This window comes from Salvelinus fontinalis, chromosome 39 (genome assembly GCF_029448725.1).
Source record: "Salvelinus fontinalis isolate EN_2023a chromosome 39, ASM2944872v1, whole genome shotgun sequence".
Lineage (NCBI taxonomy): Eukaryota > Metazoa > Chordata > Actinopteri > Salmoniformes > Salmonidae > Salvelinus > Salvelinus fontinalis.
The window spans coordinates 11,324,843-11,613,200 of NC_074703.1; the positions used below are offsets into that span (position 1 = coordinate 11,324,843).

Consider the following 288,358-nt stretch of genomic DNA (forward strand, 5'->3'; position numbering starts at 1 on the left):
CACAATAAGCCTACTCTAGTTGCCACGTATGAAGGGAGGAGCAAATTAGAGGGGAAAAAACTATCCAACAACCCCTCCTCTTTACTGTTGGTACAGTATTGAAACAAATTACATCAGTTTATTTCTGAGATCATTATTTTTCTAGACATGTTTAGGCTATCCTATACCAGGATTTTGGCTTATATAAACAGGGTTTGAAAGACATGAAACATCAATGGGCCTAATTCTATTATTCCAAATAAATGGGCCTAGTTTTTTCCTCAACTTTATCAGAACTAGTTACTGTGTTTCTGAAATCTTGATTACATAATTCTATAGCTATTGGAGACATAAGGCAAGTACAGCCACCAAGTTTGCAGTCAGAACGTCAGGTCACACAATAAGAGAGACGCCCCTTTTTTTGCACCTCAACGCGAACGGAGTTCTCGGAAAGCCACATCGCGCTCGCTGATACGCTAAATGTACAGTGAAGACAGTACACAGCATCTGTAGAGACCAGCCTCACTCTTCTTCGGACCCCCTGGTAGAAAGCCACATCAGACATGACTGCGAGACATAGAAACAAGAACAATTTAAGCGAAAAGATTGCTTCATCCACGCAAGATGACGTGGCGAAGAAAAGCCCGAAACCTAGTAGTAATGGTAGCCCCTCAATCCAGGGTTCGGGGTCGGGGAGTTGGGTCAAAGTTATAGCTGCTTTATGTTATATCGCATTAGTAGCCGCTGCGGGCTTTGCTGCTATTTATCTACAACAAGTGTTGAAAGAAGTCCATCAAATCAGCAGCAGAAATGAAGAGACCGTACGGAAGAATGCTGAGGTTGCGCACAAAGTAGAGAATGTTCTTCAACAGGTAAGCAATGCAATCGATATAGGACTAACCACAAGCCATTTAATGACAAGGTCACGAGATAAGGCAGGCTGTTGAAGACCGCACACCAGAACTAGATAGGATGATCATATAGACTACAGAGAAGAAATGGCTAGAAGAGGGCCATCTCCCCCGCCTCCAAAAGTTTGATGACCTGGCACAAGAAAAGTACAGATGCAATCTATACTATTCTTTCCTAGAGAGAGAGTACTGACATTGCAACAAAAACAAATCCAGGTCAATGGAAATACTACATCCTTTGTAATAAAAAGGGAAATTATATTTCTATAGAATTGAGGAATGCATTGATATAATGAATGCACATTGCACCCCATAAATGATCTTACATTTTTATCCAGCTAGCTATGTTACTGCATTAATTAATTTGTTCAGTCAATTATTCCTTCATTCATTCACTTCTTTTCAAGCCTTCATGTAACTTCACTTAACTTGTCACGCATAAATTGAGATCTCCCAGACCAGTTTGAACTAAACCAGTTTGAAATGGATGCTTACAGTTGTTTTTTTAAAGCTGCATATATAGATCTACCCCACGGGCTGAGAAATAGCTGAGTTATGTAATAAAGCAACGTAACCTACTCATAAGTTACTGCAACTAGGTAAATGTGGTAAAGAAACCCGTCAGGGGAAAACATTTGCGAAGAACACACATTCAACAAGTAAATCCTGAAACATGCATTGCAGTCTCCTATATGTAAACTTCCTATGTGAGGCTGTGTCAACTATTGTTGTATAAAGCTACAGTATGTGATTGAACTGTGTCTTCCACTGCAAGCTATAAAGTCTATTTCAATAACTACCAAGCCAAAAAACTATTTTGTCAGGCAAATGACTGGTCAGGGATAGGCTCTTCCACCCTCTTCCAACTTTCTTGGAATGTATTGTACCTGTGTTTCCAGTACATCCAGTACACAGGTGTGACTATACAGATGTACAGCTTTAAACCTGTGTTATACAATTTAATAGTGGTAATAGTGTAAGATAATGTGGCTATTATATTATTTATGCATACATACAGTATTTATAGTAGGGATATGACAGATTGTAAGGATTTGACAGATTAATAATTAAAGACTAATCGAATAATCATTAAGGCCCTAATCTGTATTGATGACCAAAGGTTGACCTACACTGAATGTACAAAGCATTAAGAACACCATCCTAATATTGAACCCCCCCCAGTCTAAATTTGTCTGGAGATGGGCTCTGCAAGGTTTCGAAAGTGTTCCACAGGGATGCTGGCCCATGTTGACTCCAATGCTTCACACAGTTGTGTCAAATTGGCTGGATGTCCTTTGGGTGGTGAACCATTTTACACACAGGAAACTGTTGAGCATGAATAACCCAGCAGCGTTGCAGTTCCTGACACAAGCCAGTGCGCCTGGCACCTACTACCATACCCCGTTCAAAAGCACTTAAATCTTTTGTCTTACCCATTCACCCTCTGAATGACACACACACACAATCCATGTCTCAGGAATTAAAAATCCTTCTTTAACCTGGTTCCTCCCCTTCATCTACACTGATTGAAGTGGATTTAACAAGTGATAAGGGCTCATAGCTTTCACCTGGATTCACCTGGTCAGTCTCTATGTCATGGAAAGAGCAGGTGTTCTTAATGTTTTGTACACTCAGTGTATGATTCCCTGTCTGTGGTTGTGTAGGTGGACAACGTGAGGGGCGCTGTAGACGGGTTGGAGTCGGCACTGGGCACCATGCGGGCAGAGCAGGAGGTGGGGAGCCGGGCGGTGAGGAAGGGCGAGGCGGAGACACGGCGGTTGGAGGAGGCTCTTCAGAGGCTCCAGAACGAACTGCTAGTCGACCTGTCAGAAGGCATCAAGGAGGTGAAGGAGGCCAGAGAGCGGGACTTCTATTCCCTGGAGAAGACGGTGGAGGAGCGCCTGGCTGAGTTGAGTTCCTCCATCGCGGCCAGCGTGACTGAGTTCACCGAGGCCCAGGGTGAGACTCAAAGTCAGCTGGCTGACCTCAAAGCCCGTCTGGACGACATGGAGGACCCGGAGCTGATTAGGCAGGAATTGTCTGCCATTGTCGACACCGTCGCCGTGCTCAGCACCACTAAGACGGCCACCGATGAGTCTGCCTATTCGCTGAGGGAGCAGATCGCCACGGTGGGGTCGGAGCTCCAGACCCGTAACCAGGAAATAGCCTCGATGTCGCAGGAAGTGGAGGCGGTGAGGTTGCTGGTGCGGGAGATGGCGGCGAGCCTGCGGCAGCAGGTGTCGGGGGCAGAGGCAGGCATCCAGGCATTGACAGATCAGGACCAGAGCCTGCAGAGCAGCCTGGAGCTGGCCACCGAAGCTCTACACAGTCTGGAGAAGGAACTGCGGGGGGAATCGGCCAGGGCTGAGCAGAGGTCCGACGGTCTGGAGGTCAGACTAAAAGTGGCGGAGGAGGGCGGAGACTCCCTGGCGGCATCGCTAACAGACCTGACTTCCAAGTTTGAGGCTTTTCTTGCCAAGTACGATTCCCACGAGAGCACGCTCGCCGCCCAGGGCACGGCAGCCGAGCAGGCCCGGGCCACTCTACAGGGAGAGCTAGAGGAACTGAAGGGCACCATAGGGGAGCTCCAGTCCAACGTGGTCGCACTGAGTGACGCTCAGACCAATCTGGCTTCCAGGGACTCTAGCCTGGGGCAGCAGATAGAGGGGCTGGAGCAGCAGCTGGAAGCCCTGGGGGAAGTCTCCAAGTCAACCAGCCACCCCCCACCAGAGCTGGAGAAGCTGAAGAGCACCGTGGATGGCCTGGTGGGGAAAGCTGCCAAGCTGGAGAGCCATGAGAAGGCCATCGAAGCACTACAGGGGTCACTACAGAAGACCATTAGCTCATTGGAGGCCTTGGCCAAAGCCCCAGCCGAAGAGCAAGAAGGTGTAAGGGGAGCGTAGGAAGAAGAGGAGGAGGAGGGGGGGGGGGGTAGTGTTCAGGAGGGGTAGACTGGGTTGGGTCAATAAGAAATGGGAAACGTGGACTGCTGTGAATTTTAATACAACACTGCACTGTAGTTTGTTGTTTGTTTATTTGTATTTTTTCTCATTTGAGTTTTTCATTTAGTCAGATTCTGTTACGGGTGGTTTCACAAACCCAGCTTGCAATATAAGCTCTTGTTCAGGAGCGTGTTATGGTTTACTGATTGTGTTTTGTTACAAAAATTAAATTGGGCCACCACATTTCTGTGTAGACAAGGCTTTGAATTGATTTACATGTATATTATAAAACCTTCATCGTACATTGTATAGGGCTAACTCACTTCAACCGTCTCCGTGACAGATGCAAGGTAGCCATTTTGCACACCCCCACACTTCACCAATCTCACTGGAGGTGAGTATTGAGGTAAAAGGTGAGTGGATCGGTCTGTTTCTAGAAGATCATTGGATAAAGATCATAGAAAATCCTTCATAGGATACAGGCTACAATGTTAAAGCACTCCCAGTTCATTTAAAGGCTCACTCTAGGTATGTGCTCCAAATGGCTCCCTATCCCCTATATAGTGCACTACTTTTGACCAGGGCCCATATGGCTCTAGTAAAAGTAGTGTACTACATACAGTGAGCTCCAAAAGTTTTGGGGGAGTGACACATTTGTTGTTGTTTTGGCTCTGTACTCCAGCACTTTGGATTTGAAATGGTATAATGACTGAGGTTGAAGTGTAGACTGTCAACTTTCATTTTTTATTTTCATCCATATTGAGTGAATAGTTTGGAAATTACAGCACTGTTTGTACATAGTACTCTGTTTTTGTAATGGTGAGAGGTAGGAATTTTTGGGGAGTATGATATTTATGCCTCTAACTTTCTCACTCATTCACGATTCACTCAGGACTATCCGTAATCATGGTAGCATCCATTCATTTTTATTGGGCACAAAATAATCTGACAAACAAAACAAACAGCAAATGCATCCAACAAATGTGTAGTCACATATTTGATCTAGTCCCCTAAAATGGGGGACTATGAACAAAAAGTGCTGTAATTTCTAAACGGTTCACCAAATATGGGTGAAAATACCCTCAAATTAAAGCTGACAGTCTGCACTTTATACCATTTCAAATCCAAAGTGCAGGAGTACAGAGCCAAAACAACAACAAATGTGTCACTGTCCAAAACTAATGGAGCTCACCGTATACAGGGAATGGGAAGCCATTTGTCATATAACCTGGCGCTTCAGACTGAGTATATAAGTGGACTTAATACAATATGTGATGCTTCATAAAAAGCTTATTGGAACATTTAATTAGGAAACACTGCTGGTACAGTCAAGTGAGAATTTATTGAAAGTAATTAATTTTCATCTGAAGAGGGAAGGAGATTGCTTGAGGCTAATTCAATCATTTCCTGATAGGCCACTTATATCCTGATTTGAGTCCTCACACACACACACACACACTTCCATTCAACAGGTGCCATTGCATCAACATGTACAAGGAAATGCATAAACATGTATAGGGAATACAGAGTACACACAAACTTCAAATTGACATAATTTATTAAGCACATCCCTTACACGAAGAACAATGTATCCAAGGCTTTAAAAAACAAAAAACACGATCTCTGCAGTGTCCTAACACCACAACAATGGGGTTGTGACAGTTTAAAGGAATGGCTACAGTAAATACATGTGGTGTGATCTGTACATGTAATTAGCTTTAGTTAAAACAGTGGTATGGTGTCCACACTCTTTACCCAAAGACCAGCTGCAATCTGCGTCCTAATGTCTGGTTGTCGTTGAGCAATTCCAGGTATGTGTAGATTCAACTCTATCTTTAGAGATGACATGCCAATGTGCATATTAAACAAGTGATTGGCTCTCGGGTTGGAGATTGGCCTTCAGCTCAGGTCGTCAGCGCCGATACATATTTCCTCCTTCGGAAGTACATTTCCTGTAAAACACCTGGAGGCTTACTCAGCGGAGTATCCCTAGAAATCAATAGATTAGTATGATTCCCTATCCTACATGATCGTGATGTCTGTTCTACACAATATATTTCCATCGGAACATATGGTAACCCACTGAATAAAACCAAGGTTGTTGTTTTTATCAGAGGAGTGCAACATCAGCAAACATCAGCAATGTTGCAGATAAAAATGTTAAACACAGAACAGAAACAACTCTCTGACATCAATCACAGCTCTATGCCACACATTTCTACCTGCATTGCTCTGCAGTCAGCCCCATTGAATAAACTCCTGGTGACAGATTGCACACCCTGGTGTAAACACAGGCAAAGCTACATTGCCTTGCAGGCTGCAGCATTCAGTATTCTATTTTAGGTCCCTATACCTGTAAACCACAGACTCATTTCGATTTGATTGATGGCAGAGATATGTAAAAACTAGCAGGACTAGCTAGCCATGTGGAACCCCAGAGCATGTATTCAGCACTGTGAACTTTTGAGAACATTGCAGGTAGAATGTATAGCGCTGACATCATCATTCCCTATTGTACAGAATCATATTGTAGCATAACATTCCTCCTGAACAGGCCCCTTAGCCTGAGAACATACCCGTATGCAGGTCACACAGGGGTCAAGCAGTGTTGTTATAACCCCACCACTGGCCAGACTGACAACTGAAAAGGGGGAAACTGTTCAAGAGACTGCTCACATTCCAAAACTGTGGACCAGCAAGACTTCTCAGTCACCATGATTGATGCCATTTAAAATAAAATAAAACATTCCAGCCTCCTAGGACGCAGGTTGGCATTTACTGGGATGACTCATGTACTGGAGGCAGCTCTGCAGGGTAGCTACTAGCTGGCGCAGCCATAAAATCTGATTTTAAACCTAACCTAAACCACACTACTAACCTTATCCCTAACCTTAAATTATGACCAACAAGCACATTTTTGTTTTCATTAATTTTGACTTTGCCATTGGCCCTTCTAGTGGAAATTGCTCAGCTCTGCCTCCAGGACAAGATTCATCGCAATAAACGCCAACCTACTCATAGGACAGGTTCATTCAAGGATACAATTTGTAAAGCAACATACGTTAGTCAGCATTCTAGACAAAAGGCCCAGTTAGTCTCAACCTAATCCCTAGGACTTACCTCTCGACTCCCTAAAGATCTGTATAGGTATACAGTCTATGGAAAGTATACCGGAATGTACATTATAGGGGGAGTAACTTGTTCTTCTGTGGTTTCCATTATATTGCTTACATTAATCAAGATCTCTGGGGAGGAATCCAGAAGTATCTATTGTAAGGGCTAGGTGGGGTCGACCATGGGTGTAGAGAGATCAGCAAACTCTATTTGAGATTTACAAAAATGTGCAAGTTATTGTAAGGGAATGATTGGTGATAAGCTGAAAGTTTGCCATTTACTCTGTAGATCTATAGCACATAGAAAAGCACTCCTTCACAGCTCTCCTTCCAGTTTCTGAGGGAGGGCTTCACTCACGTTGACTTTCTGCAGAAGCATCTCTCCTCCCAATACGGGCATCTCAGGCTCAACTATCTGACTCAACTGCTGTGTCACAACTCCTAGGTCATCCTCCACAGCGCTGAGGTTAGCGAACGTCTGCCGTAGCTCTGCGATGTCCTCCTCCCTCCTGGTCAGATCCTCGGCCAGACGGCCGATCCTCAGGGTCAGCTCATCCACCTGCGGAGCCAGCGCCCCGAAGTCCCGCTTGATGGCCGCAACCTTGGGCTTGAGGTCGCCGGCAAAGGTCACCGTGCGGACCAATCGGGCACGGCCGCTTTCCAGCTCCCTCAGGCGCTCCGAGATCTGCCGGTCGTTGGCGAACAGCTCAGGTAGGCGGCGTTTGAGCTGCTCCAGGGCTTGGGCGTTGCGCTCCGTGGCGCCCTTGAGGCCCTGGATGCGGTCGATGCTGCCGGCCAGCAGGTCGCCGATACGTTTGACCATGCTGTGTTCGGCCTGGGCGGCCCTCTCCTCCAGCTCCCGTACCTTCTCCAGGAGAGACTCCACCTCCGACCGGAGCCCATCCATCCGACGCACGTCTGTCCGTACCGATGCCACCTAGGAGATGGAGGAAGAGGAGGAAGATGATTCATGGGCAAATCTTTACATGAACTGCCTTGCTATTCTAATGCCATGGTTCTGTTCATCAAGTTGCCTTTGGTTTTCAACCTTTTACGTACTTGGAATATACATTTCTTGGTATTATTACATGTAACTACATAGTACTGTACTATGTAACTACTTTAAAACATACTATTTCCAGTTTATTACAATACAGTGATTGTTTCAGGAATCTTATCTGCAGTTCCTGTGTAATTGCCTGAGTTATTACATCCTGGTTACCAAAGTAGTAAGAGCATCTAGATGGCTTAAATCATCTTTTAAAACCTTAGTGTTGACATCCTTAGTGATAGCAGAGGTGCGTCCCTCGATTTGTCCTACAGCCACGGTCAGTGCTGCCACGCTGTCCTGGAGCAGGCCGCGTTTCTCTGTTAGACCGGACGCCCAGTCCTTCAGCTGGCTTACATCCCGCTCCAGGGCCTCCAAGTGGGGCAGGAGACCACCAGGCTGCCTCTCTAGATGCTCCAACAGGCTCTGGAGACCCTCGCACTGCGCCAGGAAACAGGTGAAAAGACAGAACAGGGCAGCCATTTTAGAAAAGAGTTTTACATAGGAAAAGACTGTGACCAGCTAGATCATGCAGTCATAGACTGGTAGATAGGATTCATTGAAAAACATACAGAGAGACTGTCCATAAGTTACATTTACATTTACATTTAAGTCATTTAGCAGACGCTCTTATCCAGAGCGATTTACAAATTGGTGCATTCACCTTATGATATCCAGTGGAACAACCACTTTACAATAGTGCATCTAACTCTTTTAAGGGGGGGGGGGGGGGGGGGGGGGGTTAGAAGGATTACTTTATCCTATCCTAGGTATTCCTTAAAGAGGTGGGGTTTCAGGTGTCTCCGGAAGGTGGTGATTGACTCCGCTGACCTGGCGTCGTAAGGGAGTTTGTTCCACCATTGGGGTGCCAGAGCAGCGAACAGTTTTGACTGGGCTGAGCGGGAACTGTACTTCCTCAGAGGTAGGGAGGCGAGTTACACAGAAAGCTGATGTTTAGTGAAAATAAATAGAGCACATAAATGGGTAACAACACTAAGATATTTGAGACTGCTTTTAATTTACTAGAGATGCAAACTAGGAGAGAGAATACAATTATTTTTTTTTACAATAGATTTAACCAAATTTGAACATTTAAAAGATTCAGAGAAACACTGATAATAAGGCACATTTATTTGAAATGCAATACTGCCATAACTGTCAAACTCATTTGAATATAAATTGTGTATCATTTTTTTTAATACAAACTCAACATTTGAGTACCTGATGATATTGGAGTACCAGTCACAATTGTTCTCCTTTCAGACACCAACAAGGCAACAATTATATCCTTTACAGATTACAGGAGCAGTGTTTGGGTGCAGATGCTACATTCAGTTGCTGACTTTCAGCAGCCAGTGCAGATAACATTGATTGGTGCCCATATGAGATAGTAGGATGTTTGTGAGCCAAGAACTTAAAACCTATTGATGAAACGTATCGCTAAACTTTATCAATAGCAAGTTAAAATGCACAAATCACACAACGTAGCAATGGTTTAACTATGTGAGGATTTAACAGCAGTTTTAAAACAAATGGAATGACAGGACCACTCCTTCCCATTGTTTAAAAATGACATCACACACTGAGGTCATCATTATGCACCAGCTGAGGTGGCTCATCCTGCTCTGGGTCCTTGACCTTTCACCCCTCCCTCTCCCCTATCCGGCGTTCCAGAATTATCCTGGTTTTCCTGTTGCTCCTCCCCCCGGCTGAGCTGTCCCAGCATCTCCTTGACAACAGCCAACTCATTCCTCATCTTGAGGATGCTGTTGTGGGCCTGGAGAGCATCCAGAGCCTGCTTGATGTCCAGGATCTCCGTCAGGGCTTTAAGCATGCTGTCCTCCGTCCCGAACACCTGCAGGGTGAGCTCCCCCAGCCTTCGCTCCGCCGTCCCCAGGTCCCCCCCCAGCCTCAGAATGGATCGCACTGCCTCCTCCACAGCCGGGAGGTGAGCCTCGCACTGCTGGGCCCGGGGGATGTGCTCCTCTAGCTGGGCGACTAACTCGGTATCTACTCGGAGCAGGCTCCGGACTTGGTCCTCCAGTTTGTGGAGCTGCTTGGTGTTCCAGTCCAGCTGGTCCTGGGACCGCTTGGCATCCTCGTCCTCGGTGCGGCCCAGGGCGCGTGTGTTCCGCCGGGTGCTGGTCTCCAGCTCCTCCAGCCTCTCGTCCAGCGCCCGGGCCCTCTGCTCGGCCTCGTTCACCCGGTCCGTGGCGCCGGCGTGCGCCTCACGTGACTCCGTCTTCAGAGAGCCCAGGTCGGAGGTCACCGAGGCCAGGCCCGTCTGCCATGTCTCAGTCACGTTCAGGAAGCGGGTGTTGACTGTCTGTAGATCGCGAGAGGCGGAGTTCTCGTCATCCTGCATCGCCAGGACGACGGCATGGAGCAAGGAGAGGTCACGTTCGAGGCGCGTCGCCAGGGAGAAGGTGGAGAGAGCCCCCTGCAGGTCGTCCTCAGAGGCGGCGAGCTGCAGCCGCAACACAAAACAGGGAGGGCTGTTTCTGGGGAGGGCTCTGGGATCCTCAGTATTCTCAGTACAAATCCATGCAATTACATGCACACATTCAGTCAAAAGATGCATATAGCAATTCTAAGGAAGACAATGTGATTTGATCGCAGAATTCAATTCAACTGGATAGGCTATACAATCCAAGATGCAAGAATAACTGCTGCAATAAAGTACATGAATAATGCAGACATGTCTGCAGGGGCTAATAATAAGGGGAGGGGCCTACATAATGTGACAAGCAAGACAATGACAGTACCAATACACACAATAACATAAACACACATAACAAAGCATAGACGTCTCTGCATAATGTTTTTGTGTCTTGTTCTTCACGAGAGAGATATGGATAGACAATTCGAATAGAAACAAAACATACCTTCTTGGACACCTTGATGACTTCCTCCTCCATTTCAAGGAGACTTGCAGTCTTCCCAGACAGTAGTTTGTACTTTTCTTCCACGTCAAAGAATCTTGCATTCTGCTGCAATACCACCCTGTAATGTAAGGGGAGAAATAACGTCATGAATAGAACAACTGAAACATAAAATTATTAGTTTTCTATTGTTTGGCAGAGATTAAAGTAAATAGGGATTATCCATAAACACAAGGGCCTTTATAAGTAAATATTTGGCTTATGACCTATGCAAATGAATAGGCTTACTTTTACTTACCATGTAAGCACTATGCAGACTATCAGTGACAGTAGACAAGTTAACGTTTTCACATCCAGGGAGGACGGCGAGGAGCTTGTAGGTTTAGCCAAGCTATTTCCTTCGGTAGCTTTTGCTTTTTTTGCTTCATCTTCGGAAGTGTACTTTGACGTTTCAACCGGTTCGTCATTTTGTTTCTGAGCCGTGGTCTTCTTCCTTTGCTTTACTTCATTACTTGGCATTTTTGTAGCCTGCAACAACGTTTCGGCTTGCAGCTTCCTTTTGCCTACTTGAAAAGGAATTGATTTAAAGTAGTGGCTGCGACTGCAAGCGACAATGGCCCACAGCTCTAGAAGTTTCGCAGCAGACTAGCGCAAGAAACTCCATCCAAATTCAAGTTAAATGCATTAGTTAAAATGTGAATATAATTTATAATATTTAGATATTTCAGACAATCAAATAAACCTTAAATAAAAGTATTTTACTTGCCAATTCACAGAAACAAGTCTACATATCCCGTAAAGGAATCGATCACTTGAACGCTCCTTGGAATTTGGGAAAAAGAACAAAATGCGTCAGCCAGCCACGTAGACCGCTGACGCCTGAAAATATTACAACGTGCCGCCGGTTCAATGATGAGTAGGCCCAGGCCCTCTGATTTCAACGTTCCCCAATAGACCGTTTGAGGAAACACGAAAAACGGTGCGATATTTCAAGTTTGTAAAGGCTAATTAGTATTAATAAGAATAAATGAGGATGACAAAGAAAAATCTCAAATAGAGTAAAACACAGTTATGAGCGCACTTCATTCATGCAAAGAAACAAAAAAATCTTTGGAGGAAAATGTACTCAAATATCATACTTGAGTAAAAGTAAAGATACCTTAATAGAAAATGACAAGTAAAAGTGAAAGTCACCCATTAAAATACTACTTGAGTAAAAGTCTTAAGGTATTTGGTTTTAAATATACGTAAGTGTAACGGATGTGAAATGGCTATCTAGTTAGCGGTGGTGCGCGCTAATAGCCTTTCAACCGGTGACGTCACTTGCTCTGTGACCTTGAAGTAGTGGTTCCCCTTGCTCTGCAAGGGCCGCGGCTTTTGTGGAGCGATGGGTAACGATGCTTCTTGGGTGACTGTTGTCTGTGTGCAGAGGGTCCCTGGTTCGCGCCCTGTCGAGGGGATAGACTAAAGTTAAACTGTTACATAAGTATCAAAAGTAAATGTAATTGCTAAAATATGTTAAAAGTATGAATAATTTCTTATTCCTTATCTCAAGCCAACCAGACGGCACAATTTTCTTGTTTTGATTTATTTATGGATAGCCAGGGGCACACTCCAACACTCAGACATCATTTAAAAATAAAGCATTTGTGTTTAGTGAGTCCGTCAGATCAGAGGCAATAGGGATGACCAGGGATGTTCTCTTGATAAGTGTGTGAATTGGACCATTCTCCTGTCCTGCTAAGCATTGGAAATGTAATGAGCACTTTTGGGTGTCAGGGTAAATGTATGGAGTAAAAAGTACACAGTTTTCTTTAGGAATGTAGTGAAGTAAAAGTAAAAGTTGTCAAACATATGAATAGTAAAGTAAAGCACAGATATTCAAAAAAACAACTTAAGTAATACTTTAAAGTATTTTTACTTAAGTACTTTACACCACTGCAAGAAAATACACACAAAAAGGGAGGTAGCCTAACATTTAGTTTATTTGGCATTGAGCAAATTACATTTCACCAATTTCACCAAGTGCCTTCAGAAAGTATTCACACCCCTTGACTTTTTTCCATATTTTGTTGTGTTACAGCCTGAGTTTAAAATGTATTAAACTAATATTTTTGTCACTGGCCTACACACAATACCCCATCATGTCAAAGTGGAATTATGTTTTTCGAAAGGTTTAAAATGAAAAGCTGAAAAGTCAAGTCAATAAGTATTCAACCCCTTTGTTTTGGCAGAGTAAACATTTGCTTTAACAAGTCATATAATAATTTGCATTGACTCCCTCTGTGTGCAATAATAGTGTTTAATATGATTTTTTAATGACTACCTCATCTCTGTACCCCACACATACAGTTATCTGTAAGGTCCCTCAGTCGAGCACAGATTCAACCAAAGACCAGGGAGGTTTTCCAATGCCTCGCAAAGAAGGGCACCTATTGGTGGATGGGTAAACATTTAAAAAAGCAGACATTGAATATCCCTTTGAGCATGGTGAAGTTATTAATTACACTTTGGATGGTGTATCAATACACCCAGTCACTACAAAGATCCAGGCGTCCTTCCTAACTCAGTTGACGGAGAGGAAGGACACTGCTTAGTGATTTCACCATTAGGCCAATGGTGACTTTAAAACAGTTACAGAGTTTAATGGCTGTGATAGGATAAAGCTGAGGATGGATCAACAACATTGTAGTTATTCCACAATACTAACGTAATTGACATAGTGAAAAGGAAGCCTGTACAGAATAAAAATATTCCCAAACATACATCCTGTTTACTACAAAGCACTAAAGTAATACTGCAAAAAATGTGGCAAAGTAGCTTTTAGTCCTGAATACAAAGTGTTATGTTTGGGGCAAATCCAATACAACACATTCCTGTGTACCACTCTGTCAAGCATAGTGGTAGCTGCATCATGTTATGGTTATGCTTGTAATCGTTAAGGACTGCTGAGTTTTTGGGGATAAAGAATAAACGTAATGGAGCTAAGCACAGGCAAAATCCTAGAGCAAAATCTGGTTGTCTGCTTTCCACCAGACACTGGGAGATGAGTTGCTTACCAAGAAGACAGTGAATGTTCCTGAGTGGCCAAGTTACAGTTTTGACTTAAATCTGCTTGAAAATCTATGACAATACCTAAAAATGGTTGCCTAGCAATGATCAACAACCAATTTGACAGAGCTTGAAGAATTTTTAAAATAATAATTGGCAAAGGTTGCACACGATCCAGGTGTGGAAAGCTCTTAGAGACGTACCCAGAAAGACTCACAGCTGTTATTGCTGCTAAAAGTGATTTTAACATGTATTGACTCAAGGGGTTGAATACTTATTTTATGAAGATTCCCAAGTGGCGCAGCGGTCTAAGGCACTGCCTCTCAGTGCAAGTTCAAATCCAGGCTCGATCACATGCGGCCGTGATTGGGAGTACCATAGGGTGGTGCACAATTGGCCCAGCGTCATCCGGATTTGGCCAGAGTAGGCCGTCATTGTGAATAACAATTTGTTCTTCACTGACTTGCCTAGTTAAATAAAGTTTTTTTTATTTTTATTTGTTTTTTTAGAAATGTTAGATTTTTCTTGCACTTTTACAGTACAGAGTATTTTGTTTAGATCGTTGACAGAAGAAGTCAAGGGGTGCGAATACTTTCTGAAGGCACTGTAGTTTAAGTGCCCAATATCAAGAATTGATTATCAATAGCGTTTCTATATTTTCCTTACAATAATCCTGAATGGTGCAACAAAGACATAGTCTACCCTTATGCAAGGTAATGTGGGAATTTTACACATAGCTAAAGGCCATGCAGGGGCATTCTTAATGATTTGGAGGCCCCAGGCAGACACCAGTCTGAGGTCCCCTCCCATGTCTATTTAACACAATCATGCTGAAAGAAGAGCTGTTCGGAGCTGGCTCAATATTGACCAATACCAATCTTTTTTTGTAATTATATGGCCCTTTTAACATTCTAGTCATAATTTTCAGAAAACGTTGCAGTTTCAAAGCTTATTTACTGCAATTCTACACATTTTCCAATAGGACAGAGAACTATTTGCATTTTAAAGCTAATTCCATGCAATTTTACAAATTTTGCTATGGGATGGAGAGAAAATGTTGCCGTTTTAAAGCTAATTTCCTGCAATTCTAAACATTTTGCCATGACTTATGTCATGCTTATACGACATCTGGCAAGTGACCAACAAAATCAATGGGGGCACCCTGGTGGTCAGGGCCCCTGCTCAGTCAGAAATTCGGCCATGATAGGTTATTTGGTTTAGATAGCTGACTAGAATAACTTACCTAGTGACTCTCAGGCTGCGTTTAGGCAGGCAGCCCAATTCTGATATTTTTTTCCCACTAAATGGTCTTTTCACCAATCACGTCAAATCTTTTTCAACTGAAGTAGTGTAAAAAAAAGATCAGATTTGGACTGCCTGTGTAAATCCAGACACAGTGACTGACAAAACTGATGAACTGCCACATTTTGAAATTGCACCTTGTGTATTCTACTATTCTAACTCACAACAGTAAGCTGAGACACGACTGAGTTACTAAACTCTATATTTCTTTGGGTGGGGGGCTCCCTAACGGATGCAAGGCCCTAAGCGGCCGCTTATGTTGCTTATTGGTAGGGCCGGTCCTATAGTAGAACAGATAAAAATGCAACCAAGTTTATATGTTCATAAGGCTAAGAAAATGTCAAATTACTTGCATCTAAAGTGAGTGAAATGCATCAGAAAGGTAGTGGAAGGGTCAGTAAAACATCAGGGAAGATAATCAGGAAATAATTGTGTGTAGAATAAAATATCTGCATTGTTTTCAACTGCGGTTTTGTCACCGTCCCTTCTAACGTGTCCTGCGCAGCTTGCAAGCGTTGTAGAGCGAAACAGAAGACAGGTACACGTTTCTGAGAGTCTTGGCTTTCAGGCACAGGTTATAATAATAGCTTATAGCCACAACTGTTCAAAAGCTAGAGCCAAATTCGCAGGATAAAAACTGAAAACGCTCAATTTGTCACGACTGCTAAATTGCGCACATCAGAGGCTTCTCACGAGCAGAAAGGCAAGATAACAAATTATGTATTATTAAACACAATTCTGACAAGTTTACAAGGCCCCTGATGATGTGAGGGCCCCAGGCAACTGCCTGAGTTGCCTAATGGTAAGTCTGCCACTGAGGACATGCAAGTGCAGTATATTTTTAATTCTGAAGCAAAGTTTCTTATACACAGCAGCTAACAATGATACACACCTTGATTACACAAATTGAATGGATCTCTAAAGAGCTCATGTCCATAGATGTATTTGTTGGTAAACAAAGAAATTCAGAAACTGATGCAAAGCTTCAGGTGCTGTTCTATAGATGTACATTCAAGCAAAAAAAATGTACTTAGAGTTTCTAATACAAATACACAAAAACTAGATCTTCCCATCATTTACATTTTTAGGGCATGAGCACATGTTCTTTGGATTACAGTAGAAAGAGATTGAACAAAAGCCCTGGTTGGTCACTGAATTACACACTATACAAAATCCAGATTCAAATGGGTAACGTTACATCTTAAATATATTTCACTTCAGTGTTAAATCTCAACTCAAGAGTTCGAATTAGTAAGGATCAAAATTAGAAAAATATGCATAAAATGGTCAGGGAGTTCGGTAGGTGTTCCTAGTTAGCCAGAAATACTTCTTGCAACGTCCAGTTAGACCTCTAGCCAATCCCCTCAAAATAACAAAACCACACTACGCATAAACTCCCAAAATATAACCCACATATACCCAGAGTGTGAAAATATACTCTAAGCACCCTAGATAATCTCTGCAAGGTACACACAGTTCACAGAGGTAATTTACAATGAATCTGCTCAGCAAAGGGTTAGAGGTTACCCTTCACTAAACACATAGTACAAATGTTGAAATGAGTCAGGCCCTAGGGAGGGCAGCCAATGGGTCATTGATCAGAGGGCCACGTCCCATTTCTTTTGCATTAGTTCCTTTCCTTGTCTCTTTTCCTTCATAGCCACAGAAGGGTCAAATAATTGGATGGGTGTCCTGTGTTCCTCTCACAGAGGAATGTGGTCACAGAAAATAGAATTGGTTATTTGCCTGCGTTTAGACAGGTAGCCCAATTCTGATTTATTTTTATTTTTTTACACAGATCTTTTCACATCAGATCTTTTTAAAAAGCTGACTTGATTGGGCAAAAGACCTATTAGTGAGAAGAAAAAAAGAGAATTGTGCTGCCTGTCTAAACTCAGCCTTTGAGAGTACTGGGACAGAACATTAAGATACTACTCCCTTCATTCATCTGAACTGATAGCCAATAGTAGTATGGAGAATATGTTTGGCTGCTGAGAGGCAGACCAGATCACGCTACACTGTACAGGACCGTATCCTACCAGTGTGTCTATATACACACACACAACGAAATCACGGTGAGTATTCGGTCCTTCAGTCAAGTGACATAAGTACACTGCCAAGACTAAGGGCACTTTCAAACCAATGCAAACAATGCTTCAAAAGCACAGCAGACACCTTTTTTCAGAGAGCAGTGTACAGGTGGATAGAAGTGAATGAAATGGCAGATTTACACTGTCCAACAGATGAGATGGGGACATTTTGTTGCACCCCATCCTGACTAGAGGTCTGTCAACCAATGTTAAACAATGTTTATCCCACCTCGACTGTTCTCCACTTCACCATACCTCCAAACACACACATTCAGTGAATCGGCACACGCACAATGCGTCGCAGGCATTTTGGTTTGAAGGCACCCTAAAATTTAAGACATGTACCCTACATGGCAACATCTCTGGATTTGGCAGGTAATTAAAACAATACCCATCAGATTAATTAACTAAATTATTTACATACTGCATGTAGAAAAATACATGTTATCACACTACCAGATGATGTCTTCATTGCAAATAGTTACAGAAAAACCAAGGTGACCAGGATGACATATGATTCAATAACAATTGCACAGTTGAAAAGGAACCAAAAACCTAAGTCACCCTCAATTAGAACCATAATGGATGATAACAAAAATGTATTTTGAATACCATGGATATAAACATCTGTAAATATCAAAACTAAAGGCCTGGACAGATTAAATAATAAGCTGCGGAAATAAGTGTTCTTCATACATCTACCTCATAGAGGATGTTGGTTCGACATAACTCCAATGTAGATAATACGTCCTTTATTCAAATAGCTGCTATTTACACACATATATAGCTACAGCCTATGTTCTGGCCTACACAATGTCACTAATTCTCTCTCTCCGTCCATCTCTCCCTCTCCTGCACTTGTCCATCGCTCGTAAGGATGTTAACCGACTCCAATACCCAGGGGACCTAACAGGTTGTGTGTGTGTGTGTGTGTGTGGGGGGGGGTCATAACACAGGTACACACACACTGGACTCAAGCACTGTAGTGGTCCTGAAACAAAGAAGATACACAACACGTAAGAACCTACTGCTTACACCATATCAGTTGTCTGAGTGTTGACGCTGCATAATTAGGTAACCTTTAAATAAAGCTGCCCTTATACACAATGTACTTTGGTAACTAGTATGTTGTATCTAGCATGCCTTTGACCAAATAGTCACTGTTACTGTGCACTTACATAGTAATTAAATCAAGAAACTGGATTTCCAATTGGAATAATGATATAAAAAGGGCAAGTTCTTATTGTGTTGAAATTGCCTTACGGCTTACAGTCACCATAACACATTCACTTCAGTATGTGGCCCATGTGGGTGTCAATCTGCTGCTAGCACCAAGTGCCAACCAACAGGGCCATCTGAACCACAAACCTGAAGGGACGTGACTACTCCGCTGGCCATGACGGACAGCCTCCCGGCCGCAGAGCGGACCCCCAGCTTCAGCTGGGACATGTCTGGAGCACTGGGCAGCATGTTGGTCAGACGATATGAGCTGGCTACATGGGACCGGAGAGAGAGAGAGATGGTTAGTAACATCAGTGGCAGTTGCTTTAGAATGATCTTTCTTCTGATGTTTAAAACTTCTTGTCAATATGGGGGCGCTGTTTTCACTTTGTAAAAATTAGTTCCCAAATTAAACTGCCTCGTACTCAATTCTTGCTCGTACAATATGCATATTATTATTACTATTGGATAGAAAACACTCTAGTTTCTAAAACCGTTTGAATTATATATGTGAGTAAAACAGAACTCAAGTTGCAGCTAACTTCCTGTCAGGAAGTGAGAAATCTGAAATCGGGAACTCTGTTCCAGGGTCAGTTTATTAATTTGCATGTAATCTAAGAGTCGACATGCACTGCATACGATTTCCCCTAGATGTCAGTAAGCAGTGAGAATTGAAATGGTGTTGCTAGGCAGATCTGAGGCCATATAAAGGGTCTTGGAACGTGGGGTGCACTCTTTTCAACGTTCGTCATGGCGCAAGACAGACCTCAGGATGGCATTCTGAAAAGCTCTCGTTATAGGCCTTAGATATATCCGGCTCTGATTTTATTCGATATAGGTGTTAAAGACATCATAATGTAGTTATTTTAAACCGAGTTATATCAGTTTATAGCGATTTTCGGATATTTCTTTGTGCTGCGTTATGAAGAGTTGGACACGTCTGGGCCACATAGGAATTAGCAGCAAACATTAGCTAAGTTGAAGACGTCAATCTACAACCGAGCAACGATGATTCTGGACAAAGGACCACTTGCACAAGATTCTGATGGAAGCACATCAAAAAGTAAGAACTATTTATGATGTTAATTCGTTGTTGTTGAAAATGTAAAACTACTATTCCGCCATTAATTTCGGTGCGGTCTCGCTTTAACGCACGCTGTATGTCGTAGTAACGCTAATTTTAAAAATCTAACACAGCGGTTGCATTAACTAATGTATCTTTCATTTGCTGTCCAACCTGTATTTTTTAGTCAAGTTTATGATTAGTTATTGATTAGATTAGGTGCCTCTCCCAAGATTTCTCCCGACATTTTGTTGGCAGCTTGGCTACTATTCTCATTGTATAACCACGATTTGTGCCGCTAAATATGCACATTTTCGAACAAACAATATGTATTGTGTAATATGATGTTATAGGACTGTCATCTGATGAAGTTTGAGAAGGTTAGTGAAAAATTTAATATATTTTGCTGGTTTATTTGCTATCGCTAACGTGCATGAATCAATGCTGCTGTGTGGTTGGCTATTGTAGTAAGCTAATATAATGCTAAATTGTGTTTTCGCTGTAAAAAACACTTCAAAAATCTGAAATATTGGCTGGATTCACAAGATCTTTGTCTTTCATTTGCTGTACGCTGTGTATTTTTCATAAATGTTTTATGATGAGTATTTAGGTAATTCACGTTGCTCTCTGTAGTTATTCTAGTTGCTTTGGTGAGAGTTGTGATGGTGGCTGCAATGTAAAACTATGATTTATACCTGAAATATGCACATTTTTCGGACAAAACATATGCTATACAATGAATATGTTATCAGACTGTCATCTGATGAAGTTGTTTCTTGGTTAGTGACTATTTATATCTTTATTTGGTCTAATTTGTGATAGCTACCTATGCAGGAAAAAAAAGTTGTCTTTTGCTATGGTGGTTAGCTAATAGAAATACATAGTGTCTTCCCTGTAAAACATTTTAAAAATCAGAAATGATGGCTGGATTCACAAGATGTGTATCTTTCATTTGGTGTCTTGGACTTGTGATTTCATGAACATTTTATTATATGATATCCCTGTGGCTTTAGGCTAGGCTATGCTAGTCAGCTTTTTTGATGGGGGGGATCCCGGATCCGGGTTTGTGACTCGTTAGAGGTTAAATTGTGGGGGTGTACACATGCAGTGCTGATCTAGGATCAGATCTCCCATCTAATTCAATATGATCTGAAAGGCAAAACTGAGCCTACTCAGATGCTTTGTGAATATGGGCCATGGTGTTCACTTGATTTAGTGATATGAAATGGTTAAATTGTATACTTGAAAGTGTGATATGCAGTGCACTCAAACTATTCAGACACCTTGACTTTTTCCACATTTTGTTACAGCCTTATTCTAAAATAGATTTTTTTTAAATCCTCAATCTACAGGTTTTTCAAAATGTTTGCAAATATTTTTAAAATAACAGAAATTCCTGATTTAAATAACTATTCGGACTATGGAGACAGGAAATTGAGCTCAGGTGCATCCTGTTGTTTTTATTGATCATCCTTGATTGGCCATGATTTGGAAAGGCACACCTGTCTACAGTCTTGGTAAAAAAATATTGCCACCCTTGCACTTTCTTCAAGTAAGTCAAGAAACGGAATAAAGTATTTGGTCTCCACAATTCTTTATTTCACCCTTAATATTATAGAACATTTGTTTTTAATTCAGAACTTAATATCCATTTAAATGTAATAAGTGACATTGACACCATAGACTTAATATTTGGTAGCACAGGCTTTGGTCAAAATAACTGCCTTCTTCTAACTGCGGTTTTCAGATCTCTCCACAAGTTAATGGGATTTAGATCTGGACTCATTGCTGGCCACTTCAGAACAGTCCAGCGTTTATTCTTGAACCATTCCTGGGTGCTTTTTGAATTGTGTTTGGGGTCACTGTCCTGCTGAAAGACTCATGCTCTTCAACGGAGACCCAGCTTTCTGACACTGGGTCTGACATCGCGCTCCAAAATACCTCGGTATTCACCGGATTTCATGATGCCATGCACACGTTCAAGGCACCCAGTGCCAGAGGCAGCAAAGCAACCCCAAAACGTCACTGAACCTCCTCCATGTTGGACTGTAGGGAAGGTATTCTTTTCTTTGAAAGCTTCATTTTGTTTTCTGTAAACATAGAGAAGTTGTGCTTTACCAAAAAGCTCTAATTTGGTCTTATCTGTCCACAGGACATTCTCCGAGAAGGATTTTGGCATGTTCAGGTCTTTCTATCAGCAGTGGGGTCCTCCTGGGTCGCCTACCATATAACCCCCTTTCATTGAGTTAGCGAGTTGAAACTGTCGTACCTTGTGTCTGAAGGTCAGCTTGAATCTGCAGTTGACACAGGTCCTTCACCATTCAAACAATCCTTCACTGCATTCTTCCATCAAGTTCTCTTGCGGCCACGTCCAGTGAGGTTGGCTACAGTGGCATGGGCCTTAAACTTCTTGATAACATTACGTACGGTGGAAACAGGAACATCAACATCTCTGGAGATGGATATGTATCCTTGAGATAGCCAAGCTATGCGTGTCTGACCTCTGATAACTCACTGGTTTTCTTTTTGTTCACGCTCATTGCGGTACACACAGTGGCACAAAATAGGAGAACGAGTCCTTTTCTCTATTCAAACTGGTTGAATACATGGTTTTTATACTGCCGGCATCTTCAACTCACCACAGGTGAATTCAATTCCGAAGTAATTGAGAATCACCTACTTGAAATCGAATTATTTCTAACTACTTCTAGAAGGTACCAATAACATTGTCAGGGACATTTTAGGATTTCTTTGTGGAATTAGCTAAGATTTTGTTTTGTTCAACTGCACACCCAAAGACATACATACAGTTGAAGTCGGAAGTTTACATACACTCACAGGCTGACCACACCGCTCACGTCACGTGCGCGAGCATTGCAAAATAAATGTAGAAATCTATGTTATTCAATTATTGCACCCACACTGCTCGTATCTGCGACACCAATGGCTAAAATAGAAATCAATTCTATTTCTGACGCAGATCGCACTGCAAGTCCTGCCTCTCCCATCTCCTCATTGGTTTATTGGTTATACCCACGTGGGTGACTGAAAGAGAACGAGGTCAGTGGCGGTAATGCACCTAATTTATGAAAGTTGCCAATCGCAATATAAAGTCAAGAGAAGAAAAAGCCTGGAAGGAAGAGAGATGACTAGAAACGATTCGGTTGACCGTTTTATGTGGATTAATTGGTGGAGTAGAGGACATTGTGCATTTCAGGTAAAATAACTCAATGTTTATATCCCCAGGACAAATTAGCTAGCAACAGCAAGCTAGCTAAATAGGACAAATTAGCTAGCAAGTGCAAGCCAACTAGCCATAAAGGTTTAATGCTTTTCAACCTGTCCCCAAATGAATATAATTGGTTCAGTTTGTTTTGATATTTTAACCTGTGTCGTGATCGCGTTTGGTGTGGGGGTACAAAATACATTTATGCACAATGGCGTACGCTCGCAGCCGGTTTGGGTTCCGTGTTAGATTGGAGTCATCAAAACTAGTTTTTCAACCACTGCACAAATTTCTTGTTAACAAACTATAGTTTTGTCAAGTTGGTTAGGATATCTACTTTGTGCATGACAAGTAATTATTCCAACAATTGTTTACAGACAGATTATTTCACTTATAACCCATTGTATCTCAATTCCAGTGGGTCAGAAGTTTATACACTAAGTTGACTGTGCCTTTAAAACAGCTTGGAAAATTCCAGAAAATGATGTCATGGCTTTAGAAGCTTCTGATAGGCTAATTGACATAATTTGAGTCAATTGGAGGTGTACCTGTGGATGTCTTTCAAGGCCTACCTTCAAACTCAGTGCCTCTTTTCTTGACATCATGGGAAAATCAAAAGAAATCAGAAAAAAAATAAGTCTGGTTCATCCTTGGGAGCAATTTCCAAACGCCTGAAGATTCCACGTTCATCTGTACAAACAATAGTACGCCAGTATACACACCAGTCATATCGCTTAGGAAGGAGACACGTTCTGTCTCATAGAGATGAATGTACTTAGGTGCGAAAAGTGCAAATCAATCCCAGAACACCAGCAAAGGACCGTGTGAAGATGCTGGAGGAAACACGTACAAAAGTATCGATATCCACAGTAAAACAAGTCCTATATCGACATTACCTGAAAGGCCACTCAGCAAAACCGCCATAAAAAAGCCAGACTACGGTTTACAACTGCACATGGGGACAAAGATCGTACTTTTTGGAGAAATGTCCTCTGGTCTGATGAAACAAAAATAGAACTGTTTGGCCATAATGACCATGGTTATGTTTGGAGGAAAAAGGGGGATGCTTGCAAGCCGAAGAACACCATCCCAACCGTGAAGCAGGGGGGTGGCAGCATCATGTTGTGGGGGTGCTTTGCTGCATGAGGGACTGGTGCACTTCACAAAATAGATGGCATCATGAGGATGGACAATTATGTGGATATATTGAAGCAACATCTCAAGACATCAGTCAGGAAGTTAAAGCTTGGTCGCAAATGGGTCTTCCAAATGGATAATGACCCAAAGCATACTTCCAAAGTTGTTGCAAAATGGCTTAAGGACAACAAAGTCAAGGTATTGGAGTGGCCATCAAAGCCCTGACCTCAATCCTATAGAAAATGTGTGGGCAGAACTGAAAAAGCGTGTGGAGCAAGGAGGCCTAAAAACTTGACTCAAGTACAGACCAGCTCTGTCAGAAGGATTGGGCCAAAATTCACCCAACTTATTGTGGGAAGCTTGTGGAAGTCTACCCGAAACTTTTGACCCAAGTTAAACAATTTAAAGGCAATGCTACCAAATACTAATTGAGTGTATGTAAACTTCTGACCCAATGGGAATGTGCTGAAATAAATCACTGTACTATTATTCGGACATTTCACATTATTAAAATAAAGTGGTGATCTAACTGACCTAAGACAGGGAATTTTTACTCTGATTAAATGTCAGGAATTGTGAAAAACTGAGTTTAAATGTATTTGGCTAAGGTGTATGTAAACTTCCGACTTCAACTGTATACACTACCTTTCAAAAGTATGGGGTCACTTAGAAATTCCCTCGTTTTTGAAAGAAAAGCAAATTGTGTCCATTAAAATATCAAATTTATCAGAAATACAGTGTAGACATTGTTAATGTTGTAAATGACTATTGTAGCTGGAAACAGCAGATTTTTAATGGAATATCTACATAGGCGTACAGAGGCCCATTATCAGCAACCATCACTCCTGTGTTCCAATGGCACGTTGTGTTAGCTAATCGTAGTTTATCATTTTGAAAGTCTAATTGATCATTAGAAAACCCTTTTGCAATTATGGTAGTACAGCTGAAAACTGTTGTGCTAATTAAAAAAGCAATAAAACTGGCCTTATTTTGGACTAGTTGAGTATCTGGAGCATCAGTATGTGGGTTCGATTACAGGCTCAAAATGGGCAGAAACAAACAACTTTCTTCTGAAACTCATCAGTATATTCTTGTTCTGAGAATTGAAGGCTATTCCATGCGAGAAATTGCCAAGAAACTGAAGATATCATACAACACTGTACTACTCCCTTCACAGAACAGCGCAAACTGGCTCTAACCAGAATAGAAAGCCCTGGTGCACAACTGAGCAAGAGGACAAGTACATTAGTGTCTAGTTTGAGAAACAGACGCCTCACAAGTCATCAACGGACAGCTTCATTGAATAGTACCCACAAAAACACCGGTCTCAATGTCAACAGTAAAGAGGCGACTCCAGGATGCTGGCCTTCTAGGCAGAGTTGCAAAGAAAAATCCATATCTCAGACTGGCCAATAAAAAGGAGATTAGGATGGGCAAAAGAACACAGACACTGGACAGAGGAACTCTGCCTAGAAGGCCAGCATCCCGGAGTCGCCTCTTCATTGTTGACCTTGAGACTGGTGTTTTGCGAGTACCATTTAATCAAGCTGCCAATTGAGGACGGCAATTCCTTCGACCTCATGACTTGGTTTTTGCTCTGACATGCACTGTCAATATCCATACACACGTGTGTAAGGTCCCATAGTTGACAGTTAATGTCACAGTAAAATCCAAGTCATGAGGTCGAAGGAATTGCCGTAAAGCTCCAAGACAGGATTGTGTTGAGGCACAGATCTGGGAAAGGGTACACAAACCATTTCTGCAGCATTTAAGGTCCAAGAACACAGTAGCCTCCATCATTCTTAATAATGGAAGAATTTTAGAACTACCAAGACTCTTCCGATGTTCACTCTAACAGATATACAGAGTTCCTCTGTGGAGATAGGAGAACCTTCCAGAAGAACAACCATCTCTGCAGCACTACACCAATCAGGCCTTTATGGTAGAGTGTCCAGACGGAACCCACTCCTCAGTAAAAAAAGTACATTTCAGCCTGCTTGGAGTTTGACAAAAGGCACCTAAAGGACTCTCAGACCATGAGAAACAAGATTCTCTGGTCTGATGAAACCAAGATTGAACTCTTTGGGCTGAATGCCAACTGTCACATCTGGAGGAAACCTGGCACCATCCCTAAGGTGAAGCATGGTGGTTGCAGCATCATGCTGTGGTGATGTTTTTCAGCGGCAGGGCCTGGGAGACAAGTCAGGATGAGGCAAAGATGAATGGCGCAAAGTACAGATGGAAACCTGCTCCAGAGTGCTCAGGACCTCAGACTGGGGCGAAGGTTCACCTTCCAACAGGATAATGAACCTAAGCACACAGCCAAGACAACACAGGAGTGGCTTTGGGACAAGTCTCTGAACGTTCTTGAGTGGCCCAGCCAGAGCCCGGACTTGAACCCAATCGAACATCTCTGGAGACACTTGAAAAAGCTGTGCAGTGACACTCCTCGTCCAACCTGACAGAGCTTGAGAGGATCTGCAAAGAAGAATGGGGAAAAACTCCCCAAATACAGATCTGCCAAGCTTGTAGTGTCCTACCCAAGAAGACTTGAGGCTGGAGTCGCTGCCAAAGGTGCGTCAACAAAGTACTGAATAAAGGGTCTGAATACTTATGTAAATGTGATTTCAATTTTTAGATTAATACAATTTACAAAAATGTATAAAAAACTGTTTTTGCTTTGTCATTATGGGGTATTGTGCGTAGATTGATGAGGGGAAAAAACTATTGAATCCATTTTAGAATAAGGCTGTAATAAAATGTAGAAAAAGACAAGGAGTCTGAATAGTTTCCCGAATGCGCTCTATGAATGGTTAAGTATACACTTGTTGGCTTCCCTACCCATCTGTTTCTTTGGGTCATCAAACAGGTCAGCTGAGCTGATGGAGTTGCTTCCAGAGAACCTCTCCAGGCGAGTCTTTGCCTCATACTGCATTGAAACAACCACATTAATACTTTATACTTCAAATGACATACTTGATACTAAACAATGAACATACTACACATAAGGGTATTACTGTAACAGGGATTTTCCTGTGGATAAATAAAGGACAGCAGTTGTAGATAATAATCAATAAAAAAAGCAATGTTGCAACAGGGAAACACAGCCAGAACAGAAGCAGAGAAAATGTCTAACAGCCTTCTCTGAGAAAGACATATGAATTCCACAGCACCAAATGAACTGTATACACCAGCCTGAGGCGCTTGTAGGACGTCACAGCCTAGCGTAAAACTTTAACCAGAACAGTCAACACTGGCAGACATTTGATACTGGCAGTCAATTAGATCAAAAAGGTAGTAACATCAGTACTTAGGTACAACGTAATTATAGACTCAAATAATTTGTCATTACGAATCATTTTTTTTTATATATTCACTACTGGTCAATAGTTTTAGAACACCCACTTATTCTAGGGTTTTTCTTTGTTTCTAGTAATTTTCTACATTGTAGAATAATCGTGAAGACACCAAAACTAAGAAATAATGTAGTAACCAAAAAAAGTGTTACACAAATCAAAAGATACTTTAGATTTGAGATTCTTCAAAGTAGCCACCGTTTGCCTTGATGACAGCTTTACACAGGCTTGGCATTCTTTCAACCAGCTTCAACTGGAACGCTTTTCCAACAGTCTTGAAGGAGTTCCCACATATGCTGAGCACTTGCTGGCTGCTTTTCCTTCACTCTGCAGTCAAACTCATCCCGAACCATCTCAATTGGGTTGAGCTCGGGTGATTGTGGAGGCCAGGTAATCTGATGCAGCACGCCATCACTCTCCTCGGTCAAATAGCCCTTAGACAGCCTGGAGGTGTGCTGATTAGAAAAACAAATGACAGTCCCACCAAGCGCAAACCAGATGGGATGGCGTATCGCTGCAGAATGCTGTGGTAGCCATGCCGGTTAAGTGTACCTTAAATTCTAAATAAAATCACAGACCGTGTCACCAGCAAAGCACCACCACAATATCACACCTACATGCATCACGGTGGGAACCACACATGCGGAGATCATCCGTTCACCTACTTTGCGTCACAAAGACACGGCGGTTGGAACCAAAACTCTCAAATTTGGACTCAGACCAAAAGGACAGATTTCCACTTGTCTAATGTCCATTGCTCGTGTTTCTTGGCCCAAGCAAGTCTCTAATTCTTATTAGAGTCCTTTAGTAGTGGTTTCTTTGCAGCAATTCGACCATGAAGGCCTGAACACTTGACGTTGAGATGTGTGTGTTACTTGAACTCTGTGAAGCATTTATTTGGGCTGCAATCTGAGGCTGTTAACTCTTATAAACCTATCCTCTGCAGCAGAGGAAACTGGGTATTCCTTTCCTATGGTGGTCCTCATGAGAACCAGTTTCATCATAACACTTGGTTTTTGCAACTGCACTTGAAGCTACTTTCAAAGTTCTTTACATTTTCCACATTGACTGACCTTCATGTCTTAAAGTAATGGACTGTCGTTTCTCTTTACTTATTTGAGCTGTTCTTGCCATAATATGGACTTGGTCTTTTACCAAATAAGGCTATCTTCTGTATACCAGCACTACCTTGTCACAACAACTGACTGGCTCAAACGCATTAAGACAGAAAGAAATTCTACAAATTAACTTTTAACAAGGCACACCTGTTAATTGAAAAGCATTCCAGGTGACTACCTCATGAAGCTGGTTGAGAGAATGCCAAGCATGTGCAAAGCTGTCATCAAGGCAAAGGGTGGCTACCTTGAAGAACCTCAAATATTTTTTAACACTTTGTGGTTACTACATGATTCCATATGTGTTATTTCATAGTTTTGATGTCTTCACTATTATTCTACAATGTAGAAAATAGGAAAAATAAAGAAAAACCCTGGAATGAGTAGATGTGTCCAAACTTTTGACTGGTACTGTACGTGTGTGTCCCGTAACAGTGTGCCTACCTCAGAGTCATCCTGCTTGCCAAAGTACATGTCAGAGGAGATGGCCTTGACATCGCCAAACTTCTTGCGGGCGTCGCCTGAGTCTGAGACAGGGACTGGGTCTGCTTTCCGCCGGGCTGCGGTCCTGTGTGTGAGAGAGAGGGAGGGTGCATTCAGTGACAACTGCAGTGAGAACCTTAAAATAGAGAATTTAAAAAAGAAAGTGGCTCAGGGGACTTATACGGGCAAAATAAAATGTTACTTTTTCACATGCATCTCTGTATTTTCATCCCTGGAAATCAAACAGTCATATAGTACCTGTCGTCCTGTGAGGAACTCTTGGTGCTCAGGTAGAAGTCTGGCTCTGGCTTCCTGCTCTCTTTCCTCCAGCCAGACTCCCCCGTCTCGCTCCAATTGGAGAAGAACTTGTCAGAGGATTCTGTCGGGTCATCAAACTTGGTCATTGAACTGGTCATCGACATCCTGATGGGTTTCATATGGAATAGAGAGCTCAATTACTTTTTTTGTACAATATATTGTCTTTTATTTTTTTTACAATTTAACAATCAAAATGTGACAAATAATGCCCCGTTATTCCTTCCACCTACACGAAACACCATGCAACATGGGGGCACATCGTGCAAAACCCTTCCCTCCCCAACACAGGAACACCCCCCTCCCTCCCCTCTACCGGTATTAGCTTCACTGATTATCAACAAAAAAAGAAACCGAATGACCTTCACATTCCATGCTAGAAAATAAATTCAACAAAAACATTAATGAAGATAGTAGTAATGAGGCAGCTAAAGTGACATCTCTAGAAACTTCTGAAAGTCCCCCCAGACATCAGTAAATTCAAAGGGTTTATTACATAAATTGTATGTTATTTTTTCAGATGGAATATAGGAAGATAGTTATTTTAGCCACATCTGCTTGCTTGTCACTCTTCCATATAAAAGCTGTGCATTTATTGGCTGCAATGACTGACAATTTAATGAATCTGGTTTTGCTAGAAATATTAACTGGTAGAACAGAATCATCTCCAAGAAGTATAAGGGAAGGATCTAGTGGTACCATCATATTAGTGACCTGTGATAAGATCTGAATAATGTCTTTCCAATAAATGCTTAGTTCAGGGCAGAACAAAAACATATGCATATGTGCAAAATTTGGAATTGATCTTATACAGTCTCTCTGGTGTAAAGTAGACCCTATGTAAAATATTGAATTGCATCAACTTGTGCCTTGTGTTAAATTAAAGACGCTGAGCATCTAAAAAGAGCTTTCCCCATTTCTCATCCTCAACAATGAGTCCAAGGTCATCATGCCACTTTATGCAAGCTTTCAGAGGTTCATCGTTCCCCAACAGATCTTGAAGACCAGAGTACATGTCGGAAATGAAACCTTTTACCCCTTTCCACAGTTTATTAGTTCTAGGTTTACTCATGGGCTGAATCCTACCTCCCTGTTGAGTGGCAATGTAATGCCTAACCTGTAGGTACTTGAAGAAATGAGTTTGAGGTAACTGAAAATGAGATGCCAGTTGTTGAAAGGATAGTAGTCTATAGAGTACCTTCTCTATAGAGATTAGCAAATGTTTTCATTCCTTTGTTGAACCAAGAAAATGTAATACCATCTCAGGGCTTTGGGTAAGATGGGGTTATTATAAAAAGGTATTTGTTCATATATAGATCTAAGCCCTTCTGTTTGATTACAGACTTCAATACATATATTTAAAGTGTTTTTAATGAAAGTGTTGTTTATGAGACCTAGCAAAGCTTTAGGTGGGCTAATATACGGTATAGATGTTAATGTAGCAGGGGTCAGACACGCCTCTGTTTCCAAGAGGGTGAACTTGTATCTTGCCATACCCACACAGCCTTTAACTGAGATGCCCAGTAATACAACTGGAAGTCAGGTAGAGTTAGTCCTTCTGAGTATGGTTTGTATAAAGTTGTGAGTTTAACTCTGAGGGGGGGGGGGGGGGGGGGTTCCATTTCCACAGAAATTAAGAAACCTTCCTATTAAGTTGTTTGAAAAAAAGCTTTGGGAATAGGAAAGGGCAAGGTCTGAAAAAGGTACAAGAATTTCGGTAATATATTCATCTTTACACAATTGACCTGCCCAATAAGAGAAATTGGTAAATCCCGCCATCTATCCAATTCTTCCCCAACCTTTTTGAGAAGTGGAGTATAGTTCAGTTGATATGTCTTAATCATTTCAGAAGGAATTTGCAATCCAAGATGTAATTTTCTGTGGTTTCCAAGAAAACGGCTGGTCTAAGATTGGGTTCTGCATTGCTGCCCTGTTAAAAGGCATAATTATACTCTTCGATAGTATTATTTTATATCCTGAAAAAGTCAGATATTCTTTCAGGATGTCAACTAATGCTCGGAGTAAAATTGCTGGTTTAGTGAGATAAAGCAAAATGTCATCGGCATATAGCGAGACCAGATGTTCACGCCCACCTATACGAACACCATGGATGGATGGATGAGATGTAAAAGCTTCTGCCAGTGGCTCTATAGCCAAAGAAAAAAAAAGGAGAGGACTAGCGGGACAACCCTGTCTTGTGCCACATGAGAGAGAACTAGGAGGATATACACTGCTCAAAAAAATAAAGGGAACACACAACACAATGTAACTCCAAGTCAATCACACTTCTGTGAAATCAAACTGTCCACTTAGGAAGCAACACTGATTGACAATAAATTTCACATGCTGTTGTGCAAATGGAATAGACAAAAGGTGGAAACTATAGGCAATTAGCAAGACACCCCCAAAAAAGGAGTGATTCTGCAGGTGGTGATCACAGACCACTTCTCAGTTCCTATGCTTCCTGGCTGATGTTTTGGTCACTTTTGAATGCTGGCGGTGATCTCACTCTAGTGGTAGCATGAGACGGAGTCTACAACCCACACAAGTGGCTCAGGTAGTGCAGCTCATCCAGGACGGCACATCAATGCGAGCTGTGGCAAAAAGGTTTGCTGTGTCTGTCAGCGTAGTGTCCAGAGCATGGAGGCGCTACCGGGAGACAGGCCAGTACATCAGGAGACGTGGAGGAGGCCGTAGGAGGGCAACAACCCAGCAGCAGGACCGCTACCTCCGCCTTTGTGCAAGGAGGAGCACTACCCTGCAAAATGACCTCCAGCAGGCCACAAATGTGCATGTGTCTGCTCAAACGGTCAGAAACAGACTCCACGAGGGTGGTATGAGGGCCCGACGTCCACAGGTGGGGGTTGTGCTTACAGCCCAACACCGTGCAGGACGTTTGGCATTTGCCAGAGAACACCAAGATTGGCAAATTCGCCACTGGTGCCCTGTGCTCTTCACAGATGAAAGCAGGTTCACACTGAGCACATGTGACAGACGTGATAGTCTGGAGACGCCGTGGAGAATGTTCTGCTGCCTGCAACATCCTCCAGCATGACCGGTTTGGCGGTGGGTCAGTCATGGTGTGGGGTGGCATTTCTTTGTGGGGCCGCACAGCCCTCCATGTGCTCGCCAGAGGTAGCCTGAGGTTGGCCCTGGGTTCCTCCTAATGCAAGACCTCATGTGGCTGGAGTGTGTCAGCAGTTCCTGCAAGAGGAAGGCATTGATGCTATGGACTGGCCCGCCCGTTCCCCAGACTTGAATCCAATTGAGCACATCTGGGACATCATGTCTCGCTCCATCCACCAACGCCACGTTGCACCACAGACTTTTCAGGAGTTGGCAGATGCTTTAGTCCAGGTCTGGGAGGAGAACCCTCAGGAGACCATCCGCCACCTCATCAGGAGCATGCCCAGGCTTTGTAGGGAGGTCATACAGGCACGTGGAGGCCATACACACTACTGAGCCTCAATTTGACTTGTTCTAAGGACATTACATCAAAGTTGGATCAGCCTGTAGTGTGGTTTTCCACTTTAATTTTGAGTGTGACTCCAAATCCAGACCTCCATGGGTTGATACATTTGATTTCCATTGATAATTTTTGTGTGATTTTGTTGTCAGCACATTCAACTATGTAAAGAAAAAAGTATTTAATAAGAATATTTCATTCATTCAGATCTAGGATGTGTTATTTTAGTGTTCCCTTTATTTTTTTGAGCAGTATATATATATATATATATATATATATATATATATATATATATTTAATTATAGTATAGTATAATTAATTATAGTATATATAATATAATTATGCCTTTTAACAGGGCAGCTATGCAGAACCCAATCTTAGACCAGCCGTTTTCTTGGAAACCACAGAAAATTACATCTTGGATTGCAAATTCCTTCTGAAATGATTAAGACATATCAACTGAGTAGTGAGTAGCTTATCCCTGTCTCGGTATCACTAAAGTCAGCATACATCTAACAATAAACAAGCCAGCAAACGTAATACTAGCTAAAATCGCCTGAAGTAATAAACAACATAGTTAGGCTTGAAACCCATTCAAAAGCCACATAACTATTTAACCAAACCCGACCTCTCTGCGTAAAATAAAAGTATACAGAAAAATGTAACTACCTGGCATAGTGTGGATGTATAGTAGCTATAGCTACACCCTTGTATACTTAGCAAGCTGGCTAAATAGCACAGCCAACAATAGCTATAATCCAACTTTACCTCGCCAGTCATTATCACACTAGCCATCTAGCCAACCAGCCAGCCAGTCGATCATATGAGTAATTTCATTGTTTCCTCATGTGCTAACAGTTCAAGGTCCACTGTATCCAAGTTCAAAAGACAGTTCCTCGGGGTGTAGTAGACGTGAACAAGTCAGGAAGTTCTTTCCTTGTGTATGTTTCAGCCATCTTCACAGTCAAATGTGCGCTCACCATTCTTGGTTTCGATCCATAAAGTCGCTGGGTAGCGCAGGCCATATGCTAAGCCAGCCTGACGCAGAAGTCTCTTCAGTGGGGAGAAAGCCATCCTCCTCTTGTGTAGTGTGGGAGAAAGATCATGATTCTGGCATCTCTGTACTTGAGCTCTCCCTTTGCTCGGGCAGCAGAGAGGATGCGAACAGTGTCCTGGTACCGTAGAAATGTAATGACAAATGCCCTGGGTGCTACCTGGCCAGGCAGCCGCCTCCGTGGGGTGCGATGGGCCCTCTCGAGGAGGGAGGAGGGGGTCAATCCAGAATTCTGGGAATCCATTCCTGTAGAAAGGAGATTGCGTCTCTTCATGGCCTCCGAGAAACTTTGAAGTCTCAAATTCGAGCGCCTTTGGAAATTTTCGCAATAATCAAATTTCTCTTCGAGTTCAGAGATGGCGTCGTCCAATTTCTTGTATTTTTGGTCCACTTCCTCGCGGACGTCCAGGATGGCAGCCTGGTGGTCAGCATAGTCTTTTTCTAACTTTGTCACGCATCCCTTTGTGACTTTCTGGTCTTCGTGGAGTCTATCGACCAGCACATCAATTTTGCTGAGGTGTTCAGAAAGTGTCTCTTGGATTTTTGTTATGCCCTTGTCCATCTCCATTCTGAACCATGCTGGTGCTTCGAGGACACTACACAGTATTGTTAAAGCGTCGCCATTGCCGGAAGTCAGAGAGCTCAATTTGAATGGATTACATTTCCAGATCTTTTCGTGATGTCTTTCCAACTCCCATTACAAGACAACACAAATAGATCTGAGACCAGGCTAGCCATATCAGTGATTACTTCCAAGAAGGAATGACCCATTGCTAAAGTATTGGAACGTTGCCGGAGTGTGTAGGTAGTGTGGTGACCTGGATGTAAAGGAGCCTTCGTCAGTCTCCTCTTCCTCCTTCTCTGTGTACCTCCGGCTCTTAGTGGGCTGCTTGGACCCCACTGGGCTCTCCTGCTGGATAGTGTGCATGTCTGACAGCACAGAGTGAGACACTCCACTAGAGGGAGATAGAGGGGGGAGAGACAATGGAGTCAAATAATCAAAGTATTTGTTACCACAATATCTCCAATTGTTACAACATGTTTCAGTCCCAACAAAAATATAATTATTTTAGATCAGGGTTTCCCAAACTAGGGGTCATGACCAATGTGCAGGGGGCGGAAATCGTCTAATTTGAAAATCGGGTTGCGAGAGAATTTTAACTTACATCAGTACCGTTTAAGCTACAAAATACTATGACCCCATCACTGAAAGATAACTCTCAGGAACACGTACAGTTTCCCTTTACTAGCCGTTAGAACCGAGTGGACAAGACCATACACTAAATCCGACTGGGAGAAAAAGAACAATAAATTATGTTCTTTTCTACACAGAAGACCATACAACATTATTGCCTGATGATCTTCTGAACTTCCCAATACCTTTCTGATGCATTTCAGTCACTTCAAACCATAGTCGTCAGATTGAAATACTGTCTGACATTTCTAATAGACTGTCATAACCCAAATTAAAAAAGTAAACATTGGCCATTGATTACATACATTTTTTTTACATGGTGGGGTCGCCAAAATGTTTTAATATCAAAATGGGATCGCACAGCAAAAAGTTAGCGAATCCCTGTTTTAGAAGATGAGTGACTTATCCCCTGCAATGTAAAGTACTCTTTTAAACTATTCTACATAGGACATCTATAAAAAGTGTGTTAAGAAATAAACTAATCCTTTTATCACCACCATCAATTCAATGCCCCCCACCTCCTGCTGCCAAAGCCCATGCCCAGTCTCTCAGCCTGCTCCTTCTTCTTCTCCCCCATCCCCTTCATCTTCTCTGTATTACTCCTCTGCTGCGCCTCCAGATCCTTATAGGCCAGTCTCATGGAGGCACCACTAGAGGGAGGAAGAGAGAAAGAGGTGGAGAGAGAAAAATGGATAAGCAGAGTGAAGATTAGAGAATAATAGATCATGTGGATGAGAGAGCGAGAGGCCAATAAAGCCCATTTAAATTGGAGAGAGACGCACATGGATTCCTCTGCTGGTTGGGGGCTGTTCTTGGTGGTGGGTGCTGTATCTCTCTCATTGAGTTTGTCTACTGCCTGTGCTTTCTTCTCCAGGTCACAGAAACTCTGTTTGCTCACCTTCTTACCCCCAAGACCACCTTTCTTAGCGCCCAACTGAGACAAAACACAGGACACAGACGTGAATACGCATCTACTAATCTACTGACCCACAAGATCCATGAGCGATGTACACAGTCCATTCACACTAAACCCCCCACCCACACAACCATCACCAAATTCACTCTTATTCATAAGCACAACACACATAGGTACAGGGGAGGAACATTACCTCCTTAATCCACTACCATAGAGTACATACTGTTTTCTTGGCCCCAGCTGGTTTCTTCTTGAGAAGAGAGGAGGACTCTAAGGGAGAAGGAACAGTGGGCATTAGAATACAGTTGATAAAAGCTGCTAAGAGCTACTGTTCCAGGCTCAGATATTTCTACGTACTCCTAATGCTTAAGGTTCTAGTTGAGTATCTTTAGTCTCTAGGGCATAATCTCTTGGTCCTCTTACCTAAGGCTTCTTTAGGAGACATACTTAGCACGTCAACACTGGGACCCTCTGTATTACCTGAAGACAGAAAGAGTTGAGGGCATAGACGACATGGACAAACAGATGCAAGTGTATGTGTGTTTCTGAAGTGTAAATATTGAAGTAGAGGTGTACTGTTTTTGTCTCTCTCGGTTTCTTTTGTAGAGGGTTCCTCTACTGGGGTGGGGCTTAGATTCATCTGGGCGGAGCTTGTTATATTAGGCTGGGCGGAGCTACGATCATCAGGGATTGCCTGCCAAAATACGCAAGGTAAGGACAAGACCATGTAAACAACATGCACACATCCATAATCTTCTACAATTTCAAACAAATAAGTACTAACAGTCACACACACACACACCTGTGCGTGCATACTGAAGAAATCCTCCTCCTTATTGACGGGAGATGTTGGAGAGAGGGGGGCCTGGCTGTCCAGCCACAACTGCAGGGAAACAAAACAGAGGATTCCTTGGCATCTATAAGGACCTAAGTATACACTCCTTTAAATCATCCATGTTGATGCAACATGATTATGTTGTTAAAGACAGTATAACAAGTAACCAATGTTGACTAAATCCATTTTTGCCCAGTGGAATGTCTGGATGGATGTGTGTGGCACCTCAGTGCCGAAGCGCCTTGTGGCCTGCGTGGCCGAGGTCTTGATCTTCTCGCGGTAGAGCGCAGCGGCTCGGCTGTTGTACTTGGTGTTGGCGGCATTGGACGTGCAGCCTTGCTGGGCAAAGAAGGCATTCTGAGAGACACGGGGGAAAACAATGGTTTGAATTACACATTGTAATACAAAAAGGTATTGTTAATAGTTATCAGAATATTACATTATAATATTGCATACATCGTACAGGTATTATACAGGGCCCTATTGTGACGTCATGACAACATACAGTATATACACATTCTAGAGATAATGCCCACTCATGCAGTCAGAAACATAACTACTAGTACCACCCTCTCAGCGCTTAACAACAACACAGCAGGTTGGGACGTGGCTGCCCACCATGGATGGCTTTACTCACCGCGCTGGCATTGCCGCCCACCTGCATGCATCGCAGCTGGTACCAGGACCAGTTAGAGTCCAGCTCAGTAGACCTGAAACAAACAATACACAGTTCTGATTCTGAACACTCCATCGGGCCATAAATGTGTCAAACTGTGTGTTGTGTGAAGCCAATGGACCTGTCCAGAAACAATCCCTACCCACTAGTGTAGATCTGAAAGAACAGGATGGGGTAGGCAACAAATGTGTTTTTTCATTCATTGTTCCTTACCTGATGAATGACAGGTGCACTCCTAATGACCTGTGTGTTCCTGAGCAGTCTATACAGAGAAACACTCCATATGTGATACTGGCCCAACTAGGATTCTTAGCCGAACAGTCAAAGCACGCCTGTAATAGAAAAGAAGCAACTTTGGAAAACATGAGACTTGAATACAGACAAGGTGTTCGCTGTCTCCTTCATGCAGTGATAAGTCTATGGCGACACTGATAAACAAGTTAATATGAGCGCATGCCAAATAGATAGTAAAACACTAACACATAATGAATCAACCCAGTAGCGTGGAGGTCTGAAGTACAAAATATTGACCTCATACTGTATATTCTTTTTATATTTTCCTATTCTTTTCTAGTATAAACTTTATTTTATTGCCTCTACTTGTCCACACATTATGAGAACGCCGAAATTTACCAACAGTAGATCTAAACCAGCTAGTTACAAATGTTGCAATATAACGTTAGTGGAAACAATGTTTCCAAAACAGTTTTTCGATGTTTGCGGTTGCAACATTGTCGCGTTCAATGTAGCCATGCCTAAACAGCAGACGGAAACAGCTGGAATCGACAGTTTGAGCCAAAAGGTACTGTTTATGTCTGTGTGACGTCTTATCTTTGTGGTGTCCATGAGTCAACATTTAACAGACATCTATAAATTTACAATAAACACACTGACGCTAACGAAGTGGACTGTCCAACCAGTTTCTTAAAGTACCATCTTTGTTCCAACTGTCATCATGCCACATGACAGCTGGCTCGAACGTGACTGTCAGGGATATCCTATCGTTCCATTTAAACTGTTCATGCTAATTCTTTCTTCAACACTGCAAAAACATATTTTGTCAGGAGGATGTGCAATGAGCATACGTGGTTCAAAGCTTTTCCATGTGCGTTTGTTACGACGCATCTACCCCTGCCCAGCAAAACAGTGCGACGTGTCATTTTTTCCCCTCTGAAGTTAGCTAACATTAGCTACTTACTCGTTAAAGACAGAAAGCTTATCAACTCTCACCTTATTCGTAGAAAGGGAACGTAGTCGTTTGAAAATGGCAGCAATATCATGCTTGCTGGGCTCTGACATCTTTCCACCTGTTGATAATTTCACCTGATCGGTAAAGTGCAGCGTTTAGCAAATTTGTTTCCCTGTGAATCAAAAATACTTCCGTCCTCGTCATTGGTAAAGGCACCCGTCAGAACGATAACATTTTTTGTCTGTGCTCTGATTGGTCAGCAGTAACACGTGGGCATTATTGTAACATGGAGGTCTGGGTAATAAAGCTACATTTCTTTCTATTATCCTTGATACTCTATGTTTAATTGAAGAAAAAAAATGACAACAGTGAAACTTCTCTTTTCGTTCAATTCATTTATAATGTATGCTGTGGGACAACATTGGCAAACTGAGTTGTGCAAGTAAAGCTGCTGCGGTGTTCTGTTGATGGCATGACCTGAAACCAATGATATACATCTCATGACCTGAAACGCACAGCATAAACTCACACTGACAGAAAACTAATATCAAACCAAATCGATCTTTCTCTCGCTATGCGGTTGTAGGCATAAAATGTAGGGGTTATTTCCAGGAGCATCATGCATAAACAGTGTTTGCTAAAGAATGCACTCACAACAATGTAAGAGCCAATTCGTCAACAATAGGAGAAACATATACTAGAGACGGGAATTGGGATAGGTCCTAAATAACAGATAGTTTGCCAATACTGGTAATGGACGTGTGGTGGCGTTAAGGGTGTGTGTGTCAATCATTAACTTTTAAAAGAAAATGACAAATATAATCTCACAGTTATTTGTCAATTACTAATCATAAGTAGGCTCTGGATAGTTATTAAATTATATTTACAAATGCAACAAGACAGCAAATTCGCGAGACATTCGCCATAAAACATAAAATTGTACAAACGGATTTGTTTCCGATCACAGCATTTCATCTGACAGAGAACAAAAACACGTAAGGCATCTCATAAATTAACAGTCTTTGATTTCCAAATCACAACTCCCTAATCTATAACTGCTTAATTTGTTCGTAGGTTCCTCGCTATTTACATGCAAACATACTTTTATTAAATCGAACCCTCTAGTTTGTGAAAAACAGTAAAAGCTGTGGTTTTTATTGCTGAATGTGCAACATTGTTTCGCTGCCACAAAAAAAAGTATATTCTCCCAAAGCTTTGAATCGGACATCCAGTGCAAGCTACAGCTAAAGCTCCTAGCTTCAAGTGACACACCTTATTGCCCAACATTCAGTGTGGAAAGAAAAAAACAACATCCACATGATGTAAAAATCTACCAACAGAATGTGAAGTCAATTGTGTGAATAGAGGCTGTCACAAATGGCACCCTATGCGCCCTGGTGAATGTCCCCGATACTAAAATGACCAGCAAACGTGTACAATCAATAGGTGAGCCAATACAATGAAACAATTAATGAATATACAATCAATTAAAGTTGAGGGGTAAAGGTTACAGGAAAACTTATGAGTGCATCACTTATTATTAAAATGTGGTTTGGCGCAACATGGTATCAGAGCATTTACAGAATAATATGAAATGCTCTGAGACCAGGCTGGTTGGTGACGGTGGAACAACTGGATTTAATTAATCATATCGGTTTCTCTCATTCATCAACTATTCGCTGAGCAAAACATAAATCAGATTTAAAATACAAAAAGGCATAACAAAACTTGACAAATCTGAACTATAGGCATCAGATAAGAAAGACAATTGTTCTGAACCGGCACTGCCATGAATTCCAAGCCCTTTTCTCAAAATATTTGAAAAGTCAAATAAGAAAACGGGGCTGTAGGTTCTGATATTTCAGACAAATGGCTTTCATGTGAAAAAAAAATAAAACCTTGATTACTGTCAAAAGGATGGGGTGAAGGACACAAAACAGCGCAAGAAATAACATGCAATTACGAATTCACCTCATTTCGACATAAGACTTCCAAATCGGATCCTGGACTCCAAATTGGCATTGCAATAGAATCAGATCTATAGAACTAAAAATATGTATCACCAATTGTCTATGACAAAAATTAATTAAAAGATTCAACTGAGATTACTTTTAGGTCTCTAATCAGTTTCAAATCAAATCTAAAATGTGCTAGACCTCGTGAATGGGACACATGTATATCCTCTCCCATGTCTGTTCACATCTTTTAAATCAGTTTATTCTTTCAACGTCTTCATAACTTCAAGCTACAATTAGAAGGTTACACGTTTCAAATAGATTTTTATATTTATTTTCTGTAACAGTAATGGCTTTAAGTAACATTTGCTTTTGTAGCTGGCTTTAGACTCTGTACTGGGTGTCCCATCATAAAGGCTGACAACGAGAGCAGGCCGCAGTAGGAAGATTTGTGCTTAACGACATGGGACCCAGGAAGATACAACAGAGAGAGCTACAACCCTTCGATGGGCAAACCCCTTCCTTCTGCCACCCCTTTCACACACACACACACACACACACTGCGGCCAGCCTCTACCACGTAGGGTGAGAGGGGCGAATGCGAGGCCTGCCCTGCCCACCCATCTCCTCCACTTTCTTTCTCCTCTTCACCCCATCCTCTCTCATTTTCCTCCTCGTCCATCGCTCTGTCATTACTGGATGTCTTCTACGTAGTTGGCGGGGTAGAGGCCCACCACGCCGTCTTTCAGGCGCCCTCTGCACCAGCCCTGGTCGTCCTCGTTTCCTATCTTGGTGAACTCCTCGCCTTCAGGACAAAAAGGGAAACAGGGAGGAATGGACAGATGATTATGTGGAAAGATGGTGGTAGATGAGCATGTCTTTCTGTTGAGCAGCTTCAAAAAGGATTTGTGACTCAACTCAGCCTCACTCACTTTTCTCTGTGTTTTAATTGTCATAGATAACTGATCTGACAGGACATGTAAAGTAAAAGAAGACTGGTGGAGACATCCAGTCCTTTCACTTCGCAGTCATACAGGACAGCAGACTCGAGAATAGGGGGAGATGGCAGGGGTCTCTTAACTTGCATAGTCTTTCGTGTATTCACACACACACACACACACACACACACACACACACACACACACACCTGCTTTGAAGCTGAGTTCATCCCGCTCCTGTCCTTCGTATTCGTAAAGGGCACGCACGGCCACAGACACCCCCGAGGACGCCGGCTCCACCTCAAACGGGTTCCCATCGCCGTTGGCGTCCTCAATGGAAAACGGGTTCACCCCAGTTTCCTCATCCGACCACTCTTGCGACTTCTCCACACTGCTGGCGCTGAACAGACACAGAGGCAGCAATCAACATAAGGGGAATTTGAAAATGTTACTTGTCAATCATGCCCTGCTCACACACAGATTGGACAATCCAGCATGCCAGGCGAGAGAAGCGGGAACAAAAAGAGTTAATAGGGCCCAGAGGGGGGCATAAAAACAACACCACCAATGTAGAGTAGAGCACAACATGTAGAAGGCCCAGCAAATGCATCTCCGAATCCGCCCGGATACATAGTCTTTCAGTCTATAGGTTTCCCCCTTCCTCTCTCAAATCAGCCAATGGGGTAAAAACATGCCTTTTTAGGAAACCAATGCTGTGAGGTTTTGTTGGCGAATGGATTTGTGAGTTTGCTTTGACACCACTTGGAGTGGACACACAGACAGAGTGCTGAGGTAAGGCAAGGCAACACAATGACACAAGTACAGTACAAAAGCATGGTTGGAGTTCACCCCATCCACCACTAGAGGGAGGTAGATGTAGAGTACTCAGATGAACAAACACCCTTCTTCCCCAGTCAGAAAACCCATGAAACACACATCCTCACGCACACACGCTCTCTGAAGCCAGGTTACAGTCAGACTCTTGCAGTTGGTACACTCAGACACCTATGGCATCTCATAGTTCCTGCTTTACGCCAGAGAGACTGACACACACCGTTGACTTTATGAGTGCTAGTTTCTCTGTCCTGCCTTGAGTCAATATCAGACCTAATGTAAAACAGGACCCAATATAGGTTTCCTCACCAAGTTGTGGACAGGCTTTTGTTTAAAAAAGTCTAAATTCTATAGAAATTGTATTTTTAAGTTCCAACTTGCAACAGATCTGACTGTAAAGTAAACACAGACAGGAAAAATACACACATACACGCAGAAAGAATGCTCTGCAGGACTTGGCACTATTAGGAGTGATGACAAATGTAGGTTTGGTGTGATCGCTCACTGAGAGTCCATGCACCGTAACACAGCCTGCCGCTAGCCAGGGAGAGGGAAGGAGAAAGGGGGAAAGGTAGAAAAAGAGAGAGAAAAAAAGAAAGGAGGGGTGACAATAGAGGGAGAGAGGGAAAAGGGAGGAGAGGAAGGGGACAAGGATATGAGGAGAGGAATAAAAGAGAAGTAATGGAAAAGAGAGGAAGAATAACAGGAAAGAGTGAAGGGAAAAATACAGATGATGACAGGAAGGGTGTGCCTCAATAGTGTGTTATTCAAGTGTTTCTCAGGGGTGCACAATTCTGTTTTAGCCCAGCACTAGCTCACCTGGTTCCACTACTCAACTAATCAGCAAGCCCTGTGTGCTAGTGCTGGGCTGGAACAAACACGTGCAGCCCTGAGAAACACTTGACACTAAAATACTAAATTCACCCAAAGACTGAGGGGGAGAAAAGAAGAGGGAAGAAAAGGAGGGAGGGTCTCTCTTTCACCAACATTTTCACTTCCTCCACTTTTTTGACATTGAGCGGACTGCTGTTGTTGTTGTTGTTGACGACAGTGGGCTGTTCCTTCACGGTCCCCTGGAGATCCTCGTCGTCGGCATCCTCGAAGGGGTTCGAACCCACCGGCTCTGTGCTAGTGGGCACAGTCAGGCTGACGACACGGAGACACGGAGAGAGGCATTTGTGACACACACACGTACACCCCAAAAACACATACTCGTACACATACACACCTTGAATCCAGACAGCTTTGTGACATACCAAAAGCTGAATCGAAAACCTTCGGATATTAGGGTTTAAGACATAACGGACACACAACTTGTACACAAGTGACACTTCCAACCATAACCAATCAAATAGACCATATGAGCATTGTGAGAAAAAACACATGACTGAGGACACTGACGAGGCAACGCTGGGTACGTATGGTTTTTAGACATCCATCGTGACACTAGGACACAGTCACAAAATAAGCATGTTCAGTTAACAAATAAGAAATGGTCAGTTTCCCATTCACACAACATGTATACACCTTCACCAATTCCTCTTCTACAATCTCACTGATGCTTTTACTAGCATTTTATCAGTGTTTTCCCCAGCTGATACGCTCTGGGGTTGAGAAAACCTTCACACTCTTCACTTCACCAGGAATTCATTCTGAATTCCAATTTGACCCATATAATAGCCCATTTCCCTAGACACTTCAGGTAGATCTGAGAGGGTCCGATTGCTTAAACCAATAGCTCCATTTTGCCCTCTGATTGGCTAGGTCAAAGCATTAACATATTACTGACACCTTTAAAAAATATATATATATTATCTAGAGAAGTACCTTGGGTTAGAGGCTGGGGGTAGATTTGGAATTCCACACTAGTCTGTTGTGAGAACGAATTATGATAAAGTCACCCTAGACATTGATCTACGGTCAGTTTTGTATTCCCCCCCTAACAGTTAAGTTTCGGCTTTGGGGAAGGTAAGCTGATCCCTAGACCTGTGCTTAGAGACAACTTCAACCAGGAACCCATTGTAGTGTTGTATGTACATCGTATGTTTACAGTACAGTTGGACCATGGCACTTAGTAGCCATCTGTCCAATCACAACGTCACTGCACTGTGGACACCTTTATTGACAGTCACGGCGCCACGCTCTCTGAGATAACCACATCTCTCTCTCTCAGAGGAGTTGAAACACCAAACACTGAACGGTGGCAACAATGTAACTGCTTGACAGAAGTCAGAAAAAAAGACTGAGAAGATGTTCACACATTCTTAATGATGTTATATTAGGTCTCAGACCAATATCAGCCTGCTTTTTGGTGATAGGCACAAGTGTTATTTGTAGAGAGAGAGAGAGAGATATATATATATATATAGCGTAATACTGGTTAGTTAGTTGCCCATAAACAACTTTTAAAGTGAGCAAATTATAAAATGCCCATATAGCAGTAAACTATCAATTTAAGGGGGATAGATAGATAGATGTACTATCCCTTTAAGGGGGATAGATAGATAGATGTACTATCCCTTTAAGGGGGATAGATAGATAGATGTACTATCCCTTTAAGGGGGATAGATAGATAGATGTACTATCCCTTTAAGGGGGATAGATAGATAGATGTACTATCCCTTTAAGGGGGATAGATAGATAGATGTACTATCCCTTTAAGGGGGATAGATAGATGTACTATCCCTTTAAGGGGGATAGATAGATGTACTATCCCTTTAAGGGGGATAGATAGATAGATGTACTATCCCTTTAAGGGGGATAGATAGATAGATGTACTATCCCTTTAAGGGGGATAGATAGATAGATGTACTATCCCTTGAAGTGGTTGTATCTCTGATTTTGCTATAGGGCAGAAATGTGGACCAACTCTCAATGCATGAACATGATAAGGAAGGAGTGAAGTTGTACCTCGGTCCAGACAAGAATTTCACTCTTAACCCCTTTTCCTTATATGGCCATTGTTTGTTCAGTCTATTGTTTGTGTTTTCGTGAGCTGTGAAAATGAATTTCCACTGTAAGTACAACTAATCTTGATCGACACACACTCACCTTCACCCCTGTAGACACAGATATAGCCTACAGTACAGTAGAAGTGACAGAGTACGTGTCTCTTATGCTGGTAGGGCGAGGCAGACCCATGTTTAGCTATATGCACATCTGACGGATACCAAAGGGTCAAATGCTTTGCGTTCCTCACATTCTTCTCATTAACTCCCCTCACACTCCTCCAGTGCCCACTAACACACTCCCCCAGTACCCACCCTACACACACACACACTACCCAAGTACCCACCCTACACACACCATGGGTCAGGTTTGGCGTAAATTCACCAGTGTGCAACCTTTACAGTCAGTGGGGCACTTCTGTTTTCTCAGGGCTTGTTACAGGAATGTTTACTGTGACCATGGCAACAACTCAGTGGTGGAAGACGTCATTCCAAAGGCTTTTCTCCGGAATGCTTTACCAGCGTTCCCGATCAGCGGCAGAGAGCCTTGTTGTGGGGGAACAGTAACTATGATGTTTAGATGTGGAACGTGTGCAGAGAGTCTTGTGGGGGAACAGTAACTATGATGTTTAGATGTGGGACGTGTGCAGAGAGTCTTGTGGGGGAACAGTAACTATGATGTTTAGATGTGGGACGTGTGCAGAGAGTCTTGTGGGGGAACAGTAACTATGATGTTTAGATGTGGAACGTGTGCAGAGAGTCTTGTGAGGGAACAGTAACTATGATGTTCCACACCACTTCCACATCTAAACGTGTGCAGAGAGTCTTGTGGGGGAACAGTAACTATGATGTTTAGATGTGGAAGTGGTGTGTGGAACGTGTGCAGCGGTGGTAAGAGAGTATTGGAAGCTACATTCTTTCACTGGCCTTCTGACACATTTCTACTGCACCTTGAGAAATGTCTTCCCACTTCCTGACACTGTGTGTGTGTGTGTGTGTGTGTGTGTGTGTGTGTGTGTGTGTGTGTGTGTGTGTGTGTGTGTGTGTGTGTGGTTACCTGCTGCTGCTCTTGGCTGCCTGCTGCTCTTCCATTTGGCTGATGCCCGTCAGGGTGACTCCCTCGGAGGGCTTCTTCTTAGTCTCTCGCCGACTCAGTGTACGGTTCAAATCTATGGACCAGTCCTGACACACACACACACACACACACACACGATTAGAGTCACGCACCCTTGGACACAGATGAACATGAGTCACATGCTCAGCTCAGAAGATTCAGCATTAATGTTCAAACATTAGTAACTAAAACTGCTTGTCTTAGCAACAATACTACACAAAGGACAAGCACTGAAATAATGCACACACTTACACCCAGGCGCACACTCATTGGAAGTTCCGATGCTCTAACTAACAATCACTAGGTAACGTTAGGCAAACGTTTCTCAGGCTGTGACTAAACACTGAAGACCAGGGCTGTGGAGTACTGAAACAGTGTGTGTGTGTGTGTGTGTGTGTGTGTGTGTGTGTGTGTGTGTGTGTGTGTGTGTGTGTGTGTGTGTGTGTGTAGTTAAGAAAAACACATCCATCACCATAAAGACAGACATAGCACCGAGCCATCACAAACCTCCACCAGAAGCTAAGGAGTGAGCTTGAATCAAAACATCATCCCAACCAAAGCCAATAGAACCTCATCCCAACATTAGGAGAACCTTGTCCCAATTCAGGCCCACAGAGACACACACACTTTAACATAGTCCAATACTGCAACTCTATCCACAGAAGGACAGGGGCTGTGTTCAGGAGGGCCCTAGACTCACTACAGCTCTAGAGGTTACATTTCACTTATAGTTCTAAGTTTTCCCAAGTCACTCCCTGTTCCCACAGATATAACAAGTGGGTTGTTCTCGAAGTTCAAAGGTCAGTGTGAGGGCCTGACTGGTGAACCCTTAGGGTCAAATTACATCACACGACCTGGCAGGCATCATGTGACCCCCTGCAGGGTTCACAGGAGCTGACACGAGGTCAGAGGTCACCACAGGGTGAAAGGTTAAAGAGAGGAACTCTGAATGAGAGAAAGATGAGAGAAGGAGTCTTCTGGAATACAGACATCCAGGAAGACAAACATCCATAGGATGAGACAGGGGGAGGAAGGGAGGGGTAGTCACGCACATCCCCACATGGGTCATACACGACAGACGTGGTGACGAGGCCATTCATCAGACAGACTTGTGCGTGTGTGTGCGCACTTCCTTGTGTGTTTTCAGGTGCTCCTCGTTAAGGATTAGGAGGGCCAGAATGGGCACATAAACCGAACACACAGACACACAGAGAGAAAACGTAAACAAAGGAAGGAGAGTGAGGTAAATGACCCTCCCCCCAGGAATCACGGTGATAGAATAGTCCTTCCCAGGCAGAACTCACTACAATGGACCGTCTGGACCTAGAGGAGTGGGACCAGTCCACATTCTGTCAAACGGAGGGGGGGCAGGGAGGGGTGTGGACAAGACAGGAAAATAACATTTAAAGAACAGCCATTTAAAGAACAATGCTTTAACATCCAAAAGGAACACATCTAAGCACAGTATCAGTTAGTCTGTGGTCATGAAGAGGTGTCTTGTGATAAACGTTGCTCTTCATTTAGTGTTATGTTGATGTGGAGTTTGTTTTATGGTCCTTTTAAACGCTCTTCTTCTAGCACTACGAACATCGATTTCTGAAGAGATTCTACCTCACTCAAATGCTTATTTTTAATTACTGAATGAACCTACATAAAGTAACTCTGGATAAGAGCGGGTGCAAAATCAGTATTCCTAAATCCATACCAGGGGGCACATATTTGCTCTAGCCCAGCACTAACACACCTGACTCAACACTCCAACTTCCCATTGGCGATAAAGTGTAGCACGGTACAGAGTAATATAGAAAAATAATTGTGTCTGTTCCATATCTTGCTTTTCCATCTTTTGTTTTGTAACATGGTTTGACACCAACAGAATAATACTCCATGCCCTTATGTTGTGACAGCGCTATCAGTTCCTCTTGGATAGAGCCTGGTTACGATCTGCGCATTGAAGACAAGTCACTATTCGGTACAACCTGACAGACAGGTTTGGTGTCTGTCTGTGTGTGTCCTATCAAATGACAGAAAAACGCGGGGAAGATTGCACACTTTTGTGTGGTACGACACGTCACAGTATGTCCTTACTATATATCTCTAAGTAAAACTCTACGAATGGCTTGACGAACTCAATGCACTTTAAAAAGACTAAAACCAAATTGAAACAGTGTAGAAAATATAATGGATCTATATTCATCGTTTCTTGACGGGCCAGCTCGCTAATAATCACTGTGCACAGTCAATGGACCTACATTCATATAGTTTCTTGACCTTCCAGCTCGCTAATAATTACTAGACATTCAGGGAGCATAAAATGTATTAAAAAAAAAATGTATAGGGGATAGATGTGGCGGTCACGAAATTTCATCAGCCAGTGATTGTCAAGCAAATACCTATCGGTCTCATGGTAATTGACTGTTAATTAACATAAACACGTTTAGCATCTCCTGGCTTCCACACACAGCCTACAAGCCACTGATGCAGACCTTCAGAACATCTACATTTTAAAAAGTCTAATAAACCCATGTAATATAGCCTGCACCATCACAATTAAACCATTATTTATGTTAGATAGGTCTAAAGAAGCATGATATGAAGAACATTTTTAACAGAATAGCATACTCCGAGTTGTCCGTATGTTAGGTCCTGATCTGGCTATGCCAAATGGGTGTTGGCTACACTTAACAGACAATATTTGCTTAGAATTCCATGGCATTATTTTATAGTATGAAGAATACAATTGAACAAAGCTGAATAAAATAGAAAGAATATTTTCTCCAAGCGATGAGGGAGTGCGCACATTCTGTGTGGAGCTGTTAACAAAGAAACAGGTATTCCTATATGCTTAATTTAGAGTTATTAATGTAACTTGTTCTACAAATGTTGGGCTATACGTTTTGATTTTTAAATACATTGTAAGGTCGCATGACGTGACTCTAATGATGATTTGGAAAAATTTGCTCGAAAGGAATGAGTGCTGCTTTGTTTTTAGCACAGGCTGTACACACTACATCAGCCACTCATTCACAATTTGACAAGCACTTGATAATGCATAGAATTTCATGGTGGCATCCCCTTTGTGTGGCCGTAATGCACCCCAAAAAAATCCATGCCTTTTGCGTTGTGCCCTTCTCCCGGAGGGCTGCGCGCTCCGTCATGTGATCGGTTCTTTCTCAGAGGCTACAAGTGAAGAAAGACACATGGGGGACGCAACAGCGCACATTCTTATCCAATTCCGAGCTGCATATTGAAGATATTGAAACTGTCCACATTTACTTTGTCAGCCAACAAGATGAGTAGGCCTAACGAACAGCAAAAGCACTAGACTGTCAATCTACACTGCTCAAAAAAATAAAGGGAACACTAAAATAACACATCCTAGATCTGAATGAATGAAATATTCTTATGTAAAGAAAAAAGTATTAAATAGTTGAATGTGCTGACAACAAAATCACACAATAATTATCAATGGAAATCAAACTTATCAACCCATGGAGGTCTGGATTTGGAGTCACACTCAAAATTAAAGTGGAAAACCACACTACAGGCTGATCCAACTTTGATGTAATGTCCTTAGAACAAGTCAAAATGAGGCTCAGTAGTGTGTGTGGCCTCCACGTGCCTGTATGACCTCCCTACAACGCCTGGGCATGCTCCTGATGAGGTGGTGGATGGTCTCCTGAGGGATCTCCTCCCAGATCTGGACTAAAGCATCCGCCAACTCCTGGACAGTCTGTGGTGCAACGTGGCGTTGGTGGATGGAGCGAGACATGATGTCCCAGATGTGCTCAATTGAATTCAGGTCTGGGGAACGGGCGGGCCAGTCCATAGCATCAATGCCTTCCTCTTGCAGGAACTGCTGACACACTCCAGCCACATGAGGTCTAGCATTGTCTTGCATTAGGAAGAACCCAGGTCCAACCGCACCAGCATATGGTCTCACAAGGGGTCTGAGGATCTCATCTCGGTACCTAATGGCAGTCAGGCTACCTCTGGCGAGCACATGGAGGGCTGTGCGGCCCCCCAAAGAAATGCCACCCCACACCATGACTGACCCACCGCCAAACCGGTCATGCTGGAGGATGTTGCAGGCAGCAGAACGTTCTCCACGGCGTCTCCAGACTCTGTCACATGTGCGTGTGAACCTGCATTCATCTGTGAAGAGCACAGGGCGCCAGTGGCGAATTTGCCAATCTTGGTGTTCTCTGGCAAATGCCAAACGTCCTGCACAGTGTTGGGCTGTAAGCACAACCCCCACCTGTGGACGTTTGGCCCTCATACCACCCTCATGGAGTCTGTTTCTGACCGTTTGAGCAGACACATGCCCATTTGTGGCCTGCTGGAGGTCATTTTGCAGGGCTCTGGCAGTGCTCCTCCTTGCACAAAGGCGGAGGTAGCGGTCCTGCTGCTGGGTTGTTGCCCTCCTACGGCCTCCTCCACGTCTCCTGATGTACTGGCCTGTCTCCTGGTAGCGCCTCCATGCTCTGGACACTACGCTGACAGACACAGCAAACCTTCTTGCCACAGCTCGCATTGATGTGCCATCCTGGATGAGCTGCACTACCTGAGTCTCTTGTGTGGGTTGTAGACTCCGTCTCATGCTACCACTAGAGTGAAAGCACCGCCAGCATTCAAAAGTGACCAAAACATCAGCCAGGAAGCATAGAAACTGAGAAGTGGTCTGTGGTCACCACCTGCAAAACCACTCCTTTATTGGGGGTGTCTTGCTAATTGCCTATAATTTCCACCTTTTGTCTATTCCATTTGCACAACAGCATGTGAAATTTATTGTCAATCAGTGTTGCTTCCTAAGTGGACAGTTTGATTTCACAGAAGTGTGATTGACTTGGAGTTACATTGTGTTGTTTAAGTGTTCCCTTTATTTTTTTGAGCAGTGTACTATCCCCCATAGTACAAAAGTTGACCTATCCTATTCTGTGCGAGAAATATATGTTACAAACATAGTCTGGGACAGTTGTGGGATGCGATAGATCGCAAATTAATACAACCACTAGCATTTAAAAAAAATAAAAATTAAGCAACGTTTAGCTATTTCTTCACATTATAAGCGCAAAAAATGTGCACATGGTAGTACGCTATAAGCGCAAATGTTCCATTAGCAATGTGCTTAATATTAGAAAAGTAAAAAAATAAATATAGTAGGCCTAGCCTATAGAAAGGTAAGTCGTCTCCTCTTTTTAGTAGAGGTCATCACCGTTTTCTCGCAATTGCATAGCCTATTGAAATGTTCCACAGCATGAGCTCATGGGCTCTCAAGTGTTTGATTTGATATTACATTTGTATTGATGTCAGAGTGATTAGAGGGACAATAGAGTGCCGAGTACCAGGCAGTTAGCAAGTTTGGTAGGCTACTAATGCCATTAGCAGCATCAGAGCTTGGAGATCCTTATTACCGTGACTAAACGATCACGTGGAATTTGACTGCCTTCATGACTTGTGACCGCTGGTGTGAGGGTAATACAGTCACCGCAACAGATCTAAATCGGGGACTATTATTTTATTTTTTAATTCTGACGACATGGAAATAGCATTTTCAGCACAACCCTCGGACCTCGAAGACAGAATGCAGCCCCCCGGGCAAAATTACTTAGACACCCCTGACCTAGAGGGAGAAATGGCGGAGTGGGAAGAGTAGTTCCAATGGAATCTTTCCACAGAGCCATAAATCTTGTTGAGTTATTAATACCAATGTAATAACTTCTCTGCCTCACCATGGCAGTGAACGAGTTTGAGGTACACTGAGCCACTCTCTCCCATTTCCTCAATACTCTCCCAATACGTGTACCTCAAACTGGGGCCAGTTCATTGGAGCTAAACCCCTCTGTCTCTCTCCCATCCTTCTCACTCATCCCCGTACCTCAAACTGGGGCCAGTTCATGGGCATGCCAGGACCGTGGTTGGAGCGGAACCACTTGAGGTCCTCCTCAGCGTCAGCAGCAGAGATAGTGTCCTCCAACGTGTGGTAGACTGTCTGGAATCTAGAGAGGGAGAGAAGAGGAAGACAGGAGAGCGAGAGAAAGAAAGAAAGAGAGCGAGAGGGTACATCAGGATTTCCCTAATGATGGATGGTGAACCATGTCCAATCCCAAATCCCCCCCTCTAGGTAGATCTGGGTTGTAGAGCCTCAAATCTAAATGGACCCTTATCACCTACTCCCTAACCACTCCTGTAGATATAAGAGGACTGAATAGCAGCCAATCAGAAGGAAAATAAAGCTATGAAGCTTAGGATGCAGAGGCTAGGGGTCCATTTGGAATTGATATGGAGAGGTCTTACTCATCATTGGTGGAGAGGTGGAGGTGTCTTAGCCTACCCGTGGAGGTGTCATAGCCTACTTGTGATTGGTGGAGAGGTGGAGGAGTCTTACTTGTGATTAGTGGAGAGGTCGAGATGATGCTTGACTTCCAGCAGAAGTGCTTTGAAGAAGGTGATGCGTTTGTCCTCAAACTGCTGCCATTGTTCAAACACCTGCTCCATGTTCTCCATGTACTGGGGAGTCACCTTGTCCAGCTCCTCCAGAGACTTCTCATAGCGCTCCTTAGTCTGGGACCCAGAGGATCATACAGGGAAGCACACACACACAGCTGAAACATTTGCTCCATATTGTCAGGATACTCAAATGGTCACAGTCACATTCCAGCTATGACACACAACATAGACATAAAACACATCTCCACGCAGAGAAGATTTAACACCAGTGTACCCCCCCCCCCCTACCTTCTCCATCTCCTGCTGGCACTTCTCCACCTTGTCCTGCAGTTTCTTCTGGGCCTCAGGGTTGCTGTTGTTCTCCAGCTTGCTGTTGTTCTCCCGGCTGGTGGCCAGCTTCTCTTCCTTACAGGCCCCGTGGTACGCCTTCTTCATCGTCTCCATCTGCCATATATGGCACAGAGAAGGTAAGGTACAGCGGTTAATATCATGCTTATGTAGCCAATGGATAACCAAGTTAGCATGGCGCAGTAGCTAAGTGACTTTTCAATATGATTCCACCCTTACAGTGGTAGACACAAGCTTAGGAACAAGACCAGCTCTAGCCTTTTGGGGGCCATAAGCAAGATATGCCTGCCCCCCCACCCCACAGGCAAAACATTTAGTGGCCCACCTCTTGGCAGTGGAGAGAAATGTGCAGTTTTAAGAGCCACTGAACACGCCGATTGGCTCGTATTTCACTTCCTTAAAATCCCCAGAATTAATCTAAGACAACTCAAGAAATCTGTAATTCATTTTGACGTTTTGGCAGAGGATGTTTAAGTTGTGCAATTTTTACATCTAAGGTGTTTGGCTAAGTATTTGTCAAGTAAAAGAAATGTGCAACATGTTGTCTCATGTAAACAAAAACGGAGCTGCTGGGCAGGTGTGTCTCACTGTATGCTATTGAATAGAGCGCAAACACCGCAGCTGTTCACCCCATGTTAGTGGCCAAACGGACATCGTCAAATCAAAACCCAACCTTCAGTTGTGACGTACGGATCTTCCAACCTTCATTTACCGGTTGTGACGTACGGATCTTCCAACCTTCGTTTTAGATGAGACTATTATCATATTTACACTTTGTACTATTTACAGTTTTTGATACTAGAATAACTGTTTGACTCATATCGATGCCATATCGAGACCGTTTTCAAAGGGATTCGTTGCCATTCTACACGTTTTGCCATGGGGCGGGAATAAAACCCTCCAAAAAGTGTCTGCTTCTGTGGCTTATTGGCTGACACTGCTAAGGAACAATGCTTTTTCAAAAGAATAAAGGTGAGAGGAATGGTGACGGGGGGTCTTTGAAAGGCAAGAGAATACCTTGATTAAGGTAACAAAATAATACAATAATGAAAGTCAAAGACTAAGCACCCAATTCAGACTCTGGTAAACAAAGAGGTGGAAACTAAAATAGACTTAGGAAAAACTCTGGCGATTGGCAAAACCTGTCCAACTAACAGCTGGTTTTTGATTCAATCTACATCAAAAGGAAAGCGGAAGCCTCTTCCGCCATTTTTAGGGAATGAGAGAAGTGGACAAGGCCATTAGTTCCTGTTCTTTGGGACAGGGATAGAGTGGCAGCAATGTTCTTCTCCCACTTATCATGTGATCTCTGAAAAAGGCCACTTAGGCTGTTCCCTCTGTTCTTTGGCTGTCTGCCATTGGCTCTGATTATATCATAGAACGGAAGCTCTGTGTGTGTGTGTGTGTGTGTGTGTGTGTGTGTGTGTGTGTGTGTGAGAAAGATAGAGTGAGGCGGAGTGTGAGATTAAATATGGAATGTGTTCTATCAGTGTTATTGTTTGTGTGCGTATGTGACAAGAATGAAACATGAGATAGTGTGGTAGACAAGGCCATTCCACCCTCTTCTTTTAAGACAGTTAGCCCATTTCCATCTTCTCTCTCTCTCTATTGGCTTTCTGTCTGGCCCTCAAGTACATGAATTACCTCCTTGACTCAACTCACACATGCTGCACTAATCTGTCACCGGCCAATGACAACAGGAAGAGGCTTATTGTACATATCTCACACACATACACCAGCCAGGAAGACTCAGATTGTGAAACTGGTACACTACAAACTACAGCCCGTTAAACAGCTTACTAAAATGACGACAGAAAAGAAAAGGGACTGTTCCAGAACTCCCAGGTCAGAGAAGTGACGTCAGACATCATTTGAGTGTGTGTGTATGTGTTGGTTTGTGCAAGTAGGAGTATGTGTGTGTCTGTGTATTAGCAGAACAGAAGCTGCAGTTCATCTGCACTACTACTAGCCAAAAGCACAGCAGAGCAGCCCAGTGTATTTCCCACACCATAACAAATCAAGGCGCCGCAGAGAAACTTAGCGCCGGTTCGACACGCAATGGCCTTCCCTTTCTCAGCAGCTGCCTGTGTGGCCAGTGTAAAGTTACACGCCACTGCTTCCTATGAATGGCCAACACTAATGAAATAGCCAGTTTATATAGAAAATTAAACGTTAGTCTAAAAGAAAATGTGAGATAATGTCTAGATGCTTTTTAAAGTGGAGATCTAGTTGATAAATTGCCTGGCTGGGCTGATGAGACAGTGGATTGCGCAGTCAGATGGAACATAGTAAACAGGCATTCTAACATCATAGATTAGCCCGTGGTAACTTGTGGATTATAAACTGGGTGGTTTGAGCCCTGAATGCCGATTGGCTGAAAGGCATGGTATATCAGACCGTATACCATGTGTATGACAAAACATGTATTTTTACTGCTCTAATTACGTTGGTAATCAGTTTATAATAGCAATAAGGCTCCTCGGGTGTTTGTGATATATGGCCAATATACCATGGCTAAGGGTGGTGTCCATGCCCTCCGTGTCGCGTTGTGTCAAAGAACAGCCCTTAGCCGTGGTATATTGGCCATATAACACCCCCTCGGGCCTTATTGCTTCAATAGACCCCGGCTGGAATGTGGTTTAAACGAATCAGCATTCAGGATTAGACCCACCGTTGTATAAATAGCCCTAATGGCCTGTTTGTTGTACAACATAGCAGCTAGTCCAGGAGAGAAAGAGCTGCAAACAGCAAGTCAGTGATGTGTGTCCAAGTGAACTGAGGGATGATGGGAATAATTGTGGTGGCTATTGCAGACATCAACAGACTGATAAATGCAGGGTAAAGGTGATGTGTATGTATGTGTGTTTCTTTACATCTGAGCTGGTTGGTTCTGTGTTCGTGTGTGTGTGTGTGTGTGTGTGTGTGTATATTGTCTGCGTGCGTAATGTCTGCCTGTGTGTGTGTGCCTGTACGTATTGTCTGCGCGCGTGTGTGTGCCTGTACGTATTGTCTGCGCGCGTGTGTGTGCCTGTACGTATTGTCTGCGCGCGTGTGTGTGCCTGTACGTATTGTCTGCGCGCGTGTGTGTGCCTGTACGTATTGTCTGCGCGCGTGTGTGTGCCTGTACGTATTGTCTGCGCGCGTGTGTGTGCCTGTACGTATTGTCTGCGCGCCTGTGTGTGTGCCTGTACGTATTGTCTGCGCGCCTGTGTGTGTGCCTGTACGTATTGTCTGCGCGTCTGTGTGTGTGCCTGTACGTATTGTCTGCGCGTCTGTGTGTGTGCCTGTACGTATTGTCTGCGCGTGTGTGTGTGCCTGTACGTATTGTCTGCGCGTGTGTGTGTGCCTGTACGTATTGTCTGCGCGTGTGTGTGTGCCTGTACGTATTGTCTGCGCGTGTGTGTGTGCCTGTACGTATTGTCTGCGCGTGTGTGTGTGCCTGTACGTATTGTCTGCGCGTGTGTGTGTGCCTGTACGTATTGTCTGCGCGTGTGTGTGTGCCTGTACGTATTGTCTGCGCGTGTGTGTGTGCCTGTACGTATTGTCTGCGCGTGTGTGTGTGCCTGTACGTATTGTCTGCGCGTGTGTGTGCGCGTCTGTACGTATTGTCTGCGCGTGTGTGTGTGCCTGTACGTATTGTCTGCGCGTGTGTGTGTGCCTGTACGTATTGTCTGCGCGTGTGTGTGTGCCTGTACGTATTGTCTGCGCGTGTGTGTGTGCCTGTACGTATTGTCTGCGTGTGTGTGTGTGTGTGCCTGTACATATTGTCTGCGCGTGTGTGTGTGCCTGTACATATTGTCTGCGCGTGTGTGTGTGCCTGTACGTATTGTCTGCGTGTGTGTGTGTGTGCCTGTACATATTGTCTGCGTGTGTGTGTGTGCCTGTACGACTCCCCAACCTCTTTCAGTTTCTTGGCCCAGGGTTTCTGGGCCTTGCGGAAGCCGTCGTCAGCCTCCTTGGTCTCCTTGAAGCCTCCAATCATCTGTTTGTGGTAGTAGTCCCTCTGCCACACCTTGAGCTTCTCAAAGTCCTCCCCCATCAGCGCCGCCTTCACCTCCATGTGGAGCTCGCTCACCTTCTCCGCCTCCGTGCACAGGGCACCCCACGCCCGCTCCAGGGTCCCGTACTGAGGGCCTGGGGATGCACATGATTAGATAACACGCACATGCATGCTTACGGTGATGGAGAGTGCAGTACTGAGAGTCCAGAGTGGTGATGGGAACAGAGGGGTGAAGAAGTGGAACACACACACCTGTCTGCAGTGCTTGGACCACTGAAGTGTGTGTGTGTGTGTGTTTGTGCCTACCTTTCTCTATAAGCTGTCTCCAGCGTTTGGACCACTCTGTGAGCTGCTGTGCGTAGGACTTCTCGATGCGCGCCCGCTCATGGAGACAGTTCATCAGGTCGTTACACAGGCGACTGCCATCGTCCACCCGCCTCACTGTCCGCTTGTAGTTCCCCACCTGGGAGAGAGAGAGGAAGGGAGAGAGACTTGGAGTTATGGGGAGTGGGAGTTGTGTGAGTGTACAGCTACGTGCATATCATATAATGACGTATGTTTGTTAATTGTATGTTTTTCAGTGTGTGTGTGTGTGTGTTATACTGTATGTTGTCTACTGTCTGACCTCCCAGAAGCTGTCACTGGAGACGTCGACCATGGAGTCATCGTAGGAGCCGGACATGGCTGCTGCCCTCAGTACCCAGAGTCCTCAGGGGCTGAAACACACAGTCAATAACACCATTACACACAGCAGACTGGCTGTTATACAGACTGGCTGTTAGACTGGCTGCAGGGGACAGGACAGCACTGAGTCTTAAAAAAAGTGCTATTTTTATTGCATTAAAAAAAACGTTTTACTTTCTACCCTAGCTGGGTATGTCCATTCTTTCCAAGGGCACTGGGATGTGCTGACAGCGTCTGGTGTTCTACCACGTGTAGAGAGCCCTGTGTGGGGCAGACTTAATACTCTGATCCCCTGGCTTCGGCACAGACTACTGGGGCTACTAGCCTACGTACCGTAGGAACGAACACTCACAAGAGACAGACACACAACTAGCCTACTCATTTTTCTCCATGAGTAGGAAAATTAAGCATGTAATTGAAGGGTATGACAGTGAGAGAGAAAACCGCAAACAGAAAGAGATTTCACAGGCTGACTTTAAATCAGTCCGTCACACACACAATTTAGTTTCACTACAATCATATGACACAAAGTGGCAGCTGGGAGCAGAGCGTCATTCTGTTGTGTGTTCTCAGTCAACTAGTAAAAGCCCGTTATCATAAAAGGCTCCAAACAATACCCAGGCAACGTAATTATCACGCTGTCACTGTGACACTCCTGAGAAATGGTGAACTGGGACCACGGCCAAAGATATGATCTGAGAGAGAAAGAATTAACAAGAGGGGCAACAGAGCGAGACAGATAGGAGTGTGTGCAATCTGTAATCTGGTGTGAATCTAAACAGCAGGTGAGTGTCTTCACCCATTTCAAAAACCTTACAGCCTGACAAACAACAACACACAGCTCTGTGCAGGGTGGCACAGAGGGACTAGTGTGTGTGTGTGACTTATCTGTCGTTTTAGCACACACTGTGGGGAGCTTCCGTTTGCTGAGTGACATGGGAGCGGAACTGCACCGACAGAAAGACCTCTGTTCCACTCCTCCTCCATCCTCCTCTACCCCCCCTCTGTCTGCTTTCTCTCTAAATCACTGCTCTATCTTCAGCTTCCAAGTAGGCCCCTGATCCTCTTGCCATCTCTTCATGATTGTGTGTAAGATAGTGTGTGTTTCCTGGCGGTCAGTGGCCCATGTCCTCCAAACCACAGCTAGGGCTGGAGGACAGAGAGAGGGTTGTTGTGGCTGGAGGGAGGAGGGGGGACCACAGACAAGAGTGTCTTTCACAACACTCAACCAACACATGCTCTCTGTTGTGCTTTTCTAGTACACACACACACACACACACACACACACACACGGCTAGATGGGCAACAGACTGCACTGATTTCAGTGCTGCTCATATTCAAGTGCTGTCAGGGTGTGAGGTGAAGAGTTTCATCGACAGAGAGAGGTTGATGATCCCAGACCTATTTAACATGTCCCACACTGTAACAAATGCTGAACTGCAAATCAGAAGATGTGGAATCTGTATTTAGTGGCGCAGCGGTCTAAGGCACTGCATCTCAGTGCAAGAGGCGTCCCCGTAGTCCCTGGTTAGAATCCAGGTTGCATCACATCCGGACATGATTGGGAGTGCCATAAGGCGGCGCAAGATTGGCCAAGCGTCATCCGGGTTCGGCCGGGGCAGGCCGTCATTGTAAATAAGAATGTTCTTAATTGACTTGCGTAGTTAAATAAAAGGTTAAAAAAAGGACCAATGAAAAGAAAGCCCCTGGGCCAGACAACATTAGTGGTCTCCTACTAAAGGGTTACCATAAGTCCTTGGGCCAGACAACATTAGTGGTCTCCTACTAAAGGGTTACCATAAGTCCTTGGGCCAGACAACATTAGTGGTCTCCTACTAAAGGGTTACCATAAGTCCTTGGGCCAGACAACATTAGTGGTCTCCTACTAAAGGGTTACCATAAGTGCCTGGGCCAGACAACATTAGTGGTCTCCTACTAAAGGGTTACCATAAGTCCCTGGGCCAGACAACATTAGTGGTATCCTACTAAAGGGTTACCATATCAACTGTCAGGTGTTTTCTATGAGCTTTTCCTCGCTCTCTGGCAGAACACTCCATCACAGCAATATGGAAATCGTCCACCATATGCCCAGTAACTAAAAAGAGTAACCTGTCCTGCAACAATGACTACCGCCCTGTAGCTTCAACATCTGGTGACGAAGAGCTTTGAAAGGCTGATTCTACAAAAGGAGGTATGCTGTTCTACAGAGCCTCTCCAGTTTGCTTACAAGCGGCACAGGGGTGTTGATGATGCAGTTCTGTCCCTACTGCACTGTGCCCACAACCACCTGGAGAAGCCCAAGACATACGTCAGGATGGTATTTGTGCATTTCTCTAGTGCCTTTGATACAGTCCAGCCTCACTTAATTGTTCTAAAGTTCCAGAACATGAATGTCAATTTTCTGGGTGGATTTTCTGGGTCCTCTCCTTCCTGACAAATAGAGAATGGCTGGTCAGATTCAAAGGTCACTGCAGCTCTTCCAGAACCATCTGTACAGGATCACCGCAAGGCTGTGTCATCTGGCCTGTTTTATTCACCCTGTATACATAGGACTGTAGGAGCTCAGACCCAGAGATGATGTTCATTAAGTATTCGGATGACACAGTAATTATGGGACACAGCAAGCAACTCATATCGAGCTCTCCCATTCAAATCCATCAAACTCCTTAAATCTGAAGTTTTGATGTGAGCGCACACACACACACACACACACACACAGAATGCTGCTTATCCTTTATACTGTACCCTACATGTTTGTGTTATGTATCTTGTATGTACCATTCATTACCACATATGAAACTCCCTCCCAGGAAATAAAAGTTGTTTGAATTGAACACACACCAGAAAAAGGGCCACCAGAGGAATCATAGATCTTCCTGTGCTCTCTCTCCCTCCTGCCCTCTCTCAGCTGCTGCTGTCCATCACTCACCAAATCGCTGCCATGACAACCATGGAACACAGCAGGGCATGGAATGGACAACAACATTCTACAGCTGAGCTAATCCCGTTTGTAACTTTATAAAAAATAAACAGAGCACTGTTTGTGGACCTGGTGGATCCATTCACACAATGTCTGATCAGTGCCTGTTCAGTGGCTTCTATAAAGCATATTATTGTATCGATTCGACACCTTTCATGGAGCATACAAATGGAGCAAACCCTTTCATTGAGCAAACAGCCTACATTTCTATACTGCTACTATACCGCTAACTAACCTAACAGAAACTAAGAGCTGGGTAGTGGCTACAGCAACAGACTTCCTAACGGAAAATAACTCTGTATAGGGTGCCAGGTAGCCTAGTGGTTAAGAGTTGGGCCAGTAACTGAAAGGTCACTGGTCCAAATCCCAGAGTGGTCCTTGAGCAAGGCACTTCAGCCTAATTGCTTCTGTAAGTTGCTCTGGATAAGAGTGTCTAATAAATGACGTAACGTAAAAGGTATAGAGAAGATTGCAAGATGAACCCACAGCCAACTAGTACAAACCAAATAAATATTAGATCAGTTTGGATTCTTAGTCAATTTGCAGTCTACAAATTATTTGTAATTATGTTACGGCCCCCGAATACCCACTCAAGAAACATATATATATATACATATATATATATATATATATATATATATATATATATATATATATATATATATATATATATATATATATGTATATGTATATGTATATGTATATGTATACATATACATATACATATACATATACATATATATATATATATATATATATATATATATTTTTTTTTTTTAAGATTCTGAATCTAGTTGGTGAACCCTGAAAGAGAGGCATTCAATCTCCATTTAAGTATTTATTTTTATTTTTTAAATGCGCTTTGGAGAGATATCATTTTTTGTATTTTTTTTTGCCTTAGCAACCTCCTGGTGGCAGAGCATTCCATGATGATATTGCGCTATAACTGATCGAAGCATTAAATCCGTTTTCTTTGGTTTGGGTCCCCTGACCCTAACCCATAGACATATCCCACTAGAAAACACCACTATCTGAAGTGTATGCAAATAGATCATACAAGTGGTTAGGAATTTTCTAAACAAATGTAAAAAAATTAATAAAATAAAAACCTTCAACCAGAAAAAAAATCATCATGCATGTTGTTGATATTGTTCTGTTTTTAGTTAAGGCCAAGGCGTGCTGCTCAGTTTTGAGCCAGCTGCAGCTTTGCTAGGTCTTTTCATTGCTGCAACCTGACCATATCACCAGACAGTAATCAAGATGCACAAGACCAGAGCCTGAACACAAATTTAAACGCAACATGTAAAGTGTTGATCCCATGTTTCACGAGCTGAAATAAAAGATCCTAGAAATGTTCCATATGCACAAAAAGCTTATTTCTCAAAAATGTTGGTACCGTGACAATATCCAGAGGCCCATTGTCGTGCCATCACCTCAAGGTTTCAGCATGATAATGCATGGGCCCATGTCGCAAGGATCTGTACACAATCCTGTAAGCTGAAAATGTCCCAGTTCTTTCATGGCCTGCATACTCAAACATACTCACCCATTGAGCATGGTTGAGATGTTGAGTCGTCACACCAGATACTAAATCTTTGAAAATTGTTGCATGTTGCGCTTATGGGGAACATCGCTGCACAGGTATTCTCAGGTCTCTCCAACGATGTTCGATCGGGTTCAAGTCCGGGCTCTGGCTGGGCCACTCATGGACATTAAGAGACTTGTCCCAAAGCAACTCCTGCGTTGTCTTGGCTGTGTGCTTAGGGTCGTTGTCCTGTTGGAAGGTGAACCTTCGGCCTAGTCTGAAGCAGGTTTTCATCAAGGATCTCTCTGTACTTTGCTCCATTCATCTTTCCCTCGATCCTGACTAGTCTCCCAGTCCCTGCCGCTGAAAAACATTCCCACAACATGATGCTGCCACCACCATGCCTCACCGTAGGGACGGTATTGGCCAGGTGATGAGCAGTGTCTGGTTCCTCCAGATGTGACGCTTGGCATTCAGGCCAAAGAGTTCCATCTTGGTTTCTTCAGACCAGAGAATCTTGTTTGTCATGGTCTGAGAGTCCTTTAGGACTAAAGGCCTGATTGGTTGCGTGCTGCAGAGATGGTTGTCCTTCTGGAAGGTTCTCCTATCTCCACAGAGGAACTCCGAAGCTCTGTCTGAGTGACCATCGGGTTCTGGGTCACCTCCCTGACCAAGGCCCTTCTCCCCCGATTGCTCAGTTTGGCCGGGCGACCAGATCTAGGAAGAGTCTTGGTGGTTCCAAACTTCTTCCATTTATGGAGGCCACTATGTTCTTGGGCACCTTCAATGCTGCAGACATTTTTTGGTACACTTCGCCAGATCTGTGCCTCGACACATTCCTGTCTCGGAGCTCTACAGACAATTCCTTCCACCTCATGGCTTGGTTTTTGCTCTGACATGCACTGTCAACTGTGGGACCTTATATAGACAGGTGTATGCCAATCAATATAATTTACCAATCAATAGAATTTACCACAGGTGGACTCCAATCAAGTTGTAGAAACATCAAGGATGATCAAAGGAAACAGGATGCACTTGAGCTCAATTCTGAGTCTCATAGCAAAAGGTTGGAATACTTATGTAAATAAGGTATGTTTTTTTATTTTGAATAAATTGGCACAAAAAAATTAATTCTAAACTGTTTTCGCTTTGTCATTTTGGGGTATTGTGCGTAAAAATAATTGAATCCATTTTTTTTTTTGTTTAAGTTAAGTCTAACGTAACAAAATGTGGAAAAGGGGAACGGGTCTGAATACTTTCCAAATGCACTGTAGTATGAAGCGAGTAAATTGTATTATTTTTGTTGTCTCCTTCTGCCTTGACAATATTACTTTTTATTTTTATGTAATAACTTATGTTGTTCTTGTCTATAACTGTTCTTTCTGTACTCTGTCATGCATATTCTATGTGGACCCCAGGAATAGTAGCTGCAGCATGTGCAACAGCTAATGGGGATCCTAATAATGTACAAGTTTTCACTCCCTGTTACCTTTACGGACCGAAGGATTGAAAAACAATGAATTGGTTCAAGTGTGGGCTAGAGGACATCTTTGCTTTTAAACTTTATTAAGAGCTCTCATTTTATTGTGAGGAACTGCAGTGTTATCAAATTTTTTTTCTGTTTTGTCCTCTGTTATGAATGACCCCTTACACTCATTGAAATTGGCCTACATGGAGGGGGCCGACCATGGAAGCAATTCATTCCTTTGAATCCTTCAGGGGGAGAGAACACACTTCAGGGAGGAGCAAAAATGGAATTAGGCCCGTAGTGTTGTTCCTGGCAGACTGTGCGGAGTCTGAAGTCCACTCACCTTCTCTAGGCAACTTGGCATACACACACCGGCCACAAAACAGAGGGAGCGAAAACGAGAAAGAGGAACAGAAAGAAGAAGCCATCTAGTACACCTTTCAAATCAAGACATTTTCCCGCCAACTTTTTTTTATATATGAAAGGAATTGCCGGCAAGCCTCTACTCTTATTTCTGCCAACCCGACCTAGTCATGATTAAGGTAAAGGTCTGCCTACGGCTTAGTATGAAATGTAGCCGTAATGCTGAGGCAGCATTGGCACGCACTACGCTCCTAAGCTCTTGATGGTTGCTAGGCAGCACCCGTTACGTGCCGTCCTTGGCCAGCTCTCCTGCTATCTCTCTCAGAATGACCTTCTTGATCCAAATCAGTCAGGTTTCAAGACTAGTCATTCAACTGAGACTGCTCTTCTCTGTATCACGGAGGCGCTCCGCACTGCTAAAGCTAACTCTCTCTCCTCTGCTCTCATCCTTCTAGACCTATCGGCTGCCTTCGACACTGTGAACCATCAGATCCTCCTCTCCACCCTCTCCGAGTTGGGCATCTCCGGCGCGGCCCACGCTTGGATTGCGTCCTACCTGACAGGTCGCTCCTACCAGGTGGCGTGGCGAGAATCTGTCTCCTCACCACGCGCTCTCACCACTGGTGTCCCCCAGGGCTCTGTTCTAGGCCCTCTCCTATTCTCGCTATACACCAAGTCACTTGGCTCTGTCATAACCTCACATGGTCTCTCCTATCATTGCTATGCAGACGACACACAATTAATCTTCACCTTTCCCCCTTCTGATGACCAGGCGGCGAATCGCATCGCTGCATGACTGGCAGACATATCAGTGTGGATGACGGATCACCACCTCAAGCTGAACCTCGGCAAGACGGAGCTGCTCTTCCTCCCGGGGAAGGACTGCCCGTTCCATGATCTCGCCATCACGGTTGACAACTCCATTGTGTCCTCCTCCCAGAGCGCTAAGAACCTTGGCGTGATCCTGGACAACACCCTGTCGTTCTCAACTAACATCAAGGCGGTGGCCCGTTCCTGTAGGTTCATGCTCTACAACATCCGCAGAGTACGACCCTGCCTCACACAGGAAGCGGCGCAGGTCCTAATCCAGGCACTTGTCATCTCCCGTCTGGATTACTGCAACTCGCTGTTGGCTGGGCTCCCTGCCTGTGCCATTAAACCCCTACAACTCATCCAGAACGCCGCAGCCCGTCTGGTGTTCAACCTTCCCAAGTTCTCTCACGTCACCCCGCTCCTCCGCTCTCTCCACTGGCTTCCAGTTGAAGCTCGCATCCGCTACAAGACCATGGTGCTTGCCTACGGAGCTGTGAGGGGAACGGCACCTCAGTACCTCCAGGCTCTGATCTGGCCCTACACCCAAACAAGGGCACTGCGTTCATCCACCTCTGGCCTGCTCGCCTCCCTACCACTGAGGAAGTACAGTTCCCGCTCAGCCCAGTCAAAACTGTTCGCTGCTCTGGCCCCCCAATGGTGGAACAAACTCCCTCACGACGCCAGGACAGCGGAGTCAATCACCACCTTCCGGAGACACCTGAAACCACCTCTTTAAGGAATATCTAGGATAGGATAAAGTAATCCTTCTGACCACCCCCCCCCCCCCCCCTTAAAAGATTTAGATGCACTGTTGTAAAGTGGCTGTTCCACTGGATGTCATAAGGTGAATGCACCAATTTGTAAGTCGCTCTGGATAAGAGCGTCTGCTAAATGACTTAAATGTAATGTAAATGTTACTGCTATCCTCCTGCCAGTTCTAAACTTTGAGGCATGTCACTTCACCCATCTCTTCACATAGCCCACCGCATGCACTGTTTCTTAACCACGACTGGATGGATCCATAAAGAATTACTGTGGGAATAAATATTACTGAATTATGAAAATATTGGAATAAAATAGGCTGGTGCAATTGAAGGCATCAAATTGTTGCTTACTGATACTCCCAAAGCCATCCTATTGTTACAATACATTTCAAGCAATAGCCTACTTGTATGTGTTCAACTATTTCAGTACCGTTTTACCCTGCTTTGAGACAAGCGTGAGGACTTGTATTGATAAAATCCATCAAAGTCTGATTTTCTTTTCACTGAATCTCCGTTTGGATATTGGTTAGGCTACAATTAGGCTGGTGAAATGCTAAATTGAGGTGAGGGCTGCTCATGATCATCTTGTCTAGTTGCCTCATGTATTATCGCTGATCAGAACATTTTGTCAGCATGTTATGTAGCTTAACAAGCAGACTGTTTTGCTCTTCATTTTCAGTTGCTTAGTAACCTAGGCCAACTCCAGACCTAAAGCCTGTGACTTGTGTTAATCAATGTGATTTTTTATCATTGAATCTCCCTCTGTATGCTATATATGGTTAATTCTCTGGCTGGGAACATAATTGGAGGTGGTATAGCTCATCTATGTTTACTCATCTATCACTAATCAGAAACATTTACCACGCAATAGTGTAGCCTAAATCCAGTGTAGGCTTTGTAATGGTGTTTATTCAATGGATTTATTCAAATAGACGTCCACCCACATTGGCCCATGTCTACTGCCACTCCTAAACTTGCCAGCATGCGCACAGGAGATATAAAAGGTTTATCTCGGCAAGAATGTATCAGGTTCTAAAAAACATGTCTATTTTTATAGGCAACATACAGTGAAGTCTGTCTGTAAAGGGTATAGGATGTGCGTGTGTCTCTCTTTGTGTGTGTGTATCCTCCTAAGAATAGAATTAGGGGTGATGGTCTTCAAACACCTGCAAACGAGGCCACAGATAAGACGTCGCGCCAAACGGACAACTGCTCAAGTTTCAATTCTTGATGAAGGAAATAGAGAACTAGGCTTACATGTGATGTGATCAGTCATTTCATTTTCAGATATTACTCCAATTACAATCCAGTGTACCAAGCATGGTACAATTCTGCAAATGCCAGCAGCAGAGACATCAAGTTCCAACATTGTCCAATAGCCTCTGATAAACTGAACAAATCTAGGTCTGCGTACAGCATAGGAATATAATGCATTAGGCTACGTGGGGTATAGGCAGCAATGCATTAGGCTACGTGGGGTATAGGCAGCAATGCATTAGGCTACGTGGGGTATAGGCATAGTATGCTGTGTGTGTGTGTCTCCTGGCATGTTGAGAAAACAGACACCCACTAGCTCCAGAACTGGACCGGCTGGGGTTATATGAACCAACATCAAGGGATACAGGTCCCCCTCGGATTGGACAGCTGTCAGCTGCACATAGAAATACAGGTTCCCAGAGTCAGTGAGACAGAGAGACAGAGATGGGTCCCCCAGGGAGTAACTGGAATGCACATGACCAGTGAACAGCAGCACTGAGGAGCCTGAGACTGGAGGGGCCTGAGTCATGACACACTACGGCCCTGCTGCACCCAGAACAAATGCATGACATGAGACTTGACTGACCTTTACCACAGAGACAGAGAGATAGAGAGACAGAGAGACAGAGATATTTGTACAGAGAGATAGAGAGACAGAGAGAGAGGGGGGTGATTGAGAGAGAGAATGTGGGAAATAGAGTGAAACTGAATGAAAATAAAAAGAGAGAAAGAGAACGTGTAAAAGATAACAAAAGATAACAAGAGAATAAGATGAGCGAGAGAGTTAGTAACAAGGTGATGTGGGAGATGACTGGTAGGCTCTTCTAAATAGAGAGGATCCTCAATGTTGGCTAAATGACATGGGTGGACGGCTAAACATAGCCTACCGTCTATGAGTGGGCATCAATTCTTTTCTATTCTATTTCTGAAGCTGACTACTCTCCACAGATAGCAGTTTGCGGGAGACGGACAGTGCTGGAATGCTCTTAGGCAACTCTGGGCTCAGGGCATTGTACTACTGGCTACTGGTCTGAACTCAGCCACACAATCCTGACAAACAGACCCTGTCCATCCCACTATTCATAGCTTCAGGTCTGTCCTCTTTAGCAGCCCCAGAGAGACAGACAGTGCTCTAATAGAAATCTATAAAAGAGACAGGAGAGAGGGACAGTGGGGTACACATGTTAGGATGTTGATCTGTTCATAACACCACTGCAGGGCAATATAGCAAAGCTCACAAGCATATCATGCACAAGCATGTCTGTCCTCGAGCAAGGTATGTGTGTGTGTGTGTGTGTGTGTGTGTGTGTGTGTGAGTTCTCAAACACAGCCCCAGGCAGAATCACAATCATGCCCTTATAAATAAGCACCTCTCAAACAAAGACAGTGGTGGGTATTTAGAGACGGGAGTGTGTGTGTTCACCACTCTGTTGTCTGCTCCTGTCCCTGAAACGGAGTTCACACACCAGACAGCAACAACACATCGCAGGGCATCGCTTTAGATAAGAATTTGTTATAATCACACATCTCCCCTGCCCATTCTGCCATTAAACTCTGATTTCTGATCAGCCACCCTAGTTTTGCACTAACCTAATACATTATAAGATGAAAAACAAACACTGATCTAGGGCCAGGACGATACCAGTATCGAGATACTCATTACTATTGTGGCAAGGAAACAAAACACAAGGCAGATTTAACTTCTTTAGGAAAACAGCCCTAATATTGGAAACAAACATCATTATGTTGTCATCCAGAGTCCCATTTATTTATTTTCCAAGTTATAGAACACAATATGTTACATACATCAAGTTAACAGAACAAAGAGTTGTCTGCTTCATGGCTTCCATGGAAACAATGTCACGATACTGATATCGTCACAGCCCTACACTGATCCAGAGTAGTCTACCTCAACACACAATGGCAACAAGTTACCTTGGAGGGGTGCCGTGTCTGATTAGTCTCCCTGTTACAAAAGGAGACACTTCCTTGTTGCCTGCCAGTGACTCACTGACTATGTGATCAGGGGAGGCCCCAATCACAGATGTTACACACTGTTTGGCCTGACCAGGAAAATAACACTTCCTCTCTTTTGGGTGTGAAGTTAAAAGAGAAGAAAGAAGAACACGGACGCCAGAGTGAGGTCCAGGTCCGAGTAGGAGTGCTGCTGATCTAGGATCAGGTTCCCCCTGTCCATGTATGATTTATTATACTGATCCTTAAATCAGCGCTCCCCAACCAAGTCAGTGGCCTTGTGGTAAGAGTGTCCACCCTGAGATTGGAAGGTTGGGAGTTTGACCGAGTTATAACAAAGACTGTAAAATGGGACCCAATGCATCTATGCTTGACACTCAGCATTAAGGAGATAGAATGGAGGTAAGGTCCTGTGATAGACTAGCATCCTGTCCAGGGGGTGTACTTGCACATCAAGCTGCCTCACGCTACAGAAACAGCAGATATCTGCCAAGGCTCGTGCAAGGCTACCTACCCAAATCAGCACTCCTAATCTGAGACCCTTGATACATATGGCCCCAGAACAAGCCTCATGGCTGTAGTAGGAGATATCACAAATGTGGAATGGAGCCAAGACCAGCCATACATTGTACAAGTAGGCCTACATGTATACACTAAACCCCAAATGAACCCTGATTAGAAGCCGCTGGCTGAGTCCCAATTCTCCAACCTTCTTCCAAAGTGAGCACTTGAACACCCTTCATGGATCAAACAGTGAAAACTCCCTCTAGCCAATGCTTTGACCCTTCCAATGCTTTTAAATCCATGACGGGAAGTGTGCTAGTAAGTGCACACTTTTGGAAAAGGGTGGAGAATTGGGACGCAATGCTGAATGTCCTGTTGCTGCCTCTGAGCATTGCATGATCGGTTCTTGAGGAGTATTCAGATGTAGGGTTTTTGTGGATCATTGTGACAATTCAGGATTATCTTTTGCTATCTTCCATGAGGTGATAACATGGCTGCCATTGAATTATCTGTCATTTTGCTGAAATGGCCAAACTTGTCATCTCTATGGTTTTACTCTCTGGCCTTAGTATAGACACAGGCCTGCATAGGGTGAATGTTAGCACTGTTTCGTCAGAGCCTTATCATGGCAACGGAATGTAAAGACAAGGGTACAATTTTGCTACTAGGTCATCAACCTATTAGCAAATGTCCTTCTCCTGTAGTCCTGAGGTAGTTTTTTCATAAGAAAAATATATCCGTTTCCATTTCCTTCTTTTGTTTCCTAAAATAATCATGTGTTGAGATGTATTTTGCAATGATTGCTGCCATCCCTACCATCTTATGTTAGTTCACAGTGGGACACCATATTTAGAAATCCCTATGGGGGTGTTCTGGAAAAGATTGGGTAAACTTCTGACTTGCACACAATCGACTTTAGAGGAGTGAAGTATTTCCATAGCAACCACAGTTTGTAAACTTGGGATTGTTTTTTCGCTGTGTCAGTCAGTCAACCTTGTCCTCCTTGGTGATGAAGCTGTACATTGCTGCTGTTGATCTCACAATGACCGAACGGGGCTTATAGTGGACCCTCTCTGTATGGCAAATCCCGTCCCCAGTGGGGATCAGTGGATTAGAGTCAAGAACTCAAAGTTGAGAGACTCAAAACTGTGCTCAATGAATGTGTGTAGCCTAGATTCTCTCTACTTGGATAACAAAGTCACTGACACCACCAGCAGTCTACCCTACCTAAAAACTTTGGACCAAGGGGCAGGCTTAAACAATGGCATTTGTTCCACTCTTACAGGCATTTTCCATGTTAAAGTGCCAACCGAGGGAGACACATAATGGGGGGGAAATACACAGATCACAGATGCGAGCAGCTTTCTAGTCACTTTCCTCTGGAAGCACATGTGCTGTGCTGGCATGATGTTAAGGGCCCGGTCACCATAGAAACAAAATGAGTACAATGCCACTCCAACTTCCAGGTGATGAATTATAACAATGATGACAGATGGCATTTTAAATCCTATAGTTTGACAACCCTGTTTTTACGCTTTCAAATGATATCAAAACGGGTCAGATATGCAAAATGGGTCCAGTCAACTTTGAGAATATCCATCTCCTGAATGTTTTGGCATTCAGGTCCAAAAAGTCACTTCCATTCCACTTCTCTCAATGGAAGGTTTGGGGTCAAACTCCTATTTCTAAAATTCATCTTGTTAAAATCAGATTTTAACCCTAAACCAAACCACACATTTTGACAGTGCCGCTTGGCCATTTAGTGTGAACCAATGATTTATATTAGGTGCGAACCAAGGTTTTGTTAAAGTAAAAAAAGTGATTGAATTCATAAGTCAGTTTTAAAGTGAAAACTAACTTGCTTTTTAGATAGAAACGTTTACCCTGTGACAGAAGATCGCTAGACACAGAACATTTGTGGTGATTAGTTGACTCTGAACTTAGACTGCATGAGATGACAGCTGGGTTATCGTTACTTCTGAAGCCTGCCCCGCCCTTCTTTCATCAGTCACCGACGCAAGGGCTGTAGTCAGACAGATCTTGAGCTAACTAAAAATATACCCTAACACGTACTCCCGATCCAATATTTTAGTTCCCTAGTTAGGGAGTTAAATCAGCTCGTAAGTAAGCAATTAGCTATTATGCTAGTAATAGTTTACTAGGACTAGGTAGCGGGCTAACTGAATCATTAGCTGACGTTAGTTAGCTACCTAACTAACTAGGTAGCCATCTACCAGGACCCATAACAAGTAACGTTAACTAGTTAGATCTAACGTTGGCTAGTTACCGACCGTACTGCTATGTCAACCGTAGTTCGTTAGCTAGCTAACGTTAACTTATCAGTTTCATACCCCACCTTCCAGCTGGTTGGATAGTAGAGGCTAACGTCAGCTAAATAGCTTGCTTCTGGTAATGTTACATAGAAAAACTTTCATACAGTTGTTGTAAAGTTTAAAAACCAAATTCCAAATGAACAAAATAGGTATTAGATATAGCTGGACATGCTATCACTTTACCTTGAAGAGTTCCGCTCCTCTTGAGAGACCGGAATCAATGAATAAATTAGCTGTATTTAGCTGGCTAACTAACCTTTTACCAGTTTTTTTCTTACCAGCAACAGGAGCCGCAGCATCAACGCACCCACCATCTCTTCCGGTATGCAAAATAGAAAACCTTCAAAATAATAGTTGAAATCTCAAGAACCGCAAACAAAATGAATATATGGCCACTGATATTGTTTAGAAAACGGCAGCCCTGCCACTTGTTTTCGTATACAGCTGAGGGATGGGGAAATGTAACCCCTCTCAAATTCAGAGTGCTCTGACACAGTCCGTGTTAGGTGTGGGAATCTGTCTAATGCACACAGGTGACCCACCCAAAAAAAGAGATTTACACAAATCCCCCATTGTTTAATTGGATTTATTACATGCAGACATTTGAGGCACCAGGAATTATTTATACATTCAAAAACCAAAAACATTGCATGTTATAATTCCTATATTCAGTACATGTATATAGAAAAATATAATTGCAGCTACCTGTATGCAACAAAGAATAAGGGTAAAAGGATGACATGAAATGCATAACCAAATAGTGTAAAAAGTACATCAAAATACGTTATTTTAATGTAACAGTGTATATTTCATTGTGTACTAAAACCATCTGTACGACAAAGGCAGCAGCACCATATTAGTATATATAAAACATGGTACAGTCTTCTATACAAAAAAGCCCACGTCATTAAAGGCAAAACCTAATGGTAACTGTTAAAGTGATAATTCACCCAAATTACAAAATTACATATTGGTTTCCTTTGGGTGAACTATCCCTTTAACAACTCTGGGGACCACAGTGAGGTGGGGTCGGATGTATGGTAAGACATTAATAAAAATACTCTATGGATTATTACATCATGTTAGTTTAAGAGGCCCATCGGACAAATTATTTTGCCACTATACCCACCATATAGTGCTGATCCGTCTTCTGAACCGGAACCCCAACAGATGCTAGCCAGCTAACTAGCTTGTAGTCAGCTAGCGGCCATCAGCCACCTCTAGCACGGAAAACTCTCGCCAGTCTGCACAGCGCGACTCAAACCAGAGCAATTCTGACTTATTTTTCTCCATATCTCCGGATTCCTACCACAAGCTCTGAACGTTTTTTTCCCCCACCTGGATCACCGCAGCTAGCTAGCTGCTATTCGAGTGGCCACTCCTGGCTAACGTCACTGTCCCGAAGCAATAACCAATTAGCCTGGTGCTAGCCTTGCTAGGCCCATCTCCCAGCTAGTCAAAGAGGTCCACCAGCCACTACTTGGGCTACAATACCTCTTTTTGCCAACTGGCTTGGACCCCCACCGACTCATTACGACTGGACCACCGACGTGATTCGCCCAATGGGGTTTTTCTCAACTGGCTCCGCCGTCGTTTCGTCCCGAAATCCCATCCGCTAGCATGCTAGCCGCGGCCTGCTAGCTGTCCAGAGCACATCGGCCTGCTAGCTGTCCAGAGCACATCGGACTGTTAGCTTAAGAGGCCCACCGGACAAATTCTTTGGCTACTATACCTATTCTGCCAATTGGCCTGGTTAACTACACGGAGCCCTGCTGATCCGTCTGCCGATGTAATAGCACAAGGGGGCCACAACACACTTTCTTTCTTCGCAACGTCCCTCCAAGGCCCTTCTAGCCCCGGCCCGCAAGCTGCCTGAAGCCACTCACTGAACTCCTATGATCACTCGGCTACGCATGCCTCTCGCTAACGTCAATATGCCTTGTCCATTGCTGTTTTGGTTAGTATTTATTGCCTTATTTCACTGTAAAGCCTCTAACCCTGCTCAATACGCCTTATTTAACACTTTAGTTCCACCTACCACACATGCGGTGACATCACCTGGTTTAAATGATATTTCTAGGGACAATATCTCTTTCATCGTCACTCTAGGCACAGGTTTACCCTCACTGTATCCAAATCCTACCATACCTTTGTCTGTACATTATGCCTTGAATCTATTCTACCGTGCCCAGAAATCTGCTCCTTTTACTCTCTGTTCTGAACGTACTAGACAACCAGTTATTTTAGCCTTTAGCTGTACCCTTATCCTACTCCTCCTCTGTTCCTCTGGTGATTTGGAAGTTAATACAGGCCCTGCAGTGCCTAGCTCCACTCCCATTCACCAAGCGCTATCATTTGCTGACTTCTGTAACCGTAAAAGCCTTGGTTTCATGCATGTTAACATTAGAAGCCTCCTCAAGTTTGTTTTAATCACTGCCTTAGCACACTCTGCCAACCCGGATGTCCTAGCCGTGTCTGAATCCTGGCTCAGGAAGACCACCAAAACCCCTGAAATTTCCATCCCTAACTATAACATTTTCCAACAAGATAGAACTGCCAAAGGGGACGGTGTTGCAATCTACTGCAGAGACAGCCTGCAGAGTTCTGTCTAACTATCCAGGTCTGTACCCAAACAATTCGAGCTTCTACTTTTAAAAATACACCTTTCCAGAAACAAGTCTCTCACCGTTGCCGCTTACTATAGACCACCCTCTGCCCCCGGCTGTGCCCTGGACACCATATGTGAACTGATTGCCTCCCATCTATCTTCAGAGCTAGTGCTGCTAGGTGACCTAAACTGGGACATGCTTAACACCCCGGCCATCCTACAATCTAAGCTTGATGCCCTCAATCTCTCACAAATTATCAATGAACCCACCAGGTACAACCCCAAATCCGTAAACACGAGCACCCTCATAGATATCATCCTAACCAACTTGCCCTCCAAATACACCTCTGCTGTTTTCAACCAAGATCTCAGCGATCACTGCCTCTATAACTGCATCCGTAACGGGTCTGCGGTCAAACGACCACCCCTCATCACTATCAAACGCTCCCTAAAACACTTCAGCCAGCAGGCCTTCCTAATCGACCTGGCCCGGGTATCCTGGAAAAATATTGACCTCATCCCGTCAGTAGAGGATCCCTGGTCATTCTTTAAAAGTGCCTTCCTCACCATCTTAAATAAGCATGCCCCTTTCAAAAAACTTAGAACCAGGAACAGATATAGCCCTTGGTTCTCTCCAGACCTGACTGCCCTTGACCAGCACAAAAACATCCTGTGGCGTTCTGCATTAGCATCGAATAGCCCCCGTGATATGCAACTTTTCAGGGAAGTCAGGAACAAATATACACAGGCAGTGCTATGGCTAGCTTTTTCAAGCAGAAATTTACATCCTGTAGCACAAACTCAAAAAAGTTCTGGGACACTATAAAGTCCATGGAGAATAAGAGCACCTTCTCCCAGCTGCCCACTGCACTGAGGCTAGCAAACACTGTTATCACCGATAAATCCACTATAATTGAGAATTTCAATAAGCATTTTTCAACGGCTGGCCATGCTTTCCACCTGGCTACCCCTACCCCGGTCAACAGCCCTGCACTCCCCACGGCAACTCGCCCAAGCCTCCCCCATTTCTCCTTCACCCAAATCCAGATAGCTGATGTTCTTAAAGAACTGCAAAACCTGGACCCCTACAAATCAGCCGGGCTAGACAATCTGGACCCTCTCTTTTTAAAATGATCTGCTGAAATTGTTGCAACCCCTATTACTAGCCTGTTCAACCTCTCTTTCGTATCGTCTGAGATTCCCAAAGATTGGAAATTGCCGCGGTCATCCCCCTCTTCAAAGGGGGAGACACTCTAGACCCAAATTGCTGCAGACCTATATCTATCCTACCCTGCCTTTCTAAGGTCTTCGAAAGCCAAGTTAACAAACAGATTACCGACCACTTCGCATCCCACCGTACCTTCTCCGCTATGCAATCTGGTTTCAGAGCTGGTCATGGGTGCACCTCAGCCACGCTCAAGGTCCTAAACGATATCATAACCGCCATCGATAAGATACATTACTGTGCAGCTGTATTCATCGACCTGGCAAAGGCTTTCGACTCTGTCAATCACCACATGCTTATTGGCAGACTCAACAGCCTTGGTTTCTCAAATGTTTGCCTCGCCTGGTTCACCAACTACTTCTCTGATAGAGTTCAGTGTGTCAAATCGGAGGGCCTGTTGTCTGGACCTCTTGCAGTCGATATGGAGGTGCCACAGGGTTCAATTCTTGGGCCGACTCTCTTCTCTGTATACATCAATGATCTCGCTCTCGCTGCTGGTGATTCTCTGATTCACCTCTACGCAGACGACACCATTCTGTATACTTCTGGCCCTTCTTTGGACACTGTGTTAACTAACCTCCAGACAAGCTTCAATGCCATACAACACTCCTTCCGTGGCCTCCAACTGCTCTTAAATGCAAGTAAAACTAAGTGCATGCTCTTCAACCGATCACTGCCCGCCCGTCCAGCATCACTACTCTGGGCGGTTCTGACTTAGAATATGTGGACAACTACAAATACCTAGGTGTCTGGCTAGACTGTAAACTCTCCTTCCAGACTCACATTAAGCATCTCCAATCCAAAATTACATCTAGAATCAGCTTCCTATTTCGCAAAAAAGCATCCTTCACTCATGCTGCCAAACATAACCTCGTAAAACTGACCATCCTACCGATCCTCAACTTCGGCGATGTCATCTATAAAATAGCCTCCAACACTCTACTCAACAAATTGGATGCAGTTTATCACAGTGCCATCCGTTTTGTCACCAAAGCCCCATATATTACCCACCACTGTGACCTGTATTCTCTCGTTGGCTGGCTATCGCTTCATACTCGTCGCCAAACCCATTGGCTCCAGGTCATCTACAAGTCTCTGCTAGGTAAAGCCCCGCCTTATCTCAGCTCACTGGTCACCATAGCAGCACCCACCCGTAGCACGCGCTCCAGCAGGTATATCTCACTGGTCACCCCCAACGCCAATTCCTCCTTTGGCCGCTTCTCCTTCCAGTTCTCTGCTGCCAATGACTGGAACAAACTGCACAAATCTCTGAAGCTGGAGACTTTTACCTCCCTCACTAGCTTTAAGCACCAGCTGTCAGAGCAGCTCACATATCACTGCACATGTACATAGCTCATCTGTAATTAGCCCATCCAATCAACCTCATCCCCATCCTGTATTTATTTATTTAGCTCCTTTGCACCCCAGTATCTCTACTTGCACATTCATCCTCTGTACATCCTACCATTCCAGTGTTTAATTGCTATATTGTAATTGCTTCGCCACCATGACCTATTTAAATAAAGGTGACACTTTTTTTTCTTTCACGTTCACACAATCAGAATGGTTCAGTCTGTTATAGCTCAGTAGCCACTTCAGCTTTAGTTTCTTGTATGCCAACCGCTCGAGGTGACCACACACTGTAACCAGAATGGGATTATCTTAAACACACAAGCAGACCAAGGGTGTGCTGGTCAGTGACTCAAATGGCACCCTATTCCCTATATAGTGCACTACTTTTAACCAGGGCCCATAGGTAATTGGGTGTCCTTTGGGACGCAACCCTGGTTTCGAGGTCACCCCTCCAAGGTCACACCACAGGAAAATATATGTTGGCATGGCAATGTCATCCACAACACAAAATGAAAGGTATTTCAACGTTTGAAGAGCTGACCTCATCACTTTATATCCAGATATTTAACTATAAAAGCATTTCTTTATCCCAACGGTGAACTTATGAGTAACAACTCAAAAGTAAAGTTGTATAACCAGACATTGAACAAGTCTCTCAGTTTTGTAAAAGTAATTCCAATACATTGACTGTCCTATGCATACTGTAGTCTTATACACTTTATAGCCTACTCCAGTGGCTTGAAAAGCAAACGCTTCAAAGCTCACTTTCCAGTCTTACTTTTGTTTGTTGTTAGCATTGTCCATTATACAGTCAACAAATGCAAATGCTTTTCGGGTCATACATTTCAAAATAAAGAGGTGAAACCTGTCGGTTTTCAGACATGAACAGAATAATTACACACGTCAATGTGTCTTAACCTAGCAAATATTCTGCTTGAAAACATAAAAAACATTAAAGTCAGACAATTCCACAACAATATATGTAAACATTATTCAATGCATTGATGAAATCCGCTAACAGTCATCTGAGAATGTCCCTTTCCCATTGCTATATAAAAGGTTGATAAATGCTATTATTTAGTGTATTATACAGAGCTTCTGCTAAACGTGAGTGTGTGTGACCCTTTCTTTACTGACACACACACGTGTCCTTGCTTGTGATACATGGCAGGGTCCTCAGAGCTTACTGGGTCCTCTCCCTCCCTCCCTGTCATCCTTCCATCCCTCTGTCTGGGTTGTCCCTTGCCCCCGACCCCCTTTCCCCCATGAATGACACAGGAAGAGCAACGAGAGGTCAGTCAGAGGTCAGTTAAGGGACAGTGAGGCACAGTGAGGCGTTGGACATTACCACCTCACTTCCAGGTGGCGGCAGCTGGGCGAGGCCCGGTGCCCACCTTCGCCGTTCCCTTAGACCCCAGCGACTGGCCTGAGCGACCGTAGGTCACGTTCTGCATTCTCGCTCAGCGCCTGCTCCTCGTCGTACCTGAGGAAGGGAGAGATAGAGGGAGGGAGGCAGGGAGAGAGAGAGGCAGGGACAGAGGGGAAGACAGAGAGAGGCAGGGTGGGAGAGAGTGGTGAGAGAGAGAGACAAAGGCAGGAAGGGAGGGGAAGAGACAGAGAGAGACAGAGAATAGAGAGAGGGAGTACTCTTAGAAAAAAGGCTTCCAAAAGGGTTCTTCGGCTGCCCCCATAGGAGAACCCTTTTTGATGCCAGGTAGAACCTTTTTTGGTTCCAGGTAGAACTCTTTTGTGTTCCAAGGGTTCTTCAAAGGGTTCTCCTATGTGGATAGCCGAAGAACAGTTTTAGGTCCTAGATATCACCTTTTTTTCTAAGAGTGTATGTGTAAGACAGAGTACTGGAAAGAGCTACAGTGGGGTACGAAATTATTGACACCCTTGATAAAGATGAGCAAAAATAGAGATCTTTGGCCATGCACACCAGTGGTGGGTTTGGCATCGAAATGAGAATGCATGAGCAGAAAAGAACCCAGTACTGTAAAGTTTGGTGGTGTATCTTACAGGGCTATTTTGCTTCCACTGGTCATGGGGTCCTTGTTAAAGTCAACGGCATCATGAACTTTATCTAGTATCAGGATATTATTGACAAAAACCTGGTTGCCTCTGCCAGGAAGCTGAAACTTGGCCGCATGTGGAACTTCCAGCAATACAATAACCCCAAGCACACTTTAAAATCCACAAAGAAATGGTTAATTGGCTCCAAAATCAAAAGTAGAAACCTATTGAAAAGCTGTGGTTTGAATTGAAGAGGGCAGTCTATAAGCGCAGACGAAGTATATCAAGGATCTGGAAGGATTCTGTCAGTGGAGGCTGCTGAGGCGAGGACGACTCATAATAACGCCTGGAACAGAATAAATGGAAACCATGTGTTTGATGGATTTGATACCATTTCACTCATTCTGCTCCAGCCATTACCAAGAGCCCGTCCTCCCCAATTATAGTGCCACCAACCTGCTGTGGATTCTGTATGTAGGAATGGTCTAAGATCCCACCCAAAGTGTTATCCAACTCATAAAATAAGTAAGGATGCCGGATATAGGAAGTATAAAGACAATATAGTGATAACGTCACAACAAAAATTTACCTCTGAGGTAAAAGGCTGTGTGCAACAATGACTAGAAGCTGCTATGCGGTGAATCGTAGATGGCTTGTTTCAGTTCATCTGATCCTGAATCAGTTCACGGTTATAGATATTTTCTCTAACCATTAATCCTGGCTTGACGGACCAATAGTTCCACAACGGAAAACCCTGCCCATCTGGCAATCCAGTATTTGATTTTCTTTTTACAAATAGTGTTGTTTTTTTACCCTGGGCCACGTTCCGTAGTCAAACGTTGTCAAATGTTGCAGATAGAAATGCCATGATTAGATCCGACTTGATTCCATATTCTACATGTCAGAGAAGCATAGCATAATTCTATCTAAATATTCTGAAATGCTGCGTCCTGCTGAACACGCCCCAGGCCTGTTTTCTCCCTCAAGCGCTGTGATAGGAGGGGGCTGTCACTCACAGGACTTGGTAGTTGCCCAGGGCCTCTCGGGGTGGGCTGCGGTTCCAGCGGCAGTCGGGAATGTCCCCGTTGGGTGTGACGATGTTGAGAATGTCATTGATCAGATTGTACTTCAGGATCCGGTCGTTGGCTGTGCTGGAGGTGAGCGACGGAGAAGCGTTGACCTGGAAGACAGACGCGGAATAGACACGCACACAGCAGAGAGCACAGGTCAGGATAAGCATTAGTCATTATGTACACACGGGCCAGCATGGAAAGTTCTGTCCTGAGTATGAGTAGAGTACAAAGTACTGGAGACTAGTAACAGGCAGGAATGACCTCACTATTTCACTGTTTTCATTTCCTATCGCTGCTTATCAGGCAGGAAATGTACCACACGGACAATGTATTAGCAGCAACAGGGGGTGTGGGTTGTAAATATACTGGCACACAGACACCCACATGGACAACTAAGAGAGAGAAAAAGAGAGAGACCAATCGCAGAAAGACACACACACACACGCACACACGCACACACGCACGCACACACACACACACACACACACACACACACACACACACACACACACACACACACACACACACACACACACACACACACACACACACACACACACACACACACACACACACACACACACACCTTTATTTAACTAGGCAAGTCAGTTAAGAACAAATTCTTATTTTCAATGACGGCCTAGGAACAGTGGGTTAACTGCCTGTTCAGGGGCAGAACGACAGATTTGTACCTTGTCAGCTTGGGGAATTGAACTTGCAACCTTTCGGTTACTAGTCCAACGCTCATAACAACAGACAATTGTTTCATTGTGCCATTCCTAAATCCTAAAAACATACATAACTGCTGGTGAACCAGAGTACTGTTTGTTTTCTGTACATTGCCTTGAGCAGGTTTAAGTCAAACACACTTCAGACACAAACACACAGAGAGAAAAGTCAACCCTAAGGATATTAAACTTGCTAGACAGAGAAGGAACGCAGCACTGGTTTCACTTCACAAACAATGCAGAACAAAGAAAACATTTTGACACAAGCTCATCTTAGTAGGAACTAGAATTAGTGAGTAAAACTATAGTATGTTCACAATAAGAGAGACATCATTTTTGCCTATGTCATGTAATTACAGTGTGTGTGTGGGTGGGCGCCTCACCTCAATAAGCCATGGCTTCAGCTTGTCATCGATGATGATGTCATATCCATAACACTCAAAGCAATGTTTATCATTGTTCATGACGGGCTGTGAAGAGAGAGAGAGAGGGAGAGGGAGAGAGAGTGTTTAGAGGGGAAAAGGAAGTTAGTGTGTTGAGTGTGTGGGACAGGAGTGAAAAAGGGAAGAGCAGCTGCAACACAGCAGGGATAAAATGGGGAACATGTTTTTGTTTCAGTATGTGTGTGTGACCACTCACAGCGACAGCCTTTAGGGACTGCACCATGATCCAGTGGATCTGGTCAAATAGTCGGCTGGTCACCTCCTTCCCCCTGGTGCTCTCCAGGTAGACGCAGGTTACTGACCGTCCACTTCCCACCGTGGACATGGTTATAGTCATCCTGCAACGTGTATAGATGTATTGTACACATGTAGAAATATATACACATAGAAACTCATATATTTATGTAGGAGCCATTTCTGCCTGTTTTAGGCCCATTTAGTGTGTTGTGTATATGTTATCTGTCTTGACAACACACACACACACACTTACCCCATGTCTCTGAATGGCCACATTGGTCAGATGCACAAACATGTTGTCCAGTTCACTAGTGCTGGGGGTGTACTTCACTGTGCAAAACCGGCAGAAACCCAGTTTATACCTGGAAGCAACACAAAGGTCCAAATGGACCAAATTGTCAAATACTGATCTGATCAAATGCTGAAGTTATAATTTATCCTAGCAATATCCTTTATTAATGTTTTACAGAATTTGGAAGACTCATTTGCGACCAAGCTTTAACTTCCTGACTTGAGATGTTGCTTCCATATATCCACATACCTTTCCTTCCTCATGATGCCATCTATTTTGTGAAGTGCACCAGTCCCTCCTGCAGCAAAGCACCCCCACAACATGATGCTGCCACCCCCGTGCTTCACGATTGGGATGGTGTTCTTCGGCTTGCAATCCTCCCATTTTTCCTCCAAACATAACGATGGTCATTATGGCCAAACAGTTCTATTTTTGTTTCATCAGACCAGAGGACATTTCTCCATGTGCAGTTGCAAACCGTAGTCTGGCTTTTTTGTGGTGGTTTTGGAGCAGTAGCTTCTTCCTTGCTGAGCGGCCTTTCAGGTTATGTCGATATAGGACTCGTTTTACTGTGGATATAGATACTTTTGTACCTGTTTCCTCCAGCATCTTCACAATGTCCTTTGCTGTTGTTCTGGGATTGATTTGCACTTTTCGCACCTAAGTACGTTCATCTCTATGAGACAGAACGCGTCTCCTTCCTGAGCGGTATGACGGCTTTGTGGTCCCATGGTGTTTATACTTGCGTACTATTGTTGGTACAGATGAACGTGGTACCTTCAGGCGTTTTTAAATTGCTCCCAAGGATGAACCAGACTTGTGGAGATCTACAATTTCTTTTCTGAGGTCTTGGCTGGTTTCTTTTGATTTTCCCATGATGTCAAGCAAAGAGGCACTGAGTTTGAAGGTAGGCGTTGAAATACATCCACAGGTACACCTTTTTCATAATTACATAATTATGAAAAAGTATATGCATACTGCACTGTTTATAATGATGTATTTGCATTTCTATGTTTCTGTTAGTATAGGGACAATTAAGTTATTATCTATCTATTACCTATCACCTATCCAGTCATTTCAGAGCGGTAGGACTTGAGGGAAATGAAACCGGGCTGTAGGCTTTAGGTTAATCATAAACCTACATGTAACACTTGAGAGGTCGATAGGTGGTAACCAACACATAGAGACGCAGGTCAAACTTCTTGCCTCCGATCAGCAGTGGGTTGTCGATGTACAGAGAGATGACATAGGCCTCCTTGCCACTTGAGGCCGCTACAAACCTAGCAAAAACAAAGGAAACAGAGCATCAGTCATTTATCTATGGACAACTCATCTACAGACAATGCTGTTGAGAACAGCAGATTCAAGAGTAGTGGGGTAATACTACCTGTATGACATATGCAAATGCAGGCAAACACTCACCTTTGGCAGTTACACACAGGACATGTTTATCAGTAGTTAGTAGAGGTGTGTGTGTGTGTGTGTGTGTGTGTGTGTGTGTGTGTGTGTGTGTGTGTGTGTGTGTGTGTGTGTGTGTGTGTGTGTGTGTGTGTGTGTGTGTGTGTGTGTGTGTGTGTGTGTGTGTGTGTGTATATACAGTTGAAGTCGGAAGTTTACATACACTTAGGTTGGAGTCATTAAAACTCGTTTTTCAACCACTCCACAAATTTCTTGTTAACAAACTATAGTTTTGGCAAGTCGGTTAGGACATCTACTTTGTACATGACATGTAATTATTCCAACAATTGTTTACAGACATATTATTTCACTTATAATTCACTGTATCACAATTCCAGTTGGTCAGAAGTTTACATACACTAAGTTGACTCTGCTTTTAAACAGTTTGGAAAATTCCAGAAAATTATGTTATTGATTTAGAAGCTTCTGATAGGCTAATTGACATAATTTGAGTCAATTGGAGGTGTACCTGTGGATGTATTTCAAGGCCTTCCTTCAAACTCAGTGCCTCTTTACTTGACATCATGGGAAAATCAAAAGAAACCAGCCAAGACCTCAGAAAAAAAATTGTAGACCTCCACAAGTCTGGTTCATCCTTGGGAGCAATTTAAAAACGCCTGAAGGTACCACGTTAATCTGTACAAACAATAGTACGTAAATATTGTACGGCGTGCGTACTGGCGGTAGAGAAGTCAGGCACAGGAGAGCAAAGACTGTGTTCCAACGGCGCAGTTTAATGATAAAAATCACCGTGAACAAAATACAATAATCATAATGGGACAAAACCCCAGACATAACGTGCACAAGCACTTACAAAAAACAATACCGGAAAAGGATATGTGGGGAACAGAGGGTTAAATACACAACATGTAATTGATGGGATTGAAACCAGGTGTGTGGGAAGACAAGACAAAACAAATGGAAAATGAAAGGTGGATCGGCGATGGCTAGAAAACCGGTGACGTTGACCTCAGAACGTCGCCCGAACAAGGAGAGGGACCGACTTCGGAGGAAGTCGTGACAAGTATAAACACCATGGGACCACGCAGCCGTCATACCGCTCAGGAAGGAGACGCATTCTGTCTCCTAGAGAGGAACGTACTTAGGTGCGAAAAGTGCAAATCAATCCCAGAACAACAGCAAAGGACCTTGTGAAGATGCTGGAGGAAACAGGTACAAAAGTATCTATATCCACAGTAAAACAAGTCCTATATCGACATAACCTGAAAGGTCGCTCAGCAAGGAAGAAGCTATTGCTCCAAAACCACCACAAAAAAGCCAGACTAGGGTTTGCAACTGCACATGGAGAAATGTCCTCTGGCCTGATGAAACAAAAATAGAACTGTTTGGCCATAATGACCATCGTTATATTTGGAGGAAAAAGGGAAGGATTGCAAGACGAAGAACACCATCCCAACCGTGAAGCACGGGGGTGGCAGCATCATGTTGTGGGGGTGCTTTGCTGCAGGAGGGACTGGTGCACTTCACAAAATAGATGGCATCATGAGGATGAAAAAGTATGTGGATATATTGAGGCAACATCTCAAGACATCAGTCAGGAAGTTAAAGCTTGGTCGCAAATGAGTCTTCCAAATGCACAATGACCCCAAGGATACTTCCAAAATGGCTTAAGGACAACACAGTCAAGGTATTGGAGTGGCCATCACAAAGCCCTGACCTCAATCCCATAGAAAATTTGTGGGCAGAACTGAAAAAGTGTGTGCGAGCAGGGAGGCTGACAAACCTGACTCAGTTACACCAGCTCTGTCAGGAGGAATGGGTCTATATTCACCCAACTTATTTTGGGAAGCTTGTGGAAGGCTACCCAAAACATTTGACCCAAGTTAAACAGTTTAAAGGCAATGCTAACAAATACTAATTGAGTGTATGTAAACTTCTGACCCACTGGGAATGTGATGAAATAAATAAAAGCTGAAATAAATAATTCTCTCTACTATTATTCTGACATTTCACATTATTAAAATAAAGTGGTGATCCTAACTGACCTAAGACAGAGAATTTTTACAAGGATTAAATGTCAGGAGTTTTGAAAAACTGAGTTTAAATGTATTTGGCTAAGGTGTATGTAAACTTCCGACTTCAGCTGTATGTATGTGTGGGTGTGGTTGTGGGTGTGTGTCAGCACTCACGTGGAGGTACGGCTGTCTCGGGACCACTTTTTGATCTGGGAAAGTTTGTTGATGAGGAAAATGCCTTTTCCCTGAGCCTTCCCACACGGCTTCATTATCCACGTGCTGGAAGGACTCTTACGGAACTCCTCCACAAACAGATTATAATCCGCTGGAAGCATGAACGTCACCGGCACAAAGTCTGGGACACAACCAGAGAGGGAGTTAGGGAGTATAAAAACGCAGAGAAATATGAAAGGACAGTATTGATGACATTTGTTTAACAGCACAAAACAATGAGTGAGTTTAGCTGTTATAGCCCAAGACCCCGAAAAAGGGCCACTTCTAATCAGAGCCCCTTGTAGCAGGTGCAACTGAAATTTAAATGTATCTTACATCCACATTTTTTTTAACATATGCTGTAAGTAAGCAGTGTGTGTGTACGGGAAAGCTCATAACTAACACCTAAATAAAGGTATTTCCCGTTTTCGTCTTTCTCGGCCAGCGGGCTTCCCTCCTTCTCCATATCTTTACGGTAGCGTTTGATGTTCTTGATCATCAGGTCCTTCCTGGTCAGCTCGTAGTGGTTGGGGAAGTGGTTAACCATCTGCTCGTCCGAGAGACGGTAACCCGTGTCCACACTGAACACGTTCCGTATAGTCTGGACGCTCATCCTATAGGGAGGCATAGACGGATCATAAACAGGGTTTCCCCAAGGCTGATGGACATTCGCGGGGGTAGTCAGTCAGGGATGGGATTTTTGTGATTAATCAGGAATTTCAGTTTTTCTGAACGACATTATCCGTTATTTACAGTTACACATCATTGCAATTTGTCTAATTTACCCCTGAACCAATATCTTTATGTATTTATTTGTACTGTTTTTTAGGTTGTCCTGGGCTGTGTTCAGTAGGCACAAATAAAAGAAAACATTTTAAAAAGATGAGCGTTTTTATTGGACAAGACCAAGTAGTAATGTCTGTTTCAAAGCATTCTTCTCTCCTGATCAGTGCACACTGAACACGACCCTGATCTCTGTATGTGCTACACTGGCATTCATAAGCACCCACTGTGTATTGTCACTCAGAGAAAGCTCCATAGCTCCAGTGACAGCCTACCAGTAGAAGTTCCAGTCCTCGCTCTCTGTGACCTGAGTCCATCCTCTCTTCTCAAAGTTGTTGATGAGTACGGATTTCTCAATGTCGGTCACCCATTTCACCTTATTAGCCATGGTTCCTCCTCTCTCTCTCTCTCTCTCTCTCTCTCTCTCTCTCTCTCTCTCACACACACACACACAGACACGGAAACACACACCAATGCAAGCACAAACACACATGCAAAGATGAGCTTAGCACGTGTAATAAACATAGGTATAACTAACCTTAATAGTCTATTGTTTTGCCCATGATGAGCCACTGCTGTTAGCTATCTCGCAAAAACACTGAATTAATGTGCTATATTCACAAATATATTTTGGTAGCATTTTGGTGTACTGTAAAGCATTGGACACAATCGCGTTATGTCAGCTAGCTAAGTATCTATGTATCCTTCCACACCAAATAACAGTTTTAGCTAGCTACCTGGAAATCGATCTTCTAATCTTCTTGTCAGACAACCTGTCATCAGTCCCAGCTAGCTGGATCCACCCTGCCTGAGACACCTGCAAAGGAGTATGATTTTCATCCAATCGTGATGTCTGGTTCAATCGCCTTCAAGGGGAATTTAATGCAAATTATAAAGGAGAAATCCTAAATTTATTGACTTCACCCATGTAACGTTAATCTGCTAAAAGGGTGGATGCTAGTTATCTTTTATCATGATTTATTGATCCATCCCAGTCAGCTGGAAGATGAATACCGTGCTCTTCCGGGTGAATAACCAGGCAACCGACGACGCGTCGAACTGTCAAATATTCCCCGCTCGGTCCACCTCAGGGTTGGGCTAAATGCACATGGTCCAATTTTTTTCATGCAAGGACATTTTTCGCCTCGTGTTGCCCTCTAGTGGTTGTTGAGAGAAACACACCTCAAGGATCTTCCTGGTGTAACTGCCATAGGCGTGGCTGTTGAATTGATAATTGTGGCAGTTACCTGAAAACAACAGATTAAAGGACGCTGCTGTAAGTAGGAACATTTTAAACAACTGTGAAATGTTCAAAACATTTTTATATTCACGATATTGTTCTATAATGCCCCTATTATTTGCTTTACAGGGCGGCGTCTACTTTAATCTACAAAATAGGTACGTTTGACATGTTTTGTTATTCTACAATGCACCTGTTCCTTTGTTGTCAGACAAGGAACATTGTGTAGACAGATATTGACTGCAGTACTGCTCTTCCATAGATGTGAAACTCGATGACAATCTCATTGTTTAAATATTTTACATTGAAATGGGGCAAATTATACTCTATTTTTTGCTTGTGTGATCTTCAAATCGACCTAATATTTGTTTGGTGAAGAGGACGACATCACCTTGTTTTGACAAACCCCTATCAAACATTACTATCCACAAATAATATTTCCCCCCAATTGTTATGATTTGATCATGTTGTAGAGCTAAGGCATATATGGTGTTATTAGCAATAATACTATTATTAATTTAATAGTTAAATAATTCATAGTATCTTTATTACATATATTTTACATTATTGTATTTATTTCTATTTGCCAATTATTTTAAAGCAAGACTAATTACAAATCCATCCTTTCATTGGATTGGTTTGAGACATTACATTTGTAAAGACATTATGTATTATTACAAAATCAAATGTATATTTTAAGATGACAAAACAAGGAAGCAATTGTTTTGCGATGGTAGCCGTTTGGTTGATTTGAGTAATGGAAATCCACCATTTGCATTGCGACTACCTCTCCAACAGCACGGGAGCAGAGGGACAGAACAGTTTAGGGACAGGTGAGCAGAGCCACGGGCGTGTTCAACACTAAACTCTCTTGTGTTTCACATCGAGATTCCTAGTAAAAACTGACGTGACATGCACTAATGTAGGTCACACACACGTGTGTTTATTTATGTGTCGCGCGCGCGCACACACTGTATCTTGAAACCTCATTGAGCCCATCCTGTGCAGTGAATCCTGAAGATGACATCCTTTCAGGATGAGGAACATAGCTTCCACATAATTTAGGAGTGCAACACACTGAAACTCATGACGTGTGTGGCAAACTTTTCTTTTTTCAGAAAACAAAATGGTAGAGCACGGAAGAGAGCGATGCCGTGCCATTTCGCTCAGGGCTGGACCTAGTGAGGTGGACAACATCACCCTGTCTGATGTGAATCTCAGGTAGAGGCTACGTCACTCTAGTCTTGACCTGTTTATCAGTTTACACAGATGATACAAGATAAGAAATTGTTACATTTTACTCAAACTCTCTCATAAATCAAATCCAATTTTATTGGTCACATACACATATTTAGCTGATGTTATCTCTTATAATGATGTCATAACAGACATTCAAAGGCAGTATTTGAACCCTCATTTCCTCCTCCATTGAAGTAGTCACTAATCTGGCATTTTGGGTGAAAGCAAAATGGTTGAAAGTGGACACTTTGTTGCTACCCAATCACTGATTACCTCAAGGAATAAAGAACACATTTCTAATGTTTCGTGAACATAATTTCTGTCCGTCCCTCCTTTAGGATCCATGCCTGGGCTGCCCGGACTACAGGTTGTCAGCTGGCAGAGATTGGTGACAGACTGGACCGTGAATGGGCAGAGAGACACTCTAATCAGTGGCCTGTGCCACAAACTCTCCATGTGACAAGTCCTGCCCATGCCCTGACTAGAAGCATCTACAGGTGAGGGCTCAAAGACCAGGATCTATTGTGCCAAACAACTAGTAAATCAGTGCTTATTTTGCACATAAGAAATATTTAACACGTGATAAATGAAAATAATATGGTTAACAAAGATTTCATGTAATTCATTATCAGGTGGATACAAGGACAGCTTTGGGGAGTGAAAAGTTTGCCCGGTGTGGCCAAAGCCTGTTTGGCCTCCGCTGTCCACAGGCAGGCTACACAGAGAGCAGAGGCTTGGGTAAGAGCCACCAGCATATTACGTATACCTACAGTATCTACTTCCCTCACATCTCATGTGCATTGGGGGTAGGGGATAAGTCTCTTACTACTACTCATGTGTTGTCCCTTGCCCCTACACAGGTTTCCAGTATTCAACCTGCTAACTGCCTTGGTTGGGCCAAAGCAACGCTTGCCACTGTGGCACTGGTGGCCACGGCAACCATTTTCACTGCCTTGTGGAAGGAGTAGAAAGGCTAACCGTTGCACTGAGAGGCTGGACTTGGCTGGACTTCTGGCTACAATGTTTTGTGTTGGACAATTTCCTAATTGAGGGAGATCTTTAAACAATTTTTACTATAGACTTTAAGAAAAAGGAAATACCGTGTGTTATTGAATTGATTGTGCTGGATCACAGTTTTTAGTCTTATCAACTAATGCATGTTTTAAAGACTGTTGCTGGTTTGCAGTCTTTTCTATGAAGATTGGGCCTGTTACTGGTTAAACATTTAATTGCCACAACTATCTTATGTAGCTTATTACACAATTAAAAGGAAGCTGGAAAATGATTTTCTAATGACTTGAGAAAAAAATTAAACTTGAGAAAAACCAAACTGACTTGACTCTCATAAATACCAGGTATTTATTAATTGGTGCAAGGTCACTTGAATGAGTTCATTTGGACAGAGTAATTTCTGTCACATTGAAGGAAGTATACTGTAGGTAATGTATGTGTGTCAATGTCTTTAGTACTGGAAGGATACTGTCAATGGGTGTATATTGTACAGTATGTAGACTGTACTGTATTGATACGAGTCTCTTCACAAATCCATGAGTCCCGTCTTACTACTCAAACCATAATCCTCTCAGTCATCGTGGGTGGTGACGTCCACGTGTGTGTAGCTCTTGTAGGCCTTCATGTTGCACTTCTGCAGCGTGGCCCCCAGCTGCTTCCCGGGGCCCACCTCGTAGGTGTGGGGGAAGCTCTGACCCTGGGTCCTCTCGAACACCTCGTGGAGGGTCTGCTCCCACTTCACTGGCGACACTAGCTGCTTGACCAGCTGCCTGCGCACGTGGCCCTCATGCATGTAGCGCTTGGCGTCCACGTTGGAGTACACGTTGATCTCGGGCCGACGTACCTAAGTTGGGATGGGTAGAGAGACGGGTTTGGTAAAGGATTTTCCCACTCCTTTAAATTTATTTAGGCATTTTTGCAGGGAAACTGTAAATGTTTTTAACTAGACTTATACAATTGACAATCTGTCTGTGGTCCATGTTAGGAATCAAATCTCGTAAACTCCACCATACTTCAACCAACACGACTGGAGATATTCTATACTTGACGTATGTTGTATATTGTAACGTCCTGGCTGCACAGTACATTGACCAACTGGAAATTGAAAATATATTATTGACTGATTTGATGAAGTTCCGTACCTCCACCTGTCTGAGGACGTCTCTCAGAGGCTCGGTGGCAGACTCCATCAGCGCCGTGTGGAAGGCCCCACTCACCGGGAGTGGCCGCGCACGCAGGAAGTGAAGTTTCCTCGAGTTCTGTTGTAAGAAGTTCAGTGCCTGAGGGAGGGAGGACAGGAGGAACTGTCTGACTCATTCCCAATGTCAATTCCACCCCTAGCCCCTTCCCCTAACCCATTTATATAGCCTGCTTGACTCTGATCTCAAATAAATGTGAGGTACGTAAAGCCAGGATCTTGTGGCCCAAGAGAGTGACCCAACTTCAAAGAATAATGACTCCCCATCCATCCACTACCTCTTTGTAGCCGGCGATGACTCTCCCGTCGGGGAAAAGGTAGTTGGCCATGCTGCAGACAGGCTCCTTGATGCCCAGGCTAAGGCAGTGCTCCCTGGCCTGCAAACGGGCATGTTTGTACTTAGCCTGGGGCCATCCCATTACCGACAGCATGCCGCTAGAGATCAGCTCTGACGCGTTCTGCATGGCCTCTGCTCGCACCTTCACCGCATACAGGGCTATAGGATGAAAGACAAAAAAACTATGGTGACTTAGAATTGTTTACCATCCGTTCATAATTAAGTATAGCACAGCATTGGATAGACTATTGAGGCTCACCTTCTGCGAAATCCATGGCACCAGAAAACACCAGGGCTGCAAACTCTCCCACACTAAATCCTGCAGCAGCCACACAATTCTCAATGGCCTTGAGATGGATGAGGTCGCATATGATGACAAGATGTGCGATGAGAGTTTTGTTTGTAGAGAAATACAATAATATTATTGGTATAAAACATCAGGGTGTCTTAGGCTGTATAGTTAAACATATATTTAATGTATAATTTTCCATTAAATGCGCACTTGTAACTATTTAAATAACATGCAACTCCCAGCATCGGCTCGTACGCGGCTACAGACATGGCAACTACTATGTGGCTTACCGCTGGTTTCGTGGTTCAGCCTCTCCACAGCTGCCAGTGATGTGACAAACACGGCGGGCTGACAGTGGACTGTCTTCATCAATTCCTCCTCTGGTCCATCTAGGCACAGAGACAGCAAGTCGTAGCCCAGTATCTTCTGCGCGACGCCAAACATGTCCTTCACATTTCTGTATTTCAGAAGCCCGCGACCCATACCCACGAACTGACTCCCCTGCCCGGGGAAGAGCAGCACAGAACACTCGCTCGGTTTCTTTTTGGGTCTCCGTTGCTCTTCCTCCTTGGGCTCATTCTCCAGGAGTTGGTCTTTGGTCTCGGGTGATGTTTGTGTCCCGTTCTGTGAGCCATGCTGATGGGGGTTGTTTGACACTTTCCTGCACAAGAAGGGAAATGACCTAAGCTCCGTTATTGAGGGTATCCTCATCATGTTGAGGAGACTGGCGCCTCTCTTGTTGACTGATAAACGTTTTCGCAGGACAACGACATTATTGTTCATAGTATTGCCACATGCAATCTCTAAATTTGGTGTCCACCGAAGCGGTTCGTAGGTTTATATAAATTCACGGAACTCATATTATACACTCCGCGGGACTGTCGTTTGGCGCCGGGCGCAGCCAGATTGTTTAGGAGTGGAAAGTCGCGTTCAATTGACGTAGAAAGACGGTCAGTGTTTGGGCATTTTGCAGATTCACAAGAAATCACACAAAAACATCACAAGACGTCAAAAATACTCATATTGAAATAGCAATCTTTAGTTAGAAATATTGCAAGTGATTGTTTGAATATTTTCGCCATTGCTTGGTAGGCCCATTTACCTACACAAACAAATATGTTACATTTCTGTAGGCTTTCAAAAAACCGAGGTAAAGACAGTTTCAGGTTCGATATTCGACCGATATTCGCCTGTAGTTTTCCTTACGTTCACCAACAGCAGTTAGGGACCGTCAACATAGTGACAAATCAAGTTTTTAAAATTCCAATAGCTATTTAACCATTACTACTAACACTTTCAAAACTGGTTCTAGCTAACCCGATGGCATAGACATTAGTTTGTCCATTTTCATCTCACAAGATTCTACATAAATTTTTCAAAATGTAAAATTTCAATAGCTCCTTGGTCATGTGACCTAGTGACTTCAAACATGGTGCCGAATGTACCCTTCTATATTGCATGCTCTTGTTTGTGTACTGTAAAATCATGCGGTGTAACATACATTTTTCATAGTTTTAAATTTGAATAGCTCCTTGGTCATGTCAATTACACACCTAAGAAGTGTGCAGTGGATATACACCCATATTGCATAACCTCTAGTCATGTCTCTTCTATATTGTTGTACATTAATATTAGTTTGACAATTAGGGGGTTCAGTCCAGTGTCGTGTTTACTCTTTTCTTTAATATGTATCTATAATAATTGGTAGTTCTAAGTACTTATTTTCCCTGTTTTTTATTTTTCCACAGTATTTAACAGCGGGACACAATAGGAGAGAGACAGATAATATCTCCTTTTGTCGTTAATATCAACCATAAAGGAAAAGGGCAAAGTACGAGAGTCATGCTATTAATTGTCCAAAGCAGGGATGGGGAGTGAGCTAGTGAGGTAGGCTGCAGTGTGTTTGCTGGTCAATACATATACCGAACATGTAACCACAGTAATGGTGGCCAGTAAATCAATGAATAAACATTGAATATTGACAAATTAAACAGAAATTGTAGACCTTTAATATTTTCCAACATGTCAACAGACACTTAACTTCAAATAAGTTTGAAACATTTCACAGTGTTAACTTTCTCATTATCCCTGGTTGATGTACATTTCTTCAGTGTGGATGGGGTATAGCATACATTTTTGAACAACAAAGACTGCACTTCCAGTTTGTGTTCTTTACTCTGTTGAACTCTTGTCTTCATTCCTAGTTACAGCAAATGGAACCACCGTTGGCATGCAAAACAAACAATCTAAAACAAAACAAAAAGTAACACGTTATAAATAATATCAAATAGCAATGCAGTACGACGAATGACGAATTAGCCATCCATTGTGTTATATAATAAATTGTCTTACATGCCGTCACTGTTGTCAAAAGATAATAAAGATTATAAACATGTTAAATAAAGTTACTAACCCAGTCAGTCTTTGGGCCACATCCAGGATCTTTATCAGTGGAACTCTGAAATCATAGGCATGAACTGAACATATGGCTGTCCGACACAACTACATAAAAAGAAAGAATTTACATTTACTTTGAATTAAATGTCATTACATACCAAACATTTTTAGTATGTCCTCAGCCATTTCTTTTCGCAGTTGCTCCATGTGTTTTTGAAGGTTCCATATCAATTTGGGAGGGGATGTTGGGGAAGATCTGTGCAACTTCCTTGGCCATCTACACCAAATAGAAAATAGAGTTTTTTACCTAATTGTCACATAACAGCAAACCATTCATTATTGAAAATGTAACTATCAAACCTGCATTACAAAGACCCCGCAGCTGAAGGTGTCCTGCTGCATGGTGTGAGTTATTTCTCCTCCTTTACACTTTATGTCCACCCAGTCATCTTTTCCATGGCAGGATCTTCTCATTTTGAAGTATTCTCTTTTTTATGTAAACATAATGGAATTCTGATTAGTTATAGGCAAATGAATACACAAGCCACATTTGTATGCTGTATTCCTTATCACTATAATCTAGTAGTAATTTAGTAGTAGAGGTAATTTCCTTTATGCCCCATTCTACACACAGCCTAAATTATAGCCACTGAACCATTTACAGGACAATAATAAAAGTAGCATATAGGATCCAACCCTGTCACAGTGTGAATACATGTAGAGCGTTTGTAGACTTTAAGAAAAAAATATGAAGTGACAGTTTCATCAGTACGTGCTTAAAGAAAGTCATATCACAAAGATCACAGATGACAGTGCCAACCAAATCTATGACAATAGAGAATGAATTGTAAGCACCAAAGTGTGTTTGTCAAAATAATATCTGAAAATGTCAGTTGTTGAACATAATACTTCTATTTGCAATAGCAATTTATGATATATGAGGTTGAAGGACGGACATAAGACATTCCCACATACAGAATTGTTTTATTTCTTTTATTTTTTATTTCAACTTTATTCAACCAACTAAGCCAGTTGAGAACAAGTTCTCATTTACAACTGCGACCTGGCCAAGATAAAGCAAAGCAGTGTGACACAAACAACAACACAGAGTTAGTTACACATAGACTAAACAAACGTACAGTCAATAACACAATAGAAAAGTATATATACAGTGTGCGCAAATGAAGTAAGATTAGGGAAGTAAGGCAATAAATAGGCTGTAGTGGCGAAATAATTACAATTTTGCAAATAAACACTGGAGTGATAGATGTGCAGAAGATGAATGTGCAAGTAGAGATACTGGGGTGCAAAGGAGAAGAAAAAAAATATATAAATAAAATAAATAACAATATGGGGATGAGGTAGTTGGATAGGCTAGTTACAGATGGGCTATGTACAGGTGCAATGATCTGTAAGCTGCTCTGTAAGCTGCAGCAGAGAACTGGAAGGAGAGGCGGCCAAAGGAGGAATTGGCTTTGGGGGTGACCAGTGAAATATACCTGCTGGAGCGCATGCTACGGGTGGGTGCTGCTATGGTGACCAGTGAGCTGAGATAAGGCGGGGCTTTACCTAGCAAGGACTTATAGATGACCTGGAGCCAGTGGGTTTGGCGACGAATATGAAGCGAGGGCCAGCCAACGAGAGCATACAGGTTGCAGTGGTGGGTAGTATATGGGGCTTTGGAGACGAAACGGATGGCACTGTGATAGACTGCATCCAATGTGTTGAGTAGAGTGTTGGAGGCTATTTTGTAAATTACATCGCCGAAGTCAAGGATCGGTGGGATAGTCAGTTTTACAAGGGTATGTTTGGCAGCATGAGTGAAGGATGCTTTGTTGCGAAATAGGAAGCCAATTCTATATTTAATTTTGGATTGGAGATGCTTAATATGAGTCTGGAAGGAGATTTTACAGTCTAACCAGACACCTAGGTATTTGTAGTTGTCCACATATTCTAAGTCAGAACCGTCCAGAGTAGTGATGCTAGGCGGGCGGGCAGGTGCGGGCAGCGATCGGTTGAAGAGCATGCATTTAATTTTACTTGCATTTAAGAGCAGTTGGAGGCCACGGAAGGAGAGTTGTATGGTTAGTTAACAGTGTCCAAAGAAGGGCCAGAAGTATACAGAATGGTGTCGTCTGCGTAGAAGTGGATCAGAGAATCACCAGCCGCAAGAGCGACATCATTGATGTATACAGAGAAGAGAGTCGACCCGAGAATTGAACCCTGTGGGACCCCCATAGAGACTGCCAGAGGTCCGGACAACAGGCCCTCCGATTTGACACACTGTACTCTATCTGAGAAGTAGTTGGTGAACCAGGTGAGACAGTCATTTGAGAAACCAAGGCGGTTGAGTCTGCCGATAAGTTCCTAACTTCCCTGAAAAGTTGAATATCGCGGGGGCTATTCGATGCTGATGCAGTACGCCACAGGATGTTTTTGTGCTGGTCAAGGACTGTCAGGTCTGGAGTGAACCAAGGGCTATATCTGTTCCTGGTTCTACATTTTTTGAATGGGGTATGCTTATTTAATATGGTGAGGAAGGCACTTTTAAAGAATAACCAGGCATCCTCTACTGACGGAATGAGGTCAATGTCTTTCCAGGATACCCGGGCCAGGTCGATTAGAAAGGCCTGCTCGCTGAAGTGTTTTAGGGAGCGTTTTGATCTTCTTGACTTCTTATCTGGTAAACTGCTACTATGTGTCAAGGAAAGAGCTCCAATTAGGGGTTAGTGTACTTCAGTAAAAAATGATTAAAAACAAACAAAAAAAGGATTAAAAACTATTGCCCTGTGTCCCCGTTCATAGGGGCATGAGAGACTTGTCACTGGTAGAATTGAGTTGGCACTTTATTGGCCCACAGACCCACAAGGTTGAGGTTACTCATGGACAGTAATTAGTATATATATATTTTTTGCATTGGTGCATTGTGTCTTCTAACTGTCCAAGAACAGGATCCAAAGTGTTAGGAAATATTTGTTCCCATAAATACAAAGGAGGATGTCTCTCCTCATACCTCTGGCACTTTAGTCAGACTGCCAGACTGTGGACCACAGAGCCAATCAGGAGAGAATACATACAGGTTAATGGTGCCAAATGAAAGTCAAGGGGTGTGTCTGTGCCTTTTGGATTACTCTCTCTTTACAGAGAACCCCTGTGGTTCAAGTCAAGAGCTACCCTTCCCCTTTCAGTCTGCTCTGCACATGTCTGAAAGTGACAGAGCCAGCAGCCAAGAGAGTTTTTCACAGTGTGTCCTAAAAAATTATTACACTTATGAATGTATGTAAAATGCTAATATGTATTAGATCCAGTACAATGGAATAACTAAGACCTGAATTTGAGTGTAGCGTGTTCCGATTCCTCCTCCTCTTTCTGTCGAGCAGGGTCAACCAAAAACACTTGGCCTGATAGTTCATGCAGATACTGGGGAAGCAATTGATCCCTTAAATTAACCATTCTGAACCTTGTTTGAAGTCCCTAGGTCACATGACCAAGGAGCAAATGGACAAACTAAAGGGTGTGCAATAAAAAAAAAAGGGTAGTCAGTGGACATTTTGGACCTTGTTTGAGTCAAGTAGATCACGTGACCAATGAGCTATTGAAATTTATATGTAAAAAAAGTTTGTACTTTGTTTACGCTCCCTAACTAATTCAACTAGGAATACAAAATGCTGCTCACATTTCTACATGTTTATTAGCCTTGGAAAGCAAATTAATGTCCAAATCGTGAAAATAAGACCTGTACAATGTTGTGTGCAATTTTTCCAACACAATAACACTTATTTGGAGTCTGTGGCTCGTTCACCGGATGTGCTACCTGTCCCAGACCTGCATTTTTCAACTCTCTAGAGACAGCAGGAGCGGTAGAGATACTCTTAATGATCGGCTATGAAAAGCCAACTGACATTTACTCCTGAGGTGCTGACTTGTTGCACCCTCGACAACTACTGTGATTATTATTATTTGACCATGCTGGTCATTTATGAACATTTGAACATCTTGGCCATGTTCTGTTATAATCTCCACCCGGCACAGCCAGAAGAGGACTGGCCACCCCTCATAGCCTGGTTCCTCTCTAGGTTTATTCCTAGGTTTTGGCCTTTCTAGGGAGTTTTTCCTAGCCCCCGTGCTTCTACACCTGCATTGCTTGCTGTTTGGGATTTTAGGCTGGGTTTCTGTACAGCACTTTGAGATATCAGCTGATGTAAGAAGGGCTATATAAATACATTTGATTTGAAGTGGTTTGAAAGCGCGAATATCTGTCGAATATCCAACTTGAGACTGTCTTTACCTCGGTATCGAAAAAACATCAACCACTCGATATTCTGTATGATGTGTGATACTATATGTGACATATGTACATGAGTAAGACATGTATTTAGATATATTTATTTTAAATATTAGTACATATATATTAGGCATCGGTATGTGTATATGTGAGCCACAGACGTATTTTTCTAAAGGATTTAAGACATTATTTCAAAGAGATTGAATTTCAACAATTAAAGAAAGAGAAAAAAATAATCTGGCTTTCTCTCATAATTAAACGTTGTGCTGAATATTAGGCCTATTTCAAAAGGGGACTGTACATATTTGCGTGTCCCGATTTTTCCTGACATGACACTTTTCCTTTCCTGACAATAAAATGGCACACATGGGTTTGTTAGACTGCCTTGTATCAAATGGAGAAGAGAGCAATCACGTTGTTCACACACAACATACCAGTATGTGCACTTCTTTTGTACAGAAATTCAAACCTGTCATTTATTCTTGGTATTCTATCATTTACAATGACTGTTGTCCCCTAGCAAGATGGAAATCTGAACAGTCAGTTGGTTGATGAGGTGTTTCCCAGTTCTTGAAGTAGTGTATAGGCTACTGGGTCCACCTTCCAAGAATCATATTCCTTATCATTAGTCATGTTCATACGGAACAGAAGATTTTTTGTGAAGGAAGAAACTAAAATAAGCATTCTTATTGCACAGGTAGTATCTCCTCGATCAATACATTTCTTACAGATCCTACTCATCTCCTAGTCAGCACTACCATTGGTAGAGGTCGAGTTCCTCCCTGACTACATTCCAGATCTTACAAAGCCTGGAGTGGTATTTAACCCATCAGCTAAGCACCTCATATGATGTAGAAATCTGATGCCCGACTGCACAGTCGATGACGTTGCACGCAACCATTGATTGATGCAATGCAACACCTGCGCATCTAGTCGGGCAGGAACTCGGCCAGACTGTTGACATGTAAAACAACTGGGAATGTTCGACATTCCAGCCAACAGTACAGACGACTGCCGAATGACTGATCTGCAAAGATCCTTGTATCATAAATAACTACAATATTATTTGTAGATCAGTCAGTGAGTCAGTCACAATTTACCCATGACACATCACGATCCCCCAGGCTCTGACAGGGTGATAGCTTCCACCTGTTCCTTTAGCCCTTTCTCTTCTGTAGCCGATTGGCTCTCAAGTATTTGCTGAGTTTCTTGATTGGCTCTTGGTTGGAGTTTAGCGATAAACTCACTGCTGGCTAACGCCCCCTCCTGTTTCGGGCAGGTGATTTTCGCTGGCAACGCTGATAACTTGTCTGTAGCAAAAGATATGGCATACCATATTTAGTATATTTTATTGACTGTCCATCAAATATGATTTCTTATTGTAGTATTTTTTTATTGCAACACACAGAGAGACAGAGACAGACAGAGAGACAGAGAGACAGAGAGAGAGAGAGAGAGAGAGAGAGAGAGAGAGAGAGAGAGAGAGAGAGAGAGAGAGAGAGAGAAATACATGGCAGAGCATTACCCCCAGGAGCGATGGGTTTCATTAGGCGGTTGAGTTGAACGTTCCAGTGTCGGACATGGATGCTGGCTTTACGAAGCTTCTCCTGAACTTCCTACAGACCCAGAGAGAAGGAAACAAGGACATGAGAACATACTGCTAGTTACAAAGTTGATGTCAGTTGCACTTTGTTTTACCATCTATCATTTACTAGCTGTTATTGACTTATAGGTACCCTATGCAACAATTCCACCTGCAAATAATGATATAAAGCGTTTTCAATGTGGAAATGATGGCTGCCTAAAGTCCACTGTAGCTAGAGATCCTGAACAATAGCCTTTTCCTGCTCTCCCCTCACCTCCTGCCACCTCTTCTCCTCCACCTCTCATCTCCTCGCTCTCACCTCCAGGTGCTGATGACTCCTCTCTCGGGTCTCTCTGAGGCTCTGGAGCTCCTGGGAGGCATAGTGGAGGGCAGAGGGGGCCGGCCGCTTTTCCTTAGCTCCGTTTGGGACCTCCTCCGTGGGGCTGAAGTGGCGGGATGCCTCCTGCTGCTCCTGGAGGAGCAGACACTGCCTGCTCTTCTCCTCCTCTGCCTGCAGTACCCTGGGAGAGGAGAGGAAGGAGGACAATGGTAGAGACAGTAGAAAGGGAGACAATGATAGATAGGAGAGAGGATGAGGGACATAAGGATACAGAAGACCATTCTAATGCAATAGACAGGGACGTTTGGTGATCTGATCTGTGACTTTAGTCTTGCAGCCGTGTGTGTATGTGTGTGTGTGTGTGTGTGTGTGTGCCTGACTTTCCTCCATGTGGGCCAGTATCTCCGTGTTGAGATAAGTTTGTGTAGGCGTGTTACCCTTCTAGCTCCAGCCTGACTCTCTCCTCCTCCATGTGTGCCTGTATCTCTGTGTTGAGAGCAGCCTCCAGTTTGTGCTGTGTCAGCTCCAGCTCCTGGATCCTCTTCCTCTGCTGCTCGGCCTCCTTTTCTTTCTCTGCCATCTCAGCCTGCATGCTCTCCCGCAACTGGGGAACACACGCAGACAGGCAATCAGGTATGTATACATGTACACCGAATGCATAGACACACACACACACGCAAATCATTTATCTGGGGAACCTACACAGGTGCACTAATTAACCTCGTTCTTCAGTACATGATCTCACCTTCTCTGCCTCTTCTAGCTGTCTCTCCAACTCTCTCTGGACCTCCTTCTGTTGCTCCCTCTCTTTCTCCTCCTCCTCCCTGCGCCGTGCCTCCACCTCTCGCTGGTGCTGTGGGACACAAATACACCCTACATGTCATGTTAGGTACTGTATACTATGTATGCATTACCCCCTCTTTCCCCCCACTCATCATTTCTATCTCTCCTCTTTAATGCCTCACTCTCTCTCCCTCCTGCTCACCTGAATAATACTCTCTATCTCCTGTCCTTGCCGTTCCTTTTCCCTCTCCAGATCTTGAATGGTAAGCTCTTCTGATTGTCTGCCGCGGCTGCTGCTGGCACTCAGGCTGCGATCCCGTTGACTCTGCTCGCGCTGGACCCGCCTCTTCAACTTTAGTTCCTGGTGCAGGGAGGACTTGCGCTCACCCTGGAGACGGACGGCAGTCTGCAAGGCTGGGGAGAAAGAGGACACACACACGGACACACACACAGACACACAGAAGAATCAGAAAAAAGTTATGTTCTTTCCCTAATGCTTTTCAACCGAGGGGTCTCCCGCGTGCCAAATGTTTTAACCATTAGGTTAACAGGATATCCTCTTGGTCCGAGGACAACAATTAGGCTTGTGTCTCAGGCAGGGCGTTACACTTGTTCACATCCCCTCACCTTGGGTCCATTCCACCCTCTGTCTCTGGTCGGCGGCACTCATCTCATAGGTCTTGCTGGTGGTCTTCACACAAAAGAGACAACGCTTCCCATCCCTGTCTGGAATAGCCTAAGACAAAGAGAGGACAACTGGTGGTTGACTACCAGGGTGACATTGACTTATCAACACCCCAAGTTCCGCTCAGGTAATCCCAACCTTAAATGATCCGTATTTGCATCAGGCTCGCAACAGGTAACTCTCATTGACTCTTGTTGTAATCCACATCATAGTTCAAAATATAGGCCCAATGGTACAGTTTTAGACAAGCTTGTATCTATACCAATTCAAGCTAACCCTATGGTATTTTCAAATAAGGGGTTACCAACTGAGCATAGTGTGCTGATATTAGACTCTGATATGAAATCCTGCAGCTGCGGTGTTGGACTGATTCATGTAAATGCCAGAAGTTTGATCTTGAACTCTGACATCTCAAACCATTGTGGACATTCTGGTAATATCTGAAACCACAAAAGGGGAAGAGGGAAAGAGTAAGGAACTTGTCTGTCGGCCCTGCATTAAAGACCAAAAGTGGTTAAATAAAATTCTGATAAATAAAAAAAGTATACCAGTTTCATTTAAGGACCAAAAATGGACAGCTGTGCCATATAGATTGCCATATAGTTGGGAAGTGATTTTCGATATACCAATTCCATGGCACATGGTATATGAACTGATACACAGAACGACGCCGGATACAAAACTTCAAATTGTTCCATTTAAATGATTATACAAAATTCTTGCAAGCAATTACATTTTATATATATATATATATATATATATATATATATATATGGGGGATAAAACCATCCCAGCTCTGCAGACTGCGAAAAGACAGAGTCATTAGATCATTTGCTTTGGTACTGTCCATATGTAGCTTGTTTTTGGTCACAGGTCCAGGAAAGGTTAAAGAATTGCAACATTTACCTGGAGCTAACTCTCCAAATAGCACTGCTGAGTGACTTGAAAAGTCATAGACAATCAATAATATAATAATACTATTATCAAAAAAATATATTTAATTTACAATCTGTAGAAACAATGAAAATAGAACGTTTCAGAACTTTTGTGAAACATTATAGCACAGTTGAAAAATATATGGCAAATAGAAATCAAAACTGGATGGTGTTCAGAGATAGATGGGAGGGTTTGAGGAAAACTTGGCTAAATAAGACTGTGCCGGATACTGATGTGTCTCTGGCTGGTTATAATGTTTTGGATCTGACAGAGGTGGAGGTGTCGCCATATTTACAAAGGACAACTTAAATGTTTCTGCATCTCTCACTACCTCTGTCCCTAAGCAGTTTGAATGTCTAGTCCAAAATGTGGCCCTTGGTAATAATGCTAAATTTACACTAGTTAGAATTTATAGTCCTAAATCAGAATAGAAAGGAGTGGGAGGCCCCGGTGCACAACTGAGCAAGAAGACAAGTACAGTAGAGTGTCTAGTTTGAGAAACAGACGCCTCACAAGTCTGCAACTGGCAGCTTCAGTAAACAGTACCCGCAAAACACCAGTCTCAACGTCAACAGTGAAGAGGCGACTCCGGGATGCTGGCCTTGGTAGAGAAATAAACATTACATTATCTGGCAACAGCTCTAGAGGACATTCCTGCTGTCAGCATGCCAATTGCATGCTCCCTTAACTTGAGACATCTGTGGCATTGTGCGGTGTGACAAAACTACACATTTTAGAGGTGCCTTTTATTGTCCTCAGCACAAGGTACACCTGTGTAATAATCATGCTGTTTAATCAGCTTCTTGATATGCCACACCAGTCAGGTGGATATTTTTGTTAAATATAGTTTACCTTTTTTCAAGATGAGTGATGACAAGAGAATCATCCAGCCCTTTGGGTATCTCGCTACATCCCCATATGCCATGTCTTGAAATATGCAGACAGATTAACAGACATAGCACTGTATCAGCAGCTACACTTGTCTATATGATGTGCTATATTGTTTACACCATAAAAATAATTGTTTATTGACCTGTCAAAAGTATTTGATACTGCTGACCATTTCCTACTTGTACAAAGGTTGTGTGAAATACGCTAGGTCAGGCATATTGCAGTCGGTTCAATAACTATCTAATGGACAGGACACAACTTGTACTGATGGTATCAAATCTAGCTTCCTCAATATTATGAAAGGTTTACCGCAGGGGTCGATTTTTTGGCAAGGCTGGAGATCACTCTGTCATGCTGACTGAGTTCGAATAACAGACTGGAAGCTTCAAAATGAAGGTGGTGCTTGGAATCATTGTTCTTCCTCTGTCATTCATGCTTACATGCAAGGAAACACGTGCCGTCATCATTGCTTTGCACAAAAAGGGCTTCACAGGCAAGGATATTGCTGCCAGTAAGATTGCACCTAAATCAACCATTTATCGGATCATCAAGAACTTCAAGGAGAGCGTTTCAATTGTTGTGAAGAAGGCTTCTGGGTGCCCAAGAAAGTCCAGCAAGCACCAGGACCGTCTCCTAGAGTTAATTCAGCTGCGGGATCGGGGCACCACCAGTACAGAGCTTGCTCAGAAATGGCAGCAGGCAGGTGTGAGTGCATCTGCACGCACAGTGAGGTAAAGACTTTTGGAGGATGGCCTGGTGTCAAGAAGGGCAGCAAAGAAGCCACATCTCTCCAGGAAAAACATCAGGGACAGACTGATATTCTGCAAAAGGTACAGGGATTGGACTGCTGAGGACTGGGGTAAAGTCATTTTCTCTGATCAATCCCCTTTCTGATTGTTTGGGGCATCTGGAAAAAGCTTGTCCAGAGAAGACAAGGTGAACGCTACCATCAGTCCTGTGTCATGCCAACAGTAAAGCATCCTGAGACCATTCATGTGTGGGGTTGCTTCTCAGCCAAGGGAGTGGGCTCATTCACAATTTTGCCTAAGAACACAGCCATGAATAAAGAAGGGTACCAATACATCCTCCGAGAGCAACTTCTCCCAACCATCCAGAAACAGTTTGGTGACAAACAATACATTTTCCAGCATGATGGAGCACCTTGCCATAAGGCAAAAGTGATACCTACGTGGCTCGGGGAACAAAACATCGATATTTTGGGTCCATGGCCAGGAAACTCCCCAGACCTTAATCCCATTGAGAACTTGTGGTCAATCCTCAAGAGGTTGGTGGACAAACAAAAATCCACAAATTCTGACAAACTCAACTCCAAGCATTGATTATGCAAGAATGGGCTGCCATCAGTCAGGATGTGGCTCAGAAGTTAATTGACAGCATGCCAGGGCAGATTGCAGAGGTCTTGAAAAAGAAGGGTCAACACGGCAAATAATGACTCTTTGCATCAACTTCATGAAATTGTCAATAAAAGCCTTTGACACTTATGAAATGCTTGTAATTATACTTCAGTATTCCATAGTAACATCTGACAAAAATATCTAAAGACACTGAAGCAGCAAACTTTGTGGAAATTAATATTTGTGTCATTCTCAAAACTTTTGGCCACGACTGTACATGCATGTGGCAGCCTCTGCTTTAAAACCTTTACATTCAAACTAGCATTCAGCACTTCTTTTTATCACTGGGGACAATGTTCCGTACACATCACTGCATTGTGTATAGTTCTGTTGGCTGGGAGTCTCTAACTACCAGAAGGGTCCAGCACTGGCTACTTTTTGTACATAAAGCGGTTCTTCAGAGACTCCTCCCACTACATCAGCTCACATATTAACTGAAGATCCAGCCATTTTCAGACCGCCCTCTGGACTGACTGCTTCTGGAGGTCCAGCTCATGGAATAGCCTTCAGGTAACCTTGAAATTAGACTCCCTGTTCTCCATTGGACAGCTTAGATGGAGTTTAAGGGAGGTGATGTGAGAGTTGTGTTTGTTTAGATTAATCCTGTTTAATTTATTGTATTGATATTATTTATTGTACGTTCATGTTCACAGGGATCCCTTGCAAATTAGACCCTGGTCTCAATGGTGTAGAGCCCTGTAGAAATAAAATTTGAATTAAAAAAATCAAAACATTACCAAAAGTATGTGGACACCTGCTCATCGAACATCTCATTGCAAAATCACGGGCAGTAATATGGATTTGGTCCCCCCATTGCTGCTATAACAGCCTCCACTCTTCTAAGGAAGGCTTTCCACTAGATGTTGGAACATTGCTGCAGGGACTTACTTCCATTCAGACAGAAGAGCATTAGTGAGGTCGGGCACTGATGTTGGGCGAACAGGCCTGGCTCGCAGTCGGCGTTCCAATTCATCACAAAGGTGTTCGATGAGCTTGAGGTCAGGGCTTTGTGCAGGCCAGTCAAGTTATTCCACATCGATTTTGACAAACCATTTCTGTATGGACCTGGCTTTGTGCACAGCGGCATCGTCATGCTGAAACATGAAAAGGGCCTTCCCCAAACTCTTGCCACAAAGTTCGAAGCACAGAATCGTCTAGAATGTCATTGTATGCTGTAGCGTTAAGATTTCCCTTCACTGGAACAAAGGGGCCTAGCCCGAAACGTGAAAAACAGCCCCAGACCATTATTCCCCCTCCACCTAACTTTACAGTTGGCACTATGCATTTGGGTATGTAGCGTTCTCCTGGCATCTGCCAGATGGTAAAGTATAATTAATCACTCCAGAGAACGCATTTCCACTGCTCCAGAGTCCAGTGGCGGCGAGTTTTACGCCACTCCAGCTGACCTCTGGCATTGCACGTGGTGATCTTAGGCTTGTGTGTGGCTGCCCGGCCATGGAAACCTATTTCATGAAGCTCCAGACAAACAGTTATTGTGCTGACGTTGCTTCCAGAGGCAGTTTAGAACTCGGTAGTGAGTGTTGCAACTGAGGACAGCTGATTTTTTGCACCTGGCGGTCCCGTTTTGTGAGCTTGTGTGGCCTACCACTTTGCGGCTGAGCTGTTGTTGCTCCTAGACGTTTCTACTTCACAATAACAGCACTTACAGCTCTAGCAGGGCAGAAATTTGACAAACTGACTTGTGCCAAGTTGAATGTCACTGAGCACTTCAGTAAGGCCATTCCACTGCCAATGTTTGTCTATGGAGGTTGCATGGCTGTGTGCTCGATTTTATACACCGGTCAGCAACGGGTGTGGCTAATATAGCCAAATCCACTAATTTGAAGGGGTGTCCACATACTTTTGTATATATAGTGTACTTCTCAGTCTCAGGTACACATTAGCGATTCACTCAGCCATTAGCAAAAAAAAATATTATCCTAGCCAAGATTTTTTCTACCAGTTTTGTGGATTGAAAGATGAACCAGAATAACAAGATTACCTCCACAACACAATTCTGGTCCAATGGAATCTCTCCCTTCTTGTCTTTCAGGTCCTCGCTGGCGTAGTAGGCCATGAAGGATGGCCTGAGTACAAACCAACGCTCCATCCAGTTCCTGCGCACATGTCCCTTTTTCCATATGTAACCCTCCGACAGAGAGAAACAGACAGACAGAAAGGGAGAGAGAGGGATCGATCATTGTCCCTGTAATGTGAATTTCATTCAGCGCAAACACACATATACACACACACACACACACATAAAAACAGCCCACACACACAGCCCCACCCGGAGCCACATCCATACAGTCCCACCAACTCACCCTCTTGAGGACGTTGTGGTACATCTCCAAGAAGACCTGGTCCAGAGCCAGACTGAAGGCACCCGCATTGCTGACCCTCAGCAGCCTCCCGGCGCCCATGTGATCCAGGAACACCCACACTGACATGCCCTCCTCCTGGACAGAGGCATCCTGGGATAGCAGGTCCTCGAGGGGCTTGCTGTCCCACTCCTGGTTCATCGCAGTGGAGATTTTCTTCAGCAGGTACTCCACCTGCGTGTGTGTGTGCGTTACAAGTCAGAAAATATCTTTATCCTTTTATGGCTCAATTTGCTGGGACCCATATTCAGAAAGTGATCTAGTTAAGGGATAATGCTGTGGTCAGCAAGTTGCAACACATCTTCATAAAGCCTGCAGATGTTATCAACAGGAAACTAAACCTCCCTCCTATTGGTTTATTCTACTCTGACTTCCTGCTTAGTGGGAGGAGAACAGGAAGTAAGGACCTAGAGTAGAGATATTTTAGCAAATGCACAGGAGGATGGTGGCACCATAATTAGGGAGGACGGACTCGTTTCAGCCATTATTATGAGCCGTTCTCCCCTCAGCAGCCTCCACTGAGCAAGGGGCTAATCGATAAACATACAGTTTGTATACTGCAAGCGTCAAAGCACACTGTGTAGTCAAAATGGCCACTGGACTGCATAACTACGACTATTTTCTTACTGTTTATATACAGTACTGTATGTGTGTCTATTAACCCTCTATTCTCCCTCCCTCTTTTTCAGATGAACTATTTCCTCTCTACCTGTACATCTCTTTTCTCTCTGAAAGATACTATCTGGCTTTATATTTAAATGTGCCAATGGAGGTCAGTCTCTTCCTGGCCCCCTGGCCCCCTCATCCCTCCAACCCCCTCACCTCCTGTGGAATCATGATGAGTGGGTAGTGGTCCTCCGACAGCAGGTTGAAGAGACAGAAAAGTTTGAAGCAGTCTCTCAGGGAGCACAGCAGCCCCCCCTGGCCGCTGCTAGGTCTGTAGTTTTTCTTCATGGTCATCATCCAGCACAGGTCGTCAAACGTCTCCTTGTCGTATGCACCCTCTTTGACCTAGGTGCAGCACACCAGGGGTTCATTTGTTCATTAGTACTGGTAAAGAGTTTTAGATGTTAAACGGATAGTTCACCCAAATGACTAAATGACATATTGGTTTCTATACTCTGTAAGCAGTCTATGGACAAGGTAAGACAGCAATGCATGCTTCGGTTTTGCTCACAGGTTAAGGAAACCAATATGTAATTTTGGGTGAACTAAGATCAAGATCAAGTGCAATTCATCTCCTGAATGGACTGGAATTCACTCATCTCAATGTGAAAATCCTCAATTGAGTATGATGGAATGGTTACCTTGGCCAGTATGTATTTGTTGAGGTAGTTTACCTTGGCCAGTATGTATTTGTTGAGGTAGGGCATGTAGCCATGGTTTGACACCGGTCCATTGTCATCGTCTTGGAAGTGTTCCTCCAGTGCCACGGGGTCGTGAGGGATGTTCAACACCGTGTACAGGTTGTGGGAGAGAACCTGCGACACGCGCGCGCGCGCACACACACACACACACACACACACACACACACACACACACACACACACACACACACACACACACACACACACACACACACACACACACACACACACACACACACACACACACACACACACACACACACACACACACACACACACACACACACACACACACACACCACACACACCACACACACAGGACAATTAAGAAAATGCCTGTGTCAAATGCAGATTCTCAATTGGTTTACTCAACTCCTCTGTACTCAGTTGTCCTCTCCTAGGCCTCTTCTTGAAAAAGCTCAATGGTAACCGAGGAGAAGAAATGTGGAAACAATACATTTGAATTAAATTAGACTCTCCTTCTTCACTCGCTCGTCATCATATAAATTACGTTTCCAGGGATGGAGTCCCAAATTAAATGTGTAAAGTATTAAAAACACATGTAGCTAGTTGTGCTAGACATTTTATAGATAAAATAATACGTAGCATATAGTTTTTAAATGTGCATACTTATCTCCTCCAAGTAAACAACAGCTGATTTAAAAGGGGGTGTGGCGGATTTCAAAACTCTTCTGCGAAGGATACTCGCGCTTCCTCGGCGGGAGAACGTTATCGAGGACACTCCGTTTGAAACTAATTGACACTATCCTCGACCACTCTACAACTTAGCGGTTTCCGGGTCACCAAGGAGAGAGGACGGAGAATTCGAGGAGAGGATGGTCTTTTGGCCAAATGATAATCTCCCAAAAATGACCCTTTAAATGTACAGTATTATGTTACTGTCAATATTACATCTACTATTCCTATATTTATATACAGTATGTAAGTGGTTACTGAAATTGTTCACAACTTCTAATCATCTCAAATCATATGAAAAAACAAAGTGGTCAATGATAAAAACCAAAGCAAGCAGTGTAAACAACATTGCAGGCCTCTGTTGACTGACTGACTGACACACACACACACACACACACACACACACACACACACACACACACACACACACACACACACACACACACACACACACACACACACACACACACACACACACACACACCAACACACACGCACACACACAGCCCCCTCGGTGTGAGCATGTCTGAACACCTGCCTGCTATTTCCTGGTATTCTCACCAAAGGGAGAACACAACTTGTTTGAACTCGACAGGCCAGAGACTGAGTGAAGGGGAAGATGACTGGGGAAGATGTCTGAACACACAGCACCGTCTGTTTCTGTTGTACAGTAAACTCTGATATGTTGTCATGTGTACAGGTTGACTGCAGTAAAGGGAGAGGGCCAGTCCTGGCATAGGTGACTATCGACTGACTTTAATGCTCCCATTTCTATGTGTAGGCTGCCGCTATTGTGATAACTCACTGAAAGCGGGTTTCATGGATACACACTCATGAGGGTATTAAAGTCACCAATGTATCCAAGTTGTGTGTGAGTGAGAATGTTTTCATGTGCATGTTTCTCATACTGAGCAGTATTCCTGCATGATCCATGCTAATTATTATTTTTACTGGTGGACTGTTAACTTTATACATGGCATACATCCCTAGATTCACACTGAATAATGTATTATAGCCTAATATAATAACTTGTAAGAGGCTAACAATGTCTTTTAAGGCTATCTTGATCAGATCTTCAAACCTCAAAACATTTGTTTATAAGGTTATCTAAACAAACGATCATGTGGATATTAGTATGTGAATTGTAGACTGAGTAACAAGCTGGCGCCAGAGGCACAGAAGCAATTCAACACCCATTTCCTGATTATAAAGCTCAGCGCTTGGAAATATTACACTTCAAATCTAACCTTCAGCTGGGACTTCGATACTTTTCCGCATTTCTCCATGTCCAGCGATGTGAACGCGTACCAGATGGACTTGAGCAGTTCGGATTGCAGTTCCATTGTGGAGACAGACGTCTTTGCGTCTACATTCCGAAGCGAGCGGGTTGCGCACAGCAGTGATATCAGTATTGCAAACTGAAGTTGAAGCACTTCATGAGAAGGCGAACAGGACACGTTAAGAAAAGGGGTGGAGAGGAAAAATGATGTAACGAAAGTAAAATACTATATGCATATAATATATTTATAATCAAAATAAATACTTAATTAAAAATAAACCACAATATAATATCAACATTTCACTTTTCACATTTGGATTCATATAGGGTACTAATAGCCTACCTTATAAACCTATAATTATGTTTTAGGTCACTCAAAGTTAAAACTTCGAATGACTTTGGAAAACTCTGGCATCCTTGTAAATTATTGATCTTTTTCTTTCAAGTGTGTGGTGGTGGTAAATGAACCCCAGCTCTTGGTTGATGTCATTGATGTACATACGCGATATGAGTCTTTCTTTTCCCCAACGCAGTTAAGCCAAAACCACGCCCCGTTATTCAGAGAGACGTTCTACTACGCTCCCAGCGCAGAGACAGTGACCTTCCAAGGTAAGGATGGAAAGTGTAATTTAACAATCAGCTGCCTACCGTAATGCAGGCCTATTATTATCATATTTGGTAACATTTGCCCATGTATTTATTTTCAGAGTTTCAATGAGTTGTAAAAATGTATCAGAGAACTCTGCTGAATTCCCTATTTTGAAGATCAGCTAAGTTAACCTAGGCTACTTAACGTTACTAGTTCGGTATTTGAAGCTGTTATATTATCATTAGTAGTCTATTATCAGGTAAAATCATATGCTTATTATTCATAATTTCTCAAATATGTATTAGCTAATCATTCAGCCGAATAAGCAATGCTACAGCCATTGAATCTGTCTTTGAGCGTTAAGGGAGACCGTCTACTCTCCTTGACTTTGTTGTGTATCTAGAACCTTATAAAGAGGTCTTCCATGAGCTATTTCGACTTTGTAAGATTTCTGTTGTTACTCCAGCCAGCAGTGCTTCTTGCGAGAGAAGCTTCTCAGCTTTAAAACTGACCCACCTTAGGACAACAATGGTTGATGACAGGTTAAGTCACGGCAGAATTCTCTGGGTTAAGTCAAGGAGGGCACGCTCCCTCAACATGGATGAGTTTGTGAAACATTTTGCCAGTTCTCACCAGAACTGCAGAATTATGCTGTTTTAAATCTACCAGGGATAATTTGCCATTTAGGTGGTCCCTCTGGTCATGATTAAAACCTGCACTGTGTACAAGCTAGTACACTGACATTCTAAAATGATAAATCCAAAGGGTATCATGTCACACAGATTTGATTTGTTCTTGATTAGGCCAATTCCAAAATGTTTCTTTGCTATTAGTTAACATAATATAAACTCAGCAAAAAATGAAATGTCTTCTCACTGTCAACTGTGTTTATTTTCAGCAAACTTAACATTTGTAAATATTTGTATGAACATAACAAGATTCAACAACTGAGACATAAACTGAACAAGTTCCACAGTCATGTGACTAACAGAAATGGAATAATGTGTCCCTGAAAAAAGGGGGGGGTCAAAATCAAAAGTAGCAGTCAGTGTCTGGTGTGGCCACCAGCTGCATTAAGTACTGCAGTGCATCTCCTCCTCATGGACTGTACCAGATTTGCCAGTTCTTGCTGTGAGATGTTACCCCACTCTTCCACCAAGGCACCTGTAAGTTCCCGGACATTTCTGGGGGGAATGGCCCTAGCCCTCACCCTCTGATCCAACAGGTCCCAGACGTGCTTAATGGGATTGAGATCCGGGATCTTCGCTGGCCATGGCAGAACACTGCCATTCTTGTTTTGTAGGAAATCGCGCACAGAATGAGCAGTATGGCTGGTGGCATTGTCATGCTCGAGGGTCATGTCAGTATGAGCCTGCAATGACAACAAGCTCAGACCGATGATGCTGTGACACGCCGACCCAGACAATGACAGACCCTCCACCTCCAAATCGATCCCTCTCCAGAGTTCAGGCCTCGGTGTAACGCTCATTCCTTCGACGATAAACGCGAATCCAACCATCACCCCTGGTGAGACAAAAGTGAAGAGCACTTTTTGCCAGTCCTGTCTGGTCCAGCGACGGTGGGTTTGTGCCCATAGGCGACGTTGTTGCTGGTGATGTCTGGTGAGGACCTGCCTTACAACAGGCCTACAAGCCCTCAGTCCAGCCTCTTTCAGCCTATTGTGGACAGTCTGAGCACTGATGGAGGGATTGTGTGTTCCTAGTGTAACTCGGGCAGTTGTTTTTGCCATCCTGTACCTATCCCGCAGGTGTGATGTTTGGATGTACCGATCCTGTGCAGGTGTTGTTACACATGGTCTGCCACTGCGAGGACGATCAGCTGTCCTTCCTCTCTCCCTGTAGCGCGGTCTTAGGCGTCTCACAGTACAGACATTGCAATTTATTGCCCTGGCCACATCTGCAGTCCTCATTCCTCCTTGCAGCATGCCTAAGGCACGTTCACGTAGATGAGCAGGGACCCTGGGCATCTTTCTTTTGGTGTTTTTCAGAGTCAGTAGAAAGGCCTCTTTAGTGTCCTAAGTTTTCATAACTGTGACCTTAATTGCCTACCGTCTGTAAGCTGTTAGTGTCTTAATGACCGTTCCACAGGTGCATGTTCATTCATTGTTTATGGTTCATTGAACAAGCATGGGAAACAGTGTTTAAACCCTTTACAATGAAGATCTGTGAAGTTATTTGGATTTTTATGAATTATCTTTGAAAGACAGGGTCCTGAAAAAGGGACGTTTCTTTTTTTGCTGAATTTATATGAGCATAAATATGATACTGTAAGTTTGTAATATTGATTGGCACCAAATGTAGTTTTATTTTTCAAGTCTGTTTCTGCTTGATACCTGGTATGTCAAATTGGGGTGTGTTTTTTTGTAAATGTATTTTTTTGTAAATAAACTATGTAATTTATGTTACACACAAATGCTATCTTATCTCCTTGGTGATTGAGCTGTATTTCTGAAAATGTTTTGGATGTTCAACACTAGACCCAGATTATATATTAATGAAAACAGAGTGACCCAAGTCTCGTGTGTGTGTGTGTGTGTGTGTGTGCGTGCGTGCAATAGGCCTACATGATTGAGTTGCGGCTGTCAGTGATAAGCATTTAAAATGTTGCAACAAGAAGTAGGGGAGGGGTGTGTGCAGTGCTTGACTTGGGCAGGAGCTCACCAGAACTGAGTACCAGAACCTTACATTTTCTACTGCTTGAGTTCCTGCACCTCTTATAAAATATTAGCAATTAAAAAATATATATATAAACAGTACCACTGCACCAAAAATGAGAACCGGAATCTATTTTAGTCCAAGTCAAGCACTGGATGTGTGGCGAAGATATGGCTAGTCTCTCTAGAATGCATGCACTCAGCTCTCCAGAATGCGCTCAGCTGTCTCTCGCTAATTCTTGTGCATTCGTTGTTTCATTGTGTGAATTGTTTGCTCTTCGATTGCATTGATTGCTCTTCGATTGCCAATTACATGTCACCAGTAGGCCTTGTAAATGTACCGTTAATCCCATGCCATTTACATTAATTTATGTTAATGCATGTATTAATTACAGTCATTTACTGTGCTCATTATGTTGTTTGCGGTGTTGAGTTCACAACCTCCTACACTAGTGAGAAACAAGTTTTGGTTAATTTCATAACAATTACAAGTTCTGTCAAATATTTGTTCATTGCCTTTTGTTTGGAGTGCTCCGTGAGCATGTTCTCTGTCCTGATAAAGTCGAGGGAGCGTGCGCCTGAGCACGCACAGAAGTAGACGTACCTGGCCTGCTGCATGCAAAAGTAGGAAAGTGCCTATTTTGCATTGTCAGATCTCGTGATTGTCATAACTCACCACGTCCACCACTAATAATCTGAGCTTCGCAGTCATTTTTTCTTAACCTCACACAGTAAGTCAACCATGTCTGTTTTTTTAACATCCATTGCAAATGATAGTTCCTCAGTATTTGAAATAGCTTTCCAACACTCCCGGCCTCGAAAATCACCAAGCCTCGATGTGAAAGAATGAAATATCATGATCTGATACCATATATCCAGATAAAATGCTATAAAAAAATTGTTCCACGAAAATGCCCATATAAAAAATTATCATAACTGGCATGCAGATCGGTAGAAATGGTAGGATAAATTGTAAGCTTTCCCAAACTTGAAACTGAAGAGCTGCCTATGGTCTTTACTCTAACACCCATAACAAAATGATGCGTGCACACATAGGAGGACCCATGAAAAAACGTGCCCGCTTATGGAAATCAACGGCCATTCAACTGATTTGTCTGTAGAGCAGTTTTTCTTAATAGTCGGAAGAAGTTTACTTCTATAAGGAATGTCTCTCCTTATCAGCCTTCCTTCATCTGACTGCAATGATTTTAAAGAACTGAACAGGTGTAAGCAAACCCTGGACCCTGGTCATGGCTAGGAGGGATCCTGCTTTTGACAAATTAACGTCAGATTTGACTTTTCGTAGCAGATTAGGAGAATTTATGCAGCAGTTTAGGAGAATTAACGTAGCAGGTTATGATAATCAAGCTAAGGTTAGGAAAAGGGTTAGAGTTTAGCTAAAATGCACAACAAAACTACTTTTGACATAAGTTGGATTCATTCTAGCCATGGTCCCCCCACATATAGGGTGCATCTCAATAGTCTGTAGTGGCTTCTTCTTCACAAAGGGGATCTGTCTTCTCTCCTGCACTCTTCACTGATCTGAAACACAGTACAGGTAAAAGAAATCTGGGTACATTTCAACAGTTTACAGTGGCTTCCTCTCCTTGTTTTCTAGCCCTCATCTGCTCTTAGAAAAGATAACAGGATTGTATTGTACGGGTCCCATGTGGCTCAGTTGGCAGAGCATGGTGCTTGTAACACCTGGGTTGTGGGTTCGATTCCCATGGGGGACCAGTACAAAAAAAGTAAGAATAATGCCATGCACTGACTACTGTAAGTCGCTCTTGATAAAATGGACCAAACATTTTAATGTAGAAAAATAATCTATTCACTAGGCCGTATTCATTAAATTTGTCCAATAAGAAACACTTGTTTTCCTTTTCGGTTACAAAACGTTTTGCTACGGTGTGCACTAATGAATATGACCCAGGTGAAAGCAATGCTAGATGCCCACTAAGAATTTGCTTTCATCTGGTAACTACATTTTCCACTAGAGGGTGATATACAGCTAACTGTCAAAATATAGGAAACAACCAGATAAAATGCCTTAATAGGGTGATGGGCCACCACAGGCTGCCAGAACACTTTCAATGTGCCTTGGCATAGATTCTACTAGTGTCTGGAACTATTGGAGGGATGCGACACCATTCTTCCACGAGAAATTCCAGAATTTGGTGTTTTGTTGATGGTGGTGGAAACCGCTGTTTTAGGTGGCGCTCCACAATCTCCTGTAAGTGTTCAATTGGGTTGACATCTGGTGACTGACACACACACACACACACACACACACACACACACACACACACACACACACACACACACACACACACACACACACACACACACACACACACACACACACACACACACACACACACACACAGAACTATGGAACTGAGTTAAATACAGGGCCTTCGGAAAGTATTCAGACACCTTGAATTTTTCCACATTTTGTTACGTTACAGCCTTATTCTCAAATGGATTAAATAAATAAAAATATTTAACAATCTACACACAATACCCTATAATGTGAAAACAGGTTTTGAGAAATGTTAGGAAATGTATAAAAAACAGAAATACCTTATTTACATAAGTATTCAGACCCTTTGCTATGAGACTCGAAATTGAGCTAAGGTGCATCCTGTTTCCATCCTTGAGATGTTTTTACAACCTGATTGGACTCCACCTGTGGTAAATTCAATTGATTGGACATGATTTGGAAAGGCACACACCTGACTATATAAGGTCCTGGAGCTGGCCAGCCAGGCAAATCTGAGCAATCGGGGGAGAAGGACCTTGGTCAGGGAGGTGTCCAAGAACCCGATGGTCACAGAGTTCCTCTGTGGAGATGGGAGAACCTTCCAGAAGGACAAACATCTCTCGAGCACTCCACCAATCAGGCCTTTATGGTAGAGTGCCCAGACGGATGCCACTCCTCAGTATGACAGCCTGCTTGGAGTTTGCCGAAAGGCACCTAAAGACTCTCAGACTATGAAAACAAGATTCTGTGTTCTGATGAAACCAAGATTCAACTCTGGCCTGAATGCAAGGTATCACGTCTGGAGGAAAACTGGCACCATTCCTACAGTGGTGGCAGCATCATGCTGTGGGGGTGTTTTTCAGCGGCAGGGACTGGGAGAACAGTCAGGATCGAGGCAAAGATGAACGGAGCAAAGTACAGAGATCCTTGATGAAAACCTGCTCCAGAGCTCTCAGTATCTCAGACTGGGGCGAAGGTTCACCTTCCAACAGGACAATGACCCTAAACACACAGCCAAGACAACTCAGGAGTTGCTTCGGGACAAGTCTCTTAATGTCCTTGAGTGGCCCAGCCAGAGCCCGGACGTGAACCCGATCTAACATCTCTGGAGAGACCTGAAAATAGCTGTGCAGAGACGCTCCCCATCCAACCTGACAGAGCTTGAGAGGATCTGCAGAGAAGAATGGGAGAAACTCCCCAAATACAGGTTTGCCAAGCTTGTAGCGTCATATCCAAGAAGACTCGAGGCTGTAATTGCTGCCAAAGGTGCTTCAACAAAGTACTGAGTAAAGGGTCTGAATACTTATGTAAATGTGATATTTCTGTATTTTTTTAGTTTTTATAAAAATATAAAACCTGTTTGTCTTTGTCATTATGAGGTATTGAATGTAGATTGATGAGGAAAAAAACTATATTGTCAATTTTAGAATAAGGCTGTAACCTAACAAAATGTGGAAAAAATCAAGGGGTCTGAATACTTTCCGAAGGCACTGTGTAGCATAAAGAGGTATAGAGTACAAAGGCAAGACTAAAGGTATGCCAGCCTTATTGGTAACCTCCCGCTAGTGCCATCCTCTAGTTACTGTCTTAAAGATCAACTAAACACTCAACCTCCATGGACGTACTGCACCAGTCTGTGCCTACTGGGAATAATACACTTATCTTCATCAATGTCTCTGTGTGATGTGCATATTTCAATATGTTAATTAATAATTCAACTTTATTCTTTGTCCATCTTCCTATAAGTGGGTGTAAAACAAACAAGGATGTGGTTGAGCAACATATCTAAGTATGGGCTTTGCGGGTGGCGGGTGTGTTTTGTGCTGATCAGCAGCATATAAGCTCCGCCTTATCTCAGCTCACTGGTCACCATAACAACACCTACCCGTAGCACGCGCTCCAGCAGGTATATCTCACTGGTCATCCCCAAAGCCAACACCTCATTTGGCCGCCGTTCCTTCGAAGATCTCTGCTGTCAGTGACTGAAAGTAATTAAATCACTGAAGTTGGAGACTTATATCTCCCTCACTAATTTTAAGCTTCAGATATCTGAGCAGCTTACCAATCGCTGCAGCTGCACACATCCCATCTGTAAATAGCCCATCCAACTACCTACCCCATATTGTTTTTATTTACTTTTTTTGCTCTTTTGCACACCACTATTTCAACTTGCACATCATCATCTGCACATCTATCACTCCAGTGTTAATTTGCTAAATTGTAATTACTTTGCTACTATGGCCTATGTATTGCCTTACCTCTTCACGCCATTTGCACACACGGTATATAGACTTTTTCTATTGTGTTATTGACTGTACGTTTGTTTATTCCTTGTGTAACTCTGTGTTGTTGTTTGTGTCACACTGCTTTGCTCTATCTTGGCCAGGTCGCAATTGTAAATGAGAACTTGTTCTCAACTGGCCTACCTGGTTAAATAAAGGTGAAATATATATATTTTTAAATAAAATAAAATAAGAAAGGGACGATTGAGCACTAATAAACACACACTCTCACGGTGGACAGTCACCTCTTCATACCTGTCTGCCTCTAGGGGGGCCAAATGGAGCGTTGGAGGTTGAGCTTACAGGGTAAGTGTAGTATTATATATTTTAAATACTCTTATATTGTTTTAGAATGGACTTTAGAATGCAGCTTGAAATATTTTTCCATTTTATATTAATTTCGCAATGTACTGTATATGCATATTTGTAAATACAGTGTATGGAATTCACCTTGAAATGGTGTTCCATTGTTAATGTTTTTTGGCTGACTTTCAAGGGGATGTTCAGGATCTTATATCTTATATCTTGGTTCCTCCCCCTGAAAGTAGTCTATGGGCCAAGAGAAACTATAATCCTTTGTTCGGTTTTCATTAGACAGTAACTACAAGCAGCTAACTTTAGCCACCGCTAGCTAAAAATCAGTGGGAGTGATAGGGTTAATTGTGCAATTAAAAAAATGCCATTGCCAAATTAACTGAAATCAACTCATTATTTGGTTTAAGTTTACTTGGCGTGATTTAGCCATGTAGCCCTTTCCTGCAGTCAATTGCCAAAAGCGCCCTCTTTGGCCTCATGGGTGGAATGTTATTAATATTTTTCATAATTTAATAATTAATAAAGATTATTTCAAAATACCCAACGAAAAACCGGTGTTTCTAACAGTTTTGTTATATTTCAGTCTTCTGTGATGTATATATAGTGTAATATTGAGATGCAAACTCAAAATTCAGTACATTTCAACTCTATATCGGACATGGTACAGGTGTCTTCTTTTTAAGCCCATGTGTGGGCTGTATACTTTTGTTTCAAAGTAGAATTGTTTGACTACCAATAATCACTTTGTGTGACCCTGATTTAGCCCACTGTAGTAAAAGGTTAAAAAAATGAATCCGGTTGCTCAACTACCATTGATTGTTAGCTAGCGATAGCTAAAGTTAGCAAAAGTTTGTTCTGCCTATTTTTGTTTTGATTTGAGTTACCTCAATTACAGATAAGGCAAACCATGAAAACCCATTGTTGGTTTGTGAAAAAAATAGGGTGCATTGACACATTTTTGCTTATTCAACCAACTAACAAGAAGCTTGTAATGCAGCTATGGTGCAGCTATGCAAATCACTATTTTTGCAGGTAACGCCATCAATAGGACAAGGTAATCAAATTGAGCTTTCATTATTGTGTTATCTTTCCTTGTGAGTTACATTTACTGCACTCTCCAATGTGTTATAAGGAAATGAATCTCCAGCTACAAGCTGTACAGTAACGTATGCCATGCCTGTTTATAGTTTATCTGTCTTTATGACCTAGGAAATATGGAGTTGTATCAGCATGTTTAGCAATTCACATGACTGACTCCTTGTTTCTACCAAATTCCCCTGGTTTCTTGTTCATGATGCTAAACTGACTTGGCCTTCTTCCTCACTCACAGCCAGCATGTTTCAGTTCATGCTGTTCACAACTCTTCTGCTGGGTAAGTTAAGTCTAAGAATTTTGCTGCATCGCAGGAAATGCAGAGATTCACTGAAAACCTGCACTAACACACGATTATATTAACAGTATTGCACTTTTCATGTAGCCTACTTTTGGCCAGCTAAAAGCATATAATCACCGTTCAAGCAACACTATGGACTAAACGTTCAAATCCTGTTGCTGCAGGATTATTTTGCTGTGACAATATGGGTGAAATTAAGATCCTACATCTGTATAGTGATTTGTGAATGTTTGGTGGTCTTATGGTTTGAATTGCTCTGTGGATGCTCTTCCCACAGATTTATCCTCAGTGTCCTCAGCTGTTCTAGTACGGGATGGATCCTCTGTGACTCTGCTCTGCAAAAACTCTGACATGAGTAATGCTTGCTGGAGCAGAAAATGTAGTAATTGGTTTTGGTGTGTTGAACCAATAGTGGAGGTATCCGGACCTGACATCATTTTTGGCCCGACACACCCTGACAAATACAGCCTCAGAGGAGACCTGAGCATTGGAGAGGTAGACCTCACCCTTTCAAATGTGAAGCCAGCAGACGACGGGACCTACTGCTGCATGACCAGTGCATCACCAAACCCAATGACCTACCATCTGAAAATAGTTAATGGCAAGTGGTTTTAAGTCAATGTCCTTAAATTCTGGTCCAGGGAAACTACTCCCTTTCTAAGTATGTGTTTGCCTTTATTGTTGCTTGTGTCACTGACAGTTGTCACAAACAGTATATTTACCATCAACTCACTGCGATACTAGACTTTTGTCCAACAGCCGCAAATGTCAGATTTTGGAATGTTAAATCATCAATAGAATTGACTTGCCTGGTCAAAGTAATGACAATAGCTCATCACATTGATGACTTCAATGACGCAATAACCCAGATTTGGTGAAGTTTAGGCAAGGACTCAACTTGGTCAGGGTCAGGGCTATTGTTGAGGGAGAAGTTACACCATTAGACCTGATCACGTGCTAACACCTGCTCAGCAGCCCTCTGGTGGACGAACTGTCATACTGCCTTCTGACGTAAAACTACGTTGGTCAGAAGTCAAATAGCGCAGTCTGAGGCTTGCGACCTGGCTGACTTGCCTGAACTGTTTTACTTTTCTTTGTCACAAAGTTTGTGTGAGGGAGCTCCTGAAAGATGTTTGTTTAATTTATAATGGCGTTAAGAACTTTGCAAGCCCAAATGCAAACCAATGTCAACAGAGCTGCACCCAACTTGATACCTGTCAGTATTTCACAGGTAGACATGTTCAATTGAAATATACAACATTCCAATGGCACAGCTGGTAGTGTAGTTTTATAACTGTTACTGGTACCCACAGATATCCTATCAAATTACAATATATCTACAAATTCATTGTTTTATCCAATATTTTACCATATTTGATCTGTTTCTTGAATTAAAACTTTTCTTTACCAATATGGATGATTCTGTTGTTAGAATCTCATTGTGCATTCTAATCATTCTGTATGTAATTTTATGCTGCTACCATTACCACTGATCATAGTAGTTCGTAAACCATGAAAAGGAATCTCCAGCTGCACTTCATAACCTCAACAACGAATTTACCACGTGACTGAGTTAGCAATTTCTCAAACTTTCATATGCAACAGATATCAACATAATCAAAAGATAAAGTCTAACTAAATGTTGATCTTCTCATAAATTCGACAGGAGTGCTATCTGAAGGGCTCAGCTGGTGGCAGGGCAATGAATGTGATACACTTAGAAGACAGAGTTTCAGGCTACACCCTTAAAGACTGCGAGGAAAAAGGTAAGCACCCCCACCTAATTTTTATCTGAAGATCGTTATAAGGACACATTCCGCAGCTTTTCCTTCTCTTTTGGACTACTATCATGGGTCGTATTCATTAGAACCAGAAAGAGCAGAGCTGTTTGAATTTGTCCAACACGCTATGCAAGTGATGCGTTGTTTTCGAGGAAGTAGCCTTGTCGTTTGTTTTGAATGGTCTTCAGGGCTAAAACTTTACAAAAGCCATCTGGCCATCCACCAACACAACTAGAATTATATATACAGTACCACTCAAACATTTGGACACACCTACTCATTCAGGGGTTTTTCTTTATTTGCACTATTTTCTACATTGTAAAATAATAATGAAGACATGAAAACTATAAAATAACACGTGGAATCATGTAGTAACCAAAAAAGTGTTTTGTTAGATTCTTCAAAGTAGCCACCCTTTGCCTTGATGACAACTTTGCACAATCTTGGCATTCTCTCAACCAGCTTGACCTGGAATGCTTTTCAAACAGTCTTGAAGGAGTTCCCACATAGGCTGAGCACATGTTGGCTGCTTTTCCTTCTCTCTGCAGTCCAACTAATCCAAAACCATCTCAATTGGGTTGAGGTTGGGTGATTGTGGAGGCCAGGTCATCTTATGCAGCACTCCATCACTCTCCTTCTTGGTCAAATAGCCCTTACACAGCCTGGAGGTGTGTTGGGTCATTGTCCTGTTGAAAAATAAATTATAATCCCACTAAGCGCAAACCAGATGGGATGGCGTATTGCTGCAGAATGCTGTTATAGCCATGCTGGTTAAATGTGCATTGAATTCTAAATAAATCACCGACAGTGTCACCAGCAAAGCACCCTCACACCTCCTCCTCCATGCTTCACGTTGGGAACCACATATGCAGAGATTATCCGTTCACCTATTCTGCGTCTCACAAAGATATGGCGGTTGGAACCAAAAATCTCCAATTTGTACTCATCACACCAAAGGACAGATTTGTAATTGTTCATTGCTTGTGTTTCTTGGCCCAAGCAAGTCTCTTCTTCTTATTGGTGTCCTTTAGAATTGGTTTCTTTGCAGCAATTCGACCATGAAGGCCTGATTCACACAGTTTCTTCTGAACAGTTGATATTGAGATTTGTCTGTTACTTGAACTCTGAAACATTTATTTGGGCTGCAATCTGAGGTGCAGTTATTCTGCTGAATTTATCCTCTGCAACAGAGGTAACTCTGGGTCTTCCTTTCATGTGGCAATCCTGATGAGAGCCAGTTTCATCATAGCACTTTATGGGTATTTTTATTTTATTTAACCTTTATTTAACTAGGCAAGTCAGTTAAGAACAAATTCTTATTTACAATGACGGCCTACCAAAAGGTAAAAGGCCTGGGATTAAAAATATATATTTTTTTATTAAATATAAATATAGGACAAAACACACATCACGACAAGAGAGACAACACAACACTACATAAATAGAGACCTAAGACAACAACATAGCAAGGCAGCAACACATGACAACAACATGGTAGCAATACAACATGACAACAACATGGTAGCAACACAACTTGGTAGCAGCACAAAACATGATTCAAACATTATTGGGCACAGACAACAGCACAAACGGCAAGAAGATAGAGACAACTTTTGCGTTTGCACTTGAAGAAACTTTAAAAGTTCTTGACATTTTCCGGATTAACTGATCTTCATGTCTTAAAGTAATGATGGACTGTCGTTTCTCTTTGCTTATTTGAGCTGTTCTTGCCATAAAATGGACTTGGTCTTTTACCAAATAGGGCTATCTTCTGTATACCACCCATACCTTGTCACAACACAACTGATTGGCTCAAACGCATTAAGAAGGTTAAGAAATTCCACAAATGTACTTTTAACAAGGCACACCTGTTAATTAAAATGCATTCCAGGTGACTACCTCATGAAACTAGTTGAGAGAAGGCCAAGAGTGTGCAAAGCTGTCATCAAGGCAAAGGGTGGCTACTTTGAAGAATCTCAAATATAAAATATATTTTGATTTGTTTAACACTTTTTTGCTTACTTCATGACTCCATATGTGTTATTTCATAGTTTTGATGTCTTCAGTATAATTCTACAATGTAGAAAACAAAAAATATAAAGAAAAGCTCTGATGAGTAGGCGTGTCCAACCTTTTGACTGGTACTGTATATATCTTAAATTACTGCATTTTCACAAATGTTATGATATAATCGTCAATCCCATTGAAAAGATTACGGGACATGATACGGAATGAGAGGCAGTTAAGAGGCAGTTCCTCTCTAGGTTTCTTCCTAGGTTTTGGTCTTTTCTAGGGAGTTTTTCCTATCCACCGTGCTTCTACACCTGCATTGCTTGCTGTTTGGGGTTTTAGGCTGGGTTTCTGTACAGCACTTTGAGATATCAGCTGATGTAAGAAGGGCTATATAAATAAATTTGATTTGAGTTACTTTCAAAGGGTATAAGAAACGTTTGTTTTCGTTTTCTGTTGCAAAACTTTTTGCTACGGTGTGCATTAATGAATAAATGTTTCTCTTCACAGGAAAGAAAACTGTAAGCATGGTGAAGATGTTTCTGAAAGTACCTCCAGGAGTTGATCTTAATGACCCTCTGGTGAAAGAGCAAATTCTCAGACAGGTGGGAGGAGAGGTTTCAGGGAGGAACTTTGGATCTTTGCTATAGATTTGCTATGGCTCTTTGACAGCGTTGTACTGTAGCCTAATCAATGAAGTGAAAGAATACCTCTCAGACATGTGACAACACTTATACAAATGAGGAAATCGCTATCAGATCATTTCCTGTGGATCACATCTTTGTACAGCATTTGTCATCCATGTTGTTTTTAGATACAGGCAGAGATCACCAAGAGAGATGGAGGTGCATCTGTGCGATGGAAGGAGCAGCCGAATGGCAAAGTCTTCCAGAAGAAAGAGAAAGAGGAGAAAAAGAACGAAGGTAAGTCTAAAGACACAAGATATGACCACTTGAGAATGTTCCAAGTGATTTAGTCCTAATTCTGGGTTATTCTGGGTTAATACCTCAATATAATACATCATAATAAAAATAGCAATACATGTTACCTCTTTGTGTGTGTGTGCGTGTGCGTGTGCGTGTGCGTGTGCGTGTGCGCGCAATTATCTCTTCAGGACAGTGTGTAAAGAAATCACAGGAATGCTGAGTGAGACTCCTACAGGTGACAAAGTGGGCTGCTTTTATTTGAAACAGAAATTAAATTGTTGACGAAGACTCATTTCTTCTAATTGTTCTGCTTTCTCTGAAATGTTACATCATGTTCAAAGAGTTGTAGTAGGCACAACAGGGCATGTTGATTTGTTAATCATAATCTGTTCATCAAAGTTGAAGCCTTCATTCTTTTATTCTTTTTATGCTTTATTTAACCATGATCAGTCACATTGAGATCTCTTTTTCAAGTGAGCCCTGGGATTAATGTAGCAATGTGTAACAAAGCTAAATATCCCTATTCAATCAAAGCTAGAAACCAGGCTTCTAGGGTAGGAGAACAACAACCTATTTACTGTATGATGAGAAACCATTTAATATGCAATAAGTACAACTTTTTATTTCACTTTAAACACAGAGCTTTGAATGTGTGAATTCAAGCATGTTTACAGGGCAAACTAATGGTGTCTGAACTTGGGCTAAGTATGTATGGGCTAAGTGTGTGCTAAACAAATGTTCTAAAGATAATTATATTTGAACACGCATGCAATATCAACATTCCAAACTATAAGTTATGTCAAACTATTTAAACTGTTCACATTAGATATGCATAATTGTTGCAGTGTAACAAATAAAATGTCCACATGGTATTTTGTCTTCACTGGAAACATGGTGGCTCTGACCATGTTGGACTTATAGACCTGAACTGGTCCAGTGTTTTTATTTTAGTAAGTTAAAGATCGTAGTTTCAGTATAGGTTTGTTTGTCAAACCTTGCCTTAATTGTTTTATTTCAGTTTACGAAATAGTTTCATGATTTGTTTTCGTATTAGTTTGCTGTAATAATCTTCTTCCACACAGACTTGATCATCATGCGGCTGGCTCGGGCCGAGTATGGGGCAGGTCCTTTCCAGGTCTCCCAGTGGAGGCCGGAGGCCCAGCCGATGTGTTCGCCGGCGGGGTGCCAGTCACCGTTCAGGCTGGCAGAACCACAGCGACTGTACCACCACCCTCCTCCTCCCTCAGAGAAGCTGCACTCGTTCTCGGCGATGTCGCCAAAGATGCAGGGTGAGCAGCCGTCATTGTCCTTGTCGTTTGTGCTGAAGCCAAAGCCATTTTGGTCAATGCCGGCGTATTTCCCACGGATGGCATCACCTACAGAGAGACGGGGAGGGAGGAAGTACCTCAGTTCTACTTCACTCTTGATTATATTGACTTCCACAGCATACACCATTTAAGAATATCAACCCAGAATACATATCATATGACATATATGTGATGTGTAATGGTCCCATTGTTGCCACCAAATATGAAATAACTATAAAACTGAAGTAAATAATATGACCACTGTCACCTTGTGCTGTTGAAATGAACTGTTACCTGCGTTGCCCTTGTAGGCTCCAACGTTCAGCTTATAGGCCCCCCTCTCCGGGCCCAGATGGAAGTCACTGTACTCAGCAAAGGCAGTGCCCCCTTCAAAGTCCCACAGGTTGACCCGCATAGTCGAGTTCAGCCCCCGGCCCCCCTTGGTTAGAGCAAACACCTTACTCAGACCCAGCCAGTGGTCCTCTAGGAAACAACAGGGAAGAGAACTGAATTGAGAAGTGAAAAATGTACTTAAAGTAAATGCACTACAGTATGGGGAACCCTCTATGATAGGTTGATTTAGAAGTAACCATGAGCATTATAAACAAATGCATTTCAATGTTTGTAACATTTGGCTCAGTAAACTACACAGTTCTCAGTATCAGTTGCTGGTGGAATGTGAGGTGCTCAGAGGGACCCTTCATTACTCCGTAGATGCCCAAAGCCTTGTTTGTACACTGCCCACTTCCTGTTGAAAAGAACTTCTGCCCCGGTGCGCCTCTGAAAGACTGTCCAGCCTCCGTCCACCAGCATCTCACAATACACCTGTATACAACATCAATGTACTTTTAAATCAACAATGTTTTTGACAAGTTGTATTGTTGTGAACAAAAACAGACCAAGAATGGAACCCTGTGGAATTCCGTTAACTCTAGCAAGCCTGGCAACACCTTCAACATTCTATAGCTAAGCTTTACCTCCCCTGTGTGGTTGTGTAACCAAATGACAACAGTAGATATTAGTAATGGACCGATAGGATATTTTTGGCAGATACCGATATCCGATATTTTCCTTGCCCAAAAAAACGATACCGATACCCAATACAACATTTTAGCGGTCTTTTAAGCATTCAATTACAGTTAAATAGTTAACACACACACACCCACACACACACATGGATGTAGCGGTCTAAGGCACTGCTTCTTAGTGCAAGAGGCGTCACTATAGTCCATGGTTCGAATCCAGGCTGTATCATATCCGGCCGTGATTGGGAGTCCCATAGGGCGGCGCACAATTGGCCCAGCGTCCGGATTTGGCCGGGGTAGGCCATCATTGTAAATAGAAAAATGTTCTTCACTGACTTGCCTTGTTAAATAAAGGTTACACACACACTCACACACCACACACACACCACACCAAACTGACCAAAAAGTTATTTTGTTGGCATTTACGTATGTCCCCATTACCAGTAAAACATAATCAAACCTATTTCTTTCACTTACTTGTGTGCTCTTTCGTGGTTAATTTGTTCAGTCATTTCATTCTCAACCAGGATTTCATCATACATGTCAAGCAGTGAAGTTTCAGCTCTGTCTGTCCGTGGCCTCTCTTCCTCGGTACGCACTGTCACTGTGTCCATTTCCATCTTGTCCTGTTAACATTTCACACAAACCCTGCTTCTGGTCAGCATCGAAGTAGCGGTCCTTGTACCTAGCATCGAGCATGGTGGTGACACAGTAAAGAGGCTCAAAGAGAATGCCACCAAATCGCTTGTTCACAGCCTCGGGTACTTTTGTAAGTTTTAACTCCACGGTCTGTGTCGGCAGATTTGTTGAGCAGGCATTTCAATGCCATGACAGAGGGTTTCACATCTGCTATAGACGCAGTTGATTAGCTTATTTCTCGAGCCAGTTGTTTGAATGGAGCTAGGAGTGTTCATGTTTCTAAGTTTCAAATGTTCTCAAATGTCATTGAAATGGCAGCAGCGGTATGAGAACCAGCACATTCTTGAGCAAGCTATGCGGCTTTCCTCAGTACGAAATCCTCGTCGACCCACTGTGCTGTCAGACTCAGCATGCTCATGGGGCTGACATAGCTGGTCCAAATGTCAGTTGTGACGCCCATAGCAAGTAGCTCACAGATGTACATTTCAACAAAACTGTGTAACTCCGGTAGAGCAACATCTGAAAAATAGTGTGAACCGGGGCTCGACCAGTCGGCGAATGCCAACATCATCCACGACAGAGGACTGTTGATTGTCAAGGGCAATGAAACCATTATCTTGGCATTAATGGATTCGCCTTTGAGTTGTCTCGCTGAAATGTTCTTACTCTTTCAAATGACTGCTCGACTAGTTGTTGGAAGTATGCGCTTAGTATTTTTCTGCTTTTGTTCTGTGTAGTGGTGTATTTTTCGTGGCGTCATTACATCATCTACTTATGTTACATAGGTCTGCTCGTCAGCTTTGACATCGGTTTTGCACATTGCATTAAACTAGACATCGGGCCGATGCCAATGTTGGCATTATTAGCTAATATCAGCCGAATCCGATATGCTCGCCGATATATTGTGCATCCCTAGTAGATAAAGTACCTGGCCTAAATATTTTTATGTTTCCATACCTTAAAGGGGGATGTGACTCCTGCAGGCTGAATGACATACACTCCACTGGTGGCTCGAGGGGAGAGAGTTTTGATCTGTGTGCAATCTGTCCCTGAAACAAGCAAACACACATGCACATACACAATAACATATTGAAAAGGGCAGGGGTCAGGTTAAGAATGGTTGTCTCTTGTGTTTTTAAGTAAGTAAGTAAAACAAATAAGTGTTACACTTACCTTGAACAACTAAAGGTGTTTTCTGGCCCTGTACAAAACCAGTAGATAAGTAATTGTTACTCCCAGGTTTAAAGGAATAACATGTTTCTCTGTTTATCAGTGCTGACTGTGTATTTACCTGAGTCTGTTCAGTGAGGCAGATGAGACAGATCACCAGTCCACAAAAAATAATCCTATCCCACATGTTGTCACAATTTTCTGAGAGAGAGAGAGGGAGTAATGAGAGAGGGAGAAAGGGAGAGGGAGCGATGAGAATGTCATTTTATTTTCAGCTTTTTTCTATTTATGGGTATCATTGATATCACATGAATCTTTTTATTGTAATCCCACAAATTATCATATTTTTGAAATGGCTAAAAATACTGATATTAATGTCTAATTTATCTAAAATCTTAGCAAACTAGTGTCAAATATCACAACATTATCACAGAGAACCTAAAATGTCACCATTTCCACTCCACTCACAACACGGTGGTCACCATACATGTACTCTTGAAATTCAGTTTGACCCAATTAGGCAGAAATTAAACAGTTTGGCATTTAACACAGGATACATATTATGTAACTTATTATAATCACAAATTAGAAATATGCCTGCATGTGAATAATAAATGTAGAGAAAACCTACCTTGTCCTGTGTATTCCAATACGGTCTATGATCTACTCCCAGTCAGTTTAAGGTTATTCAGAGAGGGTTTCCTGTAAGCCTATTTATTTAGGTTGAGGGTGCGGAGCAGTAGGTAACCGCCCGTTCAGTCCCAGTCCCACCCCGTGGATCCCCTGGAAAGATCCTTATCATGATCTGTGCATGTGTTTCTTTACCGCAACCATTTGTCACAGTCAATCGTGAGTTATAATTCTTCAAGTTTAACCAGTGAAATGTCCATGCAGCATCTGCATGCCAACCATTTGATCTCAATCAATTTCATGGGAATATGCATTTAGTAGATGTAGAGAAGATGGTGTTAAGAAACTGTAGAATACTAGTGTTTTGTTTCAATCAAAGCACATCTTTTTCCTAGTGGCACGTGTTGTTGAGTTGTTGCTGTATGAGACACACATTTGACCATTCATACAATCATCCTAAAATGTAAAAAAAAAGAAAAAGTTTTTTAACTTACAGTAACGTTATACTATGCCTTATTTGGTTATGTTATGTAATATACTATCATTATGTGATCTTGCAGACACTGATTCAGCTTTGATTTAACTTTACTAAATGAGCACCATTCACGAGAGTAGCGTGTTCTTTAAGAGTAGAGCAGAGACTGTGCATAATTAGAGAATCCCGCACATGCGCAGAAACTTCAGGACCTTTAGCCCCTGAAGAGGACTCTGTGAGCCCTGTCGCTGTCTAAACTCACAGCGAAACACACAACATCATTCCAAGACAGGATTTTACAGGAAATTACAAACAGCCAGGAATATATCCAGCACAGTACGATGAGCAAGGAATAAAATCATGTTTGTGTTTGTCTGTCAAATGTCTTTAGATGTATCCTATTCACCCCAAATACAATTGCAAAGTTTTTCAAATGGCATTATTTATGTATCAGGGTTGGGTGGATTACTTAAAAAATTTAATCAGTTACAGATTACAGATTACAAAACAATAAAAGTAATTAGTAACATAATCCATTGGATTACACAAAATAAGTAACATACTTTTGGTAATCTGATTACTTTTGGACACTCCTCAGTTAATGCTCTAGACCGATCAGTTCCTTCTGTAACACTGTTCTGTTGATGCTCTTCCCTCAGATTTATCCTCAGTGTCCAACACCGATGTTGTAGAATGGGATGGATCCTCTGTGACTCTGCTCTGAAAAAACTCTGACATGAGTAATGCTTGCTGGAGAAGAAAAATGTCATTGGTTTCGATGCGCTGAACCCATAGTTGACGTATCAGGAGCCAAACATTTTTTTTTGTCCTGACACCCTGACAAACACTGTCTCATAGGTGACCAGATGGGTAACCGGTCTTAAAAAAGTGGCTCACCTTTTAGCCAGATACATTTCTATGGCAATGAATCCTTCAGAACTAACTTGCCCTTATCATGAGCTGTCTTCCCCTCAGCAGCCTCCGCTGAACTCCACTTACCCTGAATGAAGGGACTGAGCTTCAAGTTGAGGACCAATATAAATCAGATTCCCTCCCTCTTGCAAAGATTGCATCATCATCCCTTTCATTTGAGGAAGACAACTTATTAAATATCTTATACATTTTTTGTGTGTTTTTGTGTGTCACTCATATCAGAGCCATAAACAGAGTCTGTTTTCAAAGGGATTTGTGGCTTTTTAAAGGCAGTCACTCTTTAAGGTCAGGGTTAGGGCTAATGTTAAGGGAGAAGTTACAAGACAGTTAGACCTGATCACGTTAGACGTGATTCTGAGTTTAGCCAGCTAACGTCGCCATGATATTGCCTAAATGTGTAATCAGGGATTTAAATTCGCTGTGAAAGGGATGGTAGCTTATGCTTTACTTCCGTATCCTTTCCCATGCTGTTTTGAATTGGCTTCAAAATAATGTAATAAAATTAATTTAAAAACACTGTAATTTAAGGTATTGTAGCGAACAGCAGGGCAGGGATGTGAACCAGGGATTGACACTAAGCATTGCCCCATTGTCTGCGGGAAGTGTACTGAGCAGTCATACTAGTTGAGTCTACTCTGAGGTTGCCCTATTTGGCAGGTGATTATTTAAAAAAAACTTAACTGCAAATAATTCCAGCCTAAAGCTGATCTTTCTCGTTCCTCCCCATTTTTTAGTCGAGTAAATTAAACATGCTCTGCAAACATTTTTTACTGACAACAACCACAATACAAAGAATTCCACAACTGATCTTTCTGGTTCCTCCCATATGTGTAGGTGAAAGGCTTGCAATACTGTATATAACATTTCTGCATGTAAATAGCTCACTTACATTTTCGGTCAAGTGATCATAATCTTTGGGCAACCCCAAAATATTTCTGACTTGCCCGATGGGCAACATCAATCCCTGCAAACACCCTACGCATCATGCCAATAGGGTTAACCCACATGTTGGGAATTGTAGCGTGGCTCATATAGCGATGATTGCTACAATATACACTGACTGCACATAAGATTAGGAACACCTGCTCTTTCCATGACATAGACTGACCATGTGAATCCAGGTGAAAGCTACAGTATGATCCCTTATTGAAGTCACCTGTTAAATCCACTTCAATCAGTGCAGATGAAGGGAAGGAGACAGGTTAAAGAAGGATTTTTAAGCCTTGAGACAATTCAGACATGGATTGTGTAGGTGTGCCATTCAGAGGGTAAATGTTTAAGACAAAATATTTAAGTGCCTTTGGACGGAATATGGTAGTAGGTGCGAGTCGCACCGGTTTGTGTCATAAACGGCAACTTAACAGTTTCCCGTGTGTATCAACAATGGTCCACCACCCAAAGGACATCCAGCCAACTTGACAACTGTGGGAAGCATTGTAGTCAAGATTGGCAAACATCCCCGTGGAACGCTTTCAACACTCTGCGTCCATGCCCCAATGAATGGAGGCTGTTCTGATGGCAAAAGGGGGTGCAACTCAATATTAGGAAGGTGTTTCTAATGTTTTGCAAACAGTGTATATACAAGTACAGTATATTCTGCTAAACGGCATATATATGTTTTTTTCAATCACTTTGGCACGTTTTTCAAATGTAAGTGCTATATTTGCAAAAGCTGTTAGTACAAAAGTCAAAACTGATATCACTTTTAATGCCCCCTGTTTTATGTATATCTTTGATTGAGCTCTCTGGTGTTGAACACATCTTCCACCACACAGTCATTAATGCTAAAAAAAAAATTAAATGTGAAATACCATAGTTAAGTCACAAGATGCAGACCTCCTTATTGTTCCTAGAATTTCTAAGCAAACAGCTGGAGGCAGAGCTTTCTGCTATAGAGCTCCTCTTTTATGGAATAGTTTACCGATCCATGTGCGAGATGCAGTCTCTGTCTCAACCTTTAAGGCTTTACTGAAGACTCATCGAAAGACTTACTGAAGACTCATCTCTTCATTAAGTCCTATGATTGAGCATAGTCTGCCCGAGAGGTGCAAAGGTGAATGGCAATAAGGCATTGGAGTGATGAACCACCCTTGCTGTCTCTACCTGGCTGGCTCCCCACTCTCCACTGGAATTCTTTGCCTCTGACCCTGTTACTGGGGATAACTCACTGGCTTGCTCGCACTCTCTCATGCCATTCCTTGGAGGGCGCATCACGTCATTCCAGATTTTTTCCCAGCTATTCTCGACGTGAGTGGATTGAGTCACTGACGTAATCTTCCTGTCTGTCTTTGCGCCTCCTCTGTTCATACTGTGGGGGAGATCTTAGTGAGCTATTCTTGGCCATGTCTCAGGGTGGTAAGTTTGTGGTCTGTCGATATCCCTTGTGGGGGCTGTGTTTTGGCCAAGTGATTATATCCTATCTGATTGGCCCTGTGCAGGGTTAACTTTGGACAGGGCCACAGTGTCCCCGACTCCCTCTGTCTGTCTCCAGTATCTATGCTACCCTATGTGGTGGTGGGCTAGGGTCAGTCTGTCCTGTCTGCTGTACTGTGTGATCTTAGGTATAATTCCTGTCTGTCCCTGTCCCCAGTCCACCTGGAAGAGCTGCTGATCCAGTTCTAGTCTTTCTACCTGCGGCTATGGAACCCTGACCTGTTTTACCTGAGGTGCTACCTTGTCCCGGACCTGCTGTTTCAACCCTGTCTCGCTCTCTCTCTTGCTCTCGGACCTGCTATCTGAACCTCTGAATGCTTGGCTATGAAAAGCCAACTGACATTTACTCCTGATGTGTTGATCTGTTGCAGCCTCTATAACCACTCCACTTTGAGTCGTGCCTAAGAACAGCCCTTCGCTTTGGTATATTGACCAATATTACACTGCTCAAAAAAATAAAGGGAATACTTAAACAACACAATGTAACTCCAAGTCAATCACACTTCTGTAAAATCAAACTGTCCACTTAGGAAGCAACACTGATTGACAATAAATTTCACATGCTGTTGTACAAATGGAATAGACAAAAGGTGGAAATTATAGGCAATTAACAAGACACCCCCAATAAAGGAGTGATTCTGCAGGTGGTGACCACAGACCACTTCTCAGTTCCTATGCTTCCTGGCTGATGTTTTGGTCACTTTTGAATGCTGGCGGTGCTCTCACTCTAGTGGTAGCATGAGACGGAGTCTACAACCCACACAAGTGGCTCAGGTAGTGCAGATCATCCAGGATGGCACATCAATGCGAGCTGTGGCAAGAAGGTTTGCTGTGTCTGTCAGCGTAGTGTCCAGAGCATGGAGGCGCTACCAGGAGACAGGCCAGTACATCAGGAGACGTGGAGGCCGTAGGAGGGCAACAACCCAGCAGCAGGACCGATACCTCCGCCTTTGAGCAGGAGGAGCACTGCCAGAGCCCTGCAAAATGACCTCCAGCAGGCCACAAATGTGCATAACAACAAACCCATTAACTGTGGAATGAGAAACCATACGTGATTTAATATTCAATAAGTCCAACTATTATTTCATCATAAACACAGACCATTGAAAGCATGATTCCTAGCATGTTAACAGTTATGGGCTAAGTGTGTGCTAACAAATTCATGCAATATCAACATTCTAGATGATACATTTTGTCAAACTCTGTGATGAAACTGTTCACAAGTTAGATATGTAGAATTGTTGCAGTGTAAAAAATTAAATGTCAACAGAGTATTTTGTATTCACTGAAAACATTGCTCTGGCCATTGTGGATTTATAGGGTGGGTTCGTAAATTCACTCAGGAGTGCCAGAGTGCGCTCTGGGTGGTCTTAAATCCAGAGCATTGTCAGATTGTCCGTTGGTAAAGGCAGTCATGCACCCAAGCTAACTGACTAAAGTTGGATAGCTTGCTACCCAGCTAGCACAGTGGATCTGGGACGATTCTGGCTGAGAGTCGGGGCACTCGGCTGAGAGTCAGACTCGGCCGACGTCATGTGGCCCGAGTCAGTATTACGTATGGCTAGTATGCGGGGATTGAGTTCGGGCAGATTCCGGAGAGAGTTATCTGGCCCAAATGTATATATTACTTGGACTCGGGCCGATTGGGGCTACTCTCTGGCAGATGATTACACGGGCTGCTTTATATAATTAACATTTCATTATTCATTTTTCCATATTTTTTCATAGTTTCTGTGATCAAAAAATACAATTAACATTGAAATTACATTCTTTAAGAGTCCTGTGTAGTATTTTATTATTTTGATACTTTGTGCAAGGCAATTGATAAGCATTCAAAACTTTGTGGATGGAGCCTCCCGAGTGGCGCAGCGGTCTAAGAAACCGCATCACAGTGCAAACTGCGTTGCTACACATGCTGGTTCGAGACCTGTGCCGGCTGCGACTGGGAGACCCATGAGGCGACGCACAATTGGCCCATCGTCATTCGAGTTAGGGGAGGGTTTGGCCGGCCCGGGATGTCCTTGTCCCATAGCACTGTAGTGACTCCTGTGGCGGGCCCGGTGCATCACACGCTGACACGGTCACCAGGTGTGTGGTGTTTCCTCCGACACAAAATGTTTTTTTGCGGATGGTTATAATTTGTATGTATAAAATGTATAATTGTAATATTTAAAATGACTAAATCGGTCAATTTTGTATACATTTACGTACATTTGCATTAGGCCACTTTTGGGGGGATTCTGATAAGAACCCGGCAAAGTCGGCTGAAGTCCGGTAGACGGAAACGGCCCAGTGTACATGTGTAACAGATGTGAAATGGCTAGCTAGTTAGCGGGTGCGCGCTAGTAGCATTTCAATCAGTTACGTCACTTGCTCTGAGACTTAAGTAGTGTTGCCCCTTGCTTTGCAAGGGCCGCGGCTTTTGTGGAGCGATGGGTAACGACTGTGCTTCGTGGGCGACCGTTGTTGATGTGTGCAGAGGGTCCCTGGTTCGCGCCCGTGTCGGGGCGAGGGGACGGTTTAAAGTTATACTGTGACATTGATGCTGTTGACCCGGATCACTGGTTGCTGCGGAAAAGGAGGAGGTTGAAAGGGGGGTGAGTGTAACGGATGTGAAATGGCTAGCTAGTTAGCGGGTGCGCGCTAGTAGCATTTCAATCAGTTACGTCACTTGCTCTGAGACTTAAGTAGTGTTGCCCCTTGCTTTGCAAGGGCCGCAGCTTTTGTGGAGCGATGGGTAACGACTGTGCTTCGTGGGTGACCGTTGTTGATGTGTGCAGAGGGTCCCTGGTTCGTGCCCGTGTCGGGGCGAGGGGACGGTTTAAAGTTATACTGTTACACATGGGCCGATTCTTGGCAGTCATTCATTCTTGGCCGATTCCTTATTGCTAGCTGGGTAGTTACTTTTAGACACAAATGAGAGAACACCTCACTCTGACCATTTTACTCGCCCTAGCAGAGCTGCTTAGGCTGTTTTCATGTTATAAATTAGAAATTATGTCATGTTGCTAGTTAGCCAATATGTAACTGCAGCTAGCTTCACTATTGTTTCTAGCTAGCAAGATTTTGAAGAATTTAATTCACCCTCACTATGCTGTAACTAACGTTACCCCATACTCCTGCCAGTGCCAGCCAGACTCAGAGCCATGTACTGTATTTAGCTTGCTGACATTAGCTAGATAGCTAAACAGTTAGTGTTGTCGTGAGCATAACAGGCTAGCTAGCTTAATTCCTACCTTGCTTGCCATGGCATTAGCTAGCTAGCTAACCAAGCAAACCAGAAAGATTTGATATGATGTAGCTAGCTAGCTTTCAATACGCCTGGCCAGCTAAAATTCCTGATGGCTCTCATTAGCTAGCTAGTCCCAGTGGAAACAGGGTCAAAAATGTCACTTACAGTTTGGTTCTGATTTATGCAGTATGACTAAATATATAACAAAGAGATGGGGTTAAAATAAACATGCAAAAAATTTACAAATACTGTATAATGTTTTAAATAGCTTCCTCTATTCATGCCCACTTACTGCGCCACACTGCCAGGTGCTTCTCAGACCGCTGGTCATAAAGGAAATGAGACATTGGCCTAGGAAACCATTTCAGATGTGTTGAGACATGGCCTTTCACACCATAACCTTGGTGTGAAAGGCCATGTCTCAGCACATCTGAAATTGTTTTAGTTTTGTGCTTTTATATTCATTTTTATTTCTATTACTTTTTTAATGTTTTTTTGAAATTCAGTTTAGTTTCAGTTAGTTTTCAGACCTGATTTACTAGTTTTTATTTAGTATGAGTTTTATAAACTCCTGTGGTCGTGGTCCCGTGGTCCCGTGTGGTCCCGTGTGGCTCAGTTGGTAGAGCATGGCGCTTGCAACGCCAGGGTTGTGGGTTCAATTCCCACGGGGGGCCCAGGATGAATATGTATGAACTTTCCAATTTGTAAGTCGCTCTGGATAAGAGCGTCTGCTAAATGACGTAAATGTAATAAAAACAAAGCTTTTGCGTTTTTATGAAGTTTATTTTCAGTTGAAGTTTTAGTGTTAGGGACATCAATTATTGGATTTTCCCCTGTTAGCTAGTGATAGTGTTGCACAAGCTAGGCCTATCTGAAACGTCGCAATCTCCTGGCAGAATTTACCCACCAGATTCAGAAACTTTAAAACCCCATTAGAAAAAGGCTTGAAAATCCCATTAGATTTTTGCCCAAAAGTATAAATATAACTGAACATAATTCATGATGTTTTTAAAAAATTTATTTGGTTTTGGAGGCAAAGATAATAGTTTCAGCATAGTTTTAGTTTTTTAAATGGGCTTTTATTTCAGTTTACAAAATCGTTTTTTTCATGATTAGTTTAAGTTTCAGTTTTAGTTTGCTATAATAATCTTCTCCCACACAGACTTTATCATCATGCGGCTGGCTCGGGTTGAGTATGGGGCAGGTCCTTTCCAGGTCGCCCAGTGGAGGCCAGAGTTCCAGCCGATGTGTTCGCCGGCGGGGTGCCAGTCACCGTTCAGGCTGGCAGAACCACAGCGACTGTACCACCACCCTCCTCCATCCAAGAAGCTGCACTTGTCCACGGCGATGTCGCCAAATAAGATGCAGGGTGAGCAGCCGTCATTGTCCTTGTCGGTTGTGCTGAAGCCAAAGCCGTTCTGGTCAATGCTGGCGTATTTCCCACGGATGGCATCACCTACGGAGAGAGGGGGAGGGAGGAAGAGAGAGTACATCAGTTCTACTTCAAATTCCCTCTTAATTGTATTGACTTCAAAAGCATACACCATATTAGAATATCAACACAGCATACATATAATATGACATATATGTGATGTGTAATGGTCCCATTGCTGCCACCAAATGTGAAATAATTGTAAAACTGCAGTAAATAATATGACCACTGTCCCCCTGTGCTGTTGAAATGAACTGTTACCTGCGTTGCCCTTGTAGGCTCCAACGTTCAGCTTATAGCTCTCCTTCTCCGTGCCCAGACGGAAGTTGCTGTACTCAGCGAAGGCAGTGCCACCTTCAAAGTCCCACAGGTTGACCCGCATAGTCGAGTTCAGCCCCCGGCCCCCCTTGGTTAGAGCAAACACCTTACTCAGACCAAGCCAGTGGTCCTCTAGGAAACAACAGGGAAGAGAACTGAATTGAGAAGTGAAAAACATACTTAAAGTAAATGCATTGCATTATGGGGAACCCTCTATTATAATTTGACTTAGAAGTAGACATGAGCGTTACAGACAAAAATGTATTTCAATTTGTCTACCATTGGCTCAGCAAACTACAGAGTTCTCAGTATCCGTTGCTGTTGGAATATGTGGTGTTTAGAGGGACCCTTCCTTACTATGTAAAGGCCCAAAGCCTTGTTCGTATTCAGCCCACGTCTTGTTGAAAAGAACCTCTGCCCCAGTGCGCTTTTGAAAGACTGTCCAGCCTCCGTCTGCCAGCATCTCACAATACACCTGTATACAATGTAAATATACTTTTGAATCAACAAATTGTTTTGTTGGAACCCTGTGGAATTCCAGTAACTCTGGCAAGCCTGGCAACAATTTCAACATTCTATAGCTAAGCTTTACTTCCCATGTGTGGCTGTGTAACCAAATGACAACTGTAGATATATTACCTGGCCTAAATATTTTGATGTTTCCATACCTTAAAGGGGAATCTGACTCTTGCAGGTTGAATGACATACACTCCACTGGTGGCTCGAGGGGAGAGAGTTTTGATCTGTGTGCAATCTGTCCCTGAAATGAGCAAAAACACATGCACATACACAATAACATATTGAAAAGGGCAGGGGTCAGGTTAAGAATGGTTGTCTCTTGTATTTACAATGTAAGTAAAAAAAATAAAAAAATAAAAAACATTTACCTTGAACAACTAAAGGTGTTTTCTGGCCCTGTACAAAATCAGCAGATAAGTAATGATTACTCCCATGTTTAAAGAAATAACATGTTTCTCTGTTTATCAGTGCTAACTGACTGTATATTTACCTGAGTCTGTTCAGTGAGGCAGATGAGACAGACCACCAGTCCACAAAAAATAATCCTATTCCACATTTTGTCCATTTTTCTGAGAGAGAGAGATAAAGCGATTAACATTTGTCAGCTTTTTTCTTTTTATGGGTGGCATTGACATCACATACAGAAAATTATTTTTACATTTTAATCCCACCAAAATTATTTTATTTTTAAACTGAAAAGGAAATGTCTAACCCATCAAACTAGTGGCAAATATCGCAACATTATCACAGAGAACATGAAACGTCACCAATCCCTCTCCGTTCACAACACAGTGGTCACCATTCATGTAACGGTGAAATTCAGTTTGATCAAATAAGGGAAAATGTAACAGTTATAGTATATGCTTTTTGTTATGCTGCCATCACTAGACATTTCACACAGGATAAATATTATGTAAGTTATTATAATCACAATTTTGAAACATGCGTGCGTGTGATTCGTGAAGAGTAAACCTACCTTGCCCCGTGTGTTCCTTTACGGTCTATGGTCTACTCCCAGTCAGTTTAAAGGTTATTCAGAGAGGGTTTCCTGTAAGCCTATTTATTTAGGCCAAGGGGGTGGATCTGTAGGTAACCATCCGTACAGCCCTCGTTCCGCCCCTCTTGATCTCCTGGAAAGATCTGTATCATGTATTGCGCATATGTTTCTTTACCGTGACTTTACACACACATTCTCGTGGTCACCCTCCCTTCACATTTCTCACTGTCATTTGTGAGTTATAATTCTTCAAGTTTAACCAGTGAAATGTCCATGCAGCATCTGCATGCCAACCATTTGATCTCAATCAATTTCATGGGAATATGCATTTAGATCTATTTAGTTATGTACAGCGTGTAGATGTAGAGAAGGTGGTGTTAAGAAACTGTAGAATACTAGTGTTTTGTTTCAATCAAAGCACATCTTTTTCCTAGTGGCACGTGTTGTTGAGTTGTTGCTGTATGAGACAAATTTGACCATTCATACAATCATCCTAAAATGTAAAAAACAATGGGTTTTTTGTCTCACAGTAATGTTATACTGTGCCTTATTTTTTATTATTTTTTTTATTTTTATTTTTTATTTTACCGTTATTTTACCAGGTAAGTTGACTGAGAACACGTTCTCATTTGCAGCAACGACCTGGGGAATAGTTACAGGGGACAGGAGGGGGATGAATGAGCCAATTGTAAACTGGGGATTATTAGGTGACCATGATGGTTTGAGGGCCAGATTGGGAATTTAGCCAGGACACCGGGGTTAACACCCCTACTCTTACGATAAGTGCCATGGGATCTTTAATGACCTCAGAGAGTCAGGACACCCGTTTAATGTCCCATCCGAAAGACGGCACCCTACACAGGGCAGTGTCCCCAATCACTGCCCTGGGGCATTGGGATATATATATATATATATATATATATTTTTTTTTTTAGACCAGAGGAAAGAGTGCCTCCTACTGGCCCTCCAACACCACTTCCAGCAGCATCTGGTCTCCCATCCCATTACATAAATTATTTGGTTATGTTATGTAATGTACTATCATAATGTGATCTTGCAGACACTGATTCAGTATGATAGATAGATAGTTAATGTTGTTGCAAATAACACTCCACCAACATGTGCTTGTGCTAATGTTATTGTGGGCTCTGTGAGCCCTGTTGCTATGCTACTCACAGCCCCCCCCCCCCCCGCCCCCCACAGAAAACACTCCACCAACATGTGCTTGTGCTAATGTTATTGTGGGCTCTGTGAGCCCTGTTGCTATGCTACTCACAGCCCCCCCCCCCCCCCGCCCCCCACAGAAAACACTCCACCAACATGTGCTTGTGCTAATGTTATTGTGGGCTCTGTGAGCCCTGTTGCTATGCTACTCACAGCCCCCCCCCCCCCCCGCCCCCCACAGAAAACACTCCACCAACATGTGCTTGTGCTAATGTTATTGTGGGCTCTGTGAGCCCTGTTGCTATGCTACTCACAGCCCCCCCCCCCCCCCGCCCCCCACAGAAAACACTCCACCAACATGTGCTTGTGCTAATGTTATTGTGGGCTCTGTGAGCCCTGTTGCTATGCTACTCACAGCCCCCCCCCCCCCCCCCGCCCCCCACAGAAAACACTCCACCAACATGTGCTTGTGCTAATGTTATTGTGGGCTCTGTGAGCCCTGTTGCTATGCTACTCACAGCCCCCCCCCCCCCCCCCGCCCCCCACAGAAAACACTCCACCAACATGTGCTTGTGCTAATGTTATTGTGGGCTCTGTGAGCCCTGTTGCTATGCTACTCACAGCCCCCCCCCCCCCCCCCCCCCGCCCCCCACAGAAAACACTCCACCAACATGTGCTTGTGCTAATGTTATTGTGGGCTCTGTGAGCCCTGTTGCTATGCTACTCACAGCCCCCCCCCCCCCGCCCCCCACAGAAAACACTCCACCAACATGTGCTTGTGCTAATGTTATTGTGGGCTCTGTGAGCCCTGTTGCTATGCTACTCACAGCCCCCCCCCCCCCCCCGCCCCCCACAGAAAACACTCCACCAACATGTGCTTGTGCTAATGTTATTGTGGGCTCTGTGAGCCCTGTTGCTATGCTACTCACAGCCCCCCCCCCCCCCCCCGCCCCCCACAGAAAACACTCCACCAACATGTGCTTGTGCTAATGTTATTGTGGGCTCTGTGAGCCCTGTTGCTATGCTACTCACAGCCCCCCCCCCCCCCCCCCGCCCCCCACAGAAAACACTCTTAACAATCCAATATTGGAGTTGAGAGTAAATTAGAAACCGCCAGGAATACATCCAGCACAGTCCAATGAGCAAGGAATAAAATAAAGTTTGTGTTTATGTGTTTATCTCTCAAATGTCTTTAGATGTATCCTATTCACCACAAATACAATTGCAGAGTGTTTCAAATAGCATTATTTATGTTTCAGAGTTGGGTGGATTTCTTGATTTTTTAAAATCAGTTACTGATTACAGATTACATGACAAGAAAAGTAATTAGTAACATAATCCATTGGATTACGCAAAATGAGTAACGTTCTTTTGGTAATCTGATTACTTTTGGACACTCCTCAGTTTATGCTCTAGACCGATCAGTTCCTTCTGTAACACTGTTCTGTTGATGCTCTTCCCTCAGATTTATCCTCAGTGTCCAACACAGATGTTCTTGTACGGGATGGATCCTCTGTGACTCTGCTCTGCAAAAACTCTGACATGAGTAATGCTTGCTGGAGCAGAAAGATGTCAATGGTTTCGATGCATTGAACCCATAGTGGAGGTATCAGGAGCCCAAAAATGTTTTGTCCTGACACACCCTGCCAAACACAGGCTCAGAGGTGACCAGATGGGTAACCCTACAAAGCAGGTTTAAGGTGTTAGCGAGGTAACTCTGCAACTCGGAATAACTTGTTTTACAAAAGTGGCTCACCTTTTAGCCAGGTCAATTTCTATTGTAACAAATCCTTCAGAACTAGCTTGCTCGGGGGCAGGCTAACTCAAGGCTAACTCCTCTTAAATATCTCACATTACACATTTAGTAATGAGAGAATGCAATTTAAACTTCACGCACAGTAACACTTTTGTATGACTCAATACACATTATTTTATAGATGGGAGAAAGGTGCTTGTGGTTGTGCAGTGATAAGCTCACTAAAGTCGACCATTAACAATAAGTAATACAATAAAGACAGCACTTCTAAAATACTATTTCATACCATAGCTTGCAGAATTTGCAAGATAACTTTTTCTTTCATTTTGATTTCAGTACAAATTAAAATGTGCCACTGACTTGCCCATGGATTTATGTTTTAACATTGTCTCAATGAAGAGTTTGGGCTGTGACCAGCCATGTGCGACATGCAAGCGGAGTTACAAGCCTGCCAGAGGTCGTAGTACAGATTAAGCCTGAGCTGGAACATGAAGCTAACTGAAGCTGGTTAGCTTCAGAAAACCCTGAGTAGATGTACAGTATCTTGCTTCATAGAATACCATTCTGAGCACTGGAGAGGTAGATCTCACCTACTGCTGCATGACCAGAGCTTCTCCAGACCAGCTGACTTATCATAAAGATAGTTAATGGCAAGTCGTTTTAAATCAACGTCCTTCAATTGTGGTCCAGGGAAAGTACTCCCTTTCTAAGTATGTGTTTGCCTCCATTGTTTCTTGTGTCACTGACAGTTGTCACAAAAAGTATTTAATATCAACTCACTGCGATACTCGACATTTCTCCAACAGATGTCGGATTTTGGAACGTTGAATTATGACAAGAATTTACTTGCTTTGTCAAAATGATGACATTAGCTTATCAAAATGATGATTCAATACACAATAACCCAGTTTAGCCAACGCTTCAACTTGGTTAAAGTGCGATTGGCACATGTGTTTTTCTGTTGCTCGTTAGAAAAACAAAATATCAGTCTTGGAGGTGTGTTTCCTGACTGATTCTGCATTTGTTAAAGATTTTTGTCCACCATGAGACACTGTAGCCTATTTCACTTCCTCAAAATCCCCAGAACTAATCTAAGATGACTCAATAAATCTGTAATTATTTTTTGCATTATAACTAAGGTGTTTGTGACAGTTTTTCTCAAGTAAATTTTTTTGCAATGTGTTGTCTTATGTAAACAGAGTCATAGATGCTGGGCAGTTCTGTCTCACTGTCTATGCTATTGGGTAGAGAGCAATCACCACAACTGTTCACCCCATGTTAGTGGGCAAATGGACATTTTTAAATTGAAACCCAACGTTAATTTACCTGTTATGACACCCTGATGTTCCAAACTCCGACTTGACCAAAATTAGAAGTACATTTTGACACTAGAATAACTGTTTCTGACTCATATTGATGCCACATAGGCCGCTTTTAAAGGAATGTATTGCTTTTAAAAGGGAGTCACTCTTTAAGGTTAGGGCTATGGTTAAGTAAGAAGTGCATGCGTGTAGCCAGCTAACGTCTTCATGATATCACCTTCATGTGTAATCAGGGATTTATATTCACTGTGAAAGTGACAGCTGCTTATGCTTTACTTCAGTATCCTTTCCCATGCTGTTTTGAATAGGCTTCAAGATTATATCATCAAATTCATTAAAAACGCTGTCATTTAAGATATTGTATCGAACAGCAGGGCAGGGATGTGAACCAGGGATTGACACTAATCGTTGCCCTATTGTCTGCGGGAAGTGTACTGAGCAGTCATACTAGTTGAGCGTACTCTCCATTGGGCAGGTGATTTAAAAAACAACCAAACTGCAAATAATTCCAGCCTAAAGCTGGTCTTTCTCGTTCCTCCCCATTTTTTAGTTGAGCAAGTTAAGCCTGCTCTGCAATTTTTTTTTACTGACAACTAAAATACAAAGAATTCCACAACTGATCTTTCTGATTCATCCCCTATGTGTAGGTGAAAGGCTTGCTATACTGTATATAACTTTTCTGCATGTAAATAGCTAATTTATATTTTCGGGCAAGTGATCATAATCTTTGAGCAACCAAAAAAGATTCCTGACTTGTCCGACGGCCAACTGCCTTTCAAACCTTCACATCAATCTCTGCAAACACCTTACGCATCATGCCAAAAGGGTTAACCCACATAGTGGGAATTATAACGTGGCTCATAATGCGAGGTTTGCTACAATATGCACTGAGTGTTGCGCCCTGACCTTAGAGAGCCTTTTTGATGTCTCTTTTTGGTTTGGTCAGGGTGTGATTTGGGTGGGCATTCTATGTTCTTTATTTCTATGTTTTGGTTTTCTATGTTTTGGCCGGGTATGGTTCTCAATCAGGGACAGCTGTCTATCGTTGTCTCTGATTGGGAATCATACTTAGGCAGCCTGTTTTGCCACTTTAGGTTGTGGGATGTTGTTTTTGTTATTTCTGGTGAGCCTTCAAGACGTTACGTTCGTTGTTTTTTTTTTGTTTTGTTTGGTGTTTTTTTATTTTTATAAAGAATCATGAACACGTACCACGCTGCACCTTGGTCTTCTTCCGACGAGCGTTACAGAACATCTCACCGCAAACGTAAAAAGCAGCGTGGTAAGGAGAACTGGACATGGGAGGACATCCTGGACAGCAAAGGATCCTGGACGTGGGAGGAGATCCTGGCGGGGAGGGATCGCCTTCCATGGGAACAGGTGGAAGCAGCTAGGAAGGCGGAGGCAGCTAGAAAGGGGCCTCAGCGTTACGAGGGGACACAGCTAGCACGGAAGCCCGAGAAGCCACTCCAAAACATTTGGGGGGGGAGGGGGCACACAAGGAGATTGGCTGAGTCAGGTTGGAGACCTGAGCCAACTCCTCGTGCTTACTGTGGGGAGAGAGTGACCGGGCAGGCACCATGTTATGCGGCTCTGCGCAGTGTGTCTCCAGTGCGCACTCATAGCCCGGTGCGCTATATTCCAGCTCCCCGCATCGGCCGGGCTAGAGTGGGCATCCAGCCAAGACGGATGGTGCCGGGCCAGCGCATCTGGCCTCCAGTGCGTCTCTTCGGTCCAGGATATCCTGCGCCGGCTCTGTGCACTGTGTCTCCGGTGCGTGTCCACAGCCCAGTACGTCCTGTGTCAGTACCCCGCAGTTGCCGGGCTAGGGTGAGCATCCAGCCAGGAAGGGTGGTGTCAGCTCTACGTTCCAGACCTCCAGTGTGCCTCCTCTGCTCAGTATATCCTGCGCCGGCTCTACGCACTGTGTCTCCGGTGCACTCTCACAGCCCAGTGCATCCTGTGCCAACGCCCCGCAGTTGCCGAGCTAGGGTGAGCATCCAGCCAGGACGGGTTGTGCCAGCTCTGCTCTCCAGACCTCCAGTGCGTCTCCACGGCCCAGTGATGATCCATGGCACAAAGCCTCCAGTGATGATCCATGGCACGGAGCCTCCAGAGATGATCCATGGCAGGGAGCCTCCAGCGACGGCCTCCAGTCCAGAGCCTCCAGCAAAGGTCCCCAGTCCAGAGCCTCCAGCGACGGTACCAGTCCGGAGCCTCCAGCGACGGTCCCCAGTCCGGAGTCTCCAGCGACGGTCCCCAGTCCGGAGTCTCCAGTGACGGTCTCCAGTCCGGAGCCTCCAGCGGGGGTCCCCAGTCCGGGGCCCGCAACGAGGGTCCCCAGTCCGGGGTCGGCAACAAGGGTCCCTGCACCAGAGGCGCCACCAAAGTGGGGTGAGCCAGAGGTGGAGCGGGGTCTACATCCCGCACCAGAGCCGCCACCGCGGATAGATGCCCACCCAGACCCTCCCCTATAGGTTCAGGTTTTGCGGCCGGAGTCCACACCTTTTGGGGGGGGGGGGTCAGGGTGTGGTTTGGGTGGGCATTCTATGTTCTTTATTTCTAGGTTTTGGTTTTCTATGTTTTGGCCGGGTATGGTTCTCAACCAGGGACAGCTGTCTATTGTTGTCTCTGATTGGGAATCATACTTAGGCAGCCTGTTTTGCCACTTTAGGTTGTGGGATGTTGTTTTTGTTAGCTCTGGTGAGCCTTTAAGACGTTACGTTCGTTGTTGTTTTGTTTGGTGTTTGGGTTTTTTAATAAAGAAGCATGAACACGTACCACGCTGCACCTTGGTCTTCTTCCGACGAGCGTTACACTGAGGATCAAAACATTAGGAACACATGCCTTTTCCTTGACCACGTGAATCCAGTTGAAAGTTCTGATGCCTTTTTGATGGCACCTGTTAAATCCACTTCAATCAGTGTAGATGAAGGGGAGGAGACAGGTTAAATAAGGTTTTTAAGCCTTAAGACATGAATTGTGCACAGTGTGTGTGCCAGTCAGAGGGTGAATGTGCAAGACAAAATATTTAAGGGCCTTTGAACGTGGTATGGTAGTACGTGTGAGGCGCACCAGTTTCAGTGTGTCAGGATCTGTAACGCTGCTGGGTTTTTCACACTCAACAGTTTCCCATGTGTATCAACAATGGTCCACCACTCAAAGGACATCCAGCCAACTTGACACAACTGTGAGAAGCATTGGAGTCAACATGGGCCAGAATCCCTGTGGAACGCTTTCGACACTTTGTAGAGTCCATGCCCTGACGAATGGAGGCATGTTCTCAGGGCAAAAGGGGGTGCATCTCAATATTAGGAAGGTGTTCTCAATATTTTGTACTCAGTATATATAGGTTTTTATCAATCACTTTGGCATGTTTGTCAAATGTAAGTGGTATATTTACAAAACTTGAATTCCACTTAAAATGCCGTGTTTTATGTTCTGAATCTTTGATGAGCACTCCTTGGTGTTGAACACATTTTCTACCACAGTCATTAATGCAAAATAATTTTGGGGGTTTATGTGAAATACCATAGTTTAGTCACAAGATGCAGACCTTCTTATTGTTCCTAGAATTTCTAAGCAAACAGCTGGAGTCAGGGCTTTCTCCTATAGAGCTCCTCTTTTATAGAATGGTCTGCCGATCTATGTGAGAGATGCAGACTCTGTCTCAAACTTTAAGGCTTTACTGAAGACTTAAAGGTTACTGAAGACTCACTGGTTGATTTGTGTGAAGAGGTCCAGACGGAACTTGCCTGTCGAGATGACAATCTCACCTTGGATGCACTCATTGCGATGGCCATCCGTCTGGATAACCTACTTCGGGAGCGCCGGTAATCTCATAATTTCTTTCCCTCCCTCAGTGAATACTCGGGATCAGAGCCAGAACCCGTGGAGGTAGGGTTCACTCGCCTCCCCGCGGCAGAGCGCCGCATATACAACTGGGGTGCTGTCTGTACTGTGGACAAAGAGGGCATTAGCTCCAGAGGTGTCCGGCATGTCCAAATCCGGGATCCACAAGAGCAGAGGGACGGTCACGTGAGACTCCAGCACCTAGGGCAGGAGTTAGTATTCCATCTTCATCATTGTCTACTAGGCCCTTTTTGGTGTCCATTACACTAGCTGACTGTCCCTCATGTACTGTGTCAACGGCGTTAGTGGATTCCGGTGCCGCTGGGAACTTTATTGACCAGACCCTTGCCTCCTCTCTTAACATCAAATCATACCCGCTCCCCTCTCCTTTCCCGATTCAAGTCCTGGATAGTCGGCCTCTTGGGTCCGGAACCATCACCCACATCACTCAACCACTCACCCTCACCGTTTAGTCCGTGTAGTCCACTCATCAGGAAAACATCACCTTCTTCATCACCAGTGCACCAGTTCACAAGATCATTCTTGGCCTCCCTTGGCTTCAACGCCATAACCCTATCATTTCATGGTCGAGGATGAGAATCACAGACTGGTCACCTGAATGCCAGAGGACCTGCTTCCCTTTCCCCTGTGGTTCCACGTCGGTTGAGAGTCCTGTGGTTGTCCTTCAGCCCAACAGTATTCTCCAAGACCCGCGCCACCGGTCTCCCTCCTCATCGTCCCTGGGACTGCGCCATCGACCTGCTTGCTGGTGCAATACCTCCGCGCAGACGAATCTACCCTCTGTCTGTGGCTGAGACCCAGGCCATGAAGGATTACATCCAAGAGGCGCTCCAACGAGGTTGCATCCTCACATCCACTTCCCCTGTGTCGGCTGGTTTCTTCTTTGTGGACAAGAAGGACGGAGGGTTACGCACATGAATTGACTACAGAGGCCTCAATGAACTTACCACGAAGTATCAGTACCCTCTCCCTCTGGTGCCGGCAGCAATCGAACAGCTCCGCGGGGCCCGGTTCTTTACCAAACTGGTACCTGCGGAGTGCTTATAATCTCATCCGCATCCAGGAGGAGGATGAGTGGAAGACAGCGTTCAGCAAGATGTCTGGCCACTACGAGTACTTGATGATGCCATTTGGCTTAGCCAATGCTCCGTCAGGTATTCAGGGACATGCTCGGACACCAGATGGTCGTGTATACCGATGACATCCTGGTCTACTCGGCTACCCTGGAGGATCACATCATTCACGTTCGAGCAGTCCTGGAACGCCTCTTGGCTAACCACCTGTTCGTCAAGGCTGAAAAGTGCCAACTCCATCAGAAGGCTGTATCCTTCCTAGTGTACCAAATCAGCCCGCAGGGAGTAAGGATGGATGGCAAGAAGGTAGATGTGGTTAGGTCATGGCCAGTCCCAACCACCATAAAGGGGTTACAATGGTTTTTAGGGTTTGCCAACTTCTACTGCCGCTTCATCAGGAACTTCAGCTCCGTCGCCGCCGCTCTCACCTCTCTCCTCAAACACCCAGATCCCACGATATACTTTGTGATGGAGGTGGAAGTGTCAGAGGTGGGCGCGGGGGCAGTTTTGGAGACTGAATCCGCCCCAAGCCAGGTGGGCACTTTTCTTCACCAGGTTTGACTTCACGCTGACTTTTCGCCCAGGTTCCAAGAACATCAAGGCCGATGCCCTGTCCTGTATCTACGATTCGGGAGAGGGTCCTGTCCAGAGAGGGTCTTGAGTGCACCTATAATCCCATCCTCCCGAGTTGTAGGTCCAGTGGCCTGGGACACAGAGAGGGAGCCCACAACCCTGAACTGTCCTCCTGAGCGCATCTACGTTCCCACAGGGATAAGAGATCAACTGCTGACCTAGGCACATACAGCTGTTGTTGCTGGACATCCAGGTATTTCTCGCACTATCCACTCCATCGCTGAGAAGTACTGGTGGCCCACCTTGGTGCAGGATGTAACTCGTTATGTCAACTCCTGTTCCATATGTGCCCAAACCAAGTCCCCCCGGAATGCATCAGCAGGGAAGCTCTTGCCACTTCCCGTGCCTCAGTGACCCTAGTCTAATCTATCCATTGACTTTGTAACCGATCTTCCCTCTGACGGTTTCAGCACCATTCTGGTGGTAGTGTATAGATTTTCTAAGTCATGTTGTTTCTGGTCTCCCCACTGCTCTCCAGGTTGCTGAGGCACTCTTCCAGCAGGTCTTCCGGCATTATGGCCTTCCGGGGGACATCGTCTCCGACTGTGGCCCCCAATTCACATCACGAGTATGGAGGGCCTTCATGGAGGAGCTCAGGGTCACAGTCAGCCTCACTTCCTGGGTACCGGCCTCAGTCCAATGGACAGGTGGAGAGGATGAACCAGTAGCTGGGGAGGTTCCTGAGGAGTCACGGTCAGGACGGGCAGGGTGAGTGGGCACGATTTCTTCCATGGGCAGAGTTTGCCCAGAACTCGCTGCGTCACTCCTCCACTAGGTTGACCCCCCTTCCAGTGTGTTCTGGGTTTTCAGCCGGCCCTGGCCCTATGGACCCCGGGCCTGACCGAAGCACCTGCAGTTGATGAGTGGTTCCGGCGAACAGAAGTGTGGAGAGACACTCAAGTGAGACTCCAGCACGCCTTCCATCGTCAAAAAGAACAGGCAGACCGCCACCGCAGTGAGACCCCTGTGTTCCACCCACGTCTGGCTCTCTACCAGGAACCTCCCACTCATACCTTGAACAACTAAAGGTGTTTTCTGGCCCTGTACAAAACCACGGATGATAAAGTCCTCCGGAAGAAAGAGAAAAAGGAGAGAAAGACACAAGACATGACCACTTGAGAATGTTCGAAGTCCGTTAGTCCATTTAGTCTTCATTCTGAGTTATTCTGGGTTAATATCTCAATATAATACATCATATATATATAATACGTGTATGTGTGGCACATTAGGCTGCTGAGGGGAGGATGGCTCATGATAATGGCTGAAATGCAGCAAGTGGAGTGGCTCAGTTGGTAGAGCATTGGTGCTTTCAATGCCAGAGTTGTGTGTTCGATTCACACAGAGAACCAGTATGGAGAAATAATAAGTAAGAAAATGTATACACTCACTAAACCTGTCTCTCCTTTCTGGGGAGGTTCCCATTGCTTGGAAGGCAGCCACGGTTTGTCCTTTATGTAAAGGAGGAGATCAAGCTGATCCTAACTGTTACAGGCCTATTTCTATTTTTCCTTGTTTATCAAAAGTGTTGGAAACACTATAATAATCAACTGACTGGCTTTCTTGATGTCTATAGTATTCTCTCTGGTATGCAATCTGGTTTCCGCTCAGGTTATGGATGTGTCACTGCAACCTTAAAGGTCCTAAATGATGTCACTAGACGTTTTTTATTTTTTATGTAGCAATGTTTAAAAGTTAAAGATCCATAATCAATGAAAGCTAGAAACCAGGCTTCTAGGGTAGGAGAACAACAACCTATTTACTGTATGATGAGAAACCATGAATGATTTATTATACAATAAGTACATCTTCTATTTCTCTATAAACACAGAGCTTTGAATGTGTGAATTCAAGCAAAATGAATGGTTTCTGAACATTATTGAATATGTTCGTGCTAAACAAATGTTCAAAAATGTATTTAATTAAAAAATGTATGCAACATCAACATTCTAGAATATAAATGATGTCAAACAATGTGAGGAAACTGTTCAGAAGTTGGATGTAGAATTGTTGCAGTGTAACAAATAAAACTTCCACAAGGTATTTTCTCTTCACTGAAAACATAACTCATGGTAGACTTTAGAGGGTAAAAAGTGTATAAAATGGATATTTTCTATTTCTGTCACTTACATGTTGGCTCTGATTTATGCACCATGATATAAAACAACAAAGCGAATGGGATAAAAAAAAAAAAAAATACAGTGGGTTGATTGCACAACAGACCCAAATAAACTGACCAAGCAATATAAGCAAATAGCACGATATGCAGGCATCACTCCATGGAACACATAGCTGTGTGTTCCAGTTATTTCAATGGTTTCCTCTGCTCATGCCCACCAATGTGGCTCAGACCGGTGGTCATAAAGCAAAGGAGACATAGGCCTAGGAAACCATTTCAGATTTATTGAGACGTGGCCTCACACAGACTTGATCATCATGCGGCTGGCTCGGGCCGAGTATGGGGCAGGTCCTTTCCAGGTCTCCCAGTGGAGGCCGGAGGCCCAGCCGATGTGTTCGCCGACGGGGTGCCAGTCTCCGTTCAGGCTGGCAGAGCCACAGCGACTGTACCACCACCCTCCTCCCTCCGAGAAGCTGCACTCGTTCTCGGCGATGTCGCCAAAGATGCAGGGTGAGCAGCCATCATTGTCCTTGTCGGTTGTGCTGAAGCCAAAGCCATTCTGGTCAATGCCGGCGTATTTCCCACGGATGGCATCACCTACGGAGAGACAGGGAGGGAGGAAGAGAGAACACTCTTGATTGTATTGACTTCCAAAGCCTACACCATTTAAAAATATCAACCCCGCATACATATCATATGACATATTATGTCATGTGTAGAAGTCCCATTGCTGCCACCAAATGTGAAATATTATAACACTGCAGTAAATAATATGACCACTGTCCCCCTGTGCTGTTGAAATTAACTGTTACCTGCATTGCCCTTGTAGGCTCCAACGTTCAGCTTATAGGCCCCCCTCTCCGGGCCCAGACGGAAGTCACTGTACTCAGCGAAGGCAGTGCCGCCTTCAAAGTCCCACAGGTCGACCCGCATAGTCGATCTCCGGCCCCTGCCCTTTGTTAGAGCAAACACCTTACTCAGACCTAGCCAGTGGTCCTCTAGGAAACAACAGCAAAGAGAACTGAATTGAGAAGAGAAAAACAGACAGTATAGGGAACTCTCTATAAATTGCCTTAGAGGTAAGATATTATAGACATAAATGAATTTAAATTTGGCCAACATTGGCTCAGCAAAGTACACAGTTTACAGTATTAGTTGCTGGTGAAATGTGAGGTGCTCAGAGGGACCCTTCATTACTCCGTAGATGCCCAAAGCCTTGTTTGTACACTGCCCACTTCCTGTTGAAAAGAACCTCTGCCCCGGAGCGCCTCTGAAAGACTGTCCAGCCTCCGTCCGCCAGCATCTCACAATACACCTGTACACAACATCAATGTACTTTTCAATCAAAAAATAGTTGTTTTGTGAACAAAAACGGTCCCAGAATGGAACTGTGTAGAACTTCAGTAACTCTGGCAAGCCTGGCGACACCTTCTACATTCCATTGCTAAGCTTTACTGCCCTTGTGTGGCTGTGCAACCAAATGACAACAGTAGATATAGTACCTGGCATAAATATTTAGATGTTTCCATACCTTAAAGGGGAATCTGACTCCTGCAGGTTGAATGACATACACTCCACTCGTGGCCCGAGGGGAGAGAGTTTTGATCTGTGTGCAATCTGTCCCTGAAACAAGCAAACACACATAAACATACAGCACATGAACTATTGTCTTTCCAATGGAAGTGGTTTAAAAAAATAACTAAAACTTACCTTGAACAACTAAAGGTGTTTTCTGGCCCCGTACAAAACCAGTAGATAAGTAATGATTACTCCCAGGTTTAAAGGAATAACATGTTTCTCTGTTTTTCATTGCTAACTGACTGTATATTTACCTGAGTCTGTTCAGTGAGGCAGATAAGACAGACCACCAGTCCACAAAAAAATATCCTATTCCACATTTTGTCCAATTTTCTGAGAGACAGAGGGAGAGATGAAATGTCATTTTTGTTACTTTTTCTTCTGTTGTTTCCTTATTATCCCTGTGTGACCCAACGTTGTAAAAATGCAATGTTTCCTGAATTGCATCCTGTACAGGTCCTAAACAGAAAACTGATGTCAAACATAGATAATATCCTTAGACCCAAATCTATCTCTTAGTAGTATTCGGTGTGTGTTAGTATGATTATTGTGGCATCAGTAACCTGTCCATATCTGAAACCACACTGGTCCCCTACACAAGCAAGCATTTGTTGTAGGCCATTCTTGCAAGTAAATTACTTTTTCTGTCTCCTCTAAAATGTAGTGATTATGTATAAAACCAAAAATTGAGAAACAGACATTCTGAACCAGAGCTACTGTAGTTTTGTGCTACAAAACTCAAATATTTGGAAAGAACTTGAAACATCACCATATCCACTCCATTAACAGAACGGTAAACACCATACATGTTCCCAAATAAGGGAAACGGAAAAATTATAGATAATTTTTTGTTATGCTGCCATCATTAGACATTTCACACAGGATAAATACTATGCATAATATATCACATAATATAATACTATAATCGCAAATTTGAAATTGACATTGTGTGATTCACATATGTAGAGAAAACCTACCTCCGTGTATTCCTTTATGGTGTATTGTCTACGACCAGTCAGTTTAAAGTTCATTCAGAGAGGATTGCTTGTAAGCCTATTTATTTATTGACTCAAGCACCGCCTTCTGCACACACCCTGACTCCACGTTTCCAGTTTAGTGTTCTCAGATGCCTCAAAGTATCACAGACAGGGCTGACAGACAGGGAGATTTCACTTAAGGACCAATGGAAGGTTCTAAAATGTGAAAACTCCTCCCAACCGGGGCACAGGACCATGCAAAATGAACTTGCCCATAGTGTTGTTGCGGAAAAACACTCCCCCACACCGTGCTTGTGCTAATGTTATTGTGGGCGATCCCTGTTACTCAGAGCCCCCGCTCCAAAGCAAAACACTCTTGACATTCCAATACTGGACTTTACAGGAAATTACAAACAGCCAGGAATACACACTTCACAGTCCAATGAACAAGAAATCAAGTAAAAGTACAGACACTCTTGTTACCAACTCCATATGTGTTTATATCTCAAATGTCTTTAGATATATCCTATTCAAAAACAAAAAAAAACATATTTTTACAGCATTTTTTCCCCACTTTCAACACATCACATAATATAAATTAACATAACATTGTGTGAAACCTTGCCTCTTGTATTAAGATTTATTATTAAGATATACATTATTTTATTTATGGATTCAAGAGATTGTGTGTAGATACAGTTTTTATCCACTGTTCTAAGATGAAGACCATTTGTGGGTGTTAGTAAGATGATCAATGATTATGTTCCTGAATGTATGAGTTTATTTGATTATATCTCTTCAATCATGCACACACTACATGGTGTGTGTGAAATAATCTAAATGCATGCAAAATTCAAGTGTGTGTGTGTGCATAGACACACAGTCAGGGTGCTCCTGGTCTCTCCAACACAGACAGGTCACTGACTGATTACCTGAGTCTTCATTCACCATCAGTTTATTCTACTGACTGACATCCAGGAGCACTCTGAAGTATACACTCTGAACTACCTCCCTTGACATTAACCCAACTGACTCAGAACAAAGAGGAGGGTTCCATCATTGAAAAGCGGAATGGACCTAGAACAGTGCCCTGAGGAACACCATCTACATCTTTCTCCACTGTCAGTTGAGTTTTGGGGTCAGGGAGGCACTATGACAATCAGGTGACACAGATCTCTCGTGCCCACACAGGAGGCTTGCTGTCATATGGGACACCATTTTGGTTTCCATCTGTCCTCCCCTCATCCTGCCTTCCCCCTTTGTCTTTCTCCATCCCTTTCTTGTCCCTCTCTCCAAATGTTTTAGGCCCACCAGGTAGTTCTGACTCAGGTTGGGCAGAGTAGGGGTTCACTAGAACATTTAGAACTCTGCAGACCTGAGAGATTGAACAAGAGTTGATTTAACATAATGAGCAATGATATACAGGGTTGGGTACAAACGGTTTACATATAACAGGGATGACGTAATTAGACTACAAAAATAAAGCAACTAATCAACCCAGATTACAAAAAATAAAATAATAATGGGATTACAGTGAGTCTTAAAAACAGCAAATTTCATTTTGGATTATCTGCATGTGTTTGACTCAAGCACACTGAAGTAGCAGGTTTTTACATTTTAAGCAGATGCTATTATCCTGAGTGACTTACAGGAGCATAATAGAGTCAAGGGCCTTGCTCGAGGGCACATCAGATTTTCCACCCAGTTGGCTCGTGGATTTGAACCAGCGACCTTTCAGTTACTAGCATAACGTTCTTAACTGCTAGACAGACAGCCCGGAAGTTACCTTTCAGAGAGAATGGAAGCTTTTCCCAGCCGTTCGAATCTATTTTCAACTAAAAACATCAGACCCCCACTTCCTGAGAACTGAATCATCCCAAATATCATCAGGATCTTTGTTTTCAAAATGATTTTTTGGGTTAGTCAACTCAGCTCCATTCTGTTCATTTTCCAAGTACTGGGATGACACACATGACAAATCAGCTGCTTACTCAGCTAAACCTCTAGTTTCAGTAGAAATGAGTATACAAAAATCTACCCATCTGCCTTTCAGATAGAGCTACGTGTTGTGCCAACTTAGAATAGTCCACATTCAAAATATTTGCACAATTGATCATCCAACTCATGAAATATTCTGATTACTCCTGGATCTGTTACATCTGTCTTTTGACGGCTTTATCATAGTAGACTGTTATAGGTCAGACATTCATGGTTGGGTCAGACATTTATGTGTGGAACAGACATTCATAGCTGGGTCAGAGATTCAAAATAACATTTCCTCTTTTACTGGCCACGATCTGCTTGGTGGCTGGGTGGAGTAGGCCCATTGCACAACCAAAGAATGAGTGTTGAATGCTTTCCTTGGAACTTGACAGTGAAGCTGACCTTTTAGCAGTGATGCAATTTCATCAAGAAGATGCATAAGGCAGCTGAGCCAGCACTTGCCTAAAGATATCTGCAGCATAAACTGAGGTGGCAGATGCTGGCTAACCAAAGAAGTAATCCAAAAGTAATCAGATTACGTTAACCATTTCGAGTAATCCAATGGATTACATTACTAATGATTTATTATGTAATTTGTAATCAGTTACTAATTACATTTTTCAATTAATCAGCCCAACCATGGATATACAGTACAGTGAGCTCCAAAAGTGTTGGCACAGTGACACATTTGTTGTTGTTTTGGCTCTATACTCCAGCACTTTGGATTTGGCTATGAGATTAAAGTGCAGTGTCAGCTTTAATTTGAGGGTATTTTCATCCATATTGGGTGACCATTTAGACATTTCAGCACTTTTTGCACATAGTCCCTCCATTTTAGGGGGCCAAAGTATTGGAACAAATTCCCTTAAGTGTATTAAAGTAGTCAAAAGTTTAATATTTGGTCCCATATACCTAGCAAGGAATATTCCTAGCAATGTGTCACTGTCCCAATACTTTTGGAGCTCACTGTATACTGTAATATCACTACAAGCAGAAAGTGCAACAACAAAAATATTCACCATGTGTTGATAGCTACAGTGTATGAAGTAGATACAACATGTCAATTCTATACCTCTGAGAAGTCAACATTTTCTGCACTGCATTCTGGGCAATGTAGTTGCGGAGCACCACGGGTGGGTTGGTGCTGTCCATCACACGGATCCTCTCTTCCTCTATGGTACACACCTCCCTTGCTCCATCACACTCCTTCACCAACCACTTCCTGGGTCATCGAACACACAGGGGGGATGATGTAAACCATGATGACAGCGTGAAACACAGGAGGCTGTTGAGGGGAGGACAGCTCATAATAATTAATGGAATGGAGTGAATGGAATGGTATAAAACACAGAGAAAACAGGTGTTTGATGTGTTTGAGACCATTCCATTTATTCTGTTCCAGCCATTACTATGAGCCCATCCTCCCAATTTAAAATGCCACCAGCCACCACTGGCGTGCAACAATACCAAGAAAGTATGGATCAATTCATATATGCTTTGGTATGCAGAAAGGATGCTATTTCTTTGATCAATAACCAAGTAAGTGGTTTTGATTGAGTAGGATCCTCGATCCGGCATCTCCTAACTAACCAACCTGTACTGACTGATCCAGCATAGCCAATCCTCTCTCTGCTTTGCCCTCAGCTCTTCCTGATTGGTGCTCAGCAGCTCCTTCAGCCTGCCCATCTTCTCCAGCTGATGGTCGGTCTGCCACCAGGCCAGACATGGCTGGGTTGGTCTGGGCCAAAGAGAGGACCATAGCCAGCTCACTGTGTGCATAGAGGGAGTCAAGAGAGAGGTAAAAACTGAGACTAAGGGGCTAGATTGAAAACATTAACTAGGAGAATGGGCAATATTGTGCAAGTTAGCTAATTACTTGGGGATAACTATATGAATATGAATAAATACACTGAGGTGCTATATCTGACATACTTACATTAGCATGTGTAGCTAATATTGCTAGCTACCTACTTAACCAGACAGATAATAAAAATGTATAGCAACCTTAAACAAGTCCTTCCGCACTTAAACAGCTTAAATTTACAGATGATCCTTTTATGATTTTTCTCCAAATCGCTGATTGCACATCAAGGGTACAATGAAGGATGATATTAGGAACCACAACATCTTGCAAACGTGGATAGGAACATCCCGACAAGCAAACATTTCTGAGAACATTTGTTAGGTTAAACTGCTGTATAGCCCAGTCATTTGGGTTAACCTACTGTATAGCCCAGTCATTTGTTAGGTTAACCTACTTGTATAGCACAGTCATTTGTTAGGTTAACCTACTTGTATAGCCCAGTCATTTGTTAGGTTAACCTACTTGTATAGCACAGTCATTTGTTAGGTTAACCTACTGTATAGCCCAGTCATTTGGGGTTAACCTACTTGTATAGCACAGTCATTTGTTAGGTTAACCTACTTGTATAGCACAGTCATTTGTTAGGTTAACCTACTGTATAGCCCAGTCATTTGTTAGGTTAACCTACTGTATAGCACAGTCATTTGTTAGGTTAACCTACTTGTATAGCACAGTCATTTGTTAGGTTAACCTACTTGTATAGCACAGTCATTTGTAAGGTTAACCTACTTGTATAGCACAGTCATTTGTTAGGTTAACCTACTTGTATAGCACAGTCATTTGTTAGGTTAACCTACTGTATAGCCCAGTCATTTGTTAGGTTAACCTACTTGTATAGCACAGTCATTTGGGGTTAACCTACTGTATAGCCCAGTCATTTGTTAGGTTAACCTACTGTATAGCCCAGTCATTTGGGTTAACCTACTATATAGCCCAGTCATTTGGGGTTAACCTACTGTATACCCCAGTCATTTGGGGTTAACCTACTGTATACCCCAGTCATTTGGGGTTAACCTACTGTATAGGCCAGTCATTTGGGGTTAACCTACTGTATAGGCCAGTCATTTGGGGTTAACCTACTGTATAGCCCAGTCATTTGGGGTTAACCTACTGTATAGCCCAGTCATTTGTCAGGTTAACCTACTGTATAGCCCAGTCATTTGGGGTTAACCTACTGTATAGCCCAGTCATTTGTTAATGTTAACCTACTGTATAGCCCAGTCATTTGTTAGGTTAACCTACTGTATACCCCAGTCATTTGGGGTTAACCTACTGTATAGCCCAGTCATTTGGGGTTAACCTACTGTATAGCCCAGTCATTTGTTAGGTTAACTTACTATATAGCCCAGTCATTTGTTAGGTTAACCTACTTGTATAGCACAGTCATTTGTTAGGTTAACCTACTGTATAGCCCAGTCATTTGGGGTTAACCTACTGTATAGCCCAGTCATTTGTTAGGTTAGGTTAACCTACTGTATAGCCCAGTCATTTGTTAGGTTAGGTTAGCCTACTGTATAGCACAGTCATTTGTTAGGTTAACCTACTGTATAGCCCAGTCATTTGGGGTTAACCTACTGTAAAGCCCAGTCATTTGTTAGGTTAACCTACTGTATAGCCCAGTCATTTGGGGTTAACCTACTGTATAGCCCAGTCATTTGTTAGGTTAACCTACTGTATAGCCCAGTCATTTGGGTTAACCTACTGTATAGCCCAGTCATTTGTTAGGTTAACCTACTGTATAGCCCAGTCATTTGTTAGGTTAACCTACTGTATAGCCCAGTCATTTGGGTTAACCTACTGTATAGCCCAGTCATTTGGGGTTAACCTACTGTATAGCCCAGTCATTTGTTAGGTTAACCTACTGTATAGCACAGTCATTTGTTAGGTTAACCTACTGTATAGCCCAGTCATTTGGGTTAACCTACTGTATAGCCCAGTCATTTGTTAGGTTAACCTACTGTATAGCACAGTCATTTGTTAGGTTAATCTACTGTATAGCCCAGTCATTTGGGTTAACCTACTGTATAGCCCAGTCATTTGTTACGTTAACCTACTGTATAGGCCAGTCATTTGTCAGGTTAACCTACTGTATAGCCCAGTCATTTGGGTTAACCTACAGCATAGCCCAGTCATTTGGGGTTAACCTACTGCATAGCCCAGTCATTTGGGGTTAACCTACTGTATACCCCAGTCATTTGGGGTTAACCTACTGTATAGCACAGTGATTTGTTAGGTTAAGCTACTGTATAGCCCAGTCATTTGGGGTTAACCTACTGTATAGCCCAGTCATTTGTTAGGTTAACCTACTGTATACCCCAGTCATTTGGGTTAACCTACTGTATAGCCCAGTCATTTGTTAGGTTAACCTACTCTATAGCCCAGTGATTTGGGGTTAACCTACTGTATAGCCCAGTCATTTGGGGTTAACCTACTGTATAGCACAGTGATTTGGGGTTAACCTACTGTATAGCCCAGTCATTTGTTAGGTTAACCTACTGTATACCCCAGTCATTTGGGGTTAACCTACTGTATAGCCCAGTAATTTGGGGTTAACCTACTGTATAGCCCAGTCATTTGTTAGGTTAACCTACTGTATACCCCAGTCATTTGTCAGGTTAGGTTAACCTACTGCATAGCCCAGTCATTTGTTAGGTTAACCTACTGTATACCCCAGTCATTTGTTAGGTTAACCTACTGTATAGCCCAGTCATTTGTTAGGTTAACCTACTGTATACCCCAGTCATTTGTTAGGTTAGGTTAACCTACTGTATAGCCCAGTCATTTGTTAGGTTAACCTACTGAATAACCCCGTCATTTGTTAGGTTAACCTACTGTATACCCCAGTCATTTGGGGTTAACCTACTGTATAGCCCAGTCATTTGTTAGGTTAACCTACTGTATACCCCAGTCATTTGGGGTCAACCTACTGTATAGCCCAGTCATTTGGGGTTAACCTACTGTATAGCCCAGTCATTTGTTAGGTTAACCTACTGTATAGCCCAGTCATTTGGGGTTAACCTACTGTATAGCCCGGTCATTTGGGTTAACCTACTGTGAAGAACAGTCATTTGGGGTTAACCTACTGTATAGCCCAGTCATTTGTTTGGTTAACCTACTGTATAGCCCAGTCATTTGGGGTTAACCTACTGTAAAGCCCAGTCATTTGTTAGGTTAACCTACTGTATAGCCCCGTCATTTGGGGTTAACCTACTGTATAGCCCAGTCATTTGGGGTTAACCTACTGTATAGCCCAGTCATTTGTTAGGTTAACCTACTGTATAGCCCAGTCATTTGGGGTTAACCTACTGTATAGCCCAGTCATTTGTTAGGTTAACCTACTGTATAGCCCAGTCATTTGTTAGGTTAACCTACTGTATAGCACAGTCATTTGTTAGGTTAACCTACTGTATAGCCCAGTCATTTGGGTTAACCTACTGTATAGCCCAGTCATTTGTTAGGTTAACCTACTGTATAGCACAGTCATTTGTTAGGTTAATCTACTGTATAGCCCAGTCATTTGGGTTAACCTACTGTATAGCCCAGTCATTTGTTACGTTAACCTACTGTATAGGCCAGTCATTTGTCAGGTTAACCTACTGTATAGCCCAGTCATTTGGGTTAACCTACAGCATAGCCCAGTCATTTGGGGTTAACCTACTGCATAGCCCAGTCATTTGGGGTTAACCTACTGTATACCCCAGTCATTTGGGGTTAACCTACTGTATAGCACAGTGATTTGTTAGGTTAAGCTACTGTATAGCCCAGTCATTTGGGGTTAACCTACTGTATAGCCCAGTCATTTGTTAGGTTAACCTACTGTATACCCCAGTCATTTGGGTTAACCTACTGTATAGCCCAGTCATTTGTTAGGTTAACCTACTCTATAGCCCAGTGATTTGGGGTTAACCTACTGTATAGCCCAGTCATTTGGGGTTAACCTACTGTATAGCACAGTGATTTGGGGTTAACCTACTGTATAGCCCAGTCATTTGTTAGGTTAACCTACTGTATACCCCAGTCATTTGGGGTTAACCTACTGTATAGCCCAGTAATTTGGGGTTAACCTACTGTATAGCCCAGTCATTTGTTAGGTTAACCTACTGTATACCCCAGTCATTTGTCAGGTTAGGTTAACCTACTGCATAGCCCAGTCATTTGTTAGGTTAACCTACTGTATACCCCAGTCATTTGTTAGGTTAACCTACTGTATAGCCCAGTCATTTGTTAGGTTAACCTACTGTATACCCCAGTCATTTGTTAGGTTAGGTTAACCTACTGTATAGCCCAGTCATTTGTTAGGTTAACCTACTGAATAACCCCGTCATTTGTTAGGTTAACCTACTGTATACCCCAGTCATTTGGGGTTAACCTACTGTATAGCCCAGTCATTTGTTAGGTTAACCTACTGTATACCCCAGTCATTTGGGGTCAACCTACTGTATAGCCCAGTCATTTGGGGTTAACCTACTGTATAGCCCAGTCATTTGTTAGGTTAACCTACTGTATAGCCCAGTCATTTGGGGTTAACCTACTGTATAGCCCAGTCATTTGGGTTAACCTACTGTGAAGAACAGTCATTTGGGGTTAACCTACTGTATAGCCCAGTCATTTGTTTGGTTAACCTACTGTATAGCCCAGTCATTTGGGGTTAACCTACTGTAAAGCCCAGTCATTTGTTAGGTTAACCTACTGTATAGCCCCGTCATTTGGGGTTAACCTACTGTATAGCCCAGTCATTTGGGGTTAACCTACTGTATAGCCCAGTCATTTGTTAGGTTAACCTACTGTATAGCCCAGTCATTTGGGGTTAACCTACTGTATAGCCCAGTCATTTGTTAGGTTAACCTACTGTATAGCCCAGTCATTTGGGGTTAACCTACTGTATAGCCCAGTCATTTGTTAGGTTAACCTACTGTATAGCCCAGTCATTTGTCAGGTTATCCTACTGTATAGCCCAGTCATTTGCTAGGTTAACCTACTGTATAGCCCAGTCATTTGGGGTTAACCTACTGTATAGCCCAGTCATTTGTCAGGTTAACCTACTGTATAGCCCAGTCATTTGGGGTTAACCTACTGTATAGCCCAGTCATTTGTTAATGTTAACCTACTGTATAGCCCAGTCATTTGTTAGGTTAACCTACTGTATAGCCCAGTCATTTGTTAGGTTAGGTTAACCTACTGTATAGCACAGTCATTTGTTAGGTTAACCTACTGTATAGCCCAGTCATTTGGGGTTAACCTACTGTAAAGCCCAGTCATTTGTTAGGTTAACCTACTGTATAGCCCAGTCATTTGGGGTTAGCCTACTGTATAGCCCAGTCATTTGTTAGGTTAACCTACTGTATAGCCCAGTCATTTGGGTTAACCTACTGTATAGCCCAGTCATTTGTTAGGTTAACCTACTGTATAGCCCAGTCATTTGTTAGGTTAACCTACTGTATAGCACAGTCATTTGTTAGGTCAACCTACTGTATAGCCCAGTCATTTGGGTTAACCTACTGTATAGCCCAGTCATTTGTTAGGTTAACCTACTGTATAGCACAGTCATTTGTTAGGTTAACCTACTGTATGGCCCAGTCATTTGGGTTAACCTACTGTATAGCCCAGTCATTTGTTTGTTAGGTTAACCTACTGTATACCCCAGTCATTTGGGGTTAACCTACTGTATAGCCCAGTCATTTGGGGTTAACCTACTGTATAGCCCAGTCATTTGTTATGTTAACCTACTGTATAGGCCAGTCATTTGTCAGGTTAACCTACTGTATAGCCCAGTCATTTGGGTTAACCTACTGCATAGCCCAGTCATTTGGGGTTAACCTACTGCATAGCCCAGTCATTTGGGGTTAACCTACTGTATACCCCAGTCATTTGGGGTTAACCTACTGTATAGCACAGTGATTTGTTAGGTTAAGCTACTGTATAGCCCAGTCATTTGGGGTTAACCTACTGTATAGCCCAGTCATTTGTTAGGTTAACCTACTGTATAACCCAGTCATTTGGGGTTAACCTACTGTATAGCCCAGTCATTTGTTAGGTTAACCTACTGTATAGCCCAGTCATTTGTTAGGTTAACCTACTGTATAGCACAGTGATTTGGGGTTAACCTACTGTATAGCCCAGTCATTTGGGGTTAACCTACTGTATAGCACAGTGATTTGGGGTTAACCTACTGTATAGCCCAGTCATTTGTTAGGTTAACCTACTGTATACCCCAGTCATTTGGGGTTAACCTACTGTATAGCCCAGTAATTTGGGGTTAACCTACTGTATAGCCCAGTCATTTGTTAGGTTAACCTACTGTATACCCCAGTCATTTGTCAGGTTAGGTTAACCTACTGTATAGCCCAGTCATTTGTTAGGTTAACCTACTGTATACCCCAGTCATTTGTTAGGTTAACCTACTGTATAGCCCAGTCATTTGTCAGGTTAACCTACTGTATACCCCAGTCATTTGTTAGGTTAGGTTAACCTACTGTATAGCCCAGTCATTTGTTAGGTTAACCTACTGAATAACCCCGTCATTTGTTAGGTTAACCTACTGTATACCCCAGTCATTTGGGGTTAACCTACTGTATAGCCAAGTCATTTGTTAGGTTAACCTACTGTATACCCCAGTCATTTGGGGTCAACCTACTGTATAGCCCAGTCATTTGGGGTTAACCTACTGTATAGCCCAGTCATTTGTTAGGTTAACCTACTGTATAGCCCAGTCATTTGGGGTTAACCTACTGTATAGCCCAGTCATTTGGGTTAACCTACTGTGAAGAACAGTCATTTGGGGTTAACCTACTGTATAGCCCAGTCATTTGTTAGGTTAACCTACTGTATAGCCCAGTCATTTGGGGTTAACCTACTGTATAGCCCAGTCATTTGGGGTTAACCTACTGTATAGCCCAGTCATTTGTTAGGTTAACCTACTGTATAGCCCAGTCATTTGGGGTTAACCTACTGTATAGCCCAGTCATTTGTTAGGTTAACCTACTGTATAGCCCAGTCATTTGGGGTTAACCTACTGTATAGCCCAGTCATTTGTTAGGTTAACCTACTGTATAGCCCAGTCATTTGTCAGGTTAACCTACTGTATAGCCCAGTCATTTGCTAGGTTAACCTACTGTATAGCCCAGTCATTTGGGGTTAACCTACTGTATAGCCCAGTCATTTGTCAGGTTAACCTACTGTATAGCTCAGTCATTTGGGGTTAACCTACTGTATAGCCCAGTCATTTGTTAATGTTAACCTACTGTATAGCCCAGTCATTTGTTAGGTTAACCTACTGTATAGCCCAGTCATTTGTTAGGTTAGGTTAACCTACTGTATAGCACAGTCATTTGTTAGGTTAACCTACTGTATAGCCCAGTCATTTGGGGTTAACCTACTGTAAAGCCCAGTCATTTGTTAGGTTAACCTACTGTATAGCCCAGTCATTTGGGGTTAGCCTACTGTATAGCCCAGTCATTTGTTAGGTTAACATACTGTATAGCCCAGTCATTTGGGTTAACCTACTGTATAGCCCAGTCATTTGTTAGGTTAACCTACTGTATAGCCCAGTCATTTGTTAGGTTAACCTACTGTATAGCCCAGTCATTTGGGTTAACCTACTGTATAGCCCAGTCATTTGGGGTTAACCTACTGTATAGCCCAGTCATTTGTTAGGTTAACCTACTGTATAGCACAGTCATTTGTTAGGTTAACCTACTGTATAGCCCAGTCATTTGGGTTAACCTACTGTATAGCCCAGTCATTTGTTAGGTTAACCTACTGTATAGCACAGTCATTTGTTAGGTTAACCTACTGTATAGCCCAGTCATTTGGGTTAACCTACTGTATAGCCCAGTCATTTGTTAGGTTAACCTACTGTATACCCCAGTCATTTGGGGTTAACCTACTGTATAGCCCAGTCATTTGGGGTTAACCTACTGTATAGCCCAGTCATTTGTTACGTTAACCGACTGTATAGGCCAGTCATTTGTCAGGTTAACCTACTGTATAGCCCAGTCATTTGGGTTAACCTACTGCATAGCCCAGTCATTTGGGTTAACCTACTGCATAGCCCAGTCATTTGGGGTTAACCTACTGTATACCCCAGTCATTTGGGGTTAACCTACTGTATAGCACAGTGATTTGTTAGGTTAAGCTACTGTATAGCCCAGTCATTTGGGGTTAACCTACTGTATAGCACAGTGATTTGGGGTTAACCTACTGTATAGCCCAGTCATTTGGGGTTAACCTACTGTATAGCCCAGTCATTTGTTAGGTTAACCTACTGTATAACCCAGTCATTTGGGGTTAACCTACTGTATAGCCCAGTCATTTGTTAGGTTAACCTACTGTATAGCCCAGTCATTTGGTAGGTTAACCTACTGTATAGCCCAGTCATTTGTTAGGTTAACCTACTGTATAGCACAGTGATTTGGGGTTAACCTACTGTATAGCCCAGTCATTTGGGGTTAACCTACTGTATAGCACAGTGATTTAGGGTTAACCTACTGTATAGCCCAGTTATTTGTTAGGTTAACCTACTGTATACCCCAGTCATTTGTTAGGTTAACCTACTGTATAGCCCAGTCATTTGTTAGGTTAACCTACTGTATACCCCAGTCATTTGTTAGGTTAGGTTAACCTACTGTATAGCCCAGTCATTTGTTAGGTTAACCTACTGTATACCCCAGTCATTTGTTAGGTTAACCTACTGTATACCCCAGTCATTTGGGGTAACCTACTGTATAGCCCAGTCATTTGTTAGGTTAACCTACTGTATACCCCAGTCATTTGGGGTTAACCTACTGTATAGCCCAGTCATTTGGGGTTAACCTACTGTATAGCCCAGTCATTTGTTAGGTTAACCTACTGTATAGCCCAGTCATTTGGGGTTAACCTACTGTATAGCCCAGTCATTTGAGTTAACCTACTGTATAGCACAGTCATTTGGGGTTAACCTACTGTATAGCCCAGTCATTTGTTTGGTTAACCTACTGTATAGCCCAGTCATTTGGGGTTAACCTACTGTAAAGCCCAGTCATTTGTTAGGTTAACCTACTGTATAGCCCAGTCATTTGGGGTTAACCTACTGTACAGCACAGTCATTTGTTAGGTTAACCTACTGTATAGCCCAGTCATTTGGGGTTAACCTACTGTATAGCCCAGTCATTTGGGTTAACCTACTGTATAGCCCAGTCATTTGGGGTTAACCTACTGTATAGCCCAGTCATTTGTTTGGTTAACCTACTGTATAGCCCAGTCATTTGGGGTTAACCTACTGTAAAGCCCCGTCATTTGTTAGGTTAACCTACTGTATAGCCTAGTCATTTGGGGTTAACCTACTGTATAGCCCATTCATTTGTTAGGTTAACCTACTGTATAGCCCAGTCATTTGGGGTTAACCTACTGTATAGCCCAGTCATTTGTTAGGTTAACCTACTGTATAGCCCAGTCATTTGTTAGGTTAACCTACTGTATAGCCCAGTCATTTGGGGTTAACCTACTGTATAGCCCAGTCATTTGGGTTAACCTACTGTATAGCCCAGTCATTTGGGGTTAACCTACTGTATAGCCCAGTCATTTGTTTGGTTAACCTACTGTATAGCCTAGTCATTTGTTAGGTTAACCTACTGTATAGCCCAGTCATTTGGGGTTAACCTACTGTATAGCCCAGTCATTTGGGTTAACCTACTGTATAGCCCAGTCATTTGGGGTTAACCTACTGTATAGCCCAGTCATTTGTTTGGTTAACCTACTGTATAGCCCAGTCATTTGTGGTTAACCTACTGTAAAGCCCAGTCATTTGTTAGGTTAACCTACTGTATAGCCCAGTCATTTGTTAGGTTAACCTACTGTATAGCCCAGTCATTTGGGGTTAACCTACTGTATAGCCCAGTCATTTGGGTTAACCTACTGTATAGCCCAGTCATTTGGGGTTAACCTACTGTATAGCCCAGTCATTTGTTTGGTTAACCTACTGTATAGCCCAGTCATTTGGGGTTAACCTACTGTAAAGCCCAGTCATTTGTTAGGTTAACCTACTGTATAGCCCAGTCATTTGGGGTTAACCTGCTGTATAGCCCAGTCATTTGTTAATGTTAACCTACTGTATAGCCCAGTCATTTGTTAGGTTAACCTACTGTATAGCCCAGTCATTTGTTAGGTTAACCTACTGTATAGCCCAGTCATTTGGGGTTAACCTACTGTATAGCCCAGTCATTTGTTAGGTTAACCTACTGTATAGCCCAGTCATTTGTTAGGTTAACCTACTGTATAGCCCAGTCATTTGGGGTTAACCTACTGTATAGCCCAGTCATTTGTCAGGTTAACCTACTGTATAGCCCAGTCATTTGTCAGGTTAACCTACTGTATAGCCCAGTCATTTGTTAGGTTAACCTACTGTATAGCCCAGTCATTTGGGGTTAACCTACTGTATAGCCCAGTCATTTGTCAGGTTAACCTACTGTATAGCCCAGTCATTTGGGGTTAACCTACTGTATAGCCCAGTCATTTGTTAATGTTAACCTACTGTATAGCCCAGTCATTTGTTAGGTTAGGTTAACCTACTGTATAGCCCAGTCATTTGTTAGGTTAACCTACTGTATAGCCCAGTCATTTGTTAGGTTAACCTACTGTATAGCCCAGTCATTTGTTAGGTTAACCTACTGTATAGCCCAGTCATTCTCGGTTAACCTACTGTATAGCCCAGTCATTTAAGGTTTGTGTGTGAATGAAAATGAGGGGATCACAGTGGATTGTTTGGTGGCAGAATTGTTGAAGTCATTTCCCTCCAAGTTAACCTCAATGCATGTTGTAGAGCATTACATGTATACATCTTGCATTTCTAATCCTGTGAACTGTGAATTAAAACAGAGTTGACGTCAAATCTATTCTGATGACCGTCTAATGGGGAAATTCTGATCACTAAAGATCATATATAGGTTTCATGTGATTGAGGACTAGACCCCAGGTGGGCCACACAACTGTACCCCTCCCCACCGGGGCTCCATGGTGAGCTTGTTGTCCACCTTAAGCTCCTCCAGGGAGACACACTTCTCCAGGATGAGGTCCACCACCGGGCACCCCGTGGCCCCCCTTCCCCTCCCCCGCCACAGGGCAGGACACGCCACTCAACAGGCGGAATGTGTTGGTGAGGTCTGGTCCGATGCTTTGCACACAAACTCTGGGACGAATCTGGAAGATGGGAAGAAATATGAAGGGTTTACCAATAAGCCCTTATGATTAATCAATTATGTACCGTATATAACTGCACAAATTGCATTTTGTTAGCAAAAATGTATAATAACAAATTTTAACTCAGTGTTCTTTCTACCTAATAATACTGTATATTCAGCTTGCCTATAAGTTATTTTGTGAGTTCCGCACAGCACTCGTGATACAAGCATCCATTTCCTGAATGAATATGTTTTGATGTCAATAGGAGATCTTGAAGTTCCTGTTGAAGGGGGAAGTGAGGTAGATATACCTGTCTATAAAGCCAAAGGGGCCGTAATCCACAGTAAATCCCAATATGCTCATGTTGTCTGTGTTGAGGACACCATGACAGAAGCCAACACTGCCACTGGGCCACCAGATGAGCCGTCCGCACTGTCACCTGGGAACACAAGGGGGAGCCACAGAGCAGGTCTACAAATGAATGTAATTTTGTCAGTGTGTACTGAAGGTGAAATGTATTCACCCTGTATAGTTTATGTACGGTGCTAGAGAATAATTTTAGGATATTAGCAATGTCCATCTGGTACCGTTGTTCATATTGATAATAAATTACAATCTCATATTTATCACAAGAGTAGCAATACAAAGGGTAGTACAGTTGTCGTATAGTGCTACAGGCACCTCACGTTGAATCTGAAGTTTCAGTGTAGGCCACACCTCTTTGAAAAATGCTGTGTTCCTCTCTTTGCGGTTGCCATTGCTTCGTTGGATGTGAGGGTAAAAGGTGTCGATGACTTAGTCCACTAGCTGAGCCCGAATGTCGTGGCGCCCTGGACTGGGACCCTGTCGGCCTGAAAACTCATCCCGAGACTGAAAGATCTCAAAGGACCCGAACCTGCACAAGCAAGTCAGCATTCAGTACCAAAAGCAGAGTTCATGGCTAGTCAGCTAGTCAGCCAGACAGTCCAGCCAGTCAGCCAGTCAATCAGCCGGTCAGCTACATCCCAATGCTGTTAAATTAATGATTTTCCTTGTTTTCTTTCACCTATGACCCTGGTACCCCACATACAGTAAGAAAGCTATCACAGTAATATAATATGGCCAAATCATCATATTCAATGGATTCCTCTCTCTACCACTGAGAACTTAACAAGGTAGAGAAATATTGTATAAATCCATTCATTCCATTCACCTTCCTACTGTGGTCATCATGAAGGAAAGGAGACAAGGAAAGGAGGCCATTGATACATATATTGTAATTGAGAGGAAGAGGGGAACCACCAATAACCGTTCACCCGATGAAGGAGGGGGCGATGCGCAGGACCACCGAACGAACACCTCTCCGAGCGGCGCCGGCCATTGTTGAGGGGGTCTCTGTTGACATAGTGGTCTGATGTCACCAGAGAGGCAGCACGGGTGGTGGGGATGCCCAGAGCGGCCCTGGCCTCGCTGCACAGGAACTCCCGGATGCTGGAATGAAGGAAAGTTTTTTCAGCGCGACATTGTTGAATGGTAGACGCTTGAGAGATGAGGATGCAGAGCCTTCCGAGTGCATGCCGACAGTGACCACTGTAGTGGTCAACAGAGGTCGGGTCGGCCAGTTAGTCGTGCCCGGCACAATACAAGTGCTCTATAATCCACCCATAGATTTAGCCTATGACAACTCTCACACTGACTGGATCATGGTGCAAAACAGTGAGTAGAGTTTATTAGTGCACTATTCAAAACCAGCCTACATGGAAAGTCTTTAAAGTCTCAATTTTACTCACTTGAATGTTGTCATTAAGGCCCTCTAGTCTATTTTGCCTTGGTTAAACCAGATTGGGAATGTTAATTGCCCGATGGAGTGGGCTACAATGCTCAAAGAAAGTATTATTCTACAGTGAGCTTTCAAAGTGTGTGTGTGTGTGTGTGTGTGTGCATGTGCACGTGTGTAAGTAAGGTATTCCTGGATATGTGTGTGTAGCTCAGTGTGTGTTGCATTGTGTATGTTTGTGTAGCTATGTGTGTGGGTGTGTAGCTATGTGTGTGGTTTGTAATGTAACCTTTTTAATTGGCAATAATATAGACCAGGGCAAATTATTGCTTCCTTGTGCAGGAGATCTTATCACCCCTGTCTTGGGTTGAAATGAGTTGTCATACAGGTACCCATAATTCAACACTGTGACTGTGTCTGGCCGGAGAGGCCCAGGCAGAATCGACCATTCCCCATGCAGAAGATTTAACACTCGGATGCACTTCCAGCACGGATCCTGGTCATAAAATAAACCCAGCTAGCATCCAAGGCTTTTAAAATGCAGATGGAAGTGCTGTGCCTGCCAATCTGTGAAGCTGGAGATACAATGGGCAGTTTATATCTTTAAAGAGAATGCACTGGGGAAGGACTCCCTGGATTCGTTTTGGGAAAAATGATGGGATATGACTATGGAATTTTAATCATAAAGGCTTAGTTTGAAAAATACAGTATAGGCATTTGACACAATTGACCACTATCATGCATATTCCCATAGCTTAAATGTACAACAGCAAGTCATATACTGTATACCGTCACAAAATACATAAAGGATATACACGACAGATGGTTTATAAAGAGTTGCAGAAACATCAACACACACATTCTATTTTCAAAGATTCACTCACTAGATAATTTTGTCTTTGGATTGTAGTTCATTACAGTAAAGAACTCACCCTCGTCCTTTCCTTTGAGTATTTGAGTGAAGTTTACTTTCCTGTGAATGTATTTTTATATACACGAGTTGTGTTTATCAGATTATGGCCACATCAACATGAAAAGGAGGCCATTGATACATATATTGTAATTGAGAGGAAGACGGTCCTTGTTTGTGTCAAGGACAACCAACAGACTGAAGTACACCCGTTCTTTCACGAGGTATGAGTCATGAGTCATGAGGGTTTGTGTGTCGGGTTCACCATAGAATAGATGTTACACATTATAAACTGGGTGGTTTGCGTCCTGAATGCTAATTGGCTGACAGCCGTGGTATATCAGACTGTATACCATGTGTATGACAAAACATGTATTTTTACTGCTCTAATTACGTTGGTAACCAGTTTGTAATAGCAATAAGGCACCTCATGGGTTTGTGATATATGGCCAATATACCTCCGCGTTGCGTTGTGCATTAAGAACAGCCCTTAGCCTTGGTATATTGGTTATATACCACACCCCCTCAGGCATTATTGCTTAATTATAATACCTGGAACACAACACACACACACACAATTACAAGAGGAAGAGATTCAAAATGCACAGTGAGTATTGGAGGGGAGAGGTGATTGTGAGATCACATTAGGGAATGTATTGATCCATTGGGCTGTACACAAGACATAAATTAGGAGGCGGGAGTTGAAACAACCTATAATGGGAATAAATGTCTATTACAAATGATTAGGGGAAACAAGACATTTTGTAGACAGTTCCCCCGCCTACAAAATCCTTTTTTAATTCCTGGTTGTATAGATGGTTATTTTTTGTATGATGGACTTCCATAGGTCTGAGTTACTTGACCGTGAAATGATCCTCACGTTGATTTATTTCAATGCCATTGATTATAAATAGGAATCATATTTATTATAAAATCAATGTCAATTGCCATTCTTATTGCAGTTTGATGAACAACAATGCACCTTGTGAGGAATTGCGATAGTTGTACAAAAGGAATCACTGAGGTAATGATGATTTTTCAGGCTGTCCAGTACTGCCTCATGCTTATGTGGCAGCCCAACCAATGCACTATATCCGTGTCATGCCAATGTTTTGGGACCATTACAGAATTGGTGTGTAGTTGAATTGGTGTATGCACTAAATATAACAAAGTATTATTGTCACAGGAACTTAGTAAACCGAGACCAGAAAAAGGATGATACATTCCCATCATAATACTCCACATGGAGGTACAGACATGTATCTGCTCTTTTCAAAAGCTTAACCTGACTATTTATGTTGGGAGTGTATCATCATAAGATGAGTTTGTATCTAAATATATAACAGCACAAACACTTAATAAAAATGTACACATGGAACTAGACCTAGTCTGCTGTAGCAATTTGGACATTAGACATCTTCCATAATGGTCAACTGACAGTCAAATATTCATATACAAGACAAATATCACCAAACTGAAAATGGTATAGTCAGTACACTATTAGAAACAAAGGTGCTACCTGAAAGGGTTCTTCGGCTGTCCCTATAGGAGAACACTTTGAAGAACCCACAGAGGGTTCTACATTGAACCCAAAAGGATGTTCCTATGGGGACAGCCCAAGAACCCTTTTGGAACCCCTTTTTCTTAGAGTGTATGGTCAAGTCTGATCATTACAATCATACGGTTCAAATATAACAGTAAATGTTACATTTCTCTGACGGATTATTTACAAGAAACAACCAAATTAGTTGGTATGACTTGCCAAAATAGCACAGAATAAAATAACACTTTGTTTCACTGCACATCTTCACACATGTAAATGTTCTGTCTTCACATTTCTTAATGTGGCATGTTCATAAGCATCAAGCAGTATATTTACAGTCATGTCAATGGTCGCTCCTCACAGATGTCCGTGTATATACAGTCATTATCTCAGGGTTGTTGGTCGGAGAAAGAGATGGTGAGTGGATATGAAAACGAGCAGCCAACCTCGTCCTTGGGTTAAAGTAGTGACACTACACTGTCAGACACAGAGTAAAATTATATTTCCTATATTTTCCTCTTCCACACACGCCCCGAAATGTTAAGTTAGAGGCATTGTACAGTCCAAATGGTATTACTCTCCGATGGGTTGATCCCTAGTCAAGGTCCAGGGTTGCCCCACTCTCTTTATTAGTGTGCGACTGGTCGGTGTGGTCTTGGTTGCAGGCGGTTAGCTAGTAGACAGGCCAGGGCGATGCCTCCTATCTGAGTGAAGGCTAGCCCGAGCACGGTGGCAGCAATGTGGAAGACGTTGTCATTGACGAAACTGAACACCTTCCGGAAACAGCCGTGGGGATGGATCCCAGCAGCCGCCACCCCTTCGCTGCCCACTGCTGGCAGGGGTTGGTTCTTGCAGCCCTTGCGTCGGATGCAGCAGCTCTCGGGTAGCGACACAGAGGAGCCGTTGCACTTGGGCGAGAATACTGCGTCCTGATTGGCCCAGTCGGAGGTCAGCCAATCGCGCCAGCCCTCGGCCCCGCAGCACTTTAGCCCCCTCTGCAGGCTATCCAGAGCATTGGAGGGGCCCTCGATCGTGCCATAGCCCGCCACTGCCTGCTGCAGTCCACTACGGAACCCTAGGGCGATGTCCTCGCGGTAAAACAGGCCTGAGAGGCCGGCGGCTAGCCCTGCCATAAGTGCCGCCAACTGTATGAAGCCGTATGCCCGCAGCACGAAGGGTAGGTTGGCGGCCACTCCCAGACAGCCCAGGAAGCCCCAGGCCGTGACGGTTGCCCCAGTGGCCAGAAGGATGAGCGGGGCGTTGGGGTAGCGGTTGGCCGACAGCAGCATGTAGTCGGCCAGCGATACCTGGGCCCACACGCCCAGGGTGAAGATGGCCAGACCGGCTGCCCAAAAGAGGCAGCTGAAGGCCAGCAGGGCCAGGCGCAGCAGGGGCATGACGCCCACTGGCCGGCAGCAGGGCAGGGGTCCACCCATGCGGGGAGCTGGGGGCGCCATGGAGGCCTCGGAGGACAGGGATATTGAGAGATGCTGTTGCAGCTGCTCCTGGTGCTCCTGGTGTTTTTTCTCCTGGAAGGGCGAGAGCATGTACCCGGGGAGTGCCGAGTGCCGCCGAAGCCCAGTAGAAGGGTTGAGGAGGCTCAGCCCTCTGGGAGAGGAGAGCCTCCGCGCCGCTAGCTGCTCACGTTCCCAGTCCACCGTTCGCCTGGGGCTCAGCCGAGCGGGCAAGGAGTCGTAGGGCATTGCACAGCTCATGATGCCGGTTCAGGCTTTATCTACCTCCCTTTCTTGCTCTCTCTCTTTCTCTCTCTCTTTCTCTCTCCTCCAGTTCTCCCTCGTTTCCCGCTACGAGGCAACCCTCCCCCAGATATTTACTACTGGCTGTTAACCCCCCCCCCCCCCCCGTACCCCCACTTCACCATAAATCTCGTTGACGGAGACGTCGTGTCGTGGTGTTATCTGCATCCGCAGCCCCCCTCTTTCTGTCTTATTTATCTGTTTATTTCGGGGATTCCTTCCACCTGCGTGGTCACCAGAGTTCCATGTCACTATGGCGAGTGCCGCATCCTCTCGCTCTATGGCCAGGGGCAGAGGTGTTTATGATGGCTAGGACTCAGAAACCAACCACGCACCCCCTCTCTCGGTGAGGAGGAGTCACTTGTCAGGATTTTAGTGCCTACTCTGGTTGATTTGTAGCATTAACGAGCCGGAAAGAAATTCCCCTATTCTGGTATGTCCTGTATTTTGTGAATATCATCCCAATAAAGACACATGTACTCGCATGTATGATATTCTGCTGAGATAAGGCAAGTGGTCGACAACCATTTTGTAACGGCAGTCCTCCTCCTCTTCATCTTCGGATGAGGAGGAGTATTGAGGGAACCAAGGCGCAGCGTAGTGAAAAGACATATTTTATTAACCAAACACGAACTTGACTAAACTAACAAAAACAACAAACGGTGTAGACAGACCTAGACGACGTACTTACATAAAACAAGAAAAACGCACGAATAGGAACATAGGCTACACAAACCGAACAAACCGTAAACAGTCGCGCGTGGTGTACAGACACAGACACGGAAGACAATCACCCACAACGAACACTGTGACAACGCCTACCTAAATATGACTCTTAATTAGAGGAACGCAAAAAACCTGCCTCTAATTAAGAGCCATACCAGGCAACCCAAAACCAACACAGAAACAGAAAACATAGAATGCCCACCCAACCTCACGTCCTGACCAACTAACACACATAACAAACTAACAGAAATAGGTCAGGAACGTGACATAACCCCCCCCCATAAGGTGCGAACTACGGGCGCACCAGCACAAAGTCTAGGGGAGGGTCTGGGTGGGCATCTGACCACGGTGGTGGCTCAGGCTCCGGGCGAGGTCCCCACCCCACCATAATCCATCCTAGCCTCCATCTCCCCCTAAGAATGTCCACCCTCATTTTACCCCCACAGAATCCCCTTAGTAACATCAATGACAGGGACAGCACCGGGACAGAGAGATAGATCAATACAGAGGGATAGCACAAGACAGAGGGATAGATCAGAATAAAGAGGTAGATCAAGATAGAGAGGGAGATCATGATAGAGGGGCAACTCCGGACTGAAAGGCAGCTCCGGACAGAGAGACAGCTCTGGACTGAGGGGCAGTTCTGGGTATATAGCCGTTTCTGGCTGAAGGGCAGCTCATGGCTGACTGACGAATCTGGACGCTCATGGCAGGCTGACGGCTCTCGACGCTCATGGCTGGCTGACGGCTCTCGACGCTCATGGCAGGCTGACGGCTCTCGACGCTCATGGCAGGCTGACGGCTCTCGACGCTCATGGCAGGCTGACGGCTCTCGACGCTCATGGCAGGCTGACGGCTCTCGACGCTCATGGCAGGCTGACGGCTCTGGACGCTCATGGCTCTCTGACGGCTCTGGCTGCTCATGGCTCGCTGGCGGCTCTGGCAGATCCTGTCTGGCTGGCGGCTCTGGCAGATCCTGTCTGGCTGGCGGCTCTGGCAGATCCTGTCTGGCTGGCGGCTCTGGCAGATCCTGTCTGGCTGGCGGCTCTGGCAGATCCTGTCTGGTTGGCGGCTCTGGCAGATCCTGACTGACGGACGGCTCTGGCGGCTCCTGTCTGGCGGGCGGCTCTAGCGGCTCCTGTCTGGCGGACGGCTCTGCAGGCTCATGGCAGACGGGCGGCTTTGCAGGCTCATGGCAGACGGGCGGCTTTGCAGGCTCATTGCAGACGGATGGCTCAGACGGCGCCGGGGAGACGGATGGCTCAGATGGCGCTGGGGAGACGGATGGCTCAGATGGCGCTGGGGAGACGGATGGCTCAGATGGCGCTGGGGAGACGGATGGCTCTGGCCGGATAAGGCGCACTGTAGACCTGGTGCGTGGTGCCGGAACTGGAGGCACCGGGCTAAGGACACGCACCTTCATACTAGTGCGGGGAGCAGGGACAGGGCACACTGGACTCTCAAAGCCCACTCTATACCTGGTGTGTGGTACCGGCACTGGTGACACCAGGCTGAGGTCAAGCACATCAGGATTAGTAGGGGGAGAAGAAACAGTGTGTACAGGGCTCTGGAGACGCACAGGAGGCTTAGTGCGTGGTGCCGGAACTGGAGGCACCGAACTGGATACACGCACTACAGGGAGAGTGCGTGGAGGAGGAACAGGGCTCAGGAGACGCACTGGTAGCCTAGTGCGTAGTGTAGGCACTGTAGGTACTAGGCTGGGGCGGGGAGGTGGCGCCAGAAATACCGGACCGTGCAGGCGTACTGGCTCTCTTGAGCATTGAGCCTGCCCAACCTTACCTGGTTGAATGCTCCCGGTTGCCCGACCAGTGCGGGGAGGTGGAATAACCCGCACCGGCCTATGTAGGCGAACCAGGGAAACCATGCGTAAGGCAGGTGCCATGTATGCCGGCCCGAGGAGACGCACTGGAGACCAGACACGTTGAGCCGGCCTCATGACACCTGGCTCAATACCCAATCTAGCCCTACCAGTGCGGGGAGGTGGAATAACCCGCACTGGGCTATGCACTTGTACAGGAGACACCGTGTGCTCTACTGCGTAACACGGCGCCTGCCCGTACTCCCGCTCTCCACGGTAAGCCTGGGAAGTGGGCGCAGGTCTCCTACCTGCCCTTGGCCCACTACCTCTTAGCCCCCCCCCAATAAATTTTTGGGTGTTACTCACGGGCTTTTTGGGCTTCCGTGCAAGACGCATTCCCTCATAACTCCGGTTCCTCTCTCTCTTTTCCTCCGCTCTCCGAGCTGCCTCCAGCTGTTCCCATGGACGGTGATTCACTTTAGCCCATGGTCCTTCTCCGTTAAATATTTGCTCCCAACTCCACAAGTCCTGTATACTTCCCCGTTGCTCCAAATTACGCTGCTTGGTTCTGGATTCTTGGTGGGTGATTCTGTAACGGCAGTCCTCCTCCTCTTCATCTTCGGATGAGGAGGAGTATTGAGGGAACCAAGGCGCAGCGTAGTGAAAAGACATATTTTATTAACCAAACACGAACTTGACTAAACTAACAAAAACAACAAACGGTGTAGACAGACCTAGACGACATACTTACATAAAACAAGAAAAACGCACGAATAGGAACATAGGCTACACAAACCGAACAAACCGTAAACAGTTGCGCATGGTGTACAGACACAGACACGAACGAACACTGTGACAACGCCTACCTAAATATGACTCTTAATTAGAGGAACGCAAAACACCTGCCTCTAATTAAGAGCCATACCAGGCAACCCAAAACCAACACAGAAAAAGAAAACATAGAATGCCCACCCAACCTCACGTCCTGACCAACTAACACACATAACAAACTAACAGAAATAGGTCAGGAACGTGACCTATTTTATGAACCAATATCAGTCCAGGACCTGTATGGATGGTTTGGATGGCAATATAATACAATATATATAAATATATACAATACAATATAAACGCAACTGGAAATGTACAAGATGTGTGCTCTGAATCTGATAAACTGTACTAGATAACGAAACACAACTGGTTACACGTCCTAAATTAGGCTATATAATTGCTTTGTTGACAATAGCCCAACTAATCCCATAATATCCTGCAAAATCCATGCAAATTAGAGGTCCCGTGTAGCTCTGTTGGTAGAGAATGGTGCTTGCAATGCCATGGTTGTGTGTTTGATCCAGTATAAAAAAAGTTGAAAATGTATGCATTCACTAATGTAAGTCGCTCTGGATAAGAGTGTCTGCTGAATGACAAATGTTCCAGCAGAAATTTTGCTACAAATGATATGGCGTCGAAGGAGAGGCATGTCCCCTAGCCTTCCCATAGACATTAGCGATTGGTAGCTTTAAAATGTAAATTGAGCCGATTGCTGTAATTCTTCCAAACTGTCGTCATGCAATGGAGGCTGCTGAAGGGAGGACGACTCATAATAATGGCTGGAATGGAGTTAATGGAATGGTATCAAAAACATGATACCATTCCATTAACTCCATTACAGCCATTATTATGAGCCGTTCTCCCCTCAGCATCCTCCACTGTCATTATGAGACCAAAATAAACTTGACAATGTATTTGGTTAGCTAGCATGCTATAGTTTCAGTTAGTTTGTCATGCTAGCTTCCATTTTTGGTAACATCTGAGTAATTTACAAAGAGATTACAACAACAGTCCCTTTTGGACCTCCTCTACACCTACGATACGCTTCAGCCATTTTGTGAACAATGTTTTAATTAGAATTAGACCGGAGTTGATTTTGATAGCCAATGGGAAACCAAATACAACTAAAGAGTTTGTTGGGGTAATGGGTTTAATGGCCTGATTGCCGTTAACAACATGGAACCATTAGCCAAGGTGAAGGTCTCAGTTTGATGTCATAGCCCCACCACTATATCATGGTATATCCTCCATCTTGGGCTTCCTGGACACATTCATATACTTTCCCCTCTGAGTTTGTTGCAAATGGCACTGACCTCAAAGTTTTATACATATTTTCCAGAAATAGCATTGGTTTACAGTGTTTATTCATGGAAGAGATTAAACAGGCTACGGTATCTGCACCAAAATAGATTCTGAATGCTAAATATAGTCTCCCAATTCATGGACCGAAGATATCTCCTTCTCTCAGGTGCTGTTAAATGGTAACCCGTTGTCTCCGGCTAGAATGAGTGCATCCCTCTCAAACATTGGTCGTCTCCATCGTCCATCTGCGACACACCCACACACACACACACACAACAATCAGGGTTCATTAAAGCCCCTTCCGCTAATTAAACACATTTGCACAATGAAGTCGTTGTTTGAAAAGGACAACCATCCATCAGGGGGGAGGGGCAGGGGAGAGGGGCATACCTTGGAGGGCCATTTAACTAGTGCGTTCCACCAGTGAGGTGGGGGCGAGGTAGGCTCTGTGCGAACCAAGACAAGGAATATTGTCCATATGTATGGTAACGTCCAAGCCATGAGATTCCTCCGATTCCATCGTCTTGACACCTCACACTATGTGCCAGTTAGTGATTTTCAGGTTTAACTTGTGTTTGAATAGACAGCCAGAGCTTATGATAAATATGGTTGAAGAAGGGACAAAAAAATTGGACAAAGGTCACAGAAAATCACAGTAGAGGGCAGCATTTGCAAAGGAATCAAAATTCCAGCAGAAATATTCACCTCTTGTTAACCTAGGGAAAATAGTTTAGATCGATAAACTTTGATTCCTGGCTATTTTTAGCAGTGCTGAGTATCGTTTCTATAATAGTCACCACAATGTGACTGAAATTGGTTGACGGTTTAATCATCCATTCATTTCATTGAGTCATCTCCACCCCTTGTCTCCACATCTGGCCCAGTCCAAGGTATTTCAGGCAGTGAAACTGTTCAGCTGTTAGACTGGTAGCTGTGGGAGTGAAACTGACATTTGCATAGACAGGGCTGGGTGGTTCTGCTTGTCCTAGAATAGAGCATCACTGTCACCAGATGTTCACTCTGTCCCCAGGGGTTTGCTAAATACAGATGTGATCACATTGGTGAGTGTCCAAGATATTGATGAAATGTTCAATAGCATTCTTAATTTGATCCAATTTACTACAGCAGGAAAATAATCCAACAGTAACAGGTAATGTGAATTATAATGGGGATGATAATTAATTTACATTTTTGTAGGGGATGATGCATTTTCATCAAGGAAAATCAAGTCTGAAATTTCAAGGTGGAAATTACAAATGTCAGAAGCCATTTTAAACCTTTAAATACACTAAATGTTTTACATTTCCTGCATTGCAGGACAGTTCTGCAATAGGGTGATCAAATTAAGGTCCTGCAGTTGAAGTCTGAAGTTTACATACACCTTAGCCAAATACATTTAAACTCAGTTTTTCACAATTCCTGACATTTAATCCTAGTAAAAATTCCCTGTCTTAGGTCAGTTAGAATCACCACTTTATTTTAAGAATGTGAAATGTCAGAATAATAGTAGAGAGAGTGATTTATTTCAGCTTTTATTTCTTACATCACATTCCCAGTGGGTTAGAAGTTTACATACACTCAATGAGTATTTAGTAGCATTGCCTTTAAATTGTTTAACTTGGGTCAAATGTTTCGGCTAGCCTTCCACAAGCTTCCCACAATAAGTTGGGTGAATTTTGACCCATTCCTTCTGACAGAGCTGGTGTAACTGAGTCAGGTTTGCGTGAACCACTGCTTTTAATCAGGGCAAGGTGACCGGAAACATGACCGAATACAAACAGTGTAGCTATTCCCTCCGCAAGGCAATCAAACAAGCTAAGCGTGTCACGATCGTGTGGTGGATTGACGGACCAAGGCGCAACATGATTTGAATACATCTTCTTTTTTTTAATAGCAACGACGAAGATGAACACTACACACTTATACAACACTAACGAAAACAACAAACGATCGTGAAAACTTCAAACGTAAGTGCACACACAAACTACTTACGTCGAACTATACATATACACAAACAATGACCCACAAACAGCTAAAGCCTATGGCAGCCTTAAATATGGCTCCCAATTAGAGACAACCGAAATCAGCTGTCTCTAATTGAGAACCCATTCCGGCCACCATAGACTTTCCTAGAACTACACCCAACATAGACACAGCTAGACACATACACTCAACACCAAACCATAAACTACACCAAACACCCCCTCTACCATATAATACCCCAAAATACACACATACCCCATGTCACACCCTGACCTAACTAAAATAATAAATAAAACAAATAATACTAAGGCCAGGGCGTGACATAACCCCCCCCTTAAGGCGCGAACTCCGGACGCACCAACACATAGTCTAGGGGAGGGTCTGGGTGGGCTTCCTTCCACGGCGGCGGCTCCGGCACTGGTCGTGGTCCCCACCCCACCATAGTCATAAGAGGCAGCACCGGGATAAAGGGCAGCACCGGGATAAGGGCCAGCACCGGGATAAGGGGCAGCACCGGGATAAGGGGCAGCACCAGGATAAGGGGCAGCACCAGGATAAGGGGCAGCACCAGGATAAGGGGCAACACCAGGATAATGGGCAGATCCTGGCTGGACGGCTCATGGCTGGCTGACAGATCTGGCTGCTCATGGCTGGCTGACGGATCTGGCTGCTCATGGCTGGCTGACGGATCTGGCTGCTCATGGCTGGCTGACGGATCTGGCTGCTCATGGCTGGCTGACGGACCTGGCTGCTCATGGCTGGCTGACGGATCTGGCTGCTCATGGCTGGCTGACGGATCTGGCTGCTCATGGCTGGCTGACGGATCTGGCTGCTCATGGCTGGCTGACGGATCTGGCTGCTCATGGCTGGCTGACGGATCTGGCTGCTCATGGCTAGCTGACGGATCTGGCTGCTCATGGCTGATTGGCGGCTCTGGCAGATCCTGTCTGGTTGGCGGCTCTGGCAGATCCTGTCTGGTTGGCGGCTCTGGCAGATCCTGTCTGGTTGGCGGCTCTGGCAGATCCTGTCTGACGTACGGCTCTAGCGGCTCCTGTCTGGCTGGCGGCTCTAGCGGCTCCTGTCTGGCGGACGGCTCAGTAGGCTCATGGCAGACGGGCGGCTTTGCAGGCTCATGGCAGACGGGCGGCTTTGCAGGCTCATTGCAGACGGATGGCTCAGATGGCGCTGGGGAGACGGATGGCTCAGATGGCGCTGGGGAGACGGATGGCTCAGATGGCGCTGGGGAGACGGATGGCTCAGATGGCGCTGGGGAGACGGGCAGTTCAGGCATCGCTGTGCAGACGGCAGACTCCTGCCGGCTGAGGCGCACTGTAGGCCTGGTGCGTGGTGCCGGGATTGGTGGCACCGGGCTAAAGGCACGCACTTTCAGGCTAGTGCGGGGAGAAGGAACAGGGCATACTGGACCCTGGGGACGCACATTAGGCCTAGTGCGTGGGGCCGGAACTGGTGGTACCGGACTGGGGACACGCATCTCAGGGCTAATGCGGGGAGCAGCAACAGGATGCACAGGACTCTGGAAACGCACAAGAGGCTTAGTGCGTGGTGCCGGAATTGGTGGTACCGGGCTGGAGACACGCACCATAGGACGAGTGAGTGGAGGAGGAACAGGGCTCTGGAGACACACTGGAAGCCTGTTACGTGGTGTAGGCACTGGTGGAACTGAACTGGGGCGGGGAGGTGGCGCCGGAAATACCGGACCGTGCAGGCGTATTGGCTCCCTTGAGCATTGAGCCTGACCAACCTTACCTGGTTGAATGCTCCCCGTTGCCCGACCAGTGCGGGGAGGTGGAATAACCCGCACCGGGCTATGTAGGCGAACCGGGGACACCATGCGTAAGGCTGGTGCCATGTAAACCGGCCCGAGGAGACGCACTGGTGGCCAGATATGTAGGGCCGGCTTCATGACATCCGGCTCAATACTCAATCTAGCCCTGCCAGTGCGGGGAGGTGGAATAACCCGCACCGGGCTATGCACACGTACAGGAGACACCGTGCGCTCTACTGCGTAACACGGTGTCTGCCCGTACTCTCGCTCTCCACAGTAATTACAGGGAGTAGGCGCAGGTTTCCTACCTGACTTCGCCACTCTTCCTTTAAGCCCCTTCCCAAGAAATTTTTGGGGTTTTCCCACAGGCTTCCTACCGCTTCGTCGTGCTGCCTCCATTCGCCGGTATCCCTCCTCGCACTGCGCCAGAGAATCCCAGGCGGGCTCCGGCACTCTCCCTGGGTTGATCGCCCACCTGTCGATCTCCTCCCACGTAGTGTAGCCCAGATCCTTTGTAGGTTCCTTTTCCTGCCTCCTAGCTAGCTCCTCATATCGCCACCTCTCTGCTTTCGCTGCCTCCAGCTCAGCTTTGGGGCGGTTATATCCTCCTGGTACCTCCCGGTCTAAAATTTCCTCCCATGTCCATGAATCCTTGCATTGCTCCTGTTGCCGCTGGTCATGTTGCTTGGTCGTATATAGGTGGGTCATTCCGTCACGATCGTGTGGTGGATTGACGGACCAAGGCACAACATGATTTGAATACATCTTCTTTTTTTTAATAGCAACGACGAAGATGAACACTACACACTTATACAACACTAACGAAAACAACAAACGATCGTGAAAACTTCAAACGTAAGTGCACACACAAACTACTTACGTCGAACTATACATATACACAAACAATGACCCACAAACAGCTAAAGCCTATGGCAGCCTTAAATATGGCTCCCAATTAGAGACAACCGAAATCAGCTGTCTCTAATTGAGAACCCATTCCGGCCACCATAGACTTTCCTAGAACTACACCCAACATAGACACAGCTAGACACATACACTCAACACCAAACCATAAACTACACCAAACACCCCCTCTACCATATAATACCCCAAAATACACACATACCCCATGTCACACCCTGACCTAACTAAAATAATAAATAAAACAAATAATACTAAGGCCAGGGCGTGACAAAGCGTCAGTATAGAGACAAAGTAGAGTCGCAATTCAACGGCTCAGACACAAGAGGTATGTGGCAGGGTCTACAGTCAATCACGGATTACAAAAAGAAAACCAGCCTCGTCGCGGACCAGGATGTCTTGCTCGCAGACAGACTTAACAAATTCTTTGCTCTCTTTGAGGACAATACAGTGCTACTGACACGGCCCGCTACCAAAACCTGCGGACTCTCCTTCACTGCAGCCGACGTGAGTAAAACATTTAAACGTGTTAACCCTTGCAAGGCTGCAGGCCCAGACGGCATCCCCAGCTGCTTCCACAGAGCATGCGCAGACCAGCTGGCTGGTGTGTTTACGGACATATTCAATCAATCAATATCCCAGTCTGCAGTTCCCACATGCTTCAAGAGGGCCATCATTGTTCCTGTTCCCAAGAAAGCTAAGGTAACTGAGCTAAACGACTACTGCCCCGTAGCACTCACTTCCGTCATCATGAAGTGCTTTGAGAGACTAGTCAAGGACCATATCACCTCCACCCTACCTGACAACCTAGACCCACTCCAATTTGCTTACCGCCCCAATAGGTCCACAGACGATGCAATCGCAACCACACTGCACACTGCCCTAACCCATCTGGACGAGAGGAATACCTATATGAGAATGATGTTCATCGACTACAGCTCAGCATTTAACACCATAGTACCCTCCAAACTCGTCATCAAGCTCGAGACCCTGGGTCTCGACCCCGCCCTGTGCAACTGGGTACTGGACTTCCTGACGGGCCGCCCCCAGGTGTTGAGGGTAGGTAACAACATGTCCACCCCGCTGATCCTCAACACTGGGGCCCCACAAGGGTGCGTTCTCAGCCCTCTCCTGTACTCCCTGTTCATCCACAACTGCGTGGCCATGTACGCCTCCAACTCAATCATCAAGTTTGCAGACGACACTATAGTGGTAGGCTTGATTACCAACAACGATGAGACGGCCTACAGGGAAGAGGTGAGGGCCCTCGGAGTGTGGTGTCAGGAAACTAACCTCACACTCAACGTCAACAAAACAAAGGAGATGATCGTGGACTTCAGGAAACAGCAGAGGGAGCACCCCCCTATCCACATCGACGGGACAGTAGTGGAGAGGGTAGTAAGTTTTAAGTTCATCAGCGTACACATCACGGACGAACTGAATTGGTCCACCCACACAGACAGCGTGGTGAAGAAGGCGCAGCAGTGCATCTTCAACCTCAGGAGGCTGAAGAAATTTGGCTTGTCACCAAAAGCACTCACAAACTTTTACAGATGCACAATCGAGAGCATCCTGTCGGGCTGTATCACCGCCTGGTATGGCAACTGCTCCGCCCACAACCGCAAGGCTCTCCAGAGGGTGGTGAGGTCTGCACAACGCATCACTGGGGGCAAACTACCTGCCCTCCAGGACACCTACACCACCCGATGTCACAGGAAGACCAAAAAGATCATCAAGGACAACAACCACACCCGAAGGCGATGTCAGTACAGGTGCATCAAAGCTGAAGCCGAGAGACTGAAAAACAGCTTCTATCTCAAGGCCATCAGACTGTTAAGCAGTCATCACTAACATAGAGAGGCTGCTGCCAACACACAGACTCAATCTCTGGCCACTTTAATAAATGGATCACTAGTCACTTTAAATAACGGCACTTTATTAATGTTTACATGTCCTACATTACTCATCTCTTACGCATATACTGTATTCGATTGCATCTTGCCTACGCCGCACGGCCATCGCTCATCCATATATTTATATGTACATATTATTATTCATCCCTTTACATTTGTGTGTGTATAAGGTATTAGTTGTGATTTTGTTAGATTACTTGTTAGATATTATTGTACTGTCGGAACTAGAAGCACAAGCATTTCGCTACACTCGCATTAACATCTGCTAACCATGTGTATGTGACCAATACAATTTGATTCGATCATAATCAGAATAACAATATAATGGTGGTGTGATATAAAAGGTACCATACATTAGTTATCTGAGTAAACAGTTGCTGTTTGATGTTTAAAAGATGTGACATGAAGGATAAAATACTCTAATCATTGGAGCCTACTTGGAAACTGAAATAGATTTGAAACATTCATTTGCATAATGCATCTGCTCCACTGCTCTAAGAGGATTTATATCCCTGTGAGTTGAACACTTCATGACTGAGAGCTGTCCTTCATGACAACAGAACCACAACAACCATGACTTTTATCACCATCTTCATCTGGACACTTGCTTTCTGCTTTCAAGGTTACAGTTTTCAGAATTTATTGTTGAAGATTAATTTAAATCTACAGTGTATACATGTACAGTATATCAATGTTACTATTTCTATTCAGAACTATTCATTACAATATGTAACATTTCATTCATATAAATGTTTTTACTATATTTTTCAGAAGCCAGAGGACAGTATGTTGTGACACAGACTCCTGCAGTGAAAGCTGTTCTCCCAGGACAGACAGTCTCTCTGAACTGTAAAACCAGCAGTAATGTTCACAACAATGACTGTTTAGCCTGGTACCAACAGAAACCTGGAGGAGCTCCTAAACTCCTTATTTACTATGCTACAACACTTCAGTCTGGGACTCCATCTAGATTCAGTGGTAGTGGATCTGGGAGTGACTTCACTCTGACCATCAGTGGAGTCCAGGCTGAAGATGCAGGAGATTACTACTGTCAGAGTTTCCACTATCCCAACAGTGTCTGGGTGTTCACACAGTGATACAGAGTCGTACAAAAACCTCCCTCAGTCAGACTGCACAGTGACTGTACTGATACAGCTGGGACCTACTGCAGGTGCTGAGGGGGAAGAGACAGTGAAATGGAACAATGGTCACTAGATGAGGTTAACTGTGACATGTGACAATATGTTTAGAAAGCAATCATTCAGATCACATGACCATCATCATCATCATCATCATCATCATCATCATGGTTATGACTTATAGTATTTGTTATGGTCTTTAAGTGTATATATATAAAAGTTATTTGAAGTTTTGAAACACAATTCCTGTCCATATGCAAAGCAAGATCTACAGAAGTAAAACTAAATATGTTATGACCTCAACATTACTTCAAAGTTACAATAACTTCAGCCCCCAAAACAAGTCCTCAACTGGACCTCAACCAAATGTCTGATTTAAATGGATGTGATCTTCTAACATTATATTAACTAGTTTAATGAGCAGGTTACTGACTGTTGCATCTGTGAATGAGACATGATGCTGGACTCAAACATCGGACACATGTACACTACTGGTGGGAGGAGCTATTGGACGGACGGGCTCATCGTCATGGCTGAAATGGAATACATGTTGTGATTGATATCGTTGAATTGATTTCATTCCAGCCATTAAAATGATGCCATGCTCCTATTGCTCCTCCCACCAGCCCCCTCTGCACTACATACACTATCTACATACACTATAATAGCCATTTTATCTGTAATTAATTACATGGTGCCATATCTTTTATGTCTCTCTCCCTGAATCCACCATAGAGGTTAAAATCAGTCACTCCCTCACATCTGGCCCAGTCCAGGGTATTTCAGGCTGTGAAACTGTTCAACTGCTAGACTGGTAGCTGTTGGAGTGAAACTGAGATTTACATAGACAGGGCTGGGTGGTTCTGGTTGTCCCAGAATAGAGCAGCACTGTCACCAGATGTTCACTCTGTTCTCAGGGGGTTGGAGGTAGAGAAGACTCTATCTTGGAAGAACTGATACTTGTAATATTATGTGGACAAATGTATTGCATTTAAGCAAAATACAGGAATGATCACATTGGTGAGAGCCCGACATATCGATCAAATGTTCAATAGCATTAGACTAAGTCTATAAATCAAGCATGTTAAAAACTGCTCCAAGAAAGATGAATAAGGAGTACCATCTACTACACGTGGCTAGACCTCTCCTGTTAATCTGTTAACATTGTAGTATCTAGACCTCTCCTGTTAATCTGTTAACATTGTAGTATCTAGACCTCTCCTGTTAATCTGTTAACATTGTAGTATCTAGACCTCTCCTGTTAATCTGTTAACACTGTAGTATCTAGACCTCTCCTGTTAATCTGTTAACATTGTAGTATCTAGACCTCTCCTGTTAATCTGTTAACATTGTAGTATCTAGACCTCTCCTATTAATCTGTTAACATTGTAGTATCTAGAACACTCCTATTAATCTTTTAGCATTGTAGTATCTAGACCTCTCCTGTTAATCTGTTAACATTGTAGTATTTAGACCTCTCCTGTTATTCTGTTAACATTGTAGTATCTAGACCTCTCCTGTTAATCTGTTAACATTGTAGTATCTAGACCTCTCCTGTTAATCTGTTAACATTGTAGTATCTAGACCTCTCCTGTTAATCTGTTAACATTGTAGTATCTAGACCTCTCCTGTTAATCTGTTAACATTGTAGTATCTAGACCTCTCCTGTGAAAATAGTAGTATATTGTGTTAGTATGAACTACTGGTTGATGACGATTTGGTTAGAACATGAATAACTAATCGATGAAGTTAAGATCTGATAGTTTCATAGACACTGTGAATAAGGCTTTATGAATATATTGCTACACCATTCAACAACATTTAAGATTATATCTATTTGGGTTTATTGAAAGAGACAATGAAAATATTTGTTCCAAAGGGAAATCTTTATTTTCATCTATTCATCAAAGCTTCAAAGCAAACATTCCTACAGTATCTAATATTAATAATACAGAACACGTCAAATCTAACACTGATACAACCTCAGTCTACAGAGAGGATTGACTCATGAACTCAAGCAAAGCCCTCTGTCAGTCTACATGTCAGTGATCAATAAGACAGAGAACATCTGATCTCAGAACAGAGTCAAAGCAGAGGAACCAGCAGCCTCTCTCCACAGGGATGTGTGACTGAGGGGTCCTACCCAGAACAGTCAGCCTTCCTCAGGGTCTTGGTGACTGGAGTCTGGGATTTCTGCTGGGCTTCACAGGTCACCTCTCCTGCCTTGGTCCACTCCTGGGCAGTGAGAGTCAGGGTGTTGCTCCAGCTGTACAGGCCGTCCTTCTCCAGGACACCGGGACTGGTCTCCTGGTTCTTGTTGGTCCCGTCCACTTTCCAGTTCATGGTCCAGTCTGAGGGAAATCCCTTGTTGGCCAGACACGTCAGTGTGGCTGTTGTTGTACTGGACAGCTCCTCACTAGAGGGGGGCAGGACAGTGAGGGTGGGGGCACTGTTACCTGGAACAAACAGAAGACATCAACTTATTAACTACATCAAGTACAGCTACAGTAAGAGATTATCTTCAGCAAAGTACACATCAATATAAAGTGGTTAAATAACTAGAGTTACTAGTCATACAATGTCAGTTATACATGTCATACAGATATTGTTTAGGAATGGATCTGATCAGAACAGCCTGCTCATATTCTTGGTATTTTCATCACATTTCATCCATGTTGGATTATGAAGTCAGTTACAACCCTAACTGAGACCCTTTGTCTTCACACTAACTGTGAAGTCTACCATGAACACAATGCAACATTGATGAATACTATATACAATACTATTAAATAGTTATTTTCCAGAATTAGGAGTTATATTCTGCAAGTATACAAATCAGATATACAAATAAACCTGCAATTTATCATTTTGATTCAATTAATATTTATTTGAAATAAGGCTCAGTCAAAGCAAAATTTACCAAAACTTTTGAGATTTAGATATCTGAAATCACACACAAACAGTAATACACAATGCAACAACTATACTCAATATTATTAAATAGTTATCATGACAGAATAATACTCTGCAATCCACCAAACCACACATTTAAATAAACACCTACATGTGAACATTTTGGTTCAATTTAATTTAATTTGAAAAAAGGCCTCGTCAAAAGTAATAGAAAAAAATATATTTTTTAGAAAGTAAAAAATGTAAAATCACAATATTTTCATAGAGACAAAGTTTAAGAAAATAAAATACCCCCCACAAATTATCAGAAAGAAATACGAAGAGAGATTGTTACTTACTTCCAACATCAAGTCTGGTGCCGCTACCAAAAGTGTATCACAGTGATACAATCCCTGTTACTGCCTGTACAAAAACCTCCTGAACATTGGACAAGCTGAATTTCTTTAAACTATGGTTCAAATCATCAACTATGCTATGTTATGAATACTTGCCAAAGATGATTTTAGCATGTTAATTTGAAATAAAGTGTTTTTTATTTAGTTTTCCTTAACATTGAACAGAAACCTACCGTTTACTGTACATTTCCTACAAGGTGCAGTATGTTTATTCCTACAACTAATCTAAAATGTAGACTAATCACTCTCATAGTTGAATGGCAGGTCAAATTTGATTAGATGTAATAACATACGTGTTAATAATATTAGTATTCTAACTGGCTGTAGTTTGTATAGGCCTTGTGTATTTATTCCCAAAATCATGTAAAAAAAAAAATAATAAAATTGAAATTCTCAAAGTCAAGGCAAAATGTATAGAGAAATTTAAACAAGACATCAAAAGGTGAATAAAACTGTTAATTTTGTGTTTACTTACTTCCAACATCAAGTCTGGTGCCGCTACCAAAAGTCCACCACAGTGATACAATCCATATTATTGCTGGTACAAAAACCTCTCTGTGGTGTGATGCTGCAGCTGTTACAGTGAAGATCCCTCATACAGAATCAAAATCAACATAAATACACTTTAACATCTTCCAGGTAAACAAACACTTCATATTAGCTGTTTCTAGATAATACCAATATGAATTGTATCTTAAATCCAGATATGAGTATTTTTTCCTTCCTCTGTGTATCAGGTGTTCTCCTAGTCTGTAGGTACAGTCCAGCATTAGATCAGTGTTGCTAGTATTCCTCCATATTGTCCATATGAAAGACAAATGCAGCAGCAGTAGTGATAGTGATCCATGTTGTATGTTCCTTTATTAAACATGTTGATCTCAGATTTAACAGTGGTGGTAAAGTCACAGAGCACAGACAACACTACCAGAGGAATCCTACCAGCTTTAGTTTAGAGAAGTGTTCACTAACTGATTAGAGGAACTTATATGAGAGACCGAGCGTGAGTGACCAGACAGTTCATTATATCTGATCATCATCAGAATAACAATATAATGGTGCTGTGAAATAAAACTTCCGTACATTAGTTATGTGAGTAAACAGTTGCTGTTTGATGTTATTAAAGATAGCACAATGAGTATAAATACATTCTAATGAACTGAGCCTACTTGAAAACTGAAATAGATTTGAAACATTAATTTGCATAATGCATCTGTCCTGCTGCTCTTAAAGTGTTTATATCCCTGTGAGTTGAACACTTCATGACTGAGAGCTGTCCTTCATGACAACAGAACCCACAACAACCATGACTTTTATCACCATCTTCATCTGGACACTTGTCTTCTACATACAAGGTACAAAATATATAGGAGTTTTATGTTTGAATAATGAAAAGTACACAATTTGAGTGAACTGAAAGACTTTAAAGATTGTTATATTCATTCCTGGTACAATTATCCGTTTTCTCTCTGTTTCAGAATCCAGAGGACAGGTCACTGTGACTCAGACTCCTGCAGTGAAAACTGTTCTGCCAGAACAGACAGTCTCTATGAACTGTAAAGCCAGCATTGATGTGCAAACTAACTGTTGGGGTTTTGGTAAACCATGTTTAGCCTGGTATCAACAGAAACCTGGAGGAGCTCCTAAACTCCTTATTTACTATGCTACAACACTTCAGTCTGGGACTCCATCTAGATTCAGTGGCAGTGGATCTGGGAGTGACTTCACTCTGACCATCAGTGGAGTCCAGGCTGAAGATGCAGGAGATTACTACTGTCAGAGTTATAATCATATCAATAGTAAACATGTGTTCACACAGTGATACAGAGCCATACAAAAACATCCCTCATTCAGACTGCTCAGTGATTGTGTTGCTACAGCTGGGACCTACTGCAGGTGCTGAGGAGAAAGAGTGAAATGGATCACTGGTCACTAGATGAGGTCAACTGTGACGTGACAATATGGTTAGAAATCATTCAGATCACATGACCATCATCATCATCTTCATAATCATCATGGTTGGTACCATAGAATGAACAAAAATATCAATGCAACATGTAAAGTGTTGGTCCCATGTTTTATGAGCTGAAATAAAATATCCCAGAAATGTTCTGTACGCTCAAAAAGCATAATTCTCTCAATTGTTGTGCACAAATTAGTTACGTCACTGTTAGTGATTGTTAATGATTATTACATTGATGTGCCTTGTGTTGGGGATAATAAAAGGCCACTCTAAAATGTGCAGTTTTGTCAGACAAAGCCACAGATATCTCAAATTTTTAGGGAGTGTGCATTTGGCATGCTGACTACAGTAATGTCCACCAGAGTTGTTGCCAAATGAATTACTATTAATTTCTCTACCATAAGCCACCTCCAATGCCAGACCAGGACCTCCATTTCCGGCCTCTTCACCTGCAGGATGGTCTGACATCAGCCACCCGGACAGCTGATGAAACTGAAGACTTTTTTTTCTGTCTGTAATAAAGCCCCTTTAGTGCAGGTAAACTCATTCTGATTGGCTGGGCCTGGCTCCCCAGTGGGTGGGCCTATGCCCTCCCAAAGAAACCCATGGCTGTTCCCCTGCCCAGTCATGTGAAATCCATAGATTAGGACCTAATGAATAACATGACATAATATTTGTGGTTGAGCCTGGTTATATTTGTCATGAGCGGAAAGTTAATTTAAAAGTTATTTGGAGATTTGAAACCAATAACAGTCGTGAGTCAGAATACAAGTAGTCCATAAGATGTCCAAAAAAGGGTGATATTACGTAAACATTTCTTAGTTTCAGCCCCGTATAACAAGTTCCCATATGCACCTCACAACCAACTATTGATTTGATCGTCAAGTACTATATTGACTATTTTAATGAGCAGGTGACTGTTAGATCTGTGAATGACACATACATGAGACACTTGTATGTCAAAAACCAAAGTTCTTTCAATCCCAAAACCACAGACACAAGCAGGAGGCAGACAGTGTTAACAGCTCTTTAATATATTTTCTCAGTATTAAAAAGGGGTTTACAGGATAAAAGCAACACAGAACAAACAGAAGGACAGGACCGGCCACCATATAGGCCTACACACTAGAGTCCATAGTTGTTTGTCATGGAGCGTTCGTAGCTTCATGGCATCAATGGGATTCCGATGTGGGAGTCGTGGCCTCAGTGGTCTTGTCGTAGAAGGCGACAAGACCAGAATCAGCTCATTTGTTTTCCCGAGGGAGAGGTTGTTTACCTGGCACCATGCCGTCAGAGTGTCTTCCTTCTCCCTGTAGGCCGTCTCGTTGTTGTTAATCAGGGTTACTACTGTTGTGTCGTATGTGAACTTGATGATGGAGTTGGAACTGTGTGAGGTCATGCAGTCCTGGGTATACAGGGAGTAATCTTAAGATGTAGAGGAGATGCTGGGTTGTATTGTAATGATGGTCCACAGAGTCTCAGTGTGTCTGATTAGAGACACAGGAGAAGAGGGAGGGAGCTGAACTCATTTAGGAACAGAGTAGCAGTCCTGCACAGTGGAGCCGCTCTTTTCTCAGTGGCAGTCCAATAGTCCAGCAGTCCAGTATTCAGTCCACACAGCTCACTGCACTAACACTACTCTCCCAGCAGGGGGAGATACATGACCAATTTTTTTTATTTTATTTATTTTTATTTCACCTTTATTTAACCAGGTAGGCTAGTTGAGAACAAGTTCTCATTTGCAACTGCGACCTGGCCAAGATAAAGCATAGCAGTGTGAACAGACAACAACACAGAGTTACACATGGAGTAAACAATAAACAAGTCAATAACATGGTAGAAAAATGAGAATCTATATACAACGCGTGCAAAAGGCATGAGGTAGGCAATAAATCGAATAATTACAATTTAGCAGATTAACACTGGAGTGATAAATCATCAGATGATCATGTGCAAGAAGAGATACTGGTGTGCAAAAGAGCAATGATCACTGGGCGGTGGAACATGACTGGTATTCCTCTTTTCCATAGACATCGTTATGTTACAATATCATATTACCATAACACTAATTAACAGACAAAGTGATGTATGTTATATGATAACATAATGTATTACTTGTATTTTATTCTCTCCAGCATTCATTATAGTATAGTCTTGCTGTACAATATTGATAGTGATCATGTGATAGCCCTTAAACCAATAATAGCATTGTATTTATACCCTTTTTATTACATTTATTTATTTACATTTTATTATGGAATTCTATGATTATTATTTACTGTTCCTGGGCCGTCATTGAAAATAAGAATTTGTTCTTAACTGTTCTTAACTGATTTCCAAGTTAAATAAAGGTAACATTTTTTTTTTTTAATGAATCCTTAGTGGTCTAAGTTCACTGAATAATGGTGGATGGGGAGAAGACCAGAATATTATTTGCATAGTGATGATGCTCTGCACAGACAGAACATGCTTCAGTGGTCTGGGAGTGTTTATATCCCTGTGAGTTGAACACTTCATGACTGAGAGCTGTTCTTCATGACAACAGAACTCACAACAACCATGACTTGTATCACCATCTTCATCTGGACACTTGTTTTCTACATACAAGGTACAAAATATATAGGAGTTTTATGTTTGTATACTGAAAAGTAAACAGTTTGAGTGAACTGAAAGATTGTTAAGATTGTTTAATTAATCCATGGTGATACATTTATTAACTTTCTCTCTGTTTCAGAATCCAGAGGACAGGTCACTGTGACTCAGACTCCTGCAGTGAAAACTGTTCTCCCAGAACAGCCAGTCTCTATGAACTGTAAAACCGGCAGTAATGTGTATCCTGACTGTGATAGGTCAGGTAAACCATGTTTAGCCTGGTATCAACAGAAACCTGGAGAAACTCCTAAAGCACTGGTCTACTATGGAAGCACCCTCATCTCTGGGACTCCATCTAGATTCAGTGGCAGTGGATCTGGGAGTGACTTCACTCTGACCATCAGTGGAGTCCAGGCGGAAGATGCAGGAGATTACTACTGTCAGAGTGTACACGTCATCAATAGTAAAGATGTGTTCACACAGTGATATAGAGCCGTACAAAAACCTCCCTCAGTCAGACTGCACAGACTGTATTGCTACAGCTGGGACCTTCTGCAGGTGCTGAGTGGTAAGAAACAGTGACATTGAACACTGTTCACTAGATGTCACTAACTGTGACATGTGACACTATGGTTAGAAAGCAATCATTCAGATCACATGACCATCATTGTCACAATCATCATGGTTGTGACCATAAAATGACATATATACACTGAAGTAAAATATAAAGGCAACATGTAAAGTGTTAGTCCAATGTTTCATGAGGTGAAATAAAAGATCCCAGAAATGTTCCATACAAAGAAAAAGCTTAATTCTCTCAAAATGTGTGCACATATTTGTTTACATCCCTGTTAGTGAGCATTTCTCATTTGCCAAGATAATCCATCCACCTGACATGTGTGGCATATCAGGAAGCTGATTATACAGCACGATCATTACACAGGTGCACCTCATGCTGGGGACAATAGAAGGCCACTCTAAAATGTGCAGTTTTGTCGCACAATGTCAAAGATATCAAGTTTTGAGGGAGCGTGCAATTGGGAAAGGGAAAGTGAAAGAGGAATACCTAGTCAGTTGTACAACAGAATCCCTTCAACTGAAATGTGTCTTCCGCATTTAATCCAACCCCTCTGAATCAGAGTCTAAGGGGGCTGCCATAATCGATATCGCTGACTGCAGGTATGTCCACCAGATTTGTTGCCAAATATTTGTATATGAATTTCTCAACCACAAGCCGCCTCCAACGTCCTTTTATAGAATTTGGCAGTACGTCCAACCGGCCTCACAGGCTAGCCCAGGAACTTTACATACAGCCACCCAGACAGCTGATGAAACTGAGGAGCATTTCTGTCTGTAATAAAGCCCTTTTACTCATTCTGATTGGCTGGGCCTTGCTCCACAGTGGGTGGTGGGCCTATGCCCTACCAAACCCAACCATGGCTGCACCCCTGCCCAGTCTTGTGAAATCCATTGATTAGGGCCTAGTGCATGTATTTAAATTGACTGATTTCCTTATATGAACTGGAACTCTTTCAAATTATTGCATTTATATTTGTGTTCAGTATAACAGGATCTCTGTGGGTTTGACTGGTTATGTTTGTCATGATGTGAAAGTATAAAAGTTATTTGTAGATTTAAAAATGCCAGTAGTCCATAAGAAGTACAAAAAGGGTGATATTACGTAAACATTTCTTACATTTTTGCCCTGTATAACAAGTTCCCATATGAACCTCACAACTAAATATGGATCTGATCATCTAGCATTATATTAACTATTTTCATGAGCACGTTACTGACTGTTAGATCTGTGAACGAGATATACAGTACATGAAACAGTTCTTTCAATCCCAAAACCACAGACATAGGCAGGAGGCACACAGTATTATTGGCTCTTTAATATATTTTCTTAGTTTTAAAAAGGGGTTTACAGGATAAAAGCAGCACAGAACAAAACACAAGGACAGGACCGGCCACCATATGGGCCTACACACTAGAGTCCATAGTTGTTTGTCATGGAGCCTTCGTAGCTTCTGCATTGGCATCATGGGATTCAGATGTGGTAGTCATGGCCTCAGCGGTCTTGTCGTAGCAGGCCACGTCTGGAGAGCAGATGAAGCTTAATCAGTAATGTCATCATACTGGAAACCATTGTTACACACTCACACATAGTTCGGCTCTTCATTCTAAGCAGGGTCGATCCGGTCGGCTCTTCCCGAGCAGTGACACACTCATCCAGTCTCTTCTCCCCAGACACAGCAGTAGTAGTTGTGTGGCTGAGCACAGCCTGTGTGTCACGATCGTCTTTACGTGGAAGAGAGGACCAAGGCGCAGCGTGATACGAATACATCTTCTTTTATTAGACGAAGATGAAACACGAAACGAACACTTTTACAAAACAACAAACGACCGTAAAGCTACAAACGAAAGTGCATACACAAGCTACTAACGTTAGACATAGACAATTACCCACAACAGCCTAATGCCTATGGCTGCCTTAAATATGGCTCCCAATCAGAGACAACAATAAACAGCTGTCTCTGATTGAGAACCAAACCAGGCAACCATAGACTTTCCTAAACACCTACACTGAACACAAACCCATACACTCTACAAAACCCCCTATACAATACAACCACCCAAGACGAGACAAATACACACAAACATCCCCCATGTCACACCCTGACCTAACTAAAATAATACAGAAAACAAAGATAACTAAGGCCAGGGCATGACACTGTGGCTCCTGTCCTCTCCCGCTGCTGGCTTGAATGTCCTGAACATTGTCTGAGAGCTGCCTTTGTGCAGGGCAGATCATTAACCCCAATACTCCTCAGGTGTGGGGTAGTGGCTCAGGTCCCTAACTAACACACTCATTCCCTCATTCGCTCAACGAGAGAGCACTCAAAAGGCGTTAACCAATTCAAAGGAAGTCAATCAAATAAGTAAATAAATACATTCTAAATCAATGCATTATAAATAAATACATTATAAATCAATACATTATAAATCAGTACATTATAAATCAGTACATTCTAAATCAATACATTATAAATCAGTACATTATAAATAAATACATTCCAAATCAATACCTTCTAAATCAATACATTCCAAATCAATACATTCTGAATCAATACATTCTAAATCAATAGATTCTAAATCAATACATTCTGAATCAATACATTCCAAATCAATACATTCTGAATCAATACATTATAAATCAATACATTATAAATCAGTACATTATAAATCAATACATTCTAAATCAATACATTCTAAATCAATGCATTCTGAATCAATACATTCTAAATCAATACATTCTAAATCAAAAGATTCTAAATCAATACATCATTTGATTGTTTGAGAAGACCTGGTGAAATGAAATGAAGTGTAGACTACACATTGTTGAAAACCATTACTAAAACTTCTAATGTAAGAAAATCATATTAGGATTTAAACATTGTAAATATCTATGACATGGAAAGTAACTGTTTAGCAGTGTTCTGAGAGCAGATCTTAGAGGTTTATTATCAAATATCACTAATTATTCTCGTTGGTGGAAGGAGAGGAGGACCAAAATGTGTTCGTCATATTTTAATTGAAAAAACTGAACACTACACAAAATACAACGAAGAGAAAACGAAACAGTTCTGCCAGGTGAACAGACACTAAACAGAAATTAAAACACCCACAACCAAAATGGGGAAAACAGGCTTCCTAAGTATGATTCTCAATCAGAGACAACGAACGACACCTGCCTCTGATTGAGAACCATACTAGGCCAAACACATAGAAATATAACAACATAGAAAAAAGAACATAGACTACCCACCCCAACTCACGCCCTGACCAAACTAACACAAAGACATAAAAAAGGAACTAAGGTCAGAACGTGACAATATCACAAATTATTATCACCGGTATTGGTGTTACAGGATAACAGAATCATAGAGTTGTAGAAATGATTACAGAGTATTTGTTTGATCAGATGCCCTTTTAATTCTGTTTGAAAACATGAGAGTAGCTATATGCTACAATGTTAAATTATGAAAGAAGCTGATTGATATAAATTAGTATGAAATGTGCTGCCTATTCATGAGATAGTGATCACTAGAATCATGAGTAAATCAACTCTTGTTATTTTTTCTAAATCAAAATAGGGTTTATTTAAACTCAAGAGACATGAACATGTGTACTATTTAATCTCAAAACTACTTAATTTAGCACACAGCACTACATATGTTGTATTCTTTATTATACTGTAACATTCAGCTGTAAAACACTAATGTTTCCAGAACTAGCACCACGTGGGGACTCTCTAGCCCTTTACAATGACTTCTATACACTACAGTGACTTCTCCGGAAGGCGGCTGAATCACTGGTGTCATCGTGGGCGATCCTGCAGGTGTACACCTCTCCCTCTTCCCAGCATGCCTTGCTCAGGGTCAGGGTGCTGCTGCGGCTGTAGCGGTCGCTCTTCTCTTCTTCTGTGGTGGTCAGGACCCCCTCCTTCACCTCCGCCCGTCCACCTCCCAGCTCACCATCGCCCCTTGGGGGGAGTATCCGCTCAGCAGGCAGGCCAGTGTGGCCCAGCCCCCAGAGAGCTGCTCAGAGGACGGGGGGAGCAGAGACACTGTATGCCTGACAGAAGGACCAGCTGGAGGATAGGAAAGAGGAGAGAGGAGGTGCAGCTACTTCTACTCTGTAATGGAATATATTAGGAGAGGAGAGGAGAGAAAAGGAGAGAAGAGAATAGAAGAGAAGAGAAGAGAAGAGAGGGTCAGTTACTACTACTACTCTATAACATTAGGAGAGGAGAGGGTCAGTTACTACTACTACTCTATAACATGAGGAGAGGAGAGGGTCAGTTACTACTACTACTACTACTCTATAACATTAGGAGAGGAGAGGGTCAGTTACTACTACTACTACTCTATAACATTAGGAGAGGAGAGGGTCAGCTACCACTACTACTCTATAACATTAGGAGAGGAGAGGGTCAGTTACTACTGCTACTCTATAACATTAGGAGAGGGTCAGCTACCACTACAACTCTATAACATTAGGAGAGGAGAGGGTCAGTTACTACTACTACTAATCTATAACATTAGGAGGGCAGGGGGTCAGCTACTACTACTACTCTATAACATTAGGAGAGGAGAGGGTCAGTTACTACTACTACTAATCTATAACATTAGGAGGGCAGGGGGTCAGCTACTACTACTACTACTCTATAACATTAGGAGAGGAGAGGGTCAGTTACTACTACTAATCTATAACATTAGGAGAGGAGAGGGTCAGTTACTACTACTACTAATCTATAACATTAGGAGGGGAGGGGGTCAGCTACTACTACTACTACTCTATAACATTAGGAGAGGAGAGGGTCAGTTACTACTACTAATCTATAACATTAGGAGGGGAGAGGGTCAGTTACTACTACTACTACTCTATAACATTAGGAGAGGAGAGGGTCAATTACTACTACTACTACTCTATAACATTAGGAGAGGAGAGGGTCAGTTACTACTACTATTCTATAACATTAGGAGAGGAGAGGGTCAGTTACTACTACTATTCTATAACATTAGGAGAGGAGAGGGTCAGTTACTACTACTACTACTCTATAACATTAGGAGAGGAGAGGGTCAGTTACTACTACTAATCTATAACATTAGGAGGGGAGAGGGTCAGTTACTACTACTACTACTCTATAACATTAGGAGAGGAGAGGGTCAGTTACTACTACTACTACTCTATAACATTAGGAGAGGGTCAGTTACTACTGCTACTCTATAACATTTGGAGAGGGTCAGCTACCACTACAACTCTATAACATTAGGAGAGGAGAGGGTCTGCTACCACTACTACTCTATAACATTAGGAGAGGAGAGGGTCAGCTACCACTACTACTCTATAACATTAGGAGAGGAGAGGGTCAGCTACCACTACTACTCTATAACATTAGGAGAGGTGAGGGTCTGCTATCACTACTACTCTATAACATTAGGAGAGGAGAGGGTCAGCTACCACTACTACTCTATAACATTAGGAGAGGAGAGGGTCAGTTACTACTACTACTCTATAACATTAGGAGAGGAGAGGGTCAGGTACTACTACTACTCTATAACATTAGGAGAGGAGAGGGTCAGCTACCACTACTACTCTATAACATTAGGAGAGGAGAGGGTCAGCTACCACTACTACTCTATAACATTAGGAGAGGAGAGGGTCAGCTACCACTACTACTATATAACATTAGGAGAGGAGAGGGTCTGCTACCACTACTACTCTATAACATTAGGAGAGGAGAGGGTCAGTTACAACTACTACTCTATAACATTAGGAGAGGAGAGGGTCAGCTACCACTACTACTCTATAACATTAGGAGAGGAGAGGGTCAACTACCACTACTACTCTATAACATTAGGAGAGGATCAGCTACCACTACTACTCTATAACATTAGGAGAGGAGAGGGTCAGTTACAACTACTACTCTATAACATTAGGAGAGGAGAGGGTCAGCTACCACTACTACTCTATAACATTAGGAGAGGAGAGGGTCAGTTACTACTACTACTACTCTATAGCATTAGGAGAGGAGAGGGTCAGTTACTACTACTACTATATAACATTAGGAGAAGAGAGGGTCAGCTACCACTACTACTCTATAACATTAGGAGAGGAGAGGGTCAGTTACTACTACTAGTACTACTCTATAACATTAGGAGAGGAGAGGGTCAGCTACCACTACTACTCTATAACATTAGGAGAGGAGAGGGTCAGTTACTACTACTACTATATAACATTAGGAGAAGAGAGGGTCAGCTACCACTACTACTCTATAACATTAGGAGAGGAGAGGGTCAGTTACTACTACTACTACTACTCTATAACATTAGGAGAGGAGAGGGTCAGCTACCACCACTACTCTATAACATTAGGAGAGGAGAGGGTCTGCTACCACTACTACTCTATAACATTAGGAGAGGAGAGGGTCAGCTACCACTACTACTCTATAACATTAGGAGAGGAGAGGGTCAGCTACCACTACTACTATATAACATTAGGAGAGGAGAGGGTCTGCTACCACTACTACTCTATAACATTAGGAGAGGAGAGGGTCAGCTACCACTACTACTCTATAACATTAGGAGAGGAGAGGGTCAGTTACTACTACTACTCTATAACATTAGGAGAGGAGAGGGCCCGCTACCACTACTACTCTATAACATTAGGAGAGGAGAGGGTCAGTTACTACTACTACTCTATAACATTAGGAGAGGAGAGTGTCAGTTACTACTGCTACTCTATAACATTAGGAGAGGAGAGGGTCAGCTACCACTACTACTCTATAACATTTGGAGAGGAGAGGGTCAGTTACCACTACTACTCTATAACATTAGGAGAGGGGAGGGTCAGTTACTACTCCTACTACTCTATAACATTAGGAGAGGAGAGGGTCAGTTACTACTACTACTCTATAACATTAGGAGAGGAGAGGGTCAGTTACTACTACTACTCTATAACATTAGGAGAGGAGAGGGTCAGCTACCACTACTACTCTATAACATTAGGAGAGGAGAGGGTCTGCTACCACTACTACTCTATAACATTAGGAGAGGAGAGGGTCAGCTACCACTACTACTCTATAACATTAGGAGAGGAGAGGGTCAGTTACTACTACTACTCTATAACATTAGGAGAGGAGAGGGTCAGTTACCACTACTACCACTCTATAACATTAGGAGAGGAGAGGGTCAGCTACCACTACTACTCTATAACATTAGGAGAGGAGAGGGTCAGTTACTACTACTACTACTCTATAACATTAGGAGAGGAGTGGGTCAGTTACTACTACTACTCTATAACATTAGGAGAGGAGAGGGTCTGCTACCACTACTACTCTATAACATTAGGAGAGGAGAGGGTCAGCTACCACTACTACTCTATAACATTAGGAGAGGGTCAGCTACCACTACTACTCTATAACATTAGGAGAGGAGAGGGTCAGCTACCACTACTACTCTATAACATTAGGAGAGGAGAGGGTCTGCTACCACTACTACTCTATAACATTAGGAGAGGAGAGGGTCAGCTACCACTACGACTCTATAACATTAGAAGAGGAGAGGGTCAGTTACTACCACTACTACTCTATAACATTAGGAGAGGAGAGGGTCTGCTACCACTACTACTCTATAACATTAGGAGAGGGTCAGCTACCACTACTATTCTATAACATTAGGAGAGGAGAGGGTCAGTTACTACTACTACTACTCTATAACATTAGGAGAGGAGAGGGTCAGCTACCACTACTACTCTATAACATTAGGAGAAGAGAGGGTCAGTTACTCCTACTACTAATCTATAACATTAGGAGAGGAGAGGGTCAGTTACTACTACTACTACTCTATGACATTAGGAGAGGAGAGGGTCAGCTACCACTACTACTCTATAATATTAGGAGAGGAGAGGGTCAGTTACTACTACTACTACTCTATAACATTAGGAGAGTAGAGGGTCAGTTACTACTACTACTACTCTATAACATTAGGAGAGGAGAGGGTCAGTTACTACCACTACTACTCTATAACATTAGGAGAGGAGAGGGTCAGCTACCCCTACTACTCTATAACATTAGGAGAGGAGAGGGTCAGTTACTACTACTACTCTATAACATTAGGAGAGCAGAGGGTAAGCTACCACTACTACTCTATAACATTAGGAGAGGAGAGGGTCAGCTACCACTACTACTCTATAACATTAGGAGAGGAGAGGGTCAGTTACTACTACTACTCTATAACATTAGGAGAGGAGAGGGTCAGCTACCACTACTACTCTATAACATTAGGAGAGGAGAGGGTCAGTTACTACTACTACTACTCTATAATATTAGGAGAGGAGAGGGTCAGTTACTACTACTACTACTCTATAACATGAGGAGAGGAGAGGGTCAGTTGCTACTACTACTCTATAACATTAGGAGAGGAGAGGGTCAGTTACGACTACTACTACTCTATAACATGAGGAGAGGAGAGGGTCAGTTACTACTACTACTCTATAACATCAGGAGAGGAGAGGGTCAGTTACTACTACTACTCTATAACATGAGGAGAGGAGAGGTTCAGTTACTACTACTACTCTATAACATTAGGAGAGGAGAGGGTCAGCTACCACTACTACTCTATAACATTAGGAGAGGAGAGGGTCAGTTACTACTACTACTCTATAACATTAGGAGAGGAGAGGGTCAGTTACTACTACTACTACTCTATAACATGAGGAGAGGAGAGGGTCAGTTACTACTACTACTCTATAACATCAGGTGAGGAGAGGGTCAGTTACTACCACTACTACTCTATAACAGTAGGAGAGGAGAGGGTCAGTTACTACTACTACTCTATAACATTAGGAGAGGAGAGGGTCAGTTACTACTACTACTACTACTCTATAACATTAGGAGAGGAGATGGTCAGTTACTACCACTACTACTCTATAACATTAGGAGAGGAGAGGGTCAGCTACCACTACTACTCTATAACAGTAGGAGATGAGAGGGTCAGTTACTACTACTACTCTATAACATTAGGAGAGGAGAGGGTCAGTTACTACTACTACTACTACTACTCTATAACATTAGGAGAGGAGAGGGTCAGCTACCACTACTACTCTATAACATTAGGAGAGGAGAGGGTCAGCTACCACTACTACTCTATAACATTAGGAGAGGAGATGGTCAGTTACTACTACTACTACTCTATAACATTAGGAGAGGAGATGGTCAGTTACCACTACTACTCTATAACATTAGGAGAGGAGAGGGTCAGTTACTACTACTACTACTCTATAACATTAGGAGAGGAGAGGGTCAGTTACTACTACTACTACTCTATAACATTAGGAGAGGAGAGGGTCAGCTACCACTACTACTCTATAACATTAGGAAAGGAGAGGGTCAGTTACTACTACTACTCTATAACATTAGGAGAGCAAAGGGTCAGCTACCACTACTACTCTATAACATTAGGAGAGGAGAAGGTCAGTTACCACTACTACTCTATAACATTAGGAGAGGAGAGGGTCTGCTACCAGTACTACTCTATAACATTAGGAGAGGAGAGGGTCAGCTACCACTACTACTTTATAATATTAGGAGAGGAGAGGGTCGGTTACCACTACTACTCTATAACATTAGGAGAGGAGAGGGTCAGTTACTACTACTACTCTATAACATTAGAGGAGGGGAGGGTCAGCTACCACTACTACTCTATAACATTAGGAGAGGAGAGGGTCAGTTACTACTACTACTACTCTATAACATTAGGAGAGGAGAGGGTCAGTTACTACTACTACTACTCTATAACATGAGGAGAGGAGAGGGTCAGTTACTACTACTACTCTATAACATTAGGAGAGGAGAGGGTCAGTTACTACTACTACTACTCTATAACATGAGGAGAGGAGAGGGTCAGATACTACTACTACTCTATAACATCAGGAGAGGAGAGGGTCAGTTACTACTACTACTCTATAACATGAGGAGAGGAGAGGGTCAGTTACTACTACTACTCTATAACATTAGGAGAGGAGAGGGTCAGCTACCACTACTACTCTATAACATTAGGAGAGGAGAGGGTCAGTTACTACTACTACTCTATAACATTAGGAGAGGAGAGGGTCAGTTACTACTACTACTACTCTATAACATGAGGAGAGGAGAGGGTCAGTTACTACTACTACTCTATAACATCAGGAGAGGAGAGGGTCAGTTACTACCACTACTACTCTATAACATTAGGAGAGGAGAGGGTCAGCTACCACTACTACTCTATATCAGTAGGAGAGGAGAGGGTCAGTTACTACTACTACTCTATAACATTAGGAGAGGAGAGGGTCAGTTACTACTACTACTACTACTCTATAACATTAGGAGAGGAGATGGTCAGTTACTACCACTACTACTCTATAACATTAGGAGAGGAGAGGGTCAGCTACCACTACTACTCTATAACATTAGGAGAGGAGAGGGTCAGTTACTACTACTACTCTATAACATTAGGAGAGGAGAGGGTCAGTTACTACTACTACTACTACTACTCTATAACATTAGGAGAGGAGATGTTCAGTTACTACCACTACTACTCTATAACATTAGGAGAGGAGAGGGTCAGCTACCACTACTACTCTATAACAGTAGGAGAGGAGAGTTTCAGTTACTACTACTACTCTATAACATTAGGAGAGGAGAGGGTCAGTTACTACTACTACTACTACTCTATAACATTAGGAGAGGAGAGGGTCAGCTACCACTAACACTCTATAACATTAGCAGAGGAGAGGGTCAGCTACCACTACTACTCTATAACATTAGGAGAGGAGATGGTCAGTTACTACTACTACTACTCTATAACATTAGGAGAGGAGAGGGTCAGTTACCACTACTACTCTATAACATTAGGAGAGGAGAGGGTCAGTTACCACTACTACTCTATAACATTAGGAGAGGAGAGGGTCAGTTACTACTACTACTACTCTATAACATTAGGAGAGGAGAGGTCAGTTACTACAACTACTACTCTATAACATTAGGAGAGGAGAGGGTCAGTTACTACCACTACTACTCTATAACATTAGGAGAGGAGAGGGTCAGCTACTACTACTACTACTCTACAACATTAGGAGAGGAGAGGGTCAGTTACTACCACTACTACTCTATAACATTAGGAGAGGAGAGGGTCTGCTACCACTACTACTCTATAACATTAGGAGAGGAGAGGGTCAGCTACCACTACTACTCTATAACATTAGGAGAGGAGAGGGTCAGCTACCACTACTACTATATAACATCAGGAGAGGAGAGAGTCAGCTACCACTACTACTCTATAAAATTAGGAGAGGAGAGGGTCAGCTACCACTACTACTCTATAACATTAGGAGAGGAGAGGGTCAGCTACCACTACTACTATATAACATTAGGAGAGGAGAGGGTCTGCTACCACTACTACTCTATAACATTAGGAGAGGAGAGGGTCAGCTACCACTACTACTCTATAACATTAGGAGAGGAGAGGTTCAGTTACTACTACTACTCTATAACATTAGGAGAGGAGAGGGTCAGCTACCACTACTACTCTATAACATTAGGAGAGGAGAGGGTCAGTTACTACTACTACTCTATAACATTAGGAGAGGAGAGGGTCAGTTACTACTACTACTACTCTATAACATGAGGAGAGGAGAGGGTCAGTTACTACTACTACTCTATAACATCAGGTGAGGAGAGGGTCAGTTACTACCACTACTACTCTATAACAGTAGGAGAGGAGAGGTTCAGTTACTACTACTACTCTATAACATTAGGAGAGGAGAGGGTCAGCTACCACTACTACTCTATAACATTAGGAGAGGAGAGGGTCAGTTACTACTACTACTCTATAACATTAGGAGAGGAGAGGGTCAGTTACTACTACTACTCTATAACATCAGGAGAGGAGAGGGTCAGTTACTACCACTACTACTCTATAACATTAGGAGAGGAGAGGGTCAGCTACCACTACTACTCTATATCAGTAGGAGAGGAGAGGGTCAGTTACTACTACTACTCTATAACATTAGGAGAGGAGAGGGTCAGTTACTACTACTACTACTACTCTATAACATTAGGAGAGGAGATGGTCAGTTACTACCACTACTACTCTATAACATTAGGAGAGGAGAGGGTCAGCTACCACTACTACTCTATAACATTAGGAGAGGAGAGGGTCAGTTACTACTACTACTCTATAACATTAGGAGAGGAGAGGGTCAGTTACTACTACTACTACTACTACTCTATAACATTAGGAGAGGAGATGTTCAGTTACTACCACTACTACTCTATAACATTAGGAGAGGAGAGGGTCAGCTACCACTACTACTCTATAACAGTAGGAGAGGAGAGTTTCAGTTACTACTACTACTCTATAACATTAGGAGAGGAGAGGGTCAGTTACTACTACTACTACTACTCTATAACATTAGGAGAGGAGAGGGTCAGCTACCACTAACACTCTATAACATTAGCAGAGGAGAGGGTCAGCTACCACTACTACTCTATAACATTAGGAGAGGAGATGGTCAGTTACTACTACTACTACTCTATAACATTAGGAGAGGAGAGGGTCAGTTACCACTACTACTCTATAACATTAGGAGAGGAGAGGGTCAGTTACCACTACTACTCTATAACATTAGGAGAGGAGAGGGTCAGTTACTACTACTACTACTCTATAACATTAGGAGAGGAGAGGTCAGTTACTACAACTACTACTCTATAACATTAGGAGAGGAGAGGGTCAGTTACTACCACTACTACTCTATAACATTAGGAGAGGAGAGGGTCAGCTACTACTACTACTACTCTACAACATTAGGAGAGGAGAGGGTCAGTTACTACCACTACTACTCTATAACATTAGGAGAGGAGAGGGTCTGCTACCACTACTACTCTATAACATTAGGAGAGGAGAGGGTCAGCTACCACTACTACTCTATAACATTAGGAGAGGAGAGGGTCAGCTACCACTACTACTATATAACATTAGGAGAGGAGAGAGTCAGCTACCACTACTACTCTATAAAATTAGGAGAGGAGAGGGTCAGCTACCACTACTACTCTATAACATTAGGAGAGGAGAGGGTCAGCTACCACTACTACTATATAACATTAGGAGAGGAGAGGGTCTGCTACCACTACTACTCTATAACATTAGGAGAGTAGAGGGTCAGCTACCACTACTACTCTATAACATTAGGAGAGGAGAGGGTCAGCTACCACTACTACTCTATAACATTAGGAGAGGAGAGGGTCTGCTACCACTACTACTCTATAACATTAGGAGAGTAGAGGGTCAGCTACCACTACTACTATATAACATTAGGAGAGGAGAGGGTCTGCTACCACTACTACTCTATAACATTAGGAGAGTAGAGGGTCAGCTACCACTACTACTATATAACATTAGGAGAGGAGAGGGTCTGCTACCACTACTACTCTATAACATTAGGAGAGTAGAGGGTCAGCTACCACTACTACTCTATAACATTAGGAGAGGAGAGGGTCAGCTACCACTACTACTATATAACATTAGGAGAGGAGAGGGTCTGCTACCACTACTACTCTATAACATTAGGAGAGTAGAGGGTCAGCTACCACTACTACTATATAACATTAGGAGAGGAGAGGGTCTGCTACCACTACTACTCTATAACATTAGGAGAGTAGAGGGTCAGCTACCACTACTACTCTATAACATTAGGAGAGGAGAGGGTCAGTTACTACTACTACTCTATAACATTAGGAGAGGAGAGGGTCAGAACCTACTACTACTCTATAACATTAGGAGAGGAGAGGGTCAGTTACTACTACTACTACTCTATAACATGAGGAGAGGAGAGGGTCAGTTACTACTACTACTCTATAACATCAGGTGAGGAGAGGGTCAGTTACTACCACTACTACTCTATAACAGTAGGAGAGGAGAGGTTCAGTTACTACTACTACTCTATAACATTAGGAGAGGAGAGGGTCAGCTACCACTACTACTCTATAACATTAGGAGAGGAGAGGGTCAGTTACTACTACTACTCTATAACATTAGGAGAGGAGAGGGTCAGTTACTACTACTACTACTCTATAACATGAGGAGAGGAGAGGGTCAGTTACTACTACTACTCTATAACATCAGGTGAGGAGAGGGTCAGTTACTACCACTACTACTCTATAACAGTAGGAGAGGAGAGGGTCAGTTACTACTACTACTCTATAACATTAGGAGAGGAGAGGGTCAGTTACTACTACTACTACTACTCTATAACATTAGGAGAGGAGATGGTCAGTTACTACCACTACTACTCTATAACATTAGGAGAGGAGAGGGTCAGCTACCACTACTACTCTATAACAGTAGGATAGGAGAGGGTCAGTTACTTCTACTACTCTATAACATTAGGAGAGGAGAGGGTCAGTTACTACTACTACTACTACTACTCTATAACATTAGGAGAGGAGAGGGTCAGCTACCACTACTACTCTATAACATTAGGAGAGGAGAGGGTCAGCTACCACTACTACTCTATAACATTAGGAGAGGAGATGGTCAGTTACTACTACTACTACTCTATAACATTAGGAGAGGAGAGGGTCAGTTACCACTACTACTCTATAACATTAGGAGAGGAGAGGGTCAGTTACTACTACTACTACTCTATAACATTAGGAGAGGAGAGGGTCAGTTACTACTACTACTACTCTATAACATTAGGAGAGGAGAGGGTCAGTTACTACCACTACTACTCTATAACATTAGGAGAGGAGAGGGTCAGCTACCACTACTACTCTATAACATTAGGAAAGGAGAGGGTCAGTTACTACTACTACTCTATAACATTAGGAGAGCATAGGGTCAGCTACCACTACTACTCTATAACATTAGGAGAGGAGAGGGTCAGTTACTACTACTACTCTATAACATTAGAGGAGGGGAGGGTCAGCTACCACTACTACTCTATAACATAAGGAGAGGAGAGGGTCAGTTACTACTACTACTACTCTATAACATGAGGAGAGGAGAGGGTCAGTTACTACTACTACTCTATAACATTAGGAGAGGAGAGGGTCAGTTACTACTACTACTACTCTATAACATTAGGAGAGGAGAGGGTCAGTTACTACTACTACTACTCTATAACATTAGGAGAGGAGAGGGTCAGTTACTACCACTACTACTCTATAACATTAGGAGAGGAGAAGGTCAGTTACCACTACTACTCTATAACATTAGGAGAGGAGAGGGTCAGCTACCACTACTACTCTATAACATTAGGAGAGGAGAGGGTCAGTTACTACTACTACTCTATAACATTAGGAGAGGAGAGGGTCAGTTACTACTACTACTACTACTACTCTATAACATTAGGAGAGGAGATGTTCAGTTACTACCACTACTACTCTATAACATTAGGAGAGGAGAGGGTCAGCTACCACTACTACTCTATAACAGTAGGAGAGGAGAGTTTCAGTTACTACTACTACTCTATAACATTAGGAGAGGAGAGGGTCAGTTACTACTACTACTACTACTCTATAACATTAGGAGAGGAGAGGGTCAGCTACCACTAACACTCTATAACATTAGCAGAGGAGAGGGTCAGCTACCACTACTACTCTATAACATTAGGAGAGGAGATGGTCAGTTACTACTACTACTACTCTATAACATTAGGAGAGGAGAGGGTCAGTTACCACTACTACTCTATAACATTAGGAGAGGAGAGGGTCAGTTACCACTACTACTCTATAACATTAGGAGAGGAGAGGGTCAGTTACTACTACTACTACTCTATAACATTAGGAGAGGAGAGGTCAGTTACTACAACTACTACTCTATAACATTAGGAGAGGAGAGGGTCAGTTACTACCACTACTACTCTATAACATTAGGAGAGGAGAGGGTCAGCTACTACTACTACTACTCTACAACATTAGGAGAGGAGAGGGTCAGTTACTACCACTACTACTCTATAACATTAGGAGAGGAGAGGGTCTGCTACCACTACTGCTCTATAACATTAGGAGAGGAGAGGGTCAGCTACCACTACTACTCTATAACATTAGGAGAGGAGAGGGTCAGCTACCACTACTACTATATAACATTAGGAGAGGAGAGAGTCAGCTACCACTACTACTCTATAAAATTAGGAGAGGAGAGGGTCAGCTACCACTACTACTCTATAACATTAGGAGAGGAGAGGGTCAGCTACCACTACTACTATATAACATTAGGAGAGGAGAGGTTCTGCTACCACTACTACTCTATAACATTAGGAGAGGAGAGGGTCAGCTACCACTACTACTCTATAACATTAGGAGAGGAGAGGGTCAGTTACTACTACTACTCTATAACATTAGGAGAGGAGAGGGTCAGTTACGACTACTACTACTCTATAACATGAGGAGAGGAGAGGGTCAGTTACTACTACTACTCTATAACATTAGGAGAGGAGAGGGTCAGTTACTACTACTACTACTACTACTCTATAACATTAGGAGAGGAGATGTTCAGTTACTACCACTACTACTCTATAACATTAGGAGAGGAGAGGGTCAGCTACCACTACTACTCTATAACAGTAGGAGAGGAGAGTTTCAGTTACTACTACTACTCTATAACATTAGGAGAGGAGAGGGTCAGTTACTACTACTACTACTACTCTATAACATTAGGAGAGGAGAGGGTCAGCTACCACTAACACTCTATAACATTAGCAGAGGAGAGGGTCAGCTACCACTACTACTCTATAACATTAGGAGAGGAGATGGTCAGTTACTACTACTACTACTCTATAACATTAGGAGAGGAGAGGGTCAGTTACCACTACTACTCTATAACATTAGGAGAGGAGAGGGTCAGTTACCACTACTACTCTATAACATTAGGAGAGGAGAGGGTCAGTTACTACTACTACTACTCTATAACATTAGGAGAGGAGAGGTCAGTTACTACAACTACTACTCTATAACATTAGGAGAGGAGAGGGTCAGTTACTACCACTACTACTCTATAACATTAGGAGAGGAGAGGGTCAGCTACTACTACTACTACTCTACAACATTAGGAGAGGAGAGGGTCAGTTACTACCACTACTACTCTATAACATTAGGAGAGGAGAGGGTCTGCTACCACTACTACTCTATAACATTAGGAGAGGAGAGGGTCAGCTACCACTACTACTCTATAACATTAGGAGAGGAGAGGGTCAGCTACCACTACTACTATATAACATTAGGAGAGGAGAGAGTCAGCTACCACTACTACTCTATAAAATTAGGAGAGGAGAGGGTCAGCTACCACTACTACTCTATAACATTAGGAGAGGAGAGGGTCAGCTACCACTACTACTATATAACATTAGGAGAGGAGAGGGTCTGCTACCACTACTACTCTATAACATTAGGAGAGGAGAGGGTCAGCTACCACTACTACTCTATAACATTAGGAGAGGAGAGGGTCAGTTACTACTACTACTCTATAACATTAGGAGAGGAGAGGGTCAGTTACGACTACTACTACTCTATAACATGAGGAGAGGAGAGGGTCAGTTACTACTACTACTCTATAACATTAGGAGAGGAGAGGGTCAGCTACCACTACTACTCTATAACATTAGGAGAGGAGAGGGTCAGTTACCACTACTACTCTATAACATTAGGAGAGGAGAGGGTCAGTTACTACTACTACTCTATATCATCAAGTGAGGAGAGGGTCAGTTACTACCACTACTACTCTATAACAGTAGGAGAGGAGAGGGTCAGTTACTACTACTACTACTCTATAACATGAGGAGAGGAGAGGGTCAGTTACTACTACTACTCTATATCATCAAGTGAGGAGAGGGTCAGTTACTACCACTACTACTCTATAACAGTAGGAGAGGAGAGGGTCAGTTACTACTACTACTCTATAACATTAGGAGAGGAGAGGGTCAGTTACTACTACTACTACTACTCTATAACATTAGGAGAGGAGATGGTCAGTTACTACCACTACTACTCTATAACATTAGGAGAGGAGAGGGTCAGCTACCACTACTACTCTATAACAGTAGGATAGGAGAGGGTCAGTTACTTCTACTACTCTATAACATTAGGAGAGGAGAGGGTCAGTTACTACTACTACTACTACTACTCTATAACATTAGGAGAGGAGAGGGTCAGCTACCACTACTACTCTATAACATTAGGAGAGGAGAGGGTCAGCTACCACTACTACTATATAACATTAGGAGAGGAGAGGGTCTGCTACCACTACTACTCTATAACATTAGGAGAGGAGAGGGTCAGCTACCACTACTACTCTATAACATTAGGAGAGGAGAGGGTCAGTTACTACTACTACTCTATAACATTAGGAGAGGAGAGGGTCAGTTACGACTACTACTACTCTATAACATGAGGAGAGGAGAGGGTCAGTTACTACTACTACTCTATAACATTAGGAGAGGAGAGGGTCAGCTACCACTACTACTCTATAACATTAGGAGAGGAGAGGGTCAGTTACCACTACTACTCTATAACATTAGGAGAGGAGAGGGTCAGTTACTACTACTACTCTATATCATCAAGTGAGGAGAGGGTCAGTTACTACCACTACTACTCTATAACAGTAGGAGAGGAGAGGGTCAGTTACTACTACTACTACTCTATAACATGAGGAGAGGAGAGGGTCAGTTACTACTACTACTCTATATCATCAAGTGAGGAGAGGGTCAGTTACTACCACTACTACTCTATAACAGTAGGAGAGGAGAGGGTCAGTTACTACTACTACTCTATAACATTAGGAGAGGAGAGGGTCAGTTACTACTACTACTACTACTCTATAACATTAGGAGAGGAGATGGTCAGTTACTACCACTACTACTCTATAACATTAGGAGAGGAGAGGGTCAGCTACCACTACTACTCTATAACAGTAGGATAGGAGAGGGTCAGTTACTTCTACTACTCTATAACATTAGGAGAGGAGAGGGTCAGTTACTACTACTACTACTACTACTCTATAACATTAGGAGAGGAGAGGGTCAGCTACCACTACTACTCTATAACATTAGGAGAGGAGAGGGTCAGCTACCACTACTACTCTATAACATTAGGAGAGGAGATGGTCAGTTACTACTACTACTACTCTATAACATTAGGAGAGGAGAGGGTCAGTTACCACTACTACTCTATAACATTAGGAGAGGAGAGGGTCAGTTACTACTACTACTACTCTATAACATTAGGAGAGGAGAGGGTCAGTTACTACTACTACTACTCTATAACATTAGGAGAGGAGAGGGTCAGTTACTACCACTACTACTCTATAACATTAGGAGAGGAGAGGGTCAGCTACCACTACTACTCTATAACATTAGGAAAGGAGAGGGTCAGTTACTACTACTACTCTATAACATTAGGAGAGCATAGGGTCAGCTACCACTACTACTCTATAACATTAGGAGAGGAGAGGGTCAGTTACTACTACTACTCTATAACATTAGAGGAGGGGAGGGTCAGCTACCACTACTACTCTATAACATTAGGAGAGGAGAGGGTCAGTTACTACTACTACTACTCTATAACATTAGGAGAGGAGAGGGTCAGTTACTACTACTACTACTCTATAACATGAGGAGAGGAGAGGGTCAGTTACTACTACTACTCTATAACATTAGGAGAGGAGAGGGTCAGTTACTACTACTACTACTCTATAACATTAGGAGAGGAGAGGGTCAGTTACTACTACTACTACTCTATAACATTAGGAGAGGAGAGGGTCAGTTACTACCACTACTACTCTATAACATTAGGAGAGGAGAAGGTCAGTTACCACTACTACTCTATAACATTAGGAGAGGAGAGGGTCAGCTACCACTACTACTCTATAACATTAGGAGAGGAGAGGGTCAGTTACTACTACTACTCTATAACATTAGGAGAGGAGAGGGTCAGTTACTACTACTACTACTACTACTCTATAACATTAGGAGAGGAGATGTTCAGTTACTACCACTACTACTCTATAACATTAGGAGAGGAGAGGGTCAGCTACCACTACTACTCTATAACAGTAGGAGAGGAGAGTTTCAGTTACTACTACTACTCTATAACATTAGGAGAGGAGAGGGTCAGTTACTACTACTACTACTACTCTATAACATTAGGAGAGGAGAGGGTCAGCTACCACTAACACTCTATAACATTAGCAGAGGAGAGGGTCAGCTACCACTACTACTCTATAACATTAGGAGAGGAGATGGTCAGTTACTACTACTACTACTCTATAACATTAGGAGAGGAGAGGGTCAGTTACCACTACTACTCTATAACATTAGGAGAGGAGAGGGTCAGTTACCACTACTACTCTATAACATTAGGAGAGGAGAGGGTCAGTTACTACTACTACTACTCTATAACATTAGGAGAGGAGAGGTCAGTTACTACAACTACTACTCTATAACATTAGGAGAGGAGAGGGTCAGTTACTACCACTACTACTCTATAACATTAGGAGAGGAGAGGGTCAGCTACTACTACTACTACTCTACAACATTAGGAGAGGAGAGGGTCAGTTACTACCACTACTACTCTATAACATTAGGAGAGGAGAGGGTCTGCTACCACTACTACTCTATAACATTAGGAGAGGAGAGGGTCAGCTACCACTACTACTATATAACATTAGGAGAGGAGGGGGTCTGCTACCACTACTACTCTATAACATTAGGAGAGGAGAGGGTCAGCTACCACTACTACTCTATAACATTAGGAGAGGAGAGGGTCAGTTACTACTACTACTCTATAACATTAGGAGAGGAGAGGGTCAGTTACGACTACTACTACTCTATAACATGAGGAGAGGAGAGGGTCAGTTACTACTACTACTCTATACCATCAGGAGAGGAGAGGGTCAGAACCTACTACTACTCTATAACATTAGGAGAGGAGAGGGTCAGTTACTACTACTACTCTATAATATTAGGAGAGGAGAGGGTCAGTTACTACTACTACTACTCTATAACATGAGGAGAGGAGAGGGTCAGTTACTACTACTACTCTATAACATGAGGAGAGGAGAGGGTCAGTTACTACTACTACTACTCTATAACATGAGGAGAGGAGAGGGTCAGTTACTACTACTACTCTATAACATGAGGAGAGGAGAGGGTCAGTTACTACTACTACTACTCTATAACATGAGGAGAGGAGAGGGTCAGCTACCACTACTACTCTATAACATTAGGAGAGGAGAGGGTCAGCTACCACTACTACTCTATAACATTAGGAGAGGAGAGGGTCAGTTACTACTACTACTCTATAACATTAGGAGAGGAGAGGGTCAGTTACTACTACTACTACTCTATAACATGAGGAGAGGAGAGGGTCAGTTACTACTACTACTCTATAACATCAGGTGAGGAGAGGGTCAGTTACTACCACTACTACTCTATAACAGTAGGAGAGGAGAGGGTCAGTTACTACTACTACTCTATAACATTAGGAGAGGAGAGGGTCAGTTACTACTACTACTACTACTCTATAACATTAGGAGAGGAGATGGTCAGTTACTACCACTACTACTCTATAACATTAGGAGAGGAGAGGGTCAGCTACCACTACTACTCTATAACAGTAGGATAGGAGAGGGTCAGTTACTTCTACTACTCTATAACATTAGGAGAGGAGAGGGTCAGTTACTACTACTACTACTACTACTCTATAACATTAGGAGAGGAGAGGGTCAGCTACCACTACTACTCTATAACATTAGGAGAGGAGAGGGTCAGCTACCACTACTACTCTATAACATTAGGAGAGGAGATGGTCAGTTACTACTACTACTACTCTATAACATTAGGAGAGGAGAGGGTCAGTTACCACTACTACTCTATAACATTAGGAGAGGAGAGGGTCAGTTACTACTACTACTACTCTATAACATTAGGAGAGGAGAGGGTCAGTTACTACTACTACTACTCTATAACATTAGGAGAGGAGAGGGTCAGTTACTAACACTACTACTCTATAACATTAGGAGAGGAGAGGGTCAGCTACCACTACTACTCTATAACATTAGGAAAGGAGAGGGTCAGTTACTACTACTACTCTATAACATTAGGAGAGCATAGGGTCAGCTACCACTACTACTCTATAACATTAGGAGAGGAGAGGGTCAGTTACTACTACTACTCTATAACATTAGAGGAGGGGAGGGTCAGCTACCACTACTACTCTATAACATTAGGAGAGGAGAGGGTCAGTTACTACTACTACTACTCTATAACATTAGGAGAGGAGAGGGTCAGTTACTACTACTACTACTCTATAACATGAGGAGAGGAGAGGGTCAGTTACTACTACTACTACTCTATAACATTAGGAGAGGAGAGGGTCAGTTACTACTACTACTACTCTATAACATTAGGAGAGGAGAGGGTCAATTACTACCACTACTACTCTATAACATTAGGAGAGGAGAAGGTCAGTTACCACTACTACTCTATAACATTAGGAGAGGAGAGGGTCAGCTACCACTACTACTCTATAATATTAGGAGAGGAGAGGGTCAGTTACCACTACTACTCTATAACATTAGGAGAGGAGAGGGTCAGTTACTACTACTACTCTATAACATTAGGAGAGGAGAGGGTCAGTTACTACTACTACTACTACTACTCTATAACATTAGGAGAGGAGAGGGTCAGCTACCACTACTACTCTATAACATTAGGAGAGGAGAGGGTCAGCTACCACTACTACTCTATAACATTAGGAGAGGAGAGGGTCAGTTACTACTACTACTACTCTATAACATTAGTAGAGGAGAGGGTCAGTTACTACTACTACTACTCTATAACATTAGGAGAGGAGAGGGTCAGTTACTACCACTACTACTCTATAACATTAGGAGAGGAGAGGGTCAGCTACCACTACTACTCTATAACATTAGGAAAGGAGAGGGTCAGTTACTACTACTACTCTATAACATTAGGAGAGCATAGGGTCAGCTACCACTACTACTCTATAACATTAGGAGAGGAGAGGGTCAGTTACTACTACTACTCTATAACATTAGAGGAGGGGAGGGTCAGCTACCACTACTACTCTATAACATTAGGAGAGGAGAGGGTCAGTTACTACTACTACTACTCTATAACATTAGGAGAGGAGAGGGTCAGTTACTACTACTACTACTCTATAACATGAGGAGAGGAGAGGGTCAGTTACTACTACTACTACTCTATAACATTAGGAGAGGAGAGGGTCAGTTACTACTACTACTACTCTATAACATTAGGAGAGGAGAGGGTCAGTTACTACCACTACTACTCTATAACATTAGGAGAGGAGAAGGTCAGTTACCACTACTACTCTATAACATTAGGAGAGGAGAGGTTCAGCTACCACTACTACTCTATAATATTAGGAGAGGAGAGGGTCAGTTACCACTACTACTCTATAACATTAGGAGAGGAGAGGGTCAGTTACTACTACTACTCTATAACATTAGAGGAGGGGAGGGTCAGCTACCACTACTACTCTATAACATTAGGAGAGGAGAGGGTCAGTTACTACTACTACTCTGTAACATTAGGAGAGGAGAGGGTCAGTTACTACTACTACTACTCTATAACATGAGGAGAGGAGAGGGTCAGTTACTACTACTACTCTATAACATCAGGAGAGGAGAGGGTCAGTTACTACCACTACTACTCTATAACATTAGGAGAGGAGAGGGTCAGCTACCACTACTACTCTATATCAGTAGGAGAGGAGAGGGTCAGTTACTACTACTATTCTATAACATTAGGAGAGGAGAGGGTCAGTTACTACTACTACTACTACTCTATAACATTAGGAGAGGAGATGGTCAGTTACTACCACTACTACTCTATAACATTAGGAGAGGAGAGGGTCAGCTACCACTACTACTCTATAACATTAGGAGAGGAGAGGGTCAGTTACTACTACTACTCTATAACATTAGGAGAGGAGAGGGTCAGTTACTACTACTACTACTACTCTATAACATTAGGAGAGGAGATGGTCAGTTACTACCACTACTACTCTATAACATTAGGAGAGGAGAGGGTCAGCTACCACTACTACTCTATAACATTAGAAGAGGAGAGGGTCAGTTACTACTACTACTACTCTATAACATTAGGAGAGGAGAGGGTCTGCTACCACTACTACTCTATAACATTAGGAGAGGGTCAGCTACCACTACTACTCTATAACATTAGCAGAGGAGAGGGTCAGCTACCACTACTACTCTATAACATTAGGAGAGGAGATGGTCAGTTACTACTACTACTACTCTATAACATTAGGAGAGGAGAGGGTCAGTTACCACTACTACTCTATAACATTAGGAGAGGAGAGGGTCAGTTACCACTACTACTCTATAACATTAGGAGAGGAGAGGGTCAGTTACTACTACTACTACTCTATAACATTAGGAGAGGAGAGGGTCAGTTACTACTACTACTACTCTATAACATTAGGAGAGGAGTGGGTCAGTTACTACCACTACTACTCTATAACATTAGGAGAGGAGAGGGTCTGCTACCACTACTACTCTATAACATTAGGAGAGGAGAGGGTCAGCTACCACTACTACTCTATAACATTAGGAGAGGAGAGGGTCAGCTACCACTACTACTCTATAACATTAGGAGAGGAGAGAGTCAGCTACCACTACTACTCTATAACATTAGGAGAGGAGAGGGTCAGCTACCACTACTACTCTATAACATTAGGAAAGGAGAGGGTCAGTTACTACTACTACTCTATAACATTAGGAGAGCATAGGGTCAGCTACCACTACTACTCTATAACATTAGGAGAGGAGAGGGTCAGTTACTACTACTACTCTATAACATTAGAGGAGGGGAGGGTCAGCTACCACTACTACTCTATAACATTAGGAGAGGAGAGGGTCAGTTACTACTACTACTACTCTATAACATTAGGAGAGGAGAGGGTCAGTTACTACTACTACTACTCTATAACATGAGGAGAGGAGAGGGTCAGTTACTACTACTACTACTCTATAACATTAGGAGAGGAGAGGGTCAGTTACTACTACTACTACTCTATAACATTAGGAGAGGAGAGGGTCAGTTACTACCACTACTACTCTATAACATTAGGAGAGGAGAAGGTCAGTTACCACTACTACTCTATAACATTAGGAGAGGAGAGGGTCAGCTACCACTACTACTCTATAATATTAGGAGAGGAGAGGGTCAGTTACCACTACTACTCTATAACATTAGGAGAGGAGAGGGTCAGTTACTACTACTACTCTATAACATTAGAGGAGGGGAGGGTCAGCTACCACTACTACTCTATAACATTAGGAGAGGAGAGGGTCAGTTACTACTACTACTCTGTAACATTAGGAGAGGAGAGGGTCAGTTACTACTACTACTACTCTATAACATGAGGAGAGGAGAGGGTCAGTTACTACTACTACTCTATTACATCAGGAGAGGAGAGGGTCAGTTACTACCACTACTACTCTATAACATTAGGAGAGGAGAGGGTCAGCTACCACTACTACTCTATATCAGTAGGAGAGGAGAGGGTCAGTTACTACTACTATTCTATAACATTAGGAGAGGAGAGGGTCAGTTACTACTACTACTACTACTCTATAACATTAGGAGAGGAGATGGTCAGTTACTACCACTACTACTCTATAACATTAGGAGAGGAGAGGGTCAGCTACCACTACTACTCTATAACATTAGGAGAGGAGAGGGTCAGTTACTACTACTACTCTATAACATTAGGAGAGGAGAGGGTCAGTTACTACTACTACTACTACTCTATAACATTAGGAGAGGAGATGTTCAGTTACTACCACTACTACTCTATAACATTAGGAGAGGAGAGGGTCAGCTACCACTACTACTCTATAACATTAGAAGAGGAGAGGGTCAGTTACTACTACTACTACTCTATAACATTAGGAGAGGAGAGGGTCTGCTACCACTACTACTCTATAACATTAGGAGAGGGTCAGCTACCACTACTACTCTATAACATTAGCAGAGGAGAGGGTCAGCTACCACTACTACTCTATAACATTAGGAGAGGAGATGGTCAGTTACTACTACTACTACTCTATAACATTAGGAGAGGAGAGGGTCAGTTACCACTACTACTCTATAACATTAGGAGAGGAGAGGGTCAGTTACCACTACTACTCTATAACATTAGGAGAGGAGAGGGTCAGTTACTACTACTACTACTCTATAACATTAGGAGAGGAGAGGGTCAGTTACTACTACTACTACTCTATAACATTAGGAGAGGAGTGGGTCAGTTACTACCACTACTACTCTATAACATTAGGAGAGGAGAGGGTCTGCTACCACTACTACTCTATAACATTAGGAGAGGAGAGGGTCAGCTACCACTACTACTCTATAACATTAGGAGAGGAGAGGGTCAGCTACCACTACTACTATATAACATTAGGAGAGGAGAGAGTCAGCTACCACTACTACTCTATAACATTAGGAGAGGAGAGGGTCAGCTACCACTACTACTCTATAACATTAGGAGAGGAGAGGGTCAGCTACCACTACTACTATATAACATTAGGAGAGGAGAGGGTCTGCTACCACTACTACTCTATAACATTAGGAGAGGAGAGGGTCAGTTACTACTACTACTCTATAACATTAGGAGAGGAGAGGGTCAGCTACCACTACTACTCTATAACATTTGGAGAGGAGAGGGTCAGTTACCACTTCTATTCTATAACATTAGGAGAGGAGAGGGTCAGTTACTACTACTACTACTCTATAACATTAGGAGATGGGAGGGTCAGTTACTACTCCTACTACTCTATAACATTAGGAGAGGAGAGGGTCAGTTACTACTACTACTCTATAACATTAGCAGAGGAGAGGGTCAGTTACTACTACTACTCTCTAACATTAGGAGAGGAGAGGGTCAGCTACCACTACTACTCTATAACATTAGGAGAGGAGAGGGTCTGCTACCACTACTACTCTATAACATTAGGAGAGGAGAGGGTCAGCTACCATTACTACTCTATAACATTAGGAGAGGAGAGGGTCAGTTACTACTACTACTACTCTATAACATTAGGAGAGGAGTGGGTCAGTTACTACTACTACTCTATAACATTAAGAGAGGAGAGGGTCTGCTACCACTACTACTCTATAACATTAGGAGAGGAGAGGGTCAGCTACCACTACTACTCTATAACATTAGGAGAGGGTCAGCTACCACTACTACTCTATAACATTAGGAGAGGAGAGGGTCAGCTACCACTACTACTCTATAACATTAGGAGAGGAGAGGGTCTGCTACCACTACTACTCTATAACATTAGGAGAGGAGAGGCTCAGCTACCACTACGACTCTACAACATTAGAAGAGGAGAGGGTCAGTTACTACTACTACTACTCTATAACATTAGGAGAGGAGAGGGTCTGCTACCACTACTACTCTATAACATTAGGAGAGGGTCAGCTACCACTACTACTCTATAACATTAGGAGAGGAGAGGGTCAGTTACTACTACTACTACTCTATAACATTAGGAGAGGAGAGGGTCAGCTACCACGACTACTCTATAACATTAGGAGAGGAGAGGGTCAGTTACTACTACTACTACTCTATAACATTAGGAGAGGAGAGGGTCAGTTACTACTACTACTACTCTATAACATTAGGAGAGGAGAGGGTCAGCTACCACTACTACTCTATAATATTAGGAGAGGAGAGGGTCAGTTACTACTACTACTACTCTATAACATTAGGAGAGGAGAGGAGAGGGTCAGCTACCACTACTACTCTATATCAGTAGGAGAGGAGAGGGTCAGTTACTACTACTACTCTATAACATTAGGAGAGGAGAGGGTCAGTTACTACTACTACTACTACTATATAACATTAGGAGAGGAGAGGGTCTGCTACCACTACTACTCTATAACATTAGGAGAGGAGAGGGTCAGCTACCACTACTACTCTATAACATTAGGAGAGGAGAGGGTCAGTTACTACTACTACTACTCTATAACATTAGGAGTGGAGAGGGTCAGCTACCACTACTACTCTATAATATTAGGAGAGGAGAGGGTCAGCTACCACTACTACTCTATAACATTAGGAGAGGAGAGGGTCAGTTACTACTACTACTCTATAACATTAGGAGAGGAGAGGGTCAGTTACTACCACTACTACTCTATAACATTAGGAGAGGAGAGGGTCAGCTACCACTACTACTCTATAACATTAGGAGAGGGGAGGGTCAGTTACTACTACTACTCTATAACATTAGGAGAGCAGAGGGTCAGCTACCACTACTACTCTATAACATTAGGAGAGGAGAGGGTCAGCTACCACTACTACTCTATAACATTAGGAGAGGAGAGGGTCAGTTACTACTACTACTCTATAACATTAGGAGAGGAGAGGGTCAGTTACTACTACTACTACTCTATAACATGAGGAGAGGAGAGGGTCAGTTACTACTACTACTCTATAACATCAGGAGAGGAGAGGGTCAGTTACTACCACTACTACTCTATAACATTAGGAGAGGAGAGGAGAGGGTCAGCTACCACTACTACTCTATATCAGTAGGAGAGGAGAGGGTCAGTTACTACTACTACTCTATAACATTAGGAGAGGAGAGGGTCAGTTACTACTACTACTACTACTATATAACATTAGGAGAGGAGAGGGTCTGCTACCACTACTACTCTATAACATTAGGAGAGGAGAGGGTCAGCTACCACTACTACTCTATAAAATTAGGAGAGGAGAGGGTCAGTTACTACTACTACTCTATAACATTAGGAGAGGAGAGGGTCAGCTACCACTACTACTCTATAACATTTGGAGAGGAGAGGGTCAGTTACCACTTCTATTCTATAACATTAGGAGAGGGGAGGGTCAGTTACTACTCCTACTACTCTATAACATTAGGAGAGGAGAGGGTCAGTTACTACTACTACTCTATAACATTAGCAGAGGAGAGGGTCAGTTACTACTACTACTCTATAACATTAGGAGAGGAGAGGGTCAGCTACCACTACTACTCTATAACATTAGGAGAGGAGAGGGTCTGCTACCACTACTACTCTATAACATTAGGAGAGGAGAGGGTCAGCTACCACTACTACTCTATAACATTAGGAGAGGAGAGGGTCAGTTACTACTACTACTACTCTATAACATTAGGAGAGGAGTGGGTCAGTTACTACTACTACTCTATAACATTCAGAGAGGAGAGGGTCTGCTACCACTACTACTCTATAACATTAGGAGAGGGTCAGCTACCACTACTACTCTATAACATTAGGAGAGGGTCAGTTACCACTACTACTACTCTATAACATTAGGAGAGGAGAGGGTCAGCTACCACGACTACTCTATAACATTAGGAGAGGAGAGGGTCAGTTACTACTACTACTACTCTATAACATTAGGAGAGGAGAGGGTCAGTTACTACTACTACTACTCTATAACATTAGGAGAGGAGAGGGTCAGCTACCACTACTACTCTATAATATTAGGAGAGGAGAGGGTCAGTTACTACTACTACTACTCTATAACATTAGGAGAGGAGAGGGTCAGCTACCACGACTACTCTATAACATTAGGAGAGGAGAGGGTCAGTTACTACTACTACTACTCTATAACATTAGGAGAGGAGAGGGTCAGTTACTACTACTACTACTCTATAACATTAGGAGAGGAGAGGGTCAGCTACCACTACTACTCTATAATATTAGGAGAGGAGAGGGTCAGTTACTACTACTACTACTCTATAACATTAGGAGAGTAGAGGGTCAGTTACTACTACTACTACTCTATAACATTAGGAGAGGGTCAGTTACTACCACTACTACTCTATAACATTAGGAGAGGAGAGGGTCAGCTACCACTACTACGCTATAACATTAGGAGAGGGGAGGGTCAGTTACTACTACTACTCTATAACATTAGGAGAGCAGAGGGTCAGCTACCACTACTACTCTATAACATTAGGAGAGGAAAGGGTCAGCTACCACTACTACTCTATAACATTAGGAGAGGAGAGGGTCAGTTACTACTACTACTCTATAACATTAGGAGAGGAGAGGGTCAGTAACTACTACTACTACTCTATAACATGAGGAGAGGAGAGGGTCAGTTACTACTACTACTCTATAACATCAGGAGAGGAGAGGGTCAGTTACTACCACTACTACTCTATAACATTAGGAGAGGAGAGGAGAGGGTCAGCTACCACTACTACTCTATATCAGTAGGAGAGGAGAGGGTCAGTTACTACTACTACTCTATAACATTAGGAGAGGAGAGGGTCAGTTACTACTACTACTACTACTCTATAACAATAGGAGAGGAGATGGTCAGTTACTACCACTACTACTCTATAACATTAGGAGAGGAGAGGGTCAGCTACCACTACTACTCTATAACATTAGGAGAGGAGAGGGTCAGTTACTACTACTACTACTCTATAACATTAGGAGAGGAGAGGGTCAGTTACTACCACTACTACTCTATAACATTAGGAGAGGAGAGGGTCAGCTACTACTACTACTACTACTCTACAACATTAGGAGAGGAGAGGGTCAGTTACTACCACTACTACTCTATAACATTAGGAGAGGAGAGGGTCTGCTACCACTACTACTCTATAACATTAGGAGAGGAGAGGGTCAGCTACCACTACTACTCTATAACATTAGGAGAGGAGAGGGTCAGCTACCACTACTACTATATAACATTAGGAGAGGAGAGAGTCAGCTACCACTACTACTCTATAACATTAGGAGAGGAGAGGGTCAGCTACCACTACTACTCTATAACATTAGGAGAGGAGAGGGTCAGCTACCACTACTACTATATAACATTAGGAGAGGAGAGGGTCTGCTACCACTACTACTCTATAACATTAGGAGAGGAGAGGGTCAGCTACCACTACTACTCTATAACATTAGGAGAGGAGAGGGTCAGTTACTACTACTACTCTATAACATTAGGAGAGGAGAGGGTCCGCTACCACTACTACTCTATAACATTAGGAGAGGAGAGGGTCAGTTACTACTACTACTCTATAACATTAGGAGAGGAGAGTGACAGTTACTACTGCTACTCTATAACATTAGGAGAGGAGAGGGTCAGCTACCACTACTACTCTATAACATTTGGAGAGGAGAGGGTCAGTTACCACTACTATTCTATAACATTAGGAGAGGGGAGGGTCAGTTACTACTACTACTCTATAACATTAGCAGAGGAGAGGGTCAGTTACTACTACTACTCTATAACATTAGGAGAGGAGAGGGTCAGCTACCACTACTACTCTATAACATTAGGAGAGGAGAGGGTCTGCTACCACTACTACTCTATAACATTAGGAGAGGAGAGGGTCAGCTACCACTACTACTCTATAACATTAGGAGAGGAGAGGGTCAGTTACTACTACTACTCTATAACATTAGGAGAGGAGAGGGTCAGTTACTACTACTACTCTATAACATTAGGAGAGGAGAGGGTCAGCTACCACTGCTACTCTATAACATTAGGAGAGGAGAGGGTCTGCTACCACTACTACTCTATAACATTAGGAGAGGAGAGGCTCAGCTACCACTACGACTCTATAACATTAGAAGAGGAGAGGGTCAGTTACTACTACTACTACTCTATAACATTAGGAGAGGAGAGGGTCTGCTACCACTACTACTCTATAACATTAGGAGAGGGTCAGCTACCACTACTACTCTATAACATTAGGAGAGGAGAGGGTCAGTTACCACTACTACTACTCTATAACATTAGGAGAGGAGAGGGTCAGCTACCACGACTACTCTATAACATTAGGAGAGGAGAGGGTCAGTTACTACTACTACTACTCTATAACATTAGGAGAGGAGAGGGTCAGTTACTACTACTACTACTCTATAACATTAGGAGAGGAGAGGGTCAGCTACCACTACTACTCTATAACATTAGGAGAGGAGAGGAGAGGGTCAGCTACAACTACTACTCTATATCAGTAGGAGAGGAGAGGGTCAGTTACTACTACTACTCTATAACATTAGGAGAGGAGAGGGTCAGTTACTACCACTACTACTCTATAACATTAGGAGAGGAGAGGAGAGGGTCAGCTACCACTACTACTCTATATCAGTAGGAGAGGAGAGGGTCAGTTACTACTACTACTCTATAACATTAGGAGAGGAGAGGGTCAGTTACTACTACTACTACTACTATATAACATTAGGAGAGGAGAGGGTCTGCTACCACTACTACTCTATAACATTAGGAGAGGAGAGGGTCAGCTACCACTACTACTCTATAACATTAGGAGAGGAGAGGGTCAGTTACTACTACTACTCTATAACATTAGGAGAGGAGAGGGTCAGCTACCACTACTACTCTATAACATTTGGAGAGGAGAGGGTCAGTTACCACTTCTATTCTATAACATTAGGAGAGGGGAGGGTCAGTTACTACCACTACTACTCTATAACATTAGGAGAGGAGAGGAGAGGGTCAGCTACCACTACTACTCTATATCAGTAGGAGAGGAGAGGGTCAGTTACTACTACTACTACTCTATAACATGAGGAGAGGAGAGGGTCAGTTACTACTACTACTCTATAACATCAGGAGAGGAGAGGGTCAGTTACTACCACTACTACTCTATAACATTAGGAGAGGAGAGGAGAGGGTCAGCTACCACTACTACTCTATATCAGTAGGAGAGGAGAGGGTCAGTTACTACTACTACTCTATAACATTAGGAGAGGAGAGGGTCAGTTACTACTACTACTACTACTATATAACATTAGGAGAGGAGAGGGTCTGCTACCACTACTACTCTATAACATTAGGAGAGGAGAGGGTCAGCTACCACTACTACTCTATAACATTAGGAGAGGAGAGGGTCAGTTACTACTACTACTCTATAACATTAGGAGAGGAGAGGGTCAGCTACCACTACTACTCTATAACATTTGGAGAGGAGAGGGTCAGTTACCACTTCTATTCTATAACATTAGGAGAGGGGAGGGTCAGTTACTACTCCTACTACTCTATAACATTAGGAGAGGAGAGGGTCAGTTACTACTACTACTCTATAACATTAGCAGAGGAGAGGGTCAGTTACTACTACTACTCTATAACATTAGGAGAGGAGAGGGTCAGCTACCACTACTACTCTATAACATTAGGAGAGGAGAGGGTCTGCTACCACTACTACTCTATAACATTAGGAGAGGAGAGGGTCAGCTACCACTACTACTCTATAACATTAGGAGAGGAGAGGGTCAGTTACTACTACTACTACTCTATAACATTAGGAGAGGAGTGGGTCAGTTACTACTACTACTCTATAACATTCAGAGAGGAGAGGGTCTGCTACCACTACTACTCTATAACATTAGGAGAGGGTCAGCTACCACTACTACTCTATAACATTAGGAGAGGGTCAGTTACCACTACTACTACTCTATAACATTAGGAGAGGAGAGGGTCAGCTACCACGACTACTCTATAACATTAGGAGAGGAGAGGGTCAGTTACTACTACTACTACTCTATAACATTAGGAGAGGAGAGGGTCAGTTACTACTACTACTACTCTATAACATTAGGAGAGGAGAGGGTCAGCTACCACTACTACTCTATAATATTAGGAGAGGAGAGGGTCAGTTACTACTACTACTACTCTATAACATTAGGAGAGGAGAGGGTCAGCTACCACGACTACTCTATAACATTAGGAGAGGAGAGGGTCAGTTACTACTACTACTACTCTATAACATTAGGAGAGGAGAGGGTCAGTTACTACTACTACTACTCTATAACATTAGGAGAGGAGAGGGTCAGCTACCACTACTACTCTATAATATTAGGAGAGGAGAGGGTCAGTTACTACTACTACTACTCTATAACATTAGGAGAGTAGAGGGTCAGTTACTACTACTACTACTCTATAACATTAGGAGAGGGTCAGTTACTACCACTACTACTCTATAACATTAGGAGAGGAGAGGGTCAGCTACCACTACTACTCTATAACATTAGGAGAGGGGAGGGTCAGTTACTACTACTACTCTATAACATTAGGAGAGCAGAGGGTTAGCTACCACTACTACTCTATAACATTAGGAGAGGAGAGGGTCAGCTACCACTACTACTCTATAACATTAGGAGAGGAGAGGGTCAGTTACTACTACTACTCTATAACATTAGGAGAGGAGAGGGTCAGTAACAACTACTACTACTCTATAACATGAGGAGAGGAGAGGGTCAGTTACTACTACTACTCTATAACATCAGGAGAGGAGAGGGTCAGTTACTACCACTACTACTCTATAACATTATGAGAGGAGAGGAGCGGGTCAGCTACCACTACTACTCTATATCAGTAGGAGAGGAGAGGGTCAGCTACTACTACTACTCTATAACATTAGGAGAGGAGAGGGTCAGTTACTACTACTACTACTACTCTATAACATTAGGAGAGGAGATGGTCAGTTACTACCACTACTACTCTATAACATTAGGAGAGGAGAGGGTCAGCTACCACTACTACTCTATAACATTAGGAGAGGAGAGGGTCAGTTACTACTACTACTACTCTATAACATTAGGAGAGGAGAGGGTCAGTTACTACCACTACTACTCTATAACATTAGGAGAGGAGAGGGTCAGCTACTACTACTACTACTACTCTACAACATTAGGAGAGGAGAGGGTCAGTTACTACCACTACTACTCTATAACATTAGGAGAGGAGAGGGTCTGCTACCACTACTACTCTATAACATTAGGAGAGGAGAGGGTCAGCTACCACTACTACTCTATAACATTAGGAGAGGAGAGGGTCAGCTACCACTACTACTATATAACATTAGGAGAGGAGAGAGTCAGCTACCACTACTACTCTATAACATTAGGAGAGGAGAGGGTCAGCTACCACTACTACTCTATAACATTAGGAGAGGAGAGGGTCAGCTACCACTACTACTATATAACATTAGGAGAGGAGAGGGTCTGCTACCACTACTACTCTATAACATTAGGAGAGGAGAGGGTCAGCTACCACTACTACTCTATAACATTAGGAGAGGAGAGGGTCAGTTACTACTACTACTCTATAACATTAGGAGAGGAGAGGGTCCGCTACCACTACTACTCTATAACATTAGGAGAGGAGAGGGTCAGTTACTACTACTACTCTATAACATTAGGAGAGGAGAGTGACAGTTACTACTGCTACTCTATAACATTAGGAGAGGAGAGGGTCAGCTACCACTACTACTCTATAACATTTGGAGAGGAGAGGGTCAGTTACCACTACTATTCTATAACATTAGGAGAGGGGAGGGTCAGTTACTACTACTACTCTATAACATTAGCAGAGGAGAGGGTCAGTTACTACTACTACTCTATAACATTAGGAGAGGAGAGGGTCAGCTACCACTACTACTCTATAACATTAGGAGAGGAGAGGGTCTGCTACCACTACTAATCTATAACATTAGGAGAGGAGAGGGTCAGCTACCACTACTACTCTATAACATTAGGAGAGGAGAGGGTCAGTTACTACTACTACTCTATAACATTAGGAGAGGAGAGGGTCAGCTACCACTACTACTCTATAACATTAGGAGAGGAGAGGGTCTGCTACCACTACTACTCTATAACATTAGGAGAGGAGAGGCTCAGCTACCACTACGACTCTATAACATTAGAAGAGGAGAGGGTCAGTTACTACTACTACTACTCTATAACATTAGGAGAGGAGAGGGTCTGCTACCACTACTACTCTATAACATTAGGAGAGGGTCAGCTACCACTACTACTCTATAACATTAGGAGAGGAGAGGGTCAGTTACCACTACTACTACACTATAACATTAGGAGAGGAGAGGGTCAGCTACCACGACTACTCTATAACATTAGGAGAGGAGAGGGTCAGTTACTACTACTACTACTCTATAACATTAGGAGAGGAGAGGGTCAGTTACTACTACTACTACTCTATAACATTAGGAGAGGAGAGGGTCAGCTACCACTACTACTCTATAATATTAGGAGAGGAGAGGGTCAGTTACTACTACTACTACTCTATAACATTAGGAGAGGAGAGGGTCAGCTACCACGACTACTCTATAACATTAGGAGAGGAGAGGGTCAGTTACTACTACTACTACTCTATAACATTAGGAGAGGAGAGGGTCAGTTACTACTACTACTACTCTATAACATTAGGAGAGGAGAGGGTCAGCTACCACTACTACTCTATAATATTAGGAGAGGAGAGGGTCAGTTACTACTACTACTACTCTATAACATTAGGAGAGTAGAGGGTCAGTTACTACTACTACTACTCTATAACATTAGGAGAGGGTCAGTTACTACCACTATTACTCTATAACATTAGGAGAGGAGAGGGTCAGCTACCACTACTACTCTATAACATTAGGAGAGGGGAGGGTCAGTTACTACTACTACTCTATAACATTAGGAGAGCAGAGGGTCAGCTACCACTACTACTCTATAACATTAGGAGAGGAGAGGGTCAGCTACCACTACTACTCTATAACATTAGGAGAGGAGAGGGTCAGTTACTACTACTACTCTATAACATTAGGAGAGGAGAGGGTCAGTAACTACTACTACTACTCTATAACATGAGGAGAGGAGAGGGTCAGTTACTACTACTACTCTATAACATCAGGAGAGGAGAGGGTCAGTTACTACCACTACTACTCTATAACATTAGGAGAGGGGAGGGTCAGCTACCACTACTACTATATAACATTAGGAGAGGAGAGAGTCAGCTACCACTACTACTCTATAACATTAGGAGAGGAGAGGGTCAGTTACTACTACTACTCTATAACATTAGGAGAGGAGAGGGTCAGTTACTACCACTACTACTCTATAACATTAGGAGAGGAGCGGAGAGGGTCAGCTACCACTACTACTCTATATCAGTAGGAGAGGAGAGGGTCAGTTACTACTACTACTCTATAACATTAGGAGAGGAGAGGGTCAGTTACTACTACTACTACTACTATATAACATTAGGAGAGGAGAGGGTCTGCTACCACTACTACTCTATAACATTAGGAGAGGAGAGGGTCAGCTACCACTACTACTCTATAACATTAGGAGAGGAGAGGGTCAGTTACTACTACTACTCTATAACATTAGGAGAGGAGAGGGTCAGCTACCACTACTACTCTATAACATTTGGAGAGGAGAGGGTCAGTTACCACTTCTATTCTATAACATTAGGAGAGGGGAGGGTCAGTTACTACCACTACTACTCTATAACATTAGGAGAGGAGAGGAGAGGGTCAGCTACCACTACTACTCTATATCAGTAGGAGAGGAGAGGGTCAGTTACTACTACTACTACTCTATAACATTAGGAGAGGAGAGGGTCAGTTACTACTACTACTACTCTATAACATTAGGAGAGGAGAGGGTCAGCTACCACTACTACTCTATAATATTAGGAGAGGAGAGGGTCAGTTACTACTACTACTACTCTATAACATTAGGAGAGGAGAGGGTCAGCTACCACGACTACTCTATAACATTAGGAGAGGAGAGGGTCAGTTACTACTACTACTACTCTATAACATTAGGAGAGGAGAGGGTCAGTTACTACTACTACTACTCTATAACATTAGGAGAGGAGAGGGTCAGCTACCACTACTACTCTATAATATTAGGAGAGGAGAGGGTCAGTTACTACTACTACTACTCTATAACATTAGGAGAGTAGAGGGTCAGTTACTACTACTACTACTCTATAACATTAGGAGAGGGTCAGTTACTACCACTACTACTCTATAACATTAGGAGAGGAGAGGGTCAGCTACCACTACTACTCTATAACATTAGGAGAGGGGAGGGTCAGTTACTACTACTACTCTATAACATTAGGAGAGCAGAGGGTCAGCTACCACTACTACTCTATAACATTAGGAGAGGAGAGGGTCAGCTACCACTACTACTCTATAACATTAGGAGAGGAGAGGGTCAGTTACTACTACTACTCTATAACATTAGGAGAGGAGAGGGTCAGTAACTACTACTACTACTCTATAACATGAGGAGAGGAGAGGGTCAGTTACTACTACTACTCTATAACATCAGGAGAGGAGAGGGTCAGTTACTACCACTACTACTCTATAACATTAGGAGAGGAGAGGAGAGGGTCAGCTACCACTACTACTCTATATCAGTAGGAGAGGAGAGGGTCAGTTACTACTACTAATCTATAACATTAGGAGAGGAGAGGGTCAGTTACTACTACTACTACTACTCTATAACATTAGGAGAGGAGATGGTCAGTTACTACCACTACTACTCTATAACATTAGGAGAGGAGAGGGTCAGCTACCACTACTACTCTATAACATTAGGAGAGGAGAGGGTCAGTTACTACTACTACTACTCTATAACATTAGGAGAGGAGAGGGTCAGTTACTACCACTACTACTCTATAACATTAGGAGAGGAGAGGGTCAGCTACTACTACTACTACTACTCTACAACATTAGGAGAGGAGAGGGTCAGTTACTACCACTACTACTCTATAACATTAGGAGAGGAGAGGGTCTGCTACCACTACTACTCTATAACATTAGGAGAGGAGAGGGTCAGCTACCACTACTACTCTATAACATTAGGAGAGGAGAGGGTCAGCTACCACTACTACTATATAACATTAGGAGAGGAGAGAGTCAGCTACCACTACTACTCTATAACATTAGGAGAGGAGAGGGTCAGCTACCACTACTACTCTATAACATTAGGAGAGGAGAGGGTCAGCTACCACTACTACTATATAACATTAGGAGAGGAGAGGGTCTGCTACCACTACTACTCTATAACATTAGGAGAGGAGAGGGTCAGCTACCACTACTACTCTATAACATTAGGAGAGGAGAGGGTCAGTTACTACTACTACTCTATAACATTAGGAGAGGAGAGGGTCCGCTACCACTACTACTCTATAACATTAGGAGAGGAGAGGGTCAGTTACTACTACTACTCTATAACATTAGGAGAGGAGAGTGACAGTTACTACTGCTACTCTATAACATTAGGAGAGGAGAGGGTCAGCTACCACTACTACTCTATAACATTTGGAGAGGAGAGGGTCAGTTACCACTACTATTCTATAACATTAGGAGAGGGGAGGGTCAGTTACTACTACTACTCTATAACATTAGCAGAGGAGAGGGTCAGTTACTACTACTACTCTATAACATTAGGAGAGGAGAGGGTCAGCTACCACTACTACTCTATAACATTAGGAGAGGAGAGGGTCTGCTACCACTACTACTCTATAACATTAGGAGAGGAGAGGGTCAGCTACCACTACTACTCTATAACATTAGGAGAGGAGAGGGTCAGTTACTACTACTACTCTATAACATTAGGAGAGGAGAGGGTCAGTTACTACTACTACTCTATAACATTAGGAGAGGAGAGGGTCAGCTACCACTACTACTCTATAACATTAGGAGAGGAGAGGGTCTGCTACCACTACTACTCTATAACATTACGAGAGGAGAGGCTCAGCTACCACTACGACTCTATAACATTAGAAGAGGAGAGGGTCAGTTACTACTACTACTACTCTATAACATTAGGAGAGGAGAGGGTCTGCTACCACTACTACTCTATAACATTAGGAGAGGGTCAGCAACCACTACTACTCTATAACATTAGGAGAGGAGAGGGTCAGTTACCACTACTACTACTCTATAACATTAGGAGAGGAGAGGGTCAGCTACCACGACTACTCTATAACATTAGGAGAGGAGAGGGTCAGTTACTACTACTACTACTCTATAACATTAGGAGAGGAGAGGGTCAGTTACTACTACTACTACTCTATAACATTAGGAGAGGAGAGGGTCAGCTACCACTACTACTCTATAATATTAGGAGAGGAGAGGGTCAGTTACTACTACTACTACTCTATAACATTAGGAGAGGAGAGGGTCAGCTACCACGACTACTCTATAACATTAGGAGAGGAGAGGGTCAGTTACTACTACTACTACTCTATAACATTAGGAGAGGAGAGGGTCAGTTACTACTACTACTACTCTATAACATTAGGAGAGGAGAGGGTCAGCTACCACTACTACTCTATAATATTAGGAGAGGAGAGGGTCAGTTACTACTACTACTACTCTATAACATTAGGAGAGTAGAGGGTCAGTTACTACTACTACTACTCTATAACATTAGGAGAGGGTCAGTTACTACCACTACTACTCTATAACATTAGGAGAGGAGAGGGTCAGCTACCACTACTACTCTATAACATTAGGAGAGGGGAGGGTCAGTTACTACTACTACTCTATAACATTAGGAGAGCAGAGGGTCAGCTACCACTACTACTCTATAACATTAGGAGAGGAGAGGGTCAGCTACCACTACTACTCTATAACATTAGGAGAGGAGAGGGTCAGTTACTACTACTACTCTACAACATTAGGAGAGGAGAGGGTCAGTTACTACCACTACTACTCTATAACATTAGGAGAGGAGAGGGTCTGCTACCACTACTACTCTATAACATTAGGAGAGGAGAGGGTCAGCTACCACTACTACTCTATAACATTAGGAGAGGAGAGGGTCAGCTACCACTACTACTATATAACATTAGGAGAGGAGAGAGTCAGCTACCACTACTACTCTATAACATTAGGAGAGGAGAGGGTCAGCTACCACTACTACTCTATAACATTAGGAGAGGAGAGGGTCAGCTACCACTACTACTATATAACATTAGGAGAGGAGAGGGTCTGCTACCACTACTACTCTATAACATTAGGAGAGGAGAGGGTCAGCTACCACTACTACTCTATAACATTAGGAGAGGAGAGGGTCAGTTACTACTACTACTCTATAACATTAGGAGAGGAGAGGGTCCGCTACCACTACTACTCTATAACATTAGGAGAGGAGAGGGTCAGTTACTACTACTACTCTATAACATTAGGAGAGGAGAGTGACAGTTACTACTGCTACTCTATAACATTAGGAGAGGAGAGGGTCAGCTACCACTACTACTCTATAACATTTGGAGAGGAGAGGGTCAGTTACCACTACTATTCTATAACATTAGGAGAGGGGAGGGTCAGTTACTACTACTACTCTATAACATTAGCAGAGGAGAGGGTCAGTTACTACTACTACTCTATAACATTAGGAGAGGAGAGGGTCAGCTACCACTAATACTCTATAACATTAGGAGAGGAGAGGGTCTGCTACCACTACTACTCTATAACATTAGGAGAGGAGAGGGTCAGCTACCACTACTACTCTATAACATTAGGAGAGGAGAGGGTCAGTTACTACTACTACTCTATAACATTAGGAGAGGAGAGGGTCAGTTACTACTACTACTCTATAACATTAGGAGAGGAGAGGGTCAGCTACCACTACTACTCTATAACATTAGGAGAGGAGAGGGTCTGCTACCACTACTACTCTATAACATTACGAGAGGAGAGGCTCAGCTACCACTACGACTCTATAACATTAGAAGAGGAGAGGGTCAGTTACTACTACTACTACTCTATAACATTAGGAGAGGAGAGGGTCTGCTACCACTACTACTCTATAACATTAGGAGAGGGTCAGCAACCACTACTACTCTATAACATTAGGAGAGGAGAGGGTCAGTTACCACTACTACTACTCTATAACATTAGGAGAGGAGAGGGTCAGCTACCACGACTACTCTATAACATTAGGAGAGGAGAGGGTCAGTTACTACTACTACTACTCTATAACATTAGGAGAGGAGAGGGTCAGTTACTACTACTACTACTCTATAACATTAGGAGAGGAGAGGGTCAGCTACCACTACTACTCTATAATATTAGGAGAGGAGAGGGTCAGTTACTACTACTACTACTCTATAACATTAGGAGAGGAGAGGGTCAGCTACCACGACTACTCTATAACATTAGGAGAGGAGAGGGTCAGTTACTACTACTACTACTCTATAACATTAGGAGAGGAGAGGGTCAGTTACTACTACTACTACTCTATAACATTAGGAGAGGAGAGGGTCAGCTACCACTACTACTCTATAATATTAGGAGAGGAGAGGGTCAGTTACTACTACTACTACTCTATAACATTAGGAGAGTAGAGGGTCAGTTACTACTACTACTACTCTATAACATTAGGAGAGGGTCAGTTACTACCACTACTACTCTATAACATTAGGAGAGGAGAGGGTCAGCTACCACTACTACTCTATAACATTAGGAGAGGGGAGGGTCAGTTACTACTACTACTCTATAACATTAGGAGAGCAGAGGGTCAGCTACCACTACTACTCTATAACATTAGGAGAGGAGAGGGTCAGCTACCACTACTACTCTATAACATTAGGAGAGGAGAGGGTCAGTTACTACTACTACTCTACAACATTAGGAGAGGAGAGGGTCAGTTACTACCACTACTACTCTATAACATTAGGAGAGGAGAGGGTCTGCTACCACTACTACTCTATAACATTAGGAGAGGAGAGGGTCAGCTACCACTACTACTCTATAACATTAGGAGAGGAGAGGGTCAGCTACCACTACTACTATATAACATTAGGAGAGGAGAGAGTCAGCTACCACTACTACTCTATAACATTAGGAGAGGAGAGGGTCAGCTACCACTACTACTCTATAACATTAGGAGAGGAGAGGGTCAGCTACCACTACTACTATATAACATTAGGAGAGGAGAGGGTCTGCTACCACTACTACTCTATAACATTAGGAGAGGAGAGGGTCAGCTACCACTACTACTCTATAACATTAGGAGAGGAGAGGGTCAGTTACTACTACTACTCTATAACATTAGGAGAGGAGAGGGTCCGCTACCACTACTACTCTATAACATTAGGAGAGGAGAGGGTCAGTTACTACTACTACTCTATAACATTAGGAGAGGAGAGTGACAGTTACTACTGCTACTCTATAACATTAGGAGAGGAGAGGGTCAGCTACCACTACTACTCTATAACATTTGGAGAGGAGAGGGTCAGTTACCACTACTATTCTATAACATTAGGAGAGGGGAGGGTCAGTTACTACTACTACTCTATAACATTAGCAGAGGAGAGGGTCAGTTACTACTACTACTCTATAACATTAGGAGAGGAGAGGGTCAGCTACCACTAATACTCTATAACATTAGGAGAGGAGAGGGTCTGCTACCACTACTACTCTATAACATTAGGAGAGGAGAGGGTCAGCTACCACTACTACTCTATAACATTAGGAGAGGAGAGGGTCAGTTACTACTACTACTCTATAACATTAGGAGAGGAGAGGGTCAGTTACTACTACTACTCTATAACATTAGGAGAGGAGAGGGTCAGCTACCACTACTACTCTATAACATTAGGAGAGGAGAGGGTCTGCTACCACTACTACTCTATAACATTACGAGAGGAGAGGCTCAGCTACCACTACGACTCTATAACATTAGAAGAGGAGAGGGTCAGTTACTACTACTACTACTCTATAACATTAGGAGAGGAGAGGGTCTGCTACCACTACTACTCTATAACATTAGGAGAGGGTCAGCTACCACTACTACTCTATAACATTAGGAGAGGAGAGGGTCAGTTACCACTACTACTACTCTATAACATTAGGAGAGGAGAGGGTCAGCTACCACGACTACTCTATAACATTAGGAGAGGAGAGGGTCAGTTACTACTACTACTACTCTATAACATTAGGAGAGGAGAGGGTCAGTTACTACTACTACTACTCTATAACATTAGGAGAGGAGAGGGTCAGCTACCACTACTACTCTATAATATTAGGAGAGGAGAGGGTCAGTTACTACTACTACTACTCTATAACATTAGGAGAGGAGAGGGTCAGCTACCACGACTACTCTATAACATTAGGAGAGGAGAGGGTCAGTTACTACTACTACTACTCTATAACATTAGGAGAGGAGAGGGTCAGTTACTACTACTACTACTCTATAACATTAGGAGAGGAGAGGGTCAGCTACCACTACTACTCTATAATATTAGGAGAGGAGAGGGTCAGTTACTACTACTACTACTCTATAACATTAGGAGAGTAGAGGGTCAGTTACTACTACTACTACTCTATAACATTAGGAGAGGGTCAGTTACTACCACTACTACTCTATAACATTAGGAGAGGAGAGGGTCAGCTACCACTACTACTCTATAACATTAGGAGAGGGGAGGGTCAGTTACTACTACTACTCTATAACATTAGGAGAGCAGAGGGTCAGCTACCACTACTACTCTATAACATTAGGAGAGGAGAGGGTCAGCTACCACTACTACTCTATAACATTAGGAGAGGAGAGGGTCAGTTACTACTACTACTCTATAACATTAGGAGAGGAGAGGGTCAGTAACTACTACTACTACTCTATAACATGAGGAGAGGAGAGGGTCAGTTACTACTACTACTCTATAACATCAGGAGAGGAGAGGGTCAGTTACTACCACTACTACTCTATAACATTAGGAGAGGAGAGGAGAGGGTCAGCTACCACTACTACTCTATATCAGTAGGAGAGGAGAGGGTCAGTTACTACTACTACTCTATAACATTAGGAGAGGAGAGGGTCAGTTACTACTACTACTACTACTCTATAACATTAGGAGAGGAGATGGTCAGTTACTACCACTACTACTCTATAACATTAGGAGAGGAGAGGGTCAGCTACCACTACTACTCTATAACAGTAGGAGAGGAGAGGGTCAGTTACTACTACTACTCTATAACATTAGGAGAGGAGATGGTCAGTTACTACTACTACTACTACTCTATAACATTAGGAGAGGAGAGGGTCAGCTACCACTACTACTCTATAACATTAGGAGAGGAGAGGGTCTGCTACCACTACTACTCTATAACATTAGGAGAGGAGAGGGTCAGCTACCACTACTACTCTATAACATTAGGAGAGGAGAGGGTCAGCTACCACTACTACTATATAACATTAGGAGAGGAGAGAGTCAGCTACCACTACTACTCTATAACATTAGGAGAGGAGAGGGTCAGCTACCACTACTACTCTATAACATTAGGAGAGGAGAGGGTCAGCTACCACTACTACTATATAACATTAGGAGAGGAGAGGGTCTGCTACCACTACTACTCTATAACATTAGGAGAGGAGAGGGTCAGCTACCACTACTACTCTATAACATTAGGAGAGGAGAGGGTCAGTTACTAATACTACTCTATAACATTAGGAGAGGAGAGGGTCCGCTACCACTACTACTCTATAACATTAGGAGAGGAGAGGGTCAGTTACTACTACTACTCTATAACATTAGGAGAGGAGAGTGACAGTTACTACTGCTACTCTATAACATTAGGAGAGGAGAGGGTCAGCTACCACTACTACTCTATAACATTTGGAGAGGAGAGGGTCAGTTACCACTACTATTCTATAACATTAGGAGAGGGGAGGGTCAGGTCCTACTACTACTCTATAACATTAGCAGAGGAGAGGGTCAGTTACTACTACTACTCTATAACATTAGGAGAGGAGAGGGTCAGCTACCACTACTACTCTATAACATTAGGAGAGGAGAGGGTCTGCTACCACTACTACTCTATAACATTAGGAGAGGAGAGGGTCAGCTACCACTACTACTCTATAACATTAGAAGAGGAGAGGGTCAGTTACTACTACTACTCTATAACATTAGGAGAGGAGAGGGTCAGTTACTACTACTACTCTATAACATTAGGAGAGGAGAGGGTCAGCTACCACTACTACTCTATAACATTAGGAGAGGAGAGGGTCTGCTACCACTACTACTCTATAACATTAGGAGAGGAGAGGCTCAGCTACCACTACGACTCTATAACATTAGAAGAGGAGAGGGTCAGTTACTACTACTACTACTCTATAACATTAGGAGAGGAGAGGGTCTGCTACCACTACTACTCTATAACATTAGGAGAGGAGAGGGTCAGTTACTACTACTACTACTCTATAACATTAGGAGAGGAGAGGGTCAGTTACTACTACTACTACTCTATAACATTAGGAGAGGAGAGGGTCAGCTACCACTACTACTCTATAATATTAGGAGAGGAGAGGGTCAGTTACTACTACTACTACTCTATAACATTAGGAGAGGAGAGGGTCAGCTACCACGACTACTCTATAACATTAGGAGAGGAGAGGGTCAGTTACTACTACTACTACTCTATAACATTAGGAGAGGAGAGGGTCAGTTACTACTACTACTACTCTATAACATTAGGAGAGGAGAGGGTCAGCTACCACTACTACTCTATAATATTAGGAGAGGAGAGGGTCAGTTACTACTACTACTACTCTATAACATTAGGAGAGTAGAGGGTCAGTTACTACTACTACTACTCTATAACATTAGGAGAGGAGAGGGTCAGTTACTACCACTACTACTCTATAACATTAGGAGAGGAGAGGGTCAGCTACCACTACTACTCTATAACATTAGGAGAGGGGAGGGTCAGTTACTACTACTACTCTATAACATTAGGAGAGCAGAGGGTCAGCTACCACTACTACTCTATAACATTAGGAGAGGAGAGGGTCAGCTACCACTACTACTCTATAACATTAGGAGAGGAGAGGGTCAGTTACTACTACTACTCTATAACATTAGGAGAGGAGAGGGTCAGTTACTACTACTACTACTCTATAACATGAGGAGAGGAGAGGGTCAGTTACTACTACTACTCTATAACATCAGGAGAGGAGAGGGTCAGTTACTACCACTACTACTCTATAACATTAGGAGAGGAGAGGAGAGGGTCAGCTACCACTACTACTCTATATCAGTAGGAGAGGAGAGGGTCAGTTACTACTACTACTCTATAACATTAGGAGAGGAGAGGGTCAGTTACTACTACTACTACTACTCTATAACATTAGGAGAGGAGATGGTCAGTTACTACCACTACTACTCTATAACATTAGGAGAGGAGAGGGTCAGCTACCACTACTACTCTATAACAGTAGGAGAGGAGAGGGTCAGTTACTACTACTACTCTATAACATTAGGAGAGGAGATGGTCAGTTACTATTACTACTACTACTCTATAACATTAGGAGAGGAGAGGGTCAGCTACCACTACTACTCTATAACATTAGCAGAGGAGAGGGTCAGTTACTACTACTACTACTCTATAACATTAGGAGAGGAGAGGGTCAGTTACTACCACTACTACTCTATAACATTAGGAGAGGAGAGGGTCAGCTACTACTACTACTACTACTCTACAACATTAGGAGAGGAGAAGGTCAGTTACTACCACTACTACTCTATAACATTAGGAGAGGAGAGGGTCTGCTACCACTACTACTCTATAACATTAGGAGAGGAGAGGGTCAGCTACCACTACTACTCTATAACATTAGGAGAGGAGAGGGTCAGCTACCACTACTACTATATAACATTAGGAGAGGAGAGAGTCAGCTACCACTACTACTCTATAACATTAGGAGAGGAGAGGGTCAGCTACCACTACTACTCTATAACATTACGAGAGGAGAGGGTCAGCTACCACTACTACTATATAACATTAGGAGAGGAGAGGGTCTGCTACCACTACTACTCTATAACATTAGGAGAGGAGAGGGTCAGCTACCACTACAACTCTATAACATTAGGAGAGGAGAGGCTCAGCTACCACTACGACTCTATAACATTAGAAGAGGAGAGGGTCAGTTACTACTACTACTACTCTATAACATTAGGAGAGGAGAGGGTCAGCTACCACGACTACTCTATAACATTAGGAGAGGAGAGGGTCAGTTACTACTACTACTACTCTATAACATTAGGAGAGGAGAGGGTCAGCTACCACGACTACTCTATAACATTAGGAGAGGAGAGGGTCAGTTACTACTACTACTACTCTATAACATTAGGAGAGGAGAGGGTCAGTTACTACTACTACTACTCTATAACATTAGGAGAGGAGAGGGTCAGCTACCACTACTACTCTATAATAAATAGGAGAGGAGAGGGTCAGTTACTACTACTACTACTCTATAACATTAGGAGAGGAGAGGGTCAGCTACCACGACTACTCTATAACATTAGGAGAGGAGAGGGTCAGTTACTACTACTACTACTCTATAACATTAGGAGAGGAGAGGGTCAGTTACTACTACTACTACTCTATAACATTAGGAGAGGAGAGGGTCAGCTACCACGACTACTCTATAACATTAGGAGAGGAGAGGGTCAGTTACTACTACTACTACTCTATAACATTAGGAGAGGAGAGGGTCAGTTACTACTACTACTACTCTATAACATTAGGAGAGGAGAGGGTCAGCTACCACTACTACTCTATAATAAATAGGAGAGGAGAGGGTCAGTTACTACTACTACTACTCTATAACATTAGGAGAGGAGAGGGTCAGCTACCACGACTACTCTATAACATTAGGAGAGGAGAGGGTCAGTTACTACTACTACTACTCTATAACATTAGGAGAGGAGAGGGTCAGTTACTACTACTACTACTCTATAACATTAGGAGAGGAGAGGGTCAGCTACCACTACTACTCTATAATATTAGGAGAGGAGAGGGTCAGTTACTACTACTACTACTCTATAACATTAGGAGAGTAGAGGGTCAGTTACTACCACTACTACTCTATAACATTAGGAGAGGAGAGGGTCAGCTACCACTACTACTCTATAACATTAGGAGAGGGGAGGGTAAGTTACTACTACTACTCTATAACATTAGGAGAGCAGAGGGTCAGCTACCACTACTACTCTATAACATTAGGAGAGGAGAGGGTCAGCTACCACTACTACTCTATAACATTAGGAGAGGAGAGGGTCAGTTACTACTACTACTCTATAACATTAGGAGAGGAGAGGGTCAGTTACTACTACTACTACTCTATAACATGAGGAGAGGAGAGGGTCAGTTACTACTACTACTCTATAACATCAGGAGAGGAGAGGGTCAGTTACTACCACTACTACTCTATAACATTAGGAGAGGAGAGGGTCAGTTACTACCACTACTACTCTATAACATTAGGAGAGGAGAGGGTCAGCTACTACTACTACTACTACTCTACAACATTAGGAGAGGAGAAGGTCAGTTACTACCACTACTACTCTATAACATTAGGAGAGGAGAGGGTCTGCTACCACTACTACTCTATAACATTAGGAGAGGAGAGGGTCAGCTACCACTACTACTCTATAACATTAGGAGAGGAGAGGGTCAGCTACCACTACTACTATATAACATTAGGAGAGGAGAGAGTCAGCTACCACTACTACTCTATAACATTAGGAGAGGAGAGGGTCAGCTACCACTACTACTCTATAACATTAGGAGAGGAGAGGGTCAGCTACCACTACTACTATATAACATTAGGAGAGGAGAGGGTCTGCTACCACTACTACTCTATAACATTAGGAGAGGAGAGGGTCAGCTACCACTACTACTCTATAACATTAGGAGAGGAGAGGCTTAGCTACCACTACGACTCTATAACATTAGAAGAGGAGAGGGTCAGTTACTACTACTACTACTCTATAACATTAGGAGAGGAGAGGGTCTGCTACCACTACTACTCTATAACATTAGGAGAGGGTCAGCTACCACTACTACTCTATAACATTAGGAGAGGAGAGGGTCAGTTACTACTACTACTACTCTATAACATTAGGAGAGGAGAGGGTCAGCTACCACGACTACTCTATAACATTAGGAGAGGAGAGGGTCAGTTACTACTACTACTACTCTATAACATTAGGAGAGGAGAGGGTCAGTTACTACTACTACTACTCTATAACATTAGGAGAGGAGAGGGTCAGCTACCACTACTACTCTATAATATTAGGAGAGGAGAGGGTCAGTTACTACTACTACTACTCTATAACATTAGGAGAGGAGAGGGTCAGCTACCACGACTACTCTATAACATTAGGAGAGGAGAGGGTCAGTTACTACTACTACTACTCTATAACATTAGGAGAGGAGAGGGTCAGTTACTACTACTACTACTCTATAACATTAGGAGAGGAGAGGGTCAGCTACCACTACTACTCTATAATATTAGGAGAGGAGAGGGTCAGTTACTACTACTACTACTCTATAACATTAGGAGAGTAGAGGGTCAGTTACTACTACTACTACTCTATAACATTAGGAGAGGAGAGGGTCAGTTACTACCACTACTACTCTATAACATTAGGAGAGGAGAGGGTCAGCTACCACTACTACTCTATAACATTAGGAGAGGGGAGGGTCAGTTACTACTACTACTCTATAACATTAGGAGAGCAGAGGGTCAGCTACCACTACTACTCTATAACATTAGGAGAGGAGAGGGTCAGCTACCACTACTACTCTATAACATTAGGAGAGGAGAGGGTCAGTTACTACTACTACTCTATAACATTAGGAGAGGAGAGGGTCAGTTACTACTACTACTACTCTATAACATGAGGAGAGGAGAGGGTCAGTTACTACTACTACTCTATAACATCAGGAGAGGAGAGGGTCAGTTACTACCACTACTACTCTATAACATTAGGAGAGGAGAGGAGAGGGTCAGCTACCACTACTACTCTATATCAGTAGGAGAGGAGAGGGTCAGTTACTACTACTACTCTATAACATTAGGAGAGGAGAGGGTCAGTTACTACTACTACTACTACTCTATAACATTAGGAGAGGAGATGGTCAGTTACTACCACTACTACTCTATAACATTAGGAGAGGAGAGGGTCAGCTACCACTACTACTCTATAACAGTAGGAGAGGAGAGGGTCAGTTACTACTACTACTCTATAACATTAGGAGAGGAGATGGTCAGTTACTACTACTACTACTACTCTATAACATTAGGAGAGGAGAGGGTCAGCTACCACTACTACTCTATAACATTAGCAGAGGAGAGGGTCAGTTACTACTACTACTACTCTATAACATTAGGAGAGTAGAGGGTCAGTTACTACTACTACTACTCTATAACATTAGGAGAGGAGAGGGTCAGTTACTACCACTACTACTCTATAACATTAGGAGAGGAGAGGGTCAGCTACCACTACTACTCTATAACATTAGGAGAGGGGAGGGTCAGTTACTACTACTACTCTATAACATTAGGAGAGCAGAGGGTCAGCTACCACTACTACTCTATAACATTAGGAGAGGAGAGGGTCAGCTACCACTACTACTCTATAACATTAGGAGAGGAGAGGGTCAGTTACTACTACTACTCTATAACATTAGGAGAGGAGAGGGTCAGTTACTACTACTACTACTCTATAACATGAGGAGAGGAGAGGGTCAGTTACTACTACTACTCTATAACATCAGGAGAGGAGAGGGTCAGTTACTACCACTACTACTCTATAACATTAGGAGAGGAGAGGAGAGGGTCAGCTACCACTACTACTCTATATCAGTAGGAGAGGAGAGGGTCAGTTACTACTACTACTCTATAACATTAGGAGAGGAGAGGGTCAGTTACTACTACTACTACTACTCTATAACATTAGGAGAGGAGATGGTCAGTTACTACCACTACTACTCTATAACATTAGGAGAGGAGAGGGTCAGCTACCACTACTACTCTATAACAGTAGGAGAGGAGAGGGTCAGTTACTACTACTACTCTATAACATTAGGAGAGGAGATGGTCAGTTACTACTACTACTACTACTCTATAACATTAGGAGAGGAGAGGGTCAGCTACCACTACTACTCTATAACATTAGCAGAGGAGAGGGTCAGGTACCACTACTACTCTATAACATTAGGAGAGGAGATGGTCAGTTACTACTACTACTACTCTATAACATTAGGAGAGGAGAGGGTCAGTTACCACTACTACTCTATAACATTAGGAGAGGAGAGGGTCAGTTACAACTACTACTACTCTATAACATTAGGAGAGGAGAGGGTCAGTTACTACCACTACTACTCTATAACATTAGGAGAGGAGAGGGTCAGCTACTACTACTACTACTACTCTACAACATTAGGAGAGGAGAGGGTCAGTTACTACCACTACTACTCTATAACATTAGGAGAGGAGAGGGTCTGCTACCACTACTACTCTATAACATTAGGAGAGGAGAGGGTCAGCTACCACTACTACTCTATAACATTAGGAGAGGAGAGGGTCAGCTAACACTACTACTATATAACATTAGGAGAGGAGAGAGTCAGCTACCACTACTACTCTATAACATTAGGAGAGGAGAGGGTCAGCTACCACTACTACTCTATAACATTAGGAGAGGAGAGGGTCAGCTACCACTACTACTATATAACATTAGGAGAGGAGAGGGTCTGCTACCACTACTACTCTATAACATTAGGAGAGGAGAGGGTCAGCTACCACTACTACTCTATAACATTAGGAGAGGAGAGGGTCAGTTACTAATACTACTCTATAACATTAGGAGAGGAGAGGGTCCGCTACCACTACTACTCTATAACATTAGGAGAGGAGAGGGTCAGTTACTACTACTACTCTATAACATTAGGAGAGGAGAGTGACAGTTACTACTGCTACTCTATAACATTAGGAGAGGAGAGGGTCAGCTACCACTACTACTCTATAACATTTGGAGAGGAGAGGGTCAGTTACCACTACTATTCTATAACATTAGGAGAGGGGAGGGTCAGTTACTACTACTACTCTATAACATTAGCAGAGGAGAGGGTCAGTTACTACTACTACTCTATAACATTAGGAGAGGAGAGGGTCAGCTACCACTACTACTCTATAACATTAGGAGAGGAGAGGGTCTGCTACCACTACTACTCTATAACATTAGGAGAGGAGAGGCTCAGCTACCACTACGACTCTATAACATTAGAAGAGGAGAGGGTCAGTTACTACTACTACTACTCTATAACATTAGGAGAGGAGAGGGTCTGCTACCACTACTACTCTATAACATTAGGAGAGGAGAGGGTCAGCTACCACTACTACTCTATAACATTAGCAGAGGAGAGGGTCAGTTACTACTACTACTACTCTATAACATTAGGAGAGTAGAGGGTCAGTTACTACTACTACTACTCTATAACATTAGGAGAGGAGAGGGTCAGTTACTACCACTACTACTCTATAACATTAGGAGAGGAGAGGGTCAGCTACCACTACTACTCTATAACATTAGGAGAGGGGAGGGTCAGTTACTACTACTACTCTATAACATTAGGAGAGCAGAGGGTCAGCTACCACTACTACTCTATAACATTAGGAGAGGAGAGGGTCAGCTACCACTACTACTCTATAACATTAGGAGAGGAGAGGGTCAGTTACTACTACTACTCTATAACATTAGGAGAGGAGAGGGTCAGTTACTACTACTACTACTCTATAACATGAGGAGAGGAGAGGAGAGGGTCAGCTACCACTACTACTCTATATCAGTAGGAGAGGAGAGGGTCAGTTACTACTACTACTCTATAACATTAGGAGAGGAGAGGGTCAGTTACTACTACTACTACTACTCTATAACATTAGGAGAGGAGATGGTCAGTTACTACCACTACTACTCTATAACATTAGGAGAGGAGAGGGTCAGCTACCACTACTTCTCTATAACAGTAGGAGAGGAGAGGGTCAGTTACTACTACTACTCTATAACATTAGGAGAGGAGATGGTCAGTTACTACTACTACTACTACTCTATAACATTAGGAGAGGAGAGGGTCAGCTACCACTACTACTCTATAACATTAGCAGAGGAGAGGGTCAGGTACCACTACTACTCTATAACATTAGGAGAGGAGATGGTCAGTTACTACTACTACTACTCTATAACATTAGGAGAGGAGAGGGTCAGTTACCACTACTACTCTATAACATTAGGAGAGGAGAGGGTCAGTTACAACTACTACTACTCTATAACATTAGGAGAGGAGAGGGTCAGTTACTACCACTACTACTCTATAACATTAGGAGAGGAGAGGGTCAGCTACTACTACTACTACTACTCTACAACATTAGGAGAGGAGAGGGTCAGTTACTACCACTACTACTCTATAACATTAGGAGAGGAGAGGGTCTGCTACCACTACTACTCTATAACATTAGGAGAGGAGAGGGTCAGCTACCACTACTACTCTATAACATTAGGAGAGGAGAGGGTCAGCTAACACTACTACTATATAACATTAGGAGAGGAGAGAGTCAGCTACCACTACTACTCTATAACATTAGGAGAGGAGAGGGTCAGCTACCACTACTACTCTATAACATTAGGAGAGGAGAGGGTCAGCTACCACTACTACTATATAACATTAGGAGAGGAGAGGGTCTGCTACCACTACTACTCTATAACATTAGGAGAGGAGAGGGTCAGCTACCACTACTACTCTATAACATTAGGAGAGGAGAGGGTCAGTTACTAATACTACTCTATAACATTAGGAGAGGAGAGGGTCCGCTACCACTACTACTCTATAACATTAGGAGAGGAGAGGGTCAGTTACTACTACTACTCTATAACATTAGGAGAGGAGAGTGACAGTTACTACTGCTACTCTATAACATTAGGAGAGGAGAGGGTCAGCTACCACTACTACTCTATAACATTTGGAGAGGAGAGGGTCAGTTACCACTACTATTCTATAACATTAGGAGAGGGGAGGGTCAGTTACTACTACTACTCTATAACATTAGCAGAGGAGAGGGTCAGTTACTACTACTACTCTATAACATTAGGAGAGGAGAGGGTCAGCTACCACTACTACTCTATAACATTAGGAGAGGAGAGGGTCTGCTACCACTACTACTCTATAACATTAGGAGAGGAGAGGGTCAGCTACCACTACTACTCTATAACATTAGGAGAGGAGAGGGTCAGTTACTACTACTACTCTATAACATTAGGAGAGGAGAGGGTCAGTTACTACTACTACTCTATAACATTAGGAGAGGAGAGGGTCAGCTACCACTACTACTCTATAACATTAGGAGAGGAGAGGGTCTGCTACCACTACTACTCTATAACATTAGGAGAGGAGAGGCTCAGCTACCACTACGACTCTATAACATTAGAAGAGGAGAGGGTCAGTTACTACTACTACTACTCTATAACATTAGGAGAGGAGAGGGTCTGCTACCACTACTACTCTATAACATTAGGAGAGGGTCAGCTACCACTACTACTCTATAACATTAGGAGAGGAGAGGGTCAGTTACTACTACTACTACTCTATAACATTAGGAGAGGAGAGGGTCAGCTACCACGACTACTCTATAACATTAGGAGAGGAGAGGGTCAGTTACTACTACTACTACTCTATAACATTAGGAGAGGAGAGGGTCAGTTACTACTACTACTACTCTATAACATTAGGAGAGGAGAGTGTCAGCTACCACTACTACTCTATAATATTAGGAGAGGAGAGGGTCAGTTACTACTACTACTACTCTATAAAATTAGGAGAGGAGAGGGTCAGCTACCACGACTACTCTATAACATTAGGAGAGGAGAGGGTCAGTTACTACTACTACTACTCTATAACATTAGGAGAGGAGAGGGTCAGTTACTACTACTACTACTCTATAACATTAGGAGAGGAGAGGGTCAGCTACCACTACTACTCTATAATATTAGGAGAGGAGAGGGTCAGTTACTACTACTACTACTCTATAACATTAGGAGAGTAGAGGGTCAGTTACTACCACTACTACTCTATAACATTAGGAGAGGAGAGGGTCAGCTACCACTACTACTCTATAACAGTAGGAGAGGAGAGGGTCAGTTACTACTACTACTCTATAACATTAGGAGAGGAGATGGTCAGTTACTACTACTACTACTACTCTATAACATTAGGAGAGGAGAGGGTCAGCTACCACTACTACTCTATAACATTAGCAGAGGAGAGGGTCAGCTACCACTACTACTCTATAACATTAGGAGAGGAGATGGTCAGTTACTACAACTACTACTCTATAACATTAGGAGAGGAGAGGGTCAGTTACCACTACTACTCTATAACATTAGGAGAGGAGAGGGTCAGTTACAACTACTACTACTCTATAACATTAGGAGAGGAGAGGGTCAGTTACTACCACTACTACTCTATAACATTAGGAGAGGAGAGGGTCAGCTACTACTTCTACTACTACTCTACAACATTAGGAGAGGAGAGGGTCAGTTACTACCACTACTACTCTATAACATTAGGAGAGGAGAGGGTCTGCTACCACTACTACTCTATAACATTAGGAGAGGAGAGGGTCAGCTACCACTACTACTCTATAACATTAGGAGAGGAGAGGGTCAGCTACCACTACTACTATATAACATTAGGAGAGGAGAGGGTCTGCTACCACTACTACTCTATAACATTAGGAGAGGAGAGGGTCAGCTACCACTAATACTCTATAACATTAGGAGAGGAGAGGGTCAGTTACTAATACTACTCTATAACATTAGGAGAGGAGAGGGTCCGCTACCACTACTACTCTATAACATTAGGAGAGGAGAGGGTCAGTTACTACTACTACTCTATAACATTAGGAGAAGAGAGTGACAGTTACTACTGCTACTCTATAACATTAGGAGAAGAGAGGGTCAGCTACCACTACTACTCTATAACATTTGGAGAGGAGAGGGTCAGTTACCACTACTATTCTATAACATTAGGAGAGGGGAGGGTCAGTTACTACTACTGCTCTATAACATTAGCAGAGGAGAGGGTCTGCTACCACTACTACTCTATAACATTAGGAGAGGAGAGGGTCAGCTACCACTACTACTCTATAACATTAGGAGAGGAGAGGGTCAGTTACTACTACTACTCTATAACATTAGGAGAGGAGAGGGTCAGTTACTACTACTACTCTATAACATTAGGAGAGGAGAGGGTCAGCTACCACTACTACTCTATAACATTAGGAGAGGAGAGGGTCAGTTACTACTACTACTACTCTATAACATTAGGAGAGGAGAGGGTCTGCTACCACTACTACTCTATAACATTAGGAGAGGGTCAGCTACCACTACTACTCTATAACATTAGGAGAGGAGAGGGTCAGTTACTACTACTACTACTCTATAACATTAGGAGAGGAGAGGGTCAGCTACCACGACTACTCTATAACATTAGGAGAGGAGAGGGTCAGTTACTACTACTACTACTCTATAACATTAGGAGAGGAGAGGGTCAGTTACTACTACTACTACTCTATAACATTAGGAGAGGAGAGGGTCAGCTACCACTACTACTCTATAATATTAGGAGAGGAGAGGGTCAGTTACTACTACTACTACTCTATAACATTAGGAGAGGAGAGGGTCAGCTACCACGACTACTCTATAACATTAGGAGAGGAGAGGGTCAGTTACTACTACTACTACTCTATAACATTAGGAGAGGAGAGGGTCAGTTACTACTACTACTACTCTATAACATTAGGAGAGGAGAGGGTCAGCTACCACTACTACTCTATAATATTAGGAGAGGAGAGGGTCAGTTACTACTACTACTACTCTATAACATTAGGAGAGTAGAGGGTCAGTTACTACTACTACTACTCTATAACATTAGGAGAGGAGAGGGTCAGTTACTACCACTACTACTCTATAACATTAGGAGAGGAGAGGGTCAGCTACCACTACTACTCTATAACATTAGGAGAGGGGAGGGTCAGTTACTACTACTACTCTATAACATTAGGAGAGCAGAGGGTCAGCTACCACTACTACTCTATAACATTAGGAGAGGAGAGGGTCAGCTACCACTACTACTCTATAACATGAGGAGAGGAGAGGGTCAGTTACTACTACTACTCTATAACATTAGGAGAGGAGAGGGTCAGTTACTACTACTACTACTCTATAACATGAGGAGAGGAGAGGGTCAGTTACTACTACTACTCTATAACATCAGGAGAGGAGAGGGTCAGTTACTACCACTACTACTCTATAACATTAGGAGAGGAGATGGTCAGTTACTACCACTACTACTCTATAACATTAGGAGAGGAGAGGGTCAGCTACCACTACTACTCTATAACAGTAGGAGAGGAGAGGGTCAGTTACTACTACTACTCTATAACATTAGGAGAGGAGATGGTCAGTTACTACTACTACTCTATAACATTAGCAGAGGAGAGGGTCAGTTACTACTACTACTACTCTATAACATTAGGAGAGGAGAGGGTCAGTTACTACCACTACTACTCTATAACATTAGGAGAGGAGAGGGTCAGCTACTACCACTACTACTACTCTACAACATTAGGAGAGGAGAGGGTCAGCTACCACTACTACTATATAACATTAGGAGAGGAGAGGGTCTGCTACCACTACTACTCTATAACATTAGGAGAGGAGAGGGTCAGCTACCACTACTACTCTATAACATTAGGAGAGGAGAGGGTCAGTTACTAATACTACTCTATAACATTAGGAGAGGAGAGGGTCCGCTACCACTACTACTCTATAACATTAGGAGAGGAGAGGGTCAGTTACTACTACTACTCTATAACATTAGGAGAAGAGAGTGACAGTTACTACTGCTACTCTATAACATTAGGAGAAGAGAGGGTCAGCTACCACTACTACTCTATAACATTTGGAGAGGAGAGGGTCAGTTACCACTACTATTCTATAACATTAGGAGAGGGGAGGGTCAGTTACTACTACTACTCTATAACATTAGCAGAGGAGAGGGTCTGCTACCACTACTACTCTATAACATTAGGAGAGGAGAGGGTCAGCTACCACTACTACTCTATAACATTAGGAGAGGAGAGGGTCAGTTACTACTACTACTCTATAACATTAGGAGAGGAGAGGGTCAGTTACTACTACTACTCTATAACATTAGGAGAGGAGAGGGTCAGCTACCACTACTACTCTATAACATTAGGAGAGGAGAGGGTCAGTTACTACTACTACTACTCTATAACATTAGGAGAGGAGAGGGTCTGCTACCACTACTACTCTATAACATTAGGAGAGGAGAGGGTCAGCTACCACTACTACTATATAACATTAGGAGAGGAGAGGGTCTGCTACCACTACTACTCTATAACATTAGGAGAGGAGAGGGTCAGCTACCACTAATACTCTATAACATTAGGAGAGGAGAGGGTCAGTTACTAATACTACTCTATAACATTAGGAGAGGAGAGGGTCCGCTACCACTACTACTCTATAACATTAGGAGAGGAGAGGGTCAGTTACTACTACTACTCTATAACATTAGGAGAAGAGAGTGACAGTTACTACTGCTACTCTATAACATTAGGAGAAGAGAGGGTCAGCTACCACTACTACTCTATAACATTTGGAGAGGAGAGGGTCAGTTACCACTACTATTCTATAACATTAGGAGAGGGGAGGGTCAGTTACTACTACTGCTCTATAACATTAGCAGAGGAGAGGGTCTGCTACCACTACTACTCTATAACATTAGGAGAGGAGAGGGTCAGCTACCACTACTACTCTATAACATTAGGAGAGGAGAGGGTCAGTTACTACTACTACTCTATAACATTAGGAGAGGAGAGGGTCAGTTACTACTACTACTCTATAACATTAGGAGAGGAGAGGGTCAGCTACCACTACTACTCTATAACATTAGGAGAGGAGAGGGTCAGTTACTACTACTACTACTCTATAACATTAGGAGAGGAGAGGGTCTGCTACCACTACTACTCTATAACATTAGGAGAGGGTCAGCTACCACTACTACTCTATAACATTAGGAGAGGAGAGGGTCAGTTACTACTACTACTACTCTATAACATTAGGAGAGGAGAGGGTCAGCTACCACGACTACTCTATAACATTAGGAGAGGAGAGGGTCAGTTACTACTACTACTACTCTATAACATTAGGAGAGGAGAGGGTCAGTTACTACTACTACTACTCTATAACATTAGGAGAGGAGAGGGTCAGCTACCACTACTACTCTATAATATTAGGAGAGGAGAGGGTCAGTTACTACTACTACTACTCTATAACATTAGGAGAGGAGAGGGTCAGCTACCACGACTACTCTATAACATTAGGAGAGGAGAGGGTCAGTTACTACTACTACTACTCTATAACATTAGGAGAGGAGAGGGTCAGTTACTACTACTACTACTCTATAACATTAGGAGAGGAGAGGGTCAGCTACCACTACTACTCTATAATATTAGGAGAGGAGAGGGTCAGTTACTACTACTACTACTCTATAACATTAGGAGAGTAGAGGGTCAGTTACTACTACTACTACTCTATAACATTAGGAGAGGAGAGGGTCAGTTACTACCACTACTACTCTATAACATTAGGAGAGGAGAGGGTCAGCTACCACTACTACTCTATAACATTAGGAGAGGGGAGGGTCAGTTACTACTACTACTCTATAACATTAGGAGAGCAGAGGGTCAGCTACCACTACTACTCTATAACATTAGGAGAGGAGAGGGTCAGCTACCACTACTACTCTATAACATGAGGAGAGGAGAGGGTCAGTTACTACTACTACTCTATAACATTAGGAGAGGAGAGGGTCAGTTACTACTACTACTACTCTATAACATGAGGAGAGGAGAGGGTCAGTTACTACTACTACTCTATAACATCAGGAGAGGAGAGGGTCAGTTACTACCACTACTACTCTATAACATTAGGAGAGGAGATGGTCAGTTACTACCACTACTACTCTATAACATTAGGAGAGGAGAGGGTCAGCTACCACTACTACTCTATAACAGTAGGAGAGGAGAGGGTCAGTTACTACTACTACTCTATAACATTAGGAGAGGAGATGGTCAGTTACTACTACTACTCTATAACATTAGCAGAGGAGAGGGTCAGTTACTACTACTACTACTCTATAACATTAGGAGAGGAGAGGGTCAGTTACTACCACTACTACTCTATAACATTAGGAGAGGAGAGGGTCAGCTACTACCACTACTACTACTCTACAACATTAGGAGAGGAGAGGGTCAGCTACCACTACTACTATATAACATTAGGAGAGGAGAGGGTCTGCTACCACTACTACTCTATAACATTAGGAGAGGAGAGGGTCAGCTACCACTACTACTCTATAACATTAGGAGAGGAGAGGGTCAGTTACTAATACTACTCTATAACATTAGGAGAGGAGAGGGTCCGCTACCACTACTACTCTATAACATTAGGAGAGGAGAGGGTCAGTTACTACTACTACTCTATAACATTAGGAGAAGAGAGTGACAGTTACTACTGCTACTCTATAACATTAGGAGAAGAGAGGGTCAGCTACCACTACTACTCTATAACATTTGGAGAGGAGAGGGTCAGTTACCACTACTATTCTATAACATTAGGAGAGGGGAGGGTCAGTTACTACTACTACTCTATAACATTAGCAGAGGAGAGGGTCTGCTACCACTACTACTCTATAACATTAGGAGAGGAGAGGGTCAGCTACCACTACTACTCTATAACATTAGGAGAGGAGAGGGTCAGTTACTACTACTACTCTATAACATTAGGAGAGGAGAGGGTCAGTTACTACTACTACTCTATAACATTAGGAGAGGAGAGGGTCAGCTACCACTACTACTCTATAACATTAGGAGAGGAGAGGGTCAGTTACTACTACTACTACTCTATAACATTAGGAGAGGAGAGGGTCTGCTACCACTACTACTCTATAACATTAGGAGAGGGTCAGCTACCACTACTACTCTATAACATTAGGAGAGGAGAGGGTCAGTTACTACTACTACTACTCTATAACATTAGGAGAGGAGAGGGTCAGCTACCACGACTACTCTATAACATTAGGAGAGGAGAGGGTCAGTTACTACTACTACTACTCTATAACATTAGGAGAGGAGAGGGTCAGTTACTACTACTACTACTCTATAACATTAGGAGAGGAGAGGGTCAGCTACCACTACTACTCTATAATATTAGGAGAGGAGAGGGTCAGTTACTACTACTACTACTCTATAACATTAGGAGAGGAGAGGGTCAGCTACCACGACTACTCTATAACATTAGGAGAGGAGAGGGTCAGTTACTACTACTACTACTCTATAACATTAGGAGAGGAGAGGGTCAGTTACTACTACTACTACTCTATAACATTAGGAGAGGAGAGGGTCAGCTACCACTACTACTCTATAATATTAGGAGAGGAGAGGGTCAGTTACTACTACTACTACTCTATAACATTAGGAGAGTAGAGGGTCAGTTACTACTACTACTACTCTATAACATTAGGAGAGGAGAGGGTCAGTTACTACCACTACTACTCTATAACATTAGGAGAGGAGAGGGTCAGCTACTACCACTACTACTCTATAACATTAGGAGAGGGGAGGGTCAGTTACTACTACTACTCTATAACATTAGGAGAGCAGAGGGTCAGCTACCACTACTACTCTATAACATTAGGAGAGGAGAGGGTCAGCTACCACTACTACTCTATAACATTAGGAGAGGAGAGGGTCAGTTACTACTACTACTCTATAACATTAGGAGAGGAGAGGGTCAGTTACTACTACTACTACTCTATAACATGAGGAGAGGAGAGGGTCAGTTACTACTACTACTCTATAACATCAGGAGAGGAGAGGGTCAGTTACTACCACTACTACTCTATAACATTAGGAGAGGAGATGGTCAGTTACTACCACTACTACTCTATAACATTAGGAGAGGAGAGGGTCAGCTACCACTACTACTCTATAACAGTAGGAGAGGAGAGGGTCAGTTACTACTACTACTCTATAACATTAGGAGAGGAGATGGTCAGTTACTACTACTACTACTACTCTATAACATTAGGAGAGGAGAGGGTCAGCTACCACTACTACTCTATAACATTAGCAGAGGAGAGGGTCAGTTACTACTACTACTACTCTATAACATTAGGAGAGGAGAGGGTCAGTTACTACCACTACTACTCTATAACATTAGGAGAGGAGAGGGTCAGCTACTACCACTACTACTACTCTACAACATTAGGAGAGGAGAAGGTCAGTTACTACCACTACTACTCTATAACATTAGGAGAGGAGAGGGTCTGCTACCACTACTACTCTATAACATTAGGAGAGGAGAGGGTCAGCTACCACTACTACTCTATAACATTAGGAGAGGAGAGGGTCAGCTACCACTACTACTATATAACATTAGGAGAGGAGAGAGTCAGCTACCACTACTACTCTATAACATTAGGAGAGGAGAGGGTCAGCTACCACTACTACTCTATAACATTAGGAGAGGAGAGGGTCAGCTACCACTACTACTCTATAACATTAGGAGAGGAGAGGGTCTGCTACCACTACTACTCTATAACATTAGGAGAGGAGAGGGTCAGCTACCACTACTACTCTATAACATTAGGAGAGGAGAGGGTCAGTTACTACTACTACTCTATAACATTAGGAGAGGAGAGGGTCCGCTACCACTACTACTCTATAACATTAGGAGAGGAGAGGGTCAGTTACTACTACTACTACTCTATAACATTAGGAGAGGAGAGTGACAGTTACTACTGCTACTCTATAACATTAGGAGAGGAGAGGGTCAGCTACCACTACTACTCTATAACATTTGGAGAGGAGAGGGTCAGTTACCACTACTATTCTATAACATTAGGAGAGGGGAGGGTCAGTTACTACTACTACTCTATAACATTAGCAGAGGAGAGGGTCAGTTACTACTACTACTCTATAACATTAGGAGAGGAGAGGGTCAGCTACCACTACTACTCTATAACATTAGGAGAGGAGAGGGTCAGCTACCACTACTACTCTATAACATTAGGAGAGGAGAGGGTCTGCTACCACTACTACTCTATAACATTAGGAGAGGAGAGGGTCAGCTACCACTACTACTCTATAACATTAGGAGAGGAGAGGGTCAGTTACTACTACTACTCTATAACATTAGGAGAGGAGAGGGTCAGTTACTACTACTACTCTATAACATTAGGAGAGGAGAGGGTCAGCTACCACTACTACTCTATAACATTAGGAGAGGAGAGGGTCTGCTACCACTACTACTCTATAACATTAGGAGAGGAGAGGCTCAGCTACCACTACGACTCTATAACATTAGAAGAGGAGAGGGTCAGTTACTACTACTACTACTCTATAACATTAGGAGAGGAGAGGGTCTGCTACCACTACTACTCTATAACATTAGGAGAGGGTCAGCTACCACTACTACTCTATAACATTAGGAGAGGAGAGGGTCAGTTACTACTACTACTACTCTATAACATTAGGAGAGGAGAGGGTCAGCTACCACGACTACTCTATAACATTAGGAGAGGAGAGGGTCAGTTACTACTACTACTACTCTATAACATTAGGAGAGGAGAGGGTCAGTTACTACTACTACTACTCTATAACATTAGGAGAGGAGAGGGTCAGCTACCACTACTACTCTATAATATTAGGAGAGGAGAGGGTCAGTTACTACTACTACTACTCTATAACATTAGGAGAGTAGAGGGTCAGTTACTACTACTACTACTCTATAACATTAGGAGAGGAGAGGGTCAGTTACTACCACTACTACTCTATGACATTAGGAGAGGAGAGGGTCAGCTACCACTACTACTCTATAACATTAGGAGAGGAGAGGATCAGTTACTACTACTACTCTATAACATTAGGAGAGCAGAGGGTCAGCTACCACTACTACTCTATAACATTAGGAGAGGAGAGGGTCAGCTACCACTACTACTCTATAACATTAGGAGAGGAGAGGGTCAGTTACTACTACTACTCTATAACATTAGGAGAGGAGAGGGTCAGTTACTACTACTACTACTCTATAACATGAGGAGAGGAGAGGGTCAGTTACTACTACTACTCTATAACATCAGGAGAGGAGAGGGTCAGTTACTACCACTACTACTCTATAACATTAGGAGAGGAGATGGTCAGCTACCACTACTACTCTATATCAGTAGGAGAGGAGAGGGTCAGTTACTACTACTACTCTATAACATTAGGAGAGGAGAGGGTCAGTTACTACTACTACTACTACTCTATAACATTAGGAGAGGAGATGGTCAGTTACTACCACTACTACTCTATAACATTAGGAGAGGAGAGGGTCAGCTACCACTACTACTCTATAACATTAGGAGAGGAGAGGGTCAGTTACTACTACTACTCTATAACATTAGGAGAGGAGAGGGTCAGTTACTACTACTACTACTACTCTATAACATTAGGAGAGGAGATGGTCAGTTACTACCACTACTACTCTATAACATTAGGAGAGGAGAGGGTCAGCTACCACTACTACTCTATAACAGTAGGAGAGGAGAGGGTCAGTTACTACTACTACTCTATAACATTAGGAGAGGAGAGGGTCAGTTACTACTACTACTACTACTCTATAACATTAGGAGAGGAGAGGGTCAGCTACCACTACTACTCTATAACATTAGCAGAGGAGAGGGTCAGCTACCACTACTACTCTATAACATTAGGAGAGGAGATGGTCAGTTACTACTACTACTACTCTATAACATTAGGAGAGGAGAGGGTCAGTTACCACTACTACTCTATAACATTAGGAGAGGAGAGGGTCAGTTACTACAACTACTACTCTATAACATTAGGAGAGGAGAGGGTCAGTTACTACTACTACTACTCTATAACATTAGGAGAGGAGAGGGTCAGTTACTACCACTACTACTCTATAACATTAGGAGAGGAGAGGGTCAGCTACTACTACTACTACTACTCTACAACATTAGGAGAGGAGAGGGTCAGTTACTACCACTACTACTCTATAACATTAGGAGAGGAGAGGGTCTGCTACCATTACTACTCTATAACATTAGGAGAGGAGAGGGTCAGCTACCACTACTACTCTATAACATTAGGAGAGGAGAGGGTCAGCTACCACTACTACTATATAACATTAGGAGAGGAGAGAGTCAGCTACCACTACTTCTCTATAACATTAGGAGAGGAGAGGGTCAGCTACCACTACTACTCTATAACATTAGGAGAGGAGAGGGTCAGCTACCACTACTACTCTATAACATTAGGAGAGGAGAGGGTCTGCTACCACTACTACTCTATAACATTAGGAGAGGAGAGGGTCAGCTACCACTACTACTCTATATCAGTAGGAGAGGAGAGGGTCAGTTACTACTACTACTCTATAACATTAGGAGAGGAGAGGGTCAGTTACTACTACTACTACTCTATAACATTAGGAGAGGAGAGGGTCAGCTACCACTACTACTCTATAACATTAGGAGAGGAGAGGGTCAGTTACTACTACTACTCTATAATATTAGGAGAGGAGAGGGTCAGTTACTACTACTACTACTACTCTATAACATTAGGAGAGGAGATGGTCAGTTACTACCACTACTACTCTATAACATTAGGAGAGGAGAGGGTCAGCTACCACTACTACTCTATAACAGTAGGAGAGGAGAGGGTCAGTTACTACTACTATTCTATAACATTAGGAGAGGAGAGGGTCAGTTACTACTACTACTACTACTCTATAACATTAGGAGAGGAGAGGGTCAGCTACCACTACTACTCTATAACATTAGCAGAGGAGAGGGTCAGCTACCACTACTACTCTATAACATTAGGAGAGGAGATGGTCAGTTACTACTACTACTACTCTATAACATTAGGAGAGGAGAGGGTCAGTTACAACTACTACTCTATAACATTAGGAGAGGAGAGGGTAAGTTACTACTACTACTACTCTCTAACATTAGGAGAGGAGAGGGTCAGTTACTACTACTACTACTCTATAACATTAGGAGAGGAGAGGGTCAGTTACTACCACTACTACTCTATAACATTAGTAGAGGAGAGGGTCAGCTACTACTACTACTACTACTCTACAACATTAGGAGAGGAGAGGGTCAGTTACTACCACTACTACTCTATAACATTAGGAGAGGAGAGGGTCTGCTACCACTACTACTCTATAACATTAGGAGAGGAGAGGGTCAGCTACCACTACTACTCTATAACATTAGGAGAGGAGAGGGTCAGCTACCACTACCACTATATAACATTAGGAGAGGAGAGAGTCAGCTACCACTACTACTCTATAACATTAGGAGAGGAGAGGGTCAGCTACCACTACTACTCTATAACATTAGGAGAGGAGAGGGTCAGCTACCACTACTACTCTATAACATTAGGAGAGGAGAGGGTCTGCTACCTCTACTACTCTATAACATTAGGAGAGGAGAGGGTCAGCTACCACTACTACTCTATAACATTAGGAGAGGAGAGGGTCAGTTACTACTACTACTCTATAACATTAGGAGAGGGTCAGCTACCACTACTACTCTATAACATTAGGAGAGGAGAGGGTCAGCTACCACTACTACTCTATAACATTAGGAGAGGAGAGGGTCTGCTACCACTACTACGCTATAACATTAGGAGAGGAGAGGGTCAGCTACCACTACTACTCTATAACATTAGGAGAGGAGAGGGTCAGCTACCACTACTACTCTATAACATTAGGAGAGGAGAGGGTCTGCTACCACTACTACTCTATAACATTAGAAGAGGAGAGGGTCAGTTACTACTACTACTACTCTATAACATTAGGAGAGGAGAGGGTCTGCTACCACTACTACTCTATAACATTAGGAGAGGGTCAGCTACCACTACTACTCTATAACATTAGGAGAGGAGAGGGTCAGTTACTACTACTACTACTCTATAACATTAGGAGAGGAGAGGGTCAGTTACTACTACTACTACTCTATAACATTAGGAGAGGAGAGGGTCAGTTACTACCACTACTACTCTATAACATTAGGAGAGGAGAGGGTCAGCTACTACTACTACTACTACTCTACAACATTAGGAGAGGAGAGGGTCAGTTACTACCACTACTACTCTATAACATTAGGAGAGGAGAGGGTCTGCTACCATTACTACTCTATAACATTAGGAGAGGAGAGGTTCAGCTACCACTACTACTCTATAACATTAGGAGAGGAGAGGGTCAGCTACCACTACTACTATATAACATTAGGAGAGGAGAGAGTCAGCTACCACTACTTCTCTATAACATTAGGAGAGGAGAGGGTCAGCTACCACTACTACTCTATAACATTAGGAGAGGAGAGGGTCAGCTACCACTACTACTCTATAACATTAGGAGAGGAGAGGGTCTGCTACCACTGCTACTCTATAACATTAGGAGAGGAGAGGGTCAGCTACCACTACTACTCTATAACATTAGGAGAGGAGAGGGTCAGTTACTACCACTACTACTCTATAACATTAGGAGAGGAGAGGGTCAGCTACCACTACTACTCTATATCAGTAGGAGAGGAGAGGGTCAGTTACTACTACTACTCTATAACATTAGGAGAGGAGAGGGTCAGTTACTACTACTACTACTCTATAACATTAGGAGAGGAGAGGGTCAGCTACCACTACTACTCTATAACATTAGGAGAGGAGAGGGTCAGTTACTACTACTACTCTATAACATTAGGAGAGGAGAGGGTCAGTTACTACTACTACTACTACTCTATAACATTAGGAGAGGAGATGGTCAGTTACTACCACTACTACTCTATAACATTAGGAGAGGAGAGGGTCAGCTACCACTACTACTCTATAACAGTAGGAGAGGAGAGGGTCAGTTACTACTACTACTCTATAACATTAGGAGAGGAGAGGGTCAGTTACTACTACTACTACTACTCTATAACATTAGGAGAGGAGAGGGTCAGCTACCACTACTACTCTATAACATTAGCAGAGGAGAGGGTCAGCTACCACTACTACTCTATAACATTAGGAGAGGAGATGGTCAGTTACTACTACTACTACTCTATAACATTAGGAGAGGAGAGGGTCAGTTACAACTACTACTCTATAACATTAGGAGAGGAGAGGGTCAGTTACTACTACTACTACTCTATAACATTAGGAGAGGAGAGGGTCAGCTACCACTACTACTCTATAACATTAGGAGAGGAGAGGGTCAGTTACTACTACTACTCTATAACATTAGGAGAGGAGAGGGTCAGTTACTACTACTACTACTCTATAACATGAGGAGAGGAGAGGGTCAGTTACTACTACTACTCTATAACATCAGGAGAGGAGAGGGTCAGTTACTACCACTACTACTCTATAACATTAGGAGAGGAGATGGTCAGCTACCACTACTACTCTATATCAGTAGGAGAGGAGAGGGTCAGTTACTACTACTACTCTATAACATTAGGAGAGGAGAGGGTCAGTTACTACTACTACTACTACTCTATAACATTAGGAGAGGAGATGGTCAGTTACTACCACTACTACTCTATAACATTAGGAGAGGAGAGGGTCAGCTACCACTACTACTCTATAACATTAGGAGAGGAGAGGGTCAGTTACTACTACTACTCTATAACATTAGGAGAGGAGAGGGTCAGTTACTACTACTACTACTACTCTATAACATTAGGAGAGGAGATGGTCAGTTACTACCACTACTACTCTATAACATTAGGAGAGGAGAGGGTCAGCTACCACTACTACTCTATAACAGTAGGAGAGGAGAGGGTCAGTTACTACTACTACTCTATAACATTAGGAGAGGAGAGGGTCAGTTACTACTACTACTACTACTCTATAACATTAGGAGAGGAGAGGGTCAGCTACCACTACTACTCTATAACATTAGCAGAGGAGAGGGTCAGCTACCACTACTACTCTATAACATTAGGAGAGGAGATGGTCAGTTACTACTACTACTACTCTATAACATTAGGAGAGGAGAGGGTCAGTTACCACTACTACTCTATAACATTAGGAGAGGAGAGGGTCAGTTACTACAACTACTACTCTATAACATTATGAGAGGAGAGGGTCAGTTACTACTACTACTACTCTATAACATTAGGAGAGGAGAGGGTCAGTTACTACCACTACTACTCTATAACATTAGGAGAGGAGAGGGTCAGCTACTACTACTACTACTACTCTACAACATTAGGAGAGGAGAGGGTCAGTTACTACCACTACTACTCTATAACATTAGGAGAGGAGAGGGTCTGCTACCATTACTACTCTATAACATTAGGAGAGGAGAGGGTCAGCTACCACTACTACTCTATAACATTAGGAGAGGAGAGGGTCAGCTACCACTACTACTATATAACATTAGGAGAGGAGAGAGTCAGCTACCACTACTTCTCTATAACATTAGGAGAGGAGAGGGTCAGCTACCACTACTACTCTATAACATTAGGAGAGGAGAGGGTCAGCTACCACTACTACTGTATAACATTAGGAGAGGAGAGGGTCAGCTACCACTACTACTCTATAACATTAGGAGAGGAGAGGGTCAGCTACCACTACTACTCTATAACATTAGGAGAGGAGAGGGTCAGCTACCACTACTACTCTATAACATTAGGAGAGGAGAGGGTCTGCTACCACTACTACTCTATAACATTAGGAGAGGAGAGGGTCAGCTACCACTACTACTCTATATCAGTAGGAGAGGAGAGGGTCAGTTACTACTACTACTCTATAACATTAGGAGAGGAGAGGGTCAGTTACTACTACTACTACTCTATAACATTAGGAGAGGAGAGGGTCAGCTACCACTAATACTCTATAACATTAGGAGAGGAGAGGGTCAGTTACTACTACTACTCTATAATATTAGGAGAGGAGAGGGTCAGTTACTACTACTACTACTACTCTATAACATTAGGAGAGGAGATGGTCAGTTACTACCACTACTACTCTATAACATTAGGAGAGGAGAGGGTCAGCTACCACTACTACTCTATAACAGTAGGAGAGGAGAGGGTCAGTTACTACTACTATTCTATAACATTAGGAGAGGAGAGGGTCAGTTACTACTACTACTACTACTCTATAACATTAGGAGAGGAGAGGGTCAGCTACCACTACTACTCTATAACATTAGCAGAGGAGAGGGTCAGCTACCACTACTACTCTATAACATTAGGAGAGGAGATGGTCAGTTACTACTACTACTACTCTATAACATTAGGAGAGGAGAGGGTCAGTTACAACTACTACTCTATAACATTAGGAGAGGAGAGGGTCAGTTACTACTACTACTACTCTATAACATTAGGAGAGGAGAGGGTCAGTTACTACTACTACTACTCTATAACATTAGGAGAGGAGAGGGTCAGTTACTACCACTACTACTCTATAACATTAGTAGAGGAGAGGGTCAGCTACTACTACTACTACTACTCTACAACATTAGGAGAGGAGAGGGTCAGTTACTACCACTACTACTCTATAACATTAGGAGAGGAGAGGGTCTGCTACCACTACTACTCTATAACATTAGGAGAGGAGAGGGTCAGCTACCACTACTACTCTATAACATTAGGAGAGGAGAGGGTCAGCTACCACTACCACTATATAACATTAGGAGAGGAGAGAGTCAGCTACCACTACTACTCTATAACATTAGGAGAGGAGAGGGTCAGCTACCACTACTACTCTATAACATTAGGAGAGGAGAGGGTCAGCTACCACTACTACTCTATAACATTAGGAGAGGAGAGGGTCTGCTACCTCTACTACTCTATAACATTAGGAGAGGAGAGGGTCAGCTACCACTACTACTCTATAACATTAGGAGAGGAGAGGGTCAGTTACTACTACTACTCTATAACATTAGGAGAGGGTCAGCTACCACTACTACTCTATAACATTAGGAGAGGAGAGGGTCAGCTACCACTACTACTCTATAACATTAGGAGAGGAGAGGGTCAGCTACTACTACTACTACTACTCTACAACATTAGGAGAGGAGAGGGTCAGTTACTACCACTACTACTCTATAACATTAGGAGAGGAGAGGGTCTGCTACCATTACTACTCTATAACATTAGGAGAGGAGAGGGTCAGCTACCACTACTACTCTATAACATTAGGAGAGGAGAGGGTCAGCTACCACTACTACTATATAACATTAGGAGAGGAGAGAGTCAGCTACCACTACTTCTCTATAACATTAGGAGAGGAGAGGGTCAGCTACCACTACTACTCTATAACATTAGGAGAGGAGAGGGTCAGCTACCACTACTACTGTATAACATTAGGAGAGGAGAGGGTCTGCTACCACTACTACTCTATAACATTAGGAGAGGAGAGGGTCAGCTACCACTACTACTCTATATCAGTAGGAGAGGAGAGGGTCAGTTACTACTACTACTCTATAACATTAGGAGAGGAGAGGGTCAGTTACTACTACTACTACTCTATAACATTAGGAGAGGAGAGGGTCAGCTACCACTAATACTCTATAACATTAGGAGAGGAGAGGGTCAGTTACTACTACTACTCTATAATATTAGGAGAGGAGAGGGTCAGTTACTACTACTACTACTACTCTATAACATTAGGAGAGGAGATGGTCAGTTACTACCACTACTACTCTATAACATTAGGAGAGGAGAGGGTCAGCTACCACTACTACTCTATAACAGTAGGAGAGGAGAGGGTCAGTTACTACTACTATTCTATAACATTAGGAGAGGAGAGGGTCAGTTACTACTACTACTACTACTCTATAACATTAGGAGAGGAGAGGGTCAGCTACCACTACTACTCTATAACATTAGCAGAGGAGAGGGTCAGCTACCACTACTACTCTATAACATTAGGAGAGGAGATGGTCAGTTACTACTACTACTACTCTATAACATTAGGAGAGGAGAGGGTCAGTTACAACTACTACTCTATAACATTAGGAGAGGAGAGGGTCAGTTACTACTACTACTACTCTATAACATTAGGAGAGGAGAGGGTCAGTTACTACTACTACTACTCTATAACATTAGGAGAGGAGAGGGTCAGTTACTACCACTACTACTCTATAACATTAGTAGAGGAGAGGGTCAGCTACTACTACTACTACTACTCTACAACATTAGGAGAGGAGAGGGTCAGTTACTACCACTACTACTCTATAACATTAGGAGAGGAGAGGGTCTGCTACCACTACTACTCTATAACATTAGGAGAGGAGAGGGTCAGCTACCACTACTACTCTATAACATTAGGAGAGGAGAGGGTCAGCTACCACTACCACTATATAACATTAGGAGAGGAGAGAGTCAGCTACCACTACTACTCTATAACATTAGGAGAGGAGAGGGTCAGCTACCACTACTACTCTATAACATTAGGAGAGGAGAGGGTCAGCTACCACTACTACTCTATAACATTAGGAGAGGAGAGGGTCTGCTACCTCTACTACTCTATAACATTAGGAGAGGAGAGGGTCAGCTACCACTACTACTCTATAACATTAGGAGAGGAGAGGGTCAGTTACTACTACTACTCTATAACATTAGGAGAGGGTCAGCTACCACTACTACTCTATAACATTAGGAGAGGAGAGGGTCAGCTACCACTACTACTCTATAACATTAGGAGAGGAGAGGGTCTGCTACCACTACTACGCTATAACATTAGGAGAGGAGAGGGTCAGCTACCACTACTACTCTATAACATTAGGAGAGGAGAGGGTCAGCTACCACTACTACTCTATAACATTAGGAGAGGAGAGGGTCTGCTACCACTACTACTCTATAACATTAGAAGAGGAGAGGGTCAGTTACTACTACTACTACTCTATAACATTAGGAGAGGAGAGGGTCTGCTACCACTACTACTCTATATCAGTAGGAGAGGAGAGGGTCAGTTACTACTACTACTCTATAACATTAGAAGAGGAGAGGGTCAGTTACTACTACTACTACTCTATAACATTAGGAGAGGAGAGGGTCAGCTACCACTACTACTCTATAACATTAGGAGAGGAGAGGGTCTGCTACCACTACTACTCTATAACATTAGAAGAGGAGAGGGTCAGTTACTACTACTACTACTCTATAACATTAGGAGAGGAGAGGGTCTGCTACCACTACTACTCTATATCAGTAGGAGAGGAGAGGGTCAGTTACTACTACTACTCTATAACATTAGAAGAGGAGAGGGTCAGTTACTACTACTACTACTCTATAACATTAGGAGAGGAGAGGGTCAGCTACCACTACTACTCTATATCAGTAGGAGAGGAGAGGGTCAGTTACTACTACTACTCTATAACATTAGGAGAGGAGAGGGTCAGTTACTACTACTACTACTCTATAACATTAGGAGAGGAGAGGGTCAGCTACCACTACTACTCTATAACATTAGGAGAGGAGAGGGTCAGTTACTACTACTACTCTATAATATTAGGAGAGGAGAGGGTCAGTTACTACTACTACTACTACTCTATAACATTAGGAGAGGAGATGGTCAGTTACTACCACTACTACTCTATAACATTAGGAGAGGAGAGGGTCAGCTACCACTACTACTCTATAACAGTAGGAGAGGAGAGGGTCAGTTACTACTACTATTCTATAACATTAGGAGAGGAGAGGGTCAGTTACTACTACTACTACTACTCTATAACATTAGGAGAGGAGAGGGTCAGCTACCACTACTACTCTATAACATTAGCAGAGGAGAGGGTCAGCTACCACTACTACTCTATAACATTAGGAGAGGAGATGGTCAGTTACTACTACTACTACTCTATAACATTAGGAGAGGAGAGGGTCAGTTACAACTACTACTCTATAACATTAGGAGAGGAGAGGGTCAGTTACTACTACTACTACTCTATAACATTAGGAGAGGAGAGGGTCAGTTACTACTACTACTACTACTCTATAACATTAGGAGAGGAGAGGGTCAGTTACTACCACTACTACTCTATAACATTAGTAGAGGAGAGGGTCAGCTACTACTACTACTACTACTCTACAACATTAGGAGAGGAGAGGGTCAGTTACTACCACTACTACTCTATAACATTAGGAGAGGAGAGGGTCTGCTACCACTACTACTCTATAACATTAGGAGAGGAGAGGGTCAGCTACCACTACTACTCTATAACATTAGGAGAGGAGAGGGTCAGCTACCACTACCACTATATAACATTAGGAGAGGAGAGAGTCAGCTACCACTACTACTCTATAACATTAGGAGAGGAGAGGGTCAGCTACCACTACTACTCTATAACATTAGGAGAGGAGAGGGTCAGCTACCACTACTACTCTATAACATTAGGAGAGGAGAGGGTCTGCTACCTCTACTACTCTATAACATTAGGAGAGGAGAGGGTCAGCTACCACTACTACTCTATAACATTAGGAGAGGAGAGGGTCAGTTACTACTACTACTCTATAACATTAGGAGAGGGTCAGCTACCACTACTACTCTATAACATTAGGAGAGGAGAGGGTCAGCTACCACTACTACTCTATAACATTAGGAGAGGAGAGGGTCTGCTACCACTACTACGCTATAACATTAGGAGAGGAGAGGGTCAGCTACCACTACTACTCTATAACATTAGGAGAGGAGAGGGTCAGCTACCACTACTACTCTATAACATTAGGAGAGGAGAGGGTCTGCTACCACTACTACTCTATAACATTAGAAGAGGAGAGGGTCAGTTACTACTACTACTACTCTATAACATTAGGAGAGGAGAGGGTCTGCTACCACTACTACTCTATAACATTAGGAGAGGGTCAGCTACCACTACTACTCTATAACATTAGGAGAGGAGAGGGTCAGTTACTACTACTACTACTCTATAACATTAGGAGAGGAGAGGGTCAGTTACTACTACTACTACTCTATAACATTAGGAGAGGAGAGGGTCAGTTACTACCACTACTACTCTATAACATTAGGAGAGGAGAGGGTCAGCTACTACTACTACTACTACTCTACAACATTAGGAGAGGAGAGGGTCAGTTACTACCACTACTACTCTATAACATTAGGAGAGGAGAGGGTCTGCTACCATTACTACTCTATAACATTAGGAGAGGAGAGGTTCAGCTACCACTACTACTCTATAACATTAGGAGAGGAGAGGGTCAGCTACCACTACTACTATATAACATTAGGAGAGGAGAGAGTCAGCTACCACTACTACTCTATAACATTAGGAGAGGAGATGGTCAGTTACTACTACTACTACTCTGTAACATTAGGAGAGGAGAGGGTCAGTTACAACTACTACTCTATAACATTAGGAGAGGAGAGGGTCAGTTACTACTACTACTACTCTATAACATTAGGAGAGGAGAGGGTCAGTTACTACTACTACTACTCTATAACATTAGGAGAGGAGAGGGTCAGTTACTACCACTACTACTCTATAACATTAGTAGAGGAGAGGGTCAGCTACTACTACTACTACTACTCTACAACATTAGGAGAGGAGAGGGTCAGTTACTACCACTACTACTCTATAACATTAGGAGAGGAGAGGGTCTGCTACCACTACTACTCTATAACATTAGGAGAGGAGAGGGTCAGCTACCACTACTACTCTATAACATTAGGAGAGGAGAGGGTCAGCTACCACTACCACTATATAACATTAGGAGAGGAGAGAGTCAGCTACCACTACTACTCTATAACATTAGGAGAGGAGAGGGTCAGCTACCACTACTACTCTATAACATTAGGAGAGGAGAGGGTCAGCTACCACTACTACTCTATAACATTAGGAGAGGAGAGGGTCTGCTACCTCTACTACTCTATAACATTAGGAGAGGAGAGGGTCAGCTACCACTACTACTCTATAACATTAGGAGAGGAGAGGGTCAGTTACTACTACTACTCTATAACATTAGGAGAGGGTCAGCTACCACTACTACTCTATAACATTAGGAGAGGAGAGGGTCAGCTACCACTACTACTCTATAACATTAGGAGAGGAGAGGGTCTGCTACCACTACTACGCTATAACATTAGGAGAGGAGAGGGTCAGCTACCACTACTACTCTATAACATTAGGAGAGGAGAGGGTCAGCTACCACTACTACTCTATAACATTAGGAGAGGAGAGGGTCTGCTACCACTACTACTCTATAACATTAGAAGAGGAGAGGGTCAGTTACTACTACTACTACTCTATAACATTAGGAGAGGAGAGGGTCTGCTACCACTACTACTCTATAACATTAGGAGAGGGTCAGCTACCACTACTACTCTATAACATTAGGAGAGGAGAGGGTCAGTTACTACTACTACTACTCTATAACATTAGGAGAGGAGAGGGTCAGTTACTACTACTACTACTCTATAACATTAGGAGAGGAGAGGGTCAGTTACTACCACTACTACTCTATAACATTAGGAGAGGAGAGGGTCAGCTACTACTACTACTACTACTCTACAACATTAGGAGAGGAGAGGGTCAGTTACTACCACTACTACTCTATAACATTAGGAGAGGAGAGGGTCTGCTACCATTACTACTCTATAACATTAGGAGAGGAGAGGTTCAGCTACCACTACTACTCTATAACATTAGGAGAGGAGAGGGTCAGCTACCACTACTACTATATAACATTAGGAGAGGAGAGAGTCAGCTACCACTACTTCTCTATAACATTAGGAGAGGAGAGGGTCAGCTACCACTACTACTCTATAACATTAGGAGAGGAGAGGGTCAGCTACCACTACTACTCTATAACATTAGGAGAGGAGAGGGTCTGCTACCACTACTACTCTATAACATTAGGAGAGGAGAGGGTCAGCTACCACTACTACTCTATAACATTAGGAGAGGAGATGGTCAGTTACTACCACTACTACTCTATAACATTAGGAGAGGAGAGGGTCAGCTACCACTACTACTCTATATCAGTAGGAGAGGAGAGGGTCAGTTACTACTACTACTCTATAACATTAGGAGAGGAGAGGGTCAGTTACTACTACTACTACTCTATAACATTAGGAGAGGAGAGGGTCAGCTACCACTACTACTCTATAACATTAGGAGAGGAGAGGGTCAGTTACTACTACTACTCTATAACATTAGGAGAGGAGAGGGTCAGTTACTACTACTACTACTACTCTATAACATTAGGAGAGGAGATGGTCAGTTACTACCACTACTACTCTATAACATTAGGAGAGGAGAGGGTCAGCTACCACTACTACTCTATAACAGTAGGAGAGGAGAGGGTCAGTTACTACTACTACTCTATAACATTAGGAGAGGAGAGTGTCAGTTACTACTACTACTACTACTCTATAACATTAGGAGAGGAGAGGGTCAGCTACCACTACTACTCTATAACATTAGCAGAGGAGAGGGTCAGCTACCACTACTACTCTATAACATTAGGAGAGGAGATGGTCAGTTACTACTACTACTACTCTATAACATTAGGAGAGGAGAGGGTCAGTTACAACTACTACTCTATAACATTAGGAGAGGAGAGGGTCAGTTACTACTACTACTACTCTATAACATTAGGAGAGGAGAGGGTCAGTTACTACTACTACTACTCTATAACATTACGAGAGGAGAGGGTCAGTTACTACCACTACTACTCTATAACATTAGGAGAGGAGAGGGTCAGCTACTACTACTACTACTACTCTACAACATTAGGAGAGGAGAGGGTCAGTTACTACCACTACTACTCTATAACATTAGGAGAGGAGAGGGTCTGCTACCACTACTACTCTATAACATTAGGAGAGGAGGGGGTCAGCTACCACTACTACTCTATAACATTAGGAGAGGAGAGGGTCAGCTACCACTACTACTATATAACATTAGGAGAGGAGAGAGTCAGCTACCACTACTACTCTATAACATTAGGAGAGGAGAGGGTCAGCTACCACTACTACTCTATAACATTAGGAGAGGAGAGGGTCAGCTACCACTACTACTCTATAACATTAGGAGAGGAGAGGGTCAGCTACCACTACTACTCTATAACATTAGGAGAGGAGAGTGTCTTTTACCACTACTACTCTATAACATTAGGAGAGGAGAGGGTCAGCTACCACTACTACTCTATAACATTAGGAGAGGAGAGGGTCAGCTACCACTACTACTCTATAACATTAGGAGAGGAGAGGGTCTGCTACCACTACTACTCTATAACATTAGGAGAGGAGAGGCTCAGCTACCACTACGACTCTATAACATTAGAAGAGGAGAGGGTCAGTTACTACTACTACTACTCTATAACATTAGGAGAGGAGAGGGTCTGCTACCACTACTACTCTATAACATTAGGAGAGGGTCAGCTACCACTACTACTCTATAACATTAGGAGAGGAGAGGGTCAGTTACTACTACTACTACTCTATAACATTAGGAGAGGAGAGGGTCAGTTACTACTACTACTACTCTATAACATTAGGAGAGGAGAGGGTCAGCTACCACTACTACTCTATAATATTAGGAGAGGAGAGGGTCAGTTACTACTACTACTACTCTATAACATTAGGAGAGTAGAGGGTCAGTTACTACTACTACTACTCTATAACATTAGGAGAGGAGAGGGTCAGTTACTACCACTACTACTCTATAACATTAGGAGAGGAGAGGGTCAGCTACCGCTACTACTCTATAACATTAGGAGAGGAGAGGGTCAGTTACTACTACTACTCTATAACATTAGGAGAGCAGAGGGTCAGCTACCACTACTACTCTATAACATTAGGAGAGGAGAGGGTCAGCTACCACTACTACTCTATAACATTAGGAGAGGAGAAGGTCAGTTACCACTACTACTCTATAACATTAGGAGAGGGTCAGCTACCACTACTACTCTATAACATTAGGAGAGGAGAGGGTCAGCTACCACTACTACTCTATAACATTAGGAGAGGAGAGGGTCAGTTACTACTACTACTCTATAACATTAGGAGAGGAGAGGGTCAGTTACTACTACTACTACTCTATAACATGAGGAGAGGAGAGGGTCAGTTACTACTACTACTCTATAACATCAGGAGAGGAGAGGGTCAGTTACTACCACTACTACTCTATAACATTAGGAGAGGAGATGGTCAGCTACCACTACTACTCTATATCAGTAGGAGAGGAGAGGGTCAGTTACTACTACTACTCTATAACATTAGGAGAGGAGAGGGTCAGTTACTACTACTACTACTACTCTATAACATTAGGAGAGGAGATGGTCAGTTACTACCACTACTACTCTATAACATTAGGAGAGGAGAGGGTCAGCTACCACTACTACTCTATAACATTAGGAGAGGAGAGGGTCAGTTACTACTACTACTCTATAACATTAGGAGAGGAGAGGGTCAGTTACTACTACTACTACTACTCTATAACATTAGGAGAGGAGATGGTCAGTTACTACCACTACTACTCTATAACATTAGGAGAGGAGAGGGTCAGCTACCACTACTACTCTATAACAGTAGGAGAGGAGAGGGTCAGTTACTACTACTACTCTATAACATTAGGAGAGGAGAGGGTCAGTTACTACTACTACTACTACTCTATAACATTAGGAGAGGAGAGGGTCAGCTACCACTACTACTCTATAACATTAGCAGAGGAGAGGGTCAGCTACCACTACTACTCTATAACATTAGGAGAGGAGATGGTCAGTTACTACTACTACTACTCTATAACATTAGGAGAGGAGAGGGTCAGTTACCAATTCTACTCTATAACATTAGGAGAGGAGAGGGTCAGTTACTACAACTACTACTCTATAACATTAGGAGAGGAGAGGGTCAGTTACTACTACTACTACTCTATAACATTAGGAGAGGAGAGGGTCAGTTACTACCACTACTACTCTATAACATTAGGAGAGGAGAGGGTCAGCTACTACTACTACTACTACTCTACAACATTAGGAGAGGAGAGGGTCAGTTACTACCACTACTACTCTATAACATTAGGAGAGGAGAGGGTCTGCTACCATTACTACTCTATAACATTAGGAGAGGAGAGGGTCAGCTACCACTACTACTCTATAACATTAGGAGAGGAGAGGGTCAGCTACCACTACTACTATATAACATTAGGAGAGGAGAGAGTCAGCTACCGCTACTTCTCTATAACATTAGGAGAGGAGAGGGTCAGCTACCACTACTACTCTATAACATTAGGAGAGGAGAGGGTCAGCTACCACTACTACTCTATAACATTAGGAGAGGAGAGGGTCTGCTACCACTACTACTCTATAACATTAGGAGAGGAGAGGGTCAGCTACCACTACTACTCTATATCAGTAGGAGAGGAGAGGGTCAGTTACTACTACTACTCTATAACATTAGGAGAGGAGAGGGTCAGTTACTACTACTACTACTCTATAACATTAGGAGAGGAGAGGGTCAGCTACCACTACTACTCTATAACATTAGGAGAGGAGAGGGTCAGTTACTACTACTACTCTATAATATTAGGAGAGGAGAGGGTCAGTTACTACTACTACTACTACTCTATAACATTAGGAGAGGAGATGGTCAGTTACTACCACTACTACTCTATAACATTAGGAGAGGAGAGGGTCAGCTACCACTACTACTCTATAACAGTAGGAGAGGAGAGGGTCAGTTACTACTACTATTCTATAACATTAGGAGAGGAGAGGGTCAGTTACTACTACTACTACTACTCTATAACATTAGGAGAGGAGAGGGTCAGCTACCACTACTACTCTATAACATTAGCAGAGGAGAGGGTCAGCTACCACTACTACTCTATAACATTAGGAGAGGAGATGGTCAGTTACTACTACTACTACTCTATAACATTAGGAGAGGAGAGGGTCAGTTACAACTACTACTCTATAACATTAGGAGAGGAGGGGGTCAGTTACTACTACTACTACTCTATAACATTAGGAGAGGAGAGGGTCAGTTACTACTACTACTACTCTATAACATTAGGAGAGGAGAGGGTCAGTTACTACCACTACTACTCTATAACATTAGTAGAGGAGAGGGTCAGCTACTACTACTACTACTACTCTACAACATTAGGAGAGGAGAGGGTCAGTTACTACCACTACTACTCTATAACATTAGGAGAGGAGAGGGTCTGCTACCACTACTACTCTATAACATTAGGAGAGGAGAGGGTCAGCTACCACTACTACTCTATAACATTAGGAGAGGAGAGGGTCAGCTACCACTACCACTATATAACATTAGGAGAGGAGAGAGTCAGCTACCACTACTACTCTATAACATTAGGAGAGGAGAGGGTCAGCTACCACTACTACTCTATAACATTAGGAGAGGAGAGGGTCAGCTACCACTACTACTCTATAACATTAGGAGAGGAGAGGGTCTGCTACCTCTACTACTCTATAACATTAGGAGAGGAGAGGGTCAGCTACCACTACTACTCTATAACATTAGGAGAGGAGAGGGTCAGTTACTACTACTACTCTATAACATTAGGAGAGGGTCAGCTACCACTACTACTCTATAACATTAGGAGAGGAGAGGGTAAGCTACCACTACTACTCTATAACATTAGGAGAGGAGAGGGTCTGCTACCACTACTACGCTATAACATTAGGAGAGGAGAGGGTCAGCTACCACTACTACTCTATAACATTAGGAGAGGAGAGGGTCAGCTACCACTACTACTCTATAACATTAGGAGAGGAGAGGGTCTGCTACCACTACTACTCTATAACATTAGGAGAGGGTCAGCTACCACTACTACTCTATAACATTAGGAGAGGAGAGGGTCAGTTACTACTACTACTACTCTATAACAGTAGGAGAGGAGAGGGTCAGTTACTACTACTACTACTCTATAACATTAGGAGAGGAGAGGGTCAGTTACTACCACTACTACTCTATAACATTAGGAGAGGAGAGGGTCAGCTACTACTACTACTACTACTCTACAACATTAGGAGAGGAGAGGGTCAGTTACTACCACTACTACTCTATAACATTAGGAGAGGAGAGGGTCTGCTACCATTACTACTCTATAACATTAGGAGAGGAGAGGTTCAGCTACCACTACTACTCTATAACATTAGGAGAGGAGAGGGTCAGCTACCGCTACTACTATATAACATTAGGAGAGGAGAGAGTCAGCTACCACTACTTCTCTATAACATTAGGAGAGGAGAGGGTCAGCTACCACTACTACTCTATAACATTAGGAGAGGAGAGGGTCAGCTACCACTACTACTCTATAACATTAGGAGAGGAGAGGGTCTGCTACCACTACTACTCTATAACATTAGGAGAGGAGAGGGTCAGCTACCACTACTACTCTATAACATTAGGAGAGGAGAGGGTCAGTTACTACCACTACTACTCTATAACATTAGGAGAGGAGAGGGTCAGCTACCACTACTACTCTAAATCAGTAGGAGAGGAGAGGGTCAGTTACTACTACTACTCTATAACATTAGGAGAGGAGAGGGTCAGTTACTACTACTACTACTCTATAACATTAGGAGAGGAGAGGGTCAGCTACCACTACTACTCTATAACATTAGGAGAGGAGAGGGTCAGTTACTACTACTACTCTATAACATTAGGAGAGGAGAGGGTCAGTTACTACTACTACTACTACTCTATAACATTAGGAGAGGAGATGGTCAGTTACTACCACTACTACTCTATAACATTAGGAGAGGAGAGGGTCAGCTACCACTACTACTCTATAACAGTAGGAGAGGAGAGGGTCAGTTACTACTACTACTCTATAACATTAGGAGAGGAGAGGGTCAGTTACTACTACTACTACTACTATATAACATTAGGAGAGGAGAGGGTCAGCTACCACTACTACTCTATAACATTAGCAGAGGAGAGGGTCAGCTACCACTACTACTCTATAACATTAGGAGAGGAGATGGTCAGTTACTACTACTACTACTCTATAACATTAGGAGAGGAGAGGGTCAGTTACAACTACTACTCTATAACATTAGGAGAGGAGAGGGTCAGTTACTACTACTACTACTCTATAACATTAGGAGAGGAGAGGGTCAGTTACTACTACTACTACTCTATAACATTACGAGAGGAGAGGGTCAGTTACTACCACTACTACTCTATAACATTAGTAGAGGAGAGGGTCAGCTACTACTACTACTACTACTCTACAACATTAGGAGAGGAGAGGGTCAGTTACTACCACTACTACTCTATAACATTAGGAGAGGAGAGGGTCTGCTACCACTACTACTCTATAACATTAGGAGAGGAGGGGGTCAGCTACCACTACTACTCTATAACATTAGGAGAGGAGAGGGTCAGCTACCACTACTACTATATAACATTAGGAGAGGAGAGAGTCAGCTACCACTACTACTCTATAACATTAGGAGAGGAGAGGGTCAGCTACCACTACTACTCTATAACATTAGGAGAGGAGAGGGTCAGCTACCACTACTACTCTATAACATTAGGAGAGGAGAGGGTCAGCTACAACTACTACTCTATAACATTAGGAGAGGAGAGTGTCTTTTACCACTACTACTCTATAACATTAGGAGAGGAGAGGGTCAGCTACCACTACTACTCTATAACATTAGGAGAGGAGAGGGTCAGCTACCACTACTACTCTATAACATTAGGAGAGGAGAGGGTCTGCTACCACTACTACTCTATAACATTAGGAGAGGAGAGGCTCAGCTACCACTACGACTCTATAACATTAGAAGAGGAGAGGGTCAGTTACTACTACTACTACTCTATAACATTAGGAGAGGAGAGGGTCTGCTACCACTACTACTCTATAACATCAGGAGAGGGTCAGCTACCACTACTACTCTATAACATTAGGAGAGGAGAGGGTCAGTTACTACTACTACTACTCTATAACATTAGGAGAGGAGAGGGTCAGTTACTACTACTACTACTCTATAACATTAGGAGAGGAGAGGGTCAGCTACCACTACTACTCTATAATATTAGGAGAGGAGAGGGTCAGTTACTACTACTACTACTCTATAACATTAGGAGAGTAGAGGGTCAGTTACTACTACTACTACTCTATAACATTAGGAGAGGAGAGGGTCAGTTACTACCACTACTACTCTATAACATTAGGAGAGGAGAGGGTCAGCTACCGCTACTACTCTATAACATTAGGAGAGGAGAGGGTCAGTTACTACTACTACTCTATAACATTATGAGAGCAGAGGGTCAGCTACCACTACTACTCTATAACATTAGGAGAGGAGAGGGTCAGCTACCACTACTACTCTATAACATTAGGAGAGGAGAAGGTCAGTTACCACTACTACTCTATAACATTAGGAGAGGAGAGGGTCTGCTACCACTACTACTCTATAACATTAGGAGAGGAGAGGGTCAGCTACCACTACTACTCTATAACATTAGGAGAGGAGAGGGTCAGCTACCACTACTACTCTATAACATTAGGAGAGGAGAGGGTCAGTTACTACTACTACTCTATAACATTAGGAGAGGAGAGGGTCAGCTACCACTACTACTCTATAACATTAGGAGAGGAGAGGGTCAGTTACTACTACTACTCTATAACATTAGGAGAGGAGAGGGTCAGTTACTACTACTACTACTCTATAACATGAGGAGAGGAGAGGGTCAGTTACTACTACTACTCTATAACATCAGGTGAGGAGAGGGTCAGTTACTACCACTACTCTATAACATTAGGAGAGGAGAGGGTCAGTTACTACTACTACTACTACTCTATAACATTAGGAGATGAGATGGTCAGTTACTACCACTACTACTCTATAACATTAGGAGAGGAGAGGGTCAGCTACCACTACTACTCTATAACAGTAGGAGAGGAGAGGGTCAGTTACTACTACTACTCTATAACATTAGGAGAGGAGAGGGTCAGTTACTACTACTACTACTCTATAACATTAGGAGAGGAGAGGGTCAGCTACCACTACTACTTTATAACATTAGGAGAGGAGAGGCTCAGCTACCACTACTACTCTATAACATTAGGAGAGGAGATGGTCAGTTACTACTACTACTACTCTATAACATTAGGAGAGGAGAGGGTCAGCTACCACTACTACTCTATAACATTAGGAGAGGAGAGGGTCAGTTACTACTACTACTACTCTATAACATTCGGAGAGGAGAGGGTCAGTTACTACTACTACTACTCTATAACATGAGGAGAGGAGAGGGTCAGTTACTACTACTACTCTATAACATTAGGAGAGGAGAGGGTCAGTTACTACTACTACTACTCTATAACATGAGGAGAGGAGAGGGTCAGTTACTACTACTACTCTATAACATCAGGAGAGGAGAGGGTCAGTTACTACTACTACTCTATAACATGAGGAGAGGAGAGGTTCAGTTACTACTACTACTCTATAACATTAGGAGAGGAGAGGGTCAGCTACCACTACTACTCTATAACATTAGGAGAGGAGAGGGTCAGTTACTACTACTACTCTATAACATTAGGAGAGGAGAGGGTCAGTTACTACTACTACTACTCTATAACATGAGGAGAGGAGAGGGTCAGTTACTACTACTACTCTATAACATCAGGTGAGGAGAGGGTCAGTTACTACCACTACTACTCTATAACATTAGGAGAGGAGAGGGTCAGCTACCACTACTACTCTATAACAGTAGGAGAGGAGAGGGTCAGTTACTACTACTACTCTATAACATTAGGAGAGGAGAGGGTCAGTTACTACTACTACTACTACTCTATAACATTAGGAGATGAGATGGTCAGTTACTACCACTACTACTCTATAACATTAGGAGAGGAGAGGGTCAGCTACCACTACTACTCTATAACAGTAGGAGAGGAGAGGGTCAGTTACTACTACTACTCTATAACATTAGGAGAGGAGAGGGTCAGTTACTACTACTACTACTCTATAACATTAGGAGAGGAGAGGGTCAGCTACCACTACTACTTTATAACATTAGGAGAGGAGAGGGTCAGCTACCACTACTACTCTATAACATTAGGAGAGGAGATGGTCAGTTACTACTACTACTACTCTATAACATTAGGAGAGGAGAGGGTCAGTTACTACTACTACTACTCTATAACATTAGGAGAGGAGAGGGTCAGTTACTACTACTACTACTCTATAACATTAGGAAAGGAGAGGGTCAGTTACCACTACTATTCTATAACATTAGGAGAGCATAGGGTCAGCTACCACTACTACTCTATATCATTAGGAGTGGAGAGGGTCAGTTACTACTACTACTACTCTATAACATTAGGAGAGGAGAGGGTCAGTTACCACTACTACTCTATAACATTAGGAGAGGAGAGGGTCAGTTACTACTACTACTACTCTATAACATTAGGAGAGGAGAGGGTCAGTTACTACTACTACTACTCTATAACATTAGGAGTGGAGAGGGTCAGTTACTACCACTACTACTCTATAACATTAGGAGAGGAGAGGGTCAGTTGCTACTACTCTATAACATTAGGAGAGGAGAGGGTCAGTTACTACTACTACTACTCTATAACATGAGGAGAGGAGAGGGTCAGTTACTACTACTACTCTATAACATTAGGAGAGGAGAGGGTCAGTTACTGCTACTACTACTCTATAACATGAGGAGAGGAGAGGGTCAGTTACTACTACTACTCTATAACATCAGGAGAGGAGAGGGTCAGTTACTAATACTACTCTATAACATGAGGAGAGGAGAGGGTCAGTTACTACTACTACTCTATAACATAAGGAGAGGGGAGGGTCAGCTACCACTACTACTCTATAACATTAGGAGAGGAGAGGGTCAGTTACTACTACTACTCTATAACATGAGGAGAGGAGAGGGTCAGTTACTACTACTACTCTATAACATCAGGAGAGGAGACGGTCAGTTACTACCACTACTACTCTATAACATTAGGAGAGGAGAGGGTCAGCTACCACTACTACTCTATAACAGTAGGAGAGGAGAGGGTCAGTTACTACTACTACTCTATAACATTAGGAGAGGAGAGGGTCAGTTACTACTACTACTCTATAACATTAGGAGAGGAGATGGTCAGTTACTACCACTACTACTCTATAACATTAGGAGAGGAGAGGGTCAGCTACCACTACTACTCTATAACAGTAGGAGAGGAGAGGGTCAGTTACTACTACTACTCTATAACATTAGGAGAGGAGAGGGTCAGTTACTACTACTACTACTACTCTATAACATTAGGAGAGGAGATGGTCAGTTACTACCACTACTACTCTATAACAGTAGGAGAGGTGAGGGTCAGTTACCACTACTACTCTATAACATTAGGAGAGGAGCGTGTCAGTTCCTACTACTACTCTATAACATTAGGAGAGGAGAGGGTCAGTTACTACTACTACTACTCTATAACATTAGGAGAGGAGAGGGTCAGCTACCACTACTACTTTATAACATTAGGAGAGGAGAGGGTCAGCTACCACTACTACTCTATAACATGAGGAGAGGAGATGGTCAGTTACTACTACTACTACTCTATAACATTAGGAGAGGAGAGGGTCAGTTACCAATACTACTCTATAACATTAGGAGAGGAGAGGTTCAGTTACTACTACTACTACTCTTTAACATTAGGAGAGGAGAGGGTCAGTTACTACTACTACTACTCTATAACATTAGGAGTGGAGAGGGTCAGTTACTACTACTACTACTCTATAACATTAGGAGAGGAGAGGGTCAGTTACCACTACTACTCTATAACATTAGGAGAGGAGAGGGTCAGTTACTACTACTACTACTCTATAACATTAGGAGAGGAGAGGGTCAGTTACTACTACTACTACTCTATAACATTAGGAGTGGAGAGGGTCAGTTACTACCACTACTACTCTATAACATTAGGAGAGGAGAGGGTCAGCTACCACTACTACTCTATAACATTAGGAAAGGAGAGGGTCAGTTACTACTACTATTCTATAACATTAGGAGAGCATAGGGTCAGCTACCACTACTACTCTATATCATTAGGAGAGGAGAAGGTCAGTTACCACTACTACTCTATAACATTAGGAGAGGAGAGGGTCTGCTACCACTACTACTCTATAAGATTAGGAGAGGAGAGGGTCAGCTACCACTACTACTCTATAACATTAGGAGATGAGAGGGTCTGCTACCACTACTACTCTATAACATTAGGAGAGGAGAGGGTCAGTTACTACCACTACTACTCTATAACATTAGGAGAGGAGAGGGTCAGCTACCACTACTACTCTATAACATTAGGAGAGGAGAGGGTCAGTTACTACTACTACTCTATAACATTAGGAGAGCAGAGGGTCAGCTACCACTACTACTCTATAACATTAGGAGAGGAGAGGGTCAGCTACCACTACTACTCTATAACATTAGGAGAGGAGAAGGTCAGTTACCACTACTACTCTATAACATTAGGAGAGGAGAGGGTCTGCTACCACTACTACTCTATAACATTAGGAGAGGAGAGGGTCAGCTACCACTACTACTCTATAACATTAGGAGAGGAGAGGGTCAGCTACCACTACTACTCTATAACATTAGGAGAGGAGAGGGTCAGTTACTACTACTACTCTATAACATTAGGAGAGGAGAGGGTCAGCTACCACTACTACTCTATAACATTAGGAGAGGAGAGGGTCAGTTACTACTACTACTCTATAACATTAGGAGAGGAGAGGGTCAGTTACTACTACTACTACTCTATAACATGAGGAGAGGAGAGGGTCAGTTACTACTACTATTCTATAACATTAGGAGAGGAGAGGGTCAGCTACCACTACTACTCTATATCATTAGGAGAGGAGAAGGTCAGTTACCACTACTACTCTATAACATTAGGAGAGGAGAGGGTCTGCTACCACTACTACTCTATAAGATTAGGAGAGGAGAGGGTCAGCTACCACTACTACTCTATAACATTAGGAGATGAGAGGGTCTGCTACCACTACTACTCTATAACATTAGGAGAGGAGAGGGTCAGTTACTACCACTACTACTCTATAACATTAGGAGAGGAGAGGGTCAGCTACCACTACTACTCTATAACATTAGGAGAGGAGAGGGTCAGTTACTACTACTACTCTATAACATTAGGAGAGCAGAGGGTCAGCTACCACTACTACTCTATAACATTAGGAGAGGAGAGGGTCAGCTACCACTACTACTCTATAACATTAGGAGAGGAGAAGGTCAGTTACCACTACTACTCTATAACATTAGGAGAGGAGAGGGTCTGCTACCACTACTACTCTATAACATTAGGAGAGGAGAGGGTCAGCTACCACTACTACTCTATAACATTAGGAGAGGAGAGGGTCAGCTACCACTACTACTCTATAACATTAGGAGAGGAGAGGGTCAGTTACTACTACTACTCTATAACATTAGGAGAGGAGAGGGTCAGCTACCACTACTACTCTATAACATTAGGAGAGGAGAGGGTCAGTTACTACTACTACTCTATAACATTAGGAGATGAGAGGGTCAGTTACTACTACTACTACTCTATAACATGAGGAGAGGAGAGGGTCAGTTACTACTACTACTCTATAACATCAGGTGAGGAGAGGGTCAGTTACTACCACTACTCTATAACATTAGGAGAGGAGAGGGTCAGTTACTACTACTACTACTACTCTATAACATTAGGAGATGAGATGGTCAGTTACTACCACTACTACTCTATAACATTAGGAGAGGAGAGGGTCAGCTACCACTACTACTCTATAACAGTAGGAGAGGAGAGGGTCAGTTACTACTACTACTCTATAACATTAGGAGAGGAGAGGGTCAGTTACTACTACTACTACTCTATAACATTAGGAGAGGAGAGGGTCAGCTACCACTACTACTTTATAACATTAGGAGAGGAGAGGCTCAGCTACCACTACTACTCTATAACATTAGGAGAGGAGATGGTCAGTTACTACTACTACTACTCTATAACATTAGGAGAGGAGAGGGTCAGCTACCACTTCTACTCTATAACATTAGGAGAGGAGAGGGTCAGCTACCACTACTACTCTATAACATTAGGAGAGGAGAGGGTCAGCTACCACTACTACTCTATAACATTAGGAGAGGAGAGGGTCAGTTACTACTACTACTCTATAACATTAGGAGAGGAGAGGGTCAGCTACCACTACTACTCTATAACATTAGGAGAGGAGAGGGTCAGTTACTACTACTACTCTATAACATTAGGAGAGGAGAGGGTCAGTTACTACTACTACTACTCTATAACATGAGGAGAGGAGAGGGTCAGTTACTACTACTATTCTATAACATTAGGAGAGCATAGGGTCAGCTACCACTACTACTCTATATCATTAGGAGAGGAGAAGGTCAGTTACCACTACTACTCTATAACATTAGGAGAGGAGAGGGTCTGCTACCACTACTACTCTATAAGATTAGGAGAGGAGAGGGTCAGCTACCACTACTACTCTATAACATTAGGAGATGAGAGGGTCTGCTACCACTACTACTCTATAACATTAGGAGAGGAGAGGGTCAGTTACTACCACTACTACTCTATAACATTAGGAGAGGAGAGGGTCAGCTACCACTACTACTCTATAACATTAGGAGAGGAGAGGGTCAGTTACTACTACTACTCTATAACATTAGGAGAGCAGAGGGTCAGCTACCACTACTACTTTATAACATTAGGAGAGGAGAGGGTCAGCTACCACTACTACTCTATAACATTAGGAGAGGAGAAGGTAAGTTACCACTACTACTCTATAACATTAGGAGAGGAGAGGGTCTGCTACCACTACTACTCTATAACATTAGGAGAGGAGAGGGTCAGCTACCACTACTACTCTATAACATTAGGAGAGGAGAGGGTCAGTTACTACTACTACTCTATAACATTAGGAGAGGAGAGGGTCAGCTACCACTACTACTCTATAACATTAGGAGAGGAGAGGGTCAGTTACTACTACTACTCTATAACATTAGGAGAGGAGAGGGTCAGTTACTACTACTACTACTCTATAACATGAGGAGAGGAGAGGGTCAGTTACTACTACTATTCTATAACATTAGGAGAGCATAGGGTCAGCTACCACTACTACTCTATATCATTAGGAGAGGAGAAGGTCAGTTACCACTACTACTCTATAACATTAGGAGAGGAGAGGGTCTGCTACCACTACTACTCTATAAGATTAGGAGAGGAGAGGGTCAGCTACCACTACTACTCTATAACATTAGGAGATGAGAGGGTCTGCT

At 43.1% G+C, this 288,358-nt stretch overlaps 11 protein-coding genes, 2 pseudogenes and 2 gene segments (V, D, J or C); 4 read left to right on the top strand and 11 right to left on the bottom strand.

Moving 5' to 3' along the window:
- The first annotated feature begins 266 nt into the window (after positions 1–266).
- Positions 267–3,815, top strand: LOC129838700 (cytoskeleton-associated protein 4-like). The gene is made up of 2 exons (XM_055905837.1): positions 267–851; positions 2,555–3,815. Exons 1-2 carry the CDS (start codon positions 543–545, stop codon positions 3,791–3,793), a joined length of 1,548 nt encoding a protein of 515 aa, XP_055761812.1. The 5' UTR covers positions 267–542; the 3' UTR covers positions 3,794–3,815.
- Positions 3,816–5,372: 1,557 nt separating this feature from the next.
- LOC129838528 (inhibitor of nuclear factor kappa-B kinase-interacting protein-like) lies at positions 5,373–12,183 on the bottom strand. Of its 2 annotated transcripts, XM_055905567.1 has the most exons (4): positions 11,174–12,182; positions 10,879–10,996; positions 8,213–8,434; positions 5,373–7,882 (listed from the first exon to the last, which is right to left on the bottom strand). In XM_055905567.1, the coding sequence occupies exons 1-4, from the start codon at positions 11,392–11,394 to the stop codon at positions 7,262–7,264; spliced, it is 1,182 nt and encodes a 393-aa protein (XP_055761542.1). In that variant the 5' UTR covers positions 11,395–12,182; the 3' UTR covers positions 5,373–7,261. The 2 variants fall into 2 exon arrangements, with proteins under 2 accessions (XP_055761542.1, XP_055761541.1); XM_055905566.1 differs by lacking the exons at positions 5,373–7,882; positions 8,213–8,434 and adding an exon at positions 9,104–10,460 and having other exon boundaries at positions 11,174–12,183.
- A 3,864-nt stretch (positions 12,184–16,047) lies between these two features.
- LOC129838933 (ADP-ribosylation factor GTPase-activating protein 3-like) lies at positions 16,048–38,772 on the bottom strand. The gene is made up of 16 exons (XM_055906203.1): positions 38,607–38,772; positions 37,590–37,708; positions 37,338–37,410; positions 36,926–37,057; positions 36,668–36,748; positions 36,442–36,559; positions 36,289–36,345; positions 36,089–36,135; positions 35,732–35,883; positions 35,468–35,599; positions 34,573–34,710; positions 29,178–29,342; positions 28,881–29,004; positions 26,807–26,894; positions 18,687–18,811; positions 16,048–18,309 (listed from the first exon to the last, which is right to left on the bottom strand). Exons 1-16 carry the CDS (start codon positions 38,673–38,675, stop codon positions 18,292–18,294), a joined length of 1,638 nt encoding a protein of 545 aa, XP_055762178.1. The 5' UTR covers positions 38,676–38,772; the 3' UTR covers positions 16,048–18,291.
- A 168-nt stretch (positions 38,773–38,940) lies between these two features.
- On the bottom strand, positions 38,941–72,271 carry LOC129838878 (protein kinase C and casein kinase substrate in neurons protein 2-like). 3 transcript variants are annotated; one of them, XM_055906118.1, is made up of 11 exons: positions 72,096–72,271; positions 57,778–57,868; positions 57,459–57,615; positions 57,051–57,286; positions 53,093–53,248; positions 52,743–52,918; positions 52,233–52,353; positions 46,298–46,422; positions 43,280–43,438; positions 41,668–41,858; positions 38,941–41,325 (listed from the first exon to the last, which is right to left on the bottom strand). In XM_055906118.1, the coding sequence occupies exons 2-11, from the start codon at positions 57,832–57,834 to the stop codon at positions 41,213–41,215; spliced, it is 1,491 nt and encodes a 496-aa protein (XP_055762093.1). In that variant the 5' UTR covers positions 57,835–57,868; positions 72,096–72,271; the 3' UTR covers positions 38,941–41,212. The 3 variants fall into 3 exon arrangements, with proteins under 3 accessions (XP_055762093.1, XP_055762092.1, XP_055762094.1); XM_055906117.1 differs by lacking the exon at positions 72,096–72,271 and adding an exon at positions 72,001–72,089; XM_055906119.1 differs by lacking the exons at positions 43,280–43,438; positions 72,096–72,271 and adding an exon at positions 72,001–72,089.
- On the top strand, positions 64,075–65,769 carry LOC129838879 (uncharacterized). Its single transcript, XM_055906120.1, has 2 exons — positions 64,075–64,351; positions 64,628–65,769. The coding sequence occupies exon 2, from the start codon at positions 64,990–64,992 to the stop codon at positions 65,719–65,721; it is 732 nt and encodes a 243-aa protein (XP_055762095.1). The 5' UTR covers positions 64,075–64,351; positions 64,628–64,989; the 3' UTR covers positions 65,722–65,769.
- A 116-nt stretch (positions 72,272–72,387) lies between the features above and the next one.
- On the bottom strand, positions 72,388–87,235 carry LOC129838849 (polyglutamylase complex subunit TTLL1-like; annotated as a pseudogene).
- Positions 87,236–88,768: 1,533 nt separating this feature from the next.
- On the bottom strand, positions 88,769–92,724 carry LOC129838850 (malonyl-CoA-acyl carrier protein transacylase, mitochondrial-like; annotated as a pseudogene).
- A 5,935-nt stretch (positions 92,725–98,659) lies between these two features.
- Positions 98,660–110,751, bottom strand: LOC129838605 (differentially expressed in FDCP 6-like). 2 transcript variants are annotated; one of them, XM_055905691.1, is made up of 12 exons: positions 110,545–110,751; positions 108,575–108,715; positions 108,057–108,245; positions 107,178–107,408; positions 106,856–107,002; positions 101,554–101,662; positions 101,129–101,340; positions 100,889–100,996; positions 100,581–100,747; positions 100,123–100,324; positions 99,744–99,834; positions 98,660–99,528 (listed from the first exon to the last, which is right to left on the bottom strand). In XM_055905691.1, the coding sequence occupies exons 1-12, from the start codon at positions 110,638–110,640 to the stop codon at positions 99,329–99,331; spliced, it is 1,893 nt and encodes a 630-aa protein (XP_055761666.1). In that variant the 5' UTR covers positions 110,641–110,751; the 3' UTR covers positions 98,660–99,328. The 2 variants fall into 2 exon arrangements, with proteins under 2 accessions (XP_055761666.1, XP_055761665.1); XM_055905690.1 differs by lacking the exon at positions 98,660–99,528 and having other exon boundaries at positions 99,747–99,834; positions 100,078–100,324; positions 110,545–110,735.
- Positions 110,752–121,653: 10,902 nt separating this feature from the next.
- On the top strand, positions 121,654–125,029 carry LOC129838365 (uncharacterized). The gene is made up of 4 exons (XM_055905300.1): positions 121,654–121,858; positions 124,394–124,488; positions 124,698–124,806; positions 124,998–125,029. Exons 1-4 carry the CDS (start codon positions 121,795–121,797, stop codon positions 125,027–125,029), a joined length of 300 nt encoding a protein of 99 aa, XP_055761275.1. The 5' UTR covers positions 121,654–121,794.
- Positions 125,016–130,440, bottom strand: LOC129838764 (angiopoietin-4-like). The gene is made up of 7 exons (XM_055905929.1): positions 129,582–130,440; positions 129,072–129,151; positions 128,954–128,981; positions 128,738–128,829; positions 126,824–126,941; positions 126,411–126,599; positions 125,016–126,185 (listed from the first exon to the last, which is right to left on the bottom strand). The coding sequence occupies exons 2-7, from the start codon at positions 129,135–129,137 to the stop codon at positions 125,860–125,862; spliced, it is 819 nt and encodes a 272-aa protein (XP_055761904.1). The 5' UTR covers positions 129,138–129,151; positions 129,582–130,440; the 3' UTR covers positions 125,016–125,859.
- A 6,805-nt stretch (positions 130,441–137,245) lies between these two features.
- LOC129838765 (angiopoietin-4-like) lies at positions 137,246–140,809 on the bottom strand. 2 transcript variants are annotated; one of them, XM_055905931.1, is made up of 7 exons: positions 139,899–140,809; positions 139,413–139,491; positions 139,291–139,318; positions 139,072–139,163; positions 138,761–138,878; positions 138,347–138,535; positions 137,246–138,109 (listed from the first exon to the last, which is right to left on the bottom strand). In XM_055905931.1, exons 2-7 carry the CDS (start codon positions 139,485–139,487, stop codon positions 137,784–137,786), a joined length of 828 nt encoding a protein of 275 aa, XP_055761906.1. In that variant the 5' UTR covers positions 139,488–139,491; positions 139,899–140,809; the 3' UTR covers positions 137,246–137,783. The 2 variants fall into 2 exon arrangements, with proteins under 2 accessions (XP_055761906.1, XP_055761905.1); XM_055905930.1 differs by having other exon boundaries at positions 139,413–140,809.
- A 10,692-nt stretch (positions 140,810–151,501) lies between these two features.
- LOC129838706 (angiopoietin-4-like) lies at positions 151,502–171,191 on the bottom strand. 2 transcript variants are annotated; one of them, XM_055905844.1, is made up of 12 exons: positions 170,705–171,191; positions 170,127–170,304; positions 169,720–169,848; positions 169,262–169,416; positions 157,986–158,160; positions 157,464–157,613; positions 153,685–153,764; positions 153,564–153,590; positions 153,385–153,476; positions 153,051–153,168; positions 152,666–152,851; positions 151,502–152,450 (listed from the first exon to the last, which is right to left on the bottom strand). In XM_055905844.1, the coding sequence occupies exons 5-12, from the start codon at positions 158,075–158,077 to the stop codon at positions 152,152–152,154; spliced, it is 1,044 nt and encodes a 347-aa protein (XP_055761819.1). In that variant the 5' UTR covers positions 158,078–158,160; positions 169,262–169,416; positions 169,720–169,848; positions 170,127–170,304; positions 170,705–171,191; the 3' UTR covers positions 151,502–152,151. The 2 variants fall into 2 exon arrangements, with proteins under 2 accessions (XP_055761819.1, XP_055761818.1); XM_055905843.1 differs by having other exon boundaries at positions 170,691–171,191.
- A 2,464-nt stretch (positions 171,192–173,655) lies between these two features.
- On the bottom strand, positions 173,656–175,416 carry LOC129838719 (tetraspanin-7-like). Its single transcript, XM_055905873.1, has one exon. The coding sequence runs from the start codon at positions 175,331–175,333 to the stop codon at positions 174,248–174,250; it is 1,086 nt and encodes a 361-aa protein (XP_055761848.1). The 5' UTR covers positions 175,334–175,416; the 3' UTR covers positions 173,656–174,247.
- Positions 175,417–189,662: 14,246 nt separating this feature from the next.
- On the bottom strand, positions 189,663–194,349 carry LOC129838366 (Ig lambda chain C region-like). The segment is given in 3 exon segments: positions 189,663–190,251; positions 191,579–191,695; positions 194,340–194,349. Coding segments are annotated over 3 exon segments (444 nt in total).
- Positions 194,350–195,597: 1,248 nt separating this feature from the next.
- On the top strand, positions 195,598–196,347 carry LOC129838813 (immunoglobulin kappa variable 6D-21-like). The segment is given in 2 exon segments: positions 195,598–195,671; positions 195,798–196,347. Coding segments are annotated over 2 exon segments (417 nt in total).
- The last annotated feature ends 92,011 nt before the right edge of the window (positions 196,348–288,358 follow it).

Bases quoted from the DNA above. Each gene is read 5' to 3' on its own strand.
- LOC129838700 (XM_055905837.1), top strand. From the start codon at position 543: ATGACTGCGAGACATAGAAACAAGAACAATTTAAGCGAAAAGATTGCT. The intron at 852-2,554 runs GTAAGCAATGCA...GTGGTTGTGTAG, and splicing joins TAGAGAATGTTCTTCAACAG to GTGGACAACGTGAGGGGCGC.
- LOC129838528 (XM_055905566.1), bottom strand. From the start codon at position 11,394: ATGCCAAGTAATGAAGTAAAGCAAAGGAAGAAGACCACGGCTCAGAAA. The intron at 10,997-11,173 runs GTAAGTAAAAGT...CTTACATTACAG, and splicing joins GTCTGCATAGTGCTTACATG to GGTGGTATTGCAGCAGAATG. The intron at 10,461-10,878 runs GTATGTTTTGTT...TTGCGGCTGCAG, and splicing joins TCATCAAGGTGTCCAAGAAG to CTCGCCGCCTCTGAGGACGA.
- LOC129838933 (XM_055906203.1), bottom strand. From the start codon at position 38,675: ATGTCAGAGCCCAGCAAGCATGATATTGCTGCCATTTTCAAACGACTA. The intron at 35,600-35,731 runs GTGCGTCTCTCT...TCCTCCCTCTAG, and splicing joins CAACCAGCAGAGGAATCCAT to TGGTGCCTCCATGAGACTGG. The intron at 26,895-28,880 runs GTAGGCACACTG...GTTTCAATGCAG, and splicing joins GCAAGCAGGATGACTCTGAG to TATGAGGCAAAGACTCGCCT.
- LOC129838878 (XM_055906118.1), bottom strand. From the start codon at position 57,834: ATGTCCGGCTCCTACGATGACTCCATGGTCGACGTCTCCAGTGACAGC. The intron at 57,287-57,458 runs GTAGGCACAAAC...GTGCATCCCCAG, and splicing joins GAGACAGCTTATAGAGAAAG to GCCCTCAGTACGGGACCCTG. The intron at 53,249-57,050 runs GTTGGGGAGTCG...CATATATGGCAG, and splicing joins GGGCCAAGAAACTGAAAGAG to ATGGAGACGATGAAGAAGGC.
- LOC129838879 (XM_055906120.1), top strand. From the start codon at position 64,990: ATGACGGATCACCACCTCAAGCTGAACCTCGGCAAGACGGAGCTGCTC.
- LOC129838605 (XM_055905691.1), bottom strand. From the start codon at position 110,640: ATGGAACTGCAATCCGAACTGCTCAAGTCCATCTGGTACGCGTTCACA. The intron at 107,409-108,056 runs GTGAGGGGGTTG...ACACACACGCAG, and splicing joins TCATCATGATTCCACAGGAG to GTGGAGTACCTGCTGAAGAA. The intron at 100,325-100,580 runs GTAACACGCCTA...CTCCTCTCCCAG, and splicing joins GTCAGGCTGGAGCTAGAAGG to GGTACTGCAGGCAGAGGAGG.
- LOC129838365 (XM_055905300.1), top strand. From the start codon at position 121,795: ATGAATGTGATACACTTAGAAGACAGAGTTTCAGGCTACACCCTTAAA. The intron at 121,859-124,393 runs GTAAGCACCCCC...TTCTCTTCACAG, and splicing joins TAAAGACTGCGAGGAAAAAG to GAAAGAAAACTGTAAGCATG. The intron at 124,489-124,697 runs GTGGGAGGAGAG...TGTTGTTTTTAG, and splicing joins AAGAGCAAATTCTCAGACAG to ATACAGGCAGAGATCACCAA.
- LOC129838764 (XM_055905929.1), bottom strand. From the start codon at position 129,137: ATGTGGGATAGGATTATTTTTTGTGGACTGGTGATCTGTCTCATCTGC. The intron at 128,982-129,071 runs GTAAATACACAG...GGTTTTGTACAG, and splicing joins GCCTCACTGAACAGACTCAG to GGCCAGAAAACACCTTTAGT. The intron at 128,830-128,953 runs GTAAGTGTAACA...TGCTTGTTTCAG, and splicing joins AACACCTTTAGTTGTTCAAG to GGACAGATTGCACACAGATC.
- LOC129838765 (XM_055905930.1), bottom strand. From the start codon at position 139,520: ATGTTAATCGCTTTATCTCTCTCTCTCAGAAAAATGGACAAAATGTGG. The intron at 139,319-139,412 runs GTAAATATACAG...GATTTTGTACAG, and splicing joins GCCTCACTGAACAGACTCAG to GGCCAGAAAACACCTTTAGT. The intron at 138,536-138,760 runs GTAAGGAAGGGT...GTTGTTTCCTAG, and splicing joins AGGCTTTGGGCCTTTACATA to AGGACCACTGGCTTGGTCTG.
- LOC129838706 (XM_055905844.1), bottom strand. From the start codon at position 158,077: ATGGGCAGGCTGAAGGAGCTGCTGAGCACCAATCAGGAAGAGCTGAGG. The intron at 153,169-153,384 runs GTATGGAAACAT...TGTTGTGTACAG, and splicing joins GAGTCAGATTCCCCTTTAAG to GTGTATTGTGAGATGCTGGC. The intron at 152,852-153,050 runs GTAATGAAGGGT...GTTGTTTCCTAG, and splicing joins AGGCTTTGGGCATCTACGGA to AGGACCACTGGCTAGGTCTG.
- LOC129838719 (XM_055905873.1), bottom strand. From the start codon at position 175,333: ATGAGCTGTGCAATGCCCTACGACTCCTTGCCCGCTCGGCTGAGCCCC.